The 266,817-nt window shown below is 41.1% G+C and overlaps 68 protein-coding genes across 68 annotated transcripts; 25 read left to right on the forward strand and 43 right to left on the reverse strand.

The window, feature by feature from the left end:
• Positions 1-8,956: 8,956 nt before the first annotated feature.
• On the reverse strand, positions 8,957-10,332 carry EAF02_001319 (uncharacterized protein; the record flags this gene model as incomplete). Its single annotated transcript, XM_038897367.1, has 2 exons — positions 8,957-10,192; positions 10,243-10,332. The coding sequence occupies 2 exons, from the start codon at positions 10,330-10,332 to the stop codon at positions 8,957-8,959; spliced, it is 1,326 nt and encodes a 441-aa protein (XP_038762342.1).
• Positions 10,333-10,690: 358 nt separating this feature from the next.
• EAF02_001320 (uncharacterized protein) lies at positions 10,691-12,661 on the reverse strand. The gene is made up of 4 exons (XM_038897368.1): positions 12,482-12,661; positions 12,361-12,417; positions 11,135-12,304; positions 10,691-11,084 (listed from the first exon to the last, which is right to left on the reverse strand). The coding sequence occupies exons 1-4, from the start codon at positions 12,551-12,553 to the stop codon at positions 11,058-11,060; spliced, it is 1,326 nt and encodes a 441-aa protein (XP_038762343.1). The 5' UTR covers positions 12,554-12,661; the 3' UTR covers positions 10,691-11,057.
• Positions 12,662-13,959: 1,298 nt separating this feature from the next.
• EAF02_001321 (uncharacterized protein) lies at positions 13,960-17,152 on the forward strand (the record flags this gene model as incomplete). Its single annotated transcript, XM_038897369.1, has 5 exons — positions 13,960-14,164; positions 14,225-14,954; positions 15,022-15,432; positions 15,485-16,743; positions 16,797-17,152. The coding sequence occupies 5 exons, from the start codon at positions 13,960-13,962 to the stop codon at positions 17,150-17,152; spliced, it is 2,961 nt and encodes a 986-aa protein (XP_038762344.1).
• A 2,350-nt stretch (positions 17,153-19,502) lies between these two features.
• Positions 19,503-20,686, reverse strand: EAF02_001322 (uncharacterized protein; the record flags this gene model as incomplete). The annotated part of the gene is made up of 3 exons (XM_038897370.1): positions 19,503-19,984; positions 20,038-20,071; positions 20,123-20,686. 3 exons carry the CDS (start codon positions 20,684-20,686, stop codon positions 19,503-19,505), a joined length of 1,080 nt encoding a protein of 359 aa, XP_038762345.1.
• Positions 20,687-23,351: 2,665 nt separating this feature from the next.
• Positions 23,352-25,460, forward strand: EAF02_001323 (uncharacterized protein). Its single transcript, XM_038897371.1, has 7 exons — positions 23,352-23,556; positions 23,674-23,827; positions 23,882-23,924; positions 23,978-24,054; positions 24,107-24,497; positions 24,549-24,574; positions 24,627-25,460. The coding sequence occupies exons 1-7, from the start codon at positions 23,547-23,549 to the stop codon at positions 24,655-24,657; spliced, it is 732 nt and encodes a 243-aa protein (XP_038762346.1). The 5' UTR covers positions 23,352-23,546; the 3' UTR covers positions 24,658-25,460.
• A 1,051-nt stretch (positions 25,461-26,511) lies between these two features.
• On the forward strand, positions 26,512-27,528 carry EAF02_001324 (uncharacterized protein; the record flags this gene model as incomplete). The annotated part of the gene is made up of 1 exon (XM_038897372.1): positions 26,512-27,528. The coding sequence occupies one exon, from the start codon at positions 26,512-26,514 to the stop codon at positions 27,526-27,528; it is 1,017 nt and encodes a 338-aa protein (XP_038762347.1).
• A 959-nt stretch (positions 27,529-28,487) lies between these two features.
• On the reverse strand, positions 28,488-29,018 carry EAF02_001325 (uncharacterized protein; the record flags this gene model as incomplete). The annotated part of the gene is made up of 1 exon (XM_038897373.1): positions 28,488-29,018. The coding sequence occupies one exon, from the start codon at positions 29,016-29,018 to the stop codon at positions 28,488-28,490; it is 531 nt and encodes a 176-aa protein (XP_038762348.1).
• A 1,148-nt stretch (positions 29,019-30,166) lies between these two features.
• On the forward strand, positions 30,167-30,916 carry EAF02_001326 (uncharacterized protein; the record flags this gene model as incomplete). The annotated part of the gene is made up of 1 exon (XM_038897374.1): positions 30,167-30,916. The coding sequence occupies one exon, from the start codon at positions 30,167-30,169 to the stop codon at positions 30,914-30,916; it is 750 nt and encodes a 249-aa protein (XP_038762349.1).
• A 1,065-nt stretch (positions 30,917-31,981) lies between these two features.
• EAF02_001327 (uncharacterized protein) lies at positions 31,982-32,383 on the forward strand (the record flags this gene model as incomplete). Its single annotated transcript, XM_038897375.1, has 1 exon — positions 31,982-32,383. The coding sequence occupies one exon, from the start codon at positions 31,982-31,984 to the stop codon at positions 32,381-32,383; it is 402 nt and encodes a 133-aa protein (XP_038762350.1).
• Positions 32,384-35,064: 2,681 nt separating this feature from the next.
• On the forward strand, positions 35,065-35,364 carry EAF02_001328 (uncharacterized protein; the record flags this gene model as incomplete). Its single annotated transcript, XM_038897376.1, has 1 exon — positions 35,065-35,364. One exon carries the CDS (start codon positions 35,065-35,067, stop codon positions 35,362-35,364), a length of 300 nt encoding a protein of 99 aa, XP_038762351.1.
• A 7,470-nt stretch (positions 35,365-42,834) lies between these two features.
• EAF02_001329 (uncharacterized protein) lies at positions 42,835-44,229 on the reverse strand (the record flags this gene model as incomplete). The annotated part of the gene is made up of 1 exon (XM_038897377.1): positions 42,835-44,229. One exon carries the CDS (start codon positions 44,227-44,229, stop codon positions 42,835-42,837), a length of 1,395 nt encoding a protein of 464 aa, XP_038762352.1.
• A 505-nt stretch (positions 44,230-44,734) lies between these two features.
• EAF02_001330 (uncharacterized protein) lies at positions 44,735-51,108 on the forward strand (the record flags this gene model as incomplete). Its single annotated transcript, XM_038897378.1, has 6 exons — positions 44,735-45,251; positions 45,380-45,646; positions 45,888-46,091; positions 47,408-48,444; positions 48,555-49,389; positions 49,498-51,108. Exons 1-6 carry the CDS (start codon positions 44,931-44,933, stop codon positions 51,106-51,108), a joined length of 4,275 nt encoding a protein of 1,424 aa, XP_038762353.1. The 5' UTR covers positions 44,735-44,930.
• Positions 51,109-52,209: 1,101 nt separating this feature from the next.
• Positions 52,210-53,007, reverse strand: EAF02_001331 (uncharacterized protein; the record flags this gene model as incomplete). Its single annotated transcript, XM_038897379.1, has 1 exon — positions 52,210-53,007. The coding sequence occupies one exon, from the start codon at positions 53,005-53,007 to the stop codon at positions 52,210-52,212; it is 798 nt and encodes a 265-aa protein (XP_038762354.1).
• Positions 53,008-55,056: 2,049 nt separating this feature from the next.
• On the forward strand, positions 55,057-57,135 carry EAF02_001332 (uncharacterized protein; the record flags this gene model as incomplete). The annotated part of the gene is made up of 4 exons (XM_038897380.1): positions 55,057-55,083; positions 55,136-55,210; positions 55,258-55,954; positions 56,216-57,135. The coding sequence occupies 4 exons, from the start codon at positions 55,057-55,059 to the stop codon at positions 57,133-57,135; spliced, it is 1,719 nt and encodes a 572-aa protein (XP_038762355.1).
• A 2,514-nt stretch (positions 57,136-59,649) lies between these two features.
• On the forward strand, positions 59,650-61,292 carry EAF02_001333 (uncharacterized protein; the record flags this gene model as incomplete). Its single annotated transcript, XM_038897381.1, has 3 exons — positions 59,650-59,718; positions 60,060-60,844; positions 60,914-61,292. 3 exons carry the CDS (start codon positions 59,650-59,652, stop codon positions 61,290-61,292), a joined length of 1,233 nt encoding a protein of 410 aa, XP_038762356.1.
• Positions 61,293-67,146: 5,854 nt separating this feature from the next.
• On the reverse strand, positions 67,147-70,364 carry EAF02_001334 (uncharacterized protein; the record flags this gene model as incomplete). Its single annotated transcript, XM_038897382.1, has 7 exons — positions 67,147-68,481; positions 68,531-68,866; positions 68,915-69,148; positions 69,196-69,834; positions 69,882-70,001; positions 70,051-70,302; positions 70,350-70,364. 7 exons carry the CDS (start codon positions 70,362-70,364, stop codon positions 67,147-67,149), a joined length of 2,931 nt encoding a protein of 976 aa, XP_038762357.1.
• A 378-nt stretch (positions 70,365-70,742) lies between these two features.
• On the reverse strand, positions 70,743-71,462 carry EAF02_001335 (uncharacterized protein; the record flags this gene model as incomplete). The annotated part of the gene is made up of 1 exon (XM_038897383.1): positions 70,743-71,462. The coding sequence occupies one exon, from the start codon at positions 71,460-71,462 to the stop codon at positions 70,743-70,745; it is 720 nt and encodes a 239-aa protein (XP_038762358.1).
• A 2,481-nt stretch (positions 71,463-73,943) lies between these two features.
• EAF02_001336 (uncharacterized protein) lies at positions 73,944-75,724 on the reverse strand (the record flags this gene model as incomplete). The annotated part of the gene is made up of 5 exons (XM_038897384.1): positions 73,944-73,946; positions 73,999-74,361; positions 74,415-74,579; positions 75,391-75,420; positions 75,479-75,724. The coding sequence occupies 5 exons, from the start codon at positions 75,722-75,724 to the stop codon at positions 73,944-73,946; spliced, it is 807 nt and encodes a 268-aa protein (XP_038762359.1).
• A 1,410-nt stretch (positions 75,725-77,134) lies between these two features.
• Positions 77,135-77,650, reverse strand: EAF02_001337 (uncharacterized protein; the record flags this gene model as incomplete). The annotated part of the gene is made up of 3 exons (XM_038897385.1): positions 77,135-77,210; positions 77,274-77,374; positions 77,627-77,650. The coding sequence occupies 3 exons, from the start codon at positions 77,648-77,650 to the stop codon at positions 77,135-77,137; spliced, it is 201 nt and encodes a 66-aa protein (XP_038762360.1).
• Positions 77,651-77,689: 39 nt separating this feature from the next.
• Positions 77,690-78,828, forward strand: EAF02_001338 (uncharacterized protein; the record flags this gene model as incomplete). Its single annotated transcript, XM_038897386.1, has 2 exons — positions 77,690-78,318; positions 78,372-78,828. The coding sequence occupies 2 exons, from the start codon at positions 77,690-77,692 to the stop codon at positions 78,826-78,828; spliced, it is 1,086 nt and encodes a 361-aa protein (XP_038762361.1).
• A 500-nt stretch (positions 78,829-79,328) lies between these two features.
• EAF02_001339 (uncharacterized protein) lies at positions 79,329-80,195 on the reverse strand (the record flags this gene model as incomplete). The annotated part of the gene is made up of 4 exons (XM_038897387.1): positions 79,329-79,362; positions 79,433-79,532; positions 79,619-80,027; positions 80,124-80,195. The coding sequence occupies 4 exons, from the start codon at positions 80,193-80,195 to the stop codon at positions 79,329-79,331; spliced, it is 615 nt and encodes a 204-aa protein (XP_038762362.1).
• A 953-nt stretch (positions 80,196-81,148) lies between these two features.
• EAF02_001340 (uncharacterized protein) lies at positions 81,149-82,870 on the forward strand (the record flags this gene model as incomplete). The annotated part of the gene is made up of 3 exons (XM_038897388.1): positions 81,149-81,180; positions 81,299-81,462; positions 81,539-82,870. The coding sequence occupies 3 exons, from the start codon at positions 81,149-81,151 to the stop codon at positions 82,066-82,068; spliced, it is 726 nt and encodes a 241-aa protein (XP_038762363.1). The 3' UTR covers positions 82,069-82,870.
• Positions 82,469-83,398, reverse strand: EAF02_001341 (uncharacterized protein; the record flags this gene model as incomplete). Its single annotated transcript, XM_038897389.1, has 1 exon — positions 82,469-83,398. The coding sequence occupies one exon, from the start codon at positions 83,396-83,398 to the stop codon at positions 82,469-82,471; it is 930 nt and encodes a 309-aa protein (XP_038762364.1).
• A 2,396-nt stretch (positions 83,399-85,794) lies between these two features.
• EAF02_001342 (uncharacterized protein) lies at positions 85,795-86,301 on the reverse strand (the record flags this gene model as incomplete). The annotated part of the gene is made up of 1 exon (XM_038897390.1): positions 85,795-86,301. One exon carries the CDS (start codon positions 86,299-86,301, stop codon positions 85,795-85,797), a length of 507 nt encoding a protein of 168 aa, XP_038762365.1.
• A 712-nt stretch (positions 86,302-87,013) lies between these two features.
• EAF02_001343 (uncharacterized protein) lies at positions 87,014-87,721 on the reverse strand (the record flags this gene model as incomplete). Its single annotated transcript, XM_038897391.1, has 1 exon — positions 87,014-87,721. One exon carries the CDS (start codon positions 87,719-87,721, stop codon positions 87,014-87,016), a length of 708 nt encoding a protein of 235 aa, XP_038762366.1.
• Positions 87,722-91,208: 3,487 nt separating this feature from the next.
• Positions 91,209-92,210, reverse strand: EAF02_001344 (uncharacterized protein; the record flags this gene model as incomplete). The annotated part of the gene is made up of 3 exons (XM_038897392.1): positions 91,209-91,680; positions 91,738-92,102; positions 92,131-92,210. The coding sequence occupies 3 exons, from the start codon at positions 92,208-92,210 to the stop codon at positions 91,361-91,363; spliced, it is 765 nt and encodes a 254-aa protein (XP_038762367.1). The 3' UTR covers positions 91,209-91,360.
• A 2,680-nt stretch (positions 92,211-94,890) lies between these two features.
• On the forward strand, positions 94,891-96,556 carry EAF02_001345 (uncharacterized protein; the record flags this gene model as incomplete). Its single annotated transcript, XM_038897393.1, has 4 exons — positions 94,891-95,281; positions 95,333-95,358; positions 95,411-96,074; positions 96,129-96,556. The coding sequence occupies 4 exons, from the start codon at positions 94,891-94,893 to the stop codon at positions 96,554-96,556; spliced, it is 1,509 nt and encodes a 502-aa protein (XP_038762368.1).
• A 12,050-nt stretch (positions 96,557-108,606) lies between these two features.
• On the reverse strand, positions 108,607-110,688 carry EAF02_001346 (uncharacterized protein; the record flags this gene model as incomplete). Its single annotated transcript, XM_038897394.1, has 1 exon — positions 108,607-110,688. The coding sequence occupies one exon, from the start codon at positions 110,686-110,688 to the stop codon at positions 108,607-108,609; it is 2,082 nt and encodes a 693-aa protein (XP_038762369.1).
• A 1,449-nt stretch (positions 110,689-112,137) lies between these two features.
• On the reverse strand, positions 112,138-114,828 carry EAF02_001347 (uncharacterized protein). The gene is made up of 2 exons (XM_038897395.1): positions 113,101-114,828; positions 112,138-113,025 (listed from the first exon to the last, which is right to left on the reverse strand). Exons 1-2 carry the CDS (start codon positions 113,475-113,477, stop codon positions 112,626-112,628), a joined length of 777 nt encoding a protein of 258 aa, XP_038762370.1. The 5' UTR covers positions 113,478-114,828; the 3' UTR covers positions 112,138-112,625.
• Positions 114,829-115,404: 576 nt separating this feature from the next.
• EAF02_001348 (uncharacterized protein) lies at positions 115,405-117,195 on the reverse strand (the record flags this gene model as incomplete). Its single annotated transcript, XM_038897396.1, has 3 exons — positions 115,405-116,064; positions 116,115-116,804; positions 116,896-117,195. The coding sequence occupies 3 exons, from the start codon at positions 117,193-117,195 to the stop codon at positions 115,405-115,407; spliced, it is 1,650 nt and encodes a 549-aa protein (XP_038762371.1).
• A 1,728-nt stretch (positions 117,196-118,923) lies between these two features.
• Positions 118,924-120,424, reverse strand: EAF02_001349 (uncharacterized protein; the record flags this gene model as incomplete). Its single annotated transcript, XM_038897397.1, has 5 exons — positions 118,924-119,373; positions 119,519-119,697; positions 119,792-119,838; positions 120,093-120,134; positions 120,300-120,424. The coding sequence occupies 5 exons, from the start codon at positions 120,422-120,424 to the stop codon at positions 118,924-118,926; spliced, it is 843 nt and encodes a 280-aa protein (XP_038762372.1).
• A 503-nt stretch (positions 120,425-120,927) lies between these two features.
• Positions 120,928-123,001, reverse strand: EAF02_001350 (uncharacterized protein). The gene is made up of 4 exons (XM_038897398.1): positions 122,534-123,001; positions 122,022-122,475; positions 121,545-121,974; positions 120,928-121,491 (listed from the first exon to the last, which is right to left on the reverse strand). Exons 1-4 carry the CDS (start codon positions 122,682-122,684, stop codon positions 121,300-121,302), a joined length of 1,227 nt encoding a protein of 408 aa, XP_038762373.1. The 5' UTR covers positions 122,685-123,001; the 3' UTR covers positions 120,928-121,299.
• A 209-nt stretch (positions 123,002-123,210) lies between these two features.
• EAF02_001351 (uncharacterized protein) lies at positions 123,211-125,935 on the forward strand. Its single transcript, XM_038897399.1, has 2 exons — positions 123,211-123,685; positions 123,736-125,935. The coding sequence occupies exons 1-2, from the start codon at positions 123,438-123,440 to the stop codon at positions 125,363-125,365; spliced, it is 1,878 nt and encodes a 625-aa protein (XP_038762374.1). The 5' UTR covers positions 123,211-123,437; the 3' UTR covers positions 125,366-125,935.
• Positions 125,936-130,295: 4,360 nt separating this feature from the next.
• EAF02_001352 (uncharacterized protein) lies at positions 130,296-131,156 on the forward strand (the record flags this gene model as incomplete). The annotated part of the gene is made up of 1 exon (XM_038897400.1): positions 130,296-131,156. The coding sequence occupies one exon, from the start codon at positions 130,296-130,298 to the stop codon at positions 131,154-131,156; it is 861 nt and encodes a 286-aa protein (XP_038762375.1).
• A 2,830-nt stretch (positions 131,157-133,986) lies between these two features.
• EAF02_001353 (uncharacterized protein) lies at positions 133,987-134,622 on the forward strand (the record flags this gene model as incomplete). Its single annotated transcript, XM_038897401.1, has 1 exon — positions 133,987-134,622. The coding sequence occupies one exon, from the start codon at positions 133,987-133,989 to the stop codon at positions 134,620-134,622; it is 636 nt and encodes a 211-aa protein (XP_038762376.1).
• A 3,296-nt stretch (positions 134,623-137,918) lies between these two features.
• On the forward strand, positions 137,919-139,040 carry EAF02_001354 (uncharacterized protein; the record flags this gene model as incomplete). Its single annotated transcript, XM_038897402.1, has 1 exon — positions 137,919-139,040. The coding sequence occupies one exon, from the start codon at positions 137,919-137,921 to the stop codon at positions 139,038-139,040; it is 1,122 nt and encodes a 373-aa protein (XP_038762377.1).
• Positions 139,041-139,710: 670 nt separating this feature from the next.
• On the reverse strand, positions 139,711-140,465 carry EAF02_001355 (uncharacterized protein; the record flags this gene model as incomplete). Its single annotated transcript, XM_038897403.1, has 2 exons — positions 139,711-140,163; positions 140,220-140,465. The coding sequence occupies 2 exons, from the start codon at positions 140,463-140,465 to the stop codon at positions 139,711-139,713; spliced, it is 699 nt and encodes a 232-aa protein (XP_038762378.1).
• Positions 140,466-140,932: 467 nt separating this feature from the next.
• EAF02_001356 (uncharacterized protein) lies at positions 140,933-141,670 on the reverse strand (the record flags this gene model as incomplete). Its single annotated transcript, XM_038897404.1, has 1 exon — positions 140,933-141,670. One exon carries the CDS (start codon positions 141,668-141,670, stop codon positions 140,933-140,935), a length of 738 nt encoding a protein of 245 aa, XP_038762379.1.
• A 484-nt stretch (positions 141,671-142,154) lies between these two features.
• EAF02_001357 (uncharacterized protein) lies at positions 142,155-143,814 on the forward strand (the record flags this gene model as incomplete). The annotated part of the gene is made up of 2 exons (XM_038897405.1): positions 142,155-142,802; positions 142,849-143,814. 2 exons carry the CDS (start codon positions 142,155-142,157, stop codon positions 143,812-143,814), a joined length of 1,614 nt encoding a protein of 537 aa, XP_038762380.1.
• Positions 143,815-144,103: 289 nt separating this feature from the next.
• EAF02_001358 (uncharacterized protein) lies at positions 144,104-146,483 on the forward strand (the record flags this gene model as incomplete). Its single annotated transcript, XM_038897406.1, has 4 exons — positions 144,104-144,543; positions 144,598-145,126; positions 145,182-145,267; positions 145,325-146,483. The coding sequence occupies 4 exons, from the start codon at positions 144,104-144,106 to the stop codon at positions 146,481-146,483; spliced, it is 2,214 nt and encodes a 737-aa protein (XP_038762381.1).
• Positions 146,484-147,978: 1,495 nt separating this feature from the next.
• Positions 147,979-148,839, reverse strand: EAF02_001359 (uncharacterized protein; the record flags this gene model as incomplete). Its single annotated transcript, XM_038897407.1, has 1 exon — positions 147,979-148,839. One exon carries the CDS (start codon positions 148,837-148,839, stop codon positions 147,979-147,981), a length of 861 nt encoding a protein of 286 aa, XP_038762382.1.
• A 2,203-nt stretch (positions 148,840-151,042) lies between these two features.
• On the reverse strand, positions 151,043-152,061 carry EAF02_001360 (uncharacterized protein; the record flags this gene model as incomplete). The annotated part of the gene is made up of 3 exons (XM_038897408.1): positions 151,043-151,417; positions 151,483-151,642; positions 151,748-152,061. The coding sequence occupies 3 exons, from the start codon at positions 152,059-152,061 to the stop codon at positions 151,043-151,045; spliced, it is 849 nt and encodes a 282-aa protein (XP_038762383.1).
• A 1,547-nt stretch (positions 152,062-153,608) lies between these two features.
• On the reverse strand, positions 153,609-155,501 carry EAF02_001361 (uncharacterized protein; the record flags this gene model as incomplete). Its single annotated transcript, XM_038897409.1, has 3 exons — positions 153,609-154,729; positions 155,007-155,219; positions 155,300-155,501. 3 exons carry the CDS (start codon positions 155,499-155,501, stop codon positions 153,609-153,611), a joined length of 1,536 nt encoding a protein of 511 aa, XP_038762384.1.
• A 907-nt stretch (positions 155,502-156,408) lies between these two features.
• EAF02_001362 (uncharacterized protein) lies at positions 156,409-158,035 on the reverse strand (the record flags this gene model as incomplete). The annotated part of the gene is made up of 3 exons (XM_038897410.1): positions 156,409-157,499; positions 157,555-157,770; positions 157,837-158,035. The coding sequence occupies 3 exons, from the start codon at positions 158,033-158,035 to the stop codon at positions 156,409-156,411; spliced, it is 1,506 nt and encodes a 501-aa protein (XP_038762385.1).
• An 890-nt stretch (positions 158,036-158,925) lies between these two features.
• On the reverse strand, positions 158,926-160,559 carry EAF02_001363 (uncharacterized protein; the record flags this gene model as incomplete). The annotated part of the gene is made up of 3 exons (XM_038897411.1): positions 158,926-160,007; positions 160,078-160,317; positions 160,397-160,559. The coding sequence occupies 3 exons, from the start codon at positions 160,557-160,559 to the stop codon at positions 158,926-158,928; spliced, it is 1,485 nt and encodes a 494-aa protein (XP_038762386.1).
• Positions 160,560-161,889: 1,330 nt separating this feature from the next.
• EAF02_001364 (uncharacterized protein) lies at positions 161,890-163,503 on the reverse strand (the record flags this gene model as incomplete). The annotated part of the gene is made up of 4 exons (XM_038897412.1): positions 161,890-162,518; positions 162,612-162,917; positions 163,021-163,230; positions 163,281-163,503. The coding sequence occupies 4 exons, from the start codon at positions 163,501-163,503 to the stop codon at positions 161,890-161,892; spliced, it is 1,368 nt and encodes a 455-aa protein (XP_038762387.1).
• A 1,337-nt stretch (positions 163,504-164,840) lies between these two features.
• On the reverse strand, positions 164,841-165,620 carry EAF02_001365 (uncharacterized protein; the record flags this gene model as incomplete). The annotated part of the gene is made up of 1 exon (XM_038897413.1): positions 164,841-165,620. The coding sequence occupies one exon, from the start codon at positions 165,618-165,620 to the stop codon at positions 164,841-164,843; it is 780 nt and encodes a 259-aa protein (XP_038762388.1).
• A 1,103-nt stretch (positions 165,621-166,723) lies between these two features.
• EAF02_001366 (uncharacterized protein) lies at positions 166,724-168,170 on the reverse strand (the record flags this gene model as incomplete). Its single annotated transcript, XM_038897414.1, has 2 exons — positions 166,724-167,865; positions 167,924-168,170. 2 exons carry the CDS (start codon positions 168,168-168,170, stop codon positions 166,724-166,726), a joined length of 1,389 nt encoding a protein of 462 aa, XP_038762389.1.
• Positions 168,171-169,485: 1,315 nt separating this feature from the next.
• Positions 169,486-171,734, reverse strand: EAF02_001367 (uncharacterized protein; the record flags this gene model as incomplete). Its single annotated transcript, XM_038897415.1, has 3 exons — positions 169,486-169,586; positions 169,680-170,305; positions 170,428-171,734. 3 exons carry the CDS (start codon positions 171,732-171,734, stop codon positions 169,486-169,488), a joined length of 2,034 nt encoding a protein of 677 aa, XP_038762390.1.
• Positions 171,735-173,545: 1,811 nt separating this feature from the next.
• Positions 173,546-176,974, reverse strand: EAF02_001368 (uncharacterized protein). Its single transcript, XM_038897416.1, has 4 exons — positions 176,108-176,974; positions 175,334-175,734; positions 174,494-175,131; positions 173,546-174,170 (listed from the first exon to the last, which is right to left on the reverse strand). The coding sequence occupies exons 1-4, from the start codon at positions 176,132-176,134 to the stop codon at positions 173,743-173,745; spliced, it is 1,494 nt and encodes a 497-aa protein (XP_038762391.1). The 5' UTR covers positions 176,135-176,974; the 3' UTR covers positions 173,546-173,742.
• Positions 176,975-179,951: 2,977 nt separating this feature from the next.
• Positions 179,952-182,914, reverse strand: EAF02_001369 (uncharacterized protein; the record flags this gene model as incomplete). Its single annotated transcript, XM_038897417.1, has 3 exons — positions 179,952-182,450; positions 182,520-182,615; positions 182,684-182,914. 3 exons carry the CDS (start codon positions 182,912-182,914, stop codon positions 179,952-179,954), a joined length of 2,826 nt encoding a protein of 941 aa, XP_038762392.1.
• A 10,988-nt stretch (positions 182,915-193,902) lies between these two features.
• EAF02_001370 (uncharacterized protein) lies at positions 193,903-194,664 on the reverse strand (the record flags this gene model as incomplete). The annotated part of the gene is made up of 1 exon (XM_038897418.1): positions 193,903-194,664. The coding sequence occupies one exon, from the start codon at positions 194,662-194,664 to the stop codon at positions 193,903-193,905; it is 762 nt and encodes a 253-aa protein (XP_038762393.1).
• Positions 194,665-195,622: 958 nt separating this feature from the next.
• On the reverse strand, positions 195,623-197,230 carry EAF02_001371 (uncharacterized protein; the record flags this gene model as incomplete). The annotated part of the gene is made up of 1 exon (XM_038897419.1): positions 195,623-197,230. The coding sequence occupies one exon, from the start codon at positions 197,228-197,230 to the stop codon at positions 195,623-195,625; it is 1,608 nt and encodes a 535-aa protein (XP_038762394.1).
• Positions 197,231-200,861: 3,631 nt separating this feature from the next.
• EAF02_001372 (uncharacterized protein) lies at positions 200,862-201,293 on the reverse strand (the record flags this gene model as incomplete). Its single annotated transcript, XM_038897420.1, has 1 exon — positions 200,862-201,293. One exon carries the CDS (start codon positions 201,291-201,293, stop codon positions 200,862-200,864), a length of 432 nt encoding a protein of 143 aa, XP_038762395.1.
• Positions 201,294-203,633: 2,340 nt separating this feature from the next.
• On the reverse strand, positions 203,634-206,654 carry EAF02_001373 (uncharacterized protein; the record flags this gene model as incomplete). The annotated part of the gene is made up of 2 exons (XM_038897421.1): positions 203,634-205,774; positions 205,889-206,654. 2 exons carry the CDS (start codon positions 206,652-206,654, stop codon positions 203,634-203,636), a joined length of 2,907 nt encoding a protein of 968 aa, XP_038762396.1.
• Positions 206,655-207,143: 489 nt separating this feature from the next.
• Positions 207,144-212,442, reverse strand: EAF02_001374 (uncharacterized protein; the record flags this gene model as incomplete). Its single annotated transcript, XM_038897422.1, has 13 exons — positions 207,144-207,732; positions 207,793-208,170; positions 208,223-208,308; positions 208,367-208,649; positions 208,705-209,059; positions 209,109-209,421; positions 209,474-209,810; positions 209,897-210,492; positions 210,544-210,787; positions 210,844-211,023; positions 211,073-211,218; positions 211,271-211,288; positions 211,339-212,442. The coding sequence occupies 13 exons, from the start codon at positions 212,440-212,442 to the stop codon at positions 207,144-207,146; spliced, it is 4,629 nt and encodes a 1,542-aa protein (XP_038762397.1).
• Positions 212,443-213,159: 717 nt separating this feature from the next.
• Positions 213,160-215,322, reverse strand: EAF02_001375 (uncharacterized protein). Its single transcript, XM_038897423.1, has 4 exons — positions 215,197-215,322; positions 214,886-215,035; positions 214,568-214,786; positions 213,160-214,519 (listed from the first exon to the last, which is right to left on the reverse strand). Exons 2-4 carry the CDS (start codon positions 215,018-215,020, stop codon positions 213,386-213,388), a joined length of 1,488 nt encoding a protein of 495 aa, XP_038762398.1. The 5' UTR covers positions 215,021-215,035; positions 215,197-215,322; the 3' UTR covers positions 213,160-213,385.
• A 499-nt stretch (positions 215,323-215,821) lies between these two features.
• Positions 215,822-218,776, reverse strand: EAF02_001376 (uncharacterized protein). Its single transcript, XM_038897424.1, has 3 exons — positions 217,207-218,776; positions 216,817-217,085; positions 215,822-216,766 (listed from the first exon to the last, which is right to left on the reverse strand). The coding sequence occupies exons 1-3, from the start codon at positions 218,089-218,091 to the stop codon at positions 215,869-215,871; spliced, it is 2,052 nt and encodes a 683-aa protein (XP_038762399.1). The 5' UTR covers positions 218,092-218,776; the 3' UTR covers positions 215,822-215,868.
• Positions 218,777-221,098: 2,322 nt separating this feature from the next.
• EAF02_001377 (uncharacterized protein) lies at positions 221,099-224,322 on the forward strand (the record flags this gene model as incomplete). Its single annotated transcript, XM_038897425.1, has 3 exons — positions 221,099-221,104; positions 221,412-224,015; positions 224,071-224,322. The coding sequence occupies 3 exons, from the start codon at positions 221,099-221,101 to the stop codon at positions 224,320-224,322; spliced, it is 2,862 nt and encodes a 953-aa protein (XP_038762400.1).
• Positions 224,323-225,447: 1,125 nt separating this feature from the next.
• Positions 225,448-228,167, forward strand: EAF02_001378 (uncharacterized protein). The gene is made up of 6 exons (XM_038897426.1): positions 225,448-225,603; positions 225,689-225,849; positions 225,906-226,655; positions 226,704-226,776; positions 226,837-227,040; positions 227,090-228,167. Exons 1-6 carry the CDS (start codon positions 225,564-225,566, stop codon positions 227,845-227,847), a joined length of 1,986 nt encoding a protein of 661 aa, XP_038762401.1. The 5' UTR covers positions 225,448-225,563; the 3' UTR covers positions 227,848-228,167.
• Positions 228,168-231,847: 3,680 nt separating this feature from the next.
• EAF02_001379 (uncharacterized protein) lies at positions 231,848-232,866 on the reverse strand (the record flags this gene model as incomplete). Its single annotated transcript, XM_038897427.1, has 2 exons — positions 231,848-231,877; positions 231,931-232,866. The coding sequence occupies 2 exons, from the start codon at positions 232,864-232,866 to the stop codon at positions 231,848-231,850; spliced, it is 966 nt and encodes a 321-aa protein (XP_038762402.1).
• A 1,032-nt stretch (positions 232,867-233,898) lies between these two features.
• EAF02_001380 (uncharacterized protein) lies at positions 233,899-235,906 on the forward strand (the record flags this gene model as incomplete). Its single annotated transcript, XM_038897428.1, has 9 exons — positions 233,899-234,136; positions 234,196-234,327; positions 234,379-234,652; positions 234,706-234,771; positions 234,830-234,905; positions 234,974-235,335; positions 235,388-235,472; positions 235,527-235,687; positions 235,741-235,906. The coding sequence occupies 9 exons, from the start codon at positions 233,899-233,901 to the stop codon at positions 235,904-235,906; spliced, it is 1,560 nt and encodes a 519-aa protein (XP_038762403.1).
• Positions 235,907-239,285: 3,379 nt separating this feature from the next.
• On the forward strand, positions 239,286-241,173 carry EAF02_001381 (uncharacterized protein; the record flags this gene model as incomplete). The annotated part of the gene is made up of 5 exons (XM_038897429.1): positions 239,286-239,351; positions 239,417-239,946; positions 239,995-240,383; positions 240,436-240,609; positions 240,671-241,173. 5 exons carry the CDS (start codon positions 239,286-239,288, stop codon positions 241,171-241,173), a joined length of 1,662 nt encoding a protein of 553 aa, XP_038762404.1.
• A 1,908-nt stretch (positions 241,174-243,081) lies between these two features.
• Positions 243,082-247,016, reverse strand: EAF02_001382 (uncharacterized protein; the record flags this gene model as incomplete). Its single annotated transcript, XM_038897430.1, has 2 exons — positions 243,082-246,742; positions 246,802-247,016. 2 exons carry the CDS (start codon positions 247,014-247,016, stop codon positions 243,082-243,084), a joined length of 3,876 nt encoding a protein of 1,291 aa, XP_038762405.1.
• A 400-nt stretch (positions 247,017-247,416) lies between these two features.
• On the forward strand, positions 247,417-249,864 carry EAF02_001383 (uncharacterized protein). The gene is made up of 3 exons (XM_038897431.1): positions 247,417-248,068; positions 248,119-249,553; positions 249,607-249,864. The coding sequence occupies exons 1-3, from the start codon at positions 247,920-247,922 to the stop codon at positions 249,622-249,624; spliced, it is 1,602 nt and encodes a 533-aa protein (XP_038762406.1). The 5' UTR covers positions 247,417-247,919; the 3' UTR covers positions 249,625-249,864.
• A 789-nt stretch (positions 249,865-250,653) lies between these two features.
• EAF02_001384 (uncharacterized protein) lies at positions 250,654-252,532 on the forward strand (the record flags this gene model as incomplete). Its single annotated transcript, XM_038897432.1, has 2 exons — positions 250,654-251,351; positions 251,407-252,532. The coding sequence occupies 2 exons, from the start codon at positions 250,654-250,656 to the stop codon at positions 252,530-252,532; spliced, it is 1,824 nt and encodes a 607-aa protein (XP_038762407.1).
• Positions 252,533-253,934: 1,402 nt separating this feature from the next.
• On the forward strand, positions 253,935-255,563 carry EAF02_001385 (uncharacterized protein; the record flags this gene model as incomplete). Its single annotated transcript, XM_038897433.1, has 3 exons — positions 253,935-254,425; positions 254,587-254,701; positions 254,889-255,563. 3 exons carry the CDS (start codon positions 253,935-253,937, stop codon positions 254,982-254,984), a joined length of 702 nt encoding a protein of 233 aa, XP_038762408.1. The 3' UTR covers positions 254,985-255,563.
• An 8,460-nt stretch (positions 255,564-264,023) lies between these two features.
• On the reverse strand, positions 264,024-264,916 carry EAF02_001386 (uncharacterized protein; the record flags this gene model as incomplete). Its single annotated transcript, XM_038897434.1, has 4 exons — positions 264,024-264,106; positions 264,170-264,271; positions 264,330-264,491; positions 264,904-264,916. The coding sequence occupies 4 exons, from the start codon at positions 264,914-264,916 to the stop codon at positions 264,024-264,026; spliced, it is 360 nt and encodes a 119-aa protein (XP_038762409.1).
• Between the last annotated feature and the right edge of the window lie 1,901 nt (positions 264,917-266,817).

The following is a 266,817-nucleotide window of genomic DNA, read 5'->3' on the forward strand; positions in this document are numbered from 1 at the left end:
TATTCATTCCCTCTTTATACCTCTCTGGATTTCTTTAATTCTTTATTATAATATAATATAAGAGTCAGACGAGTCATCGTTACATCTATCTCATCATTTATCATTTATTATTCATCGTTCATTACTATCGTCTAAATATTATATTTTCCATTTCCTATTTCCTATTTCCTATTTCCTATTTTTACTCATACTAAATGCTCTTGAGCTGAATCGCGGATGTATTATGGAGTTTCTTTTTAATAGGTAGAGTGGAATACGTAGGTATATTTGTATTTGTATTATTACTGTAACCATTACTATCACTATCATCATCCCAAATACTCAACATATATTTACCATCATTCACCATCATCTCCATCCCCCTCCCTCCACAATCCCCTCACCCCCACCCCCATGCCCAATCCTCCTCGCCGTTTAAAATCTAAACATCCCAGCACCTCTCTCTCTTCTTCTCTCTTCCTTTCCAATCCCCTCCAATCTGACCTCCGATTTCCCATCTCTGCTGACGCCATGCCATCCCTCCGGTACGGACCCTTCCTTTCCCCGTCATGTCGTCAAATTCGTCACATCCGATCCTATCCCATCCTTACTATAAATACACACACACACACACACACACACACATGTAAGATTCCACACCCCCCTTCTCCAAATGTTAACCACGCGACCTAGTTACCCCTGAGTTTGGGTTACTTCGCCGGGTGGGATTTTGCTGGCTGAGGGTTGATTTAGGTAGGTAGGTATGTATTTGGAGATTGAGGATTTTTGATCGTGTGAGATGGGATTTTATGGGTTGATTTGATCTTGTGAGATGGGGGATTGAGGAATGGATGGAAATTGTTTATTATTTGATTATTGTTTAATTACTATTTATACTACCTACCTAATGTCTCCTACTATTTCTTGAAAATAAGTAAGAAAGATGACAGACGATGCTTAGCTACCTAATGAAATGAACGATGAGATGAGATGAGATAAGATGGATTGTGATGATGACAATGATAGCGTGGGGTAAGTGTACAAAATGTAGACCAAAGATAGATGGTATTTCTGGAAGGATGATCGAAAAACTCGTGATATGAAGATGTTTCAGGATTATAATTGTATGTGATATAGGACTGATGAACGGATGGACGGGTGGTAAGAAAGGTAAGCTGTGCACTATGTAGGCAGATATCGATGATCAAATTATCAGTCACGCAACGCAACGCAAGCGCAACGCTACCTCCTTTCTTTCCCCACGTTCGGTAACCCACCCCATTATTACTAGGTACCCAGATATTATTCATTGATTCAGCCTTCGGCTTTCATACTATAGAAATGATATAAAATAAATTGTATCTGCCTTATACCACACATATTCACACATATTCTAGGGTTACCTATCACTCAGCTCAGCTCGGCATACAGTAGAGTATACCACCTAGGTATCTAAAACAAAGTAGCAATCCACCTTACCAGTCCATCATATCTTGATTATCAACCGGCTTGGTATGTACATCTCAATCCCACAAGGCACAGCTCCTTTCCGTGAGTACCTAGACATCTGTAGACTATCTACTTACCTACATAATCCCATTCCGAAGTTTGAGATCCGAGATATGGTTGTCCAACAAGTTCAAAACCTTTGCTTGTCCCCTGATATCTACCGTATACTCACTCATAACCTATAAACATACACGTCAATAATCCATCTCGTGACTCCAGCACCAACAGTAAATCTGCACTTCGAGAAGAAAAATACCCATCTCCCTGTCTTGAATTAAATAAAGTATACCCAGTTCCTTTCAAGTAAGTGAGTCCTACTGTCTGTCTGTCTGTCTGTCTGCACACACATACCTAGTATCCCAACCCCAACAACACGGCGCGTAACTAACTTAAATCTTACAAGCGCACGAAACGGAACAATTCTATTTACAAAGAAATTTGTATTTCTAGCTGTGAGATAAAAGCTCATGATTAATTAATCAATTCTTATTTCTCAGCCCCGTGGAGAATGAAGTGTTCAAGATAAATTCGATTTGATGGAATCATTGGTTATTTATTCGTTGTTATATTTCATTTTAAGAATGGGATGGGATGGGATAGGATCTCGCTTGGGAGGGGGAGGGGGACTTGGAATAATATGTGTTGTGTAGATATTCAGATATCACCTATTTTGTATGTACGGAAGAATTATTCATAGATGGGTTGGTGAATAAAGAGCAGAAAGGAAAAATCGATGAATAAACACACGAATAAATTATATTATTAATTCAAGAGCAAGAAGTAATATTTATTTTATTCTTGTTTATTTTTGTTGATTATATTTCATTTATTCGCGATACTCACTCTGTACGCCGTGCAGCGCCCATTTTTGAAAACAGGTACCTATGTATACTATGTGTATGTACAGCTGATCCTCAATATCTTCCAAGAAAAAACAACAACGTGTGTTGTGCATGCATGCATAACGGCGGTGAAAGAAAGATCTGGAAGTCATGGAAGGAAGGAAGGGAATTCTAGATGTGATGGTAGATACATTCATCTAGAATATACATACATAGGTACATACATACATATATACGAAAAGTGGCGGGATGGATGAAAATTGATTTTTCTCATTGGTTGGATATTTTGGGGGGATTTTTTTTGATTTGGGAGAGAAATGAGTGATGGGTGGTGAGGGGGAATGTGAAGAAAGATTGGTTGGGCTGACTTTTCACATATCCTCCGTATCTACCTAGTGATATATTAACGGCGCGCTTATGAGTGAAGGGAAGAGGGCGCTTGCTTATGGTGTGAAGAAGATGGTGTGGTGCATAAAGATGAGGGAGAGATGGGATTGATTGATAGGAGAAGGAGAAGGAGAATGGGGACCTGAGTTGAATTTGGGAGGGAATTAATGGTTTATTAATTGAATATTATTTTATTGTGATTGTTATTTTTTGAAGTGAATTTGTAGAAGTTGTTGTTCTTGTTGTCGCTATTTCTCACAATGTTGACGTGGGATGACCCCCTGTCGCTTGCTCGTTTGCAGGCTCTAAAATCCTGGTCTAAGATACTGTGTGTATGTAAACTGTAGTCTGTTTACTTTGCTTTGTCTACAAATGTACACTGTGATCTTGAAACTCTATTTCCTCACAATTCATATATATCCATATCATATCTAATAATGTAGAGAATTTCCTCACCAAAAAGGAATCCCGATCCCATACAATCGGCACAGAAATTAAACTCCGACCCAAAATATATAGTTTAGAACTAACTGTAGGTACCATCACTATCTCATATCTACAAATCTTAATCTAACCTAACTCTTTTCTTCCGTGGACGGTCTTTCCTTTCGTCATGAATTCACGGGCTGGAGCAGTATTTGAGATTCGTGATATTGAGAACGGATTAGCATAAAATGAAAAGCCGACTCTAATGCTAAATACCGACATCAGTATTAAGATATGCAAGCATAAGAAAACTTATGCAGTAATAGCTTTGACACTAAATATATATTCCAAGATCCAAATCGTTACTATTATAGACCGTACATGATGAATGAATTGTTCTTTTGTTCTAGAAGGAATTACATGAAGTCTATTCTTTCCTCTTCCTTTCCAGAGAAGTCATTTGAAGCGAAATGTGGAAGTCAACTTATTCATTGTACAGATTTGTACATACAGCGTACATGTTGTTCCTAGATCTATCTAACTTCTGAAACGGCGACATCCGTCACTAGAACCAAAGAAGAAGATACGAAGTTGACGAATATCCTCATCCATTCGTTGTATTTTCCTCATGTAAAAATAGGGGATAGACTCGTCATGACTACCCTACCTCATTAACTCGTAAGCACAGACCACTGTGGAAAAAATCAATAATATTACACCAAATATGAAAAATTTATTCTTCACGGCCCTATTAATTATCGTCTTTATATAATCATTGCATTTTTTGCGGTAAAAGATCCACTTAGTAGTCGCAGAGACGACACCGTCGAGAAAAAAAAGAGTTAGTCAGGGTGAATGCATGGTTGATAGCTTAAGTGTTGGTAGGGCTGGAAATGTAGACGGCGATGCAGATGTAAGGACAACGGTATGTAAGGTCAGTCGATACTAAATAACGCCCTGAAACTTCGTATGTGTGCCAGCAAAACGGTTGAGAGGACAATAGGTGGATGAAGATGCCAACAACGATGTCCAACGAACATGTAACTATTTACGAACGAGCTTACAATTGAGACTTTTCCACAAAGTGGAGTTGCACCGGTAGGTATGTGTGTGTGCGTGTGTGTCTAGGTATGCATGTACACGAACCAACCAACATGCAGATGTATATTTAAAATCTAGAAGATAAAAAATTGGTAAATCCTTTTTGCGATGTTGCATTAGGCAGTTTACTAACGTGTAGACGAAGTGGAGATGGTGATATTCAGGGTACTTTTGGCCATGCTCGGTAAAATTGAAGGAGGTGATAATCTTCAAATTTCTGCTTCTGCATTATAATAATACACATATCGGCGTTTCTGAGACCTGGTTACTATTCGCCCACCGAGTAGAATATATGTGTATGTAACCAACGGTCATAATGCTTAGTCGATCGAAAATCTATCCATTCGGATGCCTTCAAAAATCACATAAGTGACACAAGGCTGACAGCGTGTGATGTGAAAGAAATGAAATCGACCTCCTCATTCATCATCCTTCATCAATTTTTGATATCACACACGCATTGGTATTTCCACGACCTAATCACTGGAGTCTCCAAATGTCAGATTGATGGAGGGTGCCCCAAGAATCCGGAATTCCCCAGCTGGAAACCAAGCGATCAGCTCCAATTCTCCAGATGATCATCCCAATTTTTTCACAGATCTCACATTCTCAAACTCGCTTCGGACAATTGGAATCCACCACTCCACTATCCAGTTCTCGTAAACTGGATCCCTTTTTCCAAAAAAAATTGTACGAAGTACACATACACTCAACCGCCTCTCCATTTTTTCTCAACGTGATTTCTACATTCTCCTTCCTTGTCTTTTAGGTGGATTTTTCATTGGGCTTGCCGGGAACTAGAATTTAGATCTTCTAGTTCAGGAGATCCAGATGTTTAGCTTAGCGTTCTCATTGATCATTTGTACTGCTGGTGACATGATAGGACAATTGACTTTATTGGTTTTTGAATTCCCACTTATCTGGATGCTTTGTAAAAATTACCCCACCATGCAAGTCACACGCTTGACTCTATGGCTCTAGTGGTGTTGTGTCACTAGCGTGCACCGCCTATGCAAGACCAGCATGCATAAGGAGTAAAGTCAAGCCGAAGCATAACCGCACATTGGGTTTGGGCCTTTTAATAAAAAAGTCACATGAGGCGACTTTTTTTTTCTTCCAAAATTCCATTGTCGAGATGACAATTAACTTTTTTCGGTCGCTGTGGTAACCTTATCGATGCGCTCCACTTGGGCAATTCGGAAACGACCGGGCGCAATCAGTGCAAAAGGTTTGTCGTCCATACAGATACATATCACATGCAACGCTCATGCATGTACCGAAACCCAAAACGGGAGTTTCCTCGTCTTGAGAGGAGAAAATGCTGTCTGCTGCAGTCTCTCGCGGCGAAATTCCTCAAGTGGGGCGCACCGAAAAATTCGACCGAATGTGCTTTTGAAGTTGGCAGTTTCCTCTCATATGGTGTGCACGAAAATGTGTCAAGATGAGAAGAGGGATGAGTCATGACCATGCCAATGGGTTCTCATTCATGGGCGGAAAAGAGGAGCTCATGTTCATCAGGGGTAATGGACGTTGTAACAAACAGGTATACCAGTGAGGGTCTCGGTCCGACGGTTGACAATTCCACCACGATTGATATTGCGGCTCGGGGGCTTTGCAGGGTCGAAAAACTTCCAACAGACCAGAAGACAAAAAATCAATGATGTCAATGTACCAAGACTGGAGTTGGGATGCTTGCCAAGATCCGACATATCTAAAGATACCGGTATTTGAAAAGCGATGTCCTCCTTCTAGAAGATGTATGCATGCGAGTGTATGAATTCAAGTGTAAACTCAAAAATATATTCCACTTATGTGGTATGTTGGTTTGTGAATATTTTGATTGGTTGCTCCAATTTTTGTCATGTGCGGAGGATCAAGGAGTCGAGTTTGGACAGGAGGTATGGGAAAAGGTGTTCAAATGCTCATGCACCCCGTGTCATTGAACTCTGTAAAACCTTTTGCCGTTGGAAGAGTCGTGGTTGTGTTTGATTCGAATGTTAGTGAAGAAAAGCCGGTTTGACACTTATGATAATTGTCCGAACGAATCAAAATATTCAATTGAATATTTTTATTTTTATTTCCTCTTCTCAAAATAAACTTAACACCGAAACGCTGACTCGAGAATCACACTTGTCAAAGCATTCAGAGTTTTCTAGCTTCCGTCTTGACTCTGAGTAAGAGTAGAGTTTCGCTAATGTAATCTGGGGTTTGGTGCTTGACCATGACAATGTTGCCTGGTGTCTGATTGTTGCCTTTCGATGTTCTTTTGGCCAGTCATAAGATTTGAATTTTGAATGGCACTTGAAGTTTTAAGATTCGTGATATCGGCATTGAGTAATAGTCTAAGAAAGTCATTCTACGAGTTAAGGAGTTTTCCGCTTAGTAAATGCAGGTCCTGGTGTAATAGGGTTTTCGTCGGCTCAAGTTGAACCCGCGTGCTGAACTCTATCTTCGTGATGAAAGTTTAGATGCGTGTTTCGCATTGAAAGTTCACACACGAGATTTAATTCTCAGTAACACACCGTGTTTATAATTCATTTGGTGAATTAGGTTGCTCTCACTTAGAGAACCCAAAAATAAACTTCAGGTCGGTAGGTGGTGGAATACGCAATACCTGCGCCATTCGTTCATTTGATACATTATTGACAAATGCCGAATATTCATATCCAATTGTTTTATGTTTCCATCAATTTGCTTTTTCGAAACGTTAGTTGATTACAGTTAAAATCAATTAGCCTGGTTTGCGGAAATTGAACTCACCAAATGAACATGGTAGACGACATCAATTTTTAATTCCGCTTCTTTATTCCACCGGCACGTTCAATTTAAGTTATATATCCCCTCGCCCGTCTTCATTGGCAGAAGAGAATGACAAAAATTCAACACGCCAAGCTTTTATTCCGAGGGTAAAGATTTAAGGAGATAATTGACGCCAGCGAATCATGCTCAAAGCATTGACGACAATTTGGTGGTTTCTATGCTCATGTGATAGATAACGAAATTAAAGACAAGACGTAGGAAATTCTTGGAGCAGCTAGAAATCTTGGTTCGGTACGAATTATTAGATGCAGCCGTATGAGCGAAGACAATTATCAATTGCTAGTCTGACTTCAGAATTCATCTCAACTCGAGGGATGGGCTTGGTGATATTAGGAAGAGCTAATGAGCTTCAATGCACAAGACACACACCGTAAAGATATTAGCAGAGATATGACTGCGGGGTTTAGTTCACCTGATCAAGTGACAGCTATACTTTACAGATCTTCCCACGCTCGCCACGTTTAATGCAAGTCACCTTTGCATCGTTTACAAAATAAGCGAGAATCTTTCCGAGGGGAAGAAGCATTCGTGCACGTCAATACATTTCTACCCCTCATACATCAATAGAGTATCTCGTATGCATCAATCAAAAGTTAGAAAAACCGGGATATGGCGACATCGTGCACTTTGACAATCTTAGCGATGCGGATAAAGGTTTATTTCTTGGGTGATACGAGATCTCCGCACATGTAAAAATCCCATTCTTTCCTCATCTCGTCTTGTCCCTATGCCATGCTTTGGTATAATAAGCTTTATATAAGGTTTTGTTGCAGATTTGTATCCGCGTGATAGTATTCGTGGGGAATGGAGAACGCGGGGTTCTTGCATAGGAGTAAAGTATCGATGATAACAGACGATGAAATGATATTTCTCTTTTGCAAGTCCATCTAATTAATTAGTATGAGAATATTTCGGAGTGTTGATTAAAGTTTTCATAAAGTAATTATTAGTCGTCTGCTTTATGTATGTCCTGTCTCACTTTACATTGATATCGGGAATCTACAAACTCAAATTTGATGTCTGAGATCTTGGCTCCACTGTTAAGATGGATGAGAATAGTTGGATTGTGAAAAGATGGACATGTCAGAGTTGCATCCATGTGATACGGGATTTTCTGCATTAGTGTGCTTTTGTTATGTTTGGGTTTGGAATGGTGATGGGAAAGAGTGATCTGCTTGCTGAGAGAAAGGTCGTTAGAGACAGAAATGTGGACGAGTCTGGACTAGCTTCTGGATTGGGTATATTGGAAGCTCATGAAGATCAAATGTACCTACAGGCTTTATGTATCTTTTTTATATTAACAGATGAATATCGAAGGGAGAAAACGAATTAGCCCCCCCCAGAATGGGCAGAAGTCGGGAAGGGAAGAAAAAGGATGCCAAATCTTGGCTCCTATCTTTTAGCTTAAATGATACCCCAATTTTAGAAGTTTTTGCTATCTTGGAAATCAAGAGGATGTAAGAAGAAAATGAATATTCACAGTTCATACACTGTTCGTGTGACTACTAATTTAGGAGGAAAGAGTCAGGTGACAAGAGATGGGATCGGATGGAGTTTGACTACGAGTGAGAATACTAGATACCTAGTGTGCGTTGAGATGGATCGAAACTTGGAAGTTTATGATATTAATGTACCGATGCGTGATTTGAAAGAATTATGAAAGCTGCAATGGGTATGAAGAGCACAACTTCAAAAGAAGAACAAGAAATCTGGAGATAATCGAAAAAGAAAAGATGAGAAGGGAAGAAATGTAAGAATCAGTAATTTTGGTAGAATGAATTATACGTGTACGCCAGTAAAGAAGTAACACCGCAGATCTCAATTCCATAATCATCATCTCCCCTCCTCGCCCCTCCCCTCTCACCAACCCCCAATCAAACCATCAACCCCCTCTAATGCCCCCCCGCCTTCCCCCTAAACCCCCACCTCATCTGATGCGCCACCATAATCCTAATTCCCAACTCCTCCGCCCACTCCCACACCAATCCCGGATTTTTCTGAAACCCCCTCGCTACAATCACCAAATCTAATTCCGTCCCTTTCCCCGCTCCCTCCTCATCCACATCCACATCTACACCCCTCTCCCCACCCCTCCCACTCAACAACCCCTCCGCCTGCCTCCCACTCCCAATCATCCCCACCGTCCCAACCAACATCCTCTCCCCAACAGCCCTCTTAATCTCCTTCGCAAACGGCGCCTGATACCCCGGCCCCGCCGTAATCTTCTGCCTCGGATGATTCGCCCCCGAAGAAACATCCATCAAATCCACTCCCCTATCCGCCAATAACCCCGCCAATCTCGCCGAATCTGCCACCGTCCAACTCTCCTCCTCAAACCCCTCATAATCCAACCAATCCGTCGCGCTAATCCGCACAAAAAGCGGCATTCCCTCGGGAATAATACTTCGCGTGAGTTCCACAATCTCAAGCGTGAGACGAATGCGATTTTCAAAACTCCCTCCATACTCATCATTTCGTTTATTGGAAACCGGAGACACGAATTCGTGAAGCAGATACCCATGCGCATTATGGATTTCAATAACATCGAATCCAGCTCTCAGTGCGCGTTTGACAGAAGCGGCCCATGCATCTTTAAATTCTCGGATATCTTCGAGTGTCATGGCAGAAGGCGTGCAATGATGTTCGTCAAAGGGAAGAGCGCTTGGCCCTTTGACTTTGCTGGGCCATCCGCCTGCGGCCTCTGTGGCGATGGCGGCGCGATCGAGCCATGGGGCTACCATGCTTGCTTTTCTGCCGGCGTGGCCCAATTGAATTCCGATTAATTGGCCCTGGGAATGTGCGAATTGCACAACTTCTTTTAGCTTGTCGCCTTGAGAATCTAACCATAATCCGCTGTCTTCAGGAGTAATTCTTCCTTCGGGTAAAACGGCGGTAGCTTCTACCATTGAGAGACCTGGGCCCCGGGAGATAATGCCGCCTAGATGAGCCATGTGCCAGGGAGTAAAGTGGCCGTTGGAAGCGGAGTATTGACACATTGGAGAGAGCATGATACGGTTTTGGAGAGTGAGAGAGCGGATTTTGAGAGGGGTGAAGAGTTTGGGTGTTGAAGGGCTGGGATGGAGGGCTGTGCCTGAAGGAGGACTTTGGAGAGGGGTGTAGAAGGGGACCTAGATGATGTCAATGATTTGTATTTTTGAGAGAGCATTGGAGAACGTACACCAGGTGCAGGTGTGTTGAGAAGACCTGGTCGAGGAGTACTAGTACCACATTGAACACCATGTTGGGGATGAGGCGTTGACGTTGACATTGTCGTTTACTACTATTGTACTTTGTAACGTTATGATTGAAAACTAAACAGATTGAACTGTATATGTCTATTGCAAAACAGTGAGGACTTTCTCAATCTTAAATATTCACTCCATACAAAGAAGCATTTCTCCCCGCACCTACATGATACATCGTCGCATGACATCATGCCAACCTTCCATGCATGCTCCAGACTTTGATGAATAACAAACTCGCATTCTGTTTGAGATCCCTTTTCGGTATCGTACATCTCTAGTCTACCAAAATGCCTCCTAACATATCTCTACTATTTGTTGGATTTAATTCATCGTACCACAGCTGTAAACAATCGGGATTGATTGGAGAGATTTCGACCATTCCGGTATGTTGTATTGAGGGTTAGTAATCTTGCTGCAGTGACCAATACTTTTTGATGAAAGGAGAAAAGGCTGTTATGGAAATAGTAAATTGACTTGGCATCTTCCCGTGGGATCCCCGATACATTCCTGTGCTACCGAGCCGAGTATTGTCCGACATACACATTGAAAACGATTAGGACTCTACATTCCGAGCATTTGGGCACGATGTTTTCGGAGAATGAAATTAAATTAACCAAGATGCATTTTGATCTATGATCTGAACCATTCTCTTTTAGATCATCACGGAGAGCGGTGAGTAGAAACCTTGAGTAAGAACGCCATAGTATTAATTGTAAATTCCTTTGAATACACAAATCCCATCAATCCATTACATGATGACTTCATTGGAAACATCCTATTTTTGTTAGTAAAAATACGAGAGTACCACGGAATAGAAAAACGTACCCTCTTCAACTCCTTGAATGGCAAACAGACACAGTTCTGCACACGAACTTCATCACCAACTCCACACTCCTTACCCAAGATCGTAATACTTTGAACCTTGACACCATTCTTGATGATGCTGGTAGTATGGCTATTAGCTGGTGTAGGAGTTCCCTCAACACGAGCCCAAGCACCGACTCTACTGTTCCATCCAATAATTGAGTAGAGAACACAAGCGTCATGCTTAATTTCAGCATCTTCCAAGACAATAGACTCCTTTACTCTGACACCAGGGCCAATAACAGCACGAGGACCGATTGAAACATTAGGTCCAAGTTTGGCGGTTGGGTCGACATGTGCAGTTGGATGAATGAATACTGGTCCGAGGATATTGGCAGATGGTTTGGCCAATTCCTTAGAACCAGTTTGCGATGCCTTCTGGAGGTATAAGGCATTAGCTGGAATAGCTGAGCCAGCGGTTTTGATTTGTCTCCAGAAATCCTTGGTCTCATGAACGAAGAATTGTTTGCTGTCGGCAAGATCACTCAAAATATCTTGTTCCAATCTAAGAACTTCATTCTTTTGTACATCTTCATCATCTTGGAAGAATGAGGAGTCGAGGTTCTCGGAGGATGGGTAGGAAACAAGTCGTGGACGGTCGGTACGGCGCTTGATGGCAGTTCTGATGGAAGGGAAGATACATTCGGTTGCGAAGAGATAAACACCGCAGTTGATCAAGTTCGAGATGTGCGATTCTGGCTTCTCAACATAATGAAGAACTCGGCGGGAGTGCGAATCGGAAACGATGCAACCGAAGTTGCTAGCAGCATCTTCACTGACGCGGGTACCAAGAATGACAGCTTCAGCATCTCTGTCTTCGAATAACTTAAGCATATCATTCAATGGGAATGAACAGCAGACATCTGCGTTAAGAACGAAGAAACGTTCTGGCCGTCCCTTGAGGATAGCATCTCTGAAATGGTATAAACCTCCAGCAGTTCCCAAAGCTTGGTATTCTCTAAGGTAAACGATCTTAATTTGAGGGAATTCGTGTGCGGCATCCTTGATGAAATCGCGGAAAACGGATTCGTCGTAGTAACCGATCATGCATACTTCTTCAATGGAGGGGACTTTTGCGATGGCGGTCAGACAGTGCCAGACGATGGGATGACCAGCAACTTCGAAGAGTGGCTATAGGTAATGAGAGTCAGTCAAGCATCGAAAGAAAAGGATATAATTGTATATACCTTTGGAAGATCCAAGGACAATGGTCTAAAGCGGGTTCCTCTGGATGGTCCACCAACCTAGTAGCCTCATCGTCAGCCTTCTTCCTTGCGCATTTGCACACTTTCATGAATATAGAATTACCAGAATGACAGCCTTTGTTGCTGCTTGAGCAGCACTACCTGGTCTTGCTCTATGAGGGATCTGTAAGGACATTTTGAATGATTGAAGTGTTGAGGATATTTCTTTTATGGATGTTTTTCATATAATTCTGCAAAATTAACAAGAACATGAACATGAACACCTGGCATTGGTTCTAGAGCTGTGGAATTTCAATAATATGGCTTGTTCCGTTGGAATCAGGGGCCTCAATGGTCCGTGCACGTGCATATAACACATAAAACATACACAAGTCACGTGAAGATAAGAGGATAAGCCAGCTAGTACGCAGCTCGTGACTCCACTTTCTTTCCCCTCATTCCAGCCCAGCGATATATTTCACTTCAATCAGACTTCAAGTCTAAGAATTATTATTATCATACCTCACTCACAACATTCAACCATGAGACTCGATCATACAGCTACAGGAAAGAGAGCTTCTCGTTCGGTCAATGTGAGAAGCCGAGTCAAAGAAGCAAATTCAAGAATCTCAGCCACCACAATCCATTCCATTGGATAGGCGCATCACATCAACATGGATCAAGACTCAACTACCCGTTACCGCGGGGTGATTAGAGTGAAGTCTGTCAATTTTGAGTCCAAACATCACTCAAATCTGCTTGAATTCCCCAAACTGGCAGTGAGTACAGGATCAAGGTCTATCCAAATGGTACAGCTGCATATCTGGAGTTCTATCAGATTATCTAGTGTTTGTGAAATTAGTTTGGCCATTCTTTGCAATTTGGTAGGTATCTATCAGTCTTGATAGGGAGGGCCATATAAATCTGATAGTCGTCTGAAATATACCAAAGTGATATCAAACAAAAACAAAACAAAACAAAGATATAGAATTGAGGTTATTCAGCTTTCTCTCATCGCCGATTCCTAAGCCTTTCCTTCCAATTTATCATTCACTCTCATATTCTTTTGTCTCTCATTCGATGGAATTTACTTGCCCTCAAGACCATATGTAAACACTTTACGCGGTCACGCTCGCGTATTCTGAGAATATTTGATTCCTTCTATTTTCCTTTCACCATCAACTTTTTCTCTATCCAATCTTCTTGTCCCTTGTATTAAGTCCTCGTCGACTTCTGCAAAGCTACTTGCAGAAACCTCGAACTTAATCGCCATTATTCTACTTCTGTATACAATTCCAAGTTGCTGCCTTGCAACAATCTTCTCCCGCAGTTCTCACAGCGCTCTGCTGGCTGGTTGGAACGATCTTAAATCTCATAGAAGAGTCTTCTGCCTTTGTTTTATCAAACCAAGATCCCATTTGATACTTCTAGCTCTTACTCTTGCACGGTATGGTATTCCGACTTTCAATCTTCACATGTATGGAATGCAGCGCACCACGATCTTAAAACTTCGCATGCCTTTAAGTTTATCGATCTATGCAGTAGCTGATACATAATTGATGTAGGATAACACTACCAAAATTTGTATAATCTATCCTCATCATGGCTTATCGGGTGCCCAGAAATCGGAAAGAGAACTTCACTCCCACGAACGGCCAATTGTCAATTTCTTCAAGCACAAAACTCCCACCAGGTCCTTGGGCAGTCAAGAAGGAAAGACCGGCCACTAAAGATCTACAAGGCACTGTAGAGTCTCAAGCTCAATTAGAACAGCCTAGATCTGATCCGGATCATCATTTTGACAACAGTGAGAGCTAGATTATCCATATGCTTCATTGTACATTAGCTAATCGCCAATGATTCACAGGATACTCAACCGATTTCCACTACATCGCCGATCAGAAAGACAGAAGCGAATCCGCAACTATCAACATGGAGAACGGCGATGGTATCAAGCGAATCGGCGAGCTTCCCCAAAAGCTGATTGATCATATCAATAAGCTGGGAAAATTCGACCTTTCGCATGTTGTCAGCCTTGCCAGGCTGATACTTATTGGAGACCAGAGTGCTGGAAAATCTTCCTTGATGTGTGCCTTAGCAGGAATACATGTACCTCGTGACAAGGGTTGCTGCACTAGATGTCCTGCCAATATTACTACATCACCATCGGCGGACTGGTCATGCACTATCTCACTCGTACAAGATTATAGGTACGACGCGAAAAAAGGACAACGGGTGACAATTAAGGATATCAATAAGAATCAACCATTTCCACCTTGGGTAAGACAAGAGCGGGTTCAGGTCGAGTTCGCTCGACTTACGGAGAAGTTAGAACTCGCGAATTACATGAGATGGGCCCAAATCGCTCTACTCAACCATAACCAGGATTACAGGCAGTTTATACCTGGCACTGGTGCAAGAGCTCTGGCAGATAACACTGATATTGAGGCTAAGATAACTCCTAATGTTGTCAAAGTTGACATATTTGGACCCGAGCTCCCTGCTCTCTCATTCTATGATTTGCCTGGTATCATTTCCAATATGCCAAACCCAGAAGAGAAATATTTGGTTGATGTCTTCGAAAACCTTGCAATAAAGTAAGTAAATTTGCTTCTTTTCAATTCGCTTCTCTGTGAATTTTGCAATCACACTGACACTCTACAGATATATCAAGGAACCAAATACTTTGATCATATTTGCAATGAGTATGACCGTTGATCCGGTATTGTCGAGAGCCAAAAAGGTCATCGAAGATTTGGATGCTACGAAACGTTGTGTCGGAGTATTGACGAAGCCAGATACTCTTGCAGATAAAACAGGTAACGCAGACTTCGAGAACATTCTGAGAGGAAAGGAACATCGACTGGGATATGGCTGGTTAGTTGCCAGACAGCCTGGGCCAGAATTTCGAGCGGACGAATCGAAGTATCATGAAGAAGCTCGCAAAGAAGAGGAAGAGTTCTTTAGATGTGATCCACTGTGGAATGGCGCCTGGTCCGAATTTAAAAATAAATGTGGTACTAGTCGAATCCAAACTGTGCTCTCTGAGCTCCTCGTGACTTCTATTAAGGAAGAGTTAGTATTTGAATGCCTTTTCTTCTCTGACGTTATCTAACACCTTACATAGCATTCCTGATATCAAGAAGAAGGTTAGCGCGCATAGAGCTAAGATCACCGAAGATCTTCGGAACCTTCCAGAGTTGCCCGACCAAAATGTTCAACTTGAGGTTCAGCGACTGTTACAAAACTTCAGCCGAGAAGTGAAGGGCCTTATGACCAGTGAGCATACTGACACCAACTTCCATGGGAATTGGACCAAGCTTTCTCAAAACTTCCACAAGTTGTTGCTACACATCAAGCCGATGATCATCTGTTCGCATCCATCAGATACCTACCAGATTCCTGTCATTAGTGTGGACGACAGTGATGACGAGGAACCAGGAACTGTCCCTGCCCCTGATACATCTGGTAAGAAGCGCAAATACCCAAATATCACTAAAGATCAATCCTTTGAGCAAGATGGGAGGAACTCAGAAAATGTGACCCCCGTTTCTAAACTAAGATTCAAATCAGAAGCACCGAGTCCAAGAACTCCCAGACCAATTCGCAATGCTAGAAATTTACCAAATAAGTTCAAAGGCACTGTTTTCGAAAGGCATGCTGAGCTTGGCAAAGGTTTCGCATCCATTGGCGATATTCAGAAAGAGATGTTGAATAGCAGCCTAGGTCTGCCAAAAATAGTAGACCCGAGAATTCACCAGGCTTATTGTAGAAAGGCCGTGAGTGTGTGGAAAGATCCTTACACAGATTTACTTTTTGCTGCGACGAAGCTGCTCCGTTCTGCTGTTCACACTGTTGTGGAGAGAAATCTAGGCATATACCAGCAAACCATTTTGTACAAGGATTCGAAGATATTAGTTGATAGGTGGATTGATGATCTCTGTAAGCAGCAACTTTCTGCAATTGAGAATCTATATCAGACCGAAATCTATCGCCCGTTCACCTTGCTTGGAGATGCTATCAACGAAAGCAAGAAAGTTGAGCTACAGAAGCTCCAGCAAGGCCGCCACAAGCATCGTGCTAGCTGTCTGGTTGATAAACAGTTGAGTCTTGGCCTCAAGAAGATAAAAGCTGAAAAGCAATCTCCTGAATACATTAATGCGAGACAAGCACTTGTGGAAGCTGTTAAGAATGAAGATTTAGATAGAGATCCTTTCGAAGTGCAACTTGATGTTGCGGCCTATGTCCGTGGCTATTATGTTGTTGCCGCCAACAGATTTGCGGATAGTGTTTGTATCAGCATAAATAATTGTTACTTTCGCAATGTAGTGGAACAGGTTGAGAACTACCTCGAAATGCATCTTGGTACAAATGATCCTAGCAACGGTAAGTAAGCCCGCTATTCCGTATACCTTAGAGAAGCTCATATCAAAATTTAGGAAAGCAAAAAAGTCAAGACCTAATGCAGGAAGACAACAAAGTGGCTGAAGAACGTCGTCGACTACAGAGGGAGGTCAAAAACCTTGCAGACTTCGAGACGCAATTCATGAAACTTGTTGCGGACTGTAATGGCCGTGAAGTTGCTGAGTATAGTGATCCACGTCTTACATCCCCAGAAGAAGCTAATCGTTCAGAAACCCCAGAGAATGAGCAACCCAGATATCGCGGACAAAGCCCTGTTGAGGATATGATGAACCGACGCGCTGGTGTTTACGACTATGATGATGAGATGCGACAAGCGCAGAATAGAGGCAGACATTACGTCAATGATTCACTAGAGATTGACGAAGTTTGAATATATCGGGGATTCCTGCTCTGACCTCGTTGTCTGCGCCTCTTTTCTTTTGACTCCTCGATCTTCTGTTGTATGCTGTCAATACCTCGCTCCACTTCGCTTGATAACCACTCAATTTCTTATCTTCTTTTCACTTGCGGCCTACGCTGTCCGTTCTAGTACTTTTGCTTATTCAACATCGAGGTCCTCTTAATTATCCCGAGATAGATGAAGATGATTCAGTAACTGGTCGGTCACCCATTACGGACTGCATGACTTTTCCCTTCGCCACCATTTTGCTATCTTTTCTTTTCACAGCCACCTGGTCACACAACTTTCACCAGAGAACTTGGAAGGAGGCACAATTCCAATTCGTCACACCTCGACCTTCTCCACTTAGAGTCTACCCGGTTAGAAGGAATTGATCGATGTACTGGTCTCAATCGAGTCACACGCACATGTACCACCACATCTGTCATCACCAACTATCAAAATTCGCTTCTTGCAATACACATGTTTTTTCTCTCTCCTTTTGTACCAGTCAGTTTGTACTTGTTTTAATGTTCTCGCAAAAGATGAAGGAAATGCGAGGAGTGGGTGGAAAAATTGCAGAACCTCATGTACTTGTTTTTAAACGATGGACGGGAGCGATGAAGATGCAGATGGAGGATGAATTTCGAAATTGAATGTACCTTTTCTTGAGGGATTGAGGAAGTGAGTCGAAGGATGGGAAGAAAATCGTGGGATTGGTGCGTTTTATGGTACATGTATCTGTCTTTAAAATTGGAAGAATGAAAGAGAGATTAGACACTTACAATCACAAATGGGAGAGATGTCATCTCATATCTATCTTTACTTCATTCACTGACTCATTGACTCATTTATTCATTCATTCATGCATCGGAGATAAAAATTCTGTCTTCGTGGTTGGTATTAAGCTACTCGTATGGAATGCATGGCATGGACAATAAATCATAAGGTTACAAATTCTCCTCACTGTTTGTCTATTGATTAATTCATGATGTGAAAATTCACCCTAGGTATGCGTTTGTGCTCGAATATCTCCCTCTTCTCTACTCTATGCTTAATATAATATTGTGGACTCGAAAGGATGTGAATTCGTATGATGTATGATTACCTATTGTGCTATGAGGTTAATGTAATGTAATTCAATATGATATGATATAGTGGAATCATTCAAATTCATTATATTATATGTCTTTCCATGCTTTATACCCCTTGCTATACATTATACCCCTTTCCATGCTTTATATCCCTTTCCATATATTATATCCCTCTCTATGTATTATCCTTTTCCATACATTCCCTAATTATCCTTTCTTCTCAAATTTTTTCCATACCTTTCTGCTTGTTTCATTTCGTTTCCTTGATTTCCTTTCTTTTCCTTTCTTTTCCTTTCCTCCCTAATCTCCCCTCCCTCCCTATTCTCCCTTTCCTCTCCCCTTCCTCTCCCCCTTCTCTTTCCTTCATATCTTTTCCTTCCCTCTCTATCTTTTCCTTCCTGTCCTTTACTTCTTCAGCTTTACAATCCAATCCAATCCAATCTAAACTCCAAACCCCGAAAACTCCTCTCTTTACTCCTCTCTCCCCTTCCTCTTCTCTTCTTCACTCCCCTCTCTCGGCCTTAACACCATGTGTCTTTCTTCAACATCATATACTATGTAATATATACCATATACCATCCATCTCCTCCATCTCCTCCATCTCCTCCATCTCCTCCACCAACCACTTCCACCCCTCCTCCCTCCCACCTCTTCACAGCCCAAATCCCAAAGCCCAAATCCCAAAGCCCAAATCCCAAATCCCAAATCCCAAATCCCAAATCCTTCACATCTATCTAACCATCAAGAAAGAGTAAATATCTAGGAGTAACGAGTATGTATGATTGTAGTACATCCCAACATCCCCTTTTTTTACAGATATATCTATAATACCCGGTACCTGGCAATAAATTTTCAATGATATCATATCGTACTATGTCACCACACGATCAGAAGCGAAATACATAATTGATGGAATAGGTGGTGAAACAAGCAAAATTAGTTTGGATTTAAAAAGCTACATACATACAGCAGATAGCAAATGGGTATATCATTACCCTCCTGTCCTCTTAGATTGTAAATTGTAAGAAAAACCGAAAGAAAATTCGTAACATCGTGTCTTCCGTGTTGGAAATCCTGTAGTAACATCCGGCAATACATTTTCACCCTTGTTTCCTCCAGCTATCTGTAATTTGCCTTTCCCGTAGCTACACACTGCAAGAATGCATCTATACGTTCACCACTCTTTTTGAAGAACGTCCACATTTTAATTCTCCTCCAGTGTGGAAAAGATTCGACGTGAAGCAATATTAACCCTTTTTCTTTCCGGAAGCAGCCTGAGAATACATGTCCATGTGACCGATATTCTTATAACTGCCCACCTTGGGCGCGGATTCACTCAGCGAAGCCAAACTACCTGGAACAGGTCTGGAAGGTGCATCATCGTCTTGCCAAGGAGTACGACAATAAACACAAGTGACAGGTCCACCATGCTTACTAGCTTTCCATTGAGCGAAACAATCTTTGTGGAAGTTTTGACCACAAGCTGCTTTACACCAAACGATGTCTTCGGTGGCGGGATCCATGTCGAAGACACAGATGGGACATTCGCCTTCGATGGGTTTACGTTTGCCATTGTAGTTACTTTCATCCTCGGGACCGGCATTGGGGTCGTGTCCGTCAGGTGCGCGGGTGACGGGTGCGTTGGCCCAGATGAACTCCAGTTCATGGGATAAGAATGCTTGTTGGTAACAAAGATGCATGGGCGCCTTATAAATGATTATCAAGGCATCTATTTTCTGTTAGAATATGGCTAGATGCGAACTGGAGTGCGGAGATACTTACAGTTAATATGCTTGCATTTTTGACCACGAATTCTCTGATTTTGGGTCAGTATTGATTCATAAAATGAGAGAGTGGCACAACTCACTGCATCCATACAGGTACAACTTGGAACACGTCCAATCTTGGTTTGATAAATATTACCGGTACTACCCGCAATATCGAAATCCTCATGATCTCTCCCATTGATCTCAGTAACTTTTTTCCTGTTCAACATGAACATACGCTCCTTTTTGATTCGCTTGACCTTATCTTTGAACTTGGCATCAGGCTCTGCAACAAATTCTCTCTCCCGTCTCTCTCCAGTACGAGTATCAACGTTTTGATAGATGACGACATCAGATGCAAGTTGTCCTTCAATCACAACGTCAGGACTCTTTTCTCTCTTGGCTCTCTTTTTCTTTGGTGGTTCATCAGAAGTGGTAGAAGGACCAGCTTCAGCAGGAGGGGGTTGAAGGACAGGAGCTTCGGGTTCATTATGCAATGCTTCCTCATCAGATGCTTGAAGACGTGCTACCAAGTCTGCTTTCTTGCCAGTCTTTGGGAGTTGACGACGCTCGAGTTCAGCTTTCAAGTGAGTGACAACATATTGACTCCAATCGATTGCTTCGACTTCCTCAACTTCTACAACGGGGCGTTTGGCGCGAGGCATAATGAATTGATGAAAGAGTTTTCTTGTAGGAAGTACGGAATGTTGATTCAAGGAAGTGGTAGAGTAAGTTGATGATTGATACAATTGTAGAATTGAGCGTGACAGGAATAGATATGTGTATGAAGAGTATGAAAAAGGAATCAATGAAATGTTTGAATTTCGATGAAGAACCATTCAATTACTTATACTTTTTGAGAAAGGGATTCTCATTGAAACATCGAAAACGTGAAGTCTGTGATGAATCCTCGTTTGTTGTATGTTAAGGTGAAATGTTTAATGAGAGAGACGTGTGAGGTGTGGCAATGGAGGAGGTAGCCTGAAATACCCCACTTTTATCCAGGCAGAAGTCAGGGTTTAACACGCATTGGGCAGGAAACCTCGTGATCTGGTGAGTTATTGGATGACTAAGCTGGGGTTGATCTTAAACTCTACTCAAGTCAACCTAGAGTAAAGCTTAGAAATGAAAAGCATCACTGAAATCGGACTAATTAAGAAAAAAAAAGTCTACAACCATGTTTCATTGCTCTCTCTTACTTTATCGAAGATTCGAAAGAAAAGTTGGATTGGAAATAGTCTCAAGCAATGTAACAAAACGAAGGATTGGAGCTATTTCTTGTCAAATTCCTTTCTGCTTTTCCCGCCTACTACTACTATTACAACATCATCTCTACTCTCTGGTCAAGGGTTTTTACTCCGAAAAGGTAATACGATTGAATGGAAATGGCTCATGAAGTTGGCCAATATATTTGCTTTTCAGAGAGCTGGAAGGGTGTGAAAATCGCACGAATAACTTCATACATTGGTACCACCATGCAGTGCGTGTGTATATCTAGACTTGCCAGGTGGGACAAGAGGCCCAGCGAATGCTCAAGTGAGCCGATTTTGAAGTGGATTTATTTTATCCGAATTTCATCATTTCAAGCATCAAGTTCATCAATGAACTTCTCTTCGGCACCTATCTTCTCTATTTAAGCTCTCCACCAATTGACTTTTCCAAAGCTTGTCTCAAATGAAAAGCCAGAAAAATGGCAAGAAAGTAAAGATTTCTGCTATTAATCCAGCCACGGAGGTAAGATCTTACATGGTTCAAGTACCGACATCATCAACACTCAGGATTGGACGAACAGGCTAGGAGTTCCGCCGAGCAGAAGACTACTACTATTGCACACCTTTCTATCATTCATCGTGGTGCTATATACAACATTCACGAGCGCAAAATATCCTTGAAATGGTTTTAGAGAGTAGCTCCTGATGACGAGGAGACTCGTGCATCGTCTAAGCCTCTCATTGAGGTGCTTGGGACCGTTCTGAATATCCTAAATCTGTCATGAAGGCGGGAAGAGAAAAGAAACATTGACCAGGCCTAACAGTGGACTTTGAAATGAAAAAATTCTTTTAATGTCCCGTTGATTATACCTGACACGCCGGATCTGAGTAAAATTGGACGACGAAAGTCTTCGTGCCGCTGACGTTGAAGCGGAACATGATAAGACCACCGTCAGACCCACTCCCTTTGAACAATACACAATTTTTACACAGCTCTTTAAACACTAAAATGCTGCAAACTAAATGACTCTTGCCAGTAGTATCACTTTGACCGCTATCATCGATTTCCTGTACTTAGACTTAGAAGAGGTAAGCAATAGAAAAACGACATTACCAGGAATCGGTATACGAAACGAGCCCACAAGCCCACCTTTCGAGTGATTATGATATTCTATAACGCGAACAGAATTTGCTACGGGCTATTCCTCAATGGCCTAGTCCAAAGTCACCGATAAACCCAAAACCGAAGGCGCAACGTCTGTTTTATACAATTTGTTGGTGCAGATCTAGTTGAGTATGCGGGGTGTCCGACGATTCCGTATTTAGTGAGGGGACATAAGTGTAGGATATCTAACGCGTGAATGAGATTCATGGACATGCAGAGTCCGTATACGAAGCTAGAGAATGTGAGATTTTTGGAGGCTGGAAGAAAGGAAGGGGGCCATCGCGGAGGGGCTAAAGAGACTGGAGGGTGACAGAAGAAGCACTCAGGGAGTGACGAGGGCAAAGAGGTCGATTGCGGGGAGGAGCGTAGGCAAGCTCCGAGTCATGATATGAGTGCTAGCAGTTTTCTTTTGGGTAGAAACTCTACCGTGTTGGAGTATTCTGGAACTTAAAGGTTATGAAAGGATAGAAATAGTGTCTGAGATCCACACAGAGCAGATTTATATGGAAGTCAAAGTTGATACTGAAAGTTTGTATATAACTACTATTATTACATTGTTTGTCTTGTATACATAAGAATCTGGATAATCTAGAAGAGTTAACTAATAAACAATCACATCTGAAATTCTACCTTATGTGACTGAAAAACCACACCTCCCCTTTTCCTGTCATGAGGAACAAAGATTTTTCATTTCTCTGGCTCAAGTTGGGTGTGCTTGAATGTTTGACTTCTTTTTGAGATGTCTTGTGTACCATTGTTGAATGGATTTATGTGGTAGTGTTGAAGATGAGATCTGAAAATATTGAAATCGTTTAGGATGACATCTGGACTACCCCCTCGGGCCGACATTAATCCGAGCTCAAACAAGCACTCCCCGTGACTATCTAATCCACTATTTCATGATTGGTGAAAACACGAACTTGTCACCAAGCAACTTATCTTTTGATAGATTCGCGTCTCCTTCACATTTCTAATTACTTCCACAGCTCTTTCAATACTCACCACCTTCAAGGAGCTGCGCATTCATTTTCAACTATTCTAAGTCAAGTTCGTCTTCTATTGCGATTTTTTTATATTTCAATTGAGTTTCGAAACTGTCAAGAAACGATCACAACCTATTTTGCGCATATTTGAAGCTTAGTCGCAATAATGCCTCCCCGTAAGTCGCACAAATCATATCTCATCACAGAGTCTTGGAGATACAATCCAGCTGGATTTCTATGAATGATATCTTTTGAATTGTTATAACTAAATGACCCGCGCTCACCTTTTACAGAAATTACCGATGACGAGCGTTCGGTTTCCGATGCCAGCGAACAAGAATTTGAAAAACCAGTAAAGGGACAGGGCAAGCAAGAAGAGTCAGAGCCTGCAGAGGAGTTGAGGGTTGAGTCGGATGAAGAAGGCGATGAGGAGCAAGCAGAAGATGAGTATGCGACGCCCTTACTTGCAATGTTTACATTCAGTCACTAACCCATGGGCAGATACGTGGTTGAAAAGATTTTGAAACATTCTTTTGACGAGGAAGTCGGTGAACCCACCTTTCAATGCTATGATGAAGATTTCTAACACTTTTGAAGGGCGTTTTGAGGTTCCAGGTTAAGTGGGAAGGTTACGAGAAGAAGTCGGATATGACATGGGAGCCGGAAGAGAATTTGTAAGGTTCACTCACTCCCTCTACCATTACTTGACTGACATTGATTCTTCAGAGAGACTGCGCAAGACATCCTGAACGCGTATCTCGAGACTGTAGGTGGTAAAGAACAATTGATCGAACAATACAATGAGAAGAGAGCAGAGGCAGCGGAAGCAGCGGAAAAGAAGCAATCAAAGAAGCGTGGTCGTCCAAGTACTGGTGTTAGTACTCCTCAATCTAACGGAAAGAGGTCAAGAAAGAATGGCCACCCCGCCTCGTCAACACCACCCGCATCCCGAGAAGCAGCTACATTCAAACCACCACAAGGAAGTTGGGAGGATGATGTTGTCACTATTGAAGCTATGGAAGGACCCAATGCGGAAGTTATTGTATACTTGACATGGAAGGGTGGAGCTAAGTCACAGCACCCATTACACCAAGTATACAAACGTTGCCCACAGAAAGTAGAGTCTCCAATTGTTCAATTGAGTGTCCCGAGCTAACCAGAAAAACAGATGCTCAGTTTCTACGAAAGACATTTGTGCGACCCCTTCACATGACTCCTCTCACATACCACGCTAACATAATCACAGGGTTTTCAAAAAGACTGATGAAGAATCATAAATGGGGCATCTCACAATTGTGAGCGAGCAAGGAAACAGGTCTTCGCAAATTTCATATCTCCCAGCCGATCAGACTGATCATTTATCTCTGGTTTCGTGTGTCATCTCCACGCAGCCAGCCTACCCGCAAAATTTCCGTATCCCCGAAGCATTTTCTTCCAGAGAAACTCCGAAGAAACAGAGACCACGTCCATGTTAGTCATCTGTTCTCTACTTCATAACTTTTCTTTTCATTGGCACTGAATGTGCACATGTGATGGGATTCTGCACACTCAAACGTCATTTCTGCATCCATCATGGTTGGGGTTTGCATTTCCATGTACCGTTTAGCAGGAGTTTGCGGTCAAGCTCGTCAGTAGGAAGACTTCAGGTTACTCAAATAATATCGGAGGTGGTGACCTTTACTTTTCTTTTGGCTTACTTCACACTATTAATGGCGCCGTTTGTATTTTGAGGGGGGAAAAATGCCTGGAGAATAAATAAGTTGAATAAAATATGAGCTGTGGTTTTTTGAGGTTGTGAAGACAGGTGAATTTGTGAAGGTGATGATCGTGAGATATGTTCATTTTAAGGCGTTTATCTCTGCTTGCTTGAAGTTTGGTTTGGTTTGCTTGGTTTTGCATGGTTTGAGTAATCATTGATTGTATATCAAATCACTAGTTTGCTGATGGGGAATAGGAACAATGATATTCATGTGCATGTATGTGTGGTCTTGTGAAGGTATCATGCTTATTAGATGAGAATATATAAGAAGTGTGTATGTGTCTGTGTGTGTTAAAAATATCCCAGTGGATCGCATGGATAGGGTTTGAAGACGGAGAGTTGGCAGTTCCGCCTAGGGCGATTAAGGTACAAGATAAAGCGTGCTCGTCTCCTCCATGAAATTTTTGCTTGATGGTATTTTGGGATAGGATCGGTCTCTATTTTCATAGATGGGTAGATAGAAATGCATTGGAAAGATAGGAAAGAAATCGTGGGTAGATGGGGTTCTCGATGATCATTTCGCTTTATTTTCGTTTTTGGTGATATTTTGGATCGTTTGGATATATCTGGGGCTAGCAAATAAAACTCATTATTACTTTCCTGATCATTTTCAAGAAGATACGGTTTGATGTCACTTTTGCTGACTGGGACAAGGTGGGGAGTGGAGCTATAGAGGAAGTAATACGGTTTCCGATACTAGCGGCATCTCTCAACGTTCATCGCCTGTACATTATTGAACACGATATTCGCTACAGCTCCAAGATTTACAAAGAAATAGCGTCTATACTATATTTTGGATGGCGGTACAGCTTAATGATACTATCTTTGGCTACCTATGGAGCGCAGAGATATTGAGGCGCTAGACAACTCGGTACGGGCTCTAATAGCAGCAATGTAAGTGACTTGACCAAAATTCAAATTGTTTCTTATATCTACAGTATTCACTCAGGCTCAACCAATACCAGTACCAATGATGCGCATACATCTGCACGTCTATATGGATAGTCTGGGATTCTTGTACGGCTCTTCATGTCATTGTCGTTGCTGTATTCTTAATGATATTCAGTACCGTTTCGAAGAAGCTTTATTTGAGAGAGACTTCTAGGAGAAATTCTAAAAGGTATTTCAGGATCAGAATGATTGCTCTTGAAGACAACATCTTCATCTGGTTCTTCTTCATTTCAAAGACAACTTGATTAAAAGATACTTGTGAACAAATCAATTCGCACTTTTGACATTCACTACTTTCGCTTTTCGATCAGATCAGTTTCTACTTCTTATAAACGTCTCAATACCACGAATACACTTTGACCACCAACGAAATTTCTTTTTACTCACACCATTTCCAGTCAACTCATACATTATTGTCAAAATGAATTCCAACAATCAACTTTCCATTTTTGGCCCTTCCTCATCATTGGCTATCGAAGCCTTTAACGAACGTCGCGCCGCCCAGCAAGCAGAACGAGAGGATCGCGAGGAGCGCGAATCACAAAAGGAGCTGGCCCACAAAAGCAAGACGGTTATCTTGAGAGTACCTGCCGCTGAACTTGATCCATCGGCTAAGCCTAGCTTGATATTGAAGTTCAACATCAATTTCAGACCCAGAGCCGCATGGAAGGAGATCCCTAACGAAATGCGATTCTCGATCCTCAAGTTTACATTCCCTGGCCAGAGAATGTTCGACTTGAACCTTCGGCCCTGCGTTTTGATCGATCCAAGTTTTGCTGCTCGCAGCGCTATCGATGATCAGACGACCGAACAGCGCAACCTGAACTCCGCTGCACATGCTGCAGCTAATGGTCAGGGTAATGTCCGTGCTAAACCACCAATAGCACTATCCATCAATAGGGCAACTCGACAATATGCGTTAGAGAAGTACAAGCTTTTGGAGCAACCTTTAGCAAATCTCCTCGGTACCTCGCAAAAACCAATCGGCCGCGCGTATTTTGATCCCGAAGTCGATATTCTGTACGGTAAATCACAGATGATATACGTAGCTCCAGACAAGAGAGAGGGCCCGAGGGTTAGTTCTTTCAAAAACAAAGAACTGATCCAGCGCATTGCCCTTCCGTATGAGTATTTCTCGACTCTCAATTACGATATTGGTCGTCGACCAGTCCTGTTGAATTACACGTCGCTCAAAGAAATCATCGTGCTGGTTCAACACTTGCACTGCTGTATACACGGCAATGAAACTCGAACCTCGCTCGGAATACGAGGAACGCAACATCCCAAGGAACACTATGTCGAGATGTTCAAGACCATGATGGAAGGCAAGTGGGCTACTGCTATGGCGCAGTCTTGGGGAAGTTTTCCGTCGGTGAGATATGCGGGGACTTGCGATTGCGATCATACTCCGTCCAGGAGATTAGTTCGTAGTTTTTAGTTAGTGCTGGGGTGGAGATGAGAAATGGGGGGGACGGAGGGAAAAGGAGGTGTTCGGGGAAAGGAGTGGGGTCGATGGGTTATGAGGTACAAATTTTCACATGGTTTTCTTCGACGGGAAGGATAAGACACTCATTTTGAGTGTTTACAAGGGATTTGGTTGCTGTGGGGATTTGTGTTCGAAGGATCATAATTCCGCGGTTATTTTAATCATTGGTATACAATTCATTTTCTCAGCCTTGTGATGGCAATCATCTAGGTTTTCGACGCTACCGTCGATGAACCCCAATTGACTCTCTTCGTAATGTGGTACTACTTGATGATATATGCTGATAACAAGTGACGAATTTCTTCCTTTTTGTGATTAGAAGTGACATTCCCAGACACTGTGTTGGAGTCCATGGTGATATATATTCGAATGAGCGATGAAAGGTTAAATAATCACTCTGGTTGATCTGGCCAGGGGAGAATATTGACAACGCTGTTTAAAGTTACAAAAATATGAATATCCTGCTAATGAATTTAGCGAAGTGTGATAAACGGTGGGATTCAGACAGAGTCTAGCGAAGTCGTTAAAGATTTCTGTGAGAAAGATAAGACAAATCTTTCGACATAGAGTGAGTCAAGTAGTATTCACGCAGGTTAATTGCATATAGTTTCCAGGGGGGGTTGGAGGTCAATATGTAATCTCAACAAGCATATACGTAACAAGAGCATACTAGCACCAATTGTCTTGTTTGAACTTCAAACTCCAAGCAGAATAGTATTTGCATCAGTTACGAGATATTAACGATACATGGACTTTATAAGAATTTTCAAAACAGATCCCAGATAATCCATCAACTCCTAAATTCCATGGTGGTATCTCGCCCTCCGAGAGGTAAAAGCCCAATGACAAAATTGTGAAGAGGTTTCATAAAATCATGATACTCAAAGAAAAAAATGGTGTGGATGGGCCTCCTACTTCCCAACATCATCCATATCATTCACTCTATTTTTTTCATCACTTTCATCCTCCTCCTCCTTGTCTTCACTCCCCGTCTCCTCATTTTCACCCTCAACAACCATCTCCCTTTCCATTTCTCCCGCTCTCTCCCCTTTCCAAATCCCTACTCCCATCGCCGCCACTCCAGACACAATTCCAAACTTGACACCCCAATTCACCCACCCTCCCCATCTCTCAACCCATTCCACTCCTCCTCTCACAACAGGACTAATCATCCTGCTTCTCTCATCTTCCAAGTCTGGATTCATCGTCACCAATAACATACAGCCCACCCCAAAAATAACCGTCAGCATAAGAGCCGTATAAACCTGCACTACTGCTAGCAGTATGGCAATATTTTTAGTCGTCTTGAGGACTTCAAAGCCAGATGCTACTAATGGATATCCGGCTGCGACGAGAGGAGTGACTTCGGTTTGGAGTCGTCGCATCATTATTTGCGACTGATCGAAGGCGGAGTGGATCTGTTTACTGTAGGGAATACCCATTTTGCAAAGTGGGATGAGCTTGACTTGTGTTGTTGATAGGGCTTGTGTGGTGGGGGTAGATACTGGGTATTATTCAATGTAGCTTTAGCGATTTTTGTACACGAAACGCGAGGAAGTTGAAAAATTATTCTGACGACTGTATATGTATACTCAAAAATTCTTGTGTAAATTTTTGTTCCTATTCATTTCAAGGAATCGTGGTGTTGATATGCTTTATTGATCTTTCTCTTCTCGAAAGTGATGTCAGCGCGGGAAGTTCACGATGGCTTTTTCAAGAACCAATCATAAGCTGAAGCGAGCGAACCTGGTGAACTCAAAACAGGAATTGCATAACTTGTTTAGTTATTACTTTGGATTGGCTGGATTTTCGACCACATGGTCGGAAAGTTTTCAGGATAAATTCTATGGGAATTTTCAAATGATTGCACTGATCATAATTTCAGATGACAATGGATTTTTGAAATCGTTTTGAGTTTCGTTACTGGATGACATAATCACCAAGCGAGGTCCTGGTGGTCATCGTTCCATTTACATTTTGTGGCCGTGGAGTTCTTTAGGAAGTACTTTTTTAGAGAAGCATGTAGTAGAGTGCATCTTTATATAAATTTGACAAAGGTAAAGAACTGATGGGACCTTCGAAATTCATATAAACAAAGCAAATGTTGGCAATAACAGGAGGAAGCGTTTCCGAGAACGTGTCACAGATTTTTTGGGAGGTAGACGTCGAGTATCTTAACGAGCAGTAACGTACTGCTCTCCTCCTTTCCGTTGTATTGCCCAAGAATGATAATCAAATACCGTAACTAATATCGTATGGTAACTAATCTGGAACGGTCCCAAACTCGATCGATGTGTTTGCTAACATGATGCCCTAGCTTAGATACGGTTGTATTGACCGTATCGAAAAGTAGCAAACCCAGACCAGATCCTATATAAGCATCTCAAAGCTCCCAGTCAATCTGGATCCTTCTATAACACATCAGAAAGTCTTTCTACAGATACTTCAGCACAATTCTCTTTTCAAATTTTAGAACACAAATCTAAAACTTCCATCCTCTTACTCTTCGTCATTGACAAGAGTTTTCAATCGACTTCGACTTCTCTTCATCACTCAATCAAAAGAGTAAATCTTGTCCATCTATTAAACCATGTCATACTCGTGGTATAATGCAACTGCCATCGCAACAAGAACAAGTTGGGAATCTGGAGACAACTCCAGCATCTTGCACACCATGCTCGTCACATTGGGCGTCTTGATTGTTTTTGGAATACTGGATAACATCAATCCATTTTGGAACGCATTGGGTCTCCAATCACGCCCCGAAAACTACGAACCTCTAGAGCCTCAGGATTATATCACAATTGAGAGTGATCAGGAGGCTTCAGATGAAACCTCACTCCCCATGATGCCACCGACAGTACCCAGAAGAAATCCCAGGGGAAGAGGCTGCAGGAAGGCTCAGGATGAACAGCCTCCTATGACACCAACAACGCTGAGAAGAAGCAGCAGGGTCAGAGAAAGAGAAGCCAGAAATGGACTTCTCACACCTGTGTCGACTCCGACAACACCCATGCGAAGTGCCAAGGCCAAGGGCAAAGGCAAGACGAAGAGCATCAAGAACAAATCCATTGATGATTTTTTCGAGCCGGTTCCAAATCCAACGGGCCAGAGGAAAGTGATCAAGGGTAGAGAAAAGCAAATCGTGCTTGACGAATATGAGGCTTTCATGAATGAGCCAGAGGAGAAAAAGGTTGAGAAGTCATCAGAAGATGACTTCGATTATGAGGGATATTCCACCCCATGGACTGCGACACAGCGAAAGAATGTCAGCAAGGGAAGCTCGAAAAGACCCCAAAAGGAAAGGCGCAGAAGGGCAAAGCTTAGTCTGATGGACTGAGCGCAGATGCGCAGGTTGCCAGCTTGATGACTGGTTTTTTTTTTCGGTTTTTTTCAAATGCGATATGTGATACCTGGGTTACATCTCGGAGAGTTTTTATGGGGTAGTGATGAGCTTTTCTAGGATAGGGAGTTTGAGCGGCGACTCTTGAGTTCGAAGAATATAAATTTTTACCTTCTAACAACCATATTGATCAAGTGAGTGAGGTGTGAGAACTTATATAATCTGTAAATTTCAATAAGCAATGAGCGAGCATCAATGAGCGCTCCTAAAGAAATTTTTACATTGACTATCTACCGTTAAAATTTCTTCTAAATATGTACTAGAAACTTATACATCCGAAGCAAATTTGCTCGAATAATGAAACCCTCGATTCGTGAAACAATAGTGTATATGTAAACATCTCCCAGAGATTCAGTTCGTTTCAATGATTCACTCATGCAGTAATGAAAATAGCGTCATAGTAGCTAAAATTATTGTTTTTTCCTATTATAAAAAGCATCATTAAATGAAATACTAGAGTAATATGCAAAAACAAGACTTCAATGAGTTCAGTCTCACCTCCCTCAAGTTTCCTCAAGCTTCTTAAAAAATTCAATCGATTTCGGAGAGATTGTCTTCGAAATTGTATACCTGGGAAGCAATTTATTGAATTCCAGTCTCTAAGATCTCATGATATAGAGTTCAATGACATCTATTCAAATAGATGTATCATGTAAAATACATACGTCTTAGTAGAGCGGGACTTGTATGAAATATCTCAAATACCACTCAATCCCAGATATATGAAGCCTGCATAATGCTAGTATCGGTATTAGAAGCCTCGGTAGTAATCGTAAGTGAATTGAAGGTGAAATGCTAGCAGATGAAAATCTGTATTGCTCGGTTATTTAATATCACTCAAAACATCTAAAGGTTTGGTTTAGCTTTTGGAATCTTCAATATCAAATTCAAGATTTTCAATTTATCGATCTCGATCTCCGGCTCCGACTTCCATTTATCAAATATCAACTCCTTACTACAATAAAAATACTTGAATCATACCTAGAGCAACACATCAGCATAATGCCTATCGTTATTTCAACCATTTGTGCCGGAAATCGGTTAGAAATGGGAGAATATTGTAATCGCAACATTGACTGGGTCACTTTGCTGAGATCTTTTCTCCTTCCGTTTACTACTGTGGGGCTCATTGTCGTCTTTATACATTCATTAGGCTGGATTGTCACTGCAATTGAAACCTGTCTGGAGGATCGAAAAAAGAAACAGGAGGCCGCCAAGAGAGAACACCAGCCGCCGTTGGATCCACCGAATTTGCAGGGCGCACATGAGGAAATTCACGAGAGACAAGGCGAGAATATATCGAATGATGAGTTGCAAGGCGAGCAGGAGAAAGGCATTATAGAGGGGTATCAGGAGTTTCCGATCGAGATGCGACAGACAAATTATGGTACAATTACCATCTAATCTGCTTCATGTCATCGAAGGAAAATGCAAAGCCAGTTTGACTGAGAATTCTGGGAAGCATTCATTTAGGCAAGTTCAATACTACACCTGGGATTAATAAAGGGGCAACAACGCTTTTAGGGATGGGAAATGGTTCTCGGTGGTTTATTAGTTTATTGGATCCTGGATATCACGAAATTCAAGCGCTAGTGCTAATCTTAAGTAAATGGAAATTGAGAGTTTTGTTCAATTAGTTATCTTGAGTGTGTGTGAAGCGTGTATTGATTTCTTTCTACCGTGATTTATGTATATCAGATGAAGATTGTAAACTCCTGTGCGATGCATCTCAAGCCGAATTTTCAGTGAATTTAGGCTGAAGTAGAACATTCCAGGCTTACTTTAAAAAATTTGAGATTAGATACTACTTAGGACTTGTAAGTCTTGCGCCTCATAACATAGGAATATCAGAACTCCGGGAAATGAGTAGATTAAAGACAACACATCCTCAAAGGTTTGAAGAACCCCAGCACGTGCCGTCATACGGGTCCATATACAATATGTGCGTGCCATAGAAGTACATTCGCGGGGATTGCTACTGCTTATATTACGGTTGAGGAAGCAACACTAGCTAGTACGCAGATGTATTGGAAGAGGCTATTGTTAGAACCTGTCTTGGTTTTAAATCGTCCAAAAATTTGATTTAGTATCTGAAAGTCTCACAGTAACTCCTTAATTTTCAATCCTCCCGATCATTTAGACCCTCACCAGGATTCGACATTGGTCAAACAGCAATACATCAAAATCTCAATATTACAACAAGAAGATGTTCAAGATCCCGTCATTCAAGCCTAGGATTATCAAAATAAGATTCAGCAGCGGAGCTGAGTTACTGTACACCGGGACTAGTTGGGCAGAAAAACTGGAGATCTTCCTTTTTTTGGTCATTTGTCTAGCGGTCTTCAAATTAGTCAATATCGCCCTGATTGCTGCAAATAGTAGATTCGAACGAAAACTACAAGTGGAAAATGCCAGGATAACACGAATGGCGTTGTTGATTCGGAGAGAGATGAAAAATAGAAGACAGGCAGGAATCAAGATTGAAGGACAAAACTTGTTGGACCAGAAGCGACAGAAAGAACTGTGGAGAACGATTATTTTCGAAGAGAGAGTTAAACTGATTTCGAATAAAGATCTGAAGAGAAGAAGCCGTGCCTTTTTCCCTAACTATTGAGGTATTAAGCCGTAATGCAAATCAATTTTCACTCAATCGCCGGGAGAATCTTTACTTTAGGGATTGTATAACACAGAAGGACAACATTTGTGATTATCGATAGCGATGAAATAAGGGACGGTGGAGCAAAGGTGTAGCGGGGTTCATCACTTCGTTGAATTCCAAATCATCTGAGGTCTTAGTTCATCATGTCATTTAGTCACTAGCTAAGATGATGAATACTATTTTGCCATTATAAGTTGAATTAAAAGGTTTCAATAACGTGCTAATCGAAACCATGGAGTGATGTAGCATCTAATATGATGTAACTTAGCTAAAACACGAACCTCGCTTAATTGTTTTAACTAGGTCATTCGCATCATTGTTAGTTTCCAAGGTTATTTCAGGAATCTGGATTTTGCCAAAAGTTATTCTGTCCTTTCTATCATAATATTCCTCATGTCAGCCAGCCACCACGTAATATCTCCATGAAATATCAAGATAGTAAATGTGTGGCAAATCTCACATCTACCTCACCCTAAATGCATGCGCCGGATCCTCAACACTTGTCCATACCGTACCATCCCAATTATATTATCAGCTCTACCCATTTTAATATTTCGGAGTATCAGAATTCTTTCGGACTATTTCGAAGGCTTTAGGACAGCTTTTATGTTGTTCATTTTCCCCGAAAGCATTCTGCACAAGGATGAAATATTGCGGCGGCAAAAAGACATCAAGGAGCACAAAACTCGTTAAACCAGCTTGGAATCAAGGCTAATAAATTAAAGCGCCGAGGAAAAATTCATATCATCTCTCCCAGAGAGACAAAGCAAGGAAGAATGGATACCGATATCAGCTTGAGAATCTGAACAGGTAATCCTTTTTCGCACAGGAGTGACTAACGGAATTCGTTTGGATACCTCAGCGAGCTACGGATGGCTAGACTAGAATGGGGTTTCAATTTCTTGACTGTCGTATTATAAGTATCAGAAATTGCGTAGAGGATAGGGGTATTGATAAAGAGTGAGTACGAACGCAGTACTGGATGGAAAAAGGTTGCAGCTGGCTGTTTTGTAAACATGGTACGAAAACTTGGCCTTCACTCGAATTGAAAGTTAGATTGCCCTGGATGGGCTTCGGCTGCAGTGTTGGATTGTTTTGCTAAAAGTGCCGTATTTACCTACTATGCTCCCAGCTAGCCTATGCGCTAGTATACTCATACAGATACCCCTATCCTATATAACAGCTCACATTGAAAGTGTAATAATAAAACATCTTCTTTCGACCTTCAACAGTTCTTGACTCACAATATACTACAACCCTGAACTCGACATAAACACAAGCTTGCCCAAGATTTTCACGACCCTCAAATAAAAAGTTCTCGACACGATTACAGATCACGAACGCTAGTACTTCTCGACCTCATAATTTCAAACTAATCAGCGAATCCTCCAGCTCAAGGATCGAAAATCTTGAAAGCTTTGGAACCATGCCACCTAGATTTCTCCTCGGACCTGAGTGGAAAGAGGGTGACTGGGAGGCGACCAGTAGAGCCTATAAGATCTCGCTTTATTTAATCTGGACGTTGGTTGGCATCGAACTTGGTTTGCTTGTTATTTCGATGACAGTTGCCTTCTACAATGGCTGTGCCATACTACTTATTTTCATCGGAAGAGCTTTGTTTGCAAGAGTAAATCGGGACGAACCACAAGAGGAATTCAATGAAAAGCGTCAAGAGAAAGGCACCGAGGGAGAATGCAAGCCTTTGTTGATGGAAGATTCTGGTTAAGGTCCGTGTTCTTATAAAGTATCTCCCTGGAACCTGCTAATATAGTTGTACAGCTTCTTTCCGAGAGCTATGGTACGGACACGGGGCGACTTTTTGTTGCTGCTGGCTGTCTTTGAATAGGAACCTATTCTAGGGCTGGAAAAGGTTGCTGGTGAATTATTCAAGACTATATCTGAATAATATTACATAACAAAAAAACATCATTCCCACCGCAATGAATACGGTCAAGTAAATGATTTCATTCTTTGAAAAAAGTGATTCTGAGTGAAATGACAATCAATTAAACAGCGTTCCTCAAAATGAAAGAAAAACACCCAAGCAAAGCTGGTAGTCTTTTCCTGATTTTCATTTGGATCGAATCTTTGAAGAGCTAAGAAATTCAGCTATAAATATTTTATTTTGACCCTAATGCACATCTGAATTACTCAACGACAATTTCAAGACTAATTTACTCTGCGCACCACATACCATTTACTGCAACGAGCCACACCTGAAAGGCATTTGCCCTCAAAGTCCACATCACAAATAATTCTCCTCATTCGACACTGATTCTTCCTACTAAGTCAAAGCCCTTCATCATAACCGAAGATGAGTTTCCTCCGACAAATCACTAGACAACGTCGCGCAGCCAGCACCGGTACGGGACAACTCAAGAGAGCATATTATACACAGAAATTCTATCAGTACAATAAGGATCACTTGTATGTTGTTGTTCCTGTTCTCTCTACTGCTGGTCTCGTGGCTTTCTATCACCGCACAGTTGGATTTTCCCTCCCACACCACAGTGAGCAGATGAAAGGTACAGGATCAGAGGCTGCTGTTGACAAAAGAATATGAATCGGTAATTATCACTTTACATTGAGCTCTTGAAAGTTGCTAATACAAGTATACAGCTCATATTAAAAATTAGTGGGTACGTGGACAGACTTACCACATGAGGATCTGTGGAAGAGAGCCTCGCTAGTAAATTTGATACAGTCATAGAGTTCAGGGCTGTTGATGATGAATGAGCGTTGCGTTTACTTTGGGAGAGAGATTGGCGGCTGGTATCCATAAGTTGTCAAACAATGTGATCAATAAATGAGAGACCTATCATGATGGTTCAAGCCTTGACTTTGTGATCTTGGAGTGAGTCGGATGAAAATCAGTTTACACATCTGAGCTAATGAACTAATGGTTTTGACAACTTTAAATTTCAATTACAAGATCTAACGAAATATAATCTCGACCCGGAGAATACTTGCAGGCTGTATTATGAGATAACAGGTACTGGGCAAAAATCAAGCAGCCTCCTGGAGATTGCTCCTCATTGTAGTGAGTAGAAGTTGTTAGATAGAAACGACTCACCTGACTGTCATGAGTGAAGCTCTCTGCCGTATGACGGAACTTGCTAATCAAACGTAGTGAATGAGTCTTTATGATGGCTGTACAATTAAGATTCTCAATATTTAAATCATCAACAATCAGCGATTACTACCTCTTAAATTTCAAAAACATCATCAAGTCTAGGCACTAGCTATCACGAACAACAACTGAGACGTCCGTTTACAAACTCTGCAACTCCAATACAATTAACCTCTTCTTTTTTATCAACACTTTATGCTAAAGGAAGAAACCTGACAGCAACCAGGGAAAAATATTGCATCAATTCAAAGAGCTTCATCATGCCACCAGTCAATACCATCTGGCATTGTAAAGCACGAATTCCGCTTTCTAGCAGCCTACAGAATAGCACTGTGCCACCTCCTTCTGACAACTGGCACTGCTCAAGCCACCTGGAGCATATACCTAGTGCTAGCGAGGAATCTTGGTATAATCTCTTCATTATAATGGCGTGGATCATCATAGGACTTACTATTATTTCTTCATTCATCACCATATTAGCCTTGATAGCCACATTTATCCAGGAGCGCAAGGAGAATCGGGAATGGGAGAACAATATAAAGGCAAAATCCAAGCAGTTGTTGGCAAAAAAGGATGGAAAAGAGGATGGAATCAAGGCAGAATGCCAGTCATTGTTGACTAAAAATTCTGGTTAGATATGTAAGGTTGTTTTTTCTCGAGGAGATGGTGAAACAACTTGCTGACGATTACCTAGGCAAAGAATATTCGCAAAGGTCCAACGTGGATCCGTGAGACAAGGAGAGGTGGTTTGGGACTGATGACGCGTTTTTGACCTGGAATAGAGGTATATATGAGGGCATATTTGAAAGTGGAAACGGCTTCAGGTGGTTAGATACACATATGAAAATTAGCAAATCACTCTCATGTCCGGAATAATTCAATTGATTCATCTCATGTATTAGAGTTGATACCTGAAATATTCTGGAATATGATGTCCCTTAGTTTCGTGATGAATTGATCATGTGCTCAAAGAGTTAGGATATATCGAAGTTAGATTCTGGAATAGATGTACAGGAGGTTGAGTTACATAGTGTTTTGTTTAAGTAGGTGGCTGTTTCTTTTTTTATTTATTACATATTTCCCCTTCTTTGAAATGTGGTTGATAGTGACTGAATCCATTATTTGAGAAGAGTTCATTCAGAATCTGAGGGGCATGAGAACAATTTGTGAAATAACCAAAAAGGAAGTTCATACGGCTCACTTATTGGATTAAATCGGACTATATTGGATACAAATATACATTTTTGATACCTTATACCTCTATACCTCGGTTATTCATTCATCAATTTCAAGAAATTTGAACAGTACAAGCACAACCATTTCTACATAAAAGGACTCCACGATTTCAGTCACTAACTTTCGACTACGAAACAACACGAAAGCTTTTCCAACCTCGATACTTTACGATCATCAGGAGACCTTCAACACAACAAGATTCAAATTATTCAACTCACAAATAAAACATGTCACCTACTCCCCCAGACATCTGCGACTGCGTGAAATGGTGTGCCAACCAGAGTTTATCCGCTGTACAGGAAATTTTGAGAGATGTCTTCTATATACTAGTCGCCATTCTGACATGTGTAGTTTTCATCGGCTCTTTAACCTTTGTTGCTACCGCCATGGCCATGCTCGTTGTAGTAACTGGCTCTTATTTGCTACGTTGGCTTAAGTCTATCAATGCGTATCGTGCTCCGAAGCAAGATAATCATAGTACTGGAGGAGAACGACAAAGATTATTACCGGGATCATCTGGATTGTTTGAGAATCATGGACTACCTGCATATTCGGCATAAGTATGTTTTTACAGGAGAGAAGATTGTGGGAACTGGCTAATATTTCAAAGTTACATGGCTTCATCGCATACTGGCACAGTCTTGATTCAGAGAGCAGAATGCAGGTTAGGGGTAGAATAGCAGACTATAAAGGGTTGACACGGCATTTGGGGACAGGAAACGGTTGAGAGCGGTTCATTCCATGCCTGCGGAAGACAACGAGACAATTGCATGGTTCGCGATGGACTGACTACCGATATTAGCTACGGTTCTGATCAACAATAGTTTACTACAACTCAAATAAAACATGTCTAATGTACCTGATATGTGATATTTCTATGATACGTTCACCCTTGGCAATTCTCAAGTTTTCAAACAAACTCTCATTTCCATCCTTACCCATTCCGTGCCGTTTCATGAAGTTAACCAAAGAAGATGAACTGTTAGTAAATGTATTTAACCCTGCATAATTTAATTGTTGCCGTTAAAGTTATTCTTTCTTGGCGGTAAATGATGTTGAAGTTGAGTATGGATTGATTGATTGATTGATTGATTGATTGAATTTACGTCCACCTTCAGTCTAAGACTATATAGGACGACTAGGCCTTAAGGGCCTAGTAGATAACTTTTTATTTTACAATAATAGGAATAAACAATTTGGGGAAGTGCAAACGAACATTGGGGACCTAAGCCCACTTACTATACGTATAACATATAGTAAGACAATAAGGAAATCTACTCTGTGGAGTATTCTTCCTTTCTTTCTCTTTCTTCAATCTCTCTCTCTTTTTCTCTTTCTTCTTCCATTTGAGCCCTTGATAAATGCCAGGCTCTTGTAGCAATTTTAGTTGTATTAATGAATTTGATAGTTAATTCGATTCCTATTTTCGTATGAAGTAGAAATTGTAGAGTGATTTTAGAAAATGGTATATTCTGGAATATCTCTTTTCTTTCCGCTTTGTATATTGGGCAACTGATCAAAAGGTGTTGAGGTATTTCAATATTATTATATATACATCTATTATTGGAATGATTAAAACGATATAAGTATAATTTAATGTAACTGTGATCTAGTTTCAATTAAAAAAAAGCGCTAACTGTATTTCGCCTTGTTTTAGTTGATAACTTGATTTTCAATTCAATTTTCTATGGAAATAGCTTTGAATAGGTTAATGCTGTTTGGTTTGATCTGAATTTATATTGATTGAGAGTCGAGCTTCATTAATCAAAGGAGGATTCTTTGATTATCGTTTCTAATAATCCGAAACTAGTTTCATTCGAAGTAGATCGTATTGTAGTTGCTTCCTTTGCTAGTTTATCTGCTAGCTCGTTTTCCTTTACTGAAGTATGTCCTGGTACTCAATTCAAGGATATTTCCGCTCCTTTAGCTATAATAGCTTTGGCTGCTTTGATTGCTCGAATTTGATAGGCTTGACCAGGGTAATCCGAGGGTGTTTTTAGTCGTAGTAGGCCTGCTTGATTGTCTGAATAAACCTTGAATTTCTTTCTACTACTAGCAATTGAACTAGCATATTCAATAGCTCGAGTAACTCCATATAGCTCTTTATTATAAACCAGTTGATTGCTTTCAATATTCACTTATTCTTGATATAAAACTTGATCATTCAATTGTATTGTTACTATCCCTACACCAATGCCTATTCCTTTTTCTGTAGAAGAGGCATCTGTATAGATATAGATAGTATCTTGATCTCTATATTTGAAAATAATATTATGAAGTATTGCTGCATTTTTTTTTGAAGTCTTACTAATATTGATTTTGAAAGGGATTTCCTTTTTCCATGGTGGAAAGTAGAAATGAGTAATCTTTTCGAGAGAGAACGAATCGAATTTTTTATTAATTGATTCTCTTATTCTATCAAGTTGGATTGGTTTATATAGCTTTCTTTGAGGAGTATTAATTGGTTCTCGATTAGCGTATTGATATGCTAGAGTAGCTTTTTCGATGTTGATTGAATGTTTGGGTAAGAGTTTTGTTAATCAAAAGGTATATTGCTTGATATTTAAATCTAATCAAATATTTACTAGTTTTAATCCTGCTTCGATTTTTATTAAAAGAATTAAAATGGTTTTAAAGACTTCTAGTATTTTTCGAAAAGCTAGGTTTTGAAGAGCTTGTATTTTATTCCTGAAGTAGGCTTGTCCTCTCCACCAAATCACTAATCCGTAATCTGCTATACTAGTTATACAGACTATATATAGCTATTGAAGGGCTTTCGGGCTTAGGCCTTTTTCCATATTAGTTAGTCGAGTTATTCGATAAAAGGCTTCTTTTGCTTGTGTGATTTGAATATTAATGTGTTGATTGAATTTGAGATTTGAATCAAATTATATACCTAGTTATCTGATTAGGGATTGGGGTGTAATGATATTGGAATTAGGTAGTTTGATTAAGTAATCTTTAATTAGCTTGGAAGCTGAGAAGTGTATTAATTTCATTTTTGCTAAATCGAATTGAATAGTGTTTTTCGAGCTAAATTTGTAAATTTGTTTTATAGCTTTTTCAAGAGATATAATATTCTTTTTTTAAAAAGATGAGTTTATAATCAAAGCATATTGTTAATATAAGAAAGGAATTTGATTGATTTTGAAAAGAATAAATCTCTGATGTATATTAGGAATAGGATTGGAGAAATAGAGCTACCTTGTAGTATTCCAGTCGAAATAGACTTGAAAGATTCAATTTGATTGTTGAAGGACAATTTGAGTTATCTTTGTTAAAGGAATAAGGTTATCCAAGCAATCAGATTTATTGGTAGTTTTAGTTTCTTACAAATTTCTAATAATCGATTTCTTAAGATATAATCAAAGGCTTCCTTTATATCTATAAATAGAATTGAAGTCTTTTTGTAAATTTGCTTATTTCTTTCGATTTCCATAGTTAAAAGAAAAGCTGTATTAATTACTGATTTCTTTTGTTGGCCTCCAATTTGACTTTTGTGTAATAAACTAATAGTTTCTGCTAAATAGCCTAATCTTTGAGCTAATATCCTTTCGCTTATCTTTCCAAGGCAGTTTAGAAGTGCAATGACTCTATATGCTTTCAGAACGGAATAGTCAGGTTTTAAGGCTTTCTTCAAAATCGCTCCAGTGGCTTGTTTCCAGTATTGTGGGTGGAAGTTGAGTATGGAGTATCAATGAGGAGATATAATGGCTGTGGAACTATCGGCCTCATGCATGCTATTTGTGGTGTATTCAAGACAGGAGGTAGGTGGTAGTGAGGAGATAGAATGAGAGGGGAAGATCCAGATAATGAATGTAAGCTGTCTAGTTTGAAAGTTCAGTACGACGGTGTTTGCGAGCCAGTGATGGAAATTTTGTAGCATTGTATAAAGAGATTGTTATAAGCAAGAGCCACTTTCCTTGAGCACCAGACATGGAAAATTACACGAGGGCGACATGCTAAACTTGTCTTTAAGGTAGTGTGGTGTATGCTCAATGCATATACTATCATTCCGATAGCTTACGATAGGAGACTGCTGGGCCTCTAGGTCTTTTTTTGACATTTTCGAAATGTTCTTCAGAATGATAAGTATGAATCACTTGGTGGATGAACTCAGATGAAACTTGAGCAGATGATTTGAAATACGATATATGCGCCAACAAAAGATGAGATCCACAGAGTATACTCTTTACAGATAATGAAAATCGAATTAGTTCGGACTCTGAGATTAACTTGAAGATTGATAAAAGATCTGGTGGATCAGATGGTATGAGGATGTCCTATCTTCACAAGTGCAAATGCGGGCCACTCTTTCGATATAGCTAAGAGAATATGAATGCAATCTCTTGGTCTCAGTTTTGGACCCGGGTCTTGAGCTTCGTTCCCGAATTCCTTGATATCTGACGCCAGTGATTCCAACACTGGATCTCCTGAGGTTCAAGGATTTTCGGACGGCCTGTAAGTAGCAAAGTCGAGAAAAAGATGCTCTAAACTTTTTTATCCATAAAGCTTAATCAGCAAACATGAAAAGGGGTTTTCTGAGCGTTTCGTTTTCGTATACCTTTTCGCAAGCGAAATGATTAGATAAAGCTTTCAAGTAGTCTGGTTGTAATAAGAGCCCATCGCTGGCCAATAGACATTACCTTTGTTGTATGACTAGACTTGCTCATCCGAAGTCTAGAGGCTTTCTACACAAGTGAACTTTCAATCATTATTTGAAGTTTTATGCCATCTCTCACATTGCCTGGGAGATTGCTTGGGAGATTGCTTGGATTGCCACCATGGGCAAATCATAAATATAGTGGAGCTAGATTCCTCAATCTCCATTCACCCGCCCAACTTGTTATATTCCCCTCCAAACATGTTTTTGAAGCTTTGCCTGGTCTGCTCACAAACCCTTTTCTCTGTTTTATTCCCCCAACTCTTAAAGACAATGCTTTCATCACATGACATTTGTACCATATACTCCCACGCTGAGAGTTCGACGTCTAAACCATCGAATTTACTCAATGAGTGTTCTTCACTACCCCATTGCCTCGAACCTTGGTAATTGTGTAGCGGATTAAGCTTCGGCGGCCAGCTTGCATGGATGAAAAATGGTCTTGGGATTTCCTCTCCTCTTGAGCTCACATCTTCCATGGGGTCAGCTTGCAGAACGGCTGCGCCATTTCCATGTGAACCAAGGGGACGAGATAACTGAGATACGGTGTAGAAACTGTTTCCAAGAACGAGGGCAGCCGTTGAAAAAGTTTCTTTGTCGCCTTCTCCTACACCTCGTTGAGTCATAAGGTGGTAATAATAATCAACGTAGGCATTATAGTATGCTGCGAGTAACAAGGCCTCAGTTCGATGTGCTTTGTTGACTAAAATTTGTCCAGCTTCAATTGTAGGGCGATTGTTTAAGATGGATCCTTCGAGACCAATTATCTTACTAAGAGTTGGCGAGGGTGTCGGGCTCCAGTAGTCTGGCCACAGGACAAGATGTTCTGATGTGAAAGGTGTGGATGTGAACAAATCGTCGGGGGAATAGACAGGAAAGTTATCTGCATCGAGAAAAAGAACTGATTCAAAAGATGAGAATAGTATCGCAAATGCTTTTATTTGGTATCTGGAGAAAGAAAATGGCAGCTCGTGTTGATCGATGATATCGGAAAGAACGAGGCATTTCGCATTCAATGAGGGAAGAATTGTCTCGCACATCAATGGTTCGTATTCATCCGGTGTGGCAAGGAAGACTTCGATGGGCAGTTTAAATCCGGTGCGTCGAAGGAATTGAAGACTGACGAGAAGTGGAGGGAAATAATCACCTCCTGCAGATGTTACAATACCCTGGGTTCCCTTCTTGAATTCCAACTTCGGGGCATTTTGCATAAGTTGATCAACGAACCAAGTATGGGATCGTCGCATCGTTTCGACATCCTTTTCATCCATGATAATGTGCTCCGCGGCTCTTCTCTTGCCAATACTCATCGAATATGCTTTGCCACTAAGCTCCGGGGGTGTGCATCGCGGTGTAGCAGCTGCCAATAGTGGAGCGAACGAAGCCCAAAAAGTACTGGAAGTAGCAATCCACGGTAGAGCTGGATTTCCGAATGTGGAGAAAAGCGTTTGACGATCAAGATATGAGTACCGGTACTCAGAACTAAGGCCAAAAAGTACGATGATTGTGATGGATGAGAAGATCACAACAAAACGGCGTTTCTCTGGCAAGGAGTTCCACATGGTGATACGGCTCGTTCGGCGATAAAAAGACAATACACAGATCAAAAACAAAGGATCGCATCATGAGGACAAACATGAGGTTATACAAAAAAGCTGAGTCCCCCAAGTCACAAGCTTGCAAACCTTATGGCAGCCATGTCCCAATTGTGGAGAAGCACACACGCGGCCGTTGACGCTGTCGTTGCAGTAACTTACGTACCCGATCCATGCTATAAAAGTATCATACTGCGGGACTCAATTTATATCTCCTTGCATATCCAAAGAACCAGCAAGTATGGATCATGGCCACGAGAACTTTCTCGCTCTTTGCATTAGCCTGGAAATTGCCAAGAATTGAATGTGTTCAAAAATAGAGTTTGTCATTTACCTACCTAACCTCAGTAGTTTTATAAATTTAAAGAGACGGTCTGTGCATTTCGATGTGCGGAATTGAACCGATTGTTAATAACCTCAAAGACAATAAAATATAATTCACGACATTGATATCTGTGAAAGGCAAATTTCTATTGAAGCCTCTTCAAAGTCATTGGTGTTTAGACGCGATGGTTATATCTTGTATAGTTGGGGGCCAAAACCAGCCTTGTTTATTAGCCCCACCACACATCGCAATGGTTTGTTTTCATGATACACCATCGTCGCCACCGTTTCGACAAGCTTGCGGCACATATCGGTAAGCGGATTTATGAGGTCTCGCGAATATCATGGGCGTCAGGAATAAAATAGAACGAGCAAAGGGCTATTTGCGGGGGGAGTCCAGATATGATCCTCATGGAGCACCAGGTGTTGTTGAACAGCTAGCAAAATGGAGCATCGCACCTTCAACTGCTGCCGCCATTAATTTACAGGAGCCAACTGAAAACCCAGCTAACATGGATGCGGGAGTCAAATATCCAAGCGCTCCAGCGTATCCGACGAACATCCCAACTGTCCAGACTAAACTCAGGGGGACCATAAAACCAGACGAGTGGAAGGACCTTTGGCTACAAGCATATATCACTTCGAAAGTCCAGGAGCCGGAGTTGGTGAGCGTTCTCATTTCTTCAGACCGATTTCTTTGATATCAGCTGGTTCACATGGAGTACAGTGGTGGAATCGATTCCCGATATCTGTGTGAGAAAGATTCGATCGCTGCTAACCCCGCAATTTTCAGATGGAAGATTACACTCGAATCCTTCTCCATGAATTAAATACAACGTTCGGGGGAAACAATAGCCGAAATGCGCCAATCTCCAACCATACATTAGTACAGTTAATGAGGAAAAAGCTGGATGGTTTTTCAATTCCCTCCAGTCGATCTGAGGATAAGATTGAGAAAGTTGTCAAAGTTCTGATGGCAGCCAAGAGTTTTATTGATTTCGCTTTTCAGAGTGAACCACATGCTGCTGTAGCTTGGGCTGGCGTCTCCATGTTTCTCCCTGTAAGTGGACATATCTGTTTATAAATGCATGAAAACATGTCACCACGTCTAGGAAAAATCTATCCTCTCAAAGATTGGAAAAATATCCCTTGGTTCTGTCACTTGTGGCTGTTTATATTTGATTGTGTTAAGTCATAACTCAATGTTAGTATGGAACAGTGTTAGGCATGTGGCAATCGGTCTCTTGTTCAGAGTGCAAAGTGATTAATTAGCCCAGGCCAACATGTTAACAATACTTTAGCTTTTGATCAATCCCATCACAGAGAAAGCGGGATGTCGTGAAGGATTAGAAAAGATCCCACCACTCATAGATCGATATTCTCTCCTCGAAATGTCTGTTTCAGACCCGACCAGCACGAATGAAAACCGGAGCAGTAAAGTGAAACAGCAGCTGAAGAAAACTATACTTCAACTATATACCAAAATCTTACTTTATAAAGCTCGAGTAATTGTCCAATTTTCTGGAAAGTTTGTCATTAGACATCTTCGAGATACCTTTAAACTTAACGACTGGAAGAACATGTTCAATGAGATCAATAAGCTCGACCTGCAATGTGAAGTCTTGATCCATGCCATTATTATTATTATTATTATTATTAGTAATTTTCAACCGGGCCGTATAGACGAGCCTCCCAGGGGGCATTACAGTTGGGCTAACTGCAGGATGATCTTTTAGTTTATATGATTCCCTTTTCCTAGGGATGGGGTCTCAATACCCTCAATAGCCTCCTAAGCAATGGCTAACGCACTTGCACCTTTGTCTCCAATTCTCTAAGCGCCTTTGTGTGCACTTTCTGATCTTCTATATAATATTTGTTTGAAAGCTGCTTTATTCTATAAGAATAGCTTTTGTATATATTCTATTACAATATGGTATGCTGTGTGCTTCAATTTTCTTCCATGTAGCTTTTCTAAATCTATCCCCTCCTACTCCCTGCTTATGTTCGCCTGGATCAATCGATCCCTTTCCTTCTTTCTTTCTATTTTTCTGATAATGTTTTAGAGCATATGCTTTTATAGAAATCTATTATAGCAATGAATTTAGCGAATTTGGCTAGTATATACATTAACTGTTTCAGTAATCGTTCTTAAACTGCTTAATTACAGAATGAGTATTTGGGCTTGATATCTAGAGGCCAGGTTTTATAGGTTGCAAGGACTTTGTGGCAATATATAATATACTCGGAGGATTTGAATGCTCCACATAAATAATGGATTATTGCTTTCTCGTATTTAAATTGTTGATGATAGTTTTCGAAATCGCTATGTACTGAGTGGATTACTAGTATGCGATAAAGAGTTGCTTGTAAGAGTTCTAGTTTCTTAGGGTATTTGTTTGTGCTCTTTGGGTCCTATTTCTGGTACTATTTGGAGAGCATTAATATCTGTTTGATTCATCATGTTTGTATTGCCGATTCCATAGCAATTTTTGCTATAGAGCGGATGCTGCTTGCTATAGATCGATTCGCATGTTCTGAGGCTGATTTTCTTATTTCTTTGTTAGCAAGTGCATCCACACGCTTATTCCCTTTGATTCCTGTGTGACCTGGCGATTATTTGATCTGGATCGAGTGCGTTTGCATCAGTTTGTGACATTTGAGGAAAGCCCATTGTGATGTGATAGAGGCTGTGCCTCTCATTCCCCATATCACCGATGTGCTATCGATGCACATACAGATTTCCATTTGTTTTATGATCCATGCCATTGATCGTGATCTACACCGGAAAGCGATCGAGGAACAACGCACCCTACTAGAGAAGGTTTCGAATGGACTCAACACCTCGCAGAAGGTCGAGGATTACCAGGCTTGTTTTCAGTCATTCCGGACAGGAAATCTGTATGAACTGCAAAAAAATCAAAATCCCTCTCGCATTCCAGGAACGTGCAAATGGGTGCTTGAACATCCTACATTTATGGATTGGAAGCAAGGAAATGGGCCGGGTGTTCTCTGGATTTCGGCAGACCCAGGCTATGGCAAAAGTGTCCTTTCGAGAGCGCTTGTTGATGAAAACCTTGTCGCAACAGAACAAACCACGGACGTATGTTACTTCTTTTTCAAGGATATCTCGAAAGAGCAACGCAGCCTTACGAAAGCCCTTGCTGCCCTACTTCATCAGATATTTTCATCTCAAAAACACCTCCTGAAGTATACAGAGCCTAGTTGGGCAAAAAACAATATTGAAATCGCGAATTCAGTGCAGGAAATGTGGGCTATCATGGAGAACATAGCTACGGATCCAAATGCAAGAAATGTGATATGTGTGCTGGATGCTTTAGACGAGTGCGAGTCTTCCGAGCGAGATTACTTTCTTGAACGACTACAAAAATTGTATAAGATTAGTGTACATGACAGAGTCACTCGGTCGTCTAATTTCGGTCTCTCCACTGACTCGCTTATTTCAAATTTGACTGCCGATTCAAAGACTTGGGCGAACCATACTGACTTACCACCACTGAAGGTGAAGTTTCTCATCACCAGTAGGCCTTACTATGAGATTGAAGAGCAATTTAAAAGTCTCACAAATACATTTTCAGGAATTCGCTTGGCGGGTGAGGATACTACGGCAATGATAAAACAGGAAATCAATCTTGTTATTGATGCTGAAGTGGATAAGCTCAAACTTCCCCCGAAAACTAACACTTGGCTCCGCTCTCGACTAAAAGACACAGAACATCGAACCTATCTCTGGCTATATCTAATCATGGATACGATACGCCATAGCGCTATAGCTTGTAGTCAGGAAAAGATCTTTAGAAGAATATTAGACGCTGAATTACCTTCTACAATTGACGAGGCGTAAGTAATTTCTACTTTAGATCTTGTGTTGGCCAACAAAATTGATGTCGTTCTGCCTGCTTCGTTCTACATATTTTGCATTTTCTCGTGCTGATCGTAAATTACCCCAGCTATGAGGCGATTCTGCGTAAGAGTCCAGATAAGCAAGAAGCTACCAAATTACTCCATATTGTAGTTGGGGCCGAGCGACCTTTAACACTAAACGAGCTTAATATTGCCCTCAATATAGACAAGTGCTACGACGGATCTCAATCTTTCGAAAATATTGAGCTTGAAGACCCCGGAATATTCGCCAGACGGATTCGAAGACTTTGCGGTCTTTTTGTTTCCATATCCAATTCGAGAGTATATCTCATTCACCAGACCGCAAAAGAGTTCCTCAGGTCGAAAGACTCAAGTCCTGCACCGACCGGCTGGAAACATAGCTTGAGTCGACTAGATTCTCATTCAATCTTAGCTGAGATCTGTGTCTCTTATCTCTATCTGAAAATGTTCTCAGAAAACAACACTAAACACCAGTGCTTTATAAAATCGCCCGAAGGCCAGCCACACATCTCAAATGAAGGTCGATTCATGTTTCTCAAATATGCATCAGATTATTGGATGAAGCATTGGGACATATCTCCTTCTGATATCGATATGCCAACAATCATCGAATTATGCTCACCATCAGTTCGGCGCTCAATCTGGCTTCGGGCTTGTTTGGGAGGAAAACACCCCCCAAAACACCTCCAGGACATCGCCTGTACAATTTCGGAATTACTGAAACTAGACGATTTTGATAAAGTAAACGCCATGTCAACGCTCATGATAACGTCATGTCTTGGCCTTATCAATGTTTCTAGAGCTCTTTTGGCCAGCCCATTGTCACATTCTGAAGCGAATGAATTGTGTAAAAGAGAAACCGCATTATCTTTGGCAATACACAAGAAAGATTATAAAATGGTACGAGTAATAAATCTTTGAATTCTTTCTGCGCAAGCATCTTTATGTTGCCTATAACTCTTATCTACCCTTTGGATTACAAAATTTTAACGCTTCTTCACCCTGCAGATAGATTTCCTCAAATCCTCCGTTGCCAATACAGGTAGCAATAGTTCCGACGAGAATGTTCGAATCGCTTTGGAAGTTGCTCTCAAGCAAAAAAACTCTGGTCGTTTGACTGTCTTATTGAACAACGAAGCTAAAACACATGCTGCATTAATTATGGCCCTGGAAGATTATATTCTCCACTGGAGCTCTGAACTTTTCGACTTCATACTGATGCACAATGGACCACTTACGCCCTGTTTGAGGGTCCGACTTCTGAAAATTGCAATATCAAACAAGAATGTTGAAAATGGTATACGAGCTGTCAAATTTGTGCTAGAATGCCCTCACGAGCAGAGTGTGGAAGAAACATTGCAAGAGCCCTTATATTGGGCACTGACGGGGCATGTTCTTAATGTCGGCATTTGCTCATTAATCATTAACGATCCGACAATACATGACATTGACAACTGTTGGGAACTCAACGATCGTACTGGCAGTAGGCAGTCAATAGTTCATTATGTTACTAGCCGCTGTTATTCCCGCAGGCTTGAGTTCCGTCAGTACCCAAATGAAGTAGCGCTCCTGAAAATTCTAGGGGCTCGCGGTGCATCCTTCGATAGACACTATAACGGTTCGACATTTTTGTACGCAGCTCGTTATAGCCAAGTTGATTATTTTCGGGTTTTTATCCAAGGGAATCCTAAATTAGCAACGTTCTATATCAATGGAGATGGACTTCATGTGACGCCTATGGAATTCGCAGCCAGCAATCGTAATTTTGATATGATCAGGTGTCTTTTAGAGCACGGTGCGAATATCAACCGAAGTTTCAGCTTCAGATTACCTTGCTTTGAAGAAGATTATTTTTCGGCTATTTTGACTGCAATTGAACATGGAAATGTTGACAGCATGTCTGAAATCAAGGTGAAAGGAGGATTACTTGACACCCTGTCAATTCAGCAAGTTCAGAAGCTCATCGGTCATGGTTTTGATATCAATATGAAAATCAAGGGTCAAAATCTTCTTTCATATGCGGCATCTTGCGGGAATGTCTATCGGGTCCAATGGCTAATTGACCACGGAGCTGATGTTGATGGACGATTTCAGAATGAGCAATCTATTCTTTCGTCACCATTAATGGAAACGATTTGGGGATGCAAAAGTGCCACGGCCGCATCATTGATTGTTAAGATTCTTCTCAACCAAGGTGCAAACGTTGATGGGCCTAGGTGTTACAAAGTACATAATGGTCCCATCGTGGCATCTTGTTCTCACCTTGCTATTATGAGGGACAGTGTTGGAATCCTGCAAACTTTACTTGAACACGATGCCGACGTGAACCTTCATGGGAATGACCATGGAGTTCTTCTCAAAAAAGCAGCTGTCAACGGGCAGGTGCAGATTGTCAAACTTCTCGTATCTCTTGGAGCAGATATTGACATTGTAGGAAAAGGCCCCCCGATCTTACATGAAGCTATATTCAATCGACAAATAGAGGTCGTAGTCGCCTTGCTCGATCTCGGTGCTTACATAAACATCGTTGACCATACCCAACGCACACCTTTACAACTTGCAAAGGATATGCATTATACAGAAATGGTATCTCTGCTGCTGAGACGTGGAGCATTATAAATGTGCAATCTAAAGTCACTGGGAACGTCGGATCTATATCATCAAGCTCGTCGTCATGCGTTAACAAATTCGTTGGGTTTTCAAGGGAAAACTTGAAATGTCTAACCCACAAGCACTTTCACGCCGACGAAGTGCAGGTCTTCAGAGCTGGATCACGTACAATTCTTTCAATTTTAATTTTGCCAAGGGACAGGATCTGATCGCTTACTGGAAGAAGAGGGAATGAATGATGTTCAATTGGGGTTCAAAAGGCGAAAAAGTTGAGGAGCAGAGCGATAATGTAAAGATTGATACATCGACTAGTCTCACCAACTTTAATCACTTAAGGATCAATATTGATGCTATGTATATTTACCATAGCTCAACTATGATTTATGTGCCTTTACTGGGACAGATCAATCATTCGAATAATTGGGAGCTTCATACACTCCTCCCCTCCCAACACATACACTCGGAGGCAAGAACAGAGTGCGGTTTTCAAATAAGTTGACAGTCGCATTAAAGCTCCGAGTATTACTTCTTATAACCACTGGTCCTTTCTCATGCGTTCGGGAACCTCGCTCAGCGTATACCGTGAAATTCAGGACGAATATTTAAGTCACCACAACCACTCGGGTCACCTGATTCATCTCATCAATCAAATGGTTGTGTTTTTTGTCAACTATGTTATCTCAAATTTCATTTCACAAATTGGGCTTATACTCCATATACCTTTCACTGTACTTATGGGACTATGTTGAAGTCTCGCAACTTTCACTGACACAAACTCTTTATGCATCATGTTATTTATGGGGGCCTGGGTTCAATCAACACACATAACGATATGACGACAATTTTCATTAAGATCACATGTAGAAATAATGCACTGAATCAAATTACCCTTTAATCGCTCAAAATCTTTCGGTGCCGTTGAGAATTCTTGTATCTACCTGAAATTTGGGGTGTGTACCAAAGTTGTTTTAGCGTAAACATTTCGGGAGCAACAAACGGTAACGCCATAGTGGATAATATACTGTCTGTGATATTTTAGATATCTCAAATCGTGATTTCAAAAAACATTGGAGAAGAGCATCTCTGAATCTTTCTGTTATGAATTATTGCCTACTCTCTGGTGGTGATAATTGTGAAATGAAATATAATGCCATATCCTCGTTGAGTTTCAAAAAGGCCAAAACTATTTTCATATTCAAACACAACCTCTTCTGCATCCACTTTCATATGTACTTTATCTCTCGGCTCCAGAACAGTTGAACTAACTTTCACATCCTCGACCAACACAGGTTTTTCGTCGCTCTTCGAACTTGATTTCCTGCCCCAAAATCTGCTGATATTTCCTGTTGGGCTGGGAGCAACCTTTTTAGGATCTGTTTTCGCAACAACTTGTCTGGAAGGTAGCTCCGGACGGGGTTTCAAAGCCTCTGCGAGTCGTTTTGCCATGTCTTCATCCTCCCAGAACCATGATCCACCGTTAAGACTCTCCTTATCTCCTATCTCCGCAGACACGTCATATCCAGGATTCTCTCTATCAAACTCAAGCGGTTGTGCCTTTTCGTTTTGAATACAATGTGCGGGGATCAAAAGCAATGTTCCCTTTCTCAAACCTGTGTTCGCAAACTCGGACAGATAGATTTGGATTTGAGTTGTAAGGAGAGAGAGAATTTTCTCTTCTTGTGCGTGCTCGAGAAGAGACTTTTGGGTTTGGATGGAGCTGAATTGGGTTCTTAGGTGGTTCAACTGGGATTGAATTTGGGTACCGTAGGAGATGGACGTAGATGGGAGGGCGGAGGGTCCCGAAGTCTTCGATGCTGCAGGAGATACCGATGATGAGGACAGAGAGTCCATGTATGATGGGGGAGCCGGTTCATCGTCGTGATCGTGTATTGGTATTTTAGAATCCATGCTGACAGCTAGGTACAAAAGTATGATGACTTTTGATGCGGCTGAAGAGATCAAGGTTTGGTTGTGGGAAGGAACGTATTGGTTCTCTCTCTGCCGAGAATATGTGAGCGAGCCTTCTCGTACGTCCGATTATTTAAATCCGATTATCGCACTCTCTATTGCTTTTGCAGCAATTCGCAATCTTGGTAGACTCAAAAGTAGCGTTACTAAGTGCTAGTAGATTTTAGTGGTCCAATAGTCACGAGACCGGATTCACTAGGAAGAAAGCCTATCAACAATCGATGATGTATGTGACTTCTCTTGATCTAATCTTTGATTTTTGCGAATTATCATATCTGATGTGACTCAAAATCTCCTTAAAATTTCGGAATCTGCATTCGGGACCCAAAAAAATTGCGATCTCACGGATTGGTTAAGTCGGGTATTCGGACAACTCACTCGGCTGTGCTACACCCCGTGTCAAGAAACATGTGTTATTTAGCTGCCTAATATGCACAGCAAGGCTTTGAAATATGCGGGAATAAGGTAGCCATTTAAAGTTGTCTGCCTCGTCGGCCTTAGTCAAGGGATGGACACTTTTAGAGTTTAATAGGTAAGATATGACGATGGCTGTGTGGGGCTGCTGAGATCAGGTGAGACTTTCTAGAAGCTCGCTAGAAAGTCCTCAGTGGATCCGGGGAAGATCATCAAACTTAGGGGCTCGGCATCCCAGGCTGTCCCAGCAAGCCTTGCCAAGATGTCAAGATTGCATCTAAATTTGCCGTTTGCAGAAAAATGGATTTTATTTTAATGGACATGGTTACCATTGGACCAGCCATACCCCTTAGGGCTCTGGCATCGAACTTATAATGCATGATATATGCCTATTTAGGCTAGCACCTTCCTCTTTTGCCGATTTCGCAACATTGTTCCTGTTTGCGGTCAAACAGCTGATAAGCTTAAAATGTTATCTGTCTAGGTACTTTATGGTTTCACTATTAAGGTTTTATGATATTGCGGGGATTAAACTTCCTACCACAGCATTCTTGTTTATCCCACTTTTTCCTAATCCGTAAGTAAGGGAACTGTCAATGTGTATGTTTGGGATTGGTCTTAAACGGCCAAGTTCTTACTCTACACCGTCGGAACGGCGGCAGTGTAACATCTTGATCTTGAGTCGAGAGGATTGAGACCTTAACGCTATTGGTTAGACGAGGGTCCCTTGTCAACCCAAAGGGTTTGACATCAAATTGCTCCTCAATTGTTGATGCATCCTATCCCGCTATCGCCCTGCCTTTTCACGAAGTATTCACCACAATTGTCATGAAAACACCTCAGTGAGGTTGTTCTGTACGCCTTGAACATGTCTTGCTTATTGATGGCGCCCTCAGCTTGGCGATTTGGAATCAATGTATATATAGTCACTCTTAACCTTCCGTTCGACGTTTCCTGCTCGCTAATTCTTCCGTCATCACTTATCAATTGCTCTTTCCATATTGTTCTCTCGTCTAATTACTAGTGTCTTCGCCGTTACAGCTTCATTTATTCCGAGAGAGATTAATTGATCAGCTGATCTACACCATTTTAATTTAGTGTTGGGCAAATAAGAATCAGACCATTTTAGAAGGAACTACCTAGGTATCTAGGTAGGTACTGATATATCAGACCATCTCTTTCTCCCAATCAAACCACAACATCTCATCTCTACATCTACAATTACCTATCAGAAATCATCAATTTCCTCAGCACATTTATCAATATTTATACCATTATCTTAGACGTCTTGGCAGTGCATCACGAGCTCACCAACAATTGAGAGTTCACTATCGGCGAATTAGGCAATCTTGGAGAACTTTTAGGAGTATTCCAGAAGCACTATAACCCCGCACTCAAGTTAGTACTCACATTTATCGACTGATCAGGCATAGTTCAGTATGTTCAATGTGCTAGATTAACCACTGATTGCATGATACAGAAAACATCTTCCCCTCTTCGAAAGTCTATAAAGTCTGTCAAGATCCCCCTCGATAGGGTTTCAATTGTTCAAAGAAAAATCAGATATCAATCATCATGTATCAAATTGCTTCTCCCAATGAGGTTTGAACTTGTTCCTAATTCGCTTAAAGACGACGTATCTAACTACTCACAGTACCTCGCCATCACTGGCGCGAAGATCGCGACTGTCAAAATTTGCAAGAGTGCTTTTGTTTGGCCCTTTCAAAAGGTAGGTTCATGTTCATTCTCTCACACCGCACTGCTAATGTTTTCCAGGTCCGAAGGTTCAACATTCAACCTCGCGACTATGAGTTGTCACTTCAAGCTATGACAAAGGAGAAACTTCAGTTGGCAATTCCTGTTGTATTCACCATTGGGCCCGACGTCAACCGCAGAGGCGATAATGCCCGTACTGCCGACTCTAATCATGAGAGCGCCGCAGAGGATGGCGACGACGCCCTTTTGAAGTTCGCAATGCTGTTGGCTGAAGGCGAAAGCAATGATGGTGATGCTGGCGCACATCTCAGAAAGATTGTTGTCGGTATCATCGAAGGTGAAACACGTGTTCTCGTCAGCTCCATGTCAATGGAGAAGATTTTTACAGAGAGAGAAGCATTCAAGAAGGATATCTTCAAGAACATTCAATCTGAGTTGGGACAATTCGGCCTCAGAATCTACAACGCCAACGTAAAAGAACTCAAAGACGCTCCAGGCTCTAATTACTTTGCCTCTCTCAGCAAGAAAGCCCACGAGGGTGCCATTAATCAAGCTCGTATCGATGTAGCAGAGGCTCAACGACTGGGTACTGTTGGAGAGGCTCAGCGTCGGGCAGAACAGGATCGAGAGCTCGCCAAGGTTCAAGCCGAGACCGCAGTTCAAAAAACAGAACGTGATAGTGAGAAGGCTCGAGCTGAAGCTACACTTGCAACCCGCAAAACTGTTTACAGCCGTGATGTTAAAGTTGCTCAAATCGGTAAGTGACATTTATTTTTGTTTTCTGGAGGATCCATTTTCCTAATACATTCCTCTAAGAAATCTCCAATGCCCTGAAAAGTCTGAAGCTTGAAGACCCTGACGCTCGAATTCTCCCTGAGGATATCGAAAGAATGGTCATTAAAGTAGCAATTCAAAATCTTGAATCACAGATCTTGCAAAGAGAAAAGGAGATCAAGAATCTTCGAGAGAGACTCCATTGGTTTAACATGCAACAAACTGACACATTGAACGTTTGAAGAGGCCACACGTGCCACTGAAGTCCGCGACGAAGAACTCCGCAAAGATGTCGAAGTCAAACGCGCTTTCACAGAGCTTGAACGTCTTCGTGCCAGTGACGTTGTCAAGGCTACGATTGCCCGTGAAGCTAAGCAACAAGCTGCTGATGCTAAAAACTACGAAGAGCAAGCCCGCTCAAATGCCGAATACTATAGCCAGCAAAAAATAGCAGAAGCAAAGGCCAACGCTGAACAAAGGGCTGCTGATGCTAAGATGTACAGTGAAAAACAGGCCGCACTTGCAAAAGCCAATACTGAGCAGAAGAGTGCCGACGCCAAAGTATACAGTGAACAGAAGGCGGCTGACGCCAAGGCATATAAAGAGAAGGCCCGCGCAGAGTTTGAGCTTTACAGCGAGCAGAAAGCTGCTGAAGCCAAAGCTTACAGAATCAAATTGGAAGCCGAAGCTAACTTTATCGCCGAGTCCAAAGCAGCCGAGATAGCCCTCTTGAGGAAGCAAAAAGAGGCAGCTGGTATGAGTGCCATGGCCGCCGCATACGCAGATATGAGCAAGGCTATGGGTGGTCCACAAGGCCTCATGCAATACCTCATGATCGAGAGTGGTACTTACCAGGATCTTGCCAAAGCCAACGCCGAGGCTGTTCGTGGTTTGAACCCCAAGATGACGATCTGGAATACTGGTGCACAGGCCGGGGGCAATGGTGAAGGCAGCTCTGCTGAAGGTCAAGGAATCGGTATGGGTGGTATGGATAGTATTCGTAATATGTACCAGATGCTTCCACCACTCATGTCCACCATTCATGAGCAGACTGGCATGACTTTGCCAGAGTGGCAATATGGACGTTTGGGTCCTGTACCCGGAGAGAACCAGGAGGTTACCAAGGTCAATGGTAAGACCAATGGCACTAATGGGCATAGATAAGCGGATCGCGAGGGACTTGGTTTGAGTGATAGGTTTTAAGTTGTTAGGGCGTTCCAGGCACTGAGGGGCTGGAGCGTACATGATAGACATTAGGGAGTTTCGGGGGGCTTGCAGGGATAAGGAGTCATGTTTTCTATAACATTGATCGATGAATCTCTTAGAGATACGTCCAATCTTTTAGCGTTTCATTGTTCGGAGGTATCGATCTCCAAGCGTTTACGTCTCTAGTTGTAAATTCGGCGGAGTTATCACATAGAGGGAGTTGGCCAAGCAGTACCCTGAGGGTGGGGGTTCTTTGACACTTCTGGAGTTACAGCGTTTGGATGGTACTTCTGTTATTGTTCTTAGTTATTCAATAGCTTGTTTTGTTATCTTAGTCTTCCCTTACTCTATTAATATCAATTCATCACAAATCAAATTCTGAACATGGTTTTCACTCTCGGATGGGGATTTCCCGTGCTTTTGAAAATAATGTGAGAGAAGGAAGGGCACAATGGTTCACAGCAGGGAAGGGAGGAAAGAGACGGACTACTGTAGATTATTTCATGGATGTTGATTGTTAAGTACTTTTATATCTTCGTGTTCCCCTTCATGTTTAACTTTCTGTGAAAGTTCTGTGATTTATACTCCGTCATTAGAGTTTATGCGAGAAGTCTTCGGAAAAGTTTATGTAACTTTGTTCGTTTTCACTCTGAAGAAGCAACCAAAATTCTCCGTAATGCTAAGAGTCTTTGATTGCTATCAGTTTCCGACTTCGTCATTATACAGCGCGCTAGAATATGAAGTTTGAATTCCGCATCTCTCAATCCAAGCGCTCATCATTTGATCGTACGACTTTTCCATTGGGAATCAACAGATGTGGGCAAAGCTAATTGGGCCATCCCCACCTTTGCTGAAAAGTTTAAAAACTTTTTTAGGATCTAGATTAGTATTCCACACCAACGAATCAAATTTCCCGGGGACAGACGCTTTCTGCAACCACCTGGTGAACTACCTTCGGGAAGTTGACAAGTGCTTTTTTAAGCTCAGGTCAAATATGAATGGATAAGAGTGAGGAAAGGGCCGTTGTTTTCAAGGGGGCTCGTCGCTGTAGTAGTAACGTATGGTTTCTGGTGACGTGCAGTGTATTATTACCATAAGATATTGTGGTAGCTTTGCTGGATTCTAGAGAATGATATCGAAGCAGGTGTATCGCGGCTGACTTGATAATATGTAGTGATTTTGGGAGGAGAAAGAGAGGTTCGCGGCATTATTTAGGAGCCTTTTGGACCCCAGTGCGACTACAATGGATGAATTTTTCAGCCCTCAAATTTTACTCTGTAGTCTTGGTGTTGTGAACCATGGGGCAAAAATAGAACTATCAGAACTCCCTTAGGATTTTGATCAAGGGAGGAAAAAGAGGTTATAAAGAAAACATATTTCATAGGTGTCATTCCACCGGCTCAAGAATGGCGTCAACCAAGCTTTATGTTCTATGATCCTAATCTGACCGCAGTCTGAATTGAGCCTGATGCAAAACTAGATCGAATCCTAACCCTATCTTTAGTTGAAGGCAGTATTTCAGCCTCCTTTTAAACTTCGGAGAAGGTTTCAATTTGCTTTTTATCTCGACTCAGTTCTTCAGCTCTTAAACTGTCAAAAATGACAAGTGAATGGTTCCAACTGTTGCAACATTTCATAGTGACTTACTTAGTTGTGTGAAAACGGATCGTCTTTCTTTCTCTTTCTTTGCTTTTACCCGAATGCACGAAGGGGGGTAAATTGGAAGAGGGTTACTAAGCAGATTTTTCAAATTCACATGATAAAATTGAATACGAAGTGAAAATATGACGTTTGAAGTAGCGTGAAGCTAGTGAACAGAGCTAAGACAATACCAGCTTCTAATTGGATAATTGACCAAGGTATATTCCTCATCACCACGTGATACTGCCATGTCTCAAAGAGAAGAGGGTTGATACGAGGAATGGTCTCCTATAACCCCACTTATTAGACAGCTAATTCTATGGAAAGAGCCCCCTTCAGTCTTTTCTTTCCGTTTCCGTCTTTCACCGCTGATTTTAACAGGCAGAACTTCCCCGTCAATGTCCGTACAAGGAAGCGGTGAACATGCGAATTTCGAAGATATAAGGTTTATATCACAAATACAGCCCGCTTCTACAAGAACCATCATAGCTAGAGGTAAGCGTACCTTAAATTCGCAGTCTGATGTATGAATATGTACGAAGTGTTGTTCATTTAAGTAATTTAATATTTGATGCAATGCGCCAGCTTCCTTCATTACCAAAGCACAGCCTCTTAGTGCTAAAGCTAGACTGGCTTCGCCACCGCCGGTGTGGGTATTCGGTGTTCAGCTAATACTTGCCTTGGCCTAACCACCAGCGCCGGCAATCATTTCCGTCCCATGTAAATAAAGGTCCATTTTCAACTACATTCCTTCGTGTTCTTCGTATATCATATCACGAATTTTGGTAACAAATAGGCTTGAATCTGCCACTTTTAATGCTACCCAACTCTATGTCCAGACGACGAGCTCATACCAAGTCTTCAAATGGCTGCGCACAATGCAAAAGGAGACGGGTAAAGGTCAGTCGGTCTCATTTCTTTACTTGCTGACAATGTTTTTAATTTTCGCTTTCTGTTCTTCTGAAGCACAATTTATGCTTGTACCAGAGTTCCAATAGTCTAGACTGCAGTCCGATAACAAGATGTTTGACATTTCAGAATTCAAACAGCACGTTCCAGTGGCATGAATTGTTTAAATCATTTGAGCAGTGAACTGCTTTTAAACATCGAGGTACCTCTGGCACCAAAAGCCTCCTCTCAGTCTAGTCGGGATTACTGGATGTTCTGTTCGGAATGTTCGGATGAAACATTTGACTTGCTGCATTGTTACACCGAGCTGTCGCTGATATGCAAAATTTCAGTGCGACGAAACACGGCCGTCATGTGCAATTTGTGCAAGAAGAGGTGAACCATGCAGTTACCTTTCGCAGCCATCAAATCAGACACAAGGCAATTTGCTTGCTGGATTCTCGGCTCAGACCTCACCCACAACATCTGAGTTCGAAGATGATAACAATAGGGCTCTAGAGCTAAGATTGATGCATCAATATTCAACCTCTACATCCGTCATTCTTTCCAAAGACTCGAGAGATATAATGTTTTATTCTGATGTTATGGTTCATCACGCAATTTCAAACACATTTCTGCTTCATGCAATTTTAGCCTCCGCCGCTATACACATGTCGACTATTGAGACTGACAAATCACAATATTGGGTTGCTACTGCCCTGCAGTATCACAGTCGTGCATCACTTGGTCTCAATGAAGCTTTAAAGAATTACTCATCTGCTTCAGATGCGATATCTCTATGTTCCCTGACCATGGTTATAAATTCTTTATCTTTGTCGAGAGAGAGATTGGGGGGCGAAGAAATTGATCCTGTGGCTGAGTTGGTTCAAATACGCAAATTACTTCAGGGGCTCTCAGTCTGCTTAGACCAAACAATAGGAGGTAACTTGTGGAGCGGTTCTTTCGAGGCTTGGAGGGATCAATTGATCCTGAAATCATCCAATCCGAAAGACACGGTTCATAGGGACCTTCTCACACATATTGATAACACAAATTCCATTTTTGGGCACATGGGTATATTTTTGAGCCAGCACGAGAAGTTTCCAGAATATCAATCCAAAAATGAAGAATTCATCCAGTATGTATAAAGTTTATCTGGTCCCAAATGTAGGACTTGACTAGGCTGTTCACTGACTTCAAAAAACAGGACGATACTGCATAAGACGAATGAAATGGCTACATACATAGCTTCCATTGAAAGTGAACATAAGACTGAATACATAAATGCTTATACATCACTCTTATCGTACATGGAAATTTTTCGAATAGAACAGGGCGCTACCATCATAGCATGGCCACTGGCAGCCAGCGATTTTCTGGTATCCCTTTTAATGAACGGGGATGACATAGCAATGCTAATATTTATGCATTATGGAGTAGCACTATATTTATGTAACTTACATAGTTTTTCGAAAGGCGCCGGAAAGCATTTGGTAGAGAAATTATCGCTAGCACTCGAGGCAAAACGTCCAGAATGGATCGAGGTGCTACTCTGGGCAAGGGCCTCTGTTTTACGGGATATGTAGGCGTTGCTTTTGTATGTTCACTTCAGATGTCCCAGATCTTTCTTACCGTATTTGTGTATTATAATTTCAAATTCTTTGGCCATAAGAAAGGCTAAAACTTTAAGAGAATAACTTTCCAGTATCTCTTCGACCTCCCACTAAGGTCGAAGATAATGAGCAACAAAGCAATAGAATATGATAATCGACGTCATCCCCTCTTCACACGTGCAAGCAACCAGCCGCACCCCTTCAGCCTCAAGTGTTAATCATGGGTGTTGAAAGTAATTTGATCTTCGTCTGTCAACTATTTCCTGTCGAAATCACCTTCCATCCACTCCTTACCTTACCTCGCCAACTCAGACCCACGTTGGCATATGCAGGCATCTGCATTTCCCCGGTTCCCCTTTTCATCTTCATGCCCTGACCCACACTCCTTTCAACAATCCATTTAACACAGCAATAGACAGACTGAAAACCCTCTTTATACGATCTAAGTTTGACACTAAAAGGTCAACTTCTTTTTGGCTTTTCAAATTTCCAGAGACAAATCTTTCATTTGTATTCCTTAATAGAGGTTCCGTAGATGCGAAGATTGAATATCGAGATAAACTACATTGTTGAGTGATTGGTGAGAATTAGGGATAGATGACAGAACAGTTCTCCTCATGAGTTTTGAGGTAAACAAGTTACAAAAAATACAAAGGAGTTACAAGAGATTGGATGAATATAATGGTACAGTAACCGACAATTGAAAAAAGCCATAGCTCAAAAACACATCTAAAATGATCATTTATTAACCTTTCTAATAATATACAATTATTTATATAAAGTATATAAGAATCTAAAAACTTTATATATAATAGAGATTCAGTAATTATTTGATAAAAAATATATCAATTATTTTTAAGATTTTCTTTGATCTTGAATTTATAGTTTGAAGTTAAAGTTTTTAAAAAAAATATAAAAATATATTAAATTAATTAGTGAAATTGTTATAAAATCGAATTTTTGAATTTGATTAATTTTAATCAATTGAATCAATACGAAATAGTTTACTAAAAATAATTTTTATAATTTTTATCAAAATTTATATGAATTATTATACTACATTAAAATCTTATAATAATCAATTCAAAGATATTTAGAATATTTAATTTTAAAAAAAAATAAAAAAATGATTATTTTTGGTATGTTTTTCAGTTTCGGCTTATTTCAATTGTCTATTATTATAGATCGAGTGATGAAATTTCAATGGTAAGCTCTTGTGAGACCTGGAATGATTTTCTATTTTTAAGACTTATATGATACGAGATGTCTCCGCACGAATTTCATCATAAGTCTTCTAAGAGATCTCGTCCCTCGGTAAGGAAATAAATACCGCGATCTTCTGATTTCGAACTTGAAGAAGACTTTGTAAAGCCGGACTTAAGGCTATCGGCTCCAGGAACAGAAAATGAATAATCAGACGGGGTGAACCTGGCTCTTTTTACATGCAGATCAAAGACTTTGATATTTTTTGGATGTATGTATGGATATCTTTGATGGAGGGTATATTCTGCCAAGTAGGAAGTCCGAGATAGGTCGATAGTAGCAGGGATGATAGTTCTCCTAAGTGACCTTTTCAGATCTATATTCTATAATTACCGATTACGTTCTCGCAAGACTAATGCTATCCAAGCACAATTCAGATGGCAGATGGTTCAAGATTCCAGTTTTTCACAGTACGGATAGGTGATTAGAGCAGCTTTAAATTAAAGCTGCTCGTATTTCTAGCCACCCCTATGTTGCATGTCTGCCTTCGACAGCTGTGCATGTTTCTTGTCTCGGAGATATGCTAACGAATCCATACCGACTCAGCACTAACTCGCGGAACTGACCATTCGCAGTCTTGCGAATCCTTATGTTGCATATCTACATTTTCATCTTACAAGCTTCACCCTTACAAGCTGAAACCAGATAATATAGGCCGTCAAAGACGAGTAATCTAGTTCATGAGTTGGCTCACATTTGACTCATTAGTTAAAGCATATTTTCAAACGTCCTCTAGGATTTGACCACTCATGGTGTCTGAAAAGGTTATGTTGCATATCTGATATTCCGTGCGACAGACTGTATCTCTACAAGTTCATGTTTGACCAATTGACATTCAGGTCAATAGGATCCGGCTCATTGGCAAACTTACTACTCCCGAATTTGAATAAGTAGAACATCACCGGTGTTCCCAATACAGCCACTCACAATCTTGGAATTATGATTGTTGCACATCTTATATCCTATTTTACAAGCTTCATGCCTACAAACTACAGATGATGGTGTGCAGAGTGGGTTTGATGGAAGTAGGAAGCCAGTAGTGGAGACCTATCAGTGAAGAGGCCGATTCCAGATTCTGGTAGACGCATGTAAATAAGTTCTCTGTCACTCATTGATTACAGGCTGGGCCGAGAAACTGTCAAGTAGCAGCTGCAGTATAAGTTACATTTTCTATCCAAACGATAATTATTTCTATTTGCAGAAAATCTGTCGACTAGTGAACAATGCATTATATCATAGTTGTGAAGTCTCATGGTCAAATCATCTACATCGATAGCAAGTACAGCAGTCATTGATTCCTACTTAAGAAGTCACACAATCTAACTTTACAAGATTGAAATTCTAGCTTTAATCTCCAGACATCATGAATTAAGCTCCCATGCCAATTAATTGGGAATTATTTGGATGAAAATTGATTTGAGATGACTCATTTCCTTCCGATAATTTTGAATATGTATTACTAAGTGATCATCAAATGTTAGGGTAAAAGTTAAGTAGTTAGTCCGTTTTGGGGCAGAATATAGAGTATGACTGGATTAGGAAATTTTAGGCTTCGATATTTAGGAAAGAAACAAGGAATGTGGACAGAATTGGAAAGCCAAAGTTTCAAGATCATACTTGGCCGTCAACTCATTCTGAAAATAGGGAAAGGTATACACCGAGACTCGAAGCAAAGTATACCTTCGGCATATATTATTTTTATCTAGTGTTTCGGTGATTGGAGAGTATGAATTTTATCAATTTGTCGTAGGCTTCAAATCATCCAGTTGTAAATTAGTAATGGACGGTGAACGAGAGATTACGGTCATCATGAAGAATTACTGATGATGGATAATTGGAGACAGGTGACAGGTGACAGGTGACAGGTGACAGGTGACAGGTGACAGGTGGCTTTTCTTTTTGACATTACTTTATCTGATGTCATTACCTCACTAGTGCTAGCGCGATGTGCTAAGTAAGTATATCTGTGAGACTAGATGACTTTTCGCACCAGGGCCAAGATCACTTTACCGAGTAAGATTATTTTACCGAGACTAGATATACTTTTTTTCCCCAAGCGTTTTTACGGTTGTCCAATCCCGTTGTCGCTTTCCAGATATTTAGACGCCTAAGCTGAGAACTTTTACTCTTTCCCCCTAGATCTTACTAGGCCTCTTATCTCTTATACAGACAAGCAACACTTCCTTGAATATGTCCCAAGAACCACACTAATAAGATCACACTAACAAAGACACTCATCATACCAATTCCCCTATCACTTATCCAGACAAGCAACAATTCCCAAAAGATGCCCCTAGAACCACACCAAGACCATACCAACACCATACCATTAGATCTACTTATCATACTAACACTTTTATCTCTGATCCAGAGATGAAAAAAAACCCAGAATCTTTCTCTAGATTGAACCTAGAACCATACTAACCGAGCCCCCGCCTCGACTATGACTCCTATCTCTGGGTTCCCCTCAACCAGTAAAAATATTCCAATTCATCGTCTCACGGAACTAACTTAATGGAGTAGTATGTAGATATGCAACAAACCACAGAATTTCCCTTTAGATTAACCTAGGCCCCCGCCTCAATTGTGACTTCTGCCTTCAGCTGCCTCTCTCATCTCGGTTGAAGTCTCCCATTTCATCGTTTCATAGAGCTAACTTCATCCGGTAGTATGCAGAGATGCAACATATTCACTAAATACTTAAATTCAAGAGTTTCAATGTTTCTAGCTTTACCCCTACCTTATGAACTAAAAGTCCTTATTCTCAGCCTATCGGATCGAGTATTCTCAAGCGCTAATCGATTTATTATATGCTCTATTCCTTTTGGGGTACTATCCAGATCTGCAACAAAACTTTTTAGAAATGAAATTCTATGATAGTAATTTAGAGTTTATTGGTCGTAGAGTGTTCAGTTAGTAAAGTGAGTTTACTGAAGTAAGATATATAATCTTAGGCCTTGACATCGCCAATATACTGTTAATTAGAAATGTGATTCTTCCACGGTCACTTTGCCTGGGGAAATGAGAAAGAATTAATAACATAGGGAAGAAAGAATGAGCTTGAATTATCTTTTCTAACATTCGTTCCAGACCCTGGTCGTACTTTTTTATCAGGTAATAGAGTTCAAGCCATTTGATATTTCCTCCAAAACCCTACTCTCTCTTTTCTCATCCTCCTATTCCCTCCCTTCATTCATTCCTCTGTATTTGAATTTCTTTAAATCAACCACCAACCTGACCGACTAGATTCATTCAATCTATTGAATTTACTTCTATATATCTTTCATCCGAAGGAGCATGGACTCATCTCTTACCAGCCTGAGCGCGAGAAGACGTAAAAATACATTTCCTTCCTCCTTGCCAAGAAACTTCAGAAATAAAAAGGTTTCCCTACTCTCTAGAGCGAACTCTACTTTCAAATAACCAACATAAACCACACCACCTATCCCACTATTTCCAACGATGTCAGGATACCCCCACAAGATTCCAATTACAGATACGCAACAAAAGCGATACCATTCCATCTCAAAACTATCAGTGGATGATAATAAATTTACTGGTCGCACTTAACAATATTAGCGAGGGAGCTATCAGTACCGGCTTGTAGATTTCGATACACTGATCCTCCACTTGTCAGGATACCCCCGTAAGAACACAAATGTAGATGTGCAACAAAACTTTTGCTACTTTCTCCTCTTAGTGGGTAAGTTCTAAGTTACATCCAGGCACAAGCGTGGGAGCTGGGAGAAAGAATATCTTTCTTCTCAAAAGAACCCGAACGAAGCAGTCGATCCCCCCCCTTTCCAGCCGAGCAGGACCAGTTCAAAGAAACTCGAATTACAACCGAGGTGATACATCCATCATCTTTCCCCTAACAACACGAATTTAGGACAACAACTATCCTCCAAACTAACAATCAAAATCACTCACTCCCGTTCATTTAATCATCATCTTTGGTATCCACACCTACCAAATCCAACAGAAAATTTTCTCCTCTTTTCATCACCACACATACCAAGCAATCCCAACTCGACAAAAAAAAAAGATCATCAACTCCATCATAATCGTACGCATCAAACCTTCAATTACGCCATTACGAGTTTTAAAAATAGATTACTCCCCCTTACTAGCCACAGCCTCCCAACTAGCAATACTTTCCAAGGTTAGACACAGTCCTAGCTTAGCACTGACCTTCACCCATCGAGAATCCAAGCTTTAGACTTTGTGGCTGAAATTCAGTCATGCAACAATCGAACTTTGATATTTATCAAGCCACACAAGATGAAACAAGCTTGATTGTCTGCCTCTATTGCACTTAGCTCTAGAGATCAGCGTTCCAAGCATGGAATTGTGGTACTACCTTGGCACCAAAGAAGTTTGAAGTGAAAATTACAGACACATCGACAAGTAGATAGAATCAAAATAAGAGATGGCATATTGAGGGATATAGAAGAAAGATTGTTGCTTTCGTATTAATATCAACCAAACTTATTATGTCGTTTTATGCCACTCCATCCTATCCACAATTTCTCCACCCCTTTTCGATTCATCTCTTATCCCTCCTTCACTCCACCCCCGGAACTTCCATAACCCCCCTACCAAAAAACTCCGCCACCATCCCAAACTTATCTCCACTCCTACCAAGCATATCCAAGAACAAATCATGCCTCTCAGCTGTCTCTTCCTGGCCTCTCCTGATTGCCTTAATCGTGTCATTTTCCTTTTTGCAAGTTGGGCAGTCTCCTTCCACATTTCCTTCGTCATCATTTTTAAGACATCGTTGATGGAAACTATGTTTGCAAAGAAAATGGACCGTGGGAAGATCTAGTTGTGTGCCACAGAAAGAACAGCGTGTGGCGTTGAAAGTTTGAGGCTTGGACGAAAGTTCGTTGATTTCTTGACGTTTGCTTTCCGTATCTGTACGATAAGAAGTGATAGTACGACGATTGGTGGCGATTTCTTTGCGTTCACGTTCGATTGTCTGTTGGAGGTAGGTTTTTACCATACCCATGGTTGCTACCGCATTGGTACTTAATGTTTGAATCACCTGTAAAGGTGCCATAAGTCCATTGGTGTCGATCTTTTCCAATACTGCGTCCAATTCGTCCCCGGCTTCTTCGAGAATTCTTGGGTCTGATGTAAAATATGCAAGGGCTGCTGGATATAACTGAGGCTCTTCCGGGCCATACTTTCGTAAAGCTTTGATAGCACCGCGAGTGTCCTTTGCAGCAGCATATGATCGGAAGATATCGAAACGTAGACCAGCTTGTTCACGAACAAGCGTAGTACCATCCTTGAAGTCCGAGAGATGGGAAAGTAAAAGTACGTTAGAAATATCAATGGGAATATCTTCACCCTCGATAAGCTTTTTCGCTTTACCTTCCCATTCTTCGCGATCACGCCCATTCTTTTCATTCGATTTATGTAGGTACATCTCAAACAGGGTCGTATACAGATCAATCTTATCACGTTCTTTCAGGCCCGGCTCTTTGAGACATGCTTCCAAGAATACTATGAATTCCTCAGGATGATCAACGAAAGAAGAGAACGCAGTCCTTGGTTGCGGCGGGCTGTAAGCCGGTGGCGGTGGTTCAAGATCTTCAGTTACTTGGCCGTCGGCTGGTGTAGCATTAACATTGCCTACAGTGGCAGGTGAAGAAATAGTCGAATTGTTCATGAAAGGGAGTGGAATCAAATCCCTCATGTTTGCAACAGCATTGACAGCGGCACCCGCGGCACCAGCCGCATACCCAGCATGCTGTACAGGGGCTTCCGAAGTGATAACAACGTCTTTCATTGGCCTGTAGCTTCCTGTGTAGTAGTCAATGAAGACCTGAGTTGTGTCTTTCGGACAATGCCCCAAAAGAACTCTAGCATATTTCATGAGAATTGGATAAGCCTATTAATGAAGTCAGTATATCTTGTAGTCACGACGTGAATAATCTTACAGCATCAGGGTCTAATCGCCAGATATATTGTAGAGCTTCCGGATATCGTTTCGAGTCTTCTATCAAGATATCCACTACTAACTCATGTTCGCCATGCTTTTTTGCAAGGTAAGCAGCTTGCTCATAATAACCACCTTGTCTGCACATTGTAATGGCGGTTTCGAGGTCAAATTTCAGATCACCTGGAGATTTAATGAACTTCTCCAGTTTATCAATATCTTTTAGTTTAGCATAGCAATTCAAAAGTAAAGTGGTATGATCAGCTGTTGCTTTGTGGTGTTCATGAAGCTCTTCGAGATATTCAATCAGATTATGAATACGTTGAGTATCAAGATACTAAGTAGATTAGCCACAGCCTAACAAGAATTCACAAGTGCGACATACTTTTCGGATAACCTGTGATGGTTCAGTGCTATCAATCGCTTTCAGATATTGTTGCATGGCGCCATCGTAGTCTCCTTTTTGATATAAGAAGTCCCCTGATTTTCTGAAAATCATGTTTTGCTGCTTAGAGTCCATACCAGCCTTTTGAGCCAAATTGATTGCGTGAACGTAGAGATTTCTTTGGTACAGAGTCTCAAGTCTCTGTTGTAACGGCTTCTCATGATAACGATGTATCTATTACATTGTTAGCTTGCATCAAGATATCGACCAATACTACCAACCTTTCCATCTTGTGTCAACGTAAATAAATCGCCCCAAATCATAAACAAGTCTTTGACTTGCGAAACTAATGACTCCGAGTGGGCCACAAATTTTAGATCTGTATCCAATAAGGTGAATGTCGACGTGTTGAATAAATCATCTGCATGAGCCCCACCAAACCGCCGAATGGCACTGGATTTCGTCGCACTTGATGTTGCGGGGGGAGAGACTATCGCAACATAATCCCCATAAACTGCTACTAGGCTTTTTGGGCCATCATAACCATAACACGAATTTCGACCGTCGACTCTATAGTAATAGATAGCATCATCTCGGACTACTAATATATCACTATTCTTTTTATCCACCGTCATGCATCCCACACCACATCCAGAATCTTCGACCGGTCTTGCTGATTGATTATGCGCTCTTCCTGAAATGACGAGCTTCACAAGACGAGAAGTCGTGGCGATGTACAAATTAACAAGTCGTTCTTCTTCTCGAAATGAAAGTCCGGTAATCGGTTCCTCGGATTCGTGTACTGTTCTTTGCTTCGCTCCTCTATCATGGATCAAATCTCCTCTTATAACGGTCACTGCACCATTTCCGAATCCCACAGCCAATTGTGAAAGATCGTCCATTGCGGTAAATGCAGATATCTGGGTTGAATTAGCGATCGATCCACATCTGCGGAGATGCCACTGACAGGAAACTGTTTCCGCCCATTTTGGATACTCAAACTCGATTGACATGTCGGTAAGCCTGTCTTCTTCACAGGTTTGTCCAATGCCCATACTTTCAGAATCGGTTCATTTGATAAATCTTCCTAAAATACATCAGTTCTTGATGTTGTATCACCATACGTTGACACGCACAGCTATTGTAACCAGCAACGATGTGCCTTCCACTTGTTTCATATGAGTTATCGACCCAACATCGTGTGCTTGGAATGTTCGCAGGATCTTGAAGTTCGAGGATAAGATTCGCACAATGCCATCATAGCTCCCTATGAAGAGATTCTCGGAACCGGAGCATACGCAGCTTATTTCGTTGTTCTCGAAGAAGGATTTACTCTCATCATCCGGCGGTTTGACTTGGCTGACCTCGAAGAAATCGAACGTTTTCCACTGCACTTTGTTAGTGTTTTCCAAACGAGATGGAAGAATTGACATACAGAAGTTAAAGCCATGTTAACATTTCATCGCGTTCATAGCGGATTGTTGAAGTTGAATGTATAGAATACCTTCGGTGAACACAAGGCTGGCCAGGGTGAGCTCAAGGCTAGTGTAGGCCATCGGTGCACGGACTTTTAATGTATGTATGTTTGTTTACATGTGGAAGGAACGACACCTCAATCTGCGTCTCATGCTGGCTTTCTTACCAATCAAACGGATATCCTCTTCTGCACGATTAGCCAAAGAAAAAGGGGAAGTTATGATTTGAAAGTCACGCTCTATTATTGGAAGATAAGCTCCCAGTCTTTCTCCCTGAAAGGAGAGTATTCTTAGGTTAAAAATACATCAAACATCCACCGCTACGTCGAGCATGATGGTCAACTAGAATTATACTAAGTGTTCAGTTGATATAGTCTCCTCTCCATCTCCCGCCTTTCTTGCCAGTATATCCTCATTGCTGCATCTTCATCTTCCCTGCAATCTGCACATAGTTGATTTCTGGAGGTAGAAGTATAGGTTTTTGGCATACAGCCATGTCTATGGACAAGATCGATTCTGTCCTCAGAAGTCTCGTCATAAGGATAAACTCTAGCTGCGTTGGCTAGGTCCAACTCCTCTGTCCAACGATCTGCCTCTGCCTTTACCATTGCTTCAAACTTCGTAATCCTCTCTTGCTTCCTTCGGGTTCTCTCCTTTTCGTTCGCCTTTCTTTCAGTCTCCTGCTCCAATTTCATATACGCTTGAATTTTTTCCGAAGATTTATCTCCACGAAAGCATGTCGCAAACCTCAAGTTTCTATTCCATTGCTTCTCATTCTCAACTTCTTGTTCCTTTTCAAGTTCTTCTTCTCGTATCCAAGTCCGTATTGCCTCGTCCAAGTCCTTTCTCTCCCTATCCCACGGTGTTCCTCGCTTCCTCTCAATCTTCTCACGGGCGCTCTCGCGACTTCTTGCTCTGTTCTCTCTATTTTTCTCGCTTTCCCCCCTTAATTTTTCCAATTCAGTCCTTTCACGATCTTCTTGTTTCTTCTCCAGTCTGTATCTCTCTTTATCTTCCGGTGTTCTACTTGATAACCATCTTCCCAAGTTACGCTTCTTTTGATTGCTTGTCATAAGGTACTTTTCGTCAGGTGCATAATCAGCTGGTTGCCATATTCCCCCCCCCCCCCTAGATTATATGGCATGACGAACTAAGATTTGCTGATTCAAATCGTATTGGCACGTCAAGGTGACAATGAGAAGCGATGCAAGTTTGATTCGAAATAGGACTATTTGAGTTGGCGTGTTTTGTTGTTTCTCGACGTATGATCGAAATTCGCTTGTGTCTATCTAAGCCTTTTTAAAAAGCATATACACAATCGGAACGGCTTATAATTTTTGTATTGAGCTATGACGCCCTTGAAGAATTTGATGTTCTCGAGAAGATGGATTTCTAGAAATAATCGAGGATTGTATGATTGAATCGAGTGGTAGTGCTGTCGAGGGGATCGAATGAATAAGTCGGAATAGGACAACTTGATAGTCTTGGGTAAAGATTGCGGACTGCGAACAGCTTGTAGTCAGGATGTTTGGTATGTATATTATCGTTTTGGTTTTGGATATTTTCTGTTTGAAGATTGATGGGAGAAAAAAAAGCGCGAAGGGGTGTGGAAAAGGACTTGAGCATAAGGCAGTGCACATAGATTTGTGAATCGACAGGAAATCTTGGAATAAACAGTCATTAATGTACTCACGGGTTTGCTGGTGAATATTGGACAATCAAGTCTTGTAGTAACCGACTTCAATACTGATACTATCTAACTAGATCGAGCACCTCATATAACAGTAATGATCCACAGTGCAGAGCTTACACCCTGCCACTGATTCACGATCCCATACACCACAATCTATATTTCACACCTAGTCCGCGGATTATTCACACACAATTTTATCTCTCTCATAAGTCCGCTTTGATCAATAAATCGCAACTATCATATCATTTCCACCAATTTTGGTGCCCTCGCATTTTACTTTTCTAGTATACATATTACACACGTTATTCCAAACTTCCAATCAACCAATCGCTCATTCTCTCCCCACTCATATCACCCCGTCTTTCAAGAGTCAAAATAGACCCCCAAGATCCGACCTTCTATACCACGACCTCTACCCTCCTCTACCACAAATTGCAGGATCTTACTTAATAAAACCAACCACACACCTCAAGCATCACAAATCTCCACCCCCAAAACACACGAAAAGAAGTCTCCTCTCATGTAATATCACATACCAGAAGCCATCACAAGTCCAGTCTCACTCCTCTCCTTATGTCCTCCACATTAACAACCTCCCATAACATCTCAAGCCCCCCTCTTCTCCAACCCCGAAACCTCCATCCAAAAATTCCCTTTTCCCTCAATCCATTCCCATTCCCAAAAACTCCCAAAGCCAAACCACTTACCTACCCCAGTAACCCTAGCCCACATCAAGCCCTCAACTCACAAATTATCCTCCTCTTCCCCTCCCTCTCTCCGTCTTCCTAGTCCCCCAACAATCCACCTCGAATCTCACCACATTGCATACATACTAAATCGCGCTCTCCCACAAATCAAAATCTAAACATCAACTCACCTCCCGCAAAATAACTCTAACCCACCTCCCAATTTACAAATACACCAATATAAAGTAAAAAACACCTGCCTATATACACAAAAACCACCCAATCATCATCTCTCAATCCCCAGCACATCTCTTCACCCCCATCAAGACATAAATTTTCACTGCAATCCCGAACACTCCCACCCCAAACATCACAACCCAGCACATCTCAGCCTCACAAATTCCCACTCAAAAGTCAAAACTCACCAAAAAAAAAACCTACATATCCCAACCCTACCCATCCATTCACGCATTCATTCACGCATCCATTCATCTCGTCGAACAAGGACGCATGCCTACTCCATACAGTCACACATCCACACACATATACTAACACCTAGTATCTACAGATAAGGACCAATCAATCTATTGATCCTGAATGTTTAGGCCCAGCACCCCATACCTAGACTCATCGTCGTGGAGGAAGCACTGAATGTGTATCGATGTCATGAAAACTTTGATGTCTAAATCTCATTTTGGAGACTCACCTAAAGTGCTGCACGAGGTTGGAAAAAAGACATGGAATAGAATTCAACGATGTTATAGTTAAGTGTACAGCCAATGTATTGATTTCATCTAGGCAGTTTATGATCTGGTTGACAAACATTGGAGAGAAAAAGCTGCCAAAGCCAGAATGCTTGAAGGAAAATATCCATTTCTGTGACGCTATTGCTCGAATACAATTTGGAAGGTGAGCGACCCATCCTCACTCTCATCATAAAACCATTATTTGTGGAACTCATTGGTCATCTCTCCACTTCACTCCTATGCCCCAACCACCCCACCCATCTGTAGAAAAGAAACCCCAGCTAGAAAATCGCAGAAAGAAAAGCATGAGGAAGTAGCAATAATACAATCGACATAAGCGTAAAGAGGGAAGTTGGTGCAGGGTGTGGAAGTATTCTCAATATGGTGCTTCATTCTCGTAAATATCTCTACAGACAGCTGAGAGCATTTTTACTGCAACGTAGTTAGCATGCTATGATTCAAATGAAGAGATGTTGACACCTACCAAGATCTCGTCATCCATGTTTGCGTCTCCATTGGTAGCTGGCTCAGCAGCAGCATTTGTAGCTTGAGCATCGGTACCGGTCTCTGCATTCGCGGCGTTTCCGCTCTCCCAGTAATCGGCCATCTCCAAATCGAGTTCTTCGGCAGTCTTCTTCTTAGCTGGGCGAGCAGTAGTGGCACCGGCACCACCACGGGAGCCTCTCTTTCCTCCTCGCTTCCCAGCTTGATCCTTGCTGTTTGGCTTGTTTGAAAAAACAGCAGATTTTGGTTGCGGTTTTGGCGCGCTTGTAATTCGGTCCGTAAGTCTCTTAGCAAGCTTCTCCTCCATAATGCTGGCAGCCTCGGCATCAACGAGAAGTTGAACCTATTGATAGTAAATGAATGAACTTGAGTACGATGACTAGTGACAGAAATTACCCTCAACGATCTGTTGTCAACCTTGACACCGTTAAGCTTGGATACAGCAGCAGCAGCATCACCTTGACGATGGAAGGTGATATTGGCTTCGCCACGGCTAGTTCCGTTTGGACCATAAACTAGTTGAACGATCTTGGTGTGCAATTTGGCTTCGTGAAAGTATTCCTAATCATTGAAAACACATGGTATTAGTTACTGAGAAAGATGCACGGCAGGAACTTTCTTCGAAGTCGGCAGTCCACATAGAAAAAGGGCATTCGCGATATTCCAAAAGAATTTCCGTTCCGACACCTCCATGGAAAACAGCCAGCGAGCGAGCGATCAGCGTTAGTGATACTATCAGTATGCTTGTTTGAAGAACAAATTCAATCGACTCAAACTGAGGAACAGTCAACATGCTCAATCGGTAATATTGATTGTCGTATCCCATCGACGCGTCTCTGTGTGAGAGGTGTTCAGGTGCAACACGTCAAAGAATCATAAACTCCATAACTCATAAACACGAGATAGGTGCGACTGCTTCTCCATGAAATGAAGAGCACCGTCTCGGAACAAACGCCCAAAAAGATGAATGCTGTGCTGTGATGTGCTTTGCTGTGCTGTGTTCGCTCAACCACTCTGCTCGCTGGGTCTTTCTGTCTTGCCTTCACCCCTCTGAACTCTCCATTATTCTTGCCATGCAATGGCATGCCAGTCATAAATTTACACCATCGTTCGCCTGCGCCAAGTTCGAAATCAGGAGCTTGCCAGGCACCCTGAAGAATTATTGGTCTTATGCAATCTGACGAGCTTAACTTCAATCCTACCAATGCATCAAGCGATTTGCGAGCAAAGGTATGAAGAAAGACTTTGTGATGGGTAATAGGGATAGGTCCTCGTATGGTCAAAGCCTTAACCACTTCGACGAATCAAGAAGAGGCGTATAAAAATATCGATAAAAGTTCCTTCAAGGCCATAGACCTTAACGGCAACATACCTTAATCTGTTGTTCTGTCACATCATATGGCTGACGTAAGAGTCGTTAGCAGTTGAGCCTCCAATAAGATGTGTTGAGATAGACATACCAAGTTGCTAACCACAATACGAGATGGGGCATTTCCTCCCGAAGGACCAGCTGGAGCAGGCTTTACTGCACCCTTAATTGGCTTCTTGCTCTTGGATACACCTCCGACTGGAGCTGCAGTGGCGTTGCGACCACCTGGAGCACGTCCACCACGACGACCGCCGCCACGTCCACCACGTCCAGTGCCTGATGCTCTTTGAGTAGCAAGGATCTCATCGAGAGATTGACCGAGTTTATCAGAAGACATTGTGAAGTTTTTTGGGTTGGGAAGTGAGAAATTGGCTGATTATTGTTCGCAACGTTAGGATCAAATAATGTAGAAAAAGTATTGACCGAGTATGAATTGATCAATAAATTTCGAAGATGGGAAAGAAGCTAGCTGACTTTGATTTCTGATGCGCTGAAATGCGTTCTATGAGGATCAGGCTATAGCTGAAGACGCGCCTGAAGGTGTTGTTATTATGGCAAGGGTAATTTGCGATTATCCAAAGCTGGATAGAGTCGCAGATTAATAAAGTTAACTTCTGTGAAGAACTTGCGGATTTAAAAAGTTATGAATAGAAAGTTGTTGAAGTTCGAGTTGACGATGGATTATGTCGAAAGTGTCCGAAGTATTTGTTTGTTCTTGAAAGGAGTTGGAAGGAAGGAGGCTGACTTTACTTTGCGACACGATTTGACGCTAGTCCATGGTTGAGTCATCATTTCTCTCAACACATGACTTCTCTAACCAATTTGAGCTTAGTTCAAGTAGCGTAGCTTCCAATCTGTGCCCAAAGTGAATTCTTTCTACCACAACCTTTGGATGATTTCTTGATCACATTTCCATACATGACTTTGAAGTTTGATTCGATTCGACGGGTTGACGGGTTGCAGGCAGTCAATCACGTACAGGCTACGGGTACCTGGTAAATAAGAGACAGATACATTGTTACAGTATAGGTGGATACGGTATGTAGGACCTTATTCATATCTTCATACATGAAGATAAATATAGTACAGCGAAATTGGGACTGGTCCAAACAGGTTTCGATGCTATTTCCTCGAATATCCTGTCCCTCCTTGATATCGCAATTCACTCAAATAAGCACTCGGTTTCCTACTCGATCGACCAATTCTCCAGTTACCAGAACGATCCTCGATTCATATTTGAAATCCATGTATTGAATACAGCGCGGAAAAATGCAGCTCAGTACAACCTTGTAATAGATTCGATACATTGGCTCTATGAGTAGAAGGATCAAAGTATGAAATGAAACGCCCAAGAATTTTCCGCATGGTTTTCCATATAGCTTTCTAGCAACATCTGTCCAGCGGTCCGCCCATAAAACTCCAGAAAGTACAAATGCCCAGAGAGTTGTGGAAATATGTCATACACAGTCACCTTTCAGTCCCAGCTTCCCTATAGCCACATATATCCTGCTCTATGGCAAAAGCAGTCATCCTCTCAAATCAAAACTATCCTCTCCAATCATCTTCCTGCCACGTTTGCTTTGCTGTCTTGAGATGTGGAAGTGGAGCTAACTTTGCTGTCTGATTTGGGCTCTTCTACCGAGTTGATTTCGAGAATGTGGTAGAGGACGATCAAAAGCATTGCAGCTGAGCCAAGGAAGATCGCGAGGCGGTAAAGTTCATCGTCCGAAATCATCTTGTATAATTGTTATGCGAATTGCGATTCGAAGAGAGTATTGAAGGAGGCCACGTAAGGTCTTAAAGAGAGAGAGACGATGAGTAGACTAAATAACTATTAGAATTTCTTTCCTTTCAATCAACAAACAATAGATTTGAGGGGAACATACCAAGAAGCTTCGATATCTACATCAATTGTACTTAATTGTGATTGACTTTGAGGTTGTTGATTCAAGCAAGTCAAATCGGTCGTGTCGCAACAGCTTCGCGGCTTTCATGTAAGGCCAGCTTGATGGAGCCAAAGTCCAAGCTTCACTCCCCTACTAGCCCCATTCGCTAAAGTAGCCATTAAATTTTAACCCCACCAAAATCAATCAAGTCCTTGATTATGATGATTTTGATTTTGATTTCATCACCAGTCTAAAAATTACTACTCCGTACTATTTCTTTAGTCCCACATCAGGAGAATACAAACACAGTCTTTTCCGCATATCGATACCCTTCCATTGAGTCTGGTGCGTACCTGATTATCGATTGAATCAGTCATCTATATAAAACACAGAGTCTTGATCAACAATCCGACAAAATGCCACCAAAGAAGGGAAAAGGCCAGCCGGATCAGCCTAAAAAGGCACCGGCCACAGTGGCAGACAAGACTTTTGGAATGAAAAACAAGAAGGGAGCCCAGGCGCAAAAACAAATCGAGCGAATGCAAACTTCGTATAAAGCTGGAGGCACTCCCGATGAAAAGAGACGACAAGCCGAGAAAGAACAGCGAGAACGAGAAAAGATAGCATCAGAAGCGGCGAAGAAAGAGGCAGCTGAATTATTCAAGCCTGTACAAGTTCAGAAAGTCCCATTTGGTGTCGATCCCAAAACAGTTCTCTGTCAATTTTATAAGAAGGGCCATTGTGAGAAGGGTAGGAAGTGTAAATTCTCACACGACCTTAACATTGAGCGCAAATCAACAAAAATTGATCTTGCGCAAGATCCCAGAGAGGCAGAAGCAGAGAAAAGAAAAGAGGAAACTTCAGACGATTGGGACGAGGAGAAACTGCGCTCCGTTGTATTATCGAAAAAGGGAAATCAAAAGACTACAACAGAGAAAGTTTGCAAATTCTTTATCGATGCTGTAGAGGAGGGAAAATATGGTTGGTTTTGGACATGTCCAAATGGAGGGGACAAGTGTATGTACCAACATAAGTTACCGCCAGGGTATGTTACATCGCTCTATTCAATTATTTGTGCAATCACTAACCACTATCCAGATTCGTCCTCAAAACCAAAGAACAACGTGCTGCAGAAAAGGCTCTTATGGATAAATCACCTCTAAAGACACTTACCCTTGAGGATTTCCTTGAGTCTGAACGACACAAGCTTACTGGCACATTAACACCAGTCACGCCAGAGACATTTGCTAAATGGAAAGCCGAGCGTATGGACAAGAAGGCTGGTGAAGAACAAGCTAGACTTGCCAAAGAAGCTACTGGTCGTGCTATGTTTGAGAAGGGAGATTGGGAAGCCAGTGGAGATGAGGATGAAGGCGATGATAATGAAGATGATGCATGGAATATGGAGAGAATGCGACGAGAGACTGAGGCATTACGTGAGAAGAAGGAGCAAGAACGATTGGCCAACATGTATGGCGGAGCAGTCCCAAGTAGTAACGAAGCCGCACCTCAGATCGTCGAACCTGTAGCAAACGAGGAGGGGGAAGCCTCCTAATTAATTCAAGATACACGACATAAAAAGTCATTACTTGGAATCAATCTTTGAATTTTAGCGTCATTCGAAATGGGAATGTGAAATTGGATTATGGGATTTAAATTGGGAATCATGGTTTCGTCGAATACAGTCCTCAAAATTGAGGTTCATGGGACACTTCTCTACCCACAGCATCTTGCAACCACCACAAGAATTAAACTTTATGAGAATCGGCATCTGCATCCACATGAGGATCTGTTCTGAAAGAGAACCAATCATCACTATTCCAGCTAGTCTTAGTATTTCCAGCACCCCGTGTGATGGGTAGGCAGAGTCGATACAGGGAGACATAAATTGATGTACACTTAGATATGCACTCCTTATTCAATAAGACTTTGTCCCCTCTTCGACTTCTTGCCGGCTGCTTTCCTTACCCAGTCTCTCCGAATCTCAATCTCATCAATCACTTCACCGTCATTTCATCTTTCCAAATAACGTATCCAAAGTTTTCTCTTCCCGATCTAACAACAACTCTCTCCTCTCCCGTCATTCTCACTATATCAATTGTTAGTTACGTTTCGAATACCCAGCAAAGTATATTCATATTCCAAGGATACAAACTTACCCCTCTTCTAGATGTTTATAACCAGACACCTCCAGCACATCACGCGTGAACATTCCGAATCCCGTCATTGCACCCAGTAGGATGCAGATTATGATATATACTTTTGCAGTTAGTATGGGCTCCGCGAGTAAGGTGTTTTAGTGGAACTGGGCGGCATTGGGATGATGGGATTTTAAAAAGTCTTACCGTTACTATACATCCACATCACCATCATCGTATAAGAAATCGCAAATTGCACGCCATGAATCACTGCCCTTGAAACTTGCTCCCAGACCTCAATTGAAATCCGTGGAATCCGCATCCATTTCCACTCCAAGATTCCAGCTTTATCTGCTCGCTTTGGATTGTCATTGTGTCCGAGGAGAAGCTTGTCCTCTCCGTCTTCATCTGCTGTTTCAAGGGACTTCTGCTGTGCACGATGTGCGTTCTTGGAACGCAGATACCGATCGCAGGTACGTTGGTAACGACGGGTTGTTTCGAGGAGTATAGGGAGGAGGAAGGAAAAGAGACAGACGAGGAGGAATTGAATGGAGGTGTGGACTTGGAGGGAGGGGTGGAGGTAGCAGGTTGATGTGGTGTGGAAGTTGAGGAGCATCTAGGGTGGGCTCGTTTAGTATGGGAGTTGGTCGTTTGAGGTTGCGGAATGTATGAAAATGTGATGGAGATACGAAGGAGACGTGGAGCAACTTACGGACATCTTACAGGGAGTATGGGATAGAGATGTGTTCGCAGCGCTGGATGACATATCCATGTCCATATTCATTTTGAATTTCTCAATCGCCTCGATAACTTGACCCAAATCACCGCCTGCTGTATCGAAACGCAAAGTGTATCGGAGAAATCAGGAGCAGTTTTATGCAAGATATGGTATGATACGTCCTTTCTCATTTTCAATCCATTCTATGATCAACAGTTAGGATCTCCTCGTACCTCACTACCTACATACTGCTCAAACATGCGCAAACACGACAAACACACGACAATCAAATAAATCGGGGTCCAATGTCTCAATTTTCCAGATTCCGATTAATCAGAGCGAACTGTGTCATGTGGCAATATGGACTATCATGAAAAATCTCACATTCACTCTGGAACTATCGATAAAAGTAATGGTACTGCTATACATCTACCTATCTACAACGTCTCTCAATCCCCTGATAGGAAATTCCCCAATCGACGAAAATGCGCTCAAATTCGCGCAATTAAGTTGCGCTAATGTGCTCACTTTCATAGTATGCTTGGCTTGCATATTGGGTATACTAAATGTATCGCTTGTACTGGGTGGATACTTGACTTGTTAGTTGGATGGATGAGATGGATTGGTGAGATGGGTTGATGAAATGGGAGAGTGATGAGGGAGTTGAGAAGGTTTCTTAGTAAGCGATGGTTCTGGAGAGGAGGTGAGAAAGTAAGTACACGCGTCTGCGTGTAGTTTGGGCTGTATGTGGAATTTTGGATGGGTGTTATATCTTTGTAGGTTTTCTGAATCGCAATGGGTGTTAGTTGAGGTATTGGGAAACTGTAATTGTGGATTTGTTTCCTGGATTAGCTACACTTTGTTGTTGTTTTCTACTCATTGAAACTTTTTGTTGCCCGCAATACGACTGAGTCATATTCAGCTCGCGAAAATCGTCCGAAACTATCATGAGTAGATCAGTAATCTATACTCATTGAAGCACAACTCCCTATTCTCGAATCTCACCGCACCCGATCAACATGCCCGTCGTCAATTCCAAAAAATACTCCTGGTATCCCCACTTCTTCTTTTGCTTCTTTCTTCTTTGCTTTCCCAGATCCAGTTTCTCTGCAACTATCTCTCTACCTTCATACTATTTACCTTCATTCAACTGATCCAAGAATCATCAGCGAACCATGTATCCGCGGGCATAGAGCAACAAAATGTATGCATACCAATCGACTATTGGTTTTAGTACGCAAGCCAGGTCGTCCCATGCAGAGTTGTGCACATGAACTTGAAGGCTGTGTTTGTGGGAGATTAGGTGGAGCTGGGGAGGATTGGGGTGTTGATGGTAAGTTATTTTTTTCATTGTGGAGGGGGTAGATCGATGGAATTCTGGGGCAGGATATAAAGCTGACAAGTGTAAGGGCCCACAAATATGTCGAAGTCAGTTGGTTATGATGCGAGAGAAAGTTTCAATGTTACCGGTACTATGGGATCGGAAGAGTCCCGAAAGCATGTTTCGAGGACGGAGAGCAAAAAAAGGAAGAGAAAAGCCAAGGAAGGTGGAATAAGCGATGTCCAGAGAAACAAGGTCAACAAAAGAGCGAAAGGTCCCACATCATCATCTCGGAAAACCTCATCTCCATCCCCAAAATGCCCTGTGCCTGAGCAGCAGGAAGCAACAGAGTACAGCAGCAACATCAAGCCGGAACTTATCCTCGACCCAAAACATCCAAAAATATCTATCACCAGCTCTATATCCGTACCCGCTATATCGAACTTCCTCCCTCCTATCAGAACACTGATTCCCCAAGTCCCAGATCATAACCTCGTTGCTCCTCAGACGTCGTACACTGATCATTCACCTAGCTGTATATTCCATCATCATCAACAACAAAATGATAAATCCAGTTTTCGGATGCCTCTCTCAAGTCCATTCTTGCGATATTACTGAACAGGATCTTCAAGCAATTTTAACTGAACAACATCGATTCCTTTCATGGATAGTGCCATGCAAGAAGTAGTAGCGATGGGATACGAAACTTATGTACTGAAGTACAGAGTATGGAGAGAGTAGAAGTTTTGCAGGAACAATTTGAAGTTGCTAGAGTGTTAGTCCATTCGTCGTTAAAATTGAACTCTTGTCAAGCCCCACGAGATCACTAGCGAGCTTTCAAGGTTATCAATTATTTTAGTCTTGCAATCAAAGTCTGCGGTAAAAATATCATTCCATGGATTATGAACACTTGACAAAGTTGAAGTTATGTTTATATTCCGCTAGCCAACTTCTCTATGAGCACGCTGCTGAGGTTAAAAAAAAAAAAAAAAAATACTACATCATAACGCCCACACGCTTATACAAGTTCATTGACATCCTGAACTGGAGTACCCGGTAATTCTGAGCTCTCCTGCATTCTGTTTTTCCAAATTTCATCAGCCCTACAATCCTCACATACCATTTTCCGTTCATTGTTACGATAAGACCACGGTTCCCTATCAACTGGACCAGCCATACACCACCTTTTATGTACATAAGAATTACCTATAGAGATATTCAAATAGTCCCGCTCTTCTGTCGGGAGTTCGGACTTTCTCAGAAGGGATGGGATCTCCAGCTCCATCTCCCATCTAGTCGCTTCAGCTTCCCATAATCTCTTGATTTCATAATCCATCTCTTTTTTCCGCAAATATTCTCTGTCGACTTCGCATTCAGCATCTCTGGCTTGCGTTCTGAGATTATCTTTGACAGCCTCGTAAGCAATTCTTTCTTGCTTGAGAGTTTTTCTGATTGAGTTACGTCTCTTTGTCCTCGTAACTTTTTTGATCAGACCCGAATTCTTTTTCAATTCTTCTTCCCATCGTTCCTCACTCTTTGCTCTCCTCTCATCTTGACGCTTCAATTCCTCAATGACTTCCACTTCTGTCGCCGTCAAATTCTCTTTCTTCGATCTGATTATCTGAAGTCTTGTAGACTCAAACCTTGATAGCTTATTCGCGTATGCAATTAATTCCTCTCTTTCTTTGTCCCAAGGTCCATTTGTCGATTCCATCGTTTCTCGCACTCTCATACGTCTGTGGCGTCGGCGTTCAAGTGGAATCGGGTCCATGATATGTACTGAGGCAAGTGCAGCTTCGATTCTTCGGTGTATCTGAGGATTAGATCCAGCTTGAGATATGCCAGCCCTTGGTATCTGAGAATTAGATACAGTTTGAGATAAGCCAACCCTTGGTGTCTGAGAATTAGATACAGTTTGAGAGGTTCCATCCCTTGGTGCCAATGGCATAGAAGGTGGCTCCTCAGAATCAGAATCTAGTCCGGAAAATCTTACACTTTTCCTCTTACGTGTATTTTCCATGATGTTGTTGGCTGTAGTTGGCTGTAGTTGGATAAAGATATCGTGACGTTATCAGACGGCAGTGGATCTGAAGATCAGGTCAAGTGTGCAGAATTCCTTGTCATCAGTTCAAAAAATGCTTGGAAGCGTATGTAATGACCTGCACGATATTTGGTGTGAAGAATGGACTGTCGACTGTCGTTCAATAGAGTAATGAGCTGCGGTATTTCGATTGACGGTCGAGTTATTGGGAGATAAATGCTCAAGTGTTAAGGATAAGAGGTGCAAAAGCAATGTGTAAAATTATATAAAATGTATACTAGACTGGTTTCCAACGATTGAAGAATGCTTTTTGGATAATTTGATGTTGTTTACTTGATGTTCGAGTATAAGAGCCTGGTTTGAAAGATGCGAAGTAAATAGAGAGAAAAACAGGAGAAATTGGGAGAGGAAAGAGTGATAGAAACAGAAAGGAAACGCACAATGAGAACTCGTCCCTCGTGCTTTCCTCTACCATTTCCGCTCGAAGATAGATAGGAGATGCACTGGCTCATCACACGCTTTTCGATTGGAAAGTTTCATCACTGATCTGATTTTCGGTTGTCTCTTTTCTTATATCTGTGATATACATTTTCAGACCCGTACAGACTAGTACTTCAAAAACACAGCTTTCTCAGTATATCATTTAAAATTTTAGCCACCCATCACTACAAATATAGCATTCTTATAGGGCCAACAAGAAAGATTATGAAAAGAATCTTGTTAGTTTCTCTCTGCTCCCTCCATTTGACACCATTTCTGCTATTATCCCGACTTTACAGGTGAACGTCTTTCCTCCGAGGACTTCAAAATTGCGAAACGTTAACTCTCAGTAATGGCACTAGCATCATCTTTGCAACGCGCCTCATCCTTCTCGGAGACCCTCTCGATATACCACCCGAATACAATCATCTCTGTTTAAGAGACTAGTCCAAGCGACATGAGCAGGATCAACTTCCATACCAGGTTTACCTCTTGATTCCAACGAGAATACTCCCGCTGTCCTATCTCGGAAATTCCAATTTCTCTTACACGTTCTGCTTTACGTTTTTGATCGGTTCACTCTTTTACTTCACGTTGCATGTGTGCCAGTAACTACTCTTCCTTTTTTTGCTATCTTCTGTACTGCTCTGGCTCCAATATTTACTTTCCTGCCAACCCGTCTGTTGCATTTCTTGCTGCATCTCAAGTTGCTTCTCGCTTCCTATCAACAGTTCCTCTCCGTGCTTCTATAAATTGACGCCGCTTGTCAATTCTGAATTCCCCTCCAAACACAGGTTTTGATCGATGATACTCTCAGTTTGATGATTCCAGCATCTTGACATGATGAATTTGAAGACTCAGTTGGAATGGCAGGCGCCAAAAGTGCAAAACTTAAAGTTCGGTTCGGGAGAATTCCCGTCCTGCTATGTTATGCATCTCAGCTTGTGTCTATAAATCTGTGCATGTGTCGTTACATAAGACCTTCGATAACTATCAACTAGTCTTCATGTATTTTATTTGTCCTGGCAGAAACTGTGAATTTATGCATTGAGATTAAATACAGATAGGTTTTTTCTCAGAAAATATTAGCCGTCAAGCCCTATAATTGGAATAGAAGCTTAGGATTCGGAAAGCAGAACCATCAGATAGGGTTCGAGACCACGATCACGATAATTATTCAAATTGAGGCTTTGGATGAGCAATGAGCAGAGCATTGGAAAAAGTGAATATCAAAATAGAGCTGATGGTAAGAAGGTTGACTTAATAATCAATATTATCTGCAATATTGAAGTAAGTGTTCGTGTAGGTAGTATTCAAAATTTCTAAGAAGAAAGAGAGCCCGAATATGCAGGAGGCAATTCGCTTGAGTACGAGAAACTCCAAATAATTCATTACTCGTTTTTTCGCATTGGATTCATGGAAATCAGCCATAATTTTGTCGGTGATTCACACAGATGATGATACACATTTACACTTCACAAGACTCATCCATACCAATTATCAATCACAGTCATATCAAAATCATTTCACGATCTATTTTCAAAAGTTAAAAATAATAATAAAATTCATATCCGGTATAAGAAAGCTAAAGTACACTTAAATTCCGCATTTCTATAGGACGAGCCTACAGAAATCATCACGTACGAACACACCCAACTCTCTAATTTCAATAATAATCAGCCCTAAGCCTACTTTGCTCTTTCTCTTCCGCATAAAAAGCAAGTGTAGAATCATACCGACAGTCCTCGCAACAAGAGCCTCCTCGTTGTAGACCTCTTTCCGATGTCATACAACTCTCAACATGTATCTTGGCGTTTCCCGCACTACGATCCTCGCCTAGTTTCCTGTAGCCAACGCTCTTCTTCCGCCTTTCTAGCCATCTCAAAGTTCCTCTCCAACACTAGCATCTGTTGTTTCGTATCCGCTTCGATTCGCTCTTGTGTTGCTTTCGAATGGAGTTTAGATGCAATCTTACTTCCCCATTTGTTGGAATGTCGGGCTTGCTGTTTTTGTGCTTTGATGTAATTGAGTAGACTTTCCGCGGCTTTATCTGTCGCCTTTAGCTCGGTATCCCATGGTGTTTTTCTCATATGTTCAATCGTGACACGATTTTGCATACGTCTAGCGTGTCTAGCAAGCTTTACTTCTCGTTCATGCTGCTCCTTGGCTCTCTGGGCAGGCGACTTGTTTGCTTCCTCTCTTTGCTTGTCTGCTGACACAGCTTTCTCGATATCGTTCCATGAGCGTTGGGTGCCTAGAATAGGACCCATGTCGATATTTGGAACGAGGGATCTGGATGATCGGGAGTTGTTCCGATGTCTATTGGCCATGATGTACTGTTGTGGGTAAGGAGAAGTTTGATATTTCGAAGTGCTTTGTGGACTGGAGTTAGTTTGTTAGAAGTGGGGATCTGGAAGCTTAAGTATTGAGTAATCAAGCAAGTTATGATTATTTGAAGCATGAGTAGGTTTGGATGTGAATGTGCATATTTATCATTTCGAGTCAGAAATTGTTAATGTTATTCGTTGAGTGTTCCGTGATCAGAAAGATGTATGAATCAATGCAGTACAATGAATATTTGTTGTATGTACGAATTTTATACAATGAATCATAATTCCACGGGATCTTTTTGAACAAACAGCTTTCATTATGCAAGTAGTTTCAGTACAGTCAGTCTTTATTGTACAAGAGATATCTAAGCAATGAATCTCTAATTTATAAAGCATTTTCGAACAATCCATCTTCATTGTACAGAACTTAATCATCCATCAATTCTATCTCTCTTTTTAATAGGCTCCTACTGTACAGACCATTTCTGTACAATAGAAACCTACTGTACCGACAAGTTCATTACAATGAACTCAGTATGTCCCCTCTCCTCTACCCAAAACTCGTTTATTCTGTAATCATCCTCTCAGGTAGTCACTTTAGCGTCACATGTGGCATGTTATCACCCTAATTCCTGAATTGAAAGTCACGCATTAATTTCTGGTTATCTACTTCCTAGTGGAAGGATTGCTAACAGTACAATATTCCATGCCCTTAGAGTCCGAGCCTGCGGACCTCATCCCAGAAATGACCAACCTCTTGTTCATCTTCGCAGTCCTTGCAGTGTGTACCTCTAGAATCAGGCTTTTGAAGACTTGGCATGCATCTTGCGAGATGCCTCTTTCTAATATCATTATTGATATCTAAAAGGCTTTGAGGGGACCAAATAACACCGTCTTCATCAGGTGTTTCGTATCGGTCGTCGTTGCTACCTGCAATATCCAGCTCGTCGTTCCAGCGGAAGAACTCGCGATTCCATGCTTCTTCAAGTATTTGATCTCTTTCTCTCTTTTTTACATCTCTCTTTGCCTTAGTAGTATTCCATTTGCTCTCCACTTCAGCCAAAGCGAAACGTTTCCGTTCTTTATCGTAAAAGAATCCAGTAATCTTCTTTAACTCTTGAGCCTTGTTCCATTCGTCAGCGTTACGTAACTCCTTGTCTTCTCTTTCTTCGACCATCCATTTCCGGGCTTGATCCTCCGAATCATTCATTTCAAACCACCATGGTTTACCCGTCTCAGACTCAAGCGCTTCTCGAGCCCTTCTGCGTCTTTCTTTTCTACCTCTACGCTCTTTCAACTCCTTAATCATTCTCTCTCGGTATTCCTGGTCATCGCGTTGTTCTTCAGCTCTTTTCGTGCCATCGTGTTTACCGCGCCGATGGCTTGAATGTCCGTGGTGGTGGTGATGTCCTGCCATCATAAATGAAGCGAATTTGCTGTTTGACCTTAGTCACCGAGTGTTAAAAGTCTATGGTTTGAGAGACGTAACTACTCCAATGTCTTTGGTAATATATTCTGTGTCAGTACCGGCAACTAAATGTATAGAGCATCCACATACCAATTTAGAATTTGGCGATAGTAGAAGAATGTGTAAGCGTGTAGTGTAACAGATGTTGAGCTTGCTATCCTTGATGTTGTGATGTACTGAGTGATAGTGTATTTCGATGCAACTTTTCAATTTTAAGTATGTAAAAACGAAAGAGGAAAAATCCTAAAGCCGGAAGGGAAAGGAAAGGGTATAGGTGGTTTCTCCATGGATAGACTCATAGAGAGATATGATCCCAATACTCATCACGAACGAATATATTCATCTATATTACTCAAAACCCACCATATGAATATTCTATACATCTAACACTCATACGAGTTCTCTCAGGAAATTGAAGAGTCATTCCCAGTTTTTCTTGCGTGATTGGAATCACCACAAAACCAATCCCCATCCGTCAGGTGTTGATCATACAACTCGTATCCTATTCATATTCGATCATACCTTAGCAGAACAGTCTTGAATTATGTAAAAGACATAGTAACACTGAGTATTCCCGACACAAATTGAAATCCGAACGCCATTTACATATCAAAAACCCAAATATCATTAAAAAAATGATTGTCAAACATCACAATTTATGATTCAAACTGTTGAAACGGTAGACTTTCTACTAAAATATTTCACACACTAGCATAAAAGGAACATATCTCCATTATGTGGGTTCTAGAAAACACGCTACTTGTCCCGCTGTTGCTGCTATTTTTACTATGAGCCTATCATATATCTGGAATGGCGATAGGACATCATCCAGAAGATCCTTCCCAAGGAAAAGTGTCTTCTAATCTGAATTGTCAATATATTTTGATTAGCAGACAGCTGCGCTCATCGTTAGCCCGCGAGTATGTATAAGAGATTGCGAAAATATTGATATGATTCGGATCTTGACTGAACAAAGACCAAATGATTGAGTCGCATTTCTTCTTATTCCAAGAATTCTCCATCAGGATTCGTCTCCTGGTGGCATCAAGTTGTTTACCCACTTCTCAAGATCGCCCATTCTGCTATAATAGAGCTAGCATAGCATCTGCAATCTGGAAAGAAAAGCCACCGACTGCAAAATCCAAATGAAATTACCTTAGCTAAACGAGATTTCCTTATATACTATGCCAAAGACTTTTCTCTGCAAATGCTCTTTTCAGTAGGTCCAAAAAACATCCTTAGGCACTAAAACTGTAGATCTTTGAGTCTGTAAAAAAGTAGCACGAGCTAATGATATTACGAGCCAATTTCCCGTAGCTCTCATTGCCGAAGGAGAACCTCTATTTAATGCCAAAATCTCATCCCAGTTATCCACATCGACCGAAACCGTCTTTCCAAAAATTACGGATCATTCTGGAGCCAGAGAGGCCTTATCAACAAAAAGCGCCCCTAACTTTCGTGCTGTCTTGTGAAGTCCGCCATTCTCAGCATTGTGCTTCCGTGCACTCGATATGCTTTCGGGGCCTCCAATTTGATCAACGTGAAATCTAGATTTAAGCTCGAAAGAGCAAAGGTGGTCTTGTTCTGTAGCGTTGCAACACTAGCAACGATTTTTGAAATCGCGTTCCCGACGAAGGCCATCGCCTAGAATTCGATGCTCTTTTTTAGTCTCTGATGTCTATCGTTTGCCATATATGCTGTGTATTGCATTTTGTTAAAGCATCGATTTTTCAGCTTGTTTAAACATTGTGATACCACGGAGTTTAATCCTCCGTCACTGTAACGTCACCCACGTTTGACAAAATATATGTAGATAAGACCAACATTGAGCCGGCTAGATCAATGAATCTTTCTGCATATCATTGAAGATTGAAACGATTGAATAACAAGAAAATGGAATAATGAAAGAATGGTCCCCAAAGTCGAAGTGCATCTACCGCAGGTGACTTTCAGATCGTGACTTTGATGCTGTTCCTGGGACTCCTTGTCGTCATTCCGCATACGAAGGCAATAAGTTCCTCCCGATTATGCCTAGTACCTTAGATTTTTCCTGGACCCCAAGTTCCTATACAAGGTCCTAGTTTGACCGCAATTGGAAGGAAAACCTAATCACACAAGAACCTCATGGTATGCCTTCAGAGAAACAAGATCTATCGACCGCGTGATACATACATACCACGAACCGCTCAATATGTGAGATGTGAGATATGAGGTTGAATGGTGTATGCTTAATGCTATGTTAATACGAGTAGAAACAACAGTGAAAGAGTCTCAGCACATGTAAGATCTCAACTTCAAATCAATAATTCGACCGAATCTTGCATCACGTGCAGTACCTCTCTCAAGCTAATCTAGTTAGCTTAAAATTCAAATCACATGACAGAAACTCCCATGATCAAAACATCACATAACCCAAAAATACTCGAAAGAAACCCCACAATACAAGTCTCTATCTCTATCTCTAATAAAATTGCAATCCTCTAAGATCCATCACATAGACATTTCTGCAAATACAACCTTCAAACCCCATCCATAGATCCCCTCCCAAACTATTTTTAGACCCCTCCTTTCCTCTCCCCACCCCACTCATCACACGTGACACCCCCCAAAAATGACTCATAATCACTCATAATCACTCACACTTCCTCACAATTCCTCATCATGAATCTTTACTCCCTACCCCCCCCCCCCCCCACATTATCGAACACCCAATCAAAACGCAGTATTTTCTCCAGGAACGTCATTGTAATATATTGTTTGCTGGAAAGGGGGGAGATGGAGTGAGGGGGATTTTGTGAGGGTTTGGGTGAGGGTTTGATGAGATTTGTTTTGTTACACATTACACATTACAGATTACAGACAGAATGAATGAATGAATATGTTTTCTGGGTATACCTACCTACGTATAGAGTTACGAGTTGATAAATAGAATATTATCATTCATTGATCGAGGATGGGATGTGCAAATATTTGATATACATAGCATATAGTTACATACACACACACTACATAAACGAGAAGAAATACGACACCGCGAATACCGTGATATATGCTCAACATAATGAGCTATGAATACCTAGGTATTCATTTCGACTCATGCTGAGGAATAGTGATGAGATATTTCTCATGAGTGGTTCTTGTAGTTGTAAATATGAGTTATTGTGTGTAAGATGGATGATGTATGTATGTATGTGATGGGACTGGTATATATACTGAAGTCTAGAGAATATCATGGTGATCCAATGCTCGAAAGATGTGAGAGTGTGAGCATCCAAATGGATTGCATTGAAATGATATATGAGAACTTATGAGAAGATGTGAGTACTCCCAAATTACTTCAACCCCCCAATGCATCTGAGACTGTGATTCAAATCCTTTTTGCCGATATGAGTGATCAATCTGCTGGTCCATGAACTATCGAACCGACATCGTCTGAATGTCTCACTTTATAAATCTTTCACATATCAATTTTTTTTTATCACGAATGGCAAACTAATAGTGGTGTATGATAATTCAATTCAAGTCTCGATAATCGCGCCCATGGGAGCAAATAGCACGTCAGAAATCCATCCATCCTTTCCAAACCGGATCCTAGTTCTTCTTACTCAACAAACTTTTCAAAATATCCGTCTCACCCTCCAATTTCGCAACACGAACTTTCAAGGCGTCTCGTTCTCGTTCGACTTCTTTGAGTGCAGCCTCGAGACTACTCATTTGATCGACGCGCTTTTGTCGATATCGACGAGCAGCTAAAGTGTTTAGCTTGCGTTTTTCAACTCGTGATATGGTGGATGAAGAACTGGTTGCAGTTTGAGTTTTGGGAGAGGGGGGTGAAGGTGGAGATGAGTGAGTTGGCGAGGAAGTTGATTTGGGATTTGAAGAGGCAGGGGAAGATTGATCGGTGGATATTGCTGTTGGAGATATGTTAGTAATGTTAAATGATGTTAGAAGTGGGAATCAGAACTTACCCCGATGAGTTTGATTATCAAGAAATGAATGGGATTGAGACATATTGTCAATGGATCCAACATCCGATTGACCCAGGAAATTATCATTACCAATAGAGGCACCAGCGGCGATGGGAAAAGAAGAATCAAGTGATAAATCTCCTCCTATTGACGGATCATTCCATGTGAGGAATTCGAAAGAATCGGTTTGTGGCAAGTACCAGTCAGGGGAATTCTGGAAAGGTACTTCTTGGGCTGGGGCAGTAAATGCATCGAGAGGAAACAAGGAATCTGCTGCCGAGGAAATAGAACATTGAGCATTTACATCGAAACCGAAATCATATTCATGGAATAATTGAGTAGAGTTTTGATCCCAAAGCGAAGAACTCTGGAGATCAAGAAGACTACTCGAACTAGACTGATTGCTGTGGTGCGTAGAATCCGATGGTGGATTGACGTCCGGTGGTTGCTGTTGTAGTAGCGGCGACCGGCATTGTTGTATAGTTTTTTAACGGGCCTTATGACCCGTAGGTGAAGTTTTTGGATTATCGAAAGATGATAATTGTCGTTGTTGGAGTAAGAAAGAAGATCAAGAAATGAGAGTGAAGTTGACTCCATTTGTAGTCAATCACGATAAGCGCTAAGGTAGTTCTCCACTTTTCTGAGTGAATGGTGTTGTTTTAATTGGCTATAATAATGTAGTGAAACCGTTCCTCTGCTCTGATTTGACCTTGGTCTAACGCACGTCCCTTGATCCATCAAGCATGTGTATTCTCTTCATAGTCGATGTCAAATTGAACAACAATCATTTATATTCGAATTTTGAATGATATTCTAAAATGTCTGGATGTAACGGTTTTTATATTCTGAGTACTAAATACTGAAGGCTACCTCCTACACTGACACCAATATCAAACCAAAATATCAGTGTTTCAATGTCTGGTTTTCTTTGCGTGATTTGGTGTACCGCCGTTTCGACTGGATGAAATCTGCACATTGGCTACATTGATTAAATCGGAGAAATACTCACATCTCACATCTCACACCCAGATAATGACTGCAGCTCGGTGACACCTCAGACTCAACAAAACAGTGGCTGTAACCAAACATTCCATTCCCATTTCAAGTGTTGGAGAATTTGTCGACTGTGCTTTCAAAGAATCTTCCAAATTCTTCCAAGACGACCATTTTTTCGTTTGCAGACGGAAAATTGACAGTCTCGGCCTACCTGTGTTATCGGTAAGTTCGGTCCCTTCGTGCAAGAGAATACCGGCAATAATTCTAAATGTCTCACAGGGCCCGAGTGAAGGAACGCCTTTCAATACCGATTGAAAAGCAACTTCGCCGATCCCAACAACACAGTTCATGCGACGATCCGGAAAATAACAGTTGCAATTGTTCTCCTCCAAAAAAGTGATGGACAAACCATTCTTGAGCTCCAATCCATCGATTTTGTCCTGCATCTGCTTTGCTACTGGCCTCACGCCGGACCCAAATTGCATGGACATGATATGCTGGAAACGGAAAATCAAAGTACAGCTTTGCAGGCAATCCAGGGGGAAAATCGCATATAGACAAGCAGCTTTGCTTAAATCAAACATGTACGAAGACATCGACTTCCACTGCTCTCGAACCTTGTCCCGGATGACATCTGTGGAGAATGATCGTCTTTCAGCAGTAATCCATATTTCATTCTAACTATTGAATTCCGGACTGTCCGAACGGCCAACGAGAAAAGAAAATCGAATCTTATAGTTCAACCCGGCCGTTGCTGAAAAATCCACAAAGGTGAATTGCGAATACAACTAATCTGGCGTAAGAAACCGAATCAGAATCTTCAGAAAGAGCGAAATGTTCGAATCTTATGAAACCCCTGATCTTATTCGCCTCGAAGAAAGATGGTTTCTGCTAGTTTGACACTACCGAAGAAATGAATCCCGCCACCAAGAAACCAATAATGAACTCGTACTGTTGTCCACTCGCATCGTCAATTGACGCCCGCTACGTATATGTATGAACCTAGTCTCGGGAAGTCTTATGCATTTTATGTATTTCATGATGAAAATCTTTCTCCTTAGGGAATTATGCAATAAAGGAATATACCCAGATATACCAGTACACCGTTCGTTCGGTAAAAAATGTGAGATGCAATATTTTTTGTCCGAAGAACTAAGCAGATCTCGGCCATAATCTATTCCTGGTCAGGGAGCCGAAGTAACAGGAAATTCACGAATCAGAAACTTGAAACTAAATTAGTCAGCAACCGAGGTAATCTTGTATTCATAACTTCGTAATCTGACCAACCAAATAACAAAGATCTTACATCCCACTTCGTAACTTCGTAACTTCGTACACAATCAAACATGAAGATTCACTCTGATGGCGCCAGCTTATGATCAGTGCATGTTGTCTCCCACTATTACGGATAGCAGAATACGCAGATGTGTTCGCCTCAACCAAGCCAACGTGGAGATGGGATTACTACCATAACCAAAATGGGATGAAACGAAATCCTAACAACACCAATAGGAAGAGTAGGAAACGTGTACGTGAGATCTAAAGATGCTCAACATGGTTGCACAATACAGATACCGGTAAGCCAGCTAGGATGATAAATGAGATCTGATACACAAATGAATTGTTGGAATTCTTCAATGATACCTTAATCCCCTTCCAAGCGATTGAGGCAAATCACTCTCCCTTGATGCATCGTTTATGGCATTCCATCAAAACAAGGATCCCTTCGAACCCATGATCAGATCATGAATCACTCGTTATTGAACGAATGAGTATCCTTGACATATGAAAGACAACGTCTTGTGGGTCGACGAGCAAAATGAAAAGAAACAAATCAAGCATTGGTTGCGTAATCAATCCTTTCAATTCTTTCAACATCTTCAATTCTCAAATTTCAAACTTCAGACTTTGACGCAAACGTTTGGTTGAATGGTCCGAACCCGTCAAATAGATTCCAATCACAATCAGCCCCCTCCACAATCTCAGCTGTTCTAGGAACTCAGCCTTTTCAATGCTTATATCAATGTACATTCAATAAGCCTCGACCTCTTCAATCTCTCCATCTAAATACCGAGAAATATCTCCAAATCTATCTCATTGCTTCATCATCTCAAGCCTCATCTCATCGTTTCAATCACCCCTTCGACTCTTCCTCCAATGGCCTATCATGGCCTCTTCTTCGTTGTTGTTGTTGTTGCAGCTTTTCTTATCAACAGAATCACAAAGTATATTTCTGCAAGACGATTTCAGAAGGAACATGGCTGCAAGCCAGTTCACAGAGTACCTCAACGCGAACGTATTATAGGATGGGACATGTACAAAATTCAGATCAATTCATCCAAACAGAAAATAAGGCTGAAGACCGGATTTGAAAGATACAGGGACAATGGACATACCTTCGTTCTATCAATGATGGGATTCAATTTCTACAACACCATCGAACCGGAAAATATCAAGACACTACTTTCAATCAAGTTCAAGGACTATGACTTAGGAGGAAGACGGGTAGCTTTTGCACCTCTTCTTGGTGAAGGAATTTTTACCACAGGTTTGTCATGTGATGATTATAATCTCCGTATTATAACTAACCTCTGTATAGATGGGCCACAGTGGGAACATTCAAGGGTATGATATGGAAGCATCTATCCAGATTATCCAAATACTGATTCAATATTAGGCTTTAGTACGACCAAACTTCAATAAGTCTCAAGTAGCAGATCTTAACATCTTTGAAAAACACGTCCAAATTCTCTTCTCGCAGATTCCTCGAGATGGAGCAACATTCGATCTTCAGACATTGTTCTTCAAATTAACTCTTGACACGGCCACAGACTTCCTTTTTGGTCAATCAGTTCATTCACTCACCAGTATTAAAGGCTCCGAACAACAAAATTTTGGATCATCGTTTGATCTCGGTCAAATGAAAGTAGAGAAAAGATTTTCAATGGGCAAGCTATCAAGTTTCATGCGCGATTCTGAACTTGATGAAGCATGCAAAACCGTACATTCATTCGTCGACAAAATCGTCCACGATGCGCTATCTAAAATTGATGCGAAAGAAGAAAAGGCCGTAGAAGGTGATGGAGCTGGTAGATACGTTTTCCTTACAGAAATGGTGAAAGCAACAAGAGATCCTAAACAATTGAGGGATGAATTACTTAATATATTACTCGCTGGTCGAGACACAACTGCAAGTTTACTCAGCAATACTTTTCATGTTCTTGCGCGCAGACCGGATATTTGGGAAAAGTTACAGGCTGAAGTTGACGAGCTGGGTGGCGAAAAACCGGATTACGAGACGATAAAGGGAATGAAGTATATGAAATACGTTCTAAACGAATGTAAGTTTACATTATCCGACTCTCTATAAACTCTTATCTAACACTCACCAATAGCTCTCCGTCTCTACCCCGTCGTTCCAGCCAACGCCCGTTTCGCCGCCCGCGACACCGTTCTTCCTGTCGGCGGCGGACCAGATCGCAAATCCCCAATCTTTATTCCCAAAGGATCAGCCGTCGCATGGTCAACCTACACTATGCATCGTCGGACCGATATATACGGTCCCGACGCAGAGGAATTCCGACCAGAGCGTTGGGCCCCAGAAGAAGGATTACGACCCGGTTGGGGATACCTCCCATTTAACGGCGGACCGAGAATCTGTGTAGGACAACAATTTGCGCTGGCGGAAGCGAGCTATACGATTGTGAGACTGTTGCAGGAGTTTGGAAGCATAGAAGATAGAGATGGGACGGCGTGGGGAGAACAACTTGCCTTGACGCTTTGTAGTGCGAAGGGCGTGCAGATTGGGTTGATTCCTAGGTAGGGGTGAAATAGAATTATGGGAGAGGAGGTTGTATTTGAGGGATGAGCATATTGGGCACTGGATGCATATACACACGGAGGTAGGTTTTTTTGCATAATGGAATGGGTAAAATAAATGGAGTGGCGCGTGCCAAATAATGACTTGTAGGTTAATGAATGGAATGAATTGAAGATTCGTTTTTGAGCGCTTTGCATTTTTTGGTTTTGGTGGATTGATTCTATGTCATGCATACCTAGGTATTTAGAGCTGGCTACCTGAGTATTCACTACTATTAATTTTCAAGTGACAAAGAATCGAGTGGTAGATGGATGATATTGGTTTTATCCTCAAGTAGGAAGATCACCTAATCGTAATTCACTCATCATCCTAACTACCTCCCAATATCTCTCCCCCCATCATAGCATCATCAAATCCCTAGGTACCTATCCCAAAAGATAAACCATACCCGTGGACAATATAAATACCACCCCACCCATCCTCTTCTATTCTCCTCGACCACCCACTCCTCACAAGAGCACCTTTTGGCACAATCAAGAACTGGGACGATTGTGGATACCTAGGTATACCTACCTACCTACCTATTCATTGTGAGATTTGATATGGTGGTTGTTCCCTTTGGTTATTTTCCCCTATTTCTCTTACCACCCAGCTTTTTCTGATCTCTTCGGTGAGTACTCGTGTCTTGATGATGATAATGATAAAGAGGGAGGGACGGAGGAAGTTAATAGCGAAAAAGGATTTTGTATTTGTTGTTTGATCTTACTTGACTTTTACTGTCATTGGAAACTATAAGATTACAGTCTATACCCCTCCTCTTCTTTTTCTATTTGTGGGAATGCGCGGGTTTGTATACCTAATTACGTCCACGGGTATCCTTGAAGATAATTGGTATTATCTAGAGCAGCAAGTTGACAGGGTGATAGGACTATTTGTGTTTCCTTTTCGAAAAGCAGACCTATGCCATCTTGAGTTGTTCGACAGAGGAGAATATGGATAGATGAACTCGTCTATTCGGAGGGTATTATATACCTATCTACCTAGTTGGAGGGATTGCAAAGGGAAGTTGGGTGGAAGTCAGGCGGTGAATTAGTTTATTCATTGCGGCTGATGTAAGATTACTTATTTTTCCATATAGGTATCTACTTCCAAATACACTCCGCAGAGAATATCTAACTTAAAATTCCCCTATGTGCAGTTTTTGATTCTTGTGTATACGTATCTCTCATATCTATAAAAGATCTCTCTCGTGAGTCTCGGAGATTTCTTTTCTTCATGCAATTATAGAGTCTCACACGCTCGAGAATGAGGAATCTTCTCGACGAATGTGTTTTGGACATAGGATTTGAATTTGGTCGTATGGATATTTTTATGGGATAGGATGTTCGTTGGATGGTAGCTGGTAGATTATATTTTTGTTTTTTGTGTCTAGAGGAGTTTGAATGTTTAGGTAGTGAGTTGTTGTTGTTTTGATCTGTTTATGATGTATTGTTAAAAATCTATGAAATGATACTCATGAGTATCAACAACGATAATCAAAATCTCAACTAAATAACAATGAGAATTATCTCCAAGCTGACCCCGGAATCCCAGAATTCGAAATTGTGCCTATCTCAAACCAATGCCCTGTAAAATCTGAGAGTAATGAAATCACAACTGAGGGATGTATTTATCCCATGTGCTCCTTGTTCATGCTTCGCTTTATTCTTTGATTTCTTTGGAAGGGAGATCATCGTATCTTTATAGGGGGGAGGGGGGGAGAACTCCTAGATGATGAGATTCGGGAGCGAAAGATCTGAAGTTATGGAATGTGGATATTCTACCCGAACATGGAGACGTAATGTTCAGCGATCTTATGATTCGAGATACCCAGGTATATAAAAGTGCTATATTGGATATCTGTTCTGCTCTTCGTATCTACGACTAATTCCAGGAACTAATCTTTGTCCAGGGGCCCCCGAGAAAGTATGATTGTTTTCGCTACAGTCGCGTTGAATTTCTGGTTTGCGGTTTAAATAGTCGCTTGTAAGTTTGCGATATTTTGATATGAAATTGACAGTGATAAAGATATATAACGATAAAAGTTACTTGTTATTTCTGATACAGGAATATCTCCGTATTGTAGCATCTAGATTAATAACAGACAGGCGTTACTTACTTTCCATACGTTGAAAGACCAGGTTACTTCGTAAATCTGGGCTGGAGGGAGTTGCTTCACCCTACTGCGGTGGTGAAATTTTTGAATGAGCATTATCTTTTCTATAGAGAGGAGAAGGGAGCAATTATAGATGGAGAAGTAATTATTAGGGGTGAGAATCCGTGGATTGTTCGAGCATGAAAGGAGATGGAGTGGTTAATTACAGCCCAGGACCCCTAAAGAAACTGCGGGCATGTGGGGGAAAACATAAAGGTCTGAATGGATTGGTGAATCTGTATTCCGTTGAAACTGAGTCTGGATAGATTTCGCGTCTATAAAAAGGTTCTCTCCTAGAGATCTTCATTTCTCATCCAGAGCTTCCGAGCGAGAAGATCCGAAAGGAGAACGCATATGACTTGGTACTGGAGGTGTTACAGCAAGTATTCCTTCTCCATAGTTCTCGTCTGTATTCATCGCTCTAATGTCAGGGACTGCGTATTCTGCTTCCTTCTCTCATTCTGACTTTGACGAAACCTCAAGTAATGACAACAATAATGTGGTTATCGTCTCAAGAACTTTGAAGTCCAGAGAGTATGATACCCTCCCTAAAAAAGTATGACTTTCGTGATTTTCCAATCGTGGATAGGAGTTGTGATTGTAGGCTTAGTTGGGCTCAAAGTGGAAAATCATTTCCCAGTGTGCATGTAACTGTTAAGTTGTCTATGGATATCACAAGGAACATACAGAGATCTTTTATATAAGTGAGAGGAGATTTGTTCGATATCACAGTGGGTCTAAAGGAAGCTCAATTTTGAGAATGCGCAGTATTATGAGAGGGCAACAGTTCGTAAGTGAATGGCACACTTCATCTTATGAACAAAGAGGCGTGGACATGTTTCTATGAAATTGCTGGGGAGTGAATAGATCTCAAAGTTGGGCTTGGGAACAGGATGGATGAATATAAAATACGAGAATAGCCTGTGATTTAGAGCTGCAGATTTATCAGTGGAAAAGGCCAGAAATGTTGCTGCTATGTGTCCTTGATGATGTTGTCGATTCTATGGGCATTGTAAAGCATTTATATGGGCCAAATTTGTCGGCAATTAGGTTGCAAATTATCTGTGTCCACAGTCTAGCAGATAACAACGGTCGAAAGAAATAACAACACGGCTATCAAGTCTTCATTGTCGTTGGGACTGTTCTATTATACGATACTTCTATTCTCCGTGATGGGATATGGTCAAAGATCATGTAACATTATCGCCCTTGAATGGCGGAATCAACTGTTAGGAATCTTAAGCTACGGCGAGAGAGATTGTCCAAATTCTGGAGCAGATTTAACGTTCATAAAATTCACATATCGGAAAAGACGTGTAGAGCTTGTGGGTGTTTAAATAAGCAGATTATTGTGAATTAAGAGAGCTCTGGACAAAAAACTTAAGCGGATGGACTCTGAGCTGTTCTGCTCCAAAAATTGTGGAATAATGAGGTAAGCGCTTGATCGTAGTTTTTCTAGATAGTGTTATATAAGAAATCGAGATCGCCATGATTATGGATAAAGTAAGATGGTATATTGCACTATCAGGTTTTAATTCAGTGCTTGCAGTTAGATACTTATCTACATGTCGATCCTGTGACTCACGCTACGTTCATGTAGGGTTATCCAAACTCAGTGCTATGGAGAGCGATGGGGACAGTCATCTTCGTTACACTATCATCTCATACACACGAGATCAACGTCAAATCGGTAGCAAGAAAGCCTCAGGTGGTAGCCAAACCAGGGTCAGGATGATACCTCAATGGGAAATATACATCATTGCTGTATTAGCGGCTCCTCGCCATCCTAAAAAGGGTAAGCACCAGCTTTCCGTGTCGAAGAATTTCAATGCTATTTCTTGAGTTCTGGGTGACATCGAACTTCCTCAATTTATTTCTTCTATATAGCATGGAATTGAAGACTACTTAACAACGTCTCGCTAGTATCTTGGCCTACTTAAGAGGTCGAGCTCACCCTCAGCCCGCAAGATCCTCATACAACTTCTTACCCACTCTCAGCTATCGGATTGTATTGCGGCACATCTGCATACCGCTTCTTCTTCTAGACTTCACGACATATCAGACAGGTTGTGGTTTCTCTAAGCGAGGTGGTCAACATGATTAAAATCGTGGATTCTAGAACATTAACTCCTGTTGTCCACCCAACCTGCAGTTACGAGAAATAATAATAAAAACGCAGATTTTCATGAAACATAACAGTAAAAGAAAATAGGGTTAATCATCTGATAATAAGATGGTTTCATTTCCCCTCTTCGAGGATCAGAAGATAGATAGATTATTCTTAAATATCTCGAGAGCAATCTGTTAAACCACATCATAGTCAGGTTGTCAAAAGTATCTCCAAAATTCCGGCCTCATACAATGACTTGAAAGCCATTTTCACACTTGGCATTTAAAAATCTAAGCTTCATTCAAAGTCATTAGAATCACTTAAGCAGCCATGGAGATGGAGAAAGGGAATGCGTTCGGAAATCATTTATTAGCCTGCCAACTCTAGCCTAGCAAAGGACTGAAATTTTGTGGTTTTATGTTTACGAGTAGCTAGACTTGGTTTTAAAAAGATAACTTATTCAAAAGAATGAACTAAACATTCCGGACATGTCAATTCGGACTCTTATAATATCCATCTGATCTGAAAAAGCTCGTTCGATGTCGCGTGTCATTCGGTTATTTAAGACAACTAAATTTCTGAAGTCAGGAAGCTGCAATATTGAATACCAGAAATGTTTGAAAAAGAAATGACCTCACATTGACCTCACTGACTAATATGAAAGTATAAATCTGCTTGTGATACTGGTATTCAAGGCGTATGGTGAAAGATTGAGTGGCACAAATATATCTGTGGGTAGATATTGAAACGCAAGTGTGACAGTGATGATAGTGTTCTTAATAACACGGATTGAAATGACAGTGACCCAGGCACGGTTTCAAAAACGCTGAAATCCCGTTCTATCGCTATTTAAATCAGACTCGACTACCTGAGAGTACTTCAACTGCCGTAAAGTCTGGTGAAGTATAATTCCCAGTGGTGACACTGGGGCTCAAAGTATCAGTGGTATATCCACTCAATATATGGTTTTTGGAAGCTGAGAAGACCCGGAAATTTGAACTTATTTATTCGAAGATGAGTCTAACTAGAGATACAATCGATGACTCATACAGGCCCTGCTCCTGTTACCACAGACATCCAGCTTTAGAGAGCCAATTTGTGCATCTTGCGCATTTCATCTTGAGAATTTATAAATTTTAACATATTTAACAGGAAATATGGCCAAGTATTATTTATCTGTAGCTTAAGTTAGAACTATCAATTAATAGACGAGAAAGGGGGTGTTCTTGGAACGTCACGGTGCATCCGAAAAGAACATGGAAACAAACCCACTTCGAGGAATGTACACGATTTGTGAATGGAAACAATCAACTTCATAGATATATTTTGATGACGATGATAAACTTCTGAGAGACATCACCTGAGTATTCGAAACAAATGGCAGTAAAAATTCGAAATTGCGAGATCTTGTCCGAAATCATGGATTCTCACAAAGTTTCGCTTGTCGAGAAAAGGTTTTGGTTAATACGCTTTCATTCGGTTCAAAGAGCTGGGTCGAGCTCATAAACGCATAAATGCTATTTTCAATAATTTCTGCTAGCGAACACATTCTGATCTGACCCATTTATACACCAAAGGATTTATGAAAGCCTAAATTAGAGATCGTGTTCGCTTAAATTATGCACCTCTTGCAGAATGATTTCTGACCATCCCTATGTAACAACTATATAAGATAGGAAAATGACTGCTACCTAGAACCGTAGCCAATATTATTAAATCCTAGCTTGGAAAAAGAGGCTTGGAGTTTTCCAGACAGAAGAGTTTATGTCAGTGAAGCTGTTTTCGTATCATTAAGCAGAAAGTCTCTCAATTCCGGCATATTTGATTATACACATAGACATAATAGTATATACAGGATAAGGAAAGTGTTAGAATAGACAGCAGTGACTAATATAATTGACAAATGCAATAAATAAGACTGCAGAAATGGATGTTCCTGTCGGGCACCATTGACTATTTGTAAGTTAATCCGAGTTGAATCATCATCGTAAGCAATCTCAACCTCTCCTCCACTCCCCCTTTGTAGTCGTCTTGAATGGATTCTTGCTATTTAGCGTTGAAATTTTGTGAAGACTCTAATTTATACACCTAAACTACAACAAAGAACCTCAGTATGGCCATATTAGATTTAGTTCCTCCCCTGTGCGTCATCTTCGCAACCAACCCCAGTTCAATTCAAATCATCGGTGGGTATTTAAATCATGAGATTCTCAATTTTTAAAGCAACAGAAAGAGTAGCGTTCCGGATTCATGCAAGGTTTATGTCGAATATCGCTTATCATCTTGCCCACGGAGCCTCTATTGTGTCCCTCTCGTACAGAAACAAAATCTCCGATCGTTGAAATTAAGATGTCGTAAAAATGAGTGACAACATCAATACCGCCGACAACAAATTGAGATAGAGACAGTGAAAGCGAGCAGTTCAATGCGTCATAACGATAACATTACTGCGAGTTTCTCTAGGGCATTCACTTATAATCCCGAGAGATAGAAGCACTGTCACGTATGAGATTGAGTTAGCTCTTCCGAGAAGTGTGCTGCTGAACATTTGAAATACTGATTCCCCAGGACTCAAGAGCTAATTCATTTTCAGAGTCTCTGCAAGTCTGAAAATCCAAGATACAGATATAAAAAGAATGAAAAGCTTTCTTTCCATTCTCACTGACTACCGGACAAGATTTAAGCCAAAGGCAAAGAAGGGATCTTTAAATCTGGATTGTTCCGCAACATTGTTGATACTGCTGTAGACATTGAGATAGTTACATGTACTCCCTCCAATATCATGTAGTACAAATTCCAATGAAATTTGTGATTTCGGTAGTAAAACAGAAGTCTGACAACATTCATAAACAGCCACGACTATCATCACCTGCAGGGCAAAAGTCGGCCGGGTTCAAGAATTTTCAGAAAGAGATTATAGAAACACTAAGACATCTTGGTTACTCAGAATCCAAACAATTTGACCATCCTGGATAGAATACAGCGCACGGTGGGAAGTGCGAGGAATCCAGTTTGAAGGACTGAAAGAATTTATATCCATGGGAGGCATTTTTAGACTCATATTATGCAGTAGCTGTGTATTGAGCTTGTTGATGGACTTAACTCAATAATGGCCGTAGTGAAAAAGAAACCTTGTTCTAGTCTCTGATTGAATCGAAAAGCTCCAAGGTTGGTCATTCACTCCTCTCATTATCTTGAAGTCTTTTTTATATTTATAGGCTTCTTCTAAAATTTTCAAAGATGATTAAACACCTGCAGCATGCTAGGAGCAAGGGATATGGCGTGGAGAACTGTTTGATTCTTCGAGTATCAATCTGTGCGAAGTTCCAATTAGGTTTTCATGATTCTCAAGTCTTTTGATCAAATTCAATGTTCAAAAGAAGCAAAGAAGACATTGTCATCTGGAGTTCACGAATGATAATAAAAACTTTCCAAATTGCAACGATTCTAGGATTTGACAACAACGATTTCTTTCTCGTTCATTCCCATTTCCATGGATCGATTCTCTGATAGCCATTTCAAACTATATCTCTGATATTACCACATCTAATTACCCAGCACTCAACCATCGTTGGTCGGGAGATCAAGCCTATCTATCCATATGGTTCGTTTACCTTCCCAACTACAAACCTCTTTTATGCTCACTGGTTGCAAGAAGAACTGTAAGCGAGATGCTAGGCTTTGAGCTGAAAGTGATTCACTAAGAATGCACTGGTTCATGCACTTGATACTCCTCTGACTCAGCAAGAAAATGCTGACTTCCCAAGCGATAGATTCACAGGTATCTCCGCACTCAAGTTGGAGTAGACGGGAAGTGGATTTCAGATTTAGAATCTGAATCGTTGATATATAAATCTGTAAATAATCTTAGGCGGAGATCATTAAAGCTCTACAAATTATATTCAGGACCTCACAAGGGTCTAGGGGCCTATCTTCCACTACTTTGATGCAATGAGTGAACCAAATCTGAGGATCATGCCTCATATCACCTTTTATCTGGTGTATGCTGAAGTGATGAAAATGTTTGAATAATTTAAAGAAAGAATGATGGAAATCAAGTCCAACGATGACAAAAACTTTAACGTGGTTTATCACCGAGTGGGCCATATCACTGAGTAGGCCACTTTCACCTCAATTCGCATTCTTCATATTCAACACACATTTTATTAATTATTTATTATAAAATCTATAAATAAAGAAGCAAATTTATTTTTAGCCATTAAAATTCTTCAAAAAGATAAAAAATTAAGTATTCAAAAGATTACTAAACTATATAATATACCTCGCACAATAATCAGTCATAGAATAAACAATTTAACTTTATGTATAAAGATTCGAGCGAATTACTATAAAATTATAGAATTGGAAGAGGATATAATTATTGAATATATACTTGATATAGATTCAAGAGGATTTCCATTCAATATCAAGAATATAGAAGATATAGCAAATTATATTCTTAAATCGAGGGGTTTGAAATGTATTAAAAAACTCTGGGCATATCGATTTGTATAATGTCAAATCGAATTAAAGATATGTTTTAGTTATATTTATAATTTCCAAAAAGTTCTTTACAAAAATTCTAAGCTTATTGAAGATTGGTTTTGAATAATTGTAAATATACAAATGAAATATAGCATTTTGGATGGCGATTTCTACAATTTCAACGAAACAGACTTTATAATGGGGATTATATCTACAGCAATAATTATTATTAATACCGAAAGATACAGTAGAAATAAATCAATACAGTTAGGCAATCGAGAATGAACTACAGTAATAATATGTGGAAATGGAAAGGATAAAATTATTCCCCCATTTCTAATAATTCAGGAACAAGTTTATCTCTCCAATTGATATATCGAAACCAATCTTTCTGTGGATTGAACTATTAAACCTATATCTAATAAATAAACAAATAATAAAACAGATTTAGAATGGTTGAAATATTTCGATAAGTATATTAAGAATCAAAGAAAGGGCAGATATTGAATATTGATATTAGATGGGTATAAAAGCTATGGAACAAAAACTTTTCAGGTATATTATAAAGAGAATAATATTATATGCTTGAATTTACTATTATATTCAAGTTATTTAACTCAACTACTTGATATAGACTGTTTTAGGAATCTAAAACATTCATATGGTGGTCAAATTGATAAGTTTATCAAGATATATATCAATCATATTTCGAAGATTGAATTCTTTATAGCTTTTAAAGCTGTATACAAAGAATCAATTATTTTTCAGAATATGAAATCAGGGTTCAGAGGAGTAGGTTTAATACCCTTTGATCCTGATGCTGTGTTTTCGAAATTGGATATTCGAATTCGTATATCTATCCCCCCCTCTTTCGATTTAGATCAATGGATCTCTCAAACCCCTCACAATCCAACTAAAGCTTTTTCTCAATTAACTTTAATGAAATCTCGAATAACTCAATATCAATCAAGTTTTCCTATATCTATATTCGAGACTGTATTAGCTTTAGCTAAAGGTACAAAGAAATTAGCTTATAAGAATATACTTTTGAGTGTAGAGATTTGTATATTTCGAAAGGCAAATGAGATATTAAGCAAGCATCGATGCACAAAAAAAACCCAATTGCATTAAGGAGGAGTATTCACTGAACAAAAGGCTTTTGATATATTATCTCAACAAAAGGTTGATATTCAGATTCAATATGATAAGTATCAAAAAGAAAGGAATTCTAATAAAGAAGCATTTTTTATTCGGTATTATAATAAATGTGGAAAGACAGGTTATAATATAAGAATCTGTCAAAATAATGTAATAGATTCTAGATTATTAGATTCTTAATAGTTTTAATCAATTGATTCAATCATTATTGAATAATATAGGTTTGAAGGTGTGAATTGAGATAAAAGTGGTTTACTCGGTGATATGGCCCACTCGGTGATAAACCACGTTATAGGTTTTTTAAACGACACAAATTAGTTGATATCCACTTCTTTCCCATAGGAAAACAGCTCACTCCGCGCAAAACCTTAAAAATTACTTCCTAGAATAAATTTATCCAATGACACGACATGAATTGCTTGATTGAGGCCATTGGTCTTTTACGTATGAAAGTTTTTTTTACAATTTATCAAGGCTTTTATATAGATACAGAGTTTCCAAGATGAGAGTGTGTAAGTGAATGGAAATGTAAAGAAGGAGTAAGGAGTAAATACAAACTCCCACTTTTCATGTACGTCCATCGTCCACAGATTCACTCATTCACTGATCCAGACATGAGCATGCCTACCTACCTAGGTATTCTGTACTCATTTTTACTCCCAAGCCCTGTATATAAGAACCCACACAGCAGACACGAGATACACAACTGCGCAGCATGAAATTACCTCAAAAGCAATGTAGAACTCCCAGTCCAACAAATCCAGACTCTGGGAGGGCATACTAACTCCTATATGGACAGGTCAGGAGAAGTTTCTTAAGCTTCAGTGGTGAGATAAGTATCACTGTCACCTTAATTCACATGTCGTCTGTTTTCCGATTTGCGAGCTTTGGTGAAGGAGAATGACAATAATCATTCATGATAAGACAACAAACATGTAGAAACCAAAGATCCGTATTTATTAGTGTATGAATCTCCATCCAAGCTCGCAACAAACCTCCAAAGCAAAGAGAAAAAGATCAATTCCAATCAGAAGTCCCCCGCCAAGCAGCCGTGCCGCCATGCACTGAAGGGTAATCCCTATCTTCATCTTTATCTTCATTCCATAGAAGCAATGAGATCATTATATACCCTAACTATAAAGCTATCTGAGCTATAATATCGAATGTACACATTCAACACCTTCATCTTTCATCCACCATCTCTCCATTCCTATCACCCGTGATCCTTCCCGTCCGGCAAAATAATCCCCATAAACAATTGTAAAAGCACCCCTCCCTTTTACCACCAACACAACAAACTATACTTCCTACTGGCTACGAAGACATCGATAGGTCTGTGTACTCTCTTTCCTTTTTCTTCCATGAGCTGATCATAACATCTCTCTAGTTTCGAGCTTGAAATTTGGAGAATTAATGTGACGGTAGCTTTTGTATGATGATATGGAAGTTTACGAAAATTCAATTTTGATAGCGACGAGTGTATAATGGCAATAGTAAAGAGATTGACAATAACAGAATAGTGTTATGGGATAACGACAAGATTTGTCGGAAAGCGCGTGATTAGAGTTAAAACTGACAATAAAAACAATACTAATAACAACAATAAAAACAGCGACAACAATACTAATGAAGGAGGATACGGAACGAGAGTGTCGAAAAATGGAGGAAGCTGAGATTCAAGGGAATGTGAAGATAGGATGGGAGATGGCGGGATAGATATTCTCGCCATATATCCTTGTATGTGCGCATTGCACATTATTGGAATCTGGAAAGCTGGGTTGATGAGGAGTTTATATACCTACCTAGATACCTAGTGGTACATCTGTACAATGACAGATGTGAAAGATCGTTGGTGCGATTAGTGAATACCGACAAGAAAATACGATGGCACAATGTATCATCTGCGCGAAGTTTGTAGAAAGGAGGTTTACGTATAAGATCGTAGAATATAGTCTATGGTATCATTCCCCGGCCATGCCATTTCCTTCCGTATTATCCTCTGCAGAACAGAACGCCGACGCTATGTATATGTACCCTTATCCCGAATCCTCAGCAAATGCCATCTTCTTCCTCCCATAGATCAAAGTCAAAACACCCATCACCAACTCAACTCTCTTCACCATCCCCCAGCTTAACCACATTTCTCTTCGTCGTACACGCACAATTACACGCACAGCCCGAGCCCGTCGCATTCCCACTCTCTTTGACCTTCAGCTTCTCCCCCAAACTCTCATCCACATCATCATTTCTCTTTCCTTCCCTCCAATCATTTGTCCCCAGTCCTTTCCCCCCCTCCCTCCCTATTTCCGCATACCCTCTCTCCCCCAACAAATTCTCTCTATACCCCCCTTCAACCCCTCTCGTCCATTTTCCCCTCAACCTCCAATATCCCCAATAAACCACTCCGCTCCCCAGAATCGCCAATGCGGTCACGGGATACGCATAATAAGGAAACCTTTCATCGCCCTTCTCCTCCGCCGGTTTAATCCATGGTAAAATCAACAAAAGACAATTACTCAGCATAAAAATCACAATATATACCTTCTTCGCCTTAAAAGGCGACTGGTATTTTTCCGACGGTGTAAGTTGTAAATACAACAAACCGCCACTAATAGCAACCGAGATGACCGAAACGGGGTATCCTCCAATATCCACCAAGAAGTTATATATTTCTCCCGGCGGAGGCACGACAATAACCAACACACTGACAAACCAATGAAGAAACAATCCCGGGATCGGCGCTTCCCCTTCTTTTCCCGAGAAGAAATTAGAAAAGGGTAAGAGTCCATCTCTCCCAAGTTCCTGATTAACTCTCGCCTGTGCAAAACTTGTCGCGGCGATGTTTCCAAAGGCTGATACTACTACCGCAATCGGTAATACATTTTCACCAACCACTTTCCCAAAAATATTTCGGAAGAAATGCCCTGCGACGACTACTCCCGCGGAGCGAAAATCGTCGAGTTCGACGACGAGGAAATACGCAATGTTGGCGAGGATATAGGCAGCGGAAACGAGGGAAAGCGCAATAGGGGCTGCGGTGCGGAGGGTGGGGATGGGATTTCGAATGGAGGAGAGGACTTGATTAGCGGTTGAGTAGCCGCGGAAACAGTAGAGGATTTTGAGGAGCGCGGTGGCGTAGTCGTGGGGTTGGGTAGAGGAGTTTGCGAAGAGGTGGGAGAAGTTTCGTTGGGCGGTAGAGAGGTGTTGCGGAGCTCCGGGGATGTATTCTGTAGAAATGAGATTGAGACGGCGGGGGATGATGGAGGAAGAGGATCCGATGCGCATGAGGAGGCCGGCGAGCCCGGAGAGAATTACGATGAGGACGAAGAACATTTTTCCCACGCCCAGAATGTTGATTATGCGGAGACCGGTTCGTTGGTAGCGAGCGTGGATGAAACATATTAGTGTAATGACTGCTACTGCAATACTACGGACATTCCACCTATTTGCATCAATTTCAAGGGCGTACATTATATATTCTCCCAAAACGATACAATTGGGTGTTGAAAATCCGAGAAGCACAACATAACTCATGAATGCACACGTTGCCAACATTTTCGGTTGTCTAAATATCCTCTCGAGATATATGCGTTCGCCACCGGATCTTGGTAGCGCAGTCCCCAAGTCGAGATATACTGCGAGCCCGCAGAAGGAAATCAGAGATCCGATGACCCATAATGTAAGACTGGCTCCTACGCTTCCTACAGATTGGAGAATGGAACTGGGTATGGAGTAAATCCCTACTCCGACGGTTTTGCCGACTATTATATTTATTGTGGAAAAAGTGCCGAGCTTGGTGATTTCGGGTGTATTTGGATCTACATTGTATAATGGAGTTCGTGGAAGAAAGGTCAACGATTCGGCTGGCGAAGCTAAAGTTGTACCTGAATATGAATCGAATTGTTCATCCTCATCATCTGATTCTTTTGATTTCATGTTTCCCCGGCCGTTTGGTGTTAATAGATAATTCCGGGGTGTTTGAAGAAATTTCGAATCACCATATATTGAGCTCCCTCTCGACCGATCGACATCAACATATAATCCTTTTGCCCCATCTTTGTTCGATGAATACGGTCGTCGTGGTGTAACAGGAGATCGACAACTTATTTCGAAACTATTTCGTAGAGGTGTTGATGCTATCGATATAGCATCGCCGAGAAACGATCTCGACTGAGAAAATCCACCCATTTGGATGGCCGATATAAATGAGAGTATGAAAGAATTTTTGTAGGGAGCGTCAACAAATGGACTTCATTGGACTATTGAAATCGGAGTACAGAATGAATTAGGATCGTAATATCGGAGAAACTCATGTAGGAGATAATGAGCAAGTGTCTCATGAAATTACGGAATAGAAATAATAATTCATGAAGAAAAGCTCTGAAATCAATGGGAGATGAGAAAATATGAGAGATGGGGAGTTCTTTTCTTAGATCAACTATGATACATGAACATATCCCTTGGCTTTATTCAAACAGCAAGTAGTGCCCAACTCCCAGGACTAAAGATCAGCATAAATATCAACATATGCCCATTTGATCTCTCAAGAATATTTCCCATTCTTCACAAGAACGATACGTGTATACCGCTCATCAGCAATCTGATATCCAAATCATCGACAAATCCACTAGGATTTTCATTCTTTGAAACGACATGGAATCCTTGACCTCATGTTTTGACGTCTTGCTCTATTCTTTTCCCACTCATCATGTAGATATATAGGAAGGAAGAATCTAACCGTGGTTGATCAGACACCAGACGTCCGATGCTGAAACGACGTTGGTAATCCAATGAAAATTATGAAACGGCAAGGATAAAAATCAGATCAAGCATTTTGGAATTCATCAACCAAGGAATCGTAAAGTGTGATATATGATCAATGACAGCTTCTCCCTGATTCAAGAAACTTTGGGCATTGCTTGGTTCAAACCTCGAAGGAGTCATCTATCGGATGATGTCGTCAATGCCAAGTATCAATCTGGAAAGCAAGTCAAGCCGATATATCTGCATTTGCTTTTGTCTGACAGATATGTAGACGTTGCATTTTCGTCATTGAGTTTTATATCCAATCGATAATAATCCTTTGGTTGCGTAGCCACTCTCAATCATAGATCTTTTCTTTTCAAGAATCAAACATCCTTGATGAGATGATACCCAGTGATCTAAAAACCCTCCCAAGAGCCACAATGATATGTCGTCCTTAAAAAGTCGCAAATACTCAAAAGCTTATCATGTGGAGAAAAGTTACAAGCTCGTTTGACGGCCCGAACACGGTAATCTTGGGGCTCCCGCTCCCCTTACATACAGTGGTTCTCTGCCGATCTTACGTTATTTAGCAGCATTGTGACTCTGTGCTGATATTGGCATTGTAAAGGGACAAACCCTTTTCTAAACTAACGGCTACTGAGTGATGTCTTTAAATTTTGATATCAGATCGATTGATTGTTGATTAGAAACAGGTGTATGATAGAATCAGAGAGAGTATTTGTGAAAAAGCCTGGTTCATCTTACTGATAAATATAATGTCATGATATCGTACAAACAAGTACTCGAGTATTTCTATTTCAACACTTAGTCACGAAGATTTCATTGTTTCACCAAGACTAGTGACAAGCTCCATGCCAAGAACAGTTCGGGTATCTTCAGCCTTGTTGTTTATTGTTGTAGAGAATATGCGGAGGGGCGAAAGATATCTTGCACGTCAAGAATCGTGTTCATGAATTTGTAGTAACAAATCAACACTGCAGAACTATGAGAACAGAACTCCATAACTCTATACCCACATCAATTCTGGGATGAAGTGTTTTCTTCTTGGCCTTATACCCATTCATCCTAGATACAAATATTACCATTTCCCTTGAAATGGCGAGCGAGGAGATTGTTGAAAATAAGAACGACTCCAGGTACTCTCCAATTGTCTGGGAAACAAATTGCCATCATCATCATTGCTGATTATAGCATGCTTAATTCCCTAAGACCTCAAATTGAAAAATCACATTAGTCATAATTCATAATCATACCACTACTCACAATTTCGTACCGCACCTTCCTCTCCTCTCCCCCGTCCCTCCAACTCCACGCAAAGCCCCCCTTATCAAACTTCTGTCAACCTATTAGCACAATCCTTACTTCCCACTCTCATTTCCTCCAATCCCACCTGTCCCTGTACTTCCATACCCCCCCTCCGGCAACCAAATTCTTTCCAACACCCACTTCCCCTCATTCGCTCCATACCGTTCTCTCTCCTCAAAAAATGGCCTAAAAACCCCATCCACGATACGATCTGGAGACATCTTCCCCTCTTTTACCACTTCTCCTCCTACAATTGGTGCGCCGACTAGGATTCCCTTTGGCGCCATAACTTGTTGAAACATTTTGACAAGACATTGGCTTGCGCTTTTGGTGGCGCAAAGAGCGGAGATGTTAGGATCTGGGTATTTATCAAGTAGGCCACCGGGAACAAGAAAAAGAGGATGTTCGCCTTGGGGAATATGGGAGGTGTTGGCGTGATTAATGTACCATTGTCTGCAGAGTTGCAGTTAGTGTTTCTCCTTCCAGTGATCCAATTCTGATATTGTGATATATATGAAATAAACATACCCAGCAACCAAAGTCCCCATCGCCGTAATGTTAAAATCCTGCGTCAAAACCTCGGGTTTTAATTCCAAAATAGGACTCGGAGCCACATGTGCAGCATTATAGCAAAGAACATCTACTTTTCCACCCACTTGTTCCGCAGCCCAATCTAGAGCTTTGTGGAGAGAAGATGGGATACTAGCATCGCCTGGGTGGACGAGGACTTTGGGTGCTTTGGGGTTGAGATCATTGATTTCTGAGGCGAGAGAAAGAAGAGAGGAGTGATTGCGAGAGATGAGAATGATTTGCCAATTGTGAGAAGCGAGGTAGAGAGAGAGACTACGGGACATGAGGGGGCCGGCGCCGATTATTATTATGGTGCGAGGTTTGAGAGATGTCATTTTGATGATGTGTTATGAGGTTTGAATTATTTGGGAGTTGTGAGTCGAATTAACTTGCGAGTTCAAGGGAACTATGAATGACAGAAAGTACCGGCTCTCTTTCTATGTCGAGAAACACATTAGGTAGGGAAATAACAACAATAGCTAGAAGATGAGATTGTGCCATAAAAGACACAATGAGGGGTAATTGCGGGGTAAATTCCAAATAAAATTCCAAAGAGAAGGGATTTGAAAGAGAGTTTTATCGAATGGTAAGAATAGATGAAAGAGCTCTCCAATTCATGTTCGGTCCAGATGCACCCATCTGATTCATCAATCCGCAGCTTCGTCTTGCCAATCGAAAGCCGCAGACTACTCAGGTAGCATGGCTTGTGTAACTTCTCCCTAGGTATAGATGCTATTAACATTCGAGGTAGCATAAATGTGTACAGAATAGTAATGAGAAACAATCTGGATGTAGAACAAAAAGTAAGATGCAACTGTGCCCAGACTCTACCACATAATTAAATGGACAAAGAGCAGCCCGCCAACATTGAAAACATAAGATTCAATCTTCAGAGTTGGACCATATATCCAAAACCCCCGTCTCGCAGGAATTCTCGATATCGAACAACTCTCCCAATCAACAACAAAAACCCCAATTGAAACGGAATCCCCATATCCCTTCTCGCAACAAAAACGATAGAACTACCATCAATATCAATCCCCCGCACGAATTCCAATCTCCTCGCCATCGACCAATCAACCAAATCCAAATAAACAGACTCAACAAACCGAGCGCGATTCCAAGAACAAAGTCATCCATCTAACCACTTCTCTAATCCGAGACCGCGACCAACATACAAGCAAGTACTCACTCAACAAGACAAAACATCAACCAACCATAATCGAAAAATCACACACATCATGTACGTAAACACCCCAGTCCAGTCCCCAATCCCGCCTCCCAGAACTCCACTTCAGCTGGACCAGGTTCCTCCTACTGCAGATACGCAACAAAAATCATTTCATTTTCCCTTCCTTCGTTCATGTGATCTGAGATTAACCTATCCTATCCTATTCAATCACATCGCATGACATCACGTCATGTCAAATCAGGAGACGGGTGTGAGAAAGCGGGAGATGGTGAGGTAGGTAGCTTCGCTGATAGTCTGACGCTAAGATCTTCTTTCCTTTCCATGGTTACCCTTTCACGTGCCTTGATCTTATCGAGGAGCTAGGGTGGTCTGGAGATCTTGATGAGATGGGGTAGAGATATGATATGATATGATATGGTAGGGCGTATCTACATAGGTAGGTAAGATAAGATGTAAGAATACAACGAATTCTTTTCGCTTTTCTATCTGTATGGGGAATGATTACTTGGATGAATAACACGATAAAGGTCATGGTTTCTTCATTCATTCATCCATCCCGAGCTTTGTGTTCTGACTTGCTTGAGCATACAAGTAACCTTGGAAGTGTAAGATGCGGGTATATATGTCAATTAGGACGACCATGAATATGTCAATATGCAACCTACAAGCAAACAACGAAGCATGCATCCTCTTCACTTTTATGAAGATCTACAGAAAAACATCCATAAATAAATAACATAGAAGTTCACAAAACAATCATGTGAAAATAATTAATTGATTAATTTTTGTTAAGTAAATAAAAGTCGATATAATCTTATTTCCGAGGTTCTTCTTCTTCTTTCTTCCTTTCTTCCTTTCCACATAATCCACCTTCCATTCCTAGAAATATCGGCATGATATCTATCATCCAATCCAATCCCATCATACATGCATGCACGCACGCAGTACATCGAACTAGAAACAAATACACACACACATAAGACATCAAGCTTATCACTCAGATACCTACCTAGTAATCATTACATGTAGTAGCCCGACCCCTAACCACAACTCAATCCCCAAGAATCCCTCTACATAAAAGCCAAAGCAGATGCACCCATTGCACCCGCAAACACCCATCCCGCAACCCTCAATCCACTCGCATCTCCCTTCTTCGTACTCGAAGCACTAGCTGCGCTTCCAGTTGCCGTTCCTGTGCTTGTTGCTGTTCCCGCACTAGCATCGACGTCAAATCCACAAACACCTGTTCCATTCATCTGGTAGCTAGGGAAAAGGACTCTTGGTTCTCCTTTGTCCATTTCGACGAAGAGCGTTCCGTTTTCACTTGCGATGTATGATTTACATGTGATGACTTCTGTCATGTTTGTTCCAGCGTCTGCGGCGCTGTTGACGGCGAGGGTGTAAGCTCCTCCTTTGGAACCTTGGTTGGAAAGTACTGAGACGATTTGAACACCGTTTGGTCCTTTACGTGTTGCGTATGTGGAATCGTCGCTGTGGAGTAGGATGGATGAATTGGTGATGTAGTTTGAGTTTATGGAGATAGCGTGGTTACGGAGGGTATTGAGAGTAGCTGTCATAGTGTAGAGAGGAGCAGTTGTGCTTGGTTTACTTTCCCAGAGAGCTTGACGGTTGTATGGAGAATAGTTGCCTTGGAGATGTTGTTCTTGTCCATAGTAGTACTTGGGGATACCATCTGCGAGGATTGTGAAGGCCATTGCGTTGGCTGCGAGCTGTTTTGCGTCAGTAATTCGGTATGAGATGATGAATGGAAAAAACTTACAGTCTCGTCATCATTGTAAGATGCAAAACGCGGTTGATCTTGATTCTCAATGAAATTGGCAAGATATTGTGGAGATTTGCACAAAGCTCCCACAGTCTTGACCATATCGACTAAATCGGACATTTTTCCAGCGGTAAAGGCCCGAATGGTTGAGAAATAAACTGGGTAGTTCTCCAATCCCTCAGTGTACTGTTGATAATTGCAAGTGAAAGCAGCATCACCATCATCTACTTCTCCCAATGGATACACACCGGCCGCTTCGACGAAATCTTGGAAGAAATCATATGTGATTTGTTTAGCACCATCGACTCGAATTCCATCGATGGAGTAATTGGCGACGAGCTCCTTAATCCAGGTTCCTAGTGCAGCTGCAATTTCTTTATTCTCCGTTTTGATATCTGGAGTTGCGACTCCGGTGTATCCCAACCAACAATTTTGATATTCTGTGAGGTTTTGCCAATCGATGATTGGGCAGTATGAGTTGTATGATGCTTCATCGTTGAATGGAGCGGGAGAGAAAGCAGAATAATCGATCTTGGTTCCTGCTGTCATGTTGTGGTCTCCAATGTCAACAGCCATCTCACTAGCGACGACATCGACTAGGAGGTACATTTTTCTCTTGTGAAGTTCTGCACTAAGTTTCAACAAATCATCTGCTGAACCGAAGTTTGGGTTAAGATCGTAAAGAGACTAGAATATTGATGTTAGAACTTTCCATGCTATCACAATAGCAAGCCAATTGCATGCAAACAGAGAGAAGCTCGGCCAAGAGAAAACCTACAGTTTGCCAATATCCATGGAAAGCTTGTCCATAAATCGTCGTACTGTTAATGTTCAAATTGACAGGACTAATTTGAATGGCCGTGAATCCCATATTCTGGATATAATCCAGATTCTCCGTGATGCCATTCCAAGTACCTCCACAATAATTTGTAATATTACAAGGAGCATCTAAATCTGAGGATCGATGATATCTATCTGTGATAACCTGATAGATAGATCTCCCAGCCCAATCATCACTACTTGCAGCTTGAGATAAACCCGCGAAAAGGGGAACGAGTGGAATAAGTGAGTACTTCATCGTGATGTTGTTTAAAGCCGAGGGCAAAAGACTGTAACGAATGGAGGTATGGAACAAGAGTAAACTACTCGAAATACAAGTGCAATGCGTACGATACAAGCAGAACGAGAGACTGAATGTATGTATGAATCAAAAGATGATGAAATAATCACAAGCTCTTCAATTATGTAAAAAAAAAAAAAAGACGCAAAACAGAAAGAGGGTAAACAATGTCAAAAACAAAAGAAATCAAAACAAAAGGAAGAGCCAATATAAACCGAAATCAACCCCGATCTTTCCTGCATACCATATCCTACCCCAATTAAGATATCCATACTTTTCATGGTCCCCAAGTGTAAGTGTAAGGGTTGTGATATGGAATACGAGATGTTAGGGTGAGCCACCCTGAGCCACCAGTCAGGAACAAGTCTCCTGATGATATCCGGACGGCATCAAGGCGTTTGAACTTTGGGGCGATTGATGAGTAAGGTTACATGCATGTATTGAGGATCTTTAACCAAAAGGGCATACTTAGCACTTGCACATTTACTATACTTTGTACAAACATCCGAGGGGGTAACCACATAGGAAAGGAACACCAGTGAACGGCAATTTCGTTTCCCCCTCGAGATGACAATAAATGATTTGAAGAGATGAAGATATTAATTACAAAGATCACAAGACCTCGAAACAGAGCGATACAATGCCCGATGAGCAATTGACTTCGCCTATTAAAATTTGAATAAAATAACAATAATATACCAAGTTAAAGTGACACCCACAATGCGTACCGAAAAGTCTATCTATCATCCTTGTTTTCGATAGCCAAGCCATCAACAAATATTACTAAGTGTAGATCAACCATGCTGCATTAACCGTCCAGCCGTCCACCTTCCTTCACATCACCCCTCCGAACTTCTCTCTTCCACTCAATACCAGGAACAGCAACTTGAATACGAGAATCCCTTCAAAGCAGCACTCCGACTTCTCGTACTGGACGGATCAAAATAAAGTTAAGATCTAATGAAATGAACTCCTGGATGAAAGACCCCGTATAGAGAATTCTGATTCTGCAAACAGGACCGAAGAAATCTGATGTTATCTTTCGACATGTTGTTTCTGATACCGTTGTCAGGGATAAACACGAAAGCTGCGAGTTTGATGGATCGATATATAGCTTGATACCGTATTCAGGTAGTATCAGCAACTCCGCACCCTTTTTCATCGTGGGCTCTGATGTCTTCGAGTATAAGGCCTAGCATCGCCAATCAATCAATATTCAAAAAACCTATCTGAATCAAATTTGAACAAATATCCGCGAAATCCCAGACAAAAATGTTCCAGATAGACAAATAAGCAATGCTTGGCGAAAAAGCTTGACCAACGCCACCATCACCAGACAATTTTAAAATTGCAATGGGAAGGGATGGAAAATGAAAAATGACGGTGTGCTTATGACAAACCGTTTGAGAGATCTGGGGAAGATGAGATGGTGTGGAAGGAAAGAGGTAAGGCTTCAAGGGGATGGGGAGATTAGATTGTTGGTTGGTGACGCGTGTAAGGTTACATCTTGTCTACCATGGGTAACGGCAGACGGAAGGACTTGTCTACTATCGATATACAATTTGAACTTTGAGCAACTTCTTTATGTAAGATCACCTGAGTATCTAATCATATTGACTATCTCCAAACTGAGCTCCAAAAAAAGTTCGAAACTAGAGAAAAGGAAAGTATAGCGGCTTTATTCCCTCAGAGCTCAACTTCCAAATGATTCCTCCCCGTCAAATTCCCCATCATCTCTCTGACCTCTGTTACTCTCCCTACTACACTTTCGAGTCCTCCCTCCTTGCCCCATACTCTCATTAGCAACGCCATAAACAAACCCATCAATACTCCCAAGATCACACCTCTCCATTCCCCCTTCACAATTCTCCTTCCCCAGAACATCGCCTCATCAACCTTGACTCTTATAGCACTATTCCCCAGTTTCTGTTTGCGCGCACTTTTCAATCCAGGTAGCGCATCATGTGAGTAACTGTTGTTCAACAATTGGTAATCATGCATTTCGTTTTTCTCTACTTTTTGACCGGCCCAGTGGCCTAGAGTTTTACGATCGGTCCAGGGACCAGATGATGGATTGTCAATTTGAACAGGAAGCGGCGTAAGAAGGGGGACGCCGTAGCCACAAGATGTTTGGACCTAATGTTCCTGTCAATAATCTTTTCTTTTGAATGTCTCCCATTTGTCTCGAACACTCCATTTCTTGAAGTCAAGAGCAGAATTCCATTGCGCTAAATCATAAGATGCATTCATGAGAATCAGTGGAAGAAAAAAGAAAACACACCTTCCAGACATCCAACAAGATCACAGCTCTCGCACCATCCACATTCGACTTTCCCATTCTAGCCAATAGAGGTGCAAAGTCAGGTGTATTCCATTCGACTACACGTCCCGTACAGAAAAATCGCATAATGCGGGGAGAGGAGGTGAAAGAACAGAACATGATTGTTACGCGACTATTCTCTTGGAGGAAGTTAGTGAGGGGCAGATGGTGAATTTAGAAGGTTGCTTTTTGTGGAAGGGGGAGAGCAGAGGAGAAGGAAAATAATGAACGAACCATAGATATGGCTGATAGTCTCGACGCCCGAACCAGTTGCATCGATACTGTTGAAGCATCAGATTCATCATCCGCAAACTTGGAGGCCGCGAGTAGAAACAATGACGATATCAAGGTGCATGAAATCGACAAATAGTAGAAACACCACAACACAAGTTCCGAGTCGAAAAAGGAAGCCCACCACCACACGTATCACCAAGATCAATGACCACTAAAGTCACACATCATCGCAGTCCTCCAAAAATTTCGAATCTTCCACTTCCCCATCGAAAAAGAAACAGGAAAGGGAACAACAACTCACTAAGCACAACTATTCGGTCCCAAAATCTTAAACGTCGCGTCTCTAATCACCAAAACATCAGTAAATATTTCCTCTACTCTTTCTCCGCTTTCCCCTCCCATTCCCTCCATCTCATCATCCATATCACGTCTGTCTCCAACACCTCATCTTCCTCCCCCCTTTCCATCACCCTAGCTTCCCCAAAACCAAAAAAAAACAGATACTCACGGCAACCCCTTCGGACTAAGATTAACATGCTTCCCATACGTCGGCGCTGAGCCTGTAAAGAAGACCGGCTGAGCCATTGCCCACTCCGCTAATTCTGGAGAGATAGACGGGAAGTATTTAACCATTTTCCTTAGCTTTTTTTCTCTTTTCTTTAGTTTTCTATGAATCGGACTTCAGGAACTGAGGAACTGAGGAAAATTGCCAAAGATAAATAAGTCAATGAAAAATCGAGGGTTCCGGTCAGATGGATGAGGAATATATATGTATATATATATGTAGGTAGGTGGGAGAAGTGATGTATACGATTGATTTGCCCAAGGAGATAATGTAATATAATGTGATCCTACAAGTTCACGAGAGAAAGCCAGGTTCGAACCCAAAAACACTTAACAATACAATTGATGTCGAACAAAAAAAGACTCATCTATCCATACATCAACCTGAGTCACAAAGTAAGAACGGCACGGTTGTGCGGGGTAGGTAGATGCTAGCACGCATAGATACATCAAAAGTCCCCGAATTTCCTCGATATTCAATTGGAGGCCCTTTACTCTACATGCTTGGCGGTGAACTGGACCATTTTCACATTTTCACATGTGTTTTTGCAAGAGATGACTTTGAGAATTTCGAAATGCAACGACTCGAATTTGTATCATCATCTTGTATGCTTATGCTACGCTTCATATAACATGCCATGTATTTCTTGAACCATCTCTCATCAACTCATCAACTCATAAGGTCTAAGATCCATAGATACCTTTCATTCCACACCTATTCCGTGTCAAATAGCCAGATCAGGCCAAGCCAAACCCATCATCTCGATTTAGATTAAAAAGCAAAAGACAGAAACCAGATTCAACTATTGTTGTACAGGGGTAATGTGACCAAACAGACGCCTTCATAAAATGCCGACCTTTAAAAAACAAACGCCTAAGTGGATATCCAGTATACATCTCCTGAAATTGGAGAATGTATCGACAGTAAAGAACGTGTGGTATAATTAAAGGAAGTAATCCCCAGCACCTCTCCGACCAGCTGGAACTGCACGTTGATCTTCTGGTACGGCACTGAAAATGCTGAATTTAGGATTGAGATCTTCTCCAACGTTCATAATCGAAGCGACGTTACCACATCGGTAACAGTAGTTAGGAGCTGACCAGACAGTAACGACAGATTTTTGTGCGAAATGATACTGAAAAATGTTAGCATATCTCCGTTCTCATCTTAGCAGGTAAGATAGCATACCTTGTATCCTTCGTTGACAAGTTGATGAGCACGGGCAATAAGCTTCAAACCATTGACATGATTGAATTCATTAGCAACCTTATCTCCAAATAGCCAACCGGCCCCACGAGGAGAAACAGCCCAAGTATCAACATCCTCAGGATCACTCCATACAAGATCACAGAAAGCACCCTCATGAGGAATTTCTTGAGCACGTGCGACAACTCTAATTTGATCAACTGTTCGAATTTCAGGACTCAAACCACCGTGAACGCAAAGAACTTCTCCATCAACAACTGCTGCAAGGACGAGGAAGTCGAAAACTTGACAGCAAGATTTCCAAACCGAAGCATTGCCGTATTTTTGTTGACATTCTTCGTAGAACCCGTATACTTGCGTGATTTGACGAGACTCGTGATTTCCGCGAACGAGAGTAATCTTATCAGGATATCTAATATCGTTAGAGATGGGTCAGACCAAATGAAGTGATTCACTTACGTAGCTTTCAAGCACATAAGTAATGTGAAAGTTTCCAGACTAAAATATCCTCTATCGACGAAATCACCCAAGAAGATAAAATTTTGGTTCCCATTTCCAGAGACTTGATTGTTGTTAACATTGATCCCAGAATCTACTCCAGAACTCGTACTACGATTTAATCCACCTGCAGTACGTGGTCGTCCTCGAGGTTCATCATCGTCATCATCATCGTCTCCTCCACTTGCGCTTTCCACACCACTGTCACTACTTCGTATCTTCTTCTTCAATTTTGGATCTGTAATCTCGGTAGGTGGTTCGAGCGCATCCGTATTGATCACAGTGGTGGGGGCTTGAACATTTGTCTCGCCCGGCATACCACCAGCGATACGGAAGAGTTCGAGTAAATCGTAAAATTGTCCATGGATATCACCACAAATGGTAACAGGAGTTGCGACAGGTTGTATATTTGACTCTGTCGAGGGAAGGATCAGTACAAGAAGATACAAAATGATGATTCGGAAGGGTGTTACCTTCCATTAAGCACTCCTTTACCATCTCACAAAGTTGTTTCATTGCCCACTCTGGTAAATAATGACATTGTTTCGCCTCTGCTAACCACTCCTCCAGACCGGAACGAGGTCCCAATTTCGCAGCTCCAGGGCGGGGTACCGTGGGACTCATGTTGTGTATTCTGATAAGGTGATGGCGAAGTCTTGAGTTTCCTTTTGGATGCGTGAACAAGCAGGACTATATGGCGACTCAAAATTTCTCGACTTTAGGAGAGTTGAGTCTGTTCCTGAATCCTCTTTGAGATCTGCCGGGTTTTCTAAAACCGTCTCGAGGTTGCAGGTATAGCTTGTTGGTATGGAATTCTTTTCAACAATTCTAACTCTGGAATTGTCGCAATTGGTTTGTTCAATGCCCTATTGAGAGCTGATATTGGCTTTCTGGGAGTTGTCGTAGTCGTCTTAATGTGATGGTTCGTAATCCTCCTGATAGAATACCTCTTCAACTGCCTCATCTGAGGGTGCACTTGGAATCATGCTGCGCTATGCCCGATATCGTAGTATAACCGAAGAAGTTGACATAGATTATGTGAATGGTGACCGTATTCTCGGTGGTTAGGCTTTCCGACCCAAGGGCATTCCCTCAGAAGTGATGCCCCACGTTGAACCTTATCAGCAATCATATATTCGAGTACAATAATGCTATTTCCTACTTGCACAAACGTAATACAAGCCAGTTGGTGATTTCTCCAATAGATGGGCGTCGCAATTCTTTACATCAATGTGCTTCTCATGAATCTGCAAGCCCGTACAAATTAAGGAACGTGAATATCAATTATTCAGACCCACAGGCCCCAGATCATTCGGCGCAATAATCTGATCGAAAGTCGACCTCAAAGCTTCATCCGTTATACAACTACCATTCGGAATGGCTACCACAGCAGGATCTCGCAATAATACCAATGGTGTTCTTTCTGTAACAACTACTCAGACATCGGGAAATACATCCAAACAATCTGCTAGCAAGCCAGCAAGTTCCAAAACGAAACTCATTGTTCGCAGACTGGCTCCCGGATTGACTGAGACTGAATTCTGCTCATTGCTTGGTGACGAATGGAAGGTAGGGCAAGGGAAGGTTGATTGGTTTCAATACAAACCAGGAAAGGATTCTAAAGAGTATGTTCTTTCGCGAAGAATGCGCCGACATTACTTACAAATATATACAGCCCTTCCAAACCATCCCGTCCCTCTCGAGCATATCTTCACTTGACGAATAGTGATCATCTTTTGCCATTCTCCGACGTCGTGCGAAAATCCAGTTTTGAAGATGCAAAAAATACATACACAAATTCTTGTCTTATTGGACCACCCACTGTCGAATTTGCGCCATACAGCAGAGTCCCCGCAGGTCTCAAACGTCGTACAGATGCCCGGGCTGGTACAATCGATCAAGACCCAGAATTCATGGCATTTCTGGAGGGCCTAGCTAATCCAGTTACCACAAAAGAAGTTGGCGCAGAGGGCGAAGATCCCTCAACAGGAAAGGCCGAGAAGGTCACAGTAACTCCCTTGGTTCAATTTTTGAAAGACAAGAAGGCCAATAAGTCGAAGGAATCAGCAGCCAAAGCAGCAAAGAAACAGGAATCTTCAAAGTCCAAGACAAGTGAAGGATCAAATTCTACAGGTGATGGGAAAAAGTCCAACAAGGATTCCAAATCCGACAAAGTTGCAACCACACAAGAAGCTGTCAAGATTTTGAACAGGGAAGCTGGCAAGAGAACAGCAGCTGCATCAACCTCATCGGCAGCCTCCGCATCTTCTCAATCTAGTACTGAAAAGAATGTACCTAAGCTTGATACTTCTAAAATTCCTGCAAATGAAAGACAAGCCGTTGTCGCTGCTCATGTTCGTATGCTTCGACGTGATCTCGGACTCAATCCTTCGCAGGCGCATCGTCGTATCAAACGTGATACAGCTAGTGCAGTAAAGGCGGAGTCTACTGAAAAGCCCACCGCAACTTCTAACAACAACGCATCTTCCCCAGCTACTCCTACAACACCTACAGGTCCAAAAGTTCCTCCCGCTCAGCCTAGCGCCCAATCAGGTAGCCGAAGATCTAGGAGAGGTAATCAAAATCACAATACCGAATCGTCTACCAATAAGCCATCAACTACCACTACTTCTGCCCCAACCACACCTATGGTTTTGCTAAGAAAGCCCGATAATCAAAGACCCCAGCAACGACCAAGTACCGCCACTTCTCAGCCCTCATCTACTCCCCAAGTTCAATCAAAACCAACTCCAAAAGTTACTCCAGCCACTTCAGCTACGGTAGCATCTCAACAGGCTACTTCAAACCGAGGGTCAAAAGCTCAGGTGGATGTTTCATCCAAAATTTCCCGACAAGCTTTCATCAAACATGCCAATCCGTCTCAAGGCGTGACCGAACCATTGCTAAAAGAAGCATTAGAGAAGTTTGGCAAGGTCTCTATGGTTGAAATAGACAAAAAGAAAGGCTTTGCATATGCCGATTTTGAAGATGCAGAAGGCTTAAAGAAGGCAATGGCTGCGAACCCAGTTTCCGTGGCCCAAGGCACCGTTCACGTTATGCCACGAAAGGGGAATACTGCAAATCCTGTACCACGTGCTGTTCCGGCCCCAAGAGCACCTGCACCACCATCTGCTAATCCCGCTCCGCGTGGTGGTAGAGGTGGAACTATGGGTAGGAGGGGTGGTAGAAATGGAGGTGGAAGAGCTCGCGTGGATGTTCCAGTCGCAGACTCCCCAAAATCTTCTTCAGCCGCGGATTCTTCGAAATCAACTCCAGTCACGCCAGCAGGATCAGCTTCCAAGTGAGATTTTCTTGATTTAGAATGATGGTTCAGCAGATTCTCGAAAAGTGATTAACGATGGTTCGCCAATCCATCGAGAATACGAGCCATTATCGGAAATACCAAAATTCAATGCGTCATAGAAAGTATCCATTTAAAATGCCTCAAGAGCTACGAAAGCCCAAGGATGAAATCCAAATGGAACTTGGGTTTATTACCAGCTTGCCCAATTTTGGTCTGAAGCTCAAAGGGATGGGATGATTATGTGCAGAGGAAGCATAAATTACGAGCATGCGCGCAAGGTCATACGTGATAGCGAGAGGGAAGAACCAGGGAGTATTGGTTCTGCAGTGGCCAGAGATTTTGACCTGAATACAATTACACAACTCCCCAAACGGGGTTTCGTGTCTGATCTAGTATTACGTAGTAAAATCTTGAGATTATTCATTGATCCTTTTCCCATGGATGCATCCATTGAACTGCCTAATTCTTATGCTCAAAGAAGCGAACCGTGTCGTCTGCAGTGGCTATCATCCAATGTATAACATGCTCTTATCTGCTCGGGGTCATTGCCTGAACTTCTCACACTTCTTCCTGTTCCTAGACCCCGACCCCGGAGCTGGCATGTTCAAATGCTACGCGAAATTTCTCTCCTATATAATTACCTCTAGCTTCTTTCTGTAGGTTGACAAATAAATGGAAAACATTCGCGGCACTATATTTTACATGGCCCGGCCAATAATGGTAGGATGGTGCAAAGTTTTGTACTGGTTATGGTATGTAGATTCTGAGGGTGCTCGATTATCTGATGTGTGAGTTTTATCTTTGTCATCTGGTTATATTGTTGTTGTCATTGGTATTCTTCTTGTCGTTTCCCCCATACTGTCGTCTGGTGTTTTTGAACAACACTAAGCAGAGTTTCCCCTGGGACTAAGAAGCGGCGAAATCACTGTGTTCATGGTGCTAAAGCGAAACGTAGATTGTTAGCCACAGTCCACATTCGTAAATCATGTGTTTGACTTTGGAAGTGCCCGCATCTGGATTGAGGATGTTATGAGCCTTTTTGAAGGAAGCGTATGGAACACAGGATTGTCCAAAGTGTGGAGCTGGTAGTGAATCATCGTTTTGGGGGTTTTTGATCATGAGGGTACTCCACCAGATATGGATTGGGTATGGAGGGTGAAAGATGGGGTGAGGTGAATTGAATCTGGCTTGGGGAGTAAGGATTGTTGTGCATGGGTTTTCACAGGTATAAAAGGGTTGCAAAATCGGGGTATTGGTATTTCACCAAAACATACAGATCCCTTGCAAAACCTTGATATGGGCATTGGAGACTTTATTGTTCTTTCGGCCAGAACTATCTTCTGGAGTTGTGATTAACAAACTGTAACCGATAAGTATCAGTATTTATAGTGAGGAATAGAAAATTCCGTGATGCTGTTGGTGGTTCAATATTGTCGTCATTTCTTATGAGACCCCATTGACAAGGAGTCATTGTCGTTCTATCTTACCCATTGTTGCGTCAGGCATTTGCATTTGTATATTTATCCTAAGAAACTGAATGTTTTGAGGAAGTCTCTTGAGGGTACAGATATGCATAAGTAGATTACCAGAACCTCATTTGTCTTTTAAATGGTGAATCCATTTCTTGGCCGGCCATGTGAGGGAAAGGAGTGCTATGGATATATCTATATTTATGTGGGAAACATGAGATTTTTGATGATTATGGATGATATTCTGACTGCGTGGGAAGTGAATCATTTGCAAAGACTTCTAGAGTGAGGTGGGACTTACGAGATTCATTCACCACAACCCTATGCGGGGGTCCTCTTCAATCATCCCTACGGAGTTGGTAAAAATATCTTCAGGTTGATATATAAGAGATATTATTGAAAGATAAGATGAAATATACATTTCACAGAATTCTCAAAACACATTTCAAGGAAGCGAATTTGGAAATAACTACTTAATCAGCTGTACAATTTGAAGTGAAAGTTATTGTCTGATAAGCTTATCCTATCGTTTGTACTCTCCTAACTCCTAGATCAACTCCTATCGCTGCCGTTCTGTGCTTTTCACTGCCAGATAGGCTACTGGCGCTAAATTTTGGATTTCTTAACTCAAAATTGACAATATAAAGGCTGACAGACGAGATACAGTAAGAGCGAATTTCTCCTACAAATATCCATATGAGTACACGGCGTCTGGAAGGCAATGCTTGGTCCAGTCATGGAGAATTTTTGCCTTGCAATTGCTTCAGAGTGACTCGTTTTCTCGGCCCTGCTCCATTCAAGCCCCTCGGAGCAATTATTTTATACTTCTGGCACTTTCAAATACTTGACCTGTGGAAGATAATTTATAACAGTTTTCGAGGCCAAATATTCACTGTAGTCACATACCTATGTAATCATGTGAATAGCCATAAGCAACCAGATCGAGTATCGAGCTCAAAGAGAGGAGCTCTACTCTGGTCTTTTGTTCGTTGTTGTCGAAGCCCTTCCCCAACGAAAAAAGACGGGATAATGCGGAGCGGCGGCGAACTCTCCATCACTATAATGAGGTGAGACGGCAGCTTTCTACATTGAGAGAATTAAGCTGAGAGACATAAAAGGCAATGCGAGTAATCAGTTTCTTACCTACTTGATACGATTCTTTTGAGGTGAAATAAGCGACGGCTTCTCATTGACCGGACAATAGTTTTGGGGAATTTCTCCTTGTGAGGATTGCATTCACGGTGTCATGTTCACATCTCTTCCAATGTGATATTCAATCTTGTCAATCACGATGCTTGCTACATGATACATTGTAATTCTCCGTATAATAACGACTATGATGAGTTGTTAACATCATCTCCGGTCAGTCTAGAAATTTAACTTTATTCATTGAGCGAGTACGCCTTTTCGAAGGGCATCATTAGATACGGCTTTACCCTTGATATTTCGGAAGTTTTGTTGTTGATTAGCCAAAGTAAGTATTGGCATGTTCAAAATCCTTGAAATCTCCCAAATTACGAAAGGATAGCACTACGACTGAGGTTCTGAAAATCCAGCACCTCCCTAGCTAGTACAGCTTCCTGATGGACACATCATCGCCGTATGATATCCCTTGATATGTAATGATGGTATTATAGTTTTTCAATGATTCAGAGTTCACCAAATTGTTATATGCGAGATTCATCGTCACAAAAGTAATGCCTTCATATATTTCTCCGTCACCTTTCATCGTATCCATTATTCTACTCGCTACATTTATCTACTTCATTGTACAATTCTGTGGAATTCTCATCAGACTAGGTTAGCCCATCTACGATCTAGGTGAAGAAATGGCAGAGCTTGACTGTATTTGAAAAACTTTGTTCCGGCCATGCCAGAGTCAGAAGAGTTTCCTCGTGATTGTGCAATCCGCGTTTTCGATTGGAGTTTTACAGCAAAATCTGAGCCATGACAGTTGTATTGATAGGCAATTGCTCGAAATGAGGAAGTCAAACGTCAATATACCGGTAACAACAGTCAATACCCTGCAAGTACTTCGAAACCTCGTGTGTACCACAATAACTCATGCTGGATCTAAGTTAAAGTTTTCCCTCTGCTTAGCCAAGATAAGACCGCATTGTCTTTCCGGCCTTCTAAGATCAAGAGAGATGAATCTCTTCCTGCAAAAAAGTGTCCCACTCGTGTGGCCATTTAGTCTTCCAGGCCTTGAAATACATATTCGAAACAAACGTTCACTCCGAGTCACGGGATTTCGGAACTCACCAGTCTCATCGGTGTCAAAAACAAGCGAAAAGGGACAGGAAATAGGCATCTGGATCTTTCATACCACAGACATCACTGATATAGAATAACGATTTTTCAATTTTTCAAAAGGGTTGTGTCGTATACTTTTACTTTATCTGAGAAAGTATCGTCTATCTATGTGCATACATGGACATATGGCAAGATATCGAGCCACGATCAAAGTTTCGCTAGCCCTCATAGATCTCCCTATTCTTACTCGTCTGTTTTTCTGCATGTCTCTCACCATTGTGTCATTTTGAACAGCTTTCTGCTTCAGTCTGAGGGCTCATGTAAGCAGATTCGGATTAAAATTAAGAGATGATGTGGGTATGCGACAGGCTTGTATCTGAACTTCCAAGATACCAGATAGGTCGTTTTCTAGGATACCATAGATACAACCACCAGATTTCATCCCTGAAAAGGCGTGAGTTCTAGCTGATTGTTTTGTCATTGAAGTTGACTACGTTCAATGGCCACGAAATCGGAGTATTGCTTATGTCATTGCTTACTTAAGCTTTAGACATTTCCCAGTTCAACGCCAAACTTTTTTCTAAAAGTAGAGATACAATTAACATTGCTTGATAATTCCGCATCATCCTTGAGAGAATCCAGGCAGTCTTCAAGTTAATTTCGAAGGATGGCCGTTTGTGTGATATCCGGAAATCAAGCTTTCAAGAAATTTGTTGTGATAGCAGAAAGTTTGAGTGACTCCGTGGCCATGTTCAAAATGATTAATCTTCGGCTAGAAGGAACGAATGAGACCGTCAAAGTTATTCCATTGCCAGCGTCGATATCAGTGTGGACGTTGATGAACTCTCATATCATTTGATCCGAAACAAAACCACGGACCTCGGTATGACAAGAAAAGACCCGCTTTCGAGCCGGCGATACGTACGTATCGGGATTGTCACCAAACCGGGGGCAAACCCGTTGCTCAACAGATTCGCGATTTTTCAACATGAGGATCCCTTGAGTAAAAACTGCCGCGTTGGCAGTCTTGGTTGGACTGGTTTCAGAAAGTTTTCTGCACAATTGCCCAGTCGGCGGATTCGCGGAATGATATAAACTTTTAGTAAAAGATTTATCATCCTGCAAATTTCATCCTCTTTCATTTCTTTTCTTCGTTCAAATTTTTGTGATATATCAGGAATTCCAATTGCGATGGCAAGTGCAACAAAAATGGTGCAACAAAAACCCCTCTCTGCTTTCAATAGACTATCACCCTGTGTCTATCTGTACTCACCTACCACCACCACTGCACCACCTCCATCCGATCCGTCAACTATCCTCCTTTGCAGCTGGAACAATGCCGCTCCAAAGCATATCTCCTACTATACCACCTACTATACCAATCTTTTCCCCTTCTCTCGCATTGTCCTTTGCACCATGAAGACTTCTCAGTTCCTCCTCCAATCCGAAACCCGACGACGCAAAGACGCCGCTCCTGCTATTGATGCTTTATTTTCCGAATCATCAGATCAAGAAGCAAGGTTGTTAGTCCATTGCATTAGCAACGGAGGTGGTAAACGATTTTACGGAATCGCCGGGTTATATCAATCTCTGAAAGGAAAACCGCTTCCTATATACAGCATCGTATATGATTCTTGTCCATCCCTCCCGTGGTTTAAGCGAGATTTGCACGCGCTCCTCCATGTGCCTGGAGCCAAACTTCCTTGGTTGTTGTATATACCCCTAGCAGTCATTGCGATTATAGTTGCTTCTATATTGTACGTTATCGTACATATCTGTCCACATTGGGTGTGGAGAGATTTGGTGAGGGGACCATTGGAGGGTTTGAATGATGAGAGGTTGGTAAGGAAGGAAGCTACCAGGGGGTATATTTATAGCGAGGAAGATGAAGTCATTGAGTGGAAAGACGTCGAGGAGCACGGGGAAGTAGGTACTCTGAAGGGATATAGGGTTGAGAGGATTAAGATGGTTGGAGGAAAGCATGCGCAGATGTTTAGAGGTGAGGGTGGTGAAGAGACTTACTGGGGGTTTGTGAGGAAGCTGTGGATGGATGGATCAAAAGACGTCTGAATGATGCATGAAATTCGAGATGCTCGGTGGAGTACATCGATTTGGCTGGTATAGCTGTTGCAAGTGCATCGTCAAATCTACACTTCCTAGCAATATTTTGAGAGCATAGTGATTGTAGAATACTTGATCCCCGCAAATATTAAATTGAAATATCGATAAATGTTATGATGCATTAGACTGGAAACTACTTCGTTTCCAAGGTACTTTTCGATCTTGAAGGCTGCTCAACGCTCGAGAAATTCCACTCATGCTTCTGATGTCTTGGCTCAAATATCCTAGACCAATTCTCGTGTAGCCCCTTTAGCTTTTGGGTCCAATCAAGAGTATCATTACTCAAACTTACACGTGCACCCGGGTAAAAAGAGAGCTTGCCAATTAGACTTTAGATGGAAACGTCATGGGCGAATAGGATACATAGACTCACCGCGTACTAATATGCAAAACTGCTGCGAACTCATATTGCAAATATCTGTGACATCGTCATCAGGGCGAAGTGCATGCGGTCTCCAATCCGCCCGCTCTTAGTCCGCATCAAGGTACCGGCGTTAGTAATGTGGAATAGCGGCAACAAGATCGACTTTCATGACTTTTAGCTGGCTTCCCCGCATGGTAACACGAGCCTCTTCAAGAAAGCTTCAGTCTAGATGATGACCGCTTGCGGCCGCATGTTCTCAAGTCTTACAGTATATAAGATGACAGGATGCCGCCACAATGCGCAAGCATTAATAATCTACATAGCATAGGATACAGAATCACCGCATCTCATCCGATACTCAGCGTTTGTTTTGCATAACTAGCCGCTTGACCGCTAGACATATACCAAGTTCAAGTGGGATAGATATTCACAATGGGAAGTCGGTGGGTGATCTGAAAAGGAGTATTCCATGTATGTAAGATTCAAAATTTCGTGTCTGTGTTGTTGTGCTGTCGGTGCATTGAGGTATTTATGCAATCGTTGCATGTGCCTTGCTTGTGCATAATAATTATTCAATCACGTGCGACCTGTTCCATGATCTCCAGGTTTTCCCACTCGTGTCCGACGCGCTGAGAAAAGAGTACAGCCTCATTCATCCATCCACCTCCCATGCTTCCGGAACGGGTATATCAAGATATTCTTCATTCGGCAACCTTTTGATCCACGTGTTTGATTGAATCGGTTCGTGCCCAATATAACAAGTTCCCAGCAAAGATGGTTCTCGCGCTTACTCAACGCCGAACGAAAGCTCTTCTCTAGCATAGGAAACGCCATCACATATTTCGAAATATTGTAATTCTATTCGTCATCATATCCGAGTGTCACATTCATCCAGCCTTCACAAATTCTGCCTTGCAGAGATTTCCCCCTCCATCATACCACGTTTTCCATGTCTTGTCCGTGTGTTTCTTTGGTTCTGACCACTGAGTTCATCATGAGCGGCAGGGTCTGGATGACTTCGCCGCATTTCCAGCCATTTTCTCAAGCCATCAAACCATTAAATTCTTCTCCAATAACGTTACGATTGCATCGTGACAACAGACCAATATGTGGCTGAAAGAGTTAGGATTTATCTTGTGAAGTGGCTAGTTTGGAAAGTTCCGAATGTGGAATGATGCAATGGGAAATCTGACATCAGCGTTTTGCACTTTGAGAAGCCAAGCTTCCCTGGGAAATTGTTTTGCAAGACATTGTTCAAATGATATCGGGTCTTTTCGAGAATGATTACGCCTCAGCCTTATATTTGGGGGCTGCATAGCCACTCCACATTGTAGTGATTGAGAGGCTCGAAAGTTGGTCACACAGCAGGTTATGCTCTGACACTTTTTGTTTCGAGTCAAAGTCATGGAAAATGCGTTATTGGATATGGTAAAGCTTTAGTTCCCGCAAGTTTACAGGAGGGGTAAAATCCTCTGAGCGAACCATTTATCCTTGGACAGCTGAGTGGCTCGTACTTTTGGGGACCTTCGTACGACAGGAGTTGTGTTTCTGTATGGGGGGAGACGATTTTTGGTTATGCATGATTTTTTTGGCATGGAGGGGGAGTGGAGCAAGTGACAAGAGAATAGGCATTACAAGGCAAGTGAGACTTTTTTCTTTACCATGTCCCTTGTCCCCAATTTTAGACGTTTCAATGAAGATGTGGCGAGAAGTTTCTCTTCAAATGGATTCACATATGACACACGGACGGATAAATCGCTTTGTCAAGCATGAATCAGATCGGATGAGATGCGAAATGAAGTAATCCAAACGAGGCGTTTCTCTATCTCGGCCTTCACAATTCATGAAAAAGAATTGACGCCGAAGCCGCGAATTTCTTCTACAATATTCCGAAATCCTCTGTCGTGTTTTCATAGCCTTGTTAATCTTGTTATGGGGTTTCTATTCGGATCTAGATTATGACAAAAATATTATCGTCTTGCCACATGATGTTTCACAAGGCTGTGCGGAAATTCGATATTCTTGAGATTTGCTAGAGAAATTTTGCAATTTGCCTATGCCTGATCTACTACACGCGTGAGTTCCCTCTATGTAGGCAGCTATACATATATTGTAAACCTCTCCCTTCTTATTGAACAATCCGAGAAGTGCATCATCCAATACTGTTTCTACACATACATACATACGCGCTTCTGAAGCTGCAGGTCATACTTACTTGCATATTCAGCCATTCCAATCAATTTTCTCCATATCTTTAAGAAAGGACCCATTAAGCACATCTAGATCTAGTTGTTGTCAAATATAGTCAATCTCACATCTCATCTTTCACCAATCTACTGATACATCAAAAATCCTTCTTCGTCTACTATTTGATCCCAAAATCCCCAATTCACAAAATCCAAATTTACAACATAAATGTCCTACGATCGTCCTCGCTCTCGCGGATTCTTCGAACGCGATCGTCACGGCCACGAACGCATCATTTTCCGCTCAAATTCAAATTCTCATCATCGCTCCACTTCTCAATCCCGCACCATGGTTCATGAAATGGCAAGCGACCTTGAAGACCGCAATGCAGAACTACAAGCTGTTGCCGAATCACTCAAAACAGAACTAGCAGTTGCAGAGAGCAGGAACTGGCAATTGATCTCTGATAATAGTGCTTTACGAGATATCGTGCAGGTACTTAAGGGAGATAAAGAAGTTCTGAGGAGAGAGTGTGAAGAAAAGAGTGGAGATATCGAATATCTTGAAGAAAGGGTTGCGAAATTGGAGGGGAAGAGGGAAAGAGCTGAGTATAGGGGTGAGAGAGCGGAGGAGAGAGTTAGATTGATGAGAAGGGGGTTGACTGGGAGAGGAATTCTGAGTGAAGGGGGATTAAAAGAAAGACTTGAGGATAAAGTTGCCGAGATCGAGAGGTTGAGCGCGTTGATCAAAGTCATGGATGATAAGCTTAGTGAGAGGAACCGGTGGTTAGCGGAGAAGGATAATAAGTTGGGACAGTTGAAAAGGTGGATTGTGAGCAAAGGATTTCGTGTTGAGGGGGTATGAAGGGGATTGCCAGTTGTGATGTTGTATTCTAGATGCGATGTCTATTTCGCGATTTACGGATTCAGATTCAACATCGAAGAGCACGTCGATCTTTTGCGTTTCACCGACAACGACAAAGAGGCGGGTGTCCATGATTTTTTCGGCGTCAATTTATACCAAGCCTTGGGAATGACAGTACCAAAGAGGGCCACAGATCGTTCTTTTGTGGCGAATAATATGTACGTACTATACGCCGCACCTATACACCAACATTCCCAGACTAACAATCCTTAGAAAAAACCCAAGAAAAGAGAGGAGGATTTATTCACGATGCTGTTGAATGCTTTAGTATTTTTGATACCTTGTAGCTGCTTAGAATTAGTCTGCTTGTTTTTTATTCTTCTTCAAAATGAATGTATTGAGTTTAATTTCTTGCACTTGCACTTGCTCTTGTACACTGGTCTAATTCTTGGTCGCCAGATATTAGTCTACTTCTGTTAGTTTAATCCCTTGAATGATGGAGATAGAAAGATGGTTGAACGTTTTCGAATGATATCGGCGCTTATTCATTGGTGCTTTTCCTTTGGCTTTGTATCCTATACACGGGGGCTTTATGTGTGTACAATTGAATTCAGAGATTGATGACTTCCCTTCTCGCTAATTGGCATATGCAGATGTACTCTCAACCCATTTCATGGTATAAGATATGTGAGTATCCGTTGCCCCACCCAAAAAAGTCGCCTAGAAAGGAAATCGAAAAAAAGGATGATCGTTAGAGTTCAGGTGAGGGATCAAGAGGGGTTACACGGTTCTGCCCTCGGACTTCTACACATAGACGGCATGGACAGACGGGTTAATTTGGGATCTTGCTTGAAGTTGCTGGTTGTGTAATGTAATAGTTTGATATGGATTATGGATGTACAGGAAAAGAATTTTGGAGAGATACACACAAAAAGAAAGAATAGATATCGTGGGGTTAATCCCTGGTTTTCGCAGAAACTCGTTCTGATTCACACGTCGACATTCCAGTCGCCGATTTCCAGCGTCCATCCAGGAATCACAATGAACCATACACCGAGTACAAGCAATGGCTTCAAAGCATGTCATTATTCCTCCATCTAATTTTCACAAACGATAAACGATAAGAAATGCATTTTACTTATCACACTGTCATTAATCGATGCATATTTGACGTCAAACTCGCGTCTCGGCAGTTTACTAGTTTCCTGTCTAGGTCTCTTAGCGTAGGTTACATTGCCATAGCCTATCGATTCGTGAAATTCGAAAAGACAATTGAGACTTTTGACACGTGAAGAATAGGCAGGACGGGGGTGCGAAAGGGGAAAAGGAGGGGGGAAGAGTCATAAAAACTGTACGTGTTTTTATATAGTCCCGTGCTATGGACGAATGGTGGGTTACTTGTTGGAAATGAGGAATTGGGAATGCAAAAGATTGGTCGAGCGAGAGAAACAATTAAAGGTATACCGTGTGAGTAATCTCGACAGTATTGGAGGGAGGGCTTTTGCATGTACAAACAAAAAACAATGAATTGTTCAATCGAAATGTGCCCCTTCATGCAGCCACCCCGCATCACCACCTCACGCACCGACATGTTGTCTAATTCCCATGCCACTTTCTAATTTCTTCTTTGATATTTTGTGCGTACATAACTTTGTCATCATCTTATTCATATCGTTGTTCCGTCTTTTCAACAAGTAAGAAAAGGAAAGTTTCCACTCTTTGAGGCTCAAGCCTTCGTAACTTTGTCCTCCAACTCCAATTGTCCTACCCACAATACTAGCATCTGTAAGTACAACGTCGATCCAACGGACAATACTTTGATTCTTATCCTTAACACCTATTTTCTCGACACCCTACTTCGTAGATAAATAAATTCCGATCTTCACCGAATTGGGCATTTCTAACCTAACCCGTATACAGTACTCGAGGTACCCAATAAGATGTGCTTAAAAATCTACTCATTGATTAACAATCGAGGAATCTTTTGTCAAGGAATAGGCACAGCCTAAATTTCATCCCTGGAAGAACCTATTAGCGGTCTGCCCTGGCGTTTTTTGACTAATTGCGAACGATTCTTGCGAATTCAAAATTCCGGAAGAAGAAAACGATATAGACAAGGCTAGAGAAACATCTCAACACTGCCCCTTTCCTGGGGTCAAATGGGTTGTGAGAACAAGGGCTTAATTTTCTCGATCGTTCGCTAACCAATCAGCGTGATTAGATGTGGGAAAAGCCACGAGGAGATAGCTGAGGAAAGGGATGTTTGAGAGTGAGTCATCATCATTTGATAGTTTACGAAAGATTCGGACATGGAATTGGGATGTTTGGATTTTAGCTACGGGTTGAAAATACAGTAAGTTTGGGGGCCCAAAAAGTAATTTTATTCTTCCTCCATCCCTTTACATTATGATTTCGAGACATCGGAAATGGCAAATGGGTCTTCTCCGAGTAATTAGATGCGTAGAAGATGACAAAATGAGGAAGGAATAAACAAAACATCATCTGGCGATTGGATTTACGCCAGAAATATGCACAACGGGATGATCAACCAGGATCCACTTCGGTGAGATCATTAGGAAACCATCCCTTTTCAAACCCCGGTTACGCCATGAGCCGCGAAGGAAAAGTGCGAAATGTCAAATACCCCATCAGGACTGAGGCTGTGATTGGAAGCTCGAATCGAGTCAAGGCAGAAAGGGTACATGATTGTTTCGAAACCCGGATGCTTTGTAGGCAGGTACTAGGCTAAGCACAAGAACGATAGATAATAGACACCGGTTTCGAAGAAGAGTCATATGTTTATTGATCCTTCTTGTGTTCATTTTCATGGGGCAGGTTGGCTATGGTATTGGAATGATATGGCTATGTATCGGATGGCTTGGAAATTGGTGTAGAATAGGAGTATATATCTGGTAAATTTCCGGCCAGGAATGAGGAATCAAAAAGAGGTGTTTCTTGTTCAGCCTTATATTTATTGATTCGATTCCCATCTCATCTACATCTGCATCTACATTCATCCTACCTGCAAAGAATAATTCTCGAATAGAATTGGTCTCATTTATCCATTCATTTCACATCAGCGACGAATAGATTACTTCCCACTGCATCAATACCCATACCCGTTATCCAATTATTTTCCCGCTCTCATTTGATTTATCAATCGCAATCTGACATCGTCGGGTCAGAAACACAACGTACGATTGGTACGAGTTGCTTCGGAGCAAACCTTTCAGGTTACACAAATAGTTACAGTGGTACATAAACGTACCTTTGTACACAAACACAGCATTCTCAGCATGTCTTCCAAGCCCGTCAAGAAAGTGCACTACACTTCTTCCACCAAAGGATCTTCAGTCCACGGCGGAACTCCCTCAACACCACCCGTTACATCTAAAACCACTTCTACACCCCGTCGTCCCTCATTCTCTCATCAACGCCACCCCTCTGATTCTGGAATCGGTTCCTCTTCTTCCAATTCCGCTACTGCGCCAGTAAACTCGGCATCTTTCTTTACCGACGCCGACCGCGCAGAGCAAAGACAGAATGTTCATGCCCTCAATGAAGCACTCAGTACACTCAAGGAACGCATCAAATCTCTCGAATCGAAGAACCGCTCTCTCGAAGACACATTAGTAGAAAGCAATCGGGAGAAACGGGAGCTCCGTCGTGAAAGGGATGAGTCTCTCCGTATAATTGAAGATTTGAAGAAAGAGAAGTCTCGAGCCAAAGATGGACGAGAGGCGAAAGAGAGTGATGGGATTCGAGTTCGTGGATCCGACACCAATGTTAAGATTACACCTGAGAAGAAGGAAAGAGGAGAAAGAATTCCAGTAACAGTGGAGAGAAACACACCACCCATGACACGCCGCGAAAAAGAACGCGATTCCGAAGCTAGGAGGAAAGAAGACGAAAGACTTAGAGCACAACATCAGGCTAGAGAGCGAAGAACAAGCTACAGAGATGCACCACCTTCACCACTTTATCGCGACGAAGAAAGGGATGTTAATCCTATGAGTCCCAGCTCTCGATACAGAGACGAAGATCTTCCCTCCTCTCGCGAAAAACGCAACTCGGGTACTCCGCCAGCGGCCAAAATGCAGAACCCATTCACACCATTGAGTTCCATGGGAGCAAATGCAGTTCCGGGACGAGCAAGAAGAGCGAGTGTTAGCTACGGGACTTCCCCAGGTGGATATACGAGTGCGCCACAAGGATATCCGGGGATGACGATGGGAAGTACTTATGGAAGGAGAGAAAGAGATGAGATACCTTACATTAGGGGGGAGGTACCTGTTAATGTTGGCGCTGGGGTTGCGGGAACGAGAGGATCAAGATTGAGTGGTGGGAGCGTGGGGAGTGCGAACGATGATATGTATCCCAATGATGGGAAGTATCACCCTTATCCTTTGAATCATTGATGGATGGTGGGTTTCTTTATCGGATTCTTTTTCTTGGACTTTGCGATTTGGGCGATTGATTGTTTGATGGTTGGAAACGGAAAGTTCGGGTCAACGAACTGGACATGTATTTTCTTTTCTCTTTTGTACTTTACTTTTGGTCTTGTGTGCGATATGCGTGTGGATTGGTTTGCGGTTTCTTATGGATGGATGAAAACAATACCCCTTATAAAATAAAGAGAAATGAATGAAACGAGGGAATAGGATGGAATGGTATGGGACAGGACACACAGTACATATAAGAATGGCGCAAGCCTGGAAGGATAGGAATGGAAACGGTCGGATGGTTTGGGTGGATAATGAATCTAGGTTAGAAAAACACACTAGATAGCTATTATTTTTTATGCCAGATACTCAATGTTTAGATATTCGAATGAATACCTTTCAGGAAATTTTTGTGAATATTGTGAACTTTTTGTGGATTAAATTAGGCGTGTGACCGGATAGAAAAAGTGATTGCATTTCCCACTTGGGATACTCTTGCTGAAGATAGTGAGTTTGAAAATTGTTCGAAATGACTGTTTCAGACATTCCATCATCACAAAGATATAGACATGTACACCGAGAAAGATGTGATTAGGCTGTAAACTGTGATCTATGATGTGTCTTCCTCGGCCGAATAGCCTATTCGCTACTCTTCGACAGGTCTCGTCGCACCAGTCATAAACCCAATCGCAGCCTCCAAGATATCTCTCACAATCTTCAATTCCGAATCTGTTCTTGGGGTATATATCATCAGATATTCCGCAGGCATCTTTAATGTGCCAGCCAAGGTCATTCTTTCACCCCAGCCCTTCTCAATCACATCTTTGCAATCCCTAGGCGAGAGTACTGCGTGCATTGAATAATCCACATTCTTTCCTTCTGTATGAACATGTGCTATTTCTCGTTTCGTTTTACGTGCTGGGAGATGAGGTGTTGGGACTTTTTCTGCGATCAAGAGGGCGTCGCCGTGTTTTTCGAGGGCAGATGTAGTCAGAATTATGTGGTCAGGATAAGTTTTGGCTAGGTCGATAATGGCTTGATCGATTAGTTTGTGTATATAATTTTCACCGAATTGGTTGATCTGCCTGTGGGGCACTACCTATATTGGCTTGTTAGTAGTTCGTTTGGAGGTCTGGAGGATTAACCTCAGTGTACCCATTTGCCCTTCTCAGGTCTGGGACCTTCTCGGATTGGTAATGGTTGTTTCAGAAAGCTCCGTTGGCCAAGTGCCCCGCATTTTGCGATCTCAGTGGGATCATCGTAGCATGCAATATCGAAAGGTTTGCTTTTGAAATGCCGGAGGAAGTATTGGACGAGTAGGTAGCCGAATATATTGCTAGGCAGGGCATTTTCTTTGAACTCTAACCAGCCATGATAATCTGCGCGAGATGATTCGAACATCACGGGAGCATACGACGGTCGATTGACCTCCAGAAAGATGTCGTAGGAGTCATCTTAAGAACGGATGAATTTTGAGATTGATGATCGGTGGATTAGCTGGCTTGTGCTTACAGCTTGATGCCCCTGTAATGCAGGCCTTCATTGGGACGTAAAAAGTGGTATCACTCAAACGAAATCAGATATTGAAAGCATTGATGTTTCGATATTACATAATGATAGCAATGTGATCTCAAATAAGGTTACATATTGATTAAATTGTACGACGAGTCGAAAGTTTCCGAAATAGTCTTTTAATCGAAGCCTTGGTTCTTTGATTCAATATCGAATATTGAAGAAAGGTACATCTTAGATGACCCTTTTATCGCGTTCGCCTGAAGCAGTACTAAAACGATGCCCGGATTTGCAATTCCAGAAGCCGGCACGGGCGGCATCAAGCCATTCCTCGATATAATGGTGTTTTATGTACTCTAGTTGGCCTGTTTTGTAGCCTTTACAAGTAGAAACGGAGGACGATCCCTTGCCCGAGCCCAGTCTGGAAATTCCTTTATCTGCTCTGGTGTTGGTCCCCATTCATCGATTGCAGACAATATGAAGCCAGCACCAAGAAGGATCGTGATATATGTAGCAATCGAACGGTGTTGTTTGACTACCCCTTTTGCCAACCAGTCTGTCGTTCGAGGGCCCTCAAGAGGATAACCATCTAGTGGCCAGACGTCTCGAACTTCCACATCTTTAATCCAGTCAGGGTTTCGTGGGGCAGTCCAAATGGGATGTTCCACAGAAAAGATAAAAGCTCCTCCAGGCTTCAGTGATTTATAGACTTGCTCGACAAGGGATGGAAGATTCTCAATGTAATGAAGAGCCAGTGAGCTGTAGGCAACATGAAACTCATTTGGAGATATCCGTAACGTCTCCAGATCGGCTTTGCGATAACTGATAGAAAGGTCTTCTGGGTACTCTCGTGCTCGAGCTAACATATTCTCAGATACGTCTGTACCCTGAACAAATTTTGCCCCATTTTCTCGCGCCCATCTACACATCCAGCCAAATCCGCATCCAAGATCTAGGAAGTTCGATCCCTCAAGGCTTGGTAACCAAGAACGTAACACTTCAAATTCAGGCGCCTTTTCCAATCCATGGACAGAGCGTGGAAGCTGAGCATATGCTTTGAAGAAGTCATCTTGATCGTATATATTTTGTGCCATGATGTGATTCTGGGATCAAAAGTCCAAGCAATATGGATGTTCTTGATATTTCTGTTTCGGACTGTAGGTGTATGATCACCTGTAGAAACCTAACAATCACGCAATATGCAACTTACCTGGCAAATGGGCGATTAAGGAGAAAAGTCACCTCTTCCCGCGGTCTCCATACTTGAGATATGGTACTTTATCGTTCTCCAGTGTGATGCAAAATGTGCAAATATGGGCCTTCTTCAAGAAAAGCCAGTCCTCGTTTGATCCCATCATGACGGATTGTTAAATACAACATTGAAGTAGACTGTCGATCAGGAACAAAGTGATTTATCATAATGTTGAAAATATTCCGCTGGGCAGCGGGGTTGCGGAGGATACGCTAGATGGCGGGGTTTCCGCACAGAACCCGACATCGGAGCGGATCTTTGCATTGATCAAAAACATTGTTTCAATTGAAGTTATTCGCATCCAACCACAATATAAACTGCGCATCATGACTGACCACACCCCTTCACAAAGATATCTGTCGACCAGAGGTGGCGACTACGGATTATCATTCGAAGAAGTCGTGCTGAAAGGTCTCGCTGCTGATGGAGGATTATTCATTCCTGAACAAATTCCATCAGTACCTGAGAACTGGGAGTCAAAATGGAAGGACTTGTCGTTCTCTGACCTCGCATTCGAAATCCTTTCTCTCTACATCTCTCCTTCCGAAATCCCACATGCAGACTTGAAAGATATCATCAATCGAAGTTACTCTACATTTCGCGCTCCGGAAACTACACCTCTCGTTCCTCTCAGCGAAAAGGATAATCTATACCTTTTAGAATTATTCCACGGTCCTACGTTTGCATTCAAAGATGTTGCATTACAATTACTTGGAAATCTCTTCGAATACTTCCTCGTCAGGCGGAACAAAGGCAAGGAGGGAAAAGACAGACACCATCTTACAGTTGTTGGGGCTACAAGTGGTGATACTGGATCTGCAGCTATCTACGGTCTTCGAGGCAAGAAAGATGTCTCAGTCTTCATCTTGCATCCAAAGGGTAGAGTCAGCCCTGTGCAAGAGGCTCAAATGACGACAGTTTTGGATGCCAACGTGCACAACTTGGCTGTTGAAGGCACTTTTGATGATTGCCAGGTGAGTCATACATCTACATATATTTGACATGTCTAATAGTTCTTAGGATACTGTCAAAGCTCTATTCGCGGATCCGCAGATCAACGAGACGATGAACCTTGGAGCTGTCAATTCTATCAATTGGGCAAGAATTTTGGCACAAACCACATACTACTTCCATGCATACTTCTCTCTTCAAAAGTCGTCTGGATATAAACCCGAAAACAAAGTCCGCTTTGTGGTGCCTACTGGCAATTTTGGTGACATTCTGGCTGGATATTTCGCGAAGCGCATGGGTCTACCGGCTGAAAAGCTTGTGATTGCGACGAATGAGAATGACATTTTATACCGCTTCTGGAAAACGGGACACTACGAGAAGAAGGCGGTTCATGGTGTCGAAGCTGAAGGTGGACTCGTTGAAGATGGAGTCAAAGCACACGAGGATGGTGTCAAGGAGACACTTAGTCCAGCTATGGACATTCTTGTCTCAAGTAATTTTGAGCGATTGCTGTGGTTTTTGGCCTACGAGTATGCCTCTGCCGCTGGTATGGATGATGAGTGGAATAAAAAGCAAGCTGGTCAGGAAGTCGAAGTCTGGCTTAAACAATTGAAAACAAACGGTGGATTCAATGTCCAAGACGAAATCCTCAAGGCTGCGAACAGAGATTTCGAGAGCGAAAGAGTCAGCGACAAGCAAACCATCGACACAATTAAGGATTTTTATACTAGTGGTTCCTACGTTTTGGATCCACATTCAGCCATTGGTGTAGCTGCTTCATTACGATCCGTCTCCCGCTCACCAAATGCATATCACATTTCTCTCTCAACAGCACACCCAGCCAAATTTGCAAATGCTGTTGATCTTGCATTGAAGGATGAAAAGAGCTTCAGCTTTGATACAGTACTCCCCAAAGAATTTGTTGGGTTAGAAGAAAAAGAGAAACGAGTCAGAGTTGTACCTAGTACTTCTTGGGAAGATGTTCGGGCAATTGTTGTCGAGGAGGTCGAGGCAGAATTAAAAGGAATGTCATGATATCCATATTACTGTAGTATAACAGGGTCAACCACCTACAATAACTATTCGCGACTTGTATCCTGGTTAAATTGTGACATCTGCAGCCAAAGCCAATGTCATACAGCAGTGCCTCACTCAAATGTTTGTTTGCTAGTTTGGTTGCGCGAGGCTTATCTCTTTTTGATGCTGAGTGTAACACACCACTTAAATCTACGTTTATCACGACTTCCTCTTTTGCTCCCAACATACACTAATTCATTTATTGTTCATCATTCGTTTTCTCAGGGAAGTCTTAATATTGTACATTATGGCGGATCCTGTCGGTTTCACAGCAAGCGTCATTGGTATTGCCACACTAGCGGTACAACTTGGGGATGCCCTGAGGAAAGCAGCTGAATTCTGGGAAGCTGTTCAGGATGCTCCTTCAGACATTCGCCGCTTGTCTAAACAGCTTCGACTTGTGGCTAGCGTCTTTCATACAATTCGACTTGAATATGAAGCTGGTAGCATACCTACAAATTTCGAAAGCATGGTCAATGACGCTCTGGAGTTAGCAAAAGACGATATTGATCAACTCTCAGAGTTTATCTCGGTTTTGTCGCGAAAGTTATCCGTTGCCAATGGGAGTCTCGGTAGGCAATGGAGAAAAGTTCAGATGGTCTTGAAAGCGAGCAAGATAGAAAGGTTTAGGGATAACCTTGAAAGCGTCAAGACCACTATGGCCCTACTTCAGGGAAGCAGACAACAGTAATATGACCCTCTGCCTATAAAATGATTATTTAATTGACCCGCTGAGTACAGAGCATCCTTGATTCGAGTCAGCAGTAGGCTCGATGTCCTAAGTACGAATATCAGCTCTATAGCTACTACAATAAACTCGACACACCACATTGCGCTTCAAACATCACAAGAAATGACACAGAGTCAATCATTTCCCTCAGGTGGATGGAAAAGTACTGCTGGTAGCGTTTCTAAGTCTTTTAATCAATACAAGACGAATTTCTTACTAGGCACTCTCAATTTCCGAACTATTTCTACCACTCACCGATATAACGATGACGATGGGACAGACGATGCCGACAATTCGACAACCACCAAGACTTTCCTGGTTGAACTTTTAATGGGATTTACGACATGTCGAAAAGGGTTCAGATTCACGACGACAAGCACTTTTGATCATTTAACACTTGATGTTGTTCGGCGTCGACCAAATAATTCCGAAATCTTTCGACTATGTGAACACGGCAACACTCAAGGTGTGAAAAGATTACTAGATCGCGGTGAAGCATCTGTTCATGATGTCGACGAGGACGGAGAGTCTCTTTTACATGTAGGTATCGCAACACGAAAAGATACATAAACTGGCATTGCTTATTGTTTTACAGATAGCCCTCTGGCGTGACAACTCGCAGCTTTGCACAATGCTTCTTGATCTCGGGGCTGATGTACACTGGGAGGTTGATGATGGCGAGTAAGTTATTCGTCATGTAATTAATTCACAAGGAAACCCGCTCATATGTTATTACAGTCCCCCTATATCGGTGGCATCAGCATTGACTTCTTTTGCTGCTATAGTTGAAGCTGGATTTGAGTTATGGCCGTTCTTTGTATCGCGATCAGGTGGGCCTTTTTACCGAAAATTAAGTATTTCCGTATGGCGTTATATATTCCAGCATAAACCAGCTCAACCAATCGGAAATGATCCGGCTTCAATGTTACCACGGGTTATCGTAGAAGCAGAAGATGCCGAAGTTGTCGACTTTTCAGTTGCCAGGGTTGCGGAAGACTTATTCCAACTCGGGACTTTCGATTCATTTCATTCCGGGAATATTGCGCAACGAATGATATCCGATCTTGTAGGCACATGGCTCGTATCATTGTCCCATCATTGGTTTTTTGGAAAAGAAAAATTTGAAGTGATCTTATTCGAGTACAAGATTGCCCTTATCTTGAAGCAAATACTAAAACCCTTGTATTTACGCGAATCAAATGGAGAGCACCTCCCGCGTACTATCACTGACATATACATAGAGGGAGTTGTAGAGATCATAAAAGCATGCCTTTGGAGCGTGGGTATTACCAATGCTGTGTTTCGAATATGGTCGAAACCCTTCTTTGAGTTAGGAATTGATCTTTTTCCTCATCATCCACGTACCGAGAGTGACGGTCAAGAGAACAGCGACGAGGGTGGTAGCGATGAAAAGAACATTCCAAAAAGGCATTTGAAAGGCCACATCATCCATTGTTGTAAGGGCATAAATTATTCGGTTGTTCATGAGCATCAGCAAGACAATCTTTCGATTGAAATAGATGTTACAACTTTACCGGAGTACTCACATCTTGATCCCCTGTTCTTATGTGAAGCTGGTCGGCCACGTTGCGATCGAACTGGTGTGGGTAGATGCCTCTCACAAGTCGATGAAGCTTTCGTCGAAAACGGAAAGTTCTCCAAGAATATGCCTGGGCAATGGGAAGAGCCACTGGTTCCAAATACGACAATGAGGCTCCTTCAACATTCGATATCTTTTGAGCCCCCTCAGATTTGTTATAGCATGGTTCAAGAACTAGACGAGGCTTGGTGTACATTTGTTACCGAGGCAGACATCCAACGAATTGAACAAGATTTGCGAAATGGCACTTTGTATGGCTTAAGCGAGGATACACCCAAAAACCCCGGGGAAGAGTGATACGAGAGAAGTACTGATTTGAACATGACATCTTCCACGACTGTACACTTGATCAACAAAGGGTCAGAATCGAAAGTCGGAATACTGGATCAAGCTTTTCATCCACCCATATGAGATCATCCCGAGGGTTAGAAACGCGATTTTTGCATTTTTCTCCAGGTTAGATGCTCATCTCTATCTTTGATTAAGTACTCAGGCGTTGTTATTTGGGATGTTGCTTTTATTTGTCTTGGGGTGATAGTCTCCGGAAGCTTTGCGATATTGTTATCTCTCGATTCTCTAGGTTGTATTTAACCACTATCATTAATGTTCCATCTTCAGCTCGATATAAACTTTGTTGTCCAAATGATGTTGAATAACCACTTTCGCAACCGGTTTCACATAGGATCATTCATTCCATTGCCCTACTTCTAATTCAATAATCGGCACAGCTACTCATCTACTCATACCTATTACCTAGTGTTTAACAAAGTATCCCAATCCACCCGATATATCGCCAGAGAAATCGAACAACTGCCGTAAACTCCAGTATATCCCATCTGATCACGAAACATCACGTATCTTGGTATCCCTCCAATACCCAACTTTGCAATTCCCCATTCTACAAACTCTCCTAGAAACCATTCCTATACAATCACCAACTTCTCCAGAAAACTTAAAACCATCACATACACAAAATCTACCTCATCCTACCAATACACCCATCTAATCTCCACAACACCCCTATACGAAAGCGAGCAAATCCTCAACTTTCCACACGAAATGCGTAAGGTTATCACTGAAAAGCTCCTATATATGTTGAATGATGTCAATATCTCACAGTTACATTACAATCTACCATACATCTAATAACTCTCTAGATAATTATATAATCACATGTCATGACTCGACTCGATTCTAATAAGGCGGCGTGTGAATTATTCGTATTCATAACTAAATCGGATACCCTACTTTCTGACTACCCCTGTTTTAGATCACTTTTTTATATCAAAAATCACTTTTTTGATTTATTAATATCTTTATTAATATATAATATAATTTAATAAAAATTTATATATATGTATTTACAAGACATCTGACTTGGGCTTCTGATTTTGTGCGAAGAATATTATACCGACATTATGACAAAAATTCATTCGTCGCATGGATGGAGAATAAATTGTGATGTAAAAGTTTGGCCATCTGGAAATATGTGTCACGGATTGGTTATAACTCTACTTAGTAGGTTTGATGTTGATCAAACTACTTATACCCTTTTGGGTTACGTGGCTTAGTGGTAGAGTACTTGGCGCCGTGACAATATGAAGCAATTAATATCATATTGAGATGTATGTAGTACTGCTGAGTGGATCGATTTACCATCTTTCAAAGTTTCCGAAAGTGGTCAAATCCTGATAGATGATATATCGTATTCAGGGACGGTGTATTCGTATCAAAACATGTAATTCTACAATGATTTTGCGGAAGTGGAGATACGGGTGATGGTTGTAGCATGTCAATGTATCGACTTCGTGGTTTGGAGCATTTCAGACTCGAAAGTGTCCAGATACGCACGTGCATCTTCCTCTACCGATGAATAAATCCTTCCCCCACAGTTGATTTGATTACTTTCATGCGCTTCTCGTACGTCGATTGATGTCGTTAGGTTCAATAGTCCTGATGTTCCTCGAAAAGGTTCCAAGTAAGGTTCCAAAAGACTGCCTAGAACAAGTGAAGGAACTGCGGAGGGTGGAAGTGGTATTGGTGTTCGCAATGAGAAGCGAATGTGAAGTTCTTTGAGATTGCCATGTTCAGCCAAACGGTTTCCAAATTCTGTCAAAAATTTAGACATCTTTGGTCTCCGTGATTTTAACGCCAATGATGTATCATCATCCTCAGTAAAAATGTCGATGCGAAGCGACGTCATAAATCTCAGGAAGTCAGGTAAATGGCGCGGTAGACTTGTTTTTTTGTGGAATCGGCTTGCTGGGCTTATTAGCCAGAAATGTAATTTATCGGCCCCATACCATAGTGGCATGGCTTCATGATAAATCTGCCGATTCAAACATAGTATTTCTGGGTAGCAACGACTTTCATCTTCCTCTGAACACCTTTTTGTAGTATATGTTACAAGCTCGGGATCTCTTCTTAAATGACCCCGTGTGATTACTAAGAATTTTTTGGAATTAGGTTTCGAAATTGGACCAAGTTGCTTATATATCTGAATCCGCACTTCTGCAGGAAGTTGTAGAAATGGAAATGGATTGGCAACAGACGATTTATCATCTGAATTTTTCGAAGCAGCTCTAGAAGTAATTATTTTTCTGGCCCTTGAAGGAAGAAGTTTGAGAATCTTAGACCTCCGTTTCGGTGCCATGTTGCATGAAAATGTGGTATATAGAGTTTTGAAAAAAGTAGTAAGATATTGGATGAAAGTTGCAGTTGCGACTGCTGAAATGAACCACGATAGGAGGACAATGAATGTATGAATCATCGACCGTTGTTAGATGACCTTTCAGGAACTCAAGTAGCGTGATCACTCTTCGTGGGTAACACTGGCAATCAAAGAGGGATTGTGAAAGAAGATGTTGATACTTGTACAAGTATCAATATGTAGAAGTATTTTTTGAAGTAAACCTTAGAAATTGAGAGTTGAAAGTTGGAAGTTGGAAGTATTTTATAGTTGATGAGTCAGGTTAGCTAACTCACTAGAGGAGGGCTAAGCAAGAGGACAAGTATTTCTTCATTGAAGATCAATTCAATTCCAGGTTTGAGAAAAGATGATATGTTGATCAATACTCAAGCCACCAATAAAATACATTGAGCCAAGTAGTAAGCTTCAAGACTAAAGATTGCGAGAGATATATAGAATCAATGACCAGATCTTCGACTTCGAAGTTCACAATTCTGAGCCAGAGAGCAACTTGCAACGAGACTCGAATAACATTTCGCAACTCAAGCCTACCTTTCGTACTGATGCCATTGGCGAATAATCCCGAGCATTTAGTTTGAGCCCATTCTTCTGTTAAGATTCGGAACATACCTACGAGTATATACCGAGTAGGTGATGAAAGCAATAGAGGGAAAGTGTCCAAGATTGCCAGAACTGGAATGAATGCTGATAGCCTCCAGGGCTCGCAATGTCTGGATGCCATTTCCCAAGCGAGTATTTCACAATTCAATTCAAACACGTTGGTTGAGCATTTCGAAGTCATAAGAGTGAGGAATGAAGAAAGACTGAAGTCACTCAAAGCAGAACAGACCATTCACCAAGTAGCAGGGATATAACAGACAACTTCCAAGGTTAAGATACATAATAATAAATCTACCAATCAAGCCATACAGACAGCCATACGTGGACAGCCACACAACCATGTGCACCTGGGCACCCGACATAGCCGCACATCCCAAGTCCAGCCTCGCAGCAAGGCTAATCCGTCCCCCTCCAAAAAATTCATCCCAAAAACATCCCAAAAACATCTCCAAACCCATCTCCCGCCCCACTCTCCTACAGATTTTTCCACCCTAGTCCCAATCCATCCATGTTTGCACCATTTGCACTCGCTTCTCCCACGCACAGACCACTCCCAATCTCTATAAAATCCCTTCCTCCCCAGACCCTCAGGGAAAAAAGTATCGACAATACTTCAAAGAATCATTTCTTTAGTAAACGTCCTTCTTCTGTGTTCTCTACAAGAGCCACAGACTCCAACTGGGACGATGAGTCGATCCTCGATACCCTAGAGTGAAACCGTTTTTGCTTTCGTTCTTTCCGCAAGGAAGGCGTTTGAGTGGCTGGAGACAGTGGCTTGATTGTATAGAAAGTGGTGATGATCTCGACCCCCTTTTGGTTCTCTTAGGAGTCTGGATTGGGGTGGGTGTTGATGGACGTCTGACCAGTTTTTGAATCTTTTTTTTCATTGCAGATTTGGCCTTGGGCTGGGTTGTAAAGAAGAATTTGTGGTGGTGGGATTCTTGCGTGGGATGTCATTTGATTATTGAAGCTATTCGCAAGTTGTGCGAGAAAGTTTTTCAATATCGAGCTGTCGATCTGCCATTTTTAAGCACGAAGATATTTACTCCAGCCAAGAAGGAGGTCTATGGACACCTAGCAATTATCAGTCCTTTCAAAGCCATCCATTCGAGGTCATGCTTCAATAAGATGTTATATGCGGTGTCTGTAATAGCAGAGCAGCCTAATCACGGCCCCAAGAGATGAAGTTAACCAATTCTCCGGTCCATGCGAAATACCTCTAGGAACAAGAGCGGAACATCATTCCCGGCAGTCTGGAGTGCGAAAAGTCTTTTATGTCCATAATGGGATTGATATCATGGACGTATGAACGACAAGTGCAATGGTGGTGGCCATTGATAACACTATTTTCAATTGGATCAATTCTTTTACTGTTAATTTCTTCTATTTCTACAACTCTTTCACGCATGGTATATGTACTTCTCAAACTTTTACAAACATTCGCTACATCGTCGCAACTATTTCCACAGAGTATTGACGCCCATCTAACCATTTTGAATATCGTTCAGATCAATTTCCCATCACATCAACATTCATCCACCCTCAACTATACACTTGCTTGCCTAGTCTTTTGTTCCTCGCTCCTCCCCCCAACACTCCCCTCCTCCAAACTTCCACTCCTCTCCCTTCTCGTCTCTCTTCCCTTATCACTCCATGGGAAATGCCACACTGGCACCGTGAAAAAACTATTCGAATCATCTGCCAATCCACCTAGCGTTACGTACCACGCTGCAAACGCTGCTAGGAGTCCAAACATTCCGCCTGCTTTTTGGAAAGCCACATTTGGACCTGCTTCTCCAGGGTATAAGTAGGCGAGACCGAGCATTAGGAAGGTGAGAACGACCATGAAGAAGAGAAAGGAGAAGACGACGGTGGAGCGAAGGGTGAGGATCCAAAGGATAAATGTGAATATGAACCAGCCCTGGAGAAATGTTAGTTGGTGGACTTATGTGGTGAAGGGGGTATAACTAAGAAGACAGGAATTACCATGAGGAAAAATCCAAACGCATAGTAAAAATGTACTGGATTTTCATAGGAGGCTTGAATTCCAAATCCACCTGGTGTCAAGATAATCGCGAGAGATATCCAAAATCCTCCGTAGGAACTTAATGCCGTGGCACCAAACGTATTTCCGGCTGCCATTTCCCTGCGTCATTCCTCATCAGCCAAAGTTTCACACACTCTAATCCGATATTCCTCCGCAATAAATTGAGTAGACATGAATCAACAGATATAAGAGAATTTAACATACCACATCCCCGCCAATAACTGAACCAACCCACCATACCCAAGGGCCAACGCAACCACAATATTCGGCTCCGAAACATCTCTCGTATGCCAATTTATCAAGCTTAATACGAATGTCGTCAATGCAAAAGCAGCAAGTCCTAAAGGTGCAGGATTCGCTATGTTTTTCTTAGGAGCTCGATACAGACCGGGTTGGAGAGCACCAGCAAAGGGGGCAAAGTATATGGAGTTGGAGGAATTGGTATGAGCGTGGGCTAAGGGGTTACCGATATAGAGGGCGGGATGGGGATTGCGGTCATGGTGTGATGATGATGCCATTTTTGCGTAAAGAATTGGGGTAGGGGGTATGAAAGGAAGCAGAAAAAAAGCACAGAAAGAAGGGTTGATATACTTATTTGATGCTGTATTACTTACATGGTGATGATCTACGCCAATGCAAGATAGCCATCAACTTCGGAGCATTCTTTCCACTCAGAAGGAATATCATTCGTGACAATAACGCGGAAATTTATTTCTTTCCGCTGCGAGACGATACAGAGAAGCATTATTTTGATCCGAGCGCTCTTCTCCGCACCCCACGTTTCCACATCGATACAAACGCGTGTGCCGAATATGCATGTCCTAGATCGACGTCAAAGATCGACATCTGCGACCCCTCACCCAGTTCTTGGGTATGGGGTGTATTGTCTATTGTGGAAAGATGTGGTTGACGTACGCGGCGCACGAGAGTTTGAGGTTGGGGTTTTGATGGTCTGATGTTAGGATCATGATTCACGTCTGCACGTGGAAGCTGTGATTTTATACTTGAAAGTGGCGATCTCGTTGCGATATGAGACGGAATTTTCACAATTGGTACATAATTTATAAAGTGGTTATCCGTTAATGTTCTGTATAAAATTTACTCTAAGGACAAATTGATGTTCATATGAAGGATGTCAGTAAAGGTTGGGAGTCTCGGAGTGTGGGGAGGAACTCAAAGATGCCGTCATGATCTGTTGGCGCTAGTGCTCTAGCTCCAATTTTTGAGTCAGGTGGTGCACGTGAGTGCGGACTTATTCTTCCATTTGTCCTTTTTCGAATCGTGATTTCGAAGAAAAGTGGTTCATATTCATGATACATTGCGATGAGATTGATGGAGTGAGATGATATGAAGAGCTATATAAGTCCGCTTCACTCTTGGTGTTCAGAACATGTGACGAGATGAGAGTCCGGAGATATGTATGAGTTATTGAGATGTTAGAGTTCGTGGTAATATTTCAATAAAGACGATACGAGGTATGAAGAGGGCAAGATGTATGTGAAAAGGGGGCAGCAAATGGTCACCAAGTACGATTGAAGGAACGAACAAGATCCAAAAGTTCAAGGCATCTCCGACTTTCAAAAATTCATGGGCCAGTGTCAAATCACTCATTATGTTTTATATAAAGACCAGACTGAGTGGTTTGAATTGTCAATGTCATATTACCAATCTACGAACAATATTTGAACATTCGCCTGGTTCACCAATACTGAGGTATCCTTGCAAAGATCAAGAAGGAACATACTTTGAGCTTCGAAAGGTATATCGCCCCAGGATATCTATATCAACAATCCGAGACTTTGAATGCTTGAAATTGCTGACACAAACAGGCGAAGACCCGTTTGAGAGAGCTTCACGTGGATGAGCACAAGCTATTATTAATTAGGTGCAATTTCTCTCCATTCCAGCTACCGCTTACAAGATCATCATCGATCCCTGAAAGCAAAAGCACTTTCCTCAGAACTCTGTTCTTCATCCCCCATTCAGTTCCTTCCCTGTCACATATATAAAATATCCTTCATCCTGCAATTTGAGGAGCCCTGCAGATATCCTCATTGCTACTGTTTCATTCTTCTCCTTTCCCATTACCCATCTTGCTGGCTCTATTCCTAAACCATACCATCGTCGGTTCTGCGATATCAAGCTTCTTTCTTTTCATGAGTTTTCTGGGCTCGAGGTTATCGGCTAAAGGTTCTGCTGCAGAGGCGGCGTCCTCGACCTCAAATAATTCATACACTTCCAGTGTTTTTACTGCCTTGAGTTTTCGGAGCTCTCCTTCGAGCAGGGAGGTTATGTACTGTTGGTGAATACTCTCGGCCGAGTCCAAAGAACCCAAGTCCAAGTTAAGTAGTAACGACCAGTCTTGGTGGGGGTCTTTCTGCACTTCAATCACTAGTCTCTCCAAACCGGTACAGAATCTATTGATGATCGGAACATATAAACGAAGGCTATCAACCAGGTCCTTGGAGCACAACGATTTTGTTAAACCATTGGGGGCATGCGCAGAGCCGCTGAACTCACACATGTGTAGGATGACTGTTCCACTTAATTTTAAAGTCTTTAGCATTCCAGCCTTCTCTTTCCCAATCGCTTGGAGAAAGCGGAAAAAGTGGTCGTGATAGCTGTATGCAGCCCAACAGTCTTCGAGTACTGGAGTCCCCGAGCTTTCAATCAAGCGAATAGCGTCATTAACGGCAAAGGAGTCGGGCTCGAAACTTTCAAATGGCTCTGTCACGTGAACTCGTGTGAACAGTAATGGAACTTCATGCAACGGGCGCTGTGTGATCCCCTCGAACTCGGGTACATTCCAGCTACGTGTATTCTCGTGATCAATCCAAGAAATGGGACTTCCGGTTGCACTCCAATCCATGGTTGTAAAATGGAACACGTTTTCCTTATACAACAACTTGGTTGCATTGTCTCTGAAGCTTTTGCACACTCGCAATAGAGTCGCGTCTATCTTGGGGCGGTATACCTTTCGAAGTTCAAAGTATGTTCCTTCTTGATCTTTGCAAGGGTGTGTGATGACAGTGTTAAAGCTGAGTTCTGATTTAAGACTATGTTCACCATCCAGGGAATAGGTCTTATGAGACTTAAAAACCTGTGCCCAATCTGATGTTGTGACGTCCGGGGTTATTGCATGATCCTCAATTGTCAAAACCCAGCCGGAGACAGCATCAATGATTTCTGTCAAACACAATTAGCGGTGAATAATAGAATAGCAATCAACAACGAATGTATGAATTCATGATACCATGAGATATTTTGGCGCGATTTTGCTCATGAAATGTTCTTTTGGACTCTCTGGAGTTTTGTAGAATCGATTTTCCTATTTCCATAATATATCGAACAATAAAACCATGTCTTCTTGGAAAGAAATGAAAGAAGTGTGGAACAATTATGATATTTGGGGATTGAAGAGGAGCTCATCTTCTATGTATTCATTGAAGAACGAACAACTTACCTTGAGGAAAGTTTAGCAAGTGCCGCTGATGATCCCGAGGCAGTGCCCATTCGCTTTGACTCTGATGTGCGACCAGCTTCTGGAGTCCTTTCTTCTTCGGTCGATCAATCATAGCTAATGTCGGAGTATTTTTAGCAACGTGGTATATTCTCTTCGGGTCATAGCTAGTTTTCCTTTCGTATCTAGGAATGGTCGCTGTGAAGTATTGAACATCTGCGATTGACAAAATAAGTACATTGCACCCCCAAGCAATCAAAGTTACTTTTTGAGCTTGCATTGGAAAGTCAAAATACCAGAGCCGCAGATATAACGAAAATTATCCTTCCAAAAGTAACGACCTTCAATCCAATGCTTCTTCGCATACTTCTTCAGGGCTCTTGATGGAAGCTTTTCCTCAGGAAACTCTTTGCGTGCGGCATCAAGATCGTCTTGAGTCATTGGCGGAAGATTGTTGATATGTTGGCGCGGAACACGGGGAGGAAATCGTGGTGGCATCTTTGTTCTGGCAATACACAATTTTGAGAGAGAATAGAGAATTTATTGAAGAGAAATAAAAGAAGAGAGAAGAAATCACTATTAATTTATAGTATCAATCCATTCGAACATTCTTGTTTGTGTGATTGATTTTGGGTTTGATCTCGCAGGAAACTGAACTTGAGTTTGTAACTTACATTCGATTTGAGATTTGAGGCATGAGACTGAGAATAAGGCACGTGCCAGACTTCAATTCCCGTTCTGACCTGACCTTTCATATTCACTTTTACTCTGCTTCACTCAATTCATGCATCTCATCTAGTGAAGCCGGATAGGTACTGCTAAAGATACAAGTTAAATCACGTGCCGACTTTGGGCAATGATAACACGGGAAATGATCCATGGTTAGTCACAACACAGTACCATCCCCTAACGGTCAACTTATTTCTTTCAAGTGGACATCTTGCCCAATCTCTATGGTTTATCGATACAGCATAGGTATAGAGTTATACAATAGAGCAGAGAAAACAATGAGACGGTCAAACAACACTCGAATAAGACCGGGGAAGTAAGAGAGAGTAAGTTCAAAGACACGACAAGAAGTACTTGATCTGCATCTTATGAAGACTTATTACTTGTAGATTGTTAGTCAGAGCTCGTTGAACAGAATATATCAATGGTCCTCTAGTTGAGAAAAGAGTCAGTTGGCACAAAATTATCATTGCAGCAGTGGATTTGTTATGTTTTGCAGACATAGGCACCTGGAATCTCAGTATAGTTTGATGGTTCAACCATTGAGAGACATGTTTCTTGTAAGCTCAGCACCTGTTATTCATCAATATAATGCTCAATCTTGCTGAACGCCAAACTTCCGGCCTCATCACCTGTCCCTTGAAAGTTGCGGGACATTGGTCTTCCTTCCGAAACATCAAACAGAAGTTTCTGCAGAGCTACTAGTGTCATCATCACTAAAAGTCAAAGCCTGCATTCTGCTCTGCAGTTTTGCCTTTTTAAGTGCCTCAGGTCCCCGCAGGCGAGTTCTCTCAGAAAACCATGCCTCTGTTTCTTTCGCACACTCTACTTCATCCCGGTGAACCTCATAGACCTGTAGATATCGAACCGTGTTCAACTCTCTGATTTGATTTTCTAGCAAATCTTGCAGGCGCGCATAGCCCTGGCGTCCTCGTTCTTCGTAGTCATAGAATGTTCGCCCCCCCCTGAAGCTATCGCTTGTTTCGAAGTCTTTCCTCATGACAATTACTAACTTTTGCAAGTTCGTGCAAAACTTCTTGATGAGAGTAATGTATAAAAGAAGACTTTCGATCAAGTTATCTTCGCAACACTTGTAAGCTTTCGTACAACTGGAGTCTTGAGAGCAATAGTGTTGCTTGATGGGTCCGCTAAAATGCAGAGTCTTGATCATCGCAGCCTTGCTTGGCCCAATGGCACGAAGGAATCGTGCAAAGAGATCGTGATACATATCAAAGTACAGATCTTGCACTGGTGTTCTGTTTTGGATGATACTGATAGCATCATCGGCCATTTCTTGTCGCATCTCTGTGGCTTTTTGGCAGTCTCTTCCCTGGCAAAATGACCTATGCGACCCAGGGCTTGGAATTAACCCGTCTTCAAACAAGCTGTCTGCGGCACCCAATTTGCCGGTCTTTGTTGTCGAGAACTTGAATTCGTTTCCTGCATATAGAAGTTCATTTCCCTGGTCACAGATGCTCTTGCAGACCCGCAGAATTGTTGCGTCGATCATATGGCGGCAAACTCTGCGAAGAACGAAGTACTTTCCCTGTGCATCATATCGTTGCTCGTGTATCACTGTGCTTATAGCGAGAGATTCGAAATGAGGCGTATTTGGTTGAGCCATACCATAACCTGTTCCCACCAACGTGTAGGTTGAATGGAGTTTGGAGTCTTCATACTTGTCCATTTTGTTCGAGGTAGAGACATCAGGTGCGACAATGAAATCCTGAGTCCTCAATGTGAACCCAAAAATTGCGTCCAGAATTTCTGTATCCAGATGATTAGTATTCAGTTTGCAATCGGAGTTTTAGAGTTAATGTACCTTGCGGGAAGTTTAAAAGATGACGGGGATGGTCACGAGGCAAACACCATTCCATATCGCTCTTGTGAGCAAGTAGCTTTGAAAGCCTCTGTGGCTTTGGTACATCGATCTGTGACAGCGTTGGGGGACCACCCAGTGGAACCAAGTACTTCTTACCGTTGTAAGGACAGCGAACTTCTTTGGTTCTGGGTACCCAAATTTGATTATAGATGATATCTGAAATGATCAAAGTAAGCAAGAACTCTTTAAAATTACTAGGTTGTTACTGTGATTTTAACATACCATCACCGCAAGTGTAGCGGCAGTTGTTTTTCCAGAACCATTTATTGCTGCTTGATCCGTTCCAATTAGCGTGGGCGTATTTTTCCAAAGCCCTGGACGCCAGCTTCTCTTCTGGATTCTCGCGGCGTGCCTGTACTAGATCCTCTGGAGTGTAAGGTCCAAACGGAATAGTGCGGCCATAAAACCTGGGTGCCGACATTTCGATGTGCTTAGGGGGGTATTGAGATGTTGGAGTTGGAGTTGGAGTTGGAGTTGGAGTTGGAGTTGGAGTTGGAGTTGGAGTTGGAGTTGGAGTTGGAGTTGGAGTTGGAGTTGGAGTTGGAGTTGATGTTGATGTTGATGTTGATGTTGATGTTGAAAGAAACTTTGTAGGAATGGATCTTGGATGGAAGGGAGCTTATAAAGCCATGGGAAAGAGTTAGACTCGCTTGTTTCGACGCTAGTCTATACAGCAGACATGAAGCGACGCATCAGCGCATCAATATTCAAATGAAACATCCCAGCGTATACACTCGAGATGCCGTATGGCGTAATTCAATGGGAGTCTATACTAATGTTTATATTCACTTTGCTCAATTTTTACTTGCGCATTTATCACTCGCAGTAACAGCGACTATATTATTCCATGCCCTCTCTCGTTCAAAGTATACTATCCGATTCGCGGGAGAGTTCAGTAAAGTCATGTTTTTGAATGATGAGAACTGAATGTTAGGGTGATGAATGCAAGGTATTTATATATTTTGGAAGAGTTATTCATTTGCAAATTGGAATACAATTAAAGCAAACTTTCCAAAGTCACCTATTGTTAAACGTGCACGGGATTGGTCGTTAGCTATCAGTGAAATCACTATTTAGGTAAACTCTATAAGGTTGTTGAATCACGATTGTAAGAGTAAAATAATATTCGATGATTCATGATAATGTATCAGTTGAACCCATTAATTACTAGCTAAAAAAAACCTGGAGATACACAGGTCAAAAGACCGAACTGAACTCCTAGCAACCTCGCCCAATGAAATCAAATCATGCTTGACTTGAGTCTCTCAATTGTTTATCCATACAGTATCTGTTTAGCACTCTCAAATAATCTTAAGCATTTGATACCCAACCTTTTGCCCTATCCTCAAACCATTTACAAGTTTCTACAGCAAGAGGAAACTTCATTGGTTCATAAAGATGATTCTGCTCAGTTGGTTTCGCTTCATTCCGGGTACAAAGAACCAAAGTTTTGACTGTCTCTAACTTTCTAAGTTGATCTTTCAGGAGCGGAGTTAGATTTACCAGGAAGCTAGACCATCTCAACCATTCTTTATTGTCGTAACGACGATGAACATCCGGAGCGATGTTCAAGACAAGCTTTTCTAAGTGCGGACAAAGCTCACGGATAAATTGTAGATAGATAAGGAAGTTCAACATGAATCCCTCGCCACAATTCTTATGATGATCTCTTCCTGGATCGCAGCGATGAGTTTTCATAGTTCCAGAAAACTGGAGAGTTTTGATGAGCTTCGTATTCTCAGGGCCAATGTTATAAAGGAATCGAACGAAGGGATCTTGGTAAGCCCAGCCTGCTAAGTCTTTGACGCCAACAGATTGTTTTACTTGAGACACTACGTCTTTAACTTCGGATAACCATTCGTTATATGGCTGTCGTACTCCAACACTCTCTATGTGTCTATCTGGTTTGAGGACGTTCGAGCTTGAGAGAGGTCCATCCTGATCGTACATCATAAATTTTCGCGGATTCCTATAAGTTGCAATGTCAAACGTAAAAGTGTTATGTCTGTACAGCATCTCCGTACCATAACTGTGGAAATCTTTACATGCTCTGAGACAGCTTGAATCAATCATTGGACTCAAAACATTTTGCATCTGAATGTAAGGCCCAAATTCATCGCTCATTTCTGTTTTCTTGATTGATTGTGGTCCTCTCTCGAAAAACGTATCTCCAAACATTCCAATGGATGGATGATATCTTTCAGCAAAGGCATACACACGGTATCCATGACATGGGAGGTCTTGGAGAACAGGTTCAGGATAAGGAGGGCGAGCGATTTGGTAATGGGCTTCTTGGTAGTCGCTGTTTTTGTTACTAGTCATTGCTCTAGGGGCTATAGAGCCCACGTCCTCGCCGACAATGAGATTATAACCAATAATCTTGTCCAGAATTTCTATAAGTTGAACAAAAGTTAGCCGCTATCTACTTGGGAAATCATAAGAGTCGAATGATAGCAAACTTACCCTGCGGAAAGTTGAGCAAGTGTCTAGGATGAGGTCTCGGTAGATTCCAACCTCCCTCACTTGGATGAATTCCAATTGCTTCACGAGCTGCAAGTGTCTCCTTAGTTACTCGGTCCACATCCTTTAGCGAAACCGGACTGTCCCAATAATCGACATAAACCTGAGTCTCAGTCGTTGATCTCCAACGTGAAAGATTTTTCCAGAGTCGAGGCTGGGCTTTATAATAGTAGTATTCAATATCTACAATGATTATCAAGTTAGTATGCGTTGAAAGATTAAAGCTTTTCAGTGATATATATGCCTCTGCAAATGATATGACGTATTCCATCTTTCATAAACCATTGATTATGGATCCAGCGAGCAAGAACTCGTTTCTGAAGGGCCTCTTCAGGAGTAAGATCTGGAAATTCGGTAGATCCACGGAGCTGCTCTTTCAGAGAATTGTTCTTCTCCATATAAGATGTTCTCTCTTTTGCAGACATCTTTGGTCTTGACGGAAGATTGAAATGGCCAGGTATTGAACATAACAAGTCCATCTGAAATTCTGTATGTAAGATAAAGTTCTTGATAAATGAAGTTCTTAGTAGATGAAGTTCTTGGTAGCTGAATCTGTTGATGAAGGGAGTCCTTATCAAAGAAGTTATTGATGAAAGATGAGAAGGAGAGCAAGAGAACTTTCTGAGGTGGGAAGTGAGTTTCCTTATAAGTACTCGTGGAAGTCTTCTTGGTACCATCAACAACCGTAGCAAAAGAGTTTAACAAAGATCATCGTTAAAGCTAACAATGTATCATAGATCTATTTCATGATTGGCGGAATGCTAATGATATATCAGCAATACGGACTTGTACGGTCCTATATCAAGCTTTAAGCAGATAATTCAATCTGTATAAAGATGACGTATTAGAATCTACCTCTCCATTCACAATGTACCACATATTGTGATTAATGATTATTAGTTGATCGTGAATCATAGAATAGCAATAGCAACTTGTACGGCTAGACGACCAAGTATAAGCATGCGATTCATGTTATCCTTATTGAGGCACATGAATATTGGTGCAATTTCTGATGTCTCGCTGCCATTTGCTTGCTTCGCCGAGCGCGGTAAACGGTGATAATTTACCCGCGGTCAATTAATCCGTATCATTTGCATAGTATTTCCCTCTTTGAATCATCCTTGAATCTGCTAACAATTGAGAATAATTTGACTGTAATGGTTATATTATAATCCTGCGATACGAAACCGTTTCTTGGGGAGAAATTGAAACCCCCCTTACTAGAAACCCCGCGCTCGCTTAAAAAATGCTAGCCTAGACTTTGGTTTCTACACCATCAATTCCTCCTGTATTGTTCAGATAGCGAGTTTTACCTGATTTAACAAATGCAGTAATCTATACGATGCTTGAAGTTTTAGCCTAAGAAATCACTTGTAAAATTTTTGAATGTCTGGAAAATTATGCACTCTTATATAGAAAGCGATGACGTGAATGAATTTAAAATATTAAACATTTCTAAGTCTCTCAAAAAATGCTTTATCTTTCCATACTTAATCAAATTTGTGAAGTATTGGACGCATTCGTTGTCATAGAATTTGAGTAGCACTCAAGGATGTTTGAGCCAAACTCTTACTCTCGGAACAAGCTATTAGTCACTTGTTAGTGGATCACTTGCGCCATATCACAAGAACTCTCAAAATATTTTTGGGTTATATACTCTCATGGAAATATTAACATAACTAAATGGGGAAATGAAATCCCAACACCGCTCCCAGAAAGCATCTTCTCCTGATGCAAATCCTACCTCATAAAACCCTAAAGCATAAATCCTGCGAGTTTGCGATCCTCAGCTACTCTTCTCGCTGTTCTGTCTGTAAACCATTGCATTGTCTCTGTTGCAAGGGGAAATTTCATGGAAACGTACTTCTCAGACTGACTACTGTCAGCAGTACGTAATATCAATGTCTTGACAGTCTTCAGCTCCCTGATATGATCTCCCAAGAGTAGAGATAGATCCTTTTCGAGATTTCCGTCCCCCCTTTCTTCTGGATGGATGTTTAAAGTGATTTGCTGTATTCCTGGACAAAGTTGGTTGATAAATTTGACGTAAAGTTGTAAAATAGGTCGTATGTCATCTGACGGTAGGGCGGCAATATGATCTCTAGGTAAATGGCTTGTATAAGTTCTGGCTATTCCAGTAAATTGAAGCGTTTTCAAGAAGGCTGCATTTTTCAAACCTATAGAATGAAGAAATCGAAGAAATGGGTCGTAGTACAGCCAACTCATTCGGTCTACCGAGGAAGGATCCTTGATTTGAGAAATGCCTTTACCAATTTCATTATTCCAATCACTGAGAGAGAGCAGACTTGGATCAGGCGTCCGAAATTTCGCATACTGGTTTCTTTTTCTGGGGTTACTTTCATCTACCATGCACGCGCTTCCAACTCCTGAACTTAGAATATTGGATACATATGTAGTGAAAGTAAAACTGTTGTCTCAATAAAGTAGCGCTGAACAAAGATTGTAAAAGTCTTTACAGACACGTAAACAACTTGCGTCGATGAAGCGATCGTCAACTAGATGATTCATTTTCAACAATGTCTGACTGCCTGTTTCGAGCTTGCAAAAGCTGTGGGTTTTTCTTCGGAATCGAATCGAGTACTGCGAGTAAAGCCAGGGATCCGTTTGACATATAGGACCAATATATTCGGAATAATGAACACTGTAGTCTGGTTTTCGATAGAGGAACTGGCTGTTGAGGTTACAGGTAATTGCGTCTGGGACCAAGGAGCCTTGTTCTTCTTCTAGAACGAGAATGAAATTAAGGATTCTGCTGATAATTTCTATACGCAACACAAAAGTCAGCCATGAAAAATCACAAGTGAAAAATACAATTTGCATGTACAATATCACCAACGTAGATTTTAAGTGCAGTTACGTACGTACCTTTTGGAAACTTCAGAATATGACGAGGGTGAGATATCGGTAGATTCCAAGAATCTCCAGGGTCTAGACAAAGCGACTGACGACAACGCAATAACAAGTTAGAAGTTCTATCGACTTCATTGAGCCGAGGTGCTTTGCGATACTCCGAGTTAAAAAAGAAGGTAACTAGCTCGCCACGACGCTGTTGTTTATCGTAATAGAGTCTTATATCTAGAGTACTTGTTAACACAGATAGTTGTACGAGGTAGAAATCTACATACTAGGGTCAAAAACAAACCGACTACCGCTCTTCTCGAACTCTATATCTCTGATCAAGTTTCCGATGGTGTACTTCGCAAGAGCAATCTCGGAACTTTCATTCGGGTAATCTCTTTGAGCTGCTCTCTGGATCTCATCAATACTTATCAAGTCTACTGGTATCTGTTCATCAGACTCAGACCCAGAATATGGTGTGCCACCAATGCCGAAGAAAGGCAAATTCATATTCGATCTTGAGAAGGGATGCAGTAAGATCGGGATGCAGTTTGGTAGTCAATTGTGTATGAAAAAGTAAAACTGTCTTTATTATCTCAAAAGACATTCGATCTTATATCCCTCAAGATCTGCTCACCTGTTTTCTTACACCGTACTCAGCAGCACATCTACTGCTTCTTTCTACAGGATCCACATGAAGTTATCTATGTCCTTCTAATGGATTACTTGATTCTTCATAATCCTTAGTACGACACAATCACGAACATACCAGTGGTATTATTGCAATGCAAGTGAATATTCACACGTGAGCGCGCGGTAGTGCACAAGTTTATTGTATATAGATCTATGATGAAGACGTCATAATCACCACAAAGGTAATACTAACAGACACTAACGTATCTTATATACAATCCAAAAAAAAACATAACAGAAGGGATAATATCCGCAGTATTCAACTCATCATTCAACTCATCATTTCCTACCCACCAATAAACTTTCTTTAGTGATTATCAGTCTTAGCGAATCATATGCAGGGTTCCGAATAATGTAGACTGCACTCGAAAACATCAAAGGAGGTTTTCAAATGGTAGAAATTAGTTTAGAGGGATAACTATGGGTCACAGTTATTTCATCAGAATGGTTTTATTACTGAGTCTTTGATCAATAGAACAGGTGAATCGTCTACGTATGTATCAACACATGTCGTCTTAAAAGGAAGAGGCAGAAAGAAAAAAGTTTGGATGGACCAATGCTTTACAATAATTTTAGTTGGGCTCACACATATTTGTCAGAAGTTTCTTTACTGCAAGCCAATAGCTTTCGAGCTTGAATTATTCAAGTCTTATTCTGAGTAGCCAATTTTGTATTTGATAGGCTGTGCAGTCTAAATAATCGTTCCTTGATAGCCTGAAATAATCTCGAGAAAGTATTAAGATCCTTTGCACGCGAATCAACACATTTTCTTACATTAGTTGTTGATCAAGTGCTGCCAGTGACACTCCTTTCTCGCCTCGAAAGTGACCGGCTAGCATAGTACAGGAAAAGTCTTTGAGTCCTTCAACATATATTTCCTCCAGTCTTAATCTCCAATCCATTAGTCAGTTCTCTGCGCTTCTACGCACACTTATCAGAATACATGAAAGCCACAGATTACCGTAGTAGAAACATCCAGGGTAAAAGGCACCGATGACAGTGGAGTACCATAAGCTTCCAGTATTTCCCGAGACTCCCCATATCCACACTTCTCAAGCTTTAAACCTTATGCCAACTCGGTACAGAAAACTTTAATCCTTTTTCCTTCTTCGACGTCGTCCAGATAACATACTTAGTCGCCGTGCTTCAACCCCTCAAGTCTGATTCTTTATATACTTCGCCGGAGTATGCACAGCTGTGCCGGCCAGAATCTTGGTATTGTAAGTTTTAACCATGGGGCGGGCTCGTTGACTTCGTCTCTCGATAGTTTCGGGCTCCCTGTCCGAAGACTCGGCCTCTGATCTAGCAGGTGAGCCTACTGGATCCTCCACCGCTATTTGAGGCTTTTTAGGTGACATTGTTTGTTCCTGGGCCGCTTTCTCTGGATTATCACTATCACTTTGATACTCCTCCCTGGAAGATACAGCTATCCTAGCTAAGTCCCTGTCATTATATGTTTTGACCTGTTTGCGTACCCTCTGACTTCGTCTATCAGTACTCTCAGGCGTCTCGTCTGTTGGAACAGGCGCAGGTATACTCATTGCCTTCCGCTTTCTAACAGTTGTCCTCTCTTTCACCTCTGCTCCCTCCGTTCCCCTAACTTCCTTCTGTAAAAGCCTGAACATCTTATTCTCAACCGTTTTTGAGACTGGACTATCTCCCCAGCCGATACCATTCGCAAATATCAACTGCTCATCAGTAGGTTTCCAATCCATGTCAGACTCTTCAACTGATGGTTCAATCCAAATCCCATGATGAAATCGGGTTTTCGCGTTGGTTCTTGCAGCCTTTGTGCCTGGAATAACTCTTTTGAAAGCCATTCTACTCGTTTGATCGGATTCTTCCTCACTTGAAGAAGTGGCTGGGCTCTGTGTTATACGGGCTGAGATCACATTGATGTCTTGCGACTTTGAAGGTTCGATAAGTCGCACCATCGTGATGTAACTTGGATTTGATAGATGTTTCAGCCAAACCTGAACTTCCGTAGTGGAAAAGGTTTAAGGTTCGCTGTAACTTTATTAGACATATGGATTAAATCTGCATCCCTTGTGGAGTACTTGGAATTGTGGATTCAAACTTACCAAGAGCCAAAGTAAATAGAGGTTGATAAGCTTCTGTCATCATTTGTGGTAATTGAGTTTGTATCCGTTTCCTTCTGGTTTCACCTGATAGAAATACACAATTTCACTTGATGGTTTTATCTGGTAATCTGGCAGTAGCTTTCGAGTCTCAATTTGTCGAAATTGCTTAGCAAATGATTTGGCAATGGCGTTGTTCAAAGGTTGTCCAAAGATATGTTTATCGGCACTTAAAATAACACAAGAAAATAGTAGCCGCTTTGACCTTGAAAAGGAAGCTACTTTCTGTTGTTAAAAACCAGACTTCAAGTCCTGGGAACCTTCCATTTCAGGTGAAACTGCATGTGACACTCATTAGCGAGATGAATGAGCCTTGGCAGTTTATTGGTGCTTCTCGCTCAGAGTTTATATATCTTATTCTATTTTTGAAATTCTTTACCCTCATATCAACTGAGAACTATGGGCTGTCAGAAAAGTACTCGAAATTGTTTTTTCATTATTCACATTTGTTTATTTAGTCATGGTGGGACAAACCTAAATGAAAATCTTCAAGATATTTTGATAATGTGGATGAGGTGTATATATAACGGAATAAAGAAGAGCATGCCATGACAAACAGTTCCTGAGAATATGATCACGGAGTCAAACATTGTTCGTTTTTCTATCACATAGTTATGCTCTTAAACATTGCATTGAAGGCTAAGCAAGTAGGAAGGCCAATACTATCCAAGGCAATTTGGTGTTGAATCTAATCTAGATTGTACCCCCTACGGTTAGAAATAGAATCCTCAGCAATCCACTCATCCGTCATTGAACTTACTCCCTTGCTTTCCACAAGACTTTTACACAAAGAATACTTATTAAAGTCCTAAAATACGAACTAGAGATTTGAGTGACACGATTTTGTTCGACCAGAGCATCCATGCTGAATTTCTATCAAGGGAAATACAATGCATTCATTACTCTTCTCCTATTTGGGGTGGTGTCTCCAAAGTCATAAGAGTCTTCTGCCTCTCAATCTCCTCATGTTCCCACTTATCTGCTCTCTTTTTGAACCACCTAGTAACCTTTCTTTCCAGTTCTACAACTCTTCTACTATAAAGTTCAGGGAAAGTGTGAGCTATCCTATTCGATCCAATCTCGACGATAAAGTAGTTTGGATCAGCTTCCTTCAATTGATAGATCTCAAGACGACGGACCGTCTTCAGTGTTTTCAACAGCTCATCAAGAGCTTCAAATCTAATAATAGTCTGTGATTGTATGAGACAAGATGGCATGTACATTTTGTCTTCTCCAATGCCAATCACCATTGTTTGGAGACTGGTACAGAACTTGTTGATTAACGGAATGTATAAGAAAAGGCTGTCATACAAGTCGTCTTCGCATTTAAAGTGGACGTCCTGACGGTTTTGGGCTGGATTGCGAAGAAGATCAGGACCTTGACATTCATGTGTGACAATTATTCCGTGAAAATGTAACTTTTTGATCATAGCAGCTTTGGCTGGACCAATGACGCGTAAGAATCGGATGAAATGATCGTGGTAGAGATATTCTTCAAGATCAAATAATGATGACTGTGTTTCGATTGCCCGAAATGCCATCGGAAGGTACCCATTATGGTTTGGCATATCAGGGATAGGGATGTAATCCAATTGTTTTCGTTTACGGTGTTTCAGTACCACACGGGGCTTGTGGACTTTCCCAGAGACCAGATATCCTGGACATGCAGTGGTGGTAACCTGCGTCATGGAGAACTGAAATGTATTCTTTTCATACAACATCTTTGTCCCTTGAACTGAAATAGCCTTACAAACTCGAAGTATTGTTGCATCTATCATTGAACGGTAAACTTTATGAAGCATGAAGTATGCACCTTCTGAATCATGATGTTTCTTGGTGATGATGGTACTCAATGGAACCGGATGGTCGATGTTACAGAAATTTGGTGGTTTATATCTCTTGCCTGATTTATATCTCTTGCCGTCCAATGTGTACGATTGTGACATTTTATATGAATTTCTTTTATTGCTTGAAGTGACATCGGGTGTGATAGTGTGATCTTTGATGACCAATGTGAAGCCCAGGATCAGATCGAGAACCTCTGTAAATAGTAAGATTAGTATTCAAACTTTCTATGCTTCAAATGATATCATACATACCTTGAGGAAAGTTGAGTAGGCGATGTGGATGGTTTCGAGGCAGATTCCATTGTCTTTCACTTATGTGTGTAACTAAGTTTGGATCTGTCTTTGGGGTATCGACATAAGATAGAGATTTGATGTCCATGGTTGAGACATAATAGCAATTATTACTATTCCATTCTTCCTTGTACTCAGGGACTCTTGTGTTGTAATAGCTAATGTCTAAAGCAGTTTCAGTAGTGTGACCATCGAAATTAAACAACATACAAAGATGTCAAACATACCAGGACCATGAACAAATCTCTTGCCATCTCTCCAGAAAGATTCAAACTCTTGAATAACACGAAATTCTCCTTGCACTACTTGTTCAGTGGCTCTTGATTCCAGTTTGGTCTCGACATCTCGTTCAGTAACGTGTTTTTAGTCTTGAACTCAACCCCAAGATGAAGAAGATGAGTCAGGACTTTCATCCTCAATTTTCTTCTTCAAATACGTAGAGTATTGGTATGTAGTAGATCAAGAATGAATTGACATCCAGAGTATTGGTATGTAGTAGATCAAGAATGATTAGATGTCAATTCGATATCCTTGCAGATATGTCTTGAAGTTTGCAATGTTTAGTTGCTTTAGATCCAAGATAAAGGAGATAAATGGAGAAATAAAAGAATTGGCATAAAAGTTTCAAATGAAGCAACGCACAGGGGATAGAGAGAGAGAGAGAAAGAGAGAGAGAGAGAAGCTGTGGAGCCAATCAGTTTCCTTGATTGGACAGTAGCACATCTTTGTACTGTAGCTAATAACTTCATCAAGAAATTTCTCCAACCAAGGGCGGGGAAATATAGTATCATGACAAATTCTTTCATCTCACATATTTTCCACTTATGCACTCTTATACTCACCAAACTAAGTGAGTTTGTGTTTGTTTCTGAGCTATTTATTTATAATACCGGATGGATATGATGTAGCTATGAATATGGATTCGTGTATTCATAGAGAACCAGGTCTATGTTTATGAGTCTATTTTTACAAGATGGGTTTTACGACCAGAGCCACATTCATACCCACATCATACACACTCACAACAAATCAGCATCACGACCAAACAGATCCTAATAAAAGCAAGCAACTCTCGATTTCAAATCTCTCAAGTGACTATCTATCTACTATGTGAAACAAGTGAAGTAAATGAAGTAAGTAAAGTGCGTGACTGAATCAAGCACCCAACCCAGACTTCCCCTACATACTTCCCACTATCTAGCTAGACCTCATCACTAATTTCTGTACCCATAGTCATCCATGTATTTATTAATTCTTCCGCTTCGTCCATTCCTTCATAATCGTAGTCGTAATCATTGTCATTGCACTCTTAAAAACCCCTAACTGTGACTGTCCTATCCTCCCATCCCCCCATTCATTCATTCATCGCCACAACAAGCAACCTCCTAGCAAAATGAAAACTATCCATCTATCCAGCCACGAGTCTTATGCTATGCAACCCTGAATATATCCATCCTTTCTTGTTATAAAATCGTCTAGTATGCGTAAACGCACTAGCACTAGATAGATAGCAACACAAGAACTCAAGCATCACCTTCATCCTCCTCCGCAGTAGCAAATTCTTCCTCCCATTCGAATTTTGGCAGGACCATTGATTGGCGATGACTTCTTCGTCGTTGATTTTCTATCCATCACAAACAAACCATTAGCGACTTGAACTCAGGCCAAGATAATAATCGACAAATGAAAAGGAAAGAAAACAAGAGCAAACACATACCAGCCTCCGCAACTCTCTCCCGCGCAAGAGCCATAGCGTCATCCCCCACATATCCACCTACACCTCTATACTCCGAATGCATGGTGACCGGTCTCCCACTTCCTGCAGCTCCTCCCCCTTCACGCGTATGATCCATACTCAAACCCATTCTCTCCACAGCAGCAGTACCTGCTCCAGCTCCAGCAAATGCACCACTGCCTCCACTCGCACCCCTCAAAAGTCCCTGCATCCCCAATCCCATCCCCTTGAAACTCACACTTGCTCTGCGCAGAAAACTTCCCCGTCTAGAACCCATTCCCATTCCCATTCCCTCACTACTATTTCCGGAATATCTATCTCTGGCGGTGCCTCTCTGATTAATTCCCATCCCCGTTCCCATTCCTGTATCGCCAAGTCCTCCATGCATATTTGGATCTGGGTTTGAATTTCCGAAACCCATAACGCCGATTCCACCGAGGCTGGTAAAATTAAAGCCATTGATTGGCGCGGTCCATGAGCGGCGGAACCCCCGACGTTTGGAGCTGAGAGAAGTGGAAGCGATGTAAGTTGGAGAGACGGTGGGTGGGGTGCCGGTGGCAATCGTAGTTGATTCGACTGGATGGGAGAGCAGGGGGTTTTCGTGGAGGCTGGGGGTGTCAGTTATTGTTCTTCTTGGATAAGGATAGATGGTGAGTGTAATAAAATGGCTTTGATAGCTTCAGGAACTGTAGAAAAACTTGAAAATAAAAAAGGTTATAAAAAAACTCACAGATCTCGCTTCTCTCTCTCCTTTCTTTCCTTCTCCAATCTTTCCTTTCTCTCCTCCTCACTCTCACCAACTTCCTCTCCCTCTCCATCTTCACCATCTTTCTCATCTCCATCTTGTCCTCGTCCTCGTTCATCAAATTGATTTTTCCAGTCCATACACTCCTGTCTATTGACAATACAAGCGCCAGTTCCGATGTCTTCGATTGGACGTCCATAAGGTATAACTTCAAGACCTGTATTGCCAACCACAATCGTCATTGGCACAGGTTTTCTCGGAATCGTAAAAGCGCGTTCTCTTCCTCGAGTAGCCAGTCCAGAAGCACCAATTCCAGCAGCAATCAATCTTGGAGTATTGATACCCGAGCCCGAAGCCGAAGCCAAAGCAGAACCAGGAATCACAACAGCACCATGATCCACACCTCGATAATTATGAACGCGAGTTCCCGACGCCGTGACAATAGGAGTCTGCATATTAATACTTCCATGACGCTCGCTTCGCTCATGCGCAATCGTAGCATTTCCTCCCGCACTAGCTGCACCACCACCACTAGAAACAAATCCAGAACCGGGAATAGGATTAGAAATAGGACCAAACATACCCATTCCATCGACTGGACTGATTGTTTCACTCTGACTATGACTTGCACTTCCTCCTGCACTATCATCTCCACCACCAATCGCAGCAGTACCACCACCAACGACATCCCCAAATTTCCCTACCTCTACCGCCCTTAAATTTGGCGTCGGTGGCAAATTCTCGCTCGGATTCGTGTATGTCGAGCTTGTAGTGACCAGCGGATTATAACTATTTCCACTCTTGCTTGTGCTTGTCTCCTTGCTATTCGCACTTCTTTGAGTGTTTTTGCTAGAGGTTTTTGTGAGGGCTGAGGTTGAGGGTGGTGGGATGGTTGTGTTTGAAGCTATTTTGTTGGTTGTGCTTGTGTGAGTTGTGTGAATTGTATCAACCATCGCAGCGGAACTTGTGTTTGGATTTTGATTTTCAACACCACTTGGAATACCAACTTGTTCATGTTCATGATCAGCCGATTCAAATCCCACTTCCATACCAAGACCTAAGCCAAGACCAATAGGTTGATCTGCAGTAGCAGTAGCAGAAGTGGGAACAGGCGCTGGTCTTACAGCTGGGAATAAGCGTCTTGGTTGAACTTGTTGAAAACTTTGACGAACAGTCAAACCACGCTCGCGATTTCGTTTCGGACTATTAGAAAGATTGTTCGTAGCGCTCTCCCAAGCATTTTCGGTTACGCTGCCGACGGATTTGAAGAAAGAGGAGAGGTGGTGAGGCATTTTGATGGTTGTGAGGTTGAGATGAAAGAGTATTGGTGAGGGTGATTGATTGATGATTCGAACTTGAAAGATATTCGTTTGTTGATAAGGTGAAGATGGTGATCCGACTCGACTCGACTCAACAAATCTTGATAGAAAAATGTTATCCAAAGCTCACTCAAAGCCCATTCCAGTCCAGTCTTAGTTTTTCCCAACTCCTCTCTTCTTCTCTTTTCCCGCTCTCCCAATTCCACAAACTTAAATCTGATCAACTACTAGATGAGTAGTTATCAAATAAACCAGACTCCTTTCATCTGCGTCTTCACCTCTCTTTTCATCCAATCCTCAGTCTTAGTCTCCTTACACACAGTCTCTCAATCTTCCAGTTCTCCTATTCTCGAGCTTTTCTCAAATCAGATCAGATCAATCCAATCCACAAATTCCTCAATAACACAGATTGCACAAAAAAAAAAAACTCAAAAGTTCCTTTCATACAATACACCCACGTAGGAGGTGAAAAATGTGAAAAAAAATTGATTGTCGTTGTTCGGTCCGAATTAAAGTAAGTAATTGATTGATTGTATGTATAAACAACTTAAAAACTCAAGACGTCGGATAAAGTCGAAGTTGAGGTTGAGTTGAAGTTGTAGAAAAGATTCAACAAGTCGAATTAAATCAAGTCAAGTCGGATAGAAACAGATCAACTAACTATCCACTCAATTCAAGTTCAAATTCAACTTCACTTTCGAATTCTCAAGTTCGCATAAAAACAAAGATTGAAGTAAAGTAAAGTAAAGGATGCCCTATCATCAAATAGTCGGATAAAGTCGAAACCAAACTTTCAAATCCAAATCCAAATCCAAATCCAAATCCAAATCCAAATCCAAATCCAAATCCAAATCCAAATCCAAATCCAAATCCAAATTCAAAGATGAGAAGTAGAAGCCAAGTCAGCGTTATGTAAAGAAAAAAGTTTTCATAATCAAATCAAAATAAGTGAATTCAACAAGCATGAACTCAACCGTATAAACCCTTTCTTATTGAAATTTTCAAGTTCACAAAAAAAATAAGAAAAAATGTAAAGAATGAAAAGATCAGTCGAATTATCTCCTTGTTATTTCGAAGATTTACAAAGAATCCCAAATATTCATCAGATAAACAACCAACCAACCAAGAGTTAATGTTTCAATTCAATACAATATAATAAAATTTATTTATATCCAAATCCAAATTCAAATTGTCCTTATATTTGTCCCAAGAGAACCAATTAACCAACTAAGCAAGCAAGTAAATAGACATACCTACCTCCCTACCTCCCTACCTCCCTACCTCCCTAACTACCTACCTAGATACACCTAGATACATCTAGATACTATACAGCACCTACATTATCAATCGCTTCCAATCCTTTCCAACCTTTCCTAAAGAAAGAAGGCAAAAGAGAGAAAAAAAGAGAGAAGAAAGAAGTAGTGAATATCCATCTAATTTTCAATCTCTACCTACCTATTCACCTACTAACCTACCCACCTACCTTCACAAAAAAAATAAACAAACATAACATCCATATCCATATCCATTATGCAACCCCGAAGGTGAAAAAGTAAAAAAGTGAACAAGAGCGTAAACTCATTCTCAACTCCCTTCTCAACTCCCTTTAGAGCGGCGAGGAGGTCAAGATTCAAGAGTCGAGATTCAAGAGTCGAGATTCAAGAGTCGAGATTCAAGAGTCGAGATTCAAGAGTCGAGATTCAAGAGTCGAGATTCAAGATTCAAGAGACAATCAACAATCACCAGAAAGTCAGAGGTTATTCTACCTCTACCTCCGAGTTTCATTGACCATTCCTTTATAGAAAATCAAATAACAGTAACGTAACGAACGATATAAATTTTATACTGTGTTGAACAATCATACTTGAGTCCAGTACAGTACAATACATACATGCATACATACGACAGACAAAACTTCTCAAAAAAAAAACACTTCACAAACACTTCACAAACCGATAAACTAACAAAACAAACCCATCAATCAATCCCCCATAGCATCCTCAAACAGCCCTCTCAACTGTTCCCTCTCCTCCCCCACCTCCTCCGCCAAATTCGGCGCCAACATCAAAACTCTCTTCTGCGGCAAAGTCCCCTCAATCAACCCATCAATATGTTCCCTCTTGAACCCCAAATCCTTCAGACCCCTCGGCTGATCCCCCAACTCCTCTAGAAACTCCTCCAACGCTTCTGCCAAGACCGCACCCGCGCTTTCCTTCTTCACATTCGAGATATCAACACCAAAGCATTCTGCTGCTTGCAGATGACGTTCCGGGTTCGATGCACCGGTGAAGCGGAAGACGGCGGGGGCGGAAACGGCAACGGATACGCCGTGAGGAATGATGGGGGTTTTGGTTACGTAGCCGGGGTGCGTGTAGCCGGGATTTTGACCGGATATTGGGTACGACATTCCTAGGTCTGTTAGTATATGGTTTGGAAGATGAATAGCATACTGCTAGTTGATGTGGTGTGGGTAATCACTGATATAACTTGAGAGTCATAGAGTATACCCGAAATTTCAGACTGCAGTCAGAGCCGAAATACTTCAAACTTGAAGTCTTGAAAATGCTTCCATCATCTCATCAAGTCCATTCTTTCAAAGAAACTCAATAATCGAAACAACTTCAACCTTCAAAGCTCTTGTCCTCTAGACTGCAATCTATATCGTCCCACACACCAAACCAACCAACATCGACTACCAACCCCAACTAAGCAAAAGAAACCAATCAACATACCATGACACAAATGCACTCCCGCATTACCAAATCCCACTCCCGCCAAAGTAGCCGCCAACAACATCTGACTCTGCGCCTCATAATCCTCCGGATCTTTCGTGGCCCTTGGCAAATACTTCGCCGTACTCTTCAACGCCTGCAGAGAAAAAATATCACTAATCGGATTGGCCCCCTGGTACGCCGGTCTCATGATTGGATTTTGAGGTCTGGGCGTCCTCTCATAATAGGGGATCGCGGTCCAACTTTCCAAACTGTGACAGAGAACATCTAAACCTGAGCTAGCGTGTACAGCAGATGGCATCGTGCGTGTATTGAGAGGATCGCATATACCGAGGAGGGGTTTGAGGTTTCGATGAGCGATACCTGTTTTGGCTTTATGAGAGACGAGATCGAAGATGGCGGTACCGGTTGTTTCGGAGCCGGTTCCGGCGGTGGTGGGAACGGCTATGAGAGGTAAGAGAGTTTTATCTATAGGTCTACCTTTACCAAGTGGTGCATTTACGAAATCCATGAAATCGGCATCTGGATAACAGGTATACAGATTCATGAGTTTGGCAGTGTCTATAACTGAGCCACCACCGACTGCTAGAAAAGCATCTGGTTGATAGTTCTTGGAGAACTGGATTGCTTCTTTGATACTATTTATATGTTAGAAAATGTATTCATTTGGAATACAGCAATTTGCAGGAATTTCATCACGTTTCTGAGATTAATACGCTTGCTCCACTTGAAGCTGTGCATTTTCTCTCACTCTTCAACTACACGAACCAAAGAGTGCAAAGACCAATGGTCGAAAAAAGAAACCCTCCCTCTCCCTAAAAAGAAAACCAACAAACCTACCTCGTATCCTTCGGCTCCACCCTGGTCCCCTCAAAAACCTCAAATTCCACTCCCTCCCTCCCAAGACCCTCCCTAACCTGCTTCATCGCTTCTAACTCTTTCACTACCCCATCCGTAACAACAAGCACCCTCTTACTCCCCAAATTCTTAAAATCCGTACCCACCTCCCTCGTCACCCCCGGTCCAAACCGTATCGACGAAGCCGCCATCTCAAACGCATATTCTTTTTCGCGCGTGGGGTCCATGGGCGTGGCATAGTTACGCTGGAGATTCCGTTTGGTTTGGGAGAGGAGAGAGGAGCTGGGGTGGTGGTGATGGTGCGAGGGATTGTTGTGGCAGGGGCAGGAGGGCGGGTGGGTGTATTGGATTGTGCGGAGGAGGTTCATGGCTCGAGCGGCTTTCTGGAGAGGGATGTTAGCTTTTTGCTCGATAGCCATGGGAGCAAGCCCCCAAACCCCCAAAACTCGCCTGCGCTCGAACTTTCTCATCTCTCATCTGCCAATCTACCAATTCCCTCTATCTATCTACCATACACCAGTATCTACCATACACCAGTATCTCCCATACGTACACTCTCACTCCATATAATCACACAACCTCTCATTCTCACCTCATCCTCACACCTCTCAACCTCTCAATCTCACCCCTCACCTCCATCACTCTACCCAAAATGAGACCCAAACCCAAACCCGAATCAAACAACCTCCACCCCCTTCACCCCATCCGACCCTAAATCAAAAAGAAGCGATGTAAGAAAAGAAAAACCCCACTAACCGTAGGAGCAACCCGTATCGCCGACATCTTTGCAATCTCTATCTCTGTCTCTCTGTCTGTCCGTCTCTCTGTCTCCCTGTCTCTCTGTCCGTCTCTTATTATTCTTATACTATATTTCGTTTCCTACTATATTTCGTTTCCTATTATATTTCGTTCCGTTCTCCCAGTTCGTTCTCCCACTTCGTTCCCGTCCGTTCGTGTACTCTCGTTCCTTCCCCTATTTTCCTATCTTTCCTCTTTCCGAACCTGGATACCCAAGTATTTTTTCCTCTTACTATCCCTATCCTCCGTGCTATCTCGTATTCTTCTTTCTCTTCTCTCGTTCTTCTCCTTCCCTTTCGTATTTTCTTTCCCTTATTCTTATTCTTCTATCCCTTTCTCTTTTCCTCTCTTTCTCTCTCGTCCCTTTGTCCGATCGTCCGATCGTCCGTCCGTTTATCCGTCTCCTCTCCTTCTCCTCTTTTCGAATCCCAATCCCAATCTCAATCCCAATCCCAATCTCAAAATCCCAACTTCTCAAACTTTCAAACCTTCCTCAAAAATTCAATCCCGTATCCGTCGCAGACTACAAATCGTCGCCTGGCACCTGTTCTCAATCTCAAGTACAATCTCAATCTCAATCTCAATCAATCCTCTTCCTTCTATATCCCTTTCCTTCCTTATATATCCCTTTGCTTGAATATTCCTTACTTACATATAAGAAACAACAACAACAACAATCCAGTAAAATACAACTCAACTCACAACTCACAGTCGAACATTCAAACACGTATCCATACATACATAACCTAGTACACGCAATAAATGACGTCTCCATTCTCATCCCACCAAAAGGCGGGGAAAGCTCCCCCACCCCACCCATGTCCGCCGAGCCGAACCGAGCCACCTCGGCACGTGCTCGGAAATCTTTGTCACAGACCACCAATCAGATGAACCCATCATTCATTAATAAAGCAAAGCATCAAGAATATATTCGAATCGATTTTTTATTTAACGAAATCCTTAATGATATTAAAACAGTAAGGGTAGGTATTCAGACTAATACATTCGAATAATCTTAAAAAATAATAAAAATAAAATAAAAATAGTAGAAAAAATAGTAGAAAAAACAGATAAAAAATAAAGATTTATTAAAGATATATTAAAGATTTAATAAATAATCTTTAACAAAGCTTTAAAAAGCTATATTACGGAATTATTTACGTAAATATATAAAGATCTTAAAAGTATTTATTATTTTAAAAATTATTTGTTAAATAAATTATGAGAAATTATTTAATAGCTATCCCCTAGAGTACGAGTATTCGACGCCCTCGCTTAACGAGAATCTATTAATCAATCAGAATATCAGAATCTTAACAATTCTTATTATTTATCACGGAGGTAATAGCTATGTCTAATGGTCACTTTGATCAGGAGATAGGTATATAGAGTGATAATAAACTAGATTGACTTGAGGTGTGATCATAAGGATCATACCTGCTTTATATACCCTGATCAGGCGATGGAGTCGCCTAATTAGGTATATAGGGTACACAAATGAACTGAGTGAAATAGTTTTAGTAATCATGGGAATGAGTACTCCGGAGGAGTACTAGGATTAATACCGTAGGGTTACACTATACGGTGAATTCCGTGACATTATTTCAATACATTTTTCTATAATAATTATTGAATGCGTATTATTTGATATAAATAAGTAAATAATACATTCTTTAAAGTTTATATAATCTATTATTAATACTTTTAATTTTTAATAAATAATGAATTATTTTTTATTCGATATACATTTTTAACCATTTTTAATTATAAATTGTATAGAATCATTTACAAATCCTTTTATAAAAAAAGATAAAGTATAATAATATTTTTAAAATCATTTAATTATTATTTTACATTTCAAAAATTATAGAAATATAGTCGATATATTTATTATCACTTTTCTAACAAATTTCAATCTCTAAGTATAAGATTAAAAATCTTTAAATATAACATTGAAATCTTTATATATAATACTATTTATAAAATGTCACGAGAGAATATGCCTATATAAACCCAATTAGCTTAATGCTCTTGGTGATATCACTTTTAGCGTGATAGTTATGAGCCCGGTATGCGTTTTATAACACAGTGGCATAATTCTTCACTTTACCGTACTCTCTTATAATAGTTTTCTATAGGCCCACTTATAAGAGAGTATTTCAACAAAACCACATTAGTCATCTAATCTTAGCCTATTAAAGCTAATATGAGGACTCTACTCTGTTGCCCCACTATTTTCCACTCAACCTATTAGATATATCCAAAAAGAACCTAATACTAATTATATCCAATCAAAAGAGAACCTAGATTTGGCATCATATGGAAATAGAAGGAGATCTGCGTATAACTCAATAAGACTAGTACAGAGATTACTGCCTACAACCAGCTAGTCAGCAATCTCGGGGGTGTGTCACGAGAGAATATGCCTATATAAACCCAATTAGCTTAATGCTCTTAGTGATATCACTTTTAGCGTGATATAAAACTATTAATATTCTGATTAGTATACAAACTATATTAAACGTCATTTGCTCGTATTCTAGAGGATAAGCATTATTAGTAAATTTATTTATTTATCAAATAAATTCCTAGTAATTTATTTCACAATCTCGAGCGTTCGGTAAACCTATTACTTAAGCTTATTCACTAAATAATTTGAATCTTATAACGTAGTTTATCAGCATGTGGGCCATATCATCATATGGGCCACCCCTTTTTGCATACAAAATTCGTCTGTGCGTAACCGTACACTTTCTTTATTTATAAATATAATCTCTCAAAAATTTAATATATGATATTTGATTATAAAAGTATTAAGATTTCTAATTAGTTTTCGAAAATTCAAATTAATATAAGAGTTATTATTAAAATAGTTTTTTTGTAACGAAAATCGTGACAATTCTGACTTTTTCCAAAATCTAATAAAAATATTCATTAAAAAGATTTATTTATAGAAAGCTAATTTCTTATTATTATTTAATGATCTTTTTTTCCCTCAAAATAATGATTAGTTATTTTATAAAGAATATGAAAAAAAGCCCTAATTTTGGTGTATTTTCAAATGGCCCACATGATGATATGGCCCACATGCTGATAAACCACGTTAATTGAAATAGATCGAAATAGATCGATCCGAACGTACCCTGAGTACACCAAGTACCCTCTCTCGAGCGAAGCATTAAAACCATATGATTCATCAATCATTCAAATCAACACCTTTCACATAATTTCTATAGACACCTAAAATAAAAGTAAAGCAGAGTAGAGTGTATTTCTTCATAATATAGATAGATATACGAGTATGTAGGTAGTTAATTGATAATATGTATTCCTTATTGGCCCTACACACTCCATATCCATTGCCACCCTCCACACCTATCCATCAACTCTTAAGAACACCAAGGTATCAATCAAATCCAACCATGCGCACTAAACTACCCATCCATCCATTCAATTTATGACCCACCCTCCCCTTGTTCCCAAAGCACTTATGGGGATAAATAAATAAATACAAGACGAGATGCGCCAAAAAAAAGAAGAGAAATTCAAATATCCTCATTTGACATCCTGTGAAGGATCAATCCGATAAAAAACAATCGTGATGAAAGGATTCAATAAACCTTCAACTCCATCTGATGATTATAAAAATATAAATGAAATCAACGCGCACTTCGCTATGTATCTCCAAGCTATACAACATATCTTATAGTCGTATCGTAAATGACGTATAATGCATCAATTGTTCGAAACGCAACTTCTTGAAGAATCCAGTCTCCATGTTCGCTTCGTATGTTGAAATAAATTACCTACCCCATCGACTACCTCTTCGACTACATGAGCCAGAATCTCCTCCTCTATTTGCTTCGTAGCCTCTGGCCTCATCAATACTTCTTCGATCTCTTCCAATCTCACTCATGTCAAAGAGTAATGGCTCATCATCTGGTTCATATTGCCCCCTACTAAAACTATATCTGCCACCACTAGCTCGTTCACTACCACTTCCACTTCCTCTATCTACGAGGAGGCTAGAGAAGGAACCGGTTTGTGGTGGAGTGACTCCACGGCCACCAGTTTTACCAATGCGTGGTCGATATGGTGAGTTTGCAGAACCTGGACCACTGAATCGAGAAACTTGAGGAACATCTGGATCATGAGCTTCCAAAGATGATGAAGTTTGACGAGACATGGCAGTGGTACCCTCGGAGATTCGAGGAGCAGGTTGAAGTTGAGATGAAGATTGTCCAGTTGGTGATTCTACCTCCTCAGAAGCTTGTCCAATGTTCAAAAGGGCACTCAAACTTGGTGGCTCCCGATCATCGGCTCCTAAGCTTATACTTCTGTGCACCCCAAATGGGAGATCACCCAATTCATCATCAATTGCCAACGATCGATGTTGCTGAGCAACAGAACTTGATCTTCGAGCGTGAGGGTAGTACGGTCTAGGTGAGGTAGGAATATCGATAGCATTTGTTCCAGCATCATTTGGATGATCACTATCTTCCACATCATCTAATCTCGCTTCTGAAGTCCTACTTCGTCGACTTGGTCTTCGTGGTTGATCGTACTCAGCTATTGAATTTGCACTTAATCGTGAAGGAATGGCGGGAGTGTGAGGAGTGTGTGGTGAGATGGGTTTACCAGGGGATGATCCTGCTGAAATTGAAGTAGCAGCAACCATGGGAGGTACACTGGATAATTGTCGACTCGAAGAACTTGATGATCTTTGTAGCATTGTTGATGAAGCCATGGAATCTGTCAAAGCATTATGTGAATCGCGCATTGATTGAAATCTGGATAATTGTGCAGTGGCTCTTTTTTTTGATGCTTCCCCAGAAGGTTCGAAACTCTGTAAGGTTTTCTTACTTTCCAAAAGTTTCAAAAAATCCGATATATTGTCATCATCAGTTTGTAAGGATCCCGAACTACCACCGGTTCCAGCTTCTGCAAGAATACCAGAACCTGGTTGCACGGAAGATGAGAGACTTTGTTTACCACTGCTTCCTTGATCATCTTCTCCTGTTTTACTAGCTGCTCCATAAGATGATCTGCCACGACGATGACTAAAACTACTGCTGTAGCGAATTGGAGCAGGTTTTGGCGAGCTTGAGACAGATGTGGGAACAACATTGTCTGCGGCCATTGGGCCCCCTCTCAACGTAGCCGGCATTCCAGCTATGAGAGATGAACGATTTCTTGCTTGTGCAAGTGCACTAATTCCAGATGGCCTTGGCAAGGACCCTGGAGATGCAGGCAAGGTTTCACCAGCATAAGTGGCACGGCTAGGAGAGGAAGAGAGTGAGCCAGCTTTGAATGGCTGAAACGATAATGATGGTCTCCTCGCCATCGCGATACCTTCCAATGACTTTATCGAGCCTTTCGATCCCAGTAAGGGTCGTGATTGTGGTAAAGATCCCATAGGCGGGGAGCTCGTATCTGATCCTATGGGTCTCTGAGCTCTCAAGGCGGATATTGGGCTCGAGCCTCGTGGAGGAGCGTTTCCGTGGAATGTTGATAAACTTCCATATGTTTGAATTGGGCCAGAATCATCTGTAAGTTGTTTGTGTGCTGGGAGTGAGCCAATCTCAGGCTGCTTTGTTGACCTTCGACGACTCAAATCACCTCTTGCTGCCAATGAAGGAGTGAAAAAATGTTCGTCGGCACCCATGAATCGAGAGCTGAGAAGAGATTCAGAATCATCAACACGAAAGTTACAATCATTTCGATATGTTACTTCGGCGAAAATTGGACCGGCAGGAGTTTCAGTGGTTCCAAGGTTATGCGTCGAGGTAACTGGACCACTGTGGTCGAAGATGGGTTGCTTAAGGCCATCGATTCGACGTGGTTGAGTATTACCGGTTGTGATACGACAATTAACACTCAATGAATTTGTTGGCGCTCCACTCTTTCCTATGTTCTTTTTGAATTTCTGGGCCGGCAATAATTTGGATGCTGAATACAATGCGCGAAAGAAAACAACACACTGTTTGTAGAGAAGGGGTAATGTAGGAGCAAAATTATTGGGCTGCTCTCCGGGAATATCTCCGAGCTCAATTCTCCAACGTTCTAGTATGACTTCGCTACGTTCATCATCGGAACTACTCGAATCACTTAGAGCATCCAAAGCATCCCATCGCTTTCCCAAATCATCTACGATAACCAATCTCTGACTTTTCGTCAAGTGGGAAGTATCGATGTATGTTTCTATGATAAGTGGTGGTGGTCGATTCTGGAAGCCACCGCACGTTCGCCATGTGTTGAGCTCATCTCGATATGCATCGGTATCATCGGTTTCGATTTGAAACTATTGGAGGGAGAATCGTTAGTTTATGACAACAGCAAGGGCAACGCATGATAGGGAAAAAGTACACACCCATTTGCTAACTTTCACGGTTCCATCTCTGTTGAGGACTACCGGGAGTCCTACTCTCGATCCTAGTAAGATGATTGCAGCTTTCGTGTGGAAATTCTAGAGAAGTCAGGTTAGCTCCGTTTCGAATGGAGGACGAGCATGTATGATGATTGAGCATCACTGACTGATATGATTTGATCCATTCTCTTGACCGCTTCTCGACTTGGGCCAGTAGCAACCATGGATCCACCATCTCCACCTGCATCGTCTGCTTCTTGATAGTGTGGCATATCTGATAGTGTTCTCGAATGGGCAGATCGACCTTCTTCTCTAGGGTTGTTTGTTCGAGTTGGATTTGTTTGTGGTGACGAGGCTGGGGAGGCCGTCCTAGGTGAGGGACGAGGATGTTGATGCATTATATGATAATTGCTGACGTAGATGTTGAATCGTAGCACGCTGTCGGTTCAGCAGCAAATGCAAGATGCGCTGGTATTTGCAGAAAGATAATGCTCCTACTCAAGTCTCACACATCAACAATCGTGATTCTAGATGGTAAATAAAGCGGTTCCAAGATACCACATAACTTGGGCATCCATCGTAGTATGATTCTAGTAAATTTTTCGAGGGTTCTAGAGTTTTGAAATCTCGAGATGTAGTAAAGGACCAAGATTATGGAGGTCCGTATTGGATATTCTCCCAGGCAGTGAAGTGGGAAAGAAGGTGGTTGTTGGGTTTTGGGGGAGGGGGTTATTGAAGTGGGTACTGAAATTCAAGCAACAGACATGATTGCGAATAAGGCTTTCAGTAAGGCGTAAGATAGAATGATGAATCGAGAGAATCGGAATGGATAAGATTGGTGAATATTGACAGGACTTTTGCCGTATTGATTGATGAAAAGATGGCGCTCCAGTCAGTTGCAGTTGGGATGGAAAATAAATTGAGGAAATTGAGAAGGGAGTAAAAAGTCAAGGTGCCGGTCGAAGTTGTGGTGGTGGTACAAGGAGGTTGAAGCTCAGATGGCGATTAAGGATTAAGAGAGAGTAAGAGAGAGATGGAGATGGAGATGGAGACCTGGTGGACTGGTGGACTGGGGCTGGGAGCAAGAGAGTCATGCAGGTTTATGAGGGTGGGTACGATGACTGAACTGTAATTGATTGACTTTGTAGTGACCTAGTACTGACCCTGTACATACAGGACTAGCACTTTTGATGAGAGAATTGCGCCTTGTGATTGAAGATTGAAGGGATGGAGGAGATCAAACGAAGGCGGGAGGTGTGTATGATAAGAAGAGTAGCTTGGGATGGAATTGATAAAGTTTATTGAGATTTGATTTCAAAGTTTGAAGATTGAAGAGGTGAGGTAAAAACATTGTCTTGGTCAAGGATCAAAAGAAAAGATGAAGATATATTTATTACCAGTTAATTCGGTCGGTATTTACTTTATATGGATGATATGGGTGGTATGAATATGAGTAGTATGAGTAGTATGAGTAGTATGAATGGTATGAATGATGAAACAATGAAATCTGCCTAGTCACTACCTAGTAAGCAAAGATCTCGAGCTTGGAAGTGAAGGCTGCTCTTTTAGAATACTATGTAGAGGTCTGTGTTGAGTGAAGTTCCTTTCGGTGCTCTTGAACTTGTGCTTGTGCTTGCGCATATGTAAGGCAGGTAGGTAGATATGTATGTATGTATGTGTATATGTGTATATGTAAGTACACATAAGGGAAGCACTCTATCCATTTATGATTTCCATCGATGCCTTTATATTCAAAGGAATACTATCTACTATCATACACACATCCATCTCTATCATACACACATCCATCTCTATCATACACACATTCATCTCTCTATCCTCTACTCTATATACACCCAGTAGATATATCGACAAGGTAGATAATCACTAGGTAACATATTGACAGGAACAATTAAGCAATTGGCTGGATGCACTTACCAAAACCCCAAGATCCAATGAAAACATACGGATGAAGGAATCTCCCGTGCGACGTAGTCATTTAAAGCTGCATTCAAACTCAAAGTGCTTTCATTCATTCATTCATTCATTGACTCTTCATCCTTTCTCCGATAACGATAACGATGAATCAGCTAACCGATAAGAACACAATCACAACACCAATAAGAATAAGGACTTGCACAACCATTTCCATTTCCACAATCACAGCCTTCTGGGACTTGAACTAATCCATTCGATCATTATTGACTACTAGGTACCCATCTATCTAGTATTCCAATCACAACTCAAATTACATCTAGGTACATCTTATAAGCCGATATAAATACTAGGTATCAACACACACACACACACACATCTTCCCAACGTCTACCTACATAAATATCTGCAATCATTGCATATCCCTCCATGTATCTCCCAGGATCGCTGATTCAACCCACGGTACCAAAAACGAGTAAAAAGGGGAACCTTCCTCCAAAGTAGGATCCCTCATCCATCCATTGACATTTTCCTGACCGAGTCACCGGCTATCGAATTGATTCCATCCGATTGAATGATAAACAGATTGATAAACAGATCAAAATGCATCGAAGAATATGGGGGTCAGTAACCTCGGGTCAGTTGATCCAAACATTCTTTCGAAATCCAAGAAGCTCATCCATCATCGAGTCCAATCATAGATGCGAGGGATATCCTACTTCTATCTCTCCATCTCCAAACTGCAGTGTGCCGTTGAGATACTAGGTAACGAGGTAGGTATGTAAGTATCTATCTACTCATCTCTCGTGTACAAGTATGACTCAACTATTTGATATGAATGTGAATGTGAATGTGAATTAGGTAAGCTTGATGCATTAATCGAGGAAAAACAAAATGAGTCAAACTTTATATACCGGGGTATGGATGTGCCAGGAGGAGGCAGGTAAATACTGAGTAACCTTATAACACGATACACCCGCCGCCACAATATAATAGAATAACACAGCCACCGATTTGATTGGCAGTCCACGGTATGAGTAAATCGATGAATACCTACCTAGATAACTTGAGTATACAGGTAGGTATTGAATATCAAACTTCTCCAGTGAGCCTCAAAATAATAATCAATCATCTACTTCCTCTCACCCTCTTACATAAATTCTTCCACTTTACCTTCTCCTACGATCTTCATATACGACGAGAAATACAGAGAATAAAAAATATGAAAAATATGAAAAGAATCAATAGTATCTATCTATCTATTTATTATCAACCATTATATAATAAATATCATAAGTATCTATCTACTCAGCTATACTATAACTTTTAATATCTAGATATATAAAAGATTAAAATATTAAATCGAATGCTCTATTTTCTAACTATTCTCTTTTTGAATCATTTTTTTATATCAAAAATCACATTTTAAACTCTCTTATTTAGAAATAAAATTTATTAAAATTTACACTATATATAATTCGAATCATTTTTAATCTATTCCAAAACTTTAAGATATTGAGAATTCTTCTAAATCGATTTCTAAATCTTTAAAATATCTATTACGATCGAGCTGCGTAAGAACTAATAAAGATATATAAATAGGTCCTATAGATCTACTTCAGACTGATACTAGTCTATATAATTATAAATTGTAGAATTTTTATAGTTTAGAGAATTAATACAAAGTCTTTATACTATATTATATCTAATTGATTTATTACTAGTATCTATTCTTAATAATATCGATTTTTGGATTTATATAAAAATTATATACAAATTTAAAATTTTTATAAAATGTCTAACCATTTCTTAATAAAAATTATTAAAAATAAATTAAAATTTTATTATATATTTATAGTATACTTATTTTAAAAAAAATTCAAATAAAAATAGAAAGCTTTTTATAAATAGATATTTAGAGAGATATTTGTCACGGCGCCAACTACATGATCTGTAGTTGCCTTCGTGCCTCAGGCACAGCATACTAGCGCGCCCTACTTCCTATAAGTAGGGCTTCATTCTTCCATAGCTCTTCTATCCTTATAATACAATATAAGTCTTTATCTATATTTTAATAGTTTATATTATTTTCAAATAAGTTATCACAGTTTTATTTCTTATTTTATTTCCAAAGCCTTATCAATATCTTGTTTCGATCATGCCGATCACATTTATCATTGATCCATTATACACCCTATCGCCAATGTTTTGAACTTCAAAAAGTGTTGAAGATGGGTAAACAAATATCTACACTAGAAGTGCCTGCATCTAGCTTATCTTCGCAGTTCCTTTTCTTGAACTACATTCTCAATTTTATCAAAGCCGATATCTCTTCCTTTATAGATTTATTCAATAATCCAAACGCTACACACTTCACTACTACTCAAGTTATATTTGAATCGATCGAATCAATCACAGGCTTATTACAAGCCCAAGCTACTATTGTTCAAACCCAAACCATTAATGCTTAATCAAAGATTATCGAATTGAAAGACACAATTGAAATATTGAAGATTACTGTTCGCAATAATTCGCAAGCTTCACTTTATCACAAGTATTTCGCTATCCCCGAAAAGTTCAATAGTAATAAGCAAGATATTACAAAACGCCAAGATCAGTACACAACTTTTTATAACACAGTTAATTACTGCTTGATTACAGATTACAAAAATAAATCAGAATTTCAGAAAATCATATTTCTTACTAACCTACTTTCTGGCCCTACTTATACAAACAATCAGATACACTTTGATACAATTACAGACAATACGTATGATTCCAACCTTTGGCCCTCTGAATGGTATATTGTAGTAGATATCTGGTGTGAATTAAATAAACAATATTAGATTCTAGATTTCTCATGTAAAGCTTTTATAAATTATAATAAATGTAAAATAAAAAAAACCCTATTTAATAACTTTATTACCAAATTCAAACAGCTCACTATCAAATACAAGAAGACTGCTGAATAACAAGTCACTGATCTTAAACTCAAAGTCTTATAAGAATTAATCGATACTTCAATTAACTATCCTAATAAACCTTCTGCCGCCAACATCAATGTGTGGGTAATCTAATGGCAAAACATCTACGATGATTTAGAAAAGAAGATTTATCTTGATAATCAATACAAAAACCAAGGTATCAACTTCAGTAATCAGAAAAAACCCAATAAAAAGAAGCCTACTATCACTACTATAATATCTACGCCTGATCCCTCTAGAGATCTTATGCAATTGGATACTGCTCGCTAAGGCCAGCAACCCTTATTACATTACAATAGAGAATAATGTCTAGATCTTGACCTCTATTTTTATTATAAAAAGCCTGGTTATATCAAATTCAATTACAAAAAAAAGCAATACAACAATACAAAATATAATACCAACTCAGGAACTATACAATACCCCGATTGTTCTCCTACTACAAACCAACACACTCCGAATATTTATTGTTTTTCTGTTACCGATTATCATTACAATCCCAGACCCTATCGCAACGCTTATAGCCCTACTTACCAGAATACATTTCCGCCTACTAATCGTTTTCCAACTGCCGCAGCACCATTTCGATACACCTCTCCAATCCCCATTAGCAGTAGAGATCTGGGCGGATTCGTTGAAGGCTCTATACATTCGGATGATAGCGGAAATTCAATTCCTCAGTCAAGTATATTAAAAAACTAACCTCGATTCATAATCGCAAATCGAGATTCGTTATAAAAAGTTTGCCTTTATGGATTAAGAGATTGGTTATGTTTAGGGATCCTTTATATCTTAAAACAATGAATAGTAAATCTCTTAAAATCTCAATGAAAATTTTCCTTACGCCTAACATAATTATCCTATTTATTAGCTTAATAGATAATGAAGCTGTGGGATATAGGTTTATAGATAGAACCCTTATATTCAAACTTGGTATCCCTACACATCCCTTCCCTACTACCCACAACCTATTACTTGTAGATGGAAGGACTTTTGATATCCTATCTCAATATGTACTATTAAATCTATGGATTAACAATTATAAAGAAATTGGCTTATTCTATATTATCAATCTTTCCGACATAAACCCTATAATCCTCGGTTTTCTATGGCTTCAACGCCATAATCCTACCATTAATTAGGCAACAATAACTCTTAAATTTATGTCCATATATTGCTCCAGATATTACTGCCCAGTTAACTTTGCTACAACTATCGTCCCTGATTGTAACAATGTGCCGACCCCAGTAGATATAGTGCTCAATCCAATACTATATATACCTATTCAAAAATCTATTTTGAAGTTTATTTTGAAGAAATCTATCTCAACCTTATATCATACCTTTGCTGAAGAAGTCATCAACGAAAGTCTCCAGACTCTTTCTTCTTATCCCAAGACTAGTCGATACTTTTGAAATACGATCCTCCAACTCTAGTTGTGGAGAAGAATACTGATAGAAACCTCTACAATATAGATCCTGCTGATCCAATGCCACTTGATTCAAACCGTCGCTACATTTATTGAATTAACAGAAAAATAGAGATTTGCACCAAGATAATATCAAACCGGCCAATCCTGAAACCGGCCCTAACACGGATTATTGCAGGCTTTAGGATATACAAAAGACTACTATGAAATCAAAATGTTTTACCTCTATTGAACCCCCTATTGCTATAGAAGCCCTCTAAGGAACCGACTAACACCTTACGAAATATTCGATAGAAAATGAACAATATAAAGTTCCTTATAGTTAATAACTTTATTCAATTCTGTAAAGATCAAAAAGCTTATATTACAAAAGTAACCTGGGATAAATTAGATAGAGCTTGTGAGTTACATTGTATAATAACAAATGATCCTATTCAACTATATTGTAGTATTATGGAAAGTAATATTAAAAAGTTTATAGAAAAGACCGACCAATCTGTACTATTTATAATAGAAATTCAGAGTAAACTATCACCCTGACTTTACAATCTGTTCACTGGGTTTTTATTCTCTTTTACCAACAAGCTTTTGTTATAATGTTTTTGGAATTATAAAATCAAGATTATACCAGATAAAGAGTTCCCGTACAATAAAAATCACCTAATGTCCTTAGCCGAACTCTAAGTCGTTTGCAAATGGCTCGATAATAATCTAAATAAAGAATTCATCCGTAAATCCTACTCCCGATTGGCTGCCCCATTTCTTTTAACTGTAAAGCCTGGGGGGGGTATTCGAATTTACCAGGATTATTGTGGACTAAATAATATTACTATTAAGAATCGTTATCCATTACCATTAATCAAAAAAACCCTTGATGCTTTATACTATACTAAAGTTTATACCAAATTAAATATCATTACTGTGTTCAATAAACTATGGATTGCGAAAGGTTATAAATGAAAGACTACTTTTACAATTCATTTCAGTTTATTTAAATTCTTGGTAATACCTTTCAGCCTTTACAATGCTTTTGTCTCGTTTCAGAACTATATCAATCATATTCTTTTTAATCTCCTGAATAAGAATTGTACAACATACCTAAACAATATCTTAATCTATTTTGAGAATATTATAAATTATCAAAAACAAATTCGCAAAATCATACAGAAACTTATTGATACTAAATTACAAATTGATATTGATAAATACGAGTTCGAAATAAGAAAAACGAAGTACCTCGGCCTAATCATTACTCCTAATAATATCGAGATGGATCCTAACAAGGTTAAGATTATCCTCAAATAGAAATCATTAACTAAGCTAAAAGACTTCTAATACTTTTTAGGGTTTGTTAACTTTTATTAATACTTTATTCATAACTTTTCTAAAATTATAAAATCTTTAAATTGTTTGTTAAAAAAAGAGAATATATGAAATTGGACTACTAATCAAAAAAATGCCTTTAAAAACCTGAAGCATACCTTTACTTCCATTCTAATCCTTGTAATATTTGATTATCATTATTATATAATTATCGAAATAAATACTTCCAACTAAGTTATAAGCAAAATACTCTCTCAATATAATGATAAGGGCTAACTATACCCAATTGCATATTTTTTCTCAAAATATAACACTACCGAATATAATTATAAGATTTATAATAAGGAATTATTAGTTATTATCAAGTCCTTAGAAAAATGGAGACCCAAATTATATAGAATTCAAGAGTTATTCGAGATTATTACTGATTATAAAAATCTAGAGTACTTCACATTAATAAAAATATTAAATCAAAGATAAACTAAATAAACTGAATTCCTAACTGATTTCAATTTTCATATTATATACAGATTAGGTTTTAAAGTAGTTTGCCCCAATATACTGAATAGAAAAACAGAAGATCGCTCTATATACACCGACTCTAATAACAATCGAATCAAGAATCGCTTACAAATAATTCTTTTGAAAAGAGTATTCGATATTGTTATATTCAAGAACCTTATTTGACAAACAAATAACGATATCAATCTCATTATAATGCTTATGGGTATAATTATTCCCAATACTGAGAAGCTGATTGATGATTTTATTAATAAAGTATACAAATTATTCGAATTAGTTACTATCATACATAAAAACACTTCAGAACCCAATTGCTCGCTATTGGTTACTATCGATTCGAAAAAACCTTTGAATTATTCTTTAAGATTATAGATTAATTAATAATAAAATTTTCTATCGCGATCGCCTCTTTGTTCCCCCCTCCGCTAAGCTTCACATCCAGATCATATATCGAACGCACTCCACTAGTCCAGTAGGATATCTTAGTTGAGTTAAAACTATTGATTTTGTTTTCTGTATATACTGATAGCCCAATATATCAAGGGAAATCGAAACTTATATACAAGCCTATCAACTCTACTTCCAAATCAAAGCCTCCCGTCTTACTGCACTCGGATTTCTAGAACCCCTGCCAGTACTATTTCGCCTCTAATTCGATATTTCCATTGATTATATTACATTGCTATCAATCAGCAAACACTATAGCAAAAAGCATCAATATATCGTTATAGTTATCTGTTGCCTAACGAAAATGCATTATTTCATTCCGGTTATAGGATTGTTCGCAGAGGAGCTCGCTAATTGGTTTATTGAAAAAGTCTACTGCCTATACAGTGCATCTAATAATATAATATCCGATAAAGGTTTACAATTTATATTAGAATTCTAAAAGTACTTATCCGAGTATCTATCGATTACTTTGAAACAATCCTCCTTATTCCACCCCAAGTCCAATGAATAAACAAAGAGGATTAATACCATAATAAAATAATATCTTTAGGCTTTTATAAACTTCCACTAAGATAATTAATACGATTAGCTCCTATTCGCAGAGTTTGCACTTAATAATATTACTTCAGAGACTACCAGTATATCCCTATTCTTCATTAACTACGGTTTTTACCCACACCTCAGCATTAAGCCCTTTTCACCTATTCCTTTAAACCTATCATATCAATACAAATGCAAATTCCTAAAGACTAACGAGATTGTAAACCGATTTGATATTATTCTAACAAAATTGAAAGCTCTAGCTGCTCAATTCATTCAGAGATATAAAGATTACACTAATAAGACTTGTACTGATATCCCTTTATACAAAGAAGGTAATAAAGTATAGATTAATATTAAGAATATAAAAACCAATCGCCCAATAAAGAAAGGTAATAACAAATAGAATGGCCTCTATAAGATTCTAAAAGTTTATAAACAAGCCTGTCTACTCCAGCTCCCCACTAGTTTTAAGATCTTTCCAATATTCCACAACTTATTACTCCAATTACTCCACCGCTCACCTGAACTAGCCGATCAAGAAGCAATCAACAAAACCGAATCCTGCCGAAACCAAAGCTGTATCCTAGAAAGAGATAACGAAACAAACAAGGAAACCAAGCAATAGGAATTCGATAAACTATTTGACTACCATAACGAGAACGGATTTCACTATCAAGTCAAATAGAAACATCACCCAGTATTTTGGCAACCCGCCGAAGACCTTTGTGGTTAGAAAAACACAATCATCACTTTCCATTTAACAAATCCAAATAAACTAGAACCACTTGTTTAGGTAAACTTCAAAAGATCTACTACTCCTAATCCCCTGCTAATACTTACACTAAGTGCATTCCTGAATTGAAACCAAAACAAACCTAAAAAGCTCCGGCAATTGATTATTATTCTTAAGAAAGTTTATTTTAATTTAATAATAGAAATTAGAGTATTTTAGTATTATTTTGTTTTCTAAAAGATCAATTAATATTACAATTATGGACTGATTACCTTGAACAGGGAATACTATCACAGCGCCAATTACATGATCTATAGTTGCCTTTGTGCCTTAGGTATAGTATACTAGCACGCCCTACTTCCTATAAGTAGGGCTTCACTCTTCTATAGCTCTTCTACCCTTATGGTACAATATAAGTCTTTACCCGTACCTTGACAATATTCTTAAAATTATAGAGATTATTTATATTATTATTATAAATTCGTTAGATGTTTTTTTTTAAATCTTTATATTTATTTAAATTTAAAATTTTCAAAAGTCATATATATATAATTAATAATTGTTATTAAAAAGTTATTAAAGATTTTATAAAATTTTCAAATTTGTATGTGATTTCCATACAAATTAAAAAATCGATATTTTAAAACTCTAGATCTCAATACAGAAAAATCCTAAAAATCTAAAAATTTCAGAATAAGCTTAAATCGATCTAAATTATATGTATATAAATTTTTATCAAATTATATTATATATTGATAAAGATATTAATAGGCCTAAAAAGTGATTTTTGGTGTGAAAAGGTGGCCCAAAACCCTGGTGGCTGTCACGGGATCACTTCTGGGAGTATTCAGAAGCTTTACCGCTGAGCTAAACGCCCAAAAGACTAGGAGGTAGAACTGGAAGTTCTACCTTACTCTCACATATATAGCAGGACAGAACAGGACAGAAAGGGCTTAGTGTCACCCCGTGACACCACCCCCCTCCTTAAGGTATGGTCTCCATACCATCACCTACTAGGAGGTTTCAGGATTCTGGATTCTAATGCCTCAGGCATTCAGACAGGCAGACAGGATCTATATATGCTAGCCCCCAAACCAATGAAGGCTTGTAAGCTATAAGTGGGCCCCCCATACAGCTCCACTTATAATTAAGGGTAGTTTTATCTAATGTTATGGGATCATTTCTGGGAGTATTCAGAAGCTTTATCGCTGAGCTAAACGCTTAAAAGACTAGGAGGTAGAACTGGAAGTTCTATCTTACTCTTATATATATAGCAGGACAGGACAGGACAGAAAGGGCTTAGTGTCACCCCGTGACAGTGGCCCGAAAATAGGGTAACCGACTTATATTAGGAATATAAGGAAACGATAATTCGAACATCAAAAAATAGACCAGCTATATCCATCCACCGTCCTTCTCTCCATCCATCTCATCTCATCTCACCACTCACCACTCAATTCCCCCTCTTCAATTCCCCCTCTTCACTTTCCCCATCGCAATCTCCAACTTCTCCGCCTCTACATGCGCATACCGACAATTAATCAAATGCAATTCCCTCCACGCACCCTCTCCCATCGAAGCATCACAATACGGACACATCGCTTCCAGTATATCTTCATCTTCTGCACCGCCCGTAAATGATGGTGCGAGGACTTGTCCTTCGAGAGTTTGGAGGACGATGTCGTCGAGCCAGGTGTTGAGGATGGTGGAGCTGAGTAGATTGAGAGGGGGTGGGATGGAGTCGGAGGAATTGAATGTGGATGGGGATGGGGATGGGAGGTTAGAAAGGGGAGGGAGTGGGTGAGGGGAAGGGAGAAGTTGTAAGGGGGAAGGGGTGGCATCGAGAATTTGAAGATTCTGAATGGTTAACTTACTGGGAGGTGGAGGGATAACGGATGCTGGTACACCTAGTGAGGTTACTGCAGATGCAGCAGGTACGAAAGCGAAAATCCCCTGGAGATCCTCTACAATATCCGCGACGCGTGTAGGAATATCGAGACTGCGAGATTGCACGGTTGTACTTCTTGATCGTGCGGGACGAGTCTCGTTACTTCTGTGGTTGGAATCGGGGCTGGTTTTCGATTGGGATTGTGCTTGTGCTTTGGCTCGAGAATTGAGTTCGTTTGAGCATGAGGAGCAAATGCGTCCGAAAGGGTAGTTGCAGAAGGTATTGAGGCAAATGATTGGTTCCCCGAGACTGAGGCCGAGGTCGAAAGATGTGGTGGACATTTTGGTGGTGTGGGTGTGGATGTGGATGTAGGTAGAGTAGTGTGATGAATAGATAAGATCCTGAGTTCTTGATATTTAAATAACCGTAGATTAGGAAGTTGGTATATATACATATATATGCGTTGTTGTTCTTGGGCGTTGTTTGGTAGTGTTTTGGTTTCATTTTTGTTTTATTTTGTTGATTTGTGTTGTCTCTGTAGGTGGGTGGGTAGGAGGCGTTTTTAACAAAGAAAGGAAAAGAATTCTTTGTTTGGTGATGGGAATCTTGAAAGTTTCTTTGTGCGGTTTGGGTGAGGGGATAAAGGAGTGAGAAATTGAAGAGGATGATGGACAATGGGATAATGGAGATTGTTCTTTACCTTTTTGGGGATTTTTCTCACGCCAGAGAGAGAGTCAGTTTTGGGGGGCTGGATAGGTTTGGTTGGATTCATACTTCTCTCATTCTCTCATCTTGGTGGAGGAGGGAAGTATTATGATCCCCTTTTTGGGGCATTTTGGACTTTGGTTATTTATATTATTTTCTTCAGTATTCACATCGATATCAATATCATTCCCAGCTATCCTTCTATCCATTCAACCAACTATTATGATCCAAATTGACACAACAATTTTTCTTCTTCTTTCTCCTCCTTCCACTATGCCGCTCATTACTTTTTCACAAATATGTCAAGATGAAAGATGATATGAGTATTCATTTTTCTACTCTCTTGTATAACTATACTTGAGTTGAAGTTGTCGAAGTTCAAATCATTATATTCGATCGTTGATATATATTATACGTATGTTAAATGTATGAATACCATTTCTAGCTTCTAATCGAACCATCATCTCCATCTTCATCCCTCATCTTGTAGGTGGTAAATCAAATCCTAAATCTTCTTATATTATCATTTATCCTCTTTCTCTGTCCTATCCTTATCTATCTCCTACCTCCTAACTCCCCTACCCTCAATATCTCCTACACACCCCCCTCCCCCCATCCCCCAAACAAACGAACCATCTGCCCCTCAATCCCCCTACCAAACCCCCCATTTTCATTCCTATCACTCCTCCTCCCCTCCTTCCGCACAGCATACATCCATTTTCTCTGCGTGGTAGTGGGGCAATTTGCGACATCTAGGGTGCTGGGTAGAATGGGGGGTTCTGTGTAGGGGTTAGAGAGATTGGAGGATAAGAGGAGATTTGTAATTCCGGTTCTACTTGCTGTTACATTTCCATTTCCATTTTCGGCGCTATGTCCACCTCGAGCTCTAGCACTACTTGTAGGAGACCGGTCGAATCTCTGGCTCCGTGAAAAAGAACCAAAGCGTGGAAAGTTGCGAAGAGGTGCGAGAGGTGGTGAAGTGGAAACGGAATCAGGTGGTGTGCTGAGGGGAGATTCTGAAGATGTATCCTTGGGATCGCATCGCTCATTTTGGGTTGCGTTTTGAGTTTCATTTTCAGTTCCGTTTTCATTGGAGGTTTCATTTCCATTTTTCTTTCTGTTTTTATCTCTGTTTCCATCTCGACTTTCCCCGCTCCTGCTGCTGTTCGGATGGGGATTAGAATATGATAGTCGAGGATGTTTGCTAGCTCGAGCCAAGTTCCTAATCCGAGTTTCATCTTGAGCTTGTACTGAAGTTGGAGCTTGAACTAAATCTCGATTGGTGCCTTGATGGAGTTCTTGATCTCTGGATGAAACGCCCGCTTGATAGTTTGAGAAAGGATTTTGTGGAGTAGGAAAAGGAAATGGATAATTATCATAGAAATTTTGATCTCGATTTTGAGTTTCTAAAGGGACTTGTGTTGGAAATTGACGTTGATGTAGATTTCGGTGGGATTCTTGATTTAAACTTCGGTCTCTAGGCGCAATTGTCGTTTGGGAATCTGAGAAAGGATAGGACCTAGTAGGAAATGGAGAGGGATAGTTCGCATAGAATTCGTCGTGGTTTTGAACACGAATCTGCTGGTCGATATGTGGTGGTAGTTGAGCTTGAAGTTGTATCTGGAATTGACCTTGCCCCTGAAAATGAGATCGTTCTGGAGCTCTAGTTTCAGTTCCAGTTTGTGCTTCGTTTTGATCTTCTGGAACTTGCGCTTGAATTTGAGTTTGACCTTGAGTCTGGACTGGTGTCTGACCTTGACCTTCACCTTGACCTTGACCCAAAATCAAATCCCTATCCATAGGAGTTAATCTAGGTCTTGGTACAAGATGAGGAATAGCTCTAGGTCTAGGTCTTGGTACAAGATCTCGAGGTCTTGAAAGCGAGTTATCTTGGGGTGGAGGTCGTGAGCTCCCTGCTCGGGATTGGATTCTAGAGTTGGCTCTAAATGTGTCTCGATGAAACTGTGGCTGAGATTCAGGTACAGATACTAATCTAGGATCGATATCTCGTGCACGTGGTGTAGATCTGGGAATGAGATTAGGGAAGGTAGGGGAGGGATTTCTCAAAGATCTCGATAATGCGGTCAGAGCTTGACTTGGTTCTTGTGATGGTTGTGGTTGAGGTGGAGGTGAACCGTCACCAGGTGTACGACGTAGAACTCGTGGGACGGGTGGTGGGTAACCTTTTCCTGATGGTGCCATTTCTGTTTCTTTGGAATGTGTAGATAGATGAGCCGGTAAGTAGACGAGCAAGCAAGTAGTACTTATCTACGGGTTTGATTGATAGTTTGAGTGTTGCTCTGAAGTCTTGGAGGAGAAAATTTGGAGTTGAGTTAAGAGTTGAGATTTGGGGAATAGGAGTTCGGTGCTTGTAGTTTGTGGTTTGTAAAGAAAATAAATGTTCTTAAGTTTTTAAACTATGAGGCTCTTGAGAGTCACAGAAAGAAGAACAGAGGGTTTTATACGCTCATTTATGTATCTTGATGAAGCTAGCCAGTAGACCGTATATGCATGATGCATGTATGTACTCGCTTAAGAAGTTTCTACTGCATCAAAAACATAGCCACTACACCATTGGGTGTATTGTAGAACTATGAAGACTAACGAGTGGAATAAGATAGATTGAGATTGTATGTACAGCAAAGTAATACTGTAGTAATATGCTTTCTTCTTCTGACTAGAAGTCCAGAGTGCTGTTAAGAAAAGTCAGTAAGGCTTTGAGGGGGCAATTGACGAAGCCAAAGATACAGCCGAAGGTTTCCAGGGTATTCTATAGAGTAGGACTGTGAGGAATATAGTATACTCAATCAATCAATTGCGAAGTTAGGAGGAAAGAAAGAAAGAAAGAGTTTCTTGGTTCTTGGTTCTTCTTTGATTCTGGACTAGTGAGAGAAGAACTTTGGAGAACTCGCCGAATTTGTGAATGACAGGAGGTTGGATTAGAGTATATGACTTTGATGAATGCTTTCTTAGTAGAGAAGCTGTTTTTGGAAGATAGGAGAAGCAATCGGATTGCTTCGATTGTGGTCCTTTCTCTCATTTTGTGTGAGGATGTTAGGGATAGTAGATGAGTGAGTGATTGAGGAGTGAGGAGACTTATTGTGGGTTTGAGAGTTGATGCATCCATATGTATGACGATACGCAGCAGATAATGGTGATTGGCGTGAATATGTTTACTGGCTAGAATGTCTATGTATTGGAATGATTGAGGACTAATGGAAGGGTGAGAAAGGGGAAATGAGAGGAGTTATGGTAGTGTAATTCGATAATTGTTACTTGTCTGAAGATGTGTAGAGGAGAGGCCGGATGGATTTACATCTTTCGTACTCCCTGTGGTGGCAGAATCTGTGGTTGATGAAGTGATTGCTTTGTTAAGTATAATAAAAATTTTAATACTTAATATTATATTGAAAAAATCATTTTTAAAGTATTAACACGATTAATCTAAATCTTTATATTTGACGAGGCTTATTTCAATTAATAGGGTTTAAGTGAATTTCTTGAATTTCGAAAGTCAATCTTGATTTTAATTCTTAGTCTGAGGTAATCATTTTCAAGTAAAAAGTCTATTTGTATTAGAATCAGATTATATTATTGTTTATTTAATACATTCAATATTATATAGCATAATAATAAAGTTTTTATTTGAAGAATAAATTGAAATTGAATAGTAAAATATAAAACCTCCTTCCCTTTAAACTTTCGATTAATATCTTTATCTATCTTTTTATTTTTATACTCATATCCCTATTTGTTTCTTCTTCTCTTTCTTAACTTTTATTTGTTTCTTTAACCTTTTCCAAATTTTATATATATCCTCTTCTATCTACCTTTCCTACAACTCTAATATTCAAAAAAATCTAAGATCTTTTAGGGTTCTTATTTTCTTTATATTTATCAAAATTCAATAATAAATCAGTTACAAAAATATTTATATATATGTCTCAAATTTCAGGTATATATTATCTTTCCTTAACACCTCGAATCTAAAAATATATGAAAATTTTATCCTACCATTTTCCATTTTATTTCAAAAAAAAGAACACTCCCAAAAACAAAATTCAAAAAGAGATTCCGGTACGGGGAATTGAACCCCGGTCTCCCGCGACTTGATTGAAGCTTGAAAGCTTCGAATGAGAGGCGGAAATGCTAGCCACTACACCATGCCGGACGTTGTATTGTTTTTGTTGGAAAATTGCATCGAAAGTAGGAATATATTACAAACATCAAAGCGGAGAAAATTCTTTGCAGAGATTTTCCCCTAAGGTTAAGCGAGGGGATGGGGTGTACCGATGTGGGGCGGGAGTTCGGGATGAGTAAGTTTGGAGTCGGGTGCTAGGCTTGGTTGTGCGAGGGATTGAGGTTGATGTGTACCTTGATGGCTGTGTTACCAGGCTTTGACGGTTATGTTTAGATAATGGAAAAAGAATGATGTCGCGAAATAAATTTGAATTAATTAATCTGCTGCCTGGTGTGAAGGGGTCACTTTCAAGGTCTGCGGCTGGTCTGCGGTTGGACTCCGCGGTACGATTCGAGTTTCATTGATTGTTGGGCTCATTATTCTGACCGATTCAACATGGCCATCAAGTATTTTTGAGATTCAATAGGCCCTCAAAATTACAATTATAACTGAATGTTCTTCTGTTCTTTTGTCACTATAATTTATTCAATACTCCTCAGAAGGTCTTATTAAGAATTTAGGATTCCTATCTCAACAATATTTTTTTGTATTCAGATAATAAATCAAGAGCTTTTTGATCGTGAAGTAGAAGGATTTCAAACATAAATTCTCGGATGCAAGTCAATTCGTCAAAAGCTTCAAAAATAATACCTACTTTCTACCCCCGATTTGATGTCAATTATTACTTACTTTGGAGCTTTTTCTGGTAGATGATTTCTCGTAGTATCAATTCTCATCATTAGTAAAACTGATATTGATAGTAAACGTATGAACTATCTCGAAAAAAAAAGAATGTCCTATCCATAATGATATAGTTAGTATATGACGTCTATCATCTAATCATTGCTTACTGCTTAAAAATTGAGGAAATCATGAAATTCGCTCGTGAGTTTGTATCGCTGGTCTAAGTCTACGTGCATCATTGAAGAAGACATATTCCGAGAATTAATCATTCATTATCCATACGTGCTTCAAACCTTCAAGCTTGGAATGCTATCTTCCCTTTGTCTATCTTCAGATTTGTAATTTCATCTAAAGTCTGGAAAATCTCACCTGACTCACAAATTCAAGTCAACATACTTTATTCACCATGCCAGCTACTCCAATAACCAAAATTAGGTACCTAATTTTCATTTTCAACCACGCCCGTGAGTAAGCCAGAAGGAAGGTTACTGAATCGCAGACCAAAATCAACTCTAGGCACGTCATGACCGAACAATTGGCCCAAACTTTATTCCTTCACATTAACACATCGTAATCAACAGAACAATCGTCAATTCAAAAATGGAACGAGATGGAACCGATTTCTGCAAATAAAATCCTATTTGATATCTGCACTAGAGTAGCAATCGCCAAAAGACCAATATTCCGCCTGGCCCCTAGGAAATATAGATGTCGATTGAAACTTCTTTAGATATCCTCAACTTTCCCTAGTACTCCATCCCTATCAATATTGCCATCTCATCCATTCTCCATTTTTATTCGGCTCTTCTTACCATCTTCTCTGTGTCGTCTCTCCCTTTCCTCCCTTTCCTCATCGTCCAATGCTTCTTGCTCTCTCAATCCTTATTCATTCCTCAATTTCATTTCCTTCCTCCATGCTCTTCTCGATGCGTCTTGCTCTCTCAATGCTCCTTCTTGCACTATCAATACTTATTTCATCACAAATGCTTTCTTCCTCCTCAAGACTTTTGTCGCATCATTCCCATGTCCCCCATTTCTTTCTTTTGTGCTCGGATTCTCTTGTGTACCTCCTCTTCTCCGGGAATTCCCTTCATTTGACTGTGCAACTTTAGGAGGGTATGGTACATCAGAATGACTTGGGGGAGGAGGTGCATTCCTCTTAATTTTATCAATGTTCTTAACATTATCAATGTCCTTAATTTTTTTAATGTCTATTGGTCTTTTGCTATTAGGAATGCCGCGATTGTCTTCAGTTATAAAAGGGTTTTTGTTGGAAGAAATTGAAGCCCTTTGAGTGGCAGATCCAGGATGATGATTATCTCCACGTTTAGATGGACGATCTCGATTGTCTCTAGGGGGTATCGGACCGGAACCATAAACATAATTTGGTTCTGTAGACATCTCTAGATTCGAATCGATTGAACAAATATCTAAAAAATCGGCGTAAAAAGAAAAGTCAACACTCCAAATATAATCTAATAATAAATCCAAGAAAAAAAAATATCAAACCCTGCAACTAATCAATACTTAAGTACAAAACTCAACATACAAATTCAATCCTGCCTGCCTCCAAATAGCCACAAAAAAAAACTCCAACTCGCGACCGACCTCAAATCTAATTATCAACAATGAGGTCATGACACCTCATTTGACACCCTAGGCAACACCACAACTTTAATTCTCCATTAATAACTATTATTGATTATCTAATATACCTTTAGGAACTTAGATGACTCTACTCTTGAAGACTAGCTAGTAATCTCTAGACATTTTTCCCAGTTGATGAAAAAATTACTTTCCGGACTTTGCGCTCTTCATTCATACACCTCGCTAATTTCAGTAACCTCTCCATGCATGTTCCCGATAATTCATACTCAAGAGTCCTTCATCCACGAAGCGAATTGAGAGTTGTTAATTAAGGACGAAAGTGGAGCAATTTTCAAAACATATCATCTCATTTCTTCATTCTGTATTTCTCTTTACCTCGTTCCTCCTCATCTGACACACTTCTCGATAATCCCTAATAATGATCAATACTAACAATGATATAAACATAAAATACATTCGCTATTTTCTCATCTCATCATATCCCATCAATATACTTCCTTCTTCTCAACAATCTTACCTCTCAATCCTGCTCCTCTATACTTATTCCCCTTCATACCCTGAACATCTCTCTGTAAACTTTCTCAAACGCTCTACTCCAACCACCTCCTTCCAAACATTTCCCTATGATCTCATAATTCAAAAAGCCACACAATCTACTTGATTTTCCTCTCTTCCTCCCTTCCTCCCTTTCTCCCTTCTAACCTTCCTACATTTCTACATTTCTACATTTCTATTTTATTCCCCTCTCTCCATTCCCCATTCATCCCCCATCTCTCCTCCACACAGAAAAAAAAGCAAACCCAAATCTTTATTCAAATCAATCAAATCAATCAAAATAAAAACAAATTATAATACAAATAATCAATATAAATCCAATCCAACTAAATAAAAAGAAATACGAACCTCTCTTCTCATTATTCAATGATAAAATATCTAAAAGCTTTATTCGTATTATCTATAAAATTCAAGAAAAGTAATTATATTTGAGTTATAAATACTATGGAAATGATCAAATTTTACTTTTTTATTTTATTTTATAAATAGATTATTATTCCGCTATTCTTTTATTCTTTTATTCTTTTATTTATTCTAAATATTCAATCATTCAATCATTCATCATTCAATCATTCAATCATTCAATCATTCAATCATTCAATCATTCAATCATTCAATCATTCAATCATTCAATCATTCAATCATTCAATCATTCAATCATTCAATCATTCAATCATTCAATCATTCTCTTTTTAAAATACTTCTTCAAAAATTTCTCTTGAAAAATCTCTCTTGAAAATCTCTCTTGAAAATTTCTCTTGAAAATCTCTCTTGAAAATCTCTCTTGAAAATCTCTCTTGAAAATCTCTCTTGAAAATCTCTCTTGAAAATCTCTCTTGAGAATATTATTCTTTAAGTATCTTTTTCCAAACCCCCTATTTCAATGCTTCCTTCCAATCTCCCTTCAAACTCCAATCTTCCTCTCAATACTACACCTCTCTCAGACTACTATACCATTCAATCAATCACCTTTCAATCAATTACCTTTCCATTCTATCTTCCCCTACCTTATACCCCCTCCTCTTATTCCCATTCCCATTCCCATTTTCATTCACCCCCCCTCTCCCATTTGTATTCTCAAAATCTTCAAATTTCTCTCTCTCTCTCTCTCTCTCTCTCTCTCTCTCTCTCTCTCTATCTAATAATCCAAACATCACTCCAACACACCATACCATACATCAATTCATTCTGCAATAACCTCTACTATTCCTTAACCTGCCATGCTATGCTACGCTGCGTAAACTAACTATACACATCATTCTCAATCAATCAATCAATCAATCAATCAATCATTCCCTCATTCATTCAAAGAACCCAAACCAATACCAATGCAACGCCAAAAAGGGTATCATACCTCTCTTTCCTTCCCTTCCCTTCGCTTCCCTCCCTTTTCTACTAATCCCACATCACATATCCCATACCTTCGTGTATCCCTCCCACACCATTTTAATACGCCAAGCAATGCAAATATCTCCCTTTGTTAACCCACCATTCTCATTCTCATTTCAACCCCATTTCATCCCTCAATCACCCTCACCACTCCATCCACTTCCCCACTGCTTATCCTCACCCATATCTCTACCCCTGTCCATTCTCCCTCCCCCTCATCTCCCTAGCCTTCTGCTCCGCAATCCTAACCCTCTCCTGCAATCTCAACTTTTCCAACTGCAACGTCGGATCCACATCGATACTATTGCCCACCGACATTTGCATATGCAATCCATTAGAAGCTGCACTCGTAGTTGCCGGGACCCCTCCTCCTGCCCGTGAATTTCCACTTCCACTTCCACTTCCACTTCCATTCGCATTTCCATTTCCCTGTGCACCATTCGCACCCGCACCCGCCGCCGCCCTCTGTTTCCCAGCCGGTACTAAATCCTTAACCCATTTCTGCGCCTCCTCACAACCTTCCATAACATATTTCAATGCTAGCGTTGCTCTCTCCTTCAAATACTCATTATGTCCATCATAAACACAACAATTCAATAACGGCATAATTCCATCCTGGTTAAGCAATTGTTTTTGCACAATTGGATTTCCCGGTCCTTGTCTGCGTGGATTATTAGGTGCCACAAGTGAGGTAAGAATGATAAGTATTTGAATTTTAATACCCGACCAAGGAAATTTATGTGGGGTATCATGAAGAGGAGGAAGAGATTGTCCTTGACCCGGGAACTGTGGTGCATTTTGAGATGTGGGACTTTCATATGGTCGTTCTGTTGCTTGAATACCTCCTCCCTGTTGAGGAACAGGTGCTTGTCTCCGATTTGGTAATGGTTGTTCCGAAAGATTCTTCTTAGCAACACCTAAATCAAGAGCTCTAAGAAGAGCGATAAGTTCATAGACTGCCTCCCATTCAATAAGAAGTGGTCGCATCTCTGGTATTTCGGCAATAACAGATATGAAATCGAGATACTGCGAGAGTCCATCTTTGGCACGTTCCATATCCCATAAATCGACGGGGAAATCATTAGGATCGCTATTTTTGGTTCGAATTTGAGCTTGCGCGTGAATAAGGGCGATACAATCAGGTACGACTCGTGTACGGAAATATGTAAAGAGGAAATGAATAAGTTTTGCATCTCTGTTGTAATCTCTTAGATCATCGTAGATGGGACTATCCTTCCGAGCGCGGAACATGTAGTTGATGAGACGTAACAGAACAGTTTGTGCCGGCGATACAATATCCTTCATAATCCTCAGCGAGCTCCAAGCATATGGCAATAAAGCATTATGATGGAAGGACTCGATAATTTGAGCAGTAATTTGGAAAATGAAATGTTGATCAGTTTGTTCCCAAACAGCAATGAAAACCAACATTTCTCGAAGAAGATTTTTGCCACAATCCAAAGCCAAAAACATTTTGCACCGTGTCTTCTGAAGATTCTCACCAGCTGGTGTAAGTCCTGAGCCCATTGAATCGACAATACAAGCTTTAACGGTCATGTGAAGAGCTTCGATTTGTTTCGTGTCTAGAATGTTAGGAATTTCGGTCAAAAGACCTCTCAAAGGCCCTTCGGCATAAGACTCATCATCATCCTCCTCATCCTCTTCTTCGCCATCATCTTCTCCATCATGACCATCCATCGACCGAGTATCGCCATCAATCTCATCGTGTAGAGGTGGTTCCTCCAACTGCTCATCCTGATCATAAGCATCCTGATCCTGGAAAGCTCGTTGAGGAAGAAATCTTTCCATGGCAGTTTCTTTACAAGCCTCCGCACGCTTTATCGCATCTTCCACAGTGACCATCTTCACAACCCATCCTTCATAATTCTGATCCCTTTGGCGCTTCCACCAAATATCAATTTCGTGTGATACACGGGCGTAAATTCGATCTTGCTCATATTTATCCGTCAATTCAGGTTTCCAAACCGGTGTCGTTTCCTCCGGATCATCTTCCTTATCCGCATCAGTCACAGTGAATTCGTCAATTTGTGGTAACGGTCCAGGTGTGCAATCCATGTCAGCTTCCGCAGCGTATTTCTCCAGAAGTTCCTTGGCCGTCTCATCCTGATCTGCCGAATGTCTAGCCAACCAATTCCTAACCTCATGATAAACCTTCTCCACATTCAAATCATCCGGAGGAAGTTCATGAACCGGATCATTATGCAGATCATTATCGAAAAGCATATCGAACCAAAATGACATCTTGAATCTATCATTACCCATAGTCCAATTATGCGTATGCTGTAAACAAGTGACCAGAAGTTTTTTATCTGCGAAAGAAATTAGTATCATCCACAAACCCAATCCTCACTCAAGATGAACCAAAGCAATGGCATCCCCAATACCAACCCCAATTCAGGAAACAAAACAGAAACCAAACTCACAAAGTTCCGTCACCTCATTCAACCTCCCCCTACTATTATCATCCACATTCTCCCCATCATACCCCTTACTCGTCACATTCACACACAGTATAATCAACTTATGAACCTGCTTATCCAAGCCCACCGCCCTACAAATCTCCTGCGCCGTCTCCTTAACCGCCAACATATTCCTGCTCACCACGAGCAAATTATTCAAATATCCCAAATCCTCCGTCAGCACTTCAAAATTCTTCAAAATGAGCGCCACACTCTCCGAGACGTCCGGTCCGGCAGGAACCCCCTGTTCCGAATACGATTCGCGCAGCGACCGCGACACCAGGATGGGAACGGCCAGGTAAAAGATCCGCTGCAGACGCATCCAGATATCGACATTTTTCGCCAGCGCCTCGCGCACCTCGCCGCGCGAAAGCGACATGTCGAGTGTACTTCGAATCATCTTCCCCAAACCCTCCATCGTTTTCCTTCCCAAGCCCGCTCCACCACCGGGTCCCCATCGCATTTCCAGCATGGTCAAAGTAGCGAGAAACCCTCTCTCTTCCAACCCATACGTATTTGTGCGCTCGGAAACCTTCTTGTTGATTTCGAAATGGCTTCTGCCGCCCATGATTTCGCTCATCATGTTTGTCGGTACGAAAGCTTCGCGGTTCGTGCGCATCGTTTTCGAGGATTCGTCCCACCAGGTGCCCAGTCGCGTTTTACATTTACTGCATGTTGTATTATCGTCGCGGATATCGGGGAGGGGATGCCCGCATTCTGCGCAGTACATGTTTGGTTGTGTGTTAGGTGTGGAGGAGGTACGTCTAAAGTTGAGGCGGAAATGATGAAAGGTGCGGTACAAAATAAATTTTGGTTTGTACGACGTAAGTTGAGGGGTAATATTGGCGTGGATCACAATGCCGCTTTAGTGCCTGGTTGATCAACAATTGAACTTCGTTCTTTCCTTGCAGATTTTATAACGAATTAATTTTGAAAGAGCTTTATTAAACACTCTAATACGACTACTTTAAATATTCTAAGTTTTATTAATTATATAATTATACCTACCTACCTACCTATCTACCTACCTAGTTAAACGAAGTCACTACTGTAACATCTACACTACCTAGGCGATTTTCCATATATTTTAGTTACAAGTACCTATCTACATACAACAGCCAACAAAAATGCTAATTATCAAAGCTAATCGATGTGATAGGTATCATCCCAGACTGCACTGCCCCTCCTTTCTAATGCCGCAATTGCGACTTCCCCTCCCTCACATCTGAACAAGCTCAATGTCATCAGACCTACCACGCTTTCTAGATTGAGGACTGTCCTCTTTATATCCACTGACTTTCACAAAGCTCCTTTCCGAATGACTACCTCCACTTGGTTCACTTGGCTCACTAACGTGTTCATCTTTCGCACTCGATGAACCATCCAAATTCTCCTTCGGCTTTCCCTTCCAATTCTTCGGAGCCCTAACTAGCCAGTATATGAAAAAAGTCGTAACGACATTGAAAGCCACATAAGCCCACATGATACAAAAGTTGCGCCACCTGTTCGTATAGCTCATACCAGCAGCAGCAAGGAACTCATTCGAATCTTTCAGGGGACAATAAACACATCTACTCTTTGCAGAAGGATTAGTGAGATATCCCCCCGCGTTCTGTATATAGCTAGCCATATAAGAGCCACAGGTACTCCCAGTTACTGGTTCGAAATGAAGAGATTCAAACTGGGAACATGTGACTGGGACGTTACCAAGGCCAATGGAGAGCATCCCATCAACAAGGTAAGTGAACGGAGAAAGAAGCCTCAAGATATGCCATATTTGAGGCAGTGTTATAGGCGCTGAGACTATGCTAGAAGATATCAGCTTGCCATAGCCGTATTCAAAAAGTAGATTGTCATATCATGCTTACCCACAAAACATCAATGACAAGAAGAATGCAGCATTAGACAAAGTGCCAGCCATCACTATAAGCTCAAGACCAACTTGTACCATGTATCCGAATGTACTTGCATATATCACATATACCCAGATCAGCAGTAGCATCACTCCATTTCTCTCAAGTATTGATTTCGTTAAGATTGCATTGCGATACATCCCCGCAGGATAGTACCAACACAGAAATATAATTATTGCCGAAAGTGTGTTCCATGGTAACTCAACAAGTATGTTGCTAATAATAAGAGCTGGCCACGAGTAAATCTTTGCAGGTCGCTCTCGCGCTTCAAACAAAGCTCGTTGCACTAAAACGTTTGGGAGAATCTGCGCAACGAAGCTAGATGCTAAAGTTCTACATCAAAATCAGTGATGGCTCAGCTCCCATTCATTGAGGAGGCACTCACAGAAGCATAAACACGCCAAAAGTCTGATTCTGAAGATCCTGCAAAGAACTCGCATCTTTAAAGGATGAAAATCCAACAAATAGAGCCTAACACGAATGATTAGCTTCAAATAGCAAAGAGGGTAATGAAGAGGACGAAGCGAACATAAAAAATGGATAATCCGATTTTCGAATAGATATAAGAAGGTGTTCGCCAATAGTATGAGTTTGTTCTTCTGAAGCATTGCCAGACTTGCACTAAACATTTCGTAGCAAATTCTTTCCGATGAGGTGGTTTCTTGGTTCCTGTCAGAAAAAAGCTGGATCTTGCAACTAATGCCTTTCTCATATGATCCAACTTTCGATGAACAAGGACTAATTCATGACTATTCCTCCAGACTTCGGGCCAATCAATTAAATTTGTTGAACCAGGAGTACATCCGATAGTCCTTTTTTATATTAATTATTCCATCATTGCTCGAGGCATTGACGAACCAAACTTACTGCATGATCCATTCAACAACATTTCCACCCGGGGGACAAGGATCTGCTCCATTGGATTCGAAATACTTCTTAACAGTTTCGCAATCCTCACCAAGCCTACCAAAATATATTGGTCGACCTCCAGGGCCAAGAAAAAGAAGACTATCAAAGCGTTGAAATACTGCTGTGGACGGTTGATGAATCGCGCATAAAATAGCTTGACCGTGAGCTGTCATCTTTTTCAAAAGCTCAATTATTTCCCATGATGTACTACTATCAAGCCCAGTGGTAGGTTCGTCTAAGAAGAGTAGAAGCTTCGGCTTAGCGGCAAGCTCGATACCTATAGTCAGTTTCTTTCTCTGTTCAATGTTTAATCCTGAAATGTCATTAGTCTTTACGTAAGAATTGAACCGGGTCTTACGAGCCTTCACCAGGAACTCCTATAACAGCATCCGCATACACATCCATCTCCAACAGCTTGATCATCTCTTCCACATAGGCAAGTTTCTCTTTCTTGGTGGTCTTGCTTGATTGACGCATAATCGCACTAAACTGTAATGCTTCACGCACTGTCATTGTTGAAAGGTGAAGGTCCTTTTGTTGAACATATCCCACTTTGCGTTGAAACGATATATCTTTTATGCAGCCATCAACAAAAGTTTCACCAGAAACTACACCAACATTACTTCTAGACGCCAGAACATCTAACAATGAAGTTTTCCCTGCCTCTGTTGGACCCTATATGTAATCCTTATCAGCATTGGTGTCAAGCTCGCTCCATAGGACGTACCATAAGTGCGGTCAAAGTTCCTGGTTTTACCCAACCATCAACATGATCTAAGATTCGACGTGTACCATCTCCAGTTTTGATATCCAGACAGATACCTTTCCATTGAAAAGTTGATGTTTGTCTTTGGATTTTGGTTATTGGATCGCCATTCCCACCATACCTATGAGTATCTCCTCCTGAGTAAATTTCAAGATGCCTTTGCCTCTTGGGCAGAGGTTTGTGTCCCCGTTGAAATAACGGTATCTCTCCATTCATTTTCTCCATCGACACATGAGTAATAACGAGTAGGTACACGGCCATATAAGATGCCATGAAAGCAAATAGAATGCTCATATTTCTAAACACATTAGTTGATTATGATCTTGAAAAAATCTCCCCCTTCCCCGTCATCAAGTACAAAAATATTACGAGATTTTCACATACCGCCATAAGTGGTTAGGTTGGAACCCAAACCGGAGCTCAAGATATATAGTCCCCAATACATCTTCAAACCCAGAGATAGCCCCAACAACAGCGCATACTCGGTTATGAGGGCTTGTACTAATGTAAGATGGTCCATTCGGCACGATATTTCCACATGGAAAGACCCGACCTGAAAATTCGTTGATAATTAAACTTTCATAGGCGTACGCAACCGGATCAACATATGTGATCCACCCTAACCATGGCACCATTTTCATATGAGGGACCGCGAATCCGGCATACATCATAAAAGCCAAGATAATGACTGCTTTTGAGAAGATGGCTTGAGGGTGAGATCGACAGGAAGCTCCAATAGCTCTGAAAGCCATGGAAAGTGTCAAACTAAGAACAAATGAGAAGGCAGTGAAAGTAAAAAATGCTACAGATGTTCTCCTCAAACTTGTCATGAAGTATAGAATAGCGTTAAAAAGAACGTTACTGCAAAGTCTGACTGGTATGCTGCATAGAATTGAAGCAAATGCTTCGGCGAATGGATGAACAAATGCATATCTCGCTTGTTTCTCCACCACCAGGCGTTCATTAGACAGTTGGAGAATCTAGAGTGCTGTCAGCGATGCAAAAGAATACCTGAAAGTTCGTGTCACTACCTCAAGTGAGTCTGTGAAAGCATTCAATAGTATTGTGATAAACAGTAACATACTTCTGTTGTTCATACTGCTAGTATCATCTGGCATATCGTAGAAGACGATACCCATGATTAGAGCCATGAAACTGTTAATTGCCAGGACAAAAATTGTGTGGTTCATGTCACTTCGTAACCTTTGAAGACCTCTAACGATACACAAAAAGACTTGTTGTCTTGGACCGAGTTTATATGCTGATTGGGCTCTCCTGGAGTTCAATGAGTAAGTCAAAGATCAAGATTGGGATGTAAATCAAAGACGAACAGATATTTAGCCTGTTGAGATCTCCTCGCAGCGGCAAAATCCAACGCATGAGTCCCATCAAACGGGAATTCATTTTCATAAGCTTCAAGGTCCTGCATAAGTCTTGCGTAATAACGACATGTTTTCCATACCATAACGAATTCTTCGGGAGTTCGTGGCACTCGGAATTCAAAACCTGGTCTTTACAGTTGTTAGTGTCAAAATTAAAAAGGATAAGCTGATATTTTACTGGATTATCCTTTCATCTGGACTTGTGAGGGATGTCAAGAAGTCTGCTGTAGTTTGATATGGAGGACAAACGAATCCCATATCGATGAAAAAAGATTTTGCTTCATGGCATGGGCCGAAGTATATCTGCCGTCCCTCGTATAGAACCTATGGCGTCAATCAGTAATGCTTCACGGGGAAGATGTGAAATATAGCATACTGTAACTTTATCAAATAGCTATACGCAGAGTTAGCAGTGTTCTCTCTAGGCCTGTAGCCATATCTTACATCATAAACTATTTCAGGTACTTGATATAAAGCAATGCATGCCGTCGTTCTTCCAAGGGTAGTAGAAAGTCGAATCATCTTACAAAACTCAAGTGCATGAACGTTATCGAAGCCTCTGGTACAGTTATCCCAACACTGTAAAGAACATCCGCTCAAGGCTGCTTCTGCGATGCTAACTCTCTTCCTTTCAGCTCCACTGATACCTTTAACGGCATCATTTCCAACAAGTACATTTTCCACGTGACTAAGACCTAATGTTTTCATCATCACATCCCTCATATGCTCTGCGTATACTTTTCGAGTTACTCCAGGAAAAGTAAAATCACACGGTGCTCGAGCTTTAGCCGCAAAAAGTAGCGTCTGACCAACCGTCAAGTTTGAGAAATGGCTATCCGACTCGGCCAAATATATTGTTTCGCCTCGAAACCGTGTGTGCATCTCGCTCACAGAGACTCCTTGGTAATTGATATCCGAGTCCGGCTCGACAAAGAGTTCATGAGTGTTCCCAGATATCGTTTTCAAGAACGAAGAAACTCCACTTCCTGGCCGACCAAGAACCAACAGCATTTCACCGTGCTCAACCAAACCATCAAATCCTTTCAATATCTGAACTTTCTGTTTTCCAGATCCAACCAACCAGCGAGCAAAAGCGCCAAGTTCAAACACAATATTTGCAACATTTTTCTGATAATTAGTTGGCTTCCTAAAAGCATAAACGGTCAGATTTTCAAAAGAAAATCCTGCACTTCTCCGAGGATATCGTCTCGGATCCTGTCCCATGAAGGCAACCAAATTGGCGATCCATGCCTCCGGATTGAAATTGCTGCTGCGGGGATTCAACGGAGAATTTGGAAGAAGATTCAAGAAAGGATTTTTGAATTGATCTGATGTTTCTGGCGGCTTCAATGGGCTGAGAAGTGTGGATGGAAGCTCGAATCTTTGCTCCGCGAGTGAAGGGCGAGGTAGTGATGAATCTTGAAATGGATCACTTGGTTGAGGGGCACATTCTACTTTCTGATGCTTCTCACGTGGATAAGCTGCATGAATTCGAGATGGTGGGGTAATTGGAGGCTCCTTTAATTTTGTGTATCCCGAATTGTCCATGATGGTTTGGTGTATGAAGGTCGAGAGATTCAGTTGAATATATCCCATCAACAAACGCGCAACAACAAGATCTAAACCTCTCGAACTTGGGATCATGCGTAAAACAAATCCGTATGCCACAAAAATAGAAGGAGCACTTACTCTGCCCTGACCCGATGGACGCACCTACCAAATTTTGATCATCAACTGCACAAATTCAACTACTAGGTACCCCTCTCTTGATCGGTCCTTTTCAGAAAGCCAGTTGAACCTATCTCAACAACAACAGACTCAATTCCTCCCTCACCCTCTCCTTCACCCTTCACAAACCAAATTCTTATCCCCAGAAAATGAAGGAGCACTTCACTTCTGTCCCCCCTCCCCCTCCCCTAACCTAATGAACGCACCTACCTAACGACATCTCTCTCGATCGGTCCTTTCTCCTCAGAAAGCTAGTCTGATAGCAATCGGGTAGGTAGTAGATAAGAGTAACTCCCATCGATATTCCCTTTTCTTAATCTCGCAAATCGGTGAGATTTCTTGTAATTACCATGGGCTGACTCTTCACATTCCCCTTAGAAACACTTACCTACCAAACAGGTACTCACATTAATAACCCGGAAGATATATGACCAGGCTAAAAGAAAACTACTCCTCATCCATTCACTGAAATTCAAAGAATATACACCAGATCAGATTACAGTGAAAAATGTAACAAATCTTAATAGCCACATACAAAACTAAACATTACCTCTGCTCGCCCCTCCCCCGCTGGATATATTTCAAATACTTCGACCGCTATTCAAACATAATCAACACGCTCAAAAGAGCAAATCATGTTTGACAACTCGAACACACGCTGACGCACTGCTTAAATTTACTTCTCTGTACCAATTCGCTAAAAATCTTATCCTCCCTTTCCCCTTAAATTACAATCTCCAAACACTCTCTCATTCCTGCCAATTTAACCAGTTTTCTCTGGTACTGTTCCAGGTGCAAAATCAGTTGCATTCGTTGTCGCCACGGGACTAGCAACTGTCTCCCCTCCTGTAATTGTTCCTCCAGTTTGAATTGATTCAGGTTGTTTTTCCGCGGGATAGCTCATTGAGCTTTGTTTTGAATCAGTCGGGGATGTTGGACTCAATGGACCCATTGGACTGATTGCTTCTGCTGGACTTGATCCCACGACCGATTTGATGACTTCATACCACTTATTGGCATCCGCTGCCGAATGCGCCTTAAAGGCAATTTCGGAAGTACCAGACAATTTACTTCCTATTCCCTTGGAAACATCTTTTCCTTTGATATTGAATTTTTCGCCGCTAGTACTTCCAATTATAGCATCTGGAAGGTAGATAGATAACTCCGGAACGGGATCTTTGCGAACATTGTCGTTGTCTTTGAATTCGTGGAGGAATTTGCTTGGAGTTACGACATAGTAGCCAGTAGTGTAACCGGCGAAGCTCAACTTGTTTCTGCTCTTGCGTTCAAGCGAACCCTCGATAAGAGCCTGAGTGCTAGCGTGATTCTGGTTGGGGAAGCTAATTGCTTCTACTGAGCGGTCCGGGGCGTTGGGATCAATAAGTAAAGCTTGGTTACGGTGAACGAAGCCTTCCCATTCGAGATTTGCAGGAACTCCTTGGCAAGCGTTCAGCATATCTGCGAAGAGTGTTTGTTCTCTTTGAGATTGGCTCGTAACTATCTGAGTGAAACTCATCATAGTCTGTTGGATGATCTCGATTACATGAGCCTCAAATTGCGCAAAGTTATTTTGGACTTGAATGAGATCATGACGATTGGTGTTTTCCTCCAAAACTTGCTTGTGAAGTCGATGTAGAATACCTCGGTGAACGACATATGGATCTTCGGCCGACTTCATGGAAGCAGCGCTGGATTGGTAGTTCGCAGTTTGCGATCCCAAAAGCTCAATATGTTTTTGTGTAATATTTCTAGCCTTATCGACCTCTTTTGCTCCCTTTGAAGCCCCAGAAAGTAACTCCTTAGATTTGTGTTTGATTTCCTTGTGTAATCGATCGAGTATGGGTAGTACCGTGCCTTTCAGATTCTTCTCTGTTTCGAGGTGCGAGTTTATTAAACCCTATTCAGTCAGCGTTTGCGCAATATTAGAGCATCGCGTAAATCATACCTGAGTATTCGTTCGCATGTTTTCGAACATTCCCGCCATACCTCCTAACTCCTGCTGAAAATGGTGCCCCTCTTTTAAGGGGTTTGCGATAGTCTTCAAAACCTTCTCATACTCCTTTGATTGCTGTTTTTGTACTTTCTCCGTCGCCCCAATGTATTCCTCAAGATACCCGACTGCATGTTTCCAAGCTCTCAATCTTTCTCCTAACAATTCTGAAGTCTGCGTGCGAAGATTCAATCAGCCACAGGCGTTCTCCTATCTTCCTCCAACCCCGATATTTGGCCTTTGACAATTTGCAAATTTCGCAAAGATACTCACATCCTTAGGGTTCTCCAATGGTACTGCCTCTCCCTCATCCGTACGATCTGTCAACGCACTACTAGTCGAGAATGATCTCACTGGCATGTTCGCTGGTGTCGATCCAGGAGCTCCTGCTACTTGTGACCCCGACATGTTGGCGTGCAATGACTGTTTGCGCATCATCTTGTATTAGTCTTCTTTCTCCGAAAAAGCAGCTGGTGCAAAAAGTGAAGGGAGAATGGGAGATTGATGCAAGAAGAGCGACGTATGGATAATATGCAAGAAGGTATTATTCACTATCGCTCGCTCGCTCGCTGTACTCAACTTACCTGGTCACTGAGTGGGGTGGTATTCGCGACCCTTGTTGTCGTTTGTCTTTCGGTAATCTTGAATCCCGGTTGCGAATTTGGACTTAGTGGAGTGTGCGGAGGCAAGGTACTGTATATTAAATCTTATGTCTCAGTGATCAAGGATAAGAATCTCAAATAATTCTAGAATGAAATTCACTTTCGAAGTTGCAGAAAATTGGCGATGATAATGAGGTTATTGATGAATCGAATAATGATGATGATGATGTACTCAAGCATTGTACTTATTTATGTTTCCCGCCCGAACCCCTCAGCTTCCCACTAGAACAACCCCCATTCCTTAGTTTATCAACCTACGTCATTATCCACCCTTTCGGCATCGAATAGTTGAAGATTAGTTGAAAATTAGTCTGATTCATGCGCTATCACAAAAATCACTCAAATCACTCTTTTGGTGAAACAAAGAAATGTGAAAGTTATGACGATCTTTCATCTCAAGTAGATCAGATTACAGGACCCTGATTTTCCATTTTATGGACTCGGGGCTATGACGACCAGGGACGTTTCAAATATTTCATGAAATTTATGTTCACAGCCACGATTTAAAATGCAGATCAGATAGATCGCACACTAGGGTGTCCGAGTCTTAATAGTGTTGTGGTAAATAAATGTTCAAACGTAGCGCAGAGATCTTCAACGCACAACAATACTATGTTTCCCACCATTAGTCTCCAGTGCCACACCCCCATTCACAACCTTCAAGTCCTTTGACCCCTTGATTTCCTTTCCATTTAGAACAATACTTGGAACCACCCCCGCCTTTCTTACCGGTAAGATTAACGACCCTGTGGTTCCTTCCGGCACCGCAAAATCCAACGTGTATCCCGTCTTTGTAAGTTTCCAAGCCGCTTGGAATTTCCCTAATGCAGTCACAAATCCACCTTCTGCACTCGTCAAGTCTCCGAATTGTGGTGTTAATTTCCAAGTTTTGCCCACGGGGCTAGTAACACTAAGACCCAATACAAATTCTGTCAGGGCAGATGTGGGACCTGAAGACCAGCCATGTGCGTGAGATACGTATGAGGTATCGTACATATAACCTCTGCTTGATCGATACGCAAAGGTACCATTTTGGAGATACCCTTCGATAACTGTACTTTCGGTTCCGTTAGGGTTGTTGAGATACCAACCCCAACATCGACGAATGAGATCGAGCGCACGACTCGTTTCTCCGATGGTAAAGTGGGCTTGAATCTCGAAACTCGATATGAATGGGGATATGTTTTCTGGAAGTTCGGGCGCGACAGCTCCGATTGGGGTCCAATTCTTGAGAAGGTTGGTGGAAATAGTCTGGGCTGTAGGGGAAGTTGGAGAAACAACTCCGAATAAAAGAGCCATGCTATTTGCGTCTTGAGGATGTAATGTAGTTGCCGTTGCGTTGTCTTTGAAAGATCCATAAGATGAATCGAAGCAGTATTTATTGACGGCTGTTTTAAGAGAAGCCGCCTGACTGGTCCATGTCGCCGTCAAATTAGTAGTATCACCAGCCCATTTGGCCAGATCAGCGCCAGTAAGAAGAGTTCGATAGAGGCTGTGCATTTGTTAGCTAATCACCACAGTCACATTGATGTCAAAACATACATCATTTGTGCTTCACTGTTATTGAAACCTTGTTGCCAACGCGCCCAGTCACGAATTCCTGTGACCTCGAGGAGCCCAGGAGCGCTGACTTTCCCATAAACATAATTCATCGCTAATTTATACTTCGCCCAGTTTTGCAAAAGGAACGAAGTATCATTGGTGTAAAGAACATAGTTGTAAGTTCCAATCATAGTCCACATATGATACGTATCAGAGCCCAGTTGTAGCAACGGTGGCCCTGCCTCTGGAAATGCGCCCGTCACATTGTTCTAAATTAAGTCAGTCGGGATCCTCGGTCAATGAAGCAGTTTCAAGGCGGAAAATCGGAATGCGAAAGAAGGAATTTCAATACTAGGCAGGAACAAGAAGATCAACTAAATGATAACATACCTGGTAGTTGAACATGACCTGGAGTGCATTTTTGACACTGACGAGGTCACCAATACTAATAAATGTCGATGGAACGGCGATACCCATGTCACCAGGCCAAACAGCTCGATCCCGCTTTGCGCCATCCACAATGATCGTATCGCCCGGTCCCATGGTACCATTATTTGCCCATCCCACTTTAACAGTAGGGATTTGACGTCCAGTATTTACAGGAACTGCATTTGTTTGCAGCGTGTATGCACCAGAGTACCAAATCTTGTTCAGCATTTCATCGCTGCTGTGAAAATATCCTTGGTATGCTTGTAAATTTGACCATGTTGGCTGGAATCCAATCTCAAGAACGATGCTGCTGATATTGACATTCGTGGTACCATCGGTAAGCAAGAACAAAGTCAAGTATCTGAAACCTCCACGAAGCGAAAGATCCGGCATGGTATATGTTCCCGTGCCAGCTGATGTGAAATTTGCATAGATAGCGCCATCTGGTCCTTTGAACCCTCCATTGGACGAGTCCGACCATTCCCCGATGTAATTTTTGGCTTCTGTAAATGCCAGCCCGATTGCACCAGGCCCCGAGGAGGTGTATTTGAGGGTCACGAGTCCGCCCACCTCTTTACCAAAGTCAAGAGTATATTTCGAACCATTGCCAGAAAGTCCAATCGATCCCGTGAAGCTAGATAGAACAGCTCCGGTTGTTGCGGATAAGACGGATTTCGGAGATACCTGGCGACTCGAAGGCGCATAGATATTTGCATCCCAAGGGCCTGGAAAGGCAGCTTCCAGAGGTCCGCTGCAAGTTGTGTTTTTCCAGCATGCTTGAGCAGAAACCAAATCTAAGGAAAGGGAAAGTGCGACAAGCGCAATTAAACGTTTGATGATGGCCATGATTTGAGAGCAGCACTCTGTATGAGCGCACAATGCTTCGTTGTCGATCGAATTTCAGCGGGAACCCACGCCATTTGTACACTTTCAGGAACGAACTCAAGTCGCATCAGTAATTGATTCTCCAAAACTCGGTCAATGGATATACCGAGGGAGAGTTTTTCCGAAGCGGTTGAATTGTCGAGAATTGCAGGCTTCTGCAGATCAAGATGCGGGGGAAATAGAGTACTGTGGGGTAAACACAAACCAGTTGTTGAACCCCATTTTGTTCTTCCTCTTCACCTACTGTTGGATACGCACTCGCACTGTACTCACATGGTTGACTGGGGATATGAAGCTGGCGAACGACTGCATATATGCCAGCAAAGGATCATATATTGACCCGAATAGGCGACATGACGTTGTCACCGACAGGCTACCCTGGGGGAGGCAGGAAGCAGGGAAGCATGTTTCCATGTCGGAAGATAGCAATGTCCATTCAAATTCCGGAGAGAGAAAGTCAAAATGATTGATTGGCGTTGAGTGGCAGGAAATGTCATTTGATTGATTGACTGTGTGTATGTCTGTACCTAGTAGGTTTGTGTAAATGTATAAATCAAAGATGTCTCACAATCTATAAGTCGTATTTCTCGTGATGAACTCCACACTTTTACCACTTTTACCACTTTTAACGAGACCTCGGGAGACCCTCATGTTTGAGTACGAAGTACGTGGTGTGTCTTGAAATGAGGTGGTGGGTGAGGTGAGGTTTCAAACATCCAAAATGAAGTCAATGCGAACGTTGGAACTCTCAACATTGTGGCTGTGAGGAACGGAAATCGAGCTAATCGTACAGCAAATGCTATTATTGGGTGACCGTACTCTGGCACCGTTTTATCTATCGTATATGGTTATGTTATGTACCTACCAGTACCTACGTATAATGACAGAAATTCGAAAAAGGGTCATGTCGTTTTGGTGACGGTGATTGAGGGTTTCTTCTCTCCTCTTTGCTCTCTTTCGATTTGCTTTTTTCTTATCGTGTGGCAGGAAACGGACAACGGCGGGTGCGGATACGAGACGATACGATACGATAGATGGAAGAAATGGAAGAAATGGAAGAAGAAAAAAGATTCTAGATCGATTAGCCGTTGCCCACCCACACACACACTTACAAATGCCCCTGAGCCAGCCCATGTTCTATAATTCTATAATTAACCTTGATCATAATTTCAAAGTCTTCCAAAGACTTCTTTTTTCCCTCCTTACTACTTGTGTACCCTGCCGAAGGAACACTTACAATATATACATATACATCTGTATCGAATTTTACAAAATGCCTTTGCGAAAAGCCTTTGAGATGTTTGTGATTCGCGAAAAACAGAGTGATTTGGGACCATGACAGTGAGTATGTGTGAGTAACAACATCCGGAGGCTCAATTCATCATTTGAAGCGACAGCATCTTACTCAAGTACCTACCTATCATCAGGAAGAACAAGCTTCCGGTGCGTGCCTCTCTTACCCCCTACCTCTTTTTCTTGGATTATGATTATCATGTGTTTGCGCCGCATGCCTAGGTAGCTAATCACGGAAAGGATGGTTAAGAATCTCTCAATTGTGAAGGATGACTCTAGGCGCTGTAGCAACCAAATGACATAAGAACCCTGAATACCTGGTAGACAGCGTCCAAAGCTCATCAGAGTTGGGAATACAGTCAGATGCCAAATTCAGCCCTGGATAAGGAGCAGGTGGGTGGGTGATACGAGAGAAGTCTTGGGAGATGTAAAGGATCTTCAAAAGCACAGCTGATAGAGCAGGTAGGTGTTGATATTCAATGGGAAGCTTGAAACTTGAAGGAAGAATTCTTAACAATACGAGTGAGTAGTACTATGTACTATGGCTTTAAAGTTTCATTATGTCACTATGCAGTGTGTACATGATGTACATGATGATGTATGTACTGTACTGTACTGTACTGTACGAGTATAATCGTGATGTCTAATTCTACAAGATTAACCAGTATGTCATTTGCATGAAAGACAATGCAGTTTGTCTGGTGATTCCAACAACATAGGTAGTTATATCTACTAGGTAGGTAGTGCCCAGATGTTCAGACGGTCATATATGGACTCGGACATTTGATCATTTGTCCCCTATTCGGATACCCCTATGTGATATTTTCGTCAAAGAGTGAATGTTACATGTATATCTCGGTATTTGTTGGACTCATATATCAGATTAACCTGTGGATTACCTGGGTAGAATATCTGTGTATCTAGGTACCTAGTCCCTGGTATCTACAGTTTCTATTCTCATTTATTTCATTCAGCAATTCATTTTCGTGTGACGGTTGATGGATGATCAGATTGAACAAGTCGATTTAGATCTTTCGCTAACAAAGTCTACTATGTCGATAGAGACTCGTAAATCCCATGAATAACGCCCAAGCAACCACTCACCACTCCAACGCTCCATCACTCCATCGCTCCATCACTCACGGGTCACTGATCACTGGTCACTGGTCACTGGTGGACCCCCCCCCCCAAAAAAAACTCTCTCCCCAATCTATCCACTCGAGCCACTCATATGCCACTTACCTAGGGTACCTACTCACTACGACAATCCCCATTTGGTCCCAATTGCACAACTCGAATTAATTGAGATCCTTCCTATTTACCACAATCAGTATCCCCAAACAAAAACACACTTATTACCCTTACACTCACACTCACACTCACACTTACTCTCACACTTACTCTCACACTTACTCTTCCTCTCGATCATTACCGCATACAACAACATTATGCCATCGCAACTCTCTTCTCCACTTTCACCCATTTGACATACTTTTATTCATGTGCCCATCGATGTATATTTATTAAGCTCTTTAATCCTCTCCAGTCTTGCCACACTAAATCCATAATCCATACAACTCCAGATGAGATCGCCGGTATCGTCAGTGATTCTATTAGGTGCTAGTTCTTCTATCTCAGCAAGGGAATTCTTAGAAGACCCGCATCACAACTCCCGATGAAGGTATGCACATCTCTATGGAATACTTGCTACATTGTGCGACGCGACGTACATGGTGGGAAAGAAGCAGAATCAGAATAGTCTTTGCGAGTTACTACCTGACCCAACCACTCCTCATGCTTGTCTGCTTGTCTGTTGGACATTCAAGTCGGACTTCTCTCGCTCGCTCGCTCAATTTCTCTTGATTCACTCTTGCTACACTCGCTTTCCTTGCTAGACCTTGGTCCTTTCGTACAATACTTTCTGCAAAGATACATCTCATTTACGAACTGTTACAATAAACTTTACTGACCTCTTTTCCCTTCAACAGACCTCTTCGAGACCTCGAGAACAACTTGGGGGGAGTTTTGCACCTAGACGGGATCCACGAATTTCGATCAACGATCCGAACCATCATGTAACGGAGGCCATTGGAGATATGTATGGGGATGATGACTATTCAAAACAAGATTCACGACCTCTTAGCTTTATGCCCTCCTCGTCCAGTGAGTCTATCGAAGAAATAACGAATTCATTTTACGACACAAACAGCAGTATTAGACCCAGACCAGTACCCTTAGCAAATGGAAACCACAAAGCGCATACATCACCAGCAATCATGCAAAGTCCCAGAAGTCCAACATTTGGAGATGGAGGTCCCATATCGCCATCTTTGTCCTTACGTGATCCTAATGCAGGAGGTACCGCAAATGCGGAGTTCCCGCTGAACGATATCGACTATGAATCCGGGCCAGCTGCTGTCGCACAAGAGCTAAGTAATTTACAAGCGTTACGGCGAATGTCTATGGATGTGGGCAACACCAGCGATCCGGATCTGCCATCGTTCCAGGGTGTGTCTTCAATGCCTACAGCAGCTCCAACAGGGAACGACAACGAGGACGATCCATCGCGACTTTTTTGGGTACCCGCCAGAGTCCACCCCGAGCTTGCACCCATGGAATTCAAAACCTTTCTGGAAAACCGCGTTCAATCAATAAAACGACGATCTGGAGATCAAAACTCATTAACGGCTAATGGAGTTGATCAGAGCGGGTCTGGAGCAGGATTGAGGAGGAAGAAATCTATGTTGTCAAGGCAGATCGATAATTCCGGTGGTAAGGGAGCTATAGGGTACCAAGATGGGGCAGAACATTTAGAGAGGAAAAAGTCTTTATCGTCACATCACACGCCTGATCTCAGAATCTCGGATCTTCAGGAATTGGACGAGTTGGTAAAGGATCCTTCAAAAGCAATGCAGAAATTGAATCTCGACACAGGAAGAGGTGAAGGTGCTGAAGGCGAAGATTTGCCCATCTTGCCCCAAGCACCTGGGATCGGTCTAAGGAGATCCACACACACCACATATAGGAGGGGAAGCTTGAGAAAGGGAGAGCGAGTCCCATTTTCAAAAAGGGCTGGCTCTATTCGAGCTGATACGGACGGGGGAGATTCGCCAACGGCTTCGCCGATTGATGGGCGTGCATCTGCAGGCTACCCTCTTACACACACCCAATCGGAGCCCTCAGGTAACACGGATAATTTTTCAAGACCCAACAGGAGCGCACGGCGTATGCAGAACATTGAACAGGTCCCACCAGTTCCTCCAATTCCGGGAAACATTGCCAACGAAGTACCTATACGATCTGATTCTCCAGCTCCAACATCAACTGCAGAAATATTACCGAACGCCAGCCAACAGCCTTCCCCCCCTGCTCATGATGCAACTCGATCAAGAAGTACTAGCCATCCTCGAACGGATTCGCCAGTCCCACGTATAGTAGAAACACCACCTCCGGTAGAGGAAACTCCAGAACCACAAATGGGCAAGCAGTCTCTCCAGTACCCTGAAAGAACATCTTCGCAGACTGCGCAAGTCTCACCGAAGCAACACACCTCACCAGTAATTCCTCAAGCAGCTCCCCAATTAGCTCCTCAAGTAGCTCCTCAAGCAACTCCTCAGGCAACTCCTCAGTCCATTCCAGAACCTCCAGCGAGATCGAACAAACGTCCGGCAATGGAGCGTCAAGCTTCTTCTGGCGGTGCCAATCTCCCAAAGACATCAACAGCAAACGACATGCCTCAACATCAGCAATCTTCTTCACTTCCGGTGAACTCTTTGAGAACGGATGCACTCACTCACATCCCAACCTTCGATGAAAAGAAGACCGACAAGAAAATTAGAAAGGAAAGAGAGGAGGAAAACTCTGGGCCTCGGAAGACTAGTTGGGGTTGGTTCAAAGGGAGTGATGAGAAGGACAAGAAGGATAAGAAGAAAGATGATAAGAGTAGAGCCAAAGTTTCATCGGAGAAAGCGCATGATAATGCCCGATTGGATGTTTTGCAATCCACCATGGAGACGACTACGAGAGGCCGGGAAAGTTTCTTAGTCGAGAGAGAGAATGTTGATAATAAACTCGAAAATGAACGCAAGAAAGAAATTAGTCGTAAAGCTGGCGGGGAGCCTAAAAAGGAGAAGGATGGTATCTTCTCGTCTCTTTTTGGTGGTGGAAAGAAGAAAGCCGATCGAGATTCAGGGGGTAAAAAAGGAAGCTCACTCCGCACTCTTTCGCCGGAACCACCGCAACGTATCTTGAAACCAGATATTGATTACAACTGGACAAGATTTTCAATAATGGAAGAGAGGGCAATTTATCGCATGGCTCACATCAAATTAGCTAACCCCAAACGGGCGTTGTACAGTCAGGTTCTACTTAGCAACTTCATGTACTCGTACTTGGCCAAGGTTCAACAAATGCATCCACATATGCAAGTACCTCAATCTGTACAACAGAAGAAGGCAGAGGCAGAGAGAAAGCAGAAGGAGCAAGAACAAAAATACCTAGAGCAACAAGAACAGTTGAGACAACAACAACAACAGCAGCAGCAGCAGCAGCAGCAACCAGAGGGTGACCAATATCGATACGATTACCACCAGGTATAATTTCATCAATTTCAGGAACTTTAAGATATTTTGAGCTAACACTTTATAGGGCATCACTCAATATGCTGAACAATCCCAAAATCCCAACCATTCTGGTGAGGCTGTTAACTATGTTGATGACTCTCAAATATATGATTACGATCATCAAGGAGGCGAGTCCGAGCAGGACCATAATCGTCCACAATCTCGCACCGGCCAAAACAATAGCGAGAATGGCTACAACGATCAAAATCAGAAGTACTACGATTATGGGCGAACACAATCACATGATCAAGCAGCTGATGATGGTGAGATGTGGTAGCATAAGTAACCTCTCTTGTTGTAGCAAAAATTATCTCGGGGGTCTCGTTTTATGCATATAACGATGGAGTATAGGCGCTGTTTCATATCTGGATGGATGATTGTGGTATTGGGAAGGAAACTAATTGATTGGAAGCATAGCGTCTGCTTGTCTGTTGCGTTTCCCTTGACATGGGATTCTCCAACCCCTTTTTTATGTCACAATCTGCTACGCTTACAGATAGTAGGTATGCAATTGTTTATATGTACAACAAGAAATTAGCTCTTGCCTTTATGAAAGCAAGTAGATTAGGTCCGGCTTCATAATCCAGAACTTGGATGCTGATCCAAAACTTTGAATACTCTATTCTCTGAATGTATATTAACGTTAAGCAATTGTATATAACGTGTTTTATCAGTATGCGGGTCATATCAGTATGCGGATCACTTATTTTACATACAAAATTTGTCTGTGCGTAACCATGCACTTTCTTTATTTAAGAATATAATTTTTTTAAAATTTTATATAAAATATTTAAATATAAATAAATTATAAAAATCTAATTATATTTAAAAAAAATATTGAATTAGTAAGTAGTTATTATAGAAATAGTCTTTTTGTAATGAAAATCGTGACAATTTATATTTTTTTCTAGAAAATAATAGAAATTCTGATTTGAAAATAAGATTTTTAAAAAGATTGGATTTTAATTTTTATTTAAAACTTTTTTTATATAAAAAATAATAATTGATTATTAAAAAATAATAATTGATTATTAAAAAATAAATATTTTAAAAGGCTTGATTTAGGTGATTTTCGAAATGACCCGCATACTGATAAAACACGTTATATATATATACATATACTGTGATCAAACAATGAGTTGTCCTATGTTGAGTATTGAATTTAATATGTCCGGCTCAATATTACAACATCGAACTTTCGCTTGACCGAAATATTACATTGTTTCCTCGGATCATACAATAATTGCAGTTAAATTCACAATTTCTATTTTTAGTACGGAATTCTTCAATACATCGTATTCTGGTTTGATGCCTTATGCCTTGTGCGGCGTCGGAAAGCTTCCAGTGACGTTGATATGCTCGTGATACGCTACCGCAGCACTTGTCTATTTAGCGGGGCTCAGTCTTCTAGGAGCAAACCATCTACAACTCTTACTTATTACCTACACCTTCATAACCACAAAATTCCCACGACATTTATTTCTTGAAAGATCCAAGTAATATAGGAATTTTGATACGATGTTTCGCGCGCAACAAAATGCCTTTGACGAGGTCGTCGGTAAGTTACAGCTTATGATTTCATTCGAATCCCCAGTTATCTTGAATGAAGCCTTGAGCATGATGCTAATCCATGGATGCTATAGCTAAGGCGACCGACGAGAATCTTACCTCGGAAAATTGGGAATACATTATGGATGTTTGCGACAAAGTAACCGGTGAAGATAGTGGTGCTAAGGATGCCGTTGCAAGCATGATAAAGAGGTTGGCGCATCGAAATGCCAACGTGCAATTATATACTTTAGAGGTAGGTCAGCGCGTGAGCTGGAATCGCTTTCAACAAATCTGACATTCATTATATAGCTTGCCAATGCTCTAAGTCAAAATTGCGGAGCGAAAATGCACAGAGAGTTGGCTTCGAGAGCATTCACGGATGCACTATTGAGACTGGCGAACGATAGAAACACACATCAACAAGTCAAGGCAAAGATTCTGGAACGGATGGCTGAATGGGCAGGAATGTTTAAAGACCCTGATTTGGGGATTATGAATGATCAGTACCACCGCTTGAAGAGCCAGAATCCCAATTTACATCCGCCTTCCGCCCCATCAAAGAATCGACTCACGGATCTGGATCGTCAGAAGGAAGAAGATGAATTACAGATGGCATTAAAATTATCCATTCAAGACAAAAGTAGTCAGCCAAAACCTGCACAACCATCCAATTCATCCGCAGGTCCGGCACAATCGCAACAAGCTGCACAGCCACAACAAGTACCATCTGGGACCACCGCGGCTACTGTCTCAAGAGTGAGAGCACTTCACAATTTCCAACCTACAGATGCAGATGAGTTACAGTTTCGAAAGGGTGATATCATTACAGTTGTAGGATCGGTATATAAGGATTGGTGGAGGGGCTCTCTACGAGGGAAGACTGGTATCTTCCCATTGAATTATGTCGAGAAATTGGTCGATCCCACACCGGAAGAATTACAGCGAGAAGCGCAAATGGAGGCCGAGGTTTTTGCGGAAATCAAGAATGTCGAGAAGCTACTTACATTATTGAGTACTTCATCATCTCAATTAGATGCCCGTGATAATGAGGAAATTACAGTACGTTTTTGGTGTCCTCATTTTCCAGTCGCTTTCTGACATACTTAGAAACTTTACCATTCTACTCTTGCAATTAGGCCAAAGCTTATTGAGCTTATTGGAAAGTACTCTCAGAGAAAAGGTAGGAATTGAATATTCGTCTAATAATACGGCTCATGATCAGCTCACTAACATACATTAGACGATTTCACACAACTCAATGAGAGATTCATTAAATCATGTCGTGATTATGAAAGTTTACTGGATGCCTCTATGACACAGGCACAACCTTATCAGTATGGTCGACCTGGGCAAGTACCTCAAGGTCCACAAGGTTATGGGTACCCTCCTCAAGCCGCAAGACCACAACAAGAGCCACAGCGATATTATACACCATCTCAGTCAGGTGAGTGAACTCAAATTTTAATAAACATCAACAAACTAAGTCTATGCAGAACCTCCATATCAGCCGCAACCATCTCCATCTAACGGTTATCCTCCTCAACGTAATGGACCGGCCCCCTTTTACGTTGTAGCTCCAGGTCAACAACCTCCACAGTCAGAGAGTCATCAGCCATATCCTAAACAACAGCCTACACAATCAGAGAGCTATCTACCATATCCCGGCCAGCAACCTCCACAATCAGAGAGTCAACAGCCATACCCCCAAAGAGATCCTACTCCTCGTATTCCATCAGGCTCACAACCACCCCCGCTTGAAACTAGCAGTCCTCCCCCAACTCAATACCCAACCCAACAACCACAAACTGGTCACCGCCCCCAAAGTACATATTCTAACCCACAAGAACTTGCAACTTCTGTCTATGATTCTCCGGTTCAACAACAAAATCCTCATCCGTATACTGCATACGCTGAGACAGACCCATATACAGCCACACCAGCCCCATCTCAACCGCCTCAACAATATAATGCTTATAAACCTCCTCAACAACCATCACAACCTCCTCAGCCATCTTATGAACCACCAGCGCCTCCAGGCTCGTTGCCAAGTCCAGTTCAGGGGAGCTCATATCCGGTATTAGGGGATGCGAGGTCAACGTTGCCTAGCCAGGGGCAATATAAGGCGTATCAGAGACCGGATAGTAGTGATAGTAATCAAGGACCGAGTCAAGGGTTAGCTAATGCACCTAGTGCGCCACCTGGGGGTGCATCCAATCCGGCGGATTTCTATAGGCAAAGTGCTGCTTATTAGTTTGATTGTTAGGGTTTATGTTGGAAAGGAGATGAAGGATTAGTGCGAGGGTGAATGAGGTGCTTTCAAGAATTTAAAGCGAATGGATTTTAGCGAAGAGCAAAGGGGTGTTGTTTTTGAAGTGTGAGGAATGAAGGAAGCTAAATTAAATTATGGAGAAGTGCTGAGAGGGGAGGGGGAATATACGTACGGGTGGATTGATGGATTGGTGGATTGATGAATAGTCAATTTTATAAGCATTGGTTTCTATGAAAGGAATGGTATGAAATGAATGGTATGGGAGGGGAGGGAAGGGAAGGAGGGCAATAGAATGGATGCAAATACGATATAAAATAAAATTGAGGTATTCGTAGTCAGTAGTTTTTAATACCTAGTTGAGAGTTGATAATTACTAATTGAATATTCAGAATAATAAGATCTATTGTTTTGTTTACTTTTGTGTTTATCTTATATCTAGTTTTTTGATGGTGGTGTGATGTGGTTGATGTATCGATATATAGATATATAGATACAGATGTATAGATACTGTTGGGGAGAGATTAAAAAGATGTCAAAGGAGAATTAAAGGGATGTTAAAGGGGAGAGAAGAGGGATAGGAGAGGGATAGGAGAGGGGAGAGGAGAGGGATAGGAGAGGGGAGAGAAGAGGGGAGAGAAGAGGGGAGAGAAGAGGGATAGGAGAGGGAAGAGTATAACTGGATAATAATGTTAGAATGAATAGAATAGGGTAGGATGGGATAGAATGGGATTAGAGAGAATGAGATAGAATGGGATTAGATATAATGAAATGAATGTAATGAGACGAGACAGAATTAAATAGAATAGAATGAGATAGTATAGAATAAGAAAAGAAGAAAGGAGGGAAAGAGAAAGAAGAGAAAATAGAAAGGAGGTAGATGAATAAATCAGATTTAATAGATTATATAATTTTTTAAAATAATAAAATTTTAAAATGATTATAAAGAGAGATATTTGAATAGATTAGTTTTGATTGTTTTTAGAGAGTGTGAGGAAGAAGATTCCATGGTATTTGTGACGATTGCATCATTTAGAATACTAAGGTGAAGAGCTAGAAGAGCTCTTCGGAAGGAAGTGGTAATATACAGGATTGTGGATCACGTGAGGACCTAGCCGATCCACTAATATGACAGGATCGTTATACTACCTCCCCCTTCTGAAAAGCTCGTCTTCGAGTGTATTAATAGTATTCTAAATATGGTTCTTCAATCCAATTATATTATAATCTATATTCTTTATTACTGTTAATATCTGATCTATAGTTTCAATACTAGTTCCAATATTGCCTATAATATGATTCGTAGTATTATCAATTACTTTGCGGAAGTATGTGTTTTATAGTTTTATTACTTTTGTGAAAAAAGCTTCAAAATCAATAGGAGGAGGTTTCGAGAATTGTTGAAAGATAAAATGAGTGAAAGAGAGGAGATTTGCTTGAAATGCATTTCTTGTTAATAGTGTTGATAAAGCAACGGAAGTGTTAATGGAATGTGGATTGGCCTGGTAGATTAATTGAATAAGCTGCTTTGTTGCGGTATCGATTGTGTAAGTGTATTAATGCTTCGAATTAATCAGTTTTTGTAGTTTGTGTAACGTAGTTTAACACCGAGTGGGCCATATCACCGAGTGGGCCATCATTTTTACATACAAAATTCGTCTGTGCATAACCGTGCACTTTCTTTATTTATAGACAGAATTCTCTAAAAATTGAAACTAGAAAACTTAATCATATAAATAATATGAAAATCTAATTATTTATTGAAAATTCAAATTATCATAATAGTTATTATAGAAATGTTTCTTTTGTAACGAAAATCGTGACAATTTCTACTTATTTTTAGAAAATATAAGAAATTTTTATATCAAAAATAGATTTATAAAGAGCTAAATTCTCATTATTATTTTATATTAATTTTCTTTTAAAAAATAATGATTGATTATTAAAATACAAATATTAAAAAAGCGTTAATTTTGGTGTATTTTGAAGTGGCCCATTCGGTGATATGGCCCACTCGGTGTTAAACTACGTTATTAGATTTAGGATCTTTAGATTTATTGTTAATAAAGCAAAAAGACTTTAAATAATATGATAATAAGATATTAGCTTATCAATGGGTAAGGTTTGTGGAAGCGGAGTTAGGGAGAGGTCTTGATTGGAGATTATACGAATAGTTGTATCGGGAAAGCAGGTGTAGAAGGCAATAAGCATTCGGCGAGCGGGCTAGCAATAGAAAGCTTTGTAGGAGTAATCAAAAGCTTAAAAAATTTATATGATCTTAGTATAATGTGACAATTACATCATTTAGAATACTAAGGTGAAGAGCTAGAAAAGCTCTTCGGAAGGAAGTGGTAATATACAGGATTATGGATCACGTGAGGACCTAGCCGATCCACTAATATGACAGGATCGTCACAGTATTCTTGGATTGGGTTTATTATTTGTGGGAGTAGGGAGTGGGTTTGAGAATATTGTTTTTATAATAAAATAATATAATAATATATCTTTTTGAATATATATATAATAAAGTTCTATACTAGTATCGAATCACATGATCAAAAACACGTGATCGTCGCTTATAAGCTTCCGAAAGCAACCATACGAAAACGACCATATTTAGCTTCCGAAAACGATCATTATTAGTTTCCGAAAACGACTATTAATAAAGAATATGAAAAGGAGCTTTATTTCGAAGGAATGGCCGGATTAGGAAGAGATCTACAAGAGATTAACGAAAGCGGAAAACTAGATTGGATTGGAAAAAGTATAAAATAAGAGCTTTTTCCCTCTTAATATAGAATAAGAAAGTGAATACCAATATACAGATTCATAAATATCACGTGTTTTTATTGCTTTTTAGTTGTTAAACTGAGCCAGCTTCCCATAATAGACTAATACTAGTCTATTCCCTCTTATATTCTATTTATACTAAATACTCATATACTAGCTCATGACCTACGATAGAGAATGGGTTTGAAGAGGAGGGGTGAGATGAGAAGGGGAAGGAAAGGAGGGAAAGGAGGGAAAGGGGGGGAGATGTATAGAAGTTGAGTTAATTGTAGTGGTTTGGGGGATATGGATGGATGAGTAGATAGATATATAGATAGATATCTAGAATAGACTTTGTTTTTGTTTTTGTTTGATGAGGATTTGTTATAAAGGGATGAGTGAATTAGATGGGTATATGGGTATATGTATAAGTATCCATGATGGGTATATGTGAAATGGGATGAGATGGGATGAGATAGAATGAAATGGGATGAGAGGAGAGGGGAAAAGTGGATGGAGAGATGGATGGAGAGATGGATGGAGAGATGGATGGAGAGATGGATGGAGAGATGGATGGAGAGATGGATGGAGAGATGGATTTGAGTTGATTAGAGAGGAGAGGAGAGGAGAGGAGAGGAAGTTAGAGGAGATGTTTTCCTAACTGTTTGCGAAGATTATATAGATTTGATTGAGATGAATAGTTTTATTAGAAGGGGGTTTAGAGAAGAGGAATTGGAAAGTATGGATCGGGAATGGGGATTAGATATTAGATATTATATCATGTAATGTAATGTTATAAGAGTAAAAAATGATACAAAGACTTTTAATTATTTCTTCTAAATTACTAGGGCCCTACGAGCCCTCGAACTCTTTGCTTTTGGAGAAAGGGACTTGATTATAATTCAGATTAAATGTTTTGTCCCCAGGACGCATATCTAACAACTGAATGTAAGGCCATTTGTATTTGATACTCATTAGCTGTTGTTAATTATAAAACAGACCTGTCCAGTGACATCAATTGATAGGTACCCCCTCAACTAGTATAAAATGCAGAATTACAACTTCCTAGTCTAGCTGACACCCGCCGACATTCTCAATATAAACTAGCCAGTACTACTGATGATATCAGATCCAGCCTAAGTTCCTTCATGATTTTGATGAGATAATCACGATTACCGTGAGCGTATATCTCATGAGGCTCTTTGACTTCAATGCCCTAGGACTCAGTCTCCATTGATATATTAATCTATGTGAAAGTTCAGTGTGTGCAAAATATTAAACTAGAAGGGTTCGAATTACCTGTAGAAACTGCGCAAGCTTGTAACGTCCAGTGACCAAATGCCATTGAAAATAACCAACCAGGAAGTAGTCGACTGACTTTAGTATCTCAGTATCGTCCGAGCAGATTTCTCTACATCGTTCCATGCACCCAATAGCTTCGTCTAGAAGGTGTTGTAAGCCTTTGTGGCTATTCTCAGATTGAATGTGAGAGTTTATCTCTTCGTATGTCACCTCGTCCCCTATTACCCTCTCTTTATACCAACTACAGAGATCGTTGACAAATGACATGTATCGCTCCAGTTCACACTCAATTTGCTTCTTTAAGACCAAGTCTGAGTGATTACGGAGAACCATAGCTGTATGAGGTGCTGCACTGGTAGCAAGTTGCTTCCAGTACCAGGGGAAATGAACCGAGGACTTAGAGAGTGTGTGAACACGACCGTGAAGCGAATGCTCAATTCGCGTCATCAGAATGAAGTCGATAAGTCCTTTCAGGAAGTACCAATACTCTTCGTCAGAGAAATGTTTCTTCATCTCATCGAGATGAGAACGGAAGCTGGCCATGAACGATGTTGGGGCAGTCTCCATTGTAACTAGAGATGTGTAGTCCGACACCTGAGGTTCCTCGTCATCCACAAGGAATGTGTATATGAAATAGATAGTGTACAGAACTTCAAGCTCTCTCGGAAGACGAGGAGAGAACCACATTCGCGGTGCTGCACATGAAAAGAAAACGATGGCTTCGAATCTTTTTCGCCGTTGATTGATCCATGGCTGTTCATAGAAATGCTGCCTGACAGTTGACTCGAAAGATACGCAATCGTCATCACGCGTGAGGATACCGTCTCTTTCTTGCAATACTGCCTCGTAGGTCTGAGGAAAGCATGTCCTTTTAACTTTGAAAAATAACTCTTTGAGCAAAGGTGAAAATGTCGATTGAACAAATGACTCCATGGTGGAAATGTTACAAGATTATAGTCAATATGATAGAGACTATATATAGATGCACAGTGCTAAGCTACATCCAGTACTCAAGAGATTTTTCAATAACATAAGATCTCAACGTTGATCATAATTTCAATAATGTAGTTTATCAAGAAGTTGAGAATGTCAGCAAGTCGTGCATATCACTGAGTCATACATTTTAGCAAGTTATACATACCATCAAATCATGCATTTCGACTAATTACATGTACCACCAGATCATACATTTCGACTAATTACATATATCACTGGATTGTATATTTCAACAAGTTATACATATTACTAAATCATACATTTCAACAAGTTATACATATCACTAAGTCATACATTTCAACAAATTATACATACCATCGAATCGTGCATTTCAGCTAATTACATATATCACTGGATCTTATATTTCAACAAGTTATACATATCACTGAATCATACATTTCAACAAGTTATACATATCACTAAATCATACATTTCAGCTAATTACATATATCACTGGATCTTATATTTCAACAAGTTATACATATCACTGAATCATACATTTCAACAAGTTATACATATCACTAAATCATACATTTCAACAAGTTATACATATCACTGAATCATACATTTCAACAAGTTATACATATCACTAAGTCATACATTTCAACAAATTATACATATCACTGAATCATACATTTCAACAAATTATACATACCATCGAATCGTATATTTCAACAAGTTATACATATCACTGAGTCATACATTTCAGCAAGTTACACCTATCACTGAGCCTAAGTGATATCACGCAGATGACCTACAACAAGTTAGTGAGCAAAGTGACGTTGCACATTAACCGCTGGTACATACAACTAGTTTGATCACATGGCTTTTAAATACAGATATGCAAACCCGCATGTCCCTAAATGTTCCAAGATTATTCAAATTGCAATCGCCAAACAGGTAAAGTAAAATTTAGCTAAAGACACTACAAGATCATTCCTCGTTCCTGTTCTATACACGGGTATTACCATGGGTTGTTTTCATTGCATTCTAGAAGATCTTCTGGTCCTCAATCTGTTCATAAAGTTCACTATTGTCTTAACGACCTATTATCTCTTAAGAGCTGTTTATCGAATATGGTTTCATCCTTTGGCAAGATTTCCTGGACCCCGTATTTGTGCAATCACATTTCTATACGAGATAGGGTGGGATTACTTCTATGAGGGCACCTACGTGTACAGGATTGAGGAGATGCATGATCGCTATGGTGAGAACACTGGCTAAGATAGTCCTTGGAAATATGGTTACACTAACCCTTCAAATCAGGTCCTATCGTCAGAGTTAACCCCGATGAATTATCTATTAGAGATCCGGAGTATTATAGAACAGTATATGTCGCTAGCAACACAAGGTCCACTTCCGCCTATCCTGCATTTGCTGCAGGTATGGGTATTCAAGGTATTCGCTTTTATCTGTTTAGAGATGATCCGACGGCCTAACTTCCCGCAGGTTCTCATCCTATCACAATCGATCATCAACTTCACCGCCAGCGGCGGAAACCGTTGGAGCCCTTTTTTACAAGTACCGGAGTCAAGAAGATCTATCCACTACTGATAGACTTAGTGCAGAGTCTCACATCTCAGCTAAAAGAGCACCTCGAGAGAGATACCATAGTCCGGCTTGATCACGCACTCTTTGCTTTTGCCGGAGAAGTCATGTGCAAAGTTTGTTTTGAGAACCAAAATTCCACTTTTCTCTCACAGCCTGATTTCTGTCCCCAGTGGTGAGCCTATTCCACGGAAAACAGCCTGCATGATATCCTAATGATCATAACAGGTTTACTTTACTCCATACGATAACTCGTTCTTCGCCGATCATTGTGAACTTTCCATGGATCTTCAGGTGTGTATTGTCAACAGAGTAGCCGTTATTGCCCGTGTGCTAATATTCATGTATGTAGAATCGTCGAGCTAATTCCTGCATCACTTGTTGCCAGGCTAAGCCTCTCAGGCGAAATGCTGATGAACTGGAGAACTGTAAGCGCAAGAAAATACCTCGAAATACTTTTGAGTAGGATGAAAGATTGTGCTAAGATGGCTTTTAGATGTCTATCGAATACATAAATAGAGTAAAGCAGAGAGTGGCTACAGAAAAGCATACCGATTCTGGTGGCGAAAGTCCACCCTCTACATTATTCTATGACTTGTTGACAAGTGACCTGCCAGCCTCTGAACTCACAACTGACCGGCTTGGAGCGGAAGCACAAGTTCTTCTGATGGCTGGCACCATGTCTGTTGCCAGATCTATGGGTCACCTGGTGGTCCATATTCTCCTGAACGTGGATGTTAGACAGCGACTCACAGAAGAGCTAAGTACCATCGACCAAGATGGCTCGCAAAACATTCCATCATACCAAACCCTTCAGCAGCTTCCATACTTGCAGGCGTGTATCAAGGAGGGTTTACGGTCAGTTATTCTATCCATGAGATGATAAGCTAGTGAAACTAAACATAGGTAGAATGAGCATTGCTTCAATGCACAGATTACCTCGCTGTTCACCTGATGTTGCACTTCAATATCATGAATGGATTATACCTCCAGGAGTAAGTTTGAAGCAGTGCACCAAGTGTACCACCATGAAACTGATACAAAAATAGACACCTGTAGGCATGTCCACGTATTTGATGCATTACGACCCGGATGTATATCCAGAACCAAAAGTTTTCAAGCCTGAAAGATGGCTTGGTGAAATAAATTCAAAGATGCTCAGGAACTATGTTCCATTTGCCAAAGGATCTCGTGACTGCTTAGGTACAGAGTAAGGGCACTTTCTAATATCAGAATCATCAGAAGGCTGACTTGCATTCATAGGCTAGCTTATGCCGAGATCTCAATGGTTCTTGCAGCTATTTTCGGTCCGCGCGGACCAAAACTTAGTCTGTATGAGACCGACAGATCTGATGTTGATCCCTATCATGCATTTGTGGGATCGCTCCCAAAGCTGAGTAGTAAAGGTATTCGGGTAACAATGGGATAACAGTGCTGAAAAATGAAAGTTTAAAGCAAAGTCGGTTGGCTTGGAAAACACCAGAGCATTGAATTTCAAGATAGTAATTGATTTGTTACAGAGTTACCATGTGACCAGGGAACCTTAGGCTCAATTATCAGCGGATCATAGTGGAACCCCCGCGGAAATATCACATGGTCAGAAGAAAGTGAAGGTCTATATGAGCAAGATGTGTTTCCTTGGTACATGAAGCTTTGTGCTCAACTCAATTAGTTGTTCCGACCTAGCAAATTCAGTTTCCTACTTGATTGTCTTTTAACGTAAAACTCAGCGTCCAATATCACTTCTGTGTGATACTAAATCAGGTAGGATACAACATTTGGGTATCAAGATTACTTCAAGTACCATATCGAGCTTGAAACTGCCACAACGACAGGAGAGACCTATCCAACACTTTATGAATAGGTAACTCGGAGCATTTCGACAACGAACAAATGTAAGATGTGCCGGCAACTTAGCCTCCAGGGGCGACTACTGTGCCAGTGGTTTTAGCAGCTATTTCGGTTCCAGTATTAAGACCAACATGTTATGTCGTGCCTCTAGTATCACATGAAAGTGTTACTAAGACGTGGGTTGTGCTGATGTTCAAAAAAGAGGAGATTAAGATCGTAGGTAGTATTAGCTAATTGATATAATTTTCATTGCATGTTTGCATGTCTACATACCGACATTCGGAATTCGGAAGAAATACGTGTTAGGGACTCATTAGGTACGTAGGTAGGAGATTATCTTAAGTGGAAACATACTCACCAGCTACTTTGATACGTTCTGCAGATAGCTATGCTAAACAGTCCAGGTGGCGGAATAGTATAGCTCTGGAGATCAGTAACTAGCTATCGATGGAGGTGAGGTGGTGATATAGGGAAATTTGTATTTGCGTTTGTATTTGTGTGTTTTTTGGTTTGGTTTTGACTTTGGCTTTGGACTGGTGATTTAAGATTGTAATCGGGGGCAAGATGTCGAGATTGGATGAACCTTTCGTTGAGGTAAGATAAGGAGAGAGGAGAGAAGAGAGAGGAGAGAAGAGAGAGGAGAGAAGAGAGAGGAGAGAAGAGAGGTGAAGAGGTGTATGTTTGAGAAATCTGCCATACGTGGATTTGATGCTAGGTATTCGTCTTGATGTGGTGATGTTCAATGTTCTGTTTTGTATTGATGGAACAGGTTGTGATTCGAAGATGGATGATATGAGAGAGATTAGCTAGACTTTTGACCACATTAGCTGGATTATAGATACCTAGGTGTAGATTCTTCTCCTTCAAAAACTAGATTTGTCATTTACCTATATCATTCTACACTTACCAACCTTGATATCTAGAGTTTCATACACTATTAGAAAATAGTAATATTATATGTTTGCATTTCAACATGATCTAATTAGATCTTCCTTGTAATAACTCTCTCCCAAACACTTGTACATTCATTCTTCGCTTTCCACAATACTTCGTTGCTAGAATACCACGTGCATATGTACCTATCCCAGTCCACATGCCTCGGTTGTACCGATCCAAAGTATAGAGTAGGATCTGGAATTTGTCCTACTGCAGGTTTGTGGATATTGAGGTTAATAACTCGAGTAATAACGGCAAAGGATTCCGAACCTAGTCGGCTGATCCATCTATCCATCCATTAAAATCTGGAGACCCCAAATTCCCAAATTCCCATCACTTTGATAATTTGACATTTGTACGTGCGTGCGGAGAATCAACCCTGGAAAAAGGAATCGAATATGTATATCAAAGTTCAAAGCCTCAGCAACTGATCTAATTGTTGGGAGGCAAAATTGCAAATGCGGCGATGACGGGTATTTTTTTTATCTAATACGAAATCGACGACGGAGCTTGTGATGAGAAATCTTAACCGTGTTCGGTTTCTTAAGCTCTAAGTCTAGATTATCGACAAGCACAAAATCCCGAGAATCTGGTTTCCTCAATTTGAAAAATTTGCTTGGGACGGAGGATATATTGGTTGAAAAGTGGATGGATGCATAGATGTGCATGTCGGGATAGGACTTTTGAATCGAGATTAGGCTTTGCGGCCAAGATGAGAGGTGCACCGGCTGCGCCGCAGATGGTGTGTTGGTTGAGAATCTGTAATGAATGTTGTCGTTTGTTAGAGAGGTATTGTTGGGATAGAGAAGGGGGTTCATTTGTCGAAGGAAGAAATAGTATAGAAATGTTGTTGAGTTGTCGATCGATGCATTGAAGTAGTTGTAATGGTGGTGAATTCTAGAAGCATGTCGCGCAGGTAGCATGCACTGTCCTACGAACTAAAGTACTTACTACGAGAAAATCCCTCCTGTCTCTCAAAAACAAAGTTGACCCAGATTAGCACTAGTAGGCGGCAATGAGCCATCAACCTTACCAATGATTGGTCAACCTCACGAGATGCAGACATAACTCACATAAAAGCATAACTCATGACATTCACGTGATATCACGCTAGATTAACACTTTCCTAGTCTAAAATATCACCCAATGTCTCACTGTACAAACTGACACTGCAACGCTTCAAAAAAACACCCATCGCTCGTTTCAACGCCACCAAATATAAACGAAACCCAAAGAAGACAGACGAGGAAAAGCAGAGAGCTGGACCGAATAATGATCTATCACAGACCTCCATCAGGAACCCGTTTTAACCAGAAGCGTGATTATTCTATTTGAAACTTTCAATCCCTTGTCGTGGGATGGGATATTCATTCGTGGAAAAGTGTATTAAGCATTGCTTGGTATACAGGTGACAAGCGGGTACCAAAAAGCCAATCGAGCCAATCTCGCCAAAAATCAGCTCGATGGCATGTCAGGCGTTGTCAGCTTATTCCCTTTCTGGAACACGGGGTAGTTACTCCGCAAATGACTTCTGTACTGGGAAACACGTCTTCGAATCAGCAGTTCTGATATTTCTCAAGGGTTGACATTTTTTTGCCTCCTCACGGCCAGCCGATAATGGGATAAGAATCATACGTGCAAACGAAAGGATCAAGGATCCGAAGTCCTTGTGTATGCTGTGAAAAGTATACTTGCATAATGTACGACCCCGGACCCCACAAAGTTGTATGGCATCTTTTTATTGGAAAAGAAAAGCACACCAGGAATGCCTGCCCGAAAATCCGGGGTTGGAGTATAGATTGGTTCCAAAGATTATTTAGCTCCCCGCTATTGAGAGTATGCTTATTATGGCTGTACGAGGGGACAAGGCCAGCCGCCCATTGACAGGGTCCAAGATTGCCATCGTTACAATACATAAGTGAAGCATATTCCGTTCATTTTGGAACATCATCCCTCTCTCAGATCAGTAGATCTTTTTCAATTGTCATAGTCTTTTCTTGTTTGGCAGAAAATTGGAAGTCATGGCGGAGAAGACAAATACTCAGTACGAGGAGGCCGAGCTCGCTCACCCTCGAAGTGACGATGAGGTATGATTGAGGATTTCCAATTCGATTTCCTCACAGATTGATTCTAATCTCAATTGAATTTACAGAAACATGCCGAAGTTGGAGCCAAAGTCGTTCTCGGAAATGAAACATTCAACGAGGCAATGCTCAAGGAGCCCCCCAAGGCTTTCACGTGGTCAACAATCCAACTCTACACTGCTTGTTTTATCGGATTTTTCTGTGCTACCATGAACGGTTACGATGGATCGCTTATCAACAATTTACTTGTCAACCCTTGGTTTCTCGAGTTCTACCACGGTGAAAATGCTGGGATCTGGGCCGGTATCGTTACTTCCATGTACCAAATTGGTGGTGTAGTTTCATTACCATTCGTTGGACCCGCAGCCGATACTTTCGGACGAAGATTTGGAATGTGGCTCGGATGTCTCTGCATTATCCTCGGTACGATCATTCAAGGAGTTGCAACCCGAGAAGCAGGTGTAAGACAATTCATGGGTGGTCGTTTCTTGCTTGGTTTCGGTGTCAACATCGCTTCCGCCGCTGGTCCCATGTATGTCGTTGAGGTTTCTCACCCAGCATACCGTGGTGTAGTTACAGCTATCTTCAATTGCTTTTGGTAAGTTTAATATAGAGCTGTTTTTAGTGTTTGTCTAATCAGATTTAGGTTTACTGGATCAATTATTGCTAGTGGAGTAGCTCGTGGAGCAAGCAACATTGGAGGCGACGAATCATGGAGACTTATCATTTGGATCCAATTGATGTTCTCCAGTATCATCTTCATTTCCGCTTACTTCCTTCCCGAATCCCCAAGATGGCTCTACGTCAATAACAAACGCGATCAAGCCAAGAAGATGCTTACCAAATACCACGGAGAAGGAAATACAGACAGTGTATGGGTCAAATTGCAACTCAACGAATACGAAGAACTTTTGGAAATGGACGGTGCCGACAAGCGTTGGTGGGATTACAGAGCGCTTTTCAAGAACAGATCGACTTGCTACCGTCTCTTCTGTAACGTCAGTATTACGATCTTTGGTCAATGGGCCGGAAATGGTATGTATTCTGCAATTCTCTGCCCAAAAACAGTCTAGCTAATAAAATTCAGCTGTCTTGTCATATTTCATGGGCAAAGTTCTTGAGACTATCGGTATTGACAGTGCTATTGGCCAAGCAAACGTCATTCTAATCAACAATTGTCAACAATTCTGCTGGGCTCTCTTCGGTGCCGCAATGGTTGATCGTATTGGTCGTCGTCCTCTTCTTCTCTTCTCTAACATTGGTAAATGATCCTCCCCAATAAACTTTCGAAGAAACCTCTACTAACATCAATACTCATACAGGCTGTTGTATAGTCTGGCTTGCCATGACCGTTTCCGCTGCCCTCTACCAAGAATCCATTCCGGACCCCTCAGACCCCAAATCCGTCGGCACCAACCACGCAGCCGGTACCGCCTCCCTCGCTTTCATCTTCATCTTCGGTGCCGTCTACTCTGTCGGTTTCACACCTCTCCAAGCCCTCTACCCCGTCGAAGTCCTCTCCTTTGAAATGCGCGCCAAGGGCATGGGATTCTCCGGTTTCGCCGTCGCAGCCGCCGGTCTCCTCAACCAATTCGCATGGCCCGTCTCCATGCAAAAGATCGGCTGGAAAACTTACATCATCTTTACTATTTGGTGTGCGGTTCAATCGACTATTGTGTGGTTCTTTATCCCCGAGACCAGAAATCGTACCTTGGAGGAGTTGGATGAGATTTTCAACAGTCCCAATCCTGTCAAGACATCGATTGCGAAGAAGAGATTGGGTTTGGATGCGTATGGTGAGGTAGTTAATATTCAAGATGCTTAATTTTTCTCACTCTTTTGGAATTGTTGGACGAGCAGAGGCATGGTTGTATCAAGTTTGTCGATCTGGAATATATTTTCAAGATTTACGCACTTGGTGCAATTCGATAGTTCTCTTCCAAGTCAACAACGGAGAATTGTGACAGTCCCGCTCGCTTGTGGTGGATCAATGTTTATTTAGTTAGTATTATACCTTTGTATTTAGGTGTGCTGCTTTGAATATATTGCAATATACCTTTGCTTTTATCCAAGTTTTGTGCTTTGCATATCCATATCAATCTAATCATGAGCCTGCCTATATCATCGAATAATTAAACCTCTTTAATTCAGCACACAAATTATGACTCTCCAGATTAGACAGGTAAGCCCTTCAAATCACTCGATACTGAACTACAACCCAGATAATCGAGCGTGAGATTCATTCTCCAATACCCACGCGTGATATATCGACCCCCCTACCTGCCTATCTACAAACTACACTCCAAGAACACAAAATGCTACGAAGTATCTGCGACTGAGTTCGCTACAGTACATCGCAAGCAATATACTCATCAACTTCTAGCTCCACTATCTATCAACTTTCTACAAACCATGCGTTTACATACGCGATAGTCACCTACATTGCATTACAATTAGTAAAGAACCAGCATTCATTCTCTCTCTCTCTCTCTCTCCTCTCTCTCTCTCTCTCTCTCACTCACTCTCTCTCTCTCTCTCTCTCTTTCTCCCAAAAGGATTTGATAACACAACATAACACAACATAACACAACATAACACAACATAACACAACACACCCCTAATATCATCATTTCCACACACTTCACATACACCACTACATACACCACTACATACACCACTACATACACCACTACATACACCACTACATACACCACTCCCTATTATCTCAAACCCCATCTCAAAATCACTATCGTAATCCAATACCTATCTACCTATCTTACCATCCATACATCCATACATCCATACATCTAGCCATCCAAAATCCAAAATCCAAAATCCCAAGATAAATCCCAAGATAAATCCCAAGATAAATCCCAAGATAAATCCCAAGATAAATACCTACCCACACCTATAAATCCATCCATCTAATAATTCCAAATACTATCTTCATCATATTATCATATTATCATCATCATATTCCAATTCCAATTCCCACCCCATACCATACACCATACCATACCAAGCCATACCATACCATACCATACCAAGCAAACCATACCATACCATACCAAGCAAACCATACCAAGCAAATCACCCACCTACCCACCTACCCAACGATCCCCAACCCCTCTCCAACCCCTCTCCAACCCCTCCTCTCCTCTAAATCCCAATTCCAACCGCCAAGCTACCATTTCCGGAAACGCGGGCCGCAAACCGAAAGAAATCAAGAGAGAGATTATGGGGTTTCTTATTTCCTTATTTCCTCAATTTATTCTATCCCATTCCCATTCAGTTCAATTCAGTTCTCAACATTTCAATACAATACTTCCATAAATCAATAAATCAATAAACTCATACATATCACAAGCAAGCAAGCAAGCAAGCATTCGTATTTCTCCTCAGACGCTATACTATTTATTCTATGCTATGCTATGTTATGTTATGCTATGCTAAACTATGCGATATGCCATGCTTTCCCATGCAGAGAGAAAGAGAGATCGAAAGATCGAAAGATCGAGCCAAAGAAACGCCACCATTCCATTCGATTCGCTATCCAATACAATACAAGAAGGTATTTAAACACTCATTATCATTTCCATCGCTATTTTACTATTCCCAACTTCGAGAAGTCATGGATGCCATACCGTGCGCTCAAATCAACATCCATAAAACCCGTATCAATCGCCCGTAAAAGTGATCAATACACCCCCCTCTCCACCCATCGTCGTCTTCCTCAATGATTACCAAACCCACTACTATGTTCCAAAGCCACATCAAACCTTTCTTTCAAAATCTCTCTACTTGTATAATTCGGTAACATTAAGATTTGAAAGCACGTCGACGTAGTCGGTAATTGGGTCCCTGCTCCATTCCTATGGATTGTAAGTTGAAAATTCTTCATTCCACCCATAGGAACCCTATCAGATGATGTCGTGAATTCGAGTAGCTTTTTCTTCTTTTCCAAGTCGTATTCTTTGACGACCGACCAGAAATCTTGAATGACGCGATCAGTGGGCTCGTAGCCAGTATATCGAGCACCACGTTGCATTTCAATAATGTCGATTTCTTGTACACCTTCGACGAGAGATTGAAGAGTATCGACGTCGAAAAGGTTGAGAGAGCGAGGATCAAGACAGGCGAAGAATCCCTTTTTGAAAGCTTCAAATTGTGGTTGAATGGATATATTCGTTAGCCAGTTGATATAATCACTAACATAGCTGTTTCGGTTTTCGTTCGTGACCAGTGGTACATCTGTTGAATCGAAATCCTCAAAATCTTCGCCAACGTTAACATCTGAGAACTTTGGCCATTGAGATGAGCTAGTCATTTCACGGCTTACCAACTTTCCAAATTGAAAGTGGCTAAATTCATATGTTCGACAGAAAATCTCTTCCACGGCCCCTTTACTTTTGTCCCATTCTAGCAGATCTGTTAGACCCTTAGCGAGCTCGGGCCATCCATCTGAAATGTGGTGAAGTTCCGTAATGCTTTCTCCTTGTAACTTCCTGTAGAATGCTTTGGGAAAGGTAATCGGTAGAGTCATACCGTTGTAAACAGCCAAAGATATGATCATTCCAATAAGCTCGAATTTCCATAACGGCTCTGGTGATCCTGGCTGAAACCATGTCATTTTTGTTTTATTATCAATCGTAAAAATACCATAATCAGGGTTGATAGCTTCTGTCATGGCTATTCGAAAGAACTCTTGCTGAACTCCACCATAATCCAAACCTTCCTCCCCATGCTCACCGCCAAACGACACTTTCAAAGGTCGCATCAATTCACGTCCTTCTCTTCGCCATAGCACATCAAAAGCGTCTGAAAGTAGATCATCTCGGCTGACCTCAATTGCCAGGAATCTTGATGTCGCTGTTTGAAGACGATTTCGAAGTCTGTTTCGGTAGTCTTCATTGGAGATTAGACCCTCGTGAGTACGAACAAGTGTAGTTAAAGACTTTGCTTCTTCATAGGATTGATTCATCCGCGAGTAATTGATAGCTCGAAAGTAATTGACCAATGTCGATGGGTTGAATAAATATGGGTAGTCGAGCAAATGAACGGTACGTTTATTTGACTGGAAAGACAACCACTCGAGAGGCATGGCGACACTATCTAGTCGTTCGGAAAAGTATTCTGTACGGAAATGTATGTCTCCCAGTAATAGCGATTTCCTGTTCCTGTATATTGCCGCAATAGTTTCTAAAGCACCCCCAAACGACCCATCTGAGGGAACTTCCCCTTTACCATTCCAATCTTGTATCATTACTGTTCGTGCCCAATCGAGCATTAAGGTAGGAATTCTCTTCTCGTGCAAATCTCGTTCTGCAGCTGTGAAATTGAGTAGAGGTGGTGTATCAACATCGAGATATTTCAGAGTGCCGAGAATAATTTCTAAAACACCGTCTTGTTCAATTTCGTCGCCTCTGGTATCTTGTTGGAGCTGGATCAGTTCAGAAAACCTGCGTCTTGTGGAAACAGCAGAGAAGACTCGACGAGCCAATCTCAATGCTAATTCATCCGAGAACGCATCGTCATATTGAAGACATAGTTTGGTTGATTCCATTGAGAACGATTCTCTCCCAGGCAAAGTAATTCCATAAGAACGTATACGAGACATGTTTGCTAGCTGTCTTGAATCCTTCAACAGTGGTGCCGCAGCTACGAGTGCATGAAAGCAAATATTTATTATTTGAGCTGCATCGGCTTTTGAGATTGATTGATCTGGACCCAAGCTATCACTATGAGACTGTTTGGCCCATTCTAATTCCTGTGGGGGTTTGAAAAGTGTGCCAGCGGCTATCCATAGGCTGTCAAAGATAATAGACGGCGCAACTCTAGTCATACGTAGCATACAGTACCAAATAGTCTGTGTATCGAAGACCTGCCCATCTTGGGTGGTGAAAGACTTTATCAGAGAACTGGGCTTACTAAGGACAGAATACAAACACTGATCAATAAAACGACGCCATTGTTTTCTAGTTGATTTTGGATAACCAATCGACGATTTTGGTTTTCGACGCAAAGGAAGCATACGTGTTTGATGTCTCTTCAAATCATCACCGACTTGATCAGGATGTAATGAATGCTTATCGCAAGTCTTGTCATCTTCCAGAATATCACAGATCAGATTAATCACTTCAATAGGTAGTGATGAAAGTGTTTGTGGTAGTTTTTCGTCAGGTAAAGATGGATCTGAATTCTGCCTTTCAATCGAGGGGTTTTCGATTGCGTTGTTAGCAATTGAATCAGATTTAGAGTTCATCGTAGGCTCGGTTGGGATAGAAGGCTCAACTGTAGCACTAACAAGGGGTGCTGTAGACGAAGAAATATCGGTGTCGGGTAGATGGAGAACTGGATTAGCTATCATTGTATGCCGAGTGGGTTGAGGTTTCGAGCGCGTAGAATGGCGAGGCAAAGGCGAAGTAGTATCGGTGTCAGTCGCCCTTGGTGAAGTCGAAAGATTCAAAACACCTTTGGAAACATGGGCATCATAAGAATCTGTCCTCCTTCGAGATCTTGGACTTGAGATATGTGTGGTTTCGGTATGAAACGCATTTGGGCTCGATTGAATGCTAGGCTTGATGTCGTTAGGTATAGCAGGAGGCGAATTTGAGCCCATCCCCATCCCCATCCTCGTACTTGGATCTGGAACATCTTTGCCACTAGAACTTTCATCTCTATCCCCGTGGCTTGAATACCCGGAAACTTCTGTTGGGGCTTCAGAAGAGGTTGGCGAGAACTTTGTAGCATTTGACGAATCTGTCCCTGACCCACTCGAACCTTCTAGCTTCTGCGCAGGAGTATTCATATCATCACTTGGTGTCGACTCAGCTAATGGTGAGGAACGTGCATTCGAATCTGAGACTGTGCCATCGTGTCTTGTTAGTGCTGCCAAATTCCTCGGTGTCAGCCATTCTACCATCTTGAAAGCTGCCGTGCCAAATACATTTTGGATGAAAGATTTATGATCGATCTTGGTATAGTCATTCAGTATGGTGGGTTTCGATTCCCTAGTCTCAGTTGGATCGCCAGTAGTGGTTATGAGGGTTCGTAATCGATTCGGCCCATGCCTCTCATTGTCTGTACCGAATGTGTTACTTTGCAAAGTGTCCCCTCCACTAACTTGTATTTTCTTAGACCCAGATAGATTTCTTCGCGCAGTAGCCTTGACATGCTTGCTGAATTGGATTGGCGAATCTACGAGAGGATTGTGACAGAGACCTCGTTCAGGATTGTCCTGACTAGCTAAGTGGACAGCTAGAATTCTCGCGCTCGTCGAATTATATGGCCTTATTGGACGGCCAGAGATCAGGGCAAGACGTTTGCGACAAGTAAAACAGGTTGGGGTATGACAAATAGCAGAATCGCAACCATATCGAAGTTGACGAATGTACCTACGGGAATATCCAATCAGCCTCAATATTTTTGACGAAGCACAAGCAAACAAACATACTTTTCTACCATTAAATGAAAGAGATGACGCCTGCTTGCATTGTGTATGACATAGATTTGCTTTGGATCCTCAACCTCTACCGTAAGCTTCTTCAACTCGTCTGGCGCATCGTGAGGGAGGTATGGAAAAGGAGCAGCGGCCCACAGGGCTGACAGGATATCATCATCGCCGTCGAAACTTCGTTCCTCCCGAACTCTTGATGTATCTCGAGTCATGACATTGGGAACGAGTGTAGAGGAATGTTTTGTGTTGAGGGAGATCAGTGGAGTATTGGAATATCACTATTGAAACAAACAAGATTATGAATAATATGAATATTTGGTTGTTTTATTATTAGTCAGTCGTTTTCGTTTCAATGCTTTATTAATGGTTCCGTCGATTTTGACCAAATGTGCAGTACAAAGTACAAAGTAAGCAAGGCGAGGCAAGGGAAGGAGTGTTGCCCGAGGCTACTAGGTAGCTAGCATTCTGGCTCGCCTGGTCTGGCTCGAGGCTCCCTGGCCTGGCACAGTGGCACCTGGGTAAGATGACGCACTGGGCAATTATCAATTATCAATTATCAATTATCAATTATCAATCATCAATCATTAATCATTATCACTCATATCACTCAGATCACTCAGATCACTCAGATCAGCCCTCAATCCATCATTTTTATCGCATTGGAGTGAGGGACAGAAACAAAAGATAACCCAACCCCACTACAGTACAGATTCTCAGATGTAAATTTTCATACGATAAAAGATTGCATTAAAAAAAAATCCCGGGTAGATGACTCTTTCTCTCGAATCATAAATGACCACAATCTTTCCTCCATTTAAATACTCCTCTCAAATACTCTTCCTATTGTGAAAACTCCAGAGAAACAACTCAAATTCACTCTGAAAAGGAAAAACATTGGATTGACTCATAGGTATCCAAGTACTCTCTATCCAGGGCTAATTCTTCGGGGCTTTCGGCAAAACCGATTTTTAACGCCTATCAATTATCAATTATAAGAAAGAAAGAAAGAAAGATACCACTGCTTTCCCCTCCAAACACTTCGACCTCCAATATCCAATATCCATTTGTTTGTTCATTTGTTTGTTTGACACTTACTTTACTATTGAACATCAACAATGGCTTCCATCACAGCCAGCAGAGGTCCTGCTTCTGGTCCTTCGGTCCAAGCAGATACTAATGCTTCCCACCCTTATACGTGCAATACATGTCAAGTGGCGTTCAGAAATAGCGACTTGCAACGAGGACATATGCGCAGCGATTGGCAGTAAGTTTTATTATTCTCTTTGATCCTAACCTGCTGACAATTCTCTATAGTCGATACAACTTGAAGCGCCGCGTTACATCTTTACCACCCATTTCTTCCGAAGTTTTCACCGAGAAAGTCTTGCAGGCACAGGCTTCTTCCACAGCAGCAGCGTCCAAGGCCGCATACGAAAAGTCTTGTACGATCTGTACTAAAACATATTTCAGTGAAAATGCCTACCACAACCATCTTAGCAGTCAGAAACACAAGGCAAAGGCAGCGATGGCTAGTGATGGACACATGGACGACGCAAGCTCAGTAATGAGCTCAACATTTTCATTGGGAGAACCCATCAAGACAAATGGAGCAGCGGGTGACGAAACGGATGCGCAAGTCGACGAAGTTTCTAAGGGTATCAAGAAGACCAACCTTGAAGATGCTGAAGGCTCTACGGCTACACCTACTGAGGATAACGACATGGAGGACGATGAAGATGAGTTAGTGGAGGTTTCTACAAGTCGATGCTTATTCTGTAACGAAGATTCGGCCGATACAGCTGCTAATGCTGCGCATATGGAACGTATACATGGCATGTTCATCCCGGAGAAGGAATACCTAGTCGACCTCGAAGGTTTAATCGCTTTCCTTCACGAGAAAATTTACGAAGATCATGAATGTTTGGGATGTGGCAAACTTAAGCAATCGATTTTTGGACTCCAAACTCACATGAGAGATAAGCGCCATTGCAGAATCCGTTACGCCACTGAGGACGAACAAATTGAGATTGGCGATTACTATGACTTCCGAAGCACATACTCTGATGACGAGGAAGAATCAGATTCGGAAGATGCATTACCAGGAAAACAAAACAGTGGTGGCGTTAAACTTGGAGCTAAACGTCCAACGACAATTGATGCCGAAGGAGACGAAGAAATGGAGAATGGTGATGGATGGGAAACTGACAGTTCCGAGTCTTCCTTGGATTCCGCAGATCTTACCGCAGTTCCACTTGATGAGAGAACGCACCAGTATGAGAAACTTCATCAGCATCCTCATCACTCCCACACCGATCCTCGATCACACCACAACAAGGATGGGTGGCACTCACATGCTCATAAACACAATCATGCAGCATTTTATGCTGATTATGAGCTTCACCTACCTTCTGGTCGTACCGCTGGACATCGATCATTACAGAAATATTATCGTCAAAATTTGGTCAATCATCCATCACCAGAGGAGAGACAACGACGTGCAATTGAAGCAGCCGAAAATTCCGATTCTGATGTAGAGCAAGATGAACGTGTTGTTCGACGCAATGAGAGAGAACGTGGAAGAGCACTTATGAGCCGTGCAAATGGAGGTCTGGGTATGGCTGGTGTCACCGCTGAGAAGAGAAGAGAAGTCAAGGCGGCGGAGAAAAGATCCAGAAAGGTGGAGAACTACGAACGCCGTAAATTTGACTGGAGAAACAATAAGCAGAACAACTCACAAAAACACTTCAGAGTAAGTTGTCATCAACCGTTTTTGAACATGACTCCACTAACAACATTATTTAGGATCCATTGTTGCAATGATTTCTCCGTCGTGTTTCGTGGCATTTCTACTGGCGGCATTTTCTCGGTATACCAAATGATTCTTAGATATCCATATCTCACAGGTTTCATGAGCATCATCGGTGGGTGGGCAAAGAGTGGCATTTATTTTTGGGCGTTTTCATGGAATAGTTTATGATTGATGTCCTCACATAGATGAGTATAGAGTTAACAATACAAATTTTGTTGTTGATGGTAAAATGTTTGCTTCGTGATTGATTGACTAATTTGGTGCTGTGTTTGCTGTACTTTCAACGAATCCAAATGAGTCAATGTAACACCAATGAGAACTTCTCTTCAGAATCCAATCAATTGCCATGAATAGTGAATCTATTGGATGATTGCAACTCCATAGCTATCCAACCAGGGGACCAATTCAACTCTTGTGTGTTTGACATCTTTCACCAAGTAGTCCCTAGGTGGAAAAAAGGCGTGTATTGATCTTGATCTTATTTTGAAACCAATCCATACTGTATATTCCAATATATTCCAAGTATCATATCAATCAAAGCTCCTCTTTCCTTTTCCTTTTCCTTTCCTTCCCTTCTCTTTACATAGAATTCTCATTTCCTCCATGTGCAATTCATCATTCATAATTCTCCCTTGATCCCTTCTCCCTCATAATGATCTGACTGTCCAATTGTCAATGATTTGCGGAGCACCAAGAATTAAACTATCGGGTTCCGGAATGGGTCGTCGATTAATCCCTGTTAGCGAAATATTCTCTAATCCCCAAGAAGGAACAAATTCAAAGCTGCAAACCCCTTAGATTCAGTTTCCACTGCTCCTTCTTTTGACCGTTACAATCTTTACCTTTACCTTCACCTCTTTTTCGATTTTCTACTTTCTTCGCAGGAGTATTTGTTATTTGGGGGTTTATATTATTCTGAAATTACTTGCGTCTGCACATAAACAAAGAGGAGGTCTGGAGTAAACAAGAAGATATATACATGTACCAATTCGATAGCAAATTCCTACTGTATCCAAGCACAGCGCGCAACGATTGTTGATATGGCCGAACAAATGGGCACCCCCAATTCCAGTGCTGATCTTTCAGTAAATGGTGGCAAGAATTCCGCACCAAAGGACAAGAATTGTCCATTCTGTCATCAAGCATTTACTTCATCCTCACTTGGCCGCCATCTCGATCTTTACATCAAGGAGAAGAATCCCAAAGCGGCAGATGGTATACATAGTGTGGATGAGATAAGGAAGCTTCGTGGAGGCATTACAAGGCGGCAGCCACGTAATTCAACTTCAAGGAGGGAAGATTCGACACCTGCAGGGACACCTGGAGGATCGGACAGGGGGAATTCCAATAATGATTCTGAAATGGTAGGGAGTGACTCTCCAAGCTTAAGGAGAGATGATGGAGCGGCTATGAATATGATGTGCATGTCAAGAGGGGTGCCAGGTCAAACTTTGGGTGGTCGAAGACCTAATTTTGTTGTGAATGGCGGTACATGGGAGTCAACAGGCGTCATGAATCATATTCCTCAAGCACGAAATGGCGAAACCGCTCGAAGTTGGGATGGAGATGAATCCAGAGATGGGAGTAGGAGATCGGATGGCAGAAATAGATCTGTCAGCAAACAAATGCTAGCGAAAACGACGTTCGAGCAAAAACAAAAGATGATAGAAGCTCTGGATAATGCAAAAGCAGCAGAATTGGCATTAAGAGAACTTTTAGGGGGGGTTAGAGCAGCCAAGTAAGTTTTTCCCAACTACACAATCCGGGTTCAATTCTAACTCAAAATCCTACAGACAACGAATTGAAGGCCCCAATATTTTTGATTACGATCCTTTTAGTTTGGATTTTCCTGCCCTCACTTTACATTGTCTGCCACCACCACCGACCCTTTATGCGTCTACCCCTATTCCAAACTCTACTTCATGGTCTATCCTTCCACCAGATGAATTACAATATCAAGCATTGCGGAAACATTTTGCATCGGAGTTTCACCGCTACCGTATCTCAATATCCATCGCTACGACAACTCCACAAGATGATTTATCATATCCTCCGCAGGAAAACTTCATTGGTCTCGAGAGTCTTACTACACTACACCAACAAGCGGAAGCAGATGCTCAAAGCATGGAGGCTAGAATTTCTGAGCACTTACATTCAATGTTTGGGCATTGGAATTCGTTGCCTCCAAATAAGAGGACTGAACTTTGGACTCTCGAATTAGCTCGTAATATCGGTCGAAAGTCTGAGGAAATATCCAAGTTGAAGAAGGAGAAGGAGCTTTTACAACAGGATACGGCGCACTCAAAATTACAAGTTGAGGAATTAAGTCGATTACAACAACCCAGGGAATTCAGGATTCAACCACCTTCACCACTACCTATTGATTCACGTCTTATGACTGAATTAGGTAAATTGGGAACGACGCACAAAGCTGTTGGTCTTCAACTCATGGATCGAAGTGTACATCTCGATACGGCAGTGGAACGAGCAATTGGTCGTTGGAAAGGTGTTGTCAAGCAAGCTCGAGCCGGGTCTGGACAGCCTGGATCTGGCATGGCTGCACAAAAGCCACTTGAGAATAATATTAATGAAGCGTTACCTCCATCGAATCCACCACAGCTTAATTCTTCCATAACGAGCCAACCATTGCAAGAGGATGCGCAAGACATTGGAAGCGATCAAGATGCAGATGGTGATGCAGATATGGAGGAAGATGATACTTTTGTCGATATGACAGACGTTAATGCAGGTGTTCAACGTGCACCTGAAGCACCAATGTCTAATACGACAAATTTCCGATTGGCAAATGGAGGAATTAATATGCAAGGTGTTAATGCCGGTGGTAACCCGAGAGGAAGTGTAATGGAGGGTCTTGAGAATCAAAACCACGTGCAGGGATATGTGAGGATCGGGGCCTAATCAACATATCCATGAATAGGGCAATAAGCAACAAGAGTCATATACTCGACAGCTATCTCGATCCTCAAAATCAGTAAAGTTGTAAAACAATCTGATACAGCGATGCAGCACAGTCATTCATATACAGAAGCGAGCAAATAAGGAGTTTTTATTTCAAGCATTTACAAGGAGTTTTTTTTATCGTCGTCGCTCGCTGCCGGCTAAGGGAAGAGTTTCTTACTACATCTCGGTGTCAAAAGAGATTGGCTGTTTTATTCGAACTGGAATCTAAATTCATCTTGACGACTTCTAGCTTTGAGGAAAGAAAAAATACCTGAAAATGAATGGGAATATTATCGTCTGCATGGCAATTAAGTGATAGAAATGGGAGAAATGGGTGATCTTGAATGGAAAATGGAGTGGGAGTTGTTACAAAGGGGGGTGGTGGATCGTTCGGGTTCATCATTCTGTGTATAGTATATTCTTAAGTAATTATAAATATAAATACCGAATGGTTCTATGGAATTTGTTTTGTTTGAAAGACTACCTAGGTATGTATCGGGTGATGTGATAGGCATGTTGAGATTTGTGAGAAGTGAATTAATGTATTCGTTTCGTTCTTTTATGACTTTAGTGAGGGTAGAGAATGAACTGCAAGTGCACATGATTCTCTCATTGCCTTATTCAATGTATTTATTGAGAACCCCCGATCTTGCGAGCCTGTTCAAAGTATTGACAGGGTCGGCGTGGCAGGTATATACCTCCGGCGATCACGACGTCAAGCCAAGAATTTCCAAGGGTTGTGACTTGTGAGGCTGGGGAATTCCCACTTTTTTTCTGCCTCTGATGTGCTTTGGTATTGGGGAGGATATGATATGATATGATATGATATGATGTAATGGGATGGGATGAGATGGGATGAGAATATGTAGCTAGGCAGGCTTCAGGACTTGTAATTTTGTGAGGGTTGATGGTACTTGATACGAGGAGGGAATGTCATGAGAGGGATGTGTGCCTTGAGCCGGCTTGGGAGGTGAGTGGGTTTTCTTGGCGGGTTGGGGAATGAGGTGAGGTGAAGTGGTGCGGCTGAGGTTTGGCGCGGGTGGGTAGCTTGGTAAGGTATGGATGGTTGGAAGGAACGGTGGTGAATGGATGGATGTCTGGGGAAAGTGGAGGAGGGAGAGGAGTGGGATGGTAGGATGGTGGGATGTATATAGGAAGAGGTTGTCTCATGTTTTTGTGCTGGATTCTTGATGTAATTTTTGTTTTCTGATTTTTGGGAATTTCGGAATTTTGGAATTTTGGTTTCCTTTGACGACTCTTATTCACGGATATCTGGATACCCTCATCTCATCTCATCATATCACAAGTGGATATCTCCAACTAATCGATCAACTGATCGATCAATCAAGCATACACGAAAATGGAAACCAAATCACCCATAAATACAAATACGGATACAAATACAAATCTTCCCTCAACACAAACAGCGCATTCTGATATCCCAATGGTGGTGGAAAATCACAATCACAGTCACAATCACAATCCTCACGCTAATACTGGAGCCGAAACCGGAACCGAAAGTCGCAATGCAGTAAACACAAGCCATTTGGAGATTAATACTCAACCTCCTCCTCCTTCATACAACGCGCACGCTGATCAGCATTCGAGTGAGAAGAGGACTGTGGAGAATAATCACCATGGAGGGAATGAAAATGAAACTCCGCCGCAATTTCAAATACGGCCGGATGTGTTGATGAATGCGAGTGGAGGAGGGAATGGGGGAGGAAAATATGAAGGTCAATATCCGGCGCCTCTCACGTCGCTGCAGAAGGAATCGAGATTGGTGAGGTGTCCGAGGTGTGGGGTGTGTGAGTATACGGGGGTGGAGTGGGTTAGTGGGGGGACTGCTGAGTGAGTTGTTTTTCTTATTTTTTGGTTTGGGGTGGATTGAGGGGAGGAGTCTGGAGTCTGGAGGGGAATGAGGAGGGGGTGGGAAGAGGGGATGGGAAAGGGAAAAGATGGGAGGAAAAAGGTGATGAAGAAAAAAGCTAATCAAGCCCCTCAATTTCTAGTATCTCAGCTCTCCTCTGCTGTCTTTGTTTCTGTCTTCCGTGCGTACCGTATCTCATGACTAGCTTTAAGGATGTACATCATAAGTGTGCAAATTGTGGATTTTTGGTTGCGGTTGTGAGTTTACTTATTTCTTTTCTTGTTTTGGGATTGGGGGAAGGGTGAAAGGAGTTTGGTTGTGTGTGGGAATGTGGGAATGTGAGAATGTGAGAATGTGAGGAAGTTGATGAATGGATAATTGGATAATTGGATAATTGGATACTTGGATACAAAAAGCTAATCTAATATCTTCTTCGATTTGCAGTGGAAAAGAAGTGGAAAGACGGAGGTGAGTGTTGCGGCTAGTGCGGCTGCTGCTTCTGGGAATGCGGGTGGGGTGGGCGGTGCTGGAGGGAAGTAGAGAGGAGGAGATGTGGACGTGAATGTGGATTTGGATTTGGAATTTTGAGTTGGGTTGCGTTAGCTTGGGTTGGATGGGTGTTATGGTATGAGGCCTGGGTTTTGGAGGGTGTTTGGAGGGTTTTGCGTTTTAATTTGATATCCAGTGCTTTGAGATGTTTTTCTCCTGGAGGGAGCACGAGAGGATTTGGGGGGAAGTTTGGGGATTAGGATCGTATCTTTGTTCGTCTATTTAATCTTCTCTCATTTGGAAACGAACGGCAACAAACGTTTGTTGTCATCTATTCCGCGGTTTTGTGGAAAATTCATATTTTGTTCGGCAATTTCAACACAATCCTGTCAAACAAATCACGATAATCTGTTCTATGTTGTTTCGATATAAATATTTCTTATTCTCCGGAACTTCCCCATCTTCAGTCGGTCTCGCTCTTGCTCTTTTGTTTGTATGGCCAAAGTCGTGGGTTTGTGGTAATTTAAATATTGGAGGCTTGTAAGATTTTGAGTTCTAGTGAATAAATGAGAGGGGGGTGGAGGGGGTGGCTTTCTCTTCTGCTAGTAGCGGGTGAGGCGACAGGGTCGCATGTGGTGGGACTGTAATGGTGAATTTTATCTATCACGCCCTTTAAGATCTTACGATTTTGTATCATGTACCAATCTACCCCTCGATAAACCCGCTTCATCTTTATCATAATTCACCTAGATCCTACATCTCACAGCTCGGCTCCATCGTTCGAAGTTCTAACCCTTCTCTTTATAGCTGGAGAAGTTCATCTCGGAGGCGGTGATCTTCAACTAAGATATCGACACTGCATCAATGCCATGTCGGAATAGTATGCTAGAATGAATTTTAGTCACAGGGATCTATGGGATTAGATTTCGGGTCGGGGAGGGTTGGTTGAATAATTCTCTTCTGGCCTGACTCTAGAGGTTATCGTCTGATGTGTTACTGTTGTTGCTGAAGAAATGTTTTTGTCGATCAACTTCAAGTGTTGTCGTAATTGTAAGATATTGGACGAGACTTTCCGCTGAGATGCTGTTGTGGATAACTAACTGTAAGCTGCAGTTTCAATGGACTATTATTATTATATGGATAGTTTAGTATTCCAGCCATGACATAGGGCCCGAGATTTTTTTTGTGGGCATGATGTCTGTGGTCTCTCTGCTTCTTGTTATAAATAGGACGGGGAGTGGGATTAACGAGAAATCTAGAAACTAGGGTTCGAAAAGCTTCTTCGTTTACACATCGGCTTTTAGAAGATCGATGATAAAGTGAACTAGAGGAATGGTCGAGAGAGGGGACATGACTGATGAGTACATTCGGCCATAGATAGTGGAGTCACTGGTTGGCTACTTAAGGAAGGATCATGTAGTGCATGATTTTCTTTTCGTTATGGTCGCAGCGAGCACAAAAATGGCATGATAATGCAAGTGCATGATATGACTACAAGTCACAATTCAGAGACACATTACCCGGGACACTTTGTGGGGGTTTTCGGGGACTGCCTCATATTATATTTTCATTTTCCATGTTCGAATATATGATGTCGATAGAATAAAGAAAACTACCTGTTGTCAGCGTTTCCTTGCGTTTCCGTCTGTCATTCAAGGGTTACAACATCGATTCCAAATTCTCAGCTATTCATACCGTATATCCATATAATCCTGTCAATATCTTAGCAGATTGAGAGCCTATTTGGTATCAAATGTGAACATAGAAGAACGTTGCAAATAAATACGAGGATTAGCTCTCCTTATTTATGTTCTTAATGTTGAAGAAACTCCGCTACCTCATCGGGATCTAATCAGCCTTGGAATCTCCCCCTCTTTTAGAATTCACTTTAGATCTCGATAGAATGCTTAGTAAAACCCATATTGATTTATTTTCCTTAGTCTAGGAATCCCAAATTGTCAATACACTAGCCAGTATCCTTAAGTTCCTTTCTATATAAACTCCAACCTTCCATTTCTGAAATCGATAAATACAACAACTCGAAGGTTTTGTTTCTGCTTCCTAGGAAGTTTGAGTTTTTGGTCGTCCACCAAAGCGCAACATGCGAGTACAAGTGTCAAGCTAGCTTCTCAATTTTGGGGGATATTGTCATGATGAATTTGATGGCTTTTTGTTGATTGTGCTTCATGCATCTTTTCGTTGTTGTCCTTATTGAGAGTATATCTGTACTATCGTCTGTTGGTTAATCCTCGTCTTCAAACTGGTTATATTGTTGCTGTCGAAGTGAATCGCTTGAATTATGTTTGAAAATGACAACGAATACAATGCACCTTCCGCATTTGATAGTTGATATGTTTGGAAAATCGACCTTGTATCCTCTCTTTGGGAGACACTCGACGTGGCAAAAGCCATTCTGATACCCTTGTTCCCGCGCCCGAATCATGGTTCTCTCCAAACATTCATGATATTATTGGCAGGAAGAGCTTCGTTTGCAGATTTATATTCATGTGGTTGATATTGAGTCAACTGACGGCTAGCAGAATTCAATATTCAGTCACGAGATTATTTGCTCTTGTTTGCCCTTGCTCTTTCCCCTCTTTCCTAACTCTACCAAAGAATAAAATTCGTTTCCAACTTATATTTATTGCTTAGCATTCACTGGATAGTTGAAGATCTCTTTCCCGATCAAATCACCCGTCCAGTCACTTCATTCCTGGTTATCCTCAATTTTCCGGGTCTGAATTATTTATTCCAAAGAGGTCTCGACTTACAGTGTCAGTATGAGCGCTAACAAGACCAATCTACCCAATATTGTTTCTGGGACGTTATCTTACAATTGCCGTGACTCTGGCGAAAGTTCGATGTAGAAGCCAGAATATCCTGGGCCATTTTCAGCACCATTCTTGCTTTCCAAGCCTATCAAATATTTCGAAAGACTAAGAAATGTTGTCATCAAACACAGTGTTTATTGTCTATCGCAAACATGAAGCGATGACATCCAGCAGTAACAATAAGCGAGTTGATGGTGTAGATAGCGAGATTAATCAAAAGCATTGCAAGGACCCCGGAAAGCTCTGCCGCGGCGGCCAAACGTGGCTGGAATCCCTCTTGGCACGAGTAATTGATTGATTGATTGATTGATTTTATTAACATTCATCTTCAGTCCAAGACTATATAGGATGACTAGGCCCTAAGAGCCTAACAAGTAACTTTTTAATTTACAATATTGAATATAATCTAATTGAAGAAATAAAAACAAATGCTAGGGAATAATGCCTACTCATTATACGCATTACATATAATAAGAAAATTTTGAAAATCAAAAAATTGTGAGGAGATCAAACCCCTCTCTTATTTCCTCAACTGCTTCTTTTTCATTCTCTTTTTTTCTTTCCTCTTCTATTATTACTCCTTCCTTTATTACTTCTTATTCAAGAATCCTTGCTAAATGCTATGCCTTTATAGCGATTTTGATAATATTAATAAATTTGATAGCTAATTCGATATCTATTTTTATATGTAATAGGAATTGTATAGTGTTTTTGGATAATGGTATTTTTTTAAAGATCTCTTTTCTTTTTATTTTATATATCGAATAGCTAATAAGGAGGTGTTGAGGTGTCTCGGTATTACTATATCTGTATTTGTTATTGGTAAGTTTGAAGCGATATAAGTAGAATTTGATATATCCATAACCTAATTTGAGTTGAAAGAATGCGTTAGTAGTATTTCGAGTAGTTCCGTTTGGTAGCTTGATTTTCGAGCCAATTTTCCATAAAAATAGCTTCGAGTAAGTTGATGGGGATTGGTTTGATCTGAGTTCGTATTGGTTGAGAGTATCAAGCCATTGATCTGAAGCATATTCTTTGACAGTCATACCTAGTAGTCCAAAGCTTGTTTCGTTCGAGATGGGTCTCTTGGCACGAGTAAGAAAAGGCGCAGACATGATGAATTCCTTGTACAATCACATTCTAGGGCAAATCAATCATCATACACACCACAGGCTTTGCGACACAGAACGCTGGAGTCTCTACTTTCAAGTACTTCTCATACCTCAATCTTGTCATTGCCACCCTTCTCCAAATGAAATGACCTCCAATTTTTGAATTTTGAGCTTACAGAAAGTTGTATGATCCGTTTTGCCTTCCTATTTATGCTAATCACATCATCAAGTTTTTTAAAACTCAATCACTCGCGTATTTACCTCTCAATGCGTCACCATATTCGCTTACCCTTTCAAAGTGTCTTGTAGTTCCTACATGTCCTCATATATGAGCCTCTCGAATTGTAGTCAGACCCTCAGGGAAAAATCGTAGCTGCTAAGAAACAGAATCTCACATGTGCGATCTTCTATTGTTAGTCAGGTGTAGATACTTTTCGATGTGGAATTTCTTTCTGGCTTTAGAACCTTGATTTACACTCTATACCGCTATACTCTCATCTCTATCGGACTATTGTTATAGATTGCTCCTAGTCCTCTTCATTTTCATTTTCAGAGCATAGTGTATTGTTTTCATGAACTTCATACGCGCGTTTTATAACTCAAAAGCCCGCCGAACGTGAGCCTCTAAATTTCACCTTGGTGGTAGCTTCCTAATCTTCCAGCATCTAGTCTTTCTTGGATAGACCAGAATTATATTCACTTGACAACGCAAGATTTAAATTCTTCTCAACCATGCCTCTATCTAAGACCCATTGCGATCCATAGTTTGCGGCAGGGTAGAAACCGAATACTGCTCGGATGTAATACGTCATACAAGGGAGTGGCTCCCTGGAATGTCCATTGTTTCTCCTCTGGCTTTTGATTTGAAAGGGGATTTCACACATTTTGTTTCTGTTTCCTGATCCTTTAAATTGCCAATCCAAACAACCATCCTCACTGTTGATTAAAACCTCTTCATTGCCATTTGTCTCATTTGATAAAGTTATCGGATATTCCCTCGCTGCTTCGACCTTAACTTCAGAGTTGCGAATATCTGAACTGCATGATAGGAATTGTAAAGCCACTAGAAACTTTCACAGTGTTCTCTCCTTGCATTCATATCTTTGGCGTTTCTTCTGACGGATGTGGTATTCGGATTTAGGACAAGTGTGTTTTATATATCAACTCCAAGCTACATTCTTTAACGCCCCTTTTACGTTCTAAATTCACCGATTTACTCCTCTTTTCATATACATCGACTAACCAATACACAGATTCACCTATCTAGCTCTTCTATTGATTCTATTCTTCCACTCTTCTTCTTTCTTTCCAAAAGCTTATAAGCCTCCGTTCTGAAGACCAGTATGGCCTCGTCTCTACAACGCACATGAAGATTGGAATGAGCATTCCACAAAGTTTAGATCTGCTGAAGTCGACTCGGGAATGACTAAAGTAGAGAGGGTCGTCCTGGGTGTTCTTGCGGTTGTAATCGCATAGTCCTAGTCATGGTTACAAGAAACTATACCATCAAATTTGAGATGATATAAAGATACCAGCCTACAAATAATACTCATATCGTTGTCATCTAGTAGTTTTGTTGTCTATTTTTCAAATGGCGAATAAATCGCCCAGGTAGATCATTGATCCTCCGATATATCCATTATTACGTTACAGCTGTCAACTCACGTAAGTCTCATACTCGTGGATAGCTATATTTCCTGGTACGAGGAGTAACCATCAAACTTGCCCTTTCCGCAACCATGTTCCTCTGCCATTTGCGAAGTATCAATTGAGATTATCGACTTCTGACTTCTTCAGGCATCCTATTTATGACTTTGTATTGAGCGTATCGCAGACTAATTTCTTATTTCCGATTACCCCGCTCATTCACCTAGCTCATTTACAAGTTGGTCAACCACTCAATTGATCGATCCATGGATTGACTCTATTCTCCTGAACTCAGCCACCCTAAATCGATCCCGAGGTCCTAAGAACTTCTCAGCCTCTAACTCTCAATTTACGTCACCAATTCGCTTCATCTCATCTCCCACATTGTCTTCCCCAACCTAGAAGTTATGATTATAAATATTCCATTTCCTCTTCGTTTTTGAGAATTCCTTCGCTTATTTATCGTTTACGAATTCAAGGGATAATTTCTCAAGTATTAAGAGAAGGTGGGGTAGAATAAACAGATCTTAGTATTTATTGTAATATTATAATTAGAATTTTTTAAAGGAAGAATATTATTCTATTTATTATATCAAAACTTGAATAATATAATTCCTGAAAATTTATATATAAACTAGCCGTCGGGGAAAAAGAATTTTCAGACTACGGATTCGTAGAATTTCTTTTTCTTTTTCATTATTATAATAATTTTGAAACTCTACGAATTCGTAGACTTCGAATTCTTTTTCCCCGACGGCTAGTATTATGATGATGATGATAATAAAATAATAATATAATAATAATAATAATAAAATAATAAATAATAATAAATATAATAATAATAAATAATAATATAATAATAATAATAATAATAATAATAATATAATAATAATAATAAAATAATAATAAAATAATAATAATATAATAATAATAATAATAATAATAATAATAATAATAATATAAGAAGAACAATAATAATAAGAACAACAACAACAACACACCACCCAACTCCCCCCCAATCCCTCACCCCAAAAATCACCACAATTCCAAAAATCAAACCCATCCTCCCATTATGCGCGGTCTTTTTTCTCATTGCACAACCGAACTCAATGAAATGAGAACACCTATACTTAAATCTCCAAAACAAAACACAAAAAATTCAATTTATCAAACACAGATTCGGTTAGATCACTCCGGTGCCAATTCCCCTCCCATTACCAATTGCAATTACGAGAACTCTTCTTCTCGCATATTAGCTTAACTCATTTCGTACTTCTAGTATTAAGATTAGTGTATTGTCTGGTGAATATCTATTTATCATAATTATTATGATCGTATTTATTTGTCCTATCTATTATACCATCTATTTATTCATCTATTTATTCATCTATTTATTCATCTATTTATTCAATCTATTTAATTTATCTATTTAATCTTATCTATTTATCTATCTATTTATTCATCTACAAACATAGTACCTTACAAACTCAAATACATCATATCATATTATATTACATCATATTAAATCTCGTTTAGATATTTCTCTTAAATATCTATCTATCTACTTACCTACCTAAAATAATGCTCAACTGAATTCGAGCTTCTTTTCCCTTTACCTTTCCATCTCCTTTTCCTCTCTTTACCCTCCCTCCCCCCCTCTCATTCTCCTTTCTTTCTTCTCCTTCTTCTTCCCCAATTCCTCTCCTCAAACCTCCCCAAGCCTTCCCCTCACTCCCTCTCGCCTCCTTCTAATCACTTCCCCCTAATCATCTTTATACTCCTACTCCCTAATCCCTACTCCCTACCCTACCCTAAACATTCTCACCACCTATTCTCACCAATCTATTCTCACCAATAATATCCATGGATACCTAGATATAACAACAATTTTCTTTTACTTCCTTGTATCCATTCCCACCATCCTCTCACCATCCCACTATTCCTCTTCTTCCCTCCTTACTCTCCCCTCCCAATTCCTCATATTCAATCTTCAGGACCACGGCCCACCGACCACCGACCGATGCACGGACCACTTACCACGTACCACGCATCACTCATCACTATTACCAATCTATATAGTAATAAATCCATAAATCCATAAAGCCATAAATCCATAATCCATAAATCCATAAATCCATAAATCCATAAATCCATAAATCCATAAATCCATAAATCCATAAATCCATACATCTTATCTCCCTCCATTTATACATCCTCATTCCCTCTACTCCCCTCTACTCCCCTCTCTACTCCCCTCTACGCCCTCTACTCCCTCTACTCCCCTCTACTCCCCTCTACTCCCCTCTACTCCCCTCTACTCCCCTCCCCAACCCTTCCCCACTTCAAACACCTACTTATCTACCTACCAATCCACCAACCCCTTACTAACACTAAGAGCCCCCTCCAAACTCAAATGCCAGAAAGATAGATATATATATAGCTCTCCTCATCTCACCTCTTCTCACACTCATCTCTCACACTCATCTCTTACCTCTCCTCTCCTCTCCTCTCCTCTCCTCAATAATCAATCCAAGTGCCATCTCACTTGCATTACCTACCCATCTCCAGATCCTTTCATCTCAGCCTCTCCAACTTCATTCTTACCTTTCCCACACAAACTTCACTCACATTCAACAACCCACTCCTCGCATTCAAACCAACTTCCATGAATTACTTACTCACCATACCCATCAATTACAAAACTCTCAAACCTCCCCAAACCAGCTTCACATATAGCCAACACACTCGATCAATCACTCACCACTCACTAATTTCACTTCACACAAACAAAACATTCTTCATTTCAAGATCAAGATTCTTATAAACTCATTCCTATAAACAAACCACATCTCTCTCTCCTCTCCACAACGAGAACTAGGTACCTAGGGTATCAGGGGGTATATGACCATTCGTTCTGCTTACGCGCCCGTCCATGTACAATTAGATACTATAATTCAATAAAACAAAGTAAAAAAGAAATCGAGATATCCACATCTAATCCATTCCTCATTCTCCTTAATCAATCTTGTATGAATCAAGTCGATGTATATCTGCTTTCGTCGATAAAAACATCTCATCAATTTCAACTCAATCAACTTTGAAAAACTAAAAAGACCATCGAGGAAAACCTTGAATAGACATAAAAGAGTAAAGAAAACACAAAGGAAACATGATAACACATTATTATCCTGTTCTGACGATTTCTGTTTCGGAAATTCAACCACGCTTTGATAGACATAGTGAAGAGGTGTCTGTATTATCCATCACCTCAAGCTTCACCATCAGTCGTATCTCCTGCCATTACAACATGGATCTTTACACCATCTTCACCATGGTATCAAAGAGATTGTATTTGGGTATCTCCCATATCCGTATCGAGTTTGAAATCAAATGTACGTGTAATTCAAAGGTAAAGGTAGGTAAATGCGTTTCATCTTGCGTGCATGATATATTCATATATATAATGCTGGCGCATCGATAATATCGAAAGATGATATCATTTAAAGTTGAGGAGCTGTAGCAGCGACGATTGGTGCGCTAGGCTCGGGCTTAAGGGGTTCTTCGACCTTGGGAGCTTCGGGTGCTGCTATTGAAGTATCAGTACTATGGGCTTTCACCAAGGTTCCGATTATATATGGAGGCTCACCAGTTTCGGTCGTCTTGGCTGGTTCGGCAACAACTGGAGCTGCTTCTGCGGTAGTTGGGGCCGAAGTTTCAGCAGTTGCTGGTTCCGTCGCCTTTACTTCTGCTGAAAGGGATACGTTAGTATATGTGAGAAGGGATGAGACTAAGAGTTAGAAACATACGTGCAGTTCCCTCAGCAGCTGGGTCAGTAACGTCGGTTTCGGTAGCTGGAGCTGCATCGGTCTTTGTTGCATCGGCAGTTGGTTCAGCTTCAGCCTTCTTGGATTTCTTTCCTTTGAGGAGAGCCTTGAACTTGGCCTTGATGGTCTCGAATGCTTTTGGTGCTATGGTAGGAAGGATGGTTAGTTATGATACGGAAATGGTAAGAGTACAGAAACAAATAGATAGATAGACATGTAGGAAACAAGAGATATGGTGACAAGTGTAGAAAGTAAATACCCATTTTGAAAGATGTGGTTGATTAAGGTGGTAGATAGGATCAAGGTAATAGGGCAAATAGAAACAAATCAAACGACGATAATACAATGCAACAGGTGATGAAAGAATGTGATGAAAAGATAGAAAAACGAGAGTGATGGAATAAATGAAGCAAATTCAAGAAAACAATAAAGTCGTCTTAATAGAAAGAGAGAGAGGGAGAGAGGAAGAATGAATGAATGAATGAGAGAATGGATGAATGAAATGGAAGAAGAAACGATCGAAGCAGAAGATGAAAATGGAAATGATTTTACTTACGAACGCCGGGCATTTTGATAGATTTTCTTTTCGAGTGGATTAAAGCCCCTGGTATGGATGGAGTGATTTTAAATTATTTTGGTCTTTCGATGAGGTTGTCGGAAAGAAGAATGAGACCTTTTGCGAAGATCAAATTTTAAAGATTTATGAAGAGATTTGATAACTTGGGTGGATGTGTGTTCTGGAACTTTTTGATGGATTTGAGGGGGGGAATGGGGAGTTGAATGATTTTGAATGATTTTGAATGATTTATTAATTTTGGAGAGATGGGATGAGATGAAATTATTACTCTCGTAACAACTCCTGAAGAGAAGGGAAGGGAAGTGAAGTGAAGTGAAGTCAAGAAAGGTAAAGTCAAGTCAAGTCAAGTAAAATGTGTGTTTGGAGTGATGATCAAAAGATTATGTATGGAAAAGGGAGAGAAGAATGAAAATGAATCAAAATTGATAATGGGAAAGGAGGCTTGACGGTTTTTGTTGTTGAGAGAGATACACTACCACACTACCACACTCCCACACTTCCCTACCTACCCAGTCTCTTCTCTACACTAGGAAGGAAAGCTTGGAGGTCATTTGGAGATTCATTTGAAGATAAGATCAGACCAAGAATTCCAAACCTTAACCCTCATTTGGGTATAACTCGAATAAATGACACATGCACTACCGATACATGCAGACACATACAAAGTACACATGCACATGCACATGCCACATTCATTCAGTCATTTGTATATTCTTTCATCCATTCAACGATGGTGGATGCATCTAGCGTAGGTGGAGAGGGAGAAAGAAAAGAAAGAAGAAGGAAGAAAGAAGAGAGAAGAAAGCAAGACATGGGCATTACCTCCTAGGTAGATAGTATTCGTATCACGTTTATTCCATTCGTTCGAATCGTGTATATGATTCCATATCTAGTATTTCTATTGGATTATATTCAAGTATATCTCTCTGTCTATCATACCTATTAATCTAAAATATATATAATGTAACTTATATCTTGATAATAAACTTACGAGGTATATTATTCAAGGTTAAGACCAATCTAGAATCTATGACCTTGACCTTGAATACCTCGAATACCTCGAATACCTTGAACAATCCTAAAAATATCCTATGCAGTACCTAGGTAGTCCTCAATGTCATTCACATCCATCATCCATATCCAACCGTTACTCCGTACATTCAACCAATAATCACACCACCGCCATCAAATCATTCAACCGACTTATGAAACATAACTCACCCAAATTCAAGGGTTACCGGTACTACATAATACCTACCTAGTACCTCCTAATCTCTCCCAAGTCCCCATCTCCAATCTTTAATCTCCAACCCTCCCCAAATCAATCATCAATCATCACTCACCAATATTAAGATGAAGAACCCGAAGAACCACGCTTATGTAAAATAATCAATGTTTCATACCTACCCACCTAGTACCTATCTACCTTACCTACCAAGCTACTAATATCTACCCACCAGTCCCCAATCCACAACAAATCCGAACCCTGGGTGGGTATGAGGTTTGGTCTGAACTTGCTATTGGAATTGGAATTGGAATTGGAATCTGGAGGGTGGGTTTGAGTTTGGGTTTGGGAATTGGATTTGAGAATGGGAAATTGGAAATTGGAAATTGAGATATTCTAAATTTCGAGGAGGGGATAGGGATGGGAAAAGGGTGTAAAGGGATGGATTTTGGGGCTTTGGGATTTGGAGGTTAGGGTTAGGATATATATTGATTTACTATCGATTTGGGGTTGAATGGTGATTATTGAATGAATAACTAAAGTCGTGATGTTTATGTGCTATGGAGTTTATAGTAACCTTATACCTACTAGATAGATAGAGAGGTATATAGGATAGATATAAATATAAGTTCCCTCATACTATCTCTACGAGTATATCTATAATGATT

This window comes from Botrytis sinoallii, assembly GCF_014898435.1.
Source record: "Botrytis sinoallii strain Bc 23 chromosome Unknown BSIN_002, whole genome shotgun sequence".
NCBI classification, from domain to species: Eukaryota; Fungi; Ascomycota; class Leotiomycetes; order Helotiales; family Sclerotiniaceae; genus Botrytis; species Botrytis sinoallii.

Excerpts from the sequence above, each read along its gene's own strand:
- EAF02_001320 (XM_038897368.1), bottom strand. The coding sequence starts at position 12,553 with ATGTCCTTACAGATCCCTCATAGAGCAAGACCAGGTAGTGCTGCTCAA. Across the intron at positions 12,418-12,481 it reads CAACAAAGGCTGTCATTCTG|GTTGGTGGACCATCCAGAGG; the intron begins GTAATTCTATAT and ends TGAGGCTACTAG. Across the intron at positions 11,085-11,134 it reads CATTCAAGGAGTTGAAGAGG|GATGTTTCCAATGAAGTCAT; the intron begins GTACGTTTTTCT and ends TAACAAAAATAG.
- EAF02_001323 (XM_038897371.1), top strand. Across the intron at positions 23,828-23,881 it reads GAGGAGCAAGCAGAAGATGA|ATACGTGGTTGAAAAGATTT; the intron begins GTATGCGACGCC and ends ACCCATGGGCAG. Across the intron at positions 23,925-23,977 it reads AACATTCTTTTGACGAGGAA|GGCGTTTTGAGGTTCCAGGT; the intron begins GTCGGTGAACCC and ends ACACTTTTGAAG.
- EAF02_001347 (XM_038897395.1), bottom strand. The coding sequence starts at position 113,477 with ATGACATCTCTCAAACCTCGCACCATAATAATAATCGGCGCCGGCCCC. Across the intron at positions 113,026-113,100 it reads ATGGGGACTTTGGTTGCTGG|ACAATGGTACATTAATCACG; the intron begins GTATGTTTATTT and ends GCAACTCTGCAG.
- EAF02_001350 (XM_038897398.1), bottom strand. The coding sequence starts at position 122,684 with ATGAGTCCCACGGTACCCCGCCCTGGAGCTGCGAAATTGGGACCTCGT. Across the intron at positions 122,476-122,533 it reads AAAGGAGTGCTTAATGGAAG|AGTCAAATATACAACCTGTC; the intron begins GTAACACCCTTC and ends TTCCCTCGACAG. Across the intron at positions 121,975-122,021 it reads CTTATGTGCTTGAAAGCTAC|ATATCCTGATAAGATTACTC; the intron begins GTAAGTGAATCA and ends TAACGATATTAG.
- EAF02_001351 (XM_038897399.1), top strand. The coding sequence starts at position 123,438 with ATGGCTACCACAGCAGGATCTCGCAATAATACCAATGGTGTTCTTTCT. Across the intron at positions 123,686-123,735 it reads CCAGGAAAGGATTCTAAAGA|CCCTTCCAAACCATCCCGTC; the intron begins GTATGTTCTTTC and ends AAATATATACAG.
- EAF02_001368 (XM_038897416.1), bottom strand. The coding sequence starts at position 176,134 with ATGTCGGCGATACGGGTTGCTCCTACG. Across the intron at positions 175,132-175,333 it reads GTGGAGCCGAAGGATACGAG|TATCAAAGAAGCAATCCAGT; the intron begins GTAGGTTTGTTG and ends ACATATAAATAG. Across the intron at positions 174,171-174,493 it reads GGGAGTGCATTTGTGTCATG|GAATGTCGTACCCAATATCC; the intron begins GTATGTTGATTG and ends TAACAGACCTAG.
- EAF02_001375 (XM_038897423.1), bottom strand. The coding sequence starts at position 215,020 with ATGTCGGGGTCACAAGTAGCAGGAGCTCCTGGATCGACACCAGCGAAC. Across the intron at positions 214,787-214,885 it reads CATTGGAGAACCCTAAGGAT|ACTTCAGAATTGTTAGGAGA; the intron begins GTGAGTATCTTT and ends CTTCGCACGCAG. Across the intron at positions 214,520-214,567 it reads ACATGCGAACGAATACTCAG|GGTTTAATAAACTCGCACCT; the intron begins GTATGATTTACG and ends CTGACTGAATAG.
- EAF02_001376 (XM_038897424.1), bottom strand. The coding sequence starts at position 218,091 with ATGGCCATCATCAAACGTTTAATTGCGCTTGTCGCACTTTCCCTTTCC. Across the intron at positions 217,086-217,206 it reads AGGTCATGTTCAACTACCAG|AACAATGTGACGGGCGCATT; the intron begins GTATGTTATCAT and ends GACTTAATTTAG. Across the intron at positions 216,767-216,816 it reads AACAGTGAAGCACAAATGAT|CCTCTATCGAACTCTTCTTA; the intron begins GTATGTTTTGAC and ends ACAAATGCACAG.
- EAF02_001378 (XM_038897426.1), top strand. The coding sequence starts at position 225,564 with ATGTTTCGCGCGCAACAAAATGCCTTTGACGAGGTCGTCG. Across the intron at positions 225,850-225,905 it reads TGCAATTATATACTTTAGAG|CTTGCCAATGCTCTAAGTCA; the intron begins GTAGGTCAGCGC and ends TTCATTATATAG. Across the intron at positions 227,041-227,089 it reads TTATACACCATCTCAGTCAG|AACCTCCATATCAGCCGCAA; the intron begins GTGAGTGAACTC and ends AAGTCTATGCAG.
- EAF02_001383 (XM_038897431.1), top strand. The coding sequence starts at position 247,920 with ATGGCTTCCATCACAGCCAGCAGAGGTCCTGCTTCTGGTCCTTCGGTC. Across the intron at positions 248,069-248,118 it reads CATATGCGCAGCGATTGGCA|TCGATACAACTTGAAGCGCC; the intron begins GTAAGTTTTATT and ends AATTCTCTATAG.